Below are 283800 nucleotides of genomic sequence, written 5' to 3'. Positions count from 1 at the left end.
CTACTTTGTCTTTAATTTCACTTTGAAGATAGTACCATCTTGGCCTTTACATACCTTTATTTTCCTTTTGTGTTTTTTTCTCTTTTTTTTTTAAACTTAAATTTTTATTTTTTGTTTTTATTTTGATTGTCATACTCAAGAATCATAGAATATAAATATATATTTGGTTTTGCAACAAATTTGAATGGACCAAAGACCAAAAACAGTGTTCACATCCCCCACTAAAGAATCTTGTGATGAAAAGGACTAACATAACTTTTCCTTTTATTCTGTGAGTCCGTTCATTTTTACTTATTCACTATATTAAAAGTAAATATTTATTTTTATTTGTCTAATATAATCAAAAGCGAAGAGGTAATTTATTGTTTTACCCTACTATTCATTTCTCAATATTTATATGATTTAGTAATTAAGGGTGATATAGTAAAATGATCATATAATTTAAGGTATGTATTAATCAAACACGAACATATACAGAATGAATAACTTTTTCCATGTAAAATTTACGAATCACTATCGGAATCAACTTCTTTCGTCCAAAGGTTGAGGAAATAAGATACGTATATATCCTATACTTTTTTTCCTTATCTAAAACATTATCGGAAACAACCTCCTTCGTGGGATAGAAGAAATAAGATATGTATATATTCTACACTTTTCGGACACCATGTAAGAAATTATATCGATTACTGAACATGCTAATGTTACTATTCTTCAAGTTTTATTTACTAAATTTAAAACTTTATAATAATAATTATTTTTCAAAAACGAAAATCGAAAAAGTGACCAGTATACATTATTTCATCCTTTTAGTCCTCTCAAAAATAACTTAAAATTAAGTGCATTTACTTCTTCTTTTGGAGCACATGCTACTTCTTAATATCAAATCAATAACTATAAGTGCAATTTTAAAAAGATTGTCTTAGTTACTATTTGGACAGTTGATACATATTTGCGCTATTATAACTTTTAAACGTTTTAAAAAGATTATCTTAGTTACTATTTGGATAGTTGATACATATTTGCGCTATTATAACTTTTAAAATATTTTGAATTTTTAATTACTGCGAATACTTATAGTACTTTTTATGTGCTTGTTTCTAATTATTTAAAAATAGAATGCTTGAATTCTCCACGAATATTAATTAATTTAACTTTCATATTCCGAATCAAGACAATCCATAAATTTTTCTTTTTTCTCTATCATTCCGACCAAACCACTATAAAAAAAGGGGGGGGGGGGGATTACGTGGATGTAAGCAAAAATATACTAGTGAATTTGCTAACATAGCTATATTTTGAATTAATTACCACGTGCAACCTGTTTTTAACTATGTGTGTCTCTCTCCTTTCGTATACATATACAATTATGTGATAAATATACAAATACAATTTGCTTCACTCCACTCTCTGCCTCTCTCGCTTGCATCTCTCCTCCCTCTTTCAATCTCGCTCGATCTCTCCTCCCTCTCTTAATCTCGTTCGCCAGATATACAAATAGATATGTATATCAATTACATATATACAATTATATTACATATATACATATACAATTCAAGTAATTACAAATACAGTTCACTTCTCTCCACTCTCCGCCTCTCTCCCTTGTCCTCCCTCTCCCAAACTCACTCATCTCTCTCCTCTCTCTAGCATGTAGCTACAAATCGTAATTATCAAATTATAGCTATGACGCCTAACTAAATTATTTTTAATAGCTATTTACATGATTTCTTTGTTGAAAATTTGCTCTTGGCTGAAAAAAGTTGTGATAATATATTGGTAAATAGAATTAACTATGGATTTTGCTTAGTAGCTATAGAATTTATCCGTCTATAAATTTTGTTATTTAACAACAAACAAATAGGTACTCCACTATATAATATTCTTCAATAGTATCATTGGACACCTCTTTTGTCAAAATATTTAATTAATACACAAACACAAATATTTTGAAACTTAAACTAATATGCAATAAATATCGTTTGGAAAATGTACAAATCCAAATTAAAAACAAATTTCAGAACAAAAAATAGTGCCTTGTTAAAACTTACAACCTCAAATTACACAAATCCTTGCACTTATATATAACTCAATTAATTTCACATATCATCGCTTACGTAAAATTCTGCATACACACTCTAAATGGTGGTGTTGAGAAAAATAATTTTAATTTCGGATTTTCTTCTTATAATTTTTTGTTTCTTCAAGTCCCTTCTAATTTATTTTTTTTAATTTTGAGTTTAAAAAAAATCTCACAAGCTGAATTCATCTGACAATATGTATAGAGACTTCCCTTTTTCAACAATTACATACAAGTTTTTTTTTTTTCAAAAAAAAAAAAAAACACATCTCACAAACCTTAATTATCTAATTTGGCCTAATTTGTTAATTATGGCTTAATGTTGAGTTTTCCTTTGGAAGCTTGGCCTGGTGGTCTACGAGAACTCCGAGCTCTTCTGTTAAAAAAAATAATTAGATATAAATAAATTTAGTTACATACACAAACGTCATAGATAAAATTTCGTAGCTGAATAACAAAATTTTCACGTTAACTTCATTTAGCTATGGATTAACAACAAATTACGAGAAGTTTCAATCAACTTAGAGCTTTTTAGTTAGGGATTATAGCTTGAGATTACGTACTTTAATATAGTATTAGAGCAAACAAAATTCTGAGTGCGATATATTCTTATCATCACCCATTATAAATTTTTTTATTTTTTACATGTTTGGCTATAAAAATTTAAATTCTTAGATGAGTTGATCACACACGTTAATTAGGCGAGGTTTGTATATTCAAACGAACTCAGTATCTTTTCTGTATATCTTATATTTGTACTAGAAAATTATAAAAATATTAATTGTGAACCCCTAACAAAACTTAATACTGATTCCGACTCTAACGTTAATATATGAAAATTAAATTTGGTTAAGAAAATATTCTTTTGATATGTAAGATATTTATATGATTTGCATCTATAGTGATGAAAAAGCTTTTTTTTAGTGATAAAGGGTAAAAAAGAAAGCAAAAGGAAAAAAAAAGAGATGTCATGAAAAGGTTAATTAATTAATTAGAACCTCGTAAATTGCATAGAAAACAAAATGAAAAGGTTAATTAATTATCATGATAATTAAGCTAGCTTTATTATTCATTTATAATTATAAGAGAATAAATAAAGTGAAAGACAACAAAACAGAACACAGATACTTTTTCTTTTTTCTAAATTAATTCCTTTTATTTTATTTATTCATTAACTTAAAGTTACACAAATTCAGTAAACAAAAACTTTGAACAGAATCTAAGAGTGGGAGTACTTGATGTAACAGTTAAGCATGCAAACCCTACTACTTTTGTCTCAAAAATACATCTTTTATGGGCTCTACGTAAAATAAATAAGATCGATCGAACTTAATTTGAACGGGTTAAAATATTTTGAGTTAATAAATAGACGAGTAAAAAGTTATATGAGTTGAAATGAGCTTTAAAAAATAGGTCAAAATCTAACTCGCTGAATTTATACTCAGTTTTAAATATTTTTATAAAATAATTTTTTAATACCTAATAAAACTATTTTTTTATTTATGACTATATATAACATATAAGATAAAATTATATCCTTTTAAAATATTTTAATAAGATTTTCATGGATTGATTTAAGCTACGATATCAATCACGATTTTGGTGACTAAAATGAATTAATAAAAATGAAATGAGCTAATAAATGAACAGTATGATAATTAATCCGAAATTAAATTTTTCCTCATAAGAAAGTTGAATTGGTCTTGTTCTTTTAATTTGGGAAAGAACATGGAACTATATCAATTAATATGAAATTTTTCATTCAAAATAATTGATGAATTATTCCCAAAAAAAGGAAGAAAAATTAATAATTATTAGAACAATCTATAGCTTTGAAGAGATTTTTTTTAAAATTTATATGATAGAGTTACTTTTTTTTGTTTTAATATAACTTCAAATTTACTTTTATAATTGGCAAAATCTCTTGGAAGTCTTAAAATATAGTTTTTTTATTACTTCCACTAGCTAATTGCATCTAGAAGTGAGCCAAACTTCTGAAAATATCAATTATTAATATCAAATGCTCATTAGACGATCATAATTATAATTATAATTATAATAACTTATACAATTAAATTGTTTAAAAGAATTTTTCCATTACATGTCACTCTTATACTTATTAAATGTTGATTGAGAACATAGAAAATCGGCTAAATAGGTTAAACTACACTATAATATAAAAATTTATATGATCAATACTATATATAATGTAAATATTTTATAAAAACTATATAAGATGTGGTTTGTGAGGGCATATATGTAATTAATATACATATTTTTTTTCATACTATCAAATTATTTAGAATATTCAACTTTAAAGAAGTATTGATTTATAGCTAAATATTATTTTTTCGCAAATTTTATACTTTAACTATCAATCATTTCCTTTTTCAACAGACACTATCACCACTTTCGTTAAACACACACTTCAACTATCACGTGTTCTCTTTTCGTACATGAACGACGGTGATAGTTCAAGTAAGAAAACTAAACATCTTAAAGTATGTTTTATAACTACATAGATAACAATAGTTCTGATATGACAAGTGAACAATTAATATATAATTAGTATGTAAAACTCTCGATAATCCAGATATGTTTTTGACAATTAAGTTTATAGAGAGAAAAAAAGCTCCATAAAGAAATAAAGTAAAGACAAACCTGTTGTGGATTGGGTCAGGACCATTAGGAACTCTTCTTTTACTCACCAAATTGAAATCAATTTTTTGATGAACATGATGAGCACCACTTGATCTTTTGTGTGTTTTCATCACTACTTTGCTATTTTTCATAACTTGATCATCAACATAATTCATTTTTGTTGTAACACCTCCATTTTCAAGTACTTCAATCAACAATAACAAAAAAAATACTAGAAAAACAAAAAAACTTAAAAAAACCTTAGAGAATTTTATAATATTATCCATATATAGAAGTTTGAAATTAAACTTCTAGCCCTCTATTGAGGGAAAGAAGAGAAAATTATCAAACTAAGTTATGTTTTACAATGATTAGGTTTTTTTTTTTGTGAAGTGAAGGAATAATGCAAGAATATTAGTTGGGCAAAGAAAGAAAAGAGAAGCCAAAGTATTAAGTTTTTGGCTTTGGATTTGGATTTTACTACATGGGGCTAGGGTGGTTGGTGCTCTTTATAGGTTGGAGTGATTCTATTACTTTCTTGAAGCTTGAGGGGGGTGGGGGTGACGGGGAGCGGAGTCAGTATAATTTCAACAAGTTTAACTAAATTTAATATTTTTTGTTACATACGAAAAAATAAAGTTTACTAATTATAAATACGAAGTTCTAAACTTGAATATAACTCCAAAAATCTATAGATTTAGTCGTAAAAATCTATATATTTACTTTTGGAGAGAGTTTTCATCGTTGCTTATTTACTCTTGTTTTTTATTTCAAATTTATACTGAAAAAATAATTTTTGAATTTAGGTCTTTCGAAAATAAATTTTTAAATCGAACTAGGGTTAAGATCTGTTTATCCCGTACTCCTGGACCCACTATGTTATTGTTGGTTTTGAACGTGACATGAAGGGAACCAATTGCTTTATACTCTAGTATAATAAGGCTTCTATACTACAATCTTTTTATTTATTTTATTTTATGGTTGCTTTTTTGCTTTGTTGGGTTTTGTGTATTTTCATGCACTATACAATACTATAATTCCTTACGTACGTTAAATTGATAACTGAATTTTGTGGCAAAGTATACTACTTATATACCGGAGGGAATATGGACCACGTGAACTTGTGGTCTCTTCATAAAATTAGGTATTTGATTATATATTATTATATTTGATATAATATTATCTGTTGGTTCAAGTTACAAAAATATTAAATGATACACTTGATTGAATGTCGAGTTATTTATCTAGAGGATTAGGCGTCAATTTCTTCCTTTTTAGTGGTGCACTCATATTTAGAATTTTTAGATTCGTTAGTGCTTATATATACGAATAATATATTGTGTAATCTCACAAATAAAAGTTTGGAAAGAATTATTTGTACAGAGTCTTACTGCTACCTTATATCAAGTTTTTCTTTCTTTCTTTTTTTGGTATATTATATATACCTTTAGAATTGAGTGTTTTTGGGTGGAGTGGTCATGTTGTTATCATTAACTAGAACAAAGTACCAAAAAAAAGGAATTAGATGTGGGAATACAAGAATAATACTCTTTCTTTGTCAAGTTGTTTGGATTGAATTATTGAAAAACCCTAGACATCGATAAATCTAGTGTAAGTCGCGGGAGGATATTTTTGAGCTATTTAACTTACGATAGTATGATATTATTGAGTTACTTGGTTAACAACAAGTTTTTGTGCCAATAATAATATAGAAGGCAAATTATCCAATTCTAAAATGGCCAAAAATATTGAATCCTTGAATTTCCCTAGCTATCAAGTCATGTCAAATTTGGAAATTATACTTCAAATAATTATTAAGGCTACTTTGAGCTTTATATCTGTACTTCCAAGTAAAGTATATATAGATTGTAGTCTTTATTTTGCAACAATGCCAACTTCTAAAGCTACCTTTTGACCACAAAAATCTTCTTTGCTATACTAGTTTGACCAGTCTAAGAAAACTTCTTGCTCCCTTCACTCCTTTTTACTTGTTTTATTTTAATAATAGATATTTTTTTTATCAATTTTAACAAATTAAGAAATATATATATCTTTATCATAAAGTAACTACATAAAGTATTGTAGTCAAGCTTAAATTTTCAAAACACAATTAAAAGGGTAATTTGGTAAAATACACCCTTAGTAAATAGTTTTTAAGGGGATCAAAGTGTCAAGTCAATAAAGATCAAGAAAAATAGAACAGAAGGAGTAATACTACTTATCCAAGTATAATTTATAAATTTCGTTGACGATGATGGCAATGTATGAGGGTCAAGTAGGGTAGCTTGCCTACTTTCAAAGGTCACGAGATGGGGAAGAAGTATCAAGTTGCTGAGTCACACTATGAAAGTGTGGAGGAGAGGGGTGGAGATGAGAATGAGGAGAGATGTTTCTATCATCAAGAACTAAATTTGGATTTATGTTTGAGCGTTTGACTACGAAAGTCATACATCTCATAATAGGGAGAGAAAGAGGGACTTACACATGGTGTTCATTGACCTACACTAAAATTTTTCATTATTTTAAGCAGAAGCGGATTAGAGATCTAAATTTGATGGATTCAACTTCTAAGGTATAAATATGGTGCATGAATTACTATATTTTCCCTTTCATTTAATTTTATTTGTTCACTATTTTAAAAATATATTTATTTATTTTATTTATTATTACTTCTATAATATCAAAAAAGATAAATATTTTATCTTTTAAAAAAGTCATGTCGTTGAAAACTTGAAAAAATATTTTTCGGATACCTAAATAGAAAGTGCAGATAAGATAAGGCAAAAAAGCGTGCACCAATAGCGTTTTACGAGTAAAATTCTGTGACTTCTTATTTATTGTTAAAATTACTATATTACCTCTTTCTTTTAATTTTATTTGTCCACAATTTTAAAATTATATTTGTTTATTTCATTTATAACTTTCATAATATAAAAAAAAGTAGATATTTTATGTTTTAAAAAAATGTCATATAGTTGAAAACTTGAAAAAACGTTTTTTGGTATATAAATAGAAAGAACTGATTACATAAGAATAAAACGCATGCACCAAAAGCGTTTTATGAGTAAATTTTTGTGACTTCTTATTTTATTGTTGAAATTACTATATTGCCCTTTCGTTTAATTTTATTTGTCCACTATTTTAAAATTATATTTATTTATTTATTTCATTTATTACTTTTATAATATCAAAAAAATATAAATATTTTATCTTTTTAAAAAAACTTCATGTCGTTGAAAACACAAAAAAAAAATCGCTTCTCGGATACCTAAATAGAAAGAGTTGAATAGATAAAGAATAAAACGAGTGCATCAATATCGTTTTATGAGTAAAATTCTGTGACTTCTTATTTTATTGTTGAAATTATTATATTACCCTTTCTTTTAACTTTATTTGTATACTATTTTTAAAATGTATATATATTTATTTCATTTACTTTTATAATATCAAAAAAGATAAATATATTATCTTTTTAAAAGTCATGTCGATGAAAACTTGAAAAAAAGTTTTTCGGATACTTAAATAGAAAGAACTGATTACATAAGCCATAAATCGCTATCGTCAACAGCGTTTTATGAGTAAAATTTTACAAATTCTTATTTTATTATTGAAATTACTACATTACCCCTTCTGTTTAATTTTATTTGTCCACTATTTTAAAAATATATTTATTACTTTTATAATAAAAAAAAGATAAATATTTTATCTTTAAAAAAACTTCATGTCGTTGAAAATTTGAAAAAACACTTCTCGAATACCTAAATAAAAAGAGTTGATAAGATAATGAGTAAAACACGTGCAACGTTTTATGAGTAAAATTCTATTACTTCTTATTTATTGCTGAAATTACTATATAACCTTTTGTTTAACTTTTTGTCCACTATTTTTAAAATATATTTATTTATTTCATTTATTAATTTTATCATATATATATATATATATATATATATATATATATATATCTTTTAAAAAAAGTCATGTCGTCGAAAACTTGAAAAAACACTTCTCGGATACCTGAATAGAAAGAATTGATAAGATAAGACACAAAACGCGTGAATCAATAGCGTTTTATGAGTAAAATTCTGTTACTTCTCATTTATTATTGAAATTACTATATTTCATCTTTCGTTTAATATTATTTTTCTATTATTTTAAAAATATATTTATTTATTTATTATATAATATGTATATAAAAGTATGAATACACACGTACATATATGGTGCATGAAAATAGTTTTGTGTGCACCCAATCACCCCCAAAATTCCCATAGAAAAGTATTGAGCACATGGAATTAATGCCCCTCTAGACTAGAGCAGGAGTGATCATAATAGAATTAGGAGCATGGTAATTATATCAATGTCTAATTATTACGAAATTAATAACAGATAAAATTTTATATATTAAATGCAAAAATCTCATAAGAATACTATTTAGTAATGATTTATAGGATTTATTTTTAACTACAAAAACGTTTTAGTGATAAATTAGCTAGAAATTATCGATAAATTCCTTTATTAATTTTATATTATCTTTGATGTATTCTTTAATATTATAAAACTTCGTAAGTACGACAAATACTTTGTTCTTTTTTATTCAATTACGGCTGCTACGTTGGTCCACATATATGCCTCAAATCACTTGAACCACCCTTTAAATGGATCATATGCTCTCTTTTTCTTAATAGAATTTTTATATATACACATAATATAACCATGAACGAAGAGTCGAACGAGTTAGTGACGAAGCTAAAATTTAAATTATTTAAATTTTATATTTTTAAATATATACTTAATATGATTTAAATTTTAAATTTAAATTTTATATATAGTGAATAATTTTTCTAAATATAAAAAGTTTAAATTAAAATTATTAAGTTCGATTATATTGGCTGTCGTAACTTTCTAACTCCGGCCGTCGCACTAGCTCTAGCTGGATCATGGGAATAGAGGGTTCGATATATTATTGTGATTTTTCGAATATTGCATGCCTTTTGAATAAAGGCAAATTTGCATTTTGTCCCATGCAATGCATATCGTATCTAACACAAAATTAACAAAAAAACATTGAAACAAACATTATTATAAAAATAATAATAATAATAATTAAAGTTGTAGTGTTGGAGAATCCAATTCTTCTCTATGTCTGCGCCAATGGCTTCAATCTCAAGTTTAAAAAGCACAATAACACCTTAATTAACATGCCAAATTAATTAAAGATAAAACTTTAAACATGTAATACTAGAAATAAAGGTTTTTCCGATTGTGAATCGGTAAGAAAATGTATTATTATAAAATATGATTTTCTCATTTATTTTACATCAAATCAATTTATCAGAAAAATGTATGGTGAAAAACATATTCTCACTGAATTGACCGAAAATTTCTTGATCTTTTCATATGAAAACATTAATATTTTCTCTTCCGGTTCAATCAAAATATTTATGAAAATAACCCTCCTCCTTTATCGAGCTTGAAGTCTGAATAAGCTAAATACATTTTTTCTAATCCTAGGTCTATTTAGTCTAGAGAAAGTCTCTTTTCAAAAAAGAAAATGTGAAATAAGTCTTATTATATCACTTTTTGTGAAGATTTTAATTTTCAAAAATGATTTTTTTATAATTAATTGTTTCTTTTGATATTTTATAATATTTCATATACAGTGAATTGCTCTAAAGTCCGTCATAAATTAATTTGTATATTTTTCTTTTATACAAAATTTATTATTATTTTCCATATTCTGTTAATTTTCTTGACATCTAATTATTTCAATCTTTAACTTCATCCTATATGGTTTTGTTGGACAAAAAATGGTTCTTTATATATATTCTTTAAGTTAGAATTTATGTCTCATTAAATGATTATAAATCTGTTCTTTGGAATCATATTTTAGATGTCTTTATGATTATTGCAATTCACTAATCACAATAATTAAGCACAATAAAAGGGACATAAATATTCCCCAATCCTTAACAAGATTATCGAGAGAAAAATATTACTAATTACATGAAATAGGTATTATACTTCGAGTATAGTAAATTAGAATATATACTTCATGATGATACATGAAAGTTGAAAGTCGCAGAAATGAAGATGTTTAAATGGATTTGTGAGGGTACTAAAAGAGAGGGGATTAGAAATAATGAGGATATTAATTTGGGATAAGGTGGAAGTGATTTTCGTTGAGGATAATGTACAAGAAGCGAGACTGCTTCTGATATGACTTAGATATGTGCAGAGGAGAGGTATACATATGGCCATGTGCAGAGTTGTGATAGGTTGACTGGTTACGGATAGTTAACTAAGAGAGATATAGATTGATCAAGACAGGATGCAGTTTCAGGTTATCGAGCAACGACCTTAGATAAGAGGTTGAGGAGGACATAAATTAGGGTATACAATTATTAATAGGTAGTAGAACATTGTTATCCGACCATAGTAGTAATTGTAGTATTACTCGTGTAGTAATTTAAGATATTATTTATTATTACTTGTATTTCATATCAATTATCATATTATTTTGTTGTAGTTTGTTGTTTTATTACTATATGTTATTTCTTATATATTGATTACTTCTCTTTCTTGACCATTTAAGACTACTCCCCCCCTCCCCCCACCAGCCCACCCCATTCACCATACCTCTATATCGCCACAGTGTTTACCTAAATTAAGTGTATAAATATTTATTTAAAAATAGTTTACTTCATGCCAAACACACCCTAACGTGGAAATCTATTACTTGTATAAAAAGATGGTCATATTAAATATGCTAAGAATTAACAAGTTCAACTATTCCTTCGATGTTTTCTTTTAAAAAAATAACATTTATTCCTTCAATCGAGTTTGCATCAATAATTGTAGGACATGTATTCATTTTTATATTTCATGGACTTTAATATACTATTTTCTCAATTCTATATTAATTATCTATTTTTTTTTCTTTTACATCACTCTTATAAATAGTAAATAAAAAGTATATTTTACATTTTTTACTATTCTACTTCTTAAGAATTTTTTTAAAAATTTTAATTATAAGGATAGATAAAGAAAAAAACAATTAAATTTTATCAATTTGACAAGTAATTTGAATTAATTATTTATAATAAGATGAACAACTAATATCAAACTGGTTGACCGTATACTAAAAAAAATCTTTATCTTCTTTACTTGATTCGTACAAAACAACTTTAAGCATTGTCCCCTCCTCCAAAATTCGACTAGATTTTAAGGGCTTAAAAGCAAGAACAAATAACAAACATCTTTATTCTATGCTAATCTAAACCAATTATATTGTACTAGTAAGGAATATAATATAAATAGGCATTTTCATGCATATAACTAATCAAACACAATATAATTATGATTGTACAATTATGTAGATGAGATCAGATCCAAGGATATGGTTCTTTGAATTCCCCTTTAGTGATACTTGAATTTGACTTGAACTGTAGAAAACTTTTTGAAAGAGGAGGAAAGAGCGTAAACAAAATTACCCTGCGATGTTCATCCACAATGATTATATCATTGCCCATTATAATCTAGTGTAAAAAGAACTCCTGAATATACTTAGTCGGCATTTAAATTTTTTGAGGTTTTCAAATTCTTTTTGTGTATGTGGTTGGTTCGATGTAAAAAATTGAACGAGTTTTGTACATGCAAATCACGCTCCTAAAATAAACACTAGATATATGTATCTATCTATACGTATCAAATTTAGTTATATCAAATAGTGAACCCAAACCAAATTGGTGGCAAGCAGAAGCATGGAAAAACCATATCAACTTATTCTACAACTTTTACCTTAATGACATTATAGATGGACAGTGGGCTTAAATTGCAAGCCCAAATATGGCATTAAAAACTAAAAAAAAAGTTATATAAACAGTAGCAAATAAGTTCTTTAAAAAGAGCATATTCTACAACTATTTTTTTATTTTATGGAAAAAGTTTCAAAATTCCAACTAGTTTAAGAGAGAATTACTTATATACACTCTAATTTATAATATTGCGTATTTTATCATATTTTGGTGCGTTGAGATACATGTATCTCAAGATATAAGAGGTCAATTTTTTTTAGATACATTGTATTCAAGTGGATTAGCATGTATCTGAAATACATAACAAATCTCACTCACCTTTCTCCCCTATTAGTCGTTACTCTCCAGCATATTTGATATCCAAGATACATGCAAATAACACTAGATAATAGGCAAGCAATTAGTCCATCCACGGTCCCGCCTCTTTCAATGCAATATAGCTAAACAGATGGAAAAGAAGTCTAATTTTCACCTTTCTCGAATTCGCTTTTCGTGGTTACTCATAATCAAATTACAGAGTGAAACCTCTAGCGAAGGGATTCTAAATATGTTTTTTTTTAACTGTACCCCGTGAGCAACTTAACTAGAACATTGTGAAAAAAGGAAATGACGATTATCCGTACACTTTTCAAAAATAACAAAAGTATAGTCCAATGCCCCCAAAATGATAATATTTTACGATCTAAAGATCTCCACAGAGACGAATACAAAAACTATATATATAAATTCTTCTAACGCCATCAAATATTGAATTCAAATAGATAAAATAGAATTATCATCCACTAGACTAGTTCTTCATCCATGTTAACAACTTAGTAAAATTTGATAACAAGAGCATAGTCACTACTCACTAGCACTGGAAGTGACCATGTAGTCACAACTACTACACATGTAAGTTGCAAACACCTTAGCTTAGGATATCTCCAATTCAAACATCAAATTAAGTGTCAGCACTATTTTTGGTGAAATCAATTTCAAAGTATTGCACAAAATTTTACACTAAAAAAAAAGTATTAGCTCTCTTTATTATTATTATATTATTATTATTTCTTATTTTTTATTTTTTTTTATAAAATAATTTTTTTCTAAAACATTCACCACATATAATTCATATTAATTTCTTTTATAATAGTTTTTAATATAAAATTATTTTGAATCATAATTTGCTAAATAATATAAATTGCTAGCAAATATTATAGTTCATGAATTTTTTGTCTCAGAAATCTCGAAAAAAATAATCAAAATTTTTCATGGACTTTCGTTAAGACCTTAGTAATGAACGATTTCACCCCGCAGGGAAAACATGCGTATTAGAAGTTCAAAGGAGCCCCAAAGCAGGTAAGCCCCTAATTTTATCGATTTTCGTGTGCTACAGTCCATGGATTTTAGGTGATTTGGAATTTTGACACCTTTTTTTCTCAATTTTTTTGTAAACGTCCATTAAGACATTATCTATGGAGCTAGTTGACCCCGACGGCCAAAACAGTCCATTTTCAAGGTCAAACGAGCCTAGAATCAAGTATCCCATTTTACCTATTTTCATGTACTATAATCCATGGATTTTACCTATTTTCATGTGCTATAGCCCATGCATTTTTTTAATTTGGAAATCCTGAAACAAAGTGATCGAAATTTTCTATGGACGTCCGTTAAGACCTTAGAAATGAAACCAGTTCGTCCCGCGGGGAAAAATGATGCATTGCCAAGTTCAAACGAGCCACAAAGGAGGCAAAACCAAATATTATCAATTTTCGTGTGATATAACTCATGATTTTTTAATCTGGAAATCTCGAAATAAAATGGCCATACTTTTTCATAAACGTCCATTAAGACCTTAGAAATGGAACTAGTTTGTCTTAAGAGAAAAAATGCTTCATTTTAAGTTCAAACGAGCCCCAAAGAAGTTCAAAGGAGCCCCAAAGCAGGTAAGCCCCTAATTTTATCGATTTTCGTGTTCTACAGTCCATGGATTTTAGGTGATTTGGAATTTTGACACCTTTTTTTCTCAATTTTTTTGTAAACGTCCATTAAGACATTATCTATGGAGCTAGTTGACCCCGACGGCCAAAACAGCCCATTTTAAAGGTCAAACGAGCCTAGAATCAAGTATCCCATTTTACCTATTTTCATGTACTATAATCCATGGATTTTACCTATTTTCATGTGCTATAGCCCATGCATTTTTTTAATTTGGAAATCCTGAAACAAAGTGATCGAAATTTTCTATGGACGTCCGTTAAGACCTTAGAAATGAAACCAGTTCGTCCCGCGGGGAAAAATGATGCATTGACAAGTTCAAACGAGCCACAAAGGAGGCAAAACCAAATATTATCAATTTTCGTGTGATATAACTCATGATTTTTTAATCTGGAAATCTCGAAATAAAATGGCCATAATTTTTCATAAACGTCCATTAAGACCTTAGAAATGGAACTAGTTTGTCTTAAGAGAAAAAATGCTTCATTTTAAGTTCAAACGAGCCCCAAAGAAGTTCAAAGGAGCCCCAAAGCAGGTAAGCCCCTAATTTTATCGATTTTCGTGTGCTACAGTCCATGGATTTTAGGTGATTTGGAATTTTGACACCTTTTTTTCTCAATTTTTTTGTAAACGTCCATTAAGACATTATCTATGGAGCTAGTTGACCCCGACGGCCAAAACAGTCCATTTTCAAGGTCAAACGAGCCTAGAATCAAGTATCCCATTTTACCTATTTTCATGTACTATAATCCATGGATTTTACCTATTTTCATGTGCTATAGCCCATGTATTTTTTTAATTTGGAAATCCTGAAACAAAGTGATCGAAATTTTCTATGGACGTCCGTTAAGACCTTAGAAATGAAACCAGTTCGTCCCGCGGGGAAAAATGATGCATTGCCAAGTTCAAACGAGCCACAAAGGAGGCAAAACCAAATATTATCAATTTTCGTGTGATATAACTCATGATTTTTTAATCTGGAAATCTCGAAATAAAATGGCCATACTTTTTCATAAACGTCCATTAAGACCTTAGAAATGGAACTAGTTTGTCTTAAGAGAAAAAATGCTTCATTTTAAGTTCAAACGAGCCCCAAAGAAGTTCAAAGGAGCCCCAAAGCAGGTAAGCCCCTAATTTTATCGATTTTCGTGTTCTACAGTCCATGGATTTTAGGTGATTTGGAATTTTGACACCTTTTTTTCTCAATTTTTTTGTAAACGTCCATTAAGACATTATCTATGGAGCTAGTTGACCCCGACGGCCAAAACAGCCCATTTTAAAGGTCAAACGAGCCTAGAATCAAGTATCCCATTTTACCTATTTTCATGTACTATAATCCATGGATTTTACCTATTTTCATGTGCTATAGCCCATGCATTTTTTTAATTTGGAAATCCTGAAACAAAGTGATCGAAATTTTCTATGGACGTCCGTTAAGACCTTAGAAATGAAACCAGTTCGTCCCGCGGGGAAAAATGATGCATTGACAAGTTCAAACGAGCCACAAAGGAGGCAAAACCAAATATTATCAATTTTCGTGTGATATAACTCATGATTTTTTAATCTGGAAATCTCGAAATAAAATGGCCATAATTTTTCATAAACGTCCATTAAGACCTTAGAAATGGAACTAGTTTGTCTTAAGAGAAAAAATGCTTCATTTTAAGTTCAAACGAGCCCCAAAGAAGTTCAAAGGAGCCCCAAAGCAGGTAAGCCCCTAATTTTATCGATTTTCGTGTGCTACAGTCCATGGATTTTAGGTGATTTGGAATTTTGACACCTTTTTTTCTCAATTTTTTTGTAAACGTCCATTAAGACATTATCTATGGAGCTAGTTGACCCCGACGGCCAAAACAGTCCATTTTCAAGGTCAAACGAGCCTAGAATCAAGTATCCCATTTTACCTATTTTCATGTACTATAATCCATGGATTTTACCTATTTTCATGTGCTATAGCCCATGTATTTTTTTAATTTGGAAATCCTGAAACAAAGTGATCGAAATTTTCTATGGACGTCCGTTAAGACCTTAGAAATGAAACCAGTTCGTCCCGCGGGGAAAAATGATGCATTGCCAAGTTCAAACGAGCCACAAAGGAGGCAAAACCAAATATTATCAATTTTCGTGTGATATAACTCATGATTTTTTAATCTGGAAATCTCGAAATAAAATGGCCATAATTTTTCATAAACGTCCATTAAGACCTTAGAAATGGAACTAGTTTGTCTTAAGAGAAAAAATGCTTCATTTTAAGTTCAAACGAGCCCCAAAGAAGTTCAAAGGAGCCCCAAAGCAGGTAAGCCCCTAATTTTATCGATTTTCGTGTGCTACAGTCCATGGATTTTAGGTGATTTGGAATTTTGACACCTTTTTTTCTCAATTTTTTTGTAAACGTCCATTAAGACATTATCTATGGAGCTAGTTGACCCCGACGGCCAAAACAGCCCATTTTAAAGGTCAAACGAGCCTAGAATCAAGTATCCCATTTTACCTATTTTCATGTACTATAATCCATGGATTTTACCTATTTTCATGTGCTATAGCCCATGCATTTTTTTAATTTGGAAATCCTGAAACAAAGTGATCGAAATTTTCTATGGACGTCCGTTAAGACCTTAGAAATGAAACCAGTTCGTCCCGCGGGGAAAAATGATGCATTGCCAAGTTCAAACGAGCCACAAAGGAGGCAAAACCAAATATTATCAATTTTCGTGTGATATAACTCATGATTTTTTAATCTGGAAATCTCGAAATAAAATGGCCATAATTTTTCATAAACGTCCATTAAGACCTTAGAAATGGAACTAGTTTGTCTTAAGAGAAAAAATGCTTCATTTTAAGTTCAAACGAGCCCCAAAGAAGTTCAAAGGAGCCCCAAAGCAGGTAAGCCCCTAATTTTATCGATTTTCGTGTGCTACAGTCCATGGATTTTAGGTGATTTGGAATTTTGACACCTTTTTTTCTCAATTTTTTTGTAAACGTCCATTAAGACATTATCTATGGAGCTAGTTGACCCCGACGACCAAAACAGTCCATTTTCAAGGTCAAACGAGCCTAGAATCAAGTATCCCATTTTACCTATTTTCATGTACTATAATCCATGGATTTTACCTATTTTCATGTGCTATAGCCCATGTATTTTTTTAATTTGGAAATCCTGAAACAAAGTGATCGAAATTTTCTATGGACGTCCGTTAAGACCTTAGAAATGAAACCAGTTCGTCCCGCGGGGAAAAATGATGCATTGCCAAGTTCAAACGAGCCACAAAGGAGGCAAAACCAAATATTATCAATTTTCGTGTGATATAACTCATGATTTTTGATCTGGAAATCTCGAAATAAAATGGCCATAATTTTTCATAAACGTCCATTAAGACCTTAGAAATGGAACTAGTTTGTCTTAAGAGAAAAAATGCTTCATTTTAAGTTCAAACGAGCCCCAAAGAAGTTCAAAGGAGCCCCAAAGCAGGTAAGCCCCTAATTTTATCGATTTTCGTGTGCTACAGTCCATGGATTTTAGGTGATTTGGAATTTTGACACCTTTTTTTCTCAATTTTTTTGTAAACGTCCATTAAGACATTATCTATGGAGCTAGTTGACCCCGACGGCCAAAACAGCCCATTTTAAAGGTCAAACGAGCCTAGAATCAAGTATCCCATTTTACCTATTTTCATGTACTATAATCCATGGATTTTACCTATTTTCATGTGCTATAGCCCATGCATTTTTTTAATTTGGAAATCCTGAAACAAAGTGATCGAAATTTTCTATGGACGTCCGTTAAGACCTTAGAAATGAAACCAGTTCGTCCCGCGGGGAAAAATGATGCATTGCCAAGTTCAAACGAGCCACAAAGGAGGCAAAACCAAATATTATCAATTTTCGTGTGATATAACTCATGATTTTTTAATCTGGAAATCTCGAAATAAAATGGCCATAATTTTTCATAAACGTCCATTAAGACCTTAGAAATGGAACTAGTTTGTCTTAAGAGAAAAAATGCTTCATTTTAAGTTCAAACGAGCCCCAAAGAAGTTCAAAGGAGCCCCAAAGCAGGTAAGCCCCTAATTTTATCGATTTTCGTGTGCTATAGTCCATGGATTTTAGGTGATTTGGAATTTTGACACCTTTTTTTCTCAATTTTTTTGTAAACGTCCATTAAGACATTATCTATGGAGCTAGTTGACCCCGACGACCAAAACAGTCCATTTTCAAGGTCAAACGAGCCTAGAATCAAGTATCCCATTTTACCTATTTTCATGTACTATAATCCATGGATTTTACCTATTTTCATGTGCTATAGCCCATGTATTTTTTTAATTTGGAAATCCTGAAACAAAGTGATCGAAATTTTCTATGGACGTCCGTTAAGACCTTAGAAATGAAACCAGTTCGTCCCGCGGGGAAAAATGATGCATTGCCAAGTTCAAACGAGCCACAAAGGAGGCAAAACCAAATATTATCAATTTTCGTGTGATATAACTCATGATTTTTTAATCTGGAAATCTCGAAATAAAATGGCCATAATTTTTCATAAACGTCCATTAAGACCTTAGAAATGGAACTAGTTTGTCTTAAGAGAAAAAATGCTTCATTTTAAGTTCAAACGAGCCCCAAAGAAGTTCAAAGGAGCCCCAAAGCAGGTAAGCCCCTAATTTTATCGATTTTCGTGTTCTACCGTCCATGGATTTTAGGTGATTTGGAATTTTGACACCTTTTTTTCTCAATTTTTTTGTAAACGTCCATTAAGACATTATCTATGGAGCTAGTTGACCCCGACGGTCAAAACAGCCCATTTTCAAGGTCAAACGAGCCTAGAATCAAGTATCCCATTTTACCTATTTTCATGTACTATAATCCATGGATTTTACCTATTTTCATGTGCTATAGCCCATGCATTTTTTTAATTTGGAAATCCTGAAACAAAGTGATCGAAATTTTCTATGGACGTCCGTTAAGACCTTAGAAATGAAACCAGTTCGTCCCGCGGGGAAAAATGATGCATTGCCAAGTTCAAACGAGCCACAAAGGAGGCAAAACCAAATATTATCAATTTTCGTGTGATATAACTCATGATTTTTTAATCTGGAAATCTCGAAATAAAATGGCCATAATTTTTCATAAACGTCGATTAAGACCTTAGAAATGGAACTAGTTTGTCTTAAGAGAAAAAATGCTTCATTTTAAGTTCAAACGAGCCCAAAGAAGGCAAAGACAGATTTTACTGATTTTTCTGTAGAGCCCATGGAATCTTTTTATACAATAATTTCGAAAAAGAATGACAAAATTTTTTCATAGACGTCTGTTAAGACCTTAGAAATTCAATCAGTTCTCCCTTACGGGAAAAATAGTGCATTGTCAAGTTCAAACAAGCCTAAGCAAAGACAGATATTATCAAGTTTCATGTGTTATAGTCCAAAGATTTTTTTTAATCCGAAAATCCCAAAATAAGATGGTCAAGATTTCATGCACGTCTGCTAAGATCTTAGAAATGAAATTTGGTCGTCTTGCGGGAAAAAAAGGTGCATTTTCAATTTCAAACGAGCCCAAAAATATCAAAGGCAGTATCTACCGATTTTCGTATGCTATATAGCCTATGAGTTTTTTTTATCTGAAAATTCCGACACAAAATGACCAAAATTTTTCATGGACGTCCGTTAAGAAATTAGAAATGGAACTATTTCGTCCCGCGAGAAAAATTGTGCATTGTTAAAGCTCAAACGAGTTCCAAAGGAGACAAAGAAAAATTATACTGATTTTTGTGTGCTAAAGCCCGTGATTTTTTTGATCCGGAAATCACGAAATAAAATTTTTATAGACGTTCGTTAAGACTTTAGAAATGAATCAAGTTTGTCCCACGGGGAAAAAATGATGCATTTTCAAGTCAAAACGAGCCCAAAACAGACAAAGACAGATTTTACTCATTTTTATGCGCATAGCCCATGGAATTATTTTCATCCAAAAATTCTAAAACAAAATGACCAAAATTTTTCATGGACTTTCATTAAAACCTTAAAAAAGGAACCAGCTTGTTATGCGGGGAAAATTATTGCATTTTTCAAGTTCAAACGAGACCGAATGCATAATAAGATAAATTTTACCAATTTTCGTATGCTAGCACACGAAAATTATCAAAATGAGGGGTATGCTCGCTTTGGGGCTCGTTTGACCTTCCAAATGGGTCGGACAAGCCGTGATGGCCAACCGTATGCATAGACAAGGTCTTGACGGACGTTCACGAAAAAATTTGGCTTTTTTGACGTCGAAATCCGGATCACCCAAAAAATTGTGTGCTATAGCACACGAAAATCATCGAAATGAGGGGTATGCTCGCTTCGGGGCTCGTTTGACCATCCAAATGGGTCGGACAAGCTGTTATGGCCAACCGTATGCATAGACAAGGTCTTGACGGATGTCCACGAAAAAATTTGGCATTTTTGACGTCGGAATCCGGATAACCCAAAAAATCGTGTGCTATAGCACACGAAAATCGTCGAAATAAGGGGTATGCTCGCTTCGGGGCTCGTTTGACCTTCCAAATGGGTCGGACAAGCCGTGATGGCCAACCGTATGCATAGACAAGGTCTTCACGGACGTCCACGAAAATATTTAGCATTTTTTATGTCGGAATCCGAATCACCCAAAAAATCGTGTGATATAGCACACGAAAATCGTCGAAATGAGGGGTATGCTCGCTTCGGGGCTCGTTTGACCTTCCAAATGGGTCGGACAAGCAGTGATGGCCAACCGTATGCATAGAAAAGGTCTTGACGGACGTCCACGAAAAAATTTGGCATTTTTGACATCGGAATCCGGATCACCCAAAAAATGGTGTGCTATAGCACACGAAAATCGTCGAAATGAGGGGTATGCTCGCTTCGGGGCTCGTTTGACCTTCCAAATGGGTCGGACAAGTCGTGATGGCCAACCGTATGCATAGACAAGGTCTTGACGGACGTCCACGAAAAAATTTGGCATTTTTGACGTCAGAATCTGGATCACCCAAAAAATGGTGTGCAATAGACACGAAAATCGTCGAAATGAGGGGTATGCTCGCTTCGGGCCTCGTTTAACCTTCCAAATGGGTCATACAACCCGTGATGGCCAACCGTATGCATAGACAAGGTCTTGACGGACGTCCACGAAAAAATTTGGCATTTTTTACGTCGAAATCTGGATCACCCAAAAAATCGTGTGCTATAGCACACGAAAATCATCGAAATTAGGGGTATGCTCGCTTCGGGCCTCGTTTGACCTTCCAAATGGGTCAGACAAGCCGTGATGGCCAACCGTATGCATAGACAAGGTCTTGACGGACGTCCACAAAAAATGTTGGCATTTTTAACGTCGGAATTCGGATCACCCAAAAAATCGTGTGCTATAGCACACGAAAATCGTCGAAATGAGGGGTATGCTCGCTTCGGAGCTCGTTTGACCTTCCAAATTAGTCGGAAAAGCCGTGATGGCCAACCGTATGCATAGAAAAGGTCTTGAAGAACGTCCACGAAAACATTAAGCATTTTTGACGTCGGAATCCGGATCACCCAAAAAATCGTGTGCTATAGCACACGAATATCGTCAAAATGAAGGGTATGATCGCTTCGTGGCTCGTTTGACCTTCCAAATGGGTCGGACAAGCTGTGATGGCCAACCGTATGCATAGACAAGGTCTTGACGGACGTCCATGAAAAAATTTGGCATTTTTGACGTCGGAATCTGGATCACCCAAAAAATCATGTGCTATAGCACACGAAAATCGTCGAAATGAGGGGTATTCTCGCTTCGGGGCTCGTTTGACCTTCCAACTGGGTCGGACAAGCCGTGATGGCCAACCGTATGCATAGACAAAGTCTTGACGGATGTCCACAAAAAAATTTGGCATTTTTGACGTCCGAATTTGGATCACCCAAAAAATCATGTGCTATAGCACACAAAAATCGCTGAAATGAGGGGTATGCTCGCTTCGGGGCTCGTTTGACCTTCCAAATGGGTCGGACAAGCCGTGATGGCCAACCGTATGCATAAACATGGTCTTGACGAACGTCCATGAAAAAATTTGGCATTTTTCACGTCGGAATCCGGATCACCCAAAAAATCGTGTGCTATAGCACACGAAAATCGTCGAAATGAGGGGTATGCTCGTTTCGGGGCTCGTCTGACCTTCCAAATGGGTCGGACAAGCCTTGATGGCCAACCGTATGCATAATAAAGGTCTTGACGGATATACACGAAAAAATTTGGCATTTTTGACGTCGGAATCCGGATCACCCAAAAAATCGTGTGCTATTGCACACGAAAATCGTCGCAATAAGGGGTATTCTCGCTTCGGGGCTCGTTTGACCTTCCAAATGGGTCGGACAAGCCGTGATGGCCAACCATATGCATAGACAATGTCTTGACGGATGTCCACGAAAAAATTTAGCATTTTTAACGTTGGAATCCGGATCACCCAAAAAATCATGTGCTATAGCACACAAAAATCGTCGAAATGAGGGGTATGCTCATTTCGGGGCTCGTCTGACCTTCCAAATGGGTCGGACAAGCCGTGATGGCCAACCGTATGCATAGACAAGGTCTTGACGGACGTCCACGAAAAAATTTGGCATTTTTGACGTCGGAATCCAGATCACCCAAAAAATCGTGTGCTATAGCACACAAAAATCGTCGAAATGAGGGGTATGCTCGCTTCGAGGCTCGTTAAACCTTCCAAATGGGTCGGACAAGCCGTAATGGCCAACCGTATACATAGACAAGGTCTTGACGGACATTCACGATAAAATTTGGCATTTTTGACGTTAGAATCCGGATCACCCAAAAAATGGTGTGCTATAGCACACGAAAATCGTCGAAATGAAGGGTATGCTCGCTTCGGGGCTCGTTTGACCTTCCAAATGGGTCGGACAAACCGTGATGGCCAACCGTTTGCATAGACAACGTCTTTATGGAAGTCCACGAAAAAATTTGCCATTTTTGACATCGGAATCCGGATCACCCAAAAAATCATGTGCTATAGCACACGAAAATCGTCGAAATGAGGGGAATGCTCGCTTCGGGCCTCGTTTGACCTTTTAAATGGGTCAGACAAGCCGTGATGGCCAACCGTATGCATAGACAAGGTCTTGACGGACGTCCACGAAAAATGTTGGCATTTTTTACGTCAGAATCCGGATCACCCAAAAAATCGTGTGCTATAGCACACAAAAATCGTCGAAATGAGGGGTATGCTCGCTTCGGGGCTCGTTTGACCTTCCAAATGGGTCTGACAAGCCGTGATGGCCAACCGCATGCATAGAAAAGGTCTTGACGGACATTCACGATAAAATTTGGCATTTTTGACGTCGGAATCTGGATCACCCAAAAGATGGTGTGCTATAGCACACGAAAATCGTCGAAATGAGGGGTATGCTTGCTTCGGGGCTCGTTTGACCTTCCAAATGGGTCGGACAAACCGTGATGCCAACCGTTTGCATAGACAACGTCTTTATGGAAGTCCATGAAAAAATTTAGCATTTTTGACATCGAAATCCGGATCACCCAAAAAATCATGTGCTATAGCACACGAAAATCATCGAAATGAGGCGTATGCTCGCTTCGGAGCTCGTTTGACCTTCCAAATGGGTCGGACAAGCCGTGATGGCCAACCGTATGAATAGACAAGGTCTTGACGGACGTCCACGAAAACATTTGGCATTTTTGACATCAGAATCCGGATCAACCAATAAATGGTGTGCTATAGCACACGAAAATCGTCGAAATGAGGAGTATGCTCGCTTCGGGGCTCGTTTGACCTTCCAAATGGGTCAGACAAGCCGTGATGGCCAACCGTATGCATAGACAAGGTCTTGACGGACGTCCACGAAAAAATTTAGCATTTTTGACGTCAGAATCAGGATCACCCAAAAAATCGTGTGCTACAACACACGAAAATCATCGAAATAAGGGGTATGCTCGCTTCGGGGCTCGTTTGACCTTCCAAATGGGTCAGACAAGCCGTGATGGCCAACCGTATGCATAGACAAGGTCTTGACGGACGTCCACGAAAAAATTTAGCATTTTTGACGTCAGAATCAGGATCACCCAAAAAATCGTGTGCTATAACACACGAAAATCATCGAAATAAGGGGTATGCTGGCTTCGGGGCTCGTTTGACCTTCCAAATGGGTCGGACAAGTCGTGATGGACAACCGTATGCATAGACAAGGTCTTGACGGACGTCCACGAAAAAATTTGGCATTTTCGACATCGGAATCCACATCAACCAATAAATAGTGTGCTATAGCACACGAAAATCGTCGAAATGAGGGCTATGCTCGCTTCGGGGCTCGTTTGACCTTCCAAATGGGTCGGACAAGCTGTTGTGGCCAACCGTATGCATAGACAAGGTATTGACGGACGTCCACGAAAAAATTTGGCATTTTTGACGTCGGAATCTGGATCACCCAAAAAATCGTGTAGTATAGCACACAAAAATCGTCGAAATGAGGGGTATGCTTGCTTCGGGGCTTGTTTGACCTTCCAAATGGGTCGGACAAGCCGTGATGGCCAACCGTATGCATAGACAAGGTCTTGACGGACGTCCACGAAAAAATTTGACATTTTTGACGTCGGAATCCGAATCACCCAAAAAATCGTGTGCTATAGACACGAGAATCGTCAAAACGAGGGGTATGCTCGCTTCGGGGCTCGTTTGACCTTCCAAATGGGTCAGACAAGCCGTAATGGCCAAGCGTATGCATAGACAAGGTCTTGACGGAAGTCCACGAAAATATTTGGCATTTTTTATGTCGGAATCCGGATCACCCAAAAAATCGTGTGCTATAGCACACGAAAATCGTCGAAATGAGGGGTATGCTCGCTTCGGGGCTCGTTTGACCTTTCAAATGGGTCGGACAAGCCGTGATGGCCAACCGTATGCATAGACAAGGTCTTGACGGACGTCCACGAAAAAATTTGGCATTTTTGACGTCGGAATCCGGATCACCCGAAAAATCGTATGCTATAACACACGAAAATCGTCGAAATGAGGGGTATGCTCGCTTCGGGGCTCGTTTGACCTTCCTAATGGGTCGCACAAGTCGTGATGGACAACCCTTTGCATAGACAAGGTCTTGACGGACGTCCACGAAAAAATTAGGCTTTTTTGACGTCGTAATCAGATCACCCAAAGAATAGTGTGCTATTGCACACGAAAATCGTCGAAACGAGGGGTATGCTCGCTTCGGGGCTCGTTTGACCTTTCAAATGGGTCGGACAAGCCGTGATGGCCAACCGTATGCATAGACAAGGTCTTGACGAACGTCAATGAAAACATTAGGCATTTTTGACGTTGGAATTAGGATCACCCAAAGAATCGTGTGCTATAGCACAAGAAAATCATCGAGTTGAGGGGTATGCTCGCTTCGGGGCTCGTTTGACCTTCCAAATGGGTCGGACAAGCCGTGATGTCCAACCGTATGCATAGACAAGGTCTTGACGGACTTCCACGAAAAAAATTGGCATTTCTGAAGTCGGAATTAGAATCAACCAAAAAATGGTGTGCTATAGCACACAAAAAATCGTCGAAATGAGGGGTATGCTCGCTTCGGGGCTCGTTTGACATTTCTAATGGGTCGCACAAGCCGTGATGGACAACCCTTTGCATAGACAAGGTCTTGACGGACGTCCATGAAAAAATTAGGCATTTTTGACGTCTGAATTAGATCACCCAAAGAATAGTGTGCTATAGCACACGAAAATCATCGAAATGAGGGGTATGCTCGCTTCGGGGCTCAATTGACCTTCCAAATGGGTCGTACAAGCCGTGATATCCAACTGTATGCATAGACAAGGTCTTGACGGACTTCCACGAAAAAAATTGGCATTTTTAACGTCGGAATTAGAATCAACCAAAAAATGGTATGCTATAGCACACGAAAATCGTCGAAATGAGGGGTATGCTCGCTTCGGGGCTCGTTTGACCTTCCAAATAGGTCGGACAAGTCGTGATGGCCAACCGTATTCATAGACAAGGTCTTGACAGACGTCTACGAAATAATTTGGCATTTTTTACGTCGGAATACGGATCAACCAAAAGATGGTGTGCTATAGCACATGAAAATCATCGAAATAAGGGGTATGCTCGCTTCGGGGCTCGTTTGACCTTCAAAATGGGTCGGACAAGCCGTGATAGCCAACCGTATGCATAGACAAGGTCTTGACAGACGTCCACGAAAAAAATTGGCATTTTTGACGTCGAAATCCGGATCAACCAAAAAATGGTGTGCTATAGACACGAAAATCGTCGAAATGAGGGTATGCTCGCTTCGGGCCTCGTTTGACCTTCTAAATGGGTCGGACAAGCTGTGATGGCCAACCGTATGCATACACAAGGTCTTGACGGACGTCCACGAAAAAATTTGGCATTTTTGACATCATAATCCTGATCACTCAAAAAATTGTGTGCTATAGCACACGAAAATCGTCGAAATGAGGGGTATGCTCACTTCGGGGATCGTTTGATCTGCCAAATGGATCGGACAAGCCGTGATGGCAAACCGTATGCATAGAAAAGGTCTTGACGGACGTCCACGGAAAAATTTAGCATTTTTGACGTCGGAATCCCGATCACCCAAAAAATTGTGTGCTATAGCACACGAAAATCATCGAAATGATGGTTATGCTCGCTTCGGGGCTCAATTGACCTTCCAAATGGGTCGGACAAGCCGTGATGGCCAACCGTATGCATAGACAAGGTCTTGACAGACGTCCACGAAAAAATTTGGCATTTTTGACGTCGGAATACGGATCACCCAAAAAATCGTGTGCTATAGAACACGAAAATCGTCGAAATGAGGGGTATGCTCGCTTCGGGGCTCGTTTGACCTTCCAAATGGGTCGGAGAGGCCGTGATGGACAACCGTATGCATAGACAAGGTCTTGACGGACGTCCACGAAAAAAATTGGCATTTTTGACGTCGGAATCCGGATCAACCAAAAAATGGTGTGCTATAGCACACGAAAATCATCGAAATGAGGGGTATGCTCGATTCGGGGCTTGTTTGACCTTCCAAATGGGTCGGACAAGCCGTGATGGCCAACCGTATGCAAAGACAAGGTCTTGACAGACATCCACGAAAAAATTTGGCATTTTTGAGTCGGAATCTGGATCACCCAAAAAATCGTGTGCTATAGCACACGAAAATCATCGAAATGAGGGGTATGCTCGCATCGGGGCTCGTTTGACCTTTGAAATGGGTCAGACAAGCCGTGATGACCAACCATATGCATAGACAAGGTCTTGATGGACGTCTACAAAAAAATTTGGCATCTTTGACGTCGGAATCCAGATCACCCTAAAAATCGTGTCCATAGCACACGAAAGTCGTCGAAATGAGGGGTATGCTCGCTTCGGGGCTCGTTTGACCTTCCAAATGTGTCGGACAAGCCGTGATGGCCAAACGTATGCGTAGACAAGGTCTTGATGAACGTCCACGAAAATATTTGGCATTTTTGACGTCGGAATCCGGATCACCCAAAAAATCGTGTCCTATAGCACACGAAAATCATCGAAATGAGGGGTATGCTTTTTCGAGGCTCGTTTGACCTTCCAAATGGGTTGGACAAGCCGTGATGGCCAACCGTATGCATAGACAAGATCTTGACGGACGTTCACGAAAAAATTTGGCATTTTTGACGTCGGAATTCGGATCACCCAAAAAATCGTGTGCTATAGCACACGAAAATTATCGAAATAAGGGGTATGCTCGCTTCGGGGCTCGTTTGACCTTCCAAATGGGTCGGACAAGCCGTGATGGCCAACCGTATACATAGACAAGGTCTTGACAGACATCCACGAAAAAATTTGGCATTTTTTGACGTCGTAATCCGGATCACCCAAAAAATGGTATGCTATAGCACACGAAAATCGTCCAAATGAGGGGTATGCTCGCTTCGGGGCTCGTTTTACCTTCCAAATGGGTCGGACAAGCCGTGATGGCCAACCGTACGCATAGACAAGGTCTTAACGGACGTCCACGAAAAATTTTGGAATTTTTGACGTCGGAATCCAAATCACCCAAAAAATCGTGTGCTATAGCACACAAAAATCGTCGAAATGAGGGGTATGCTCACTTCGGGGCTCGTTTAACCTTCCAAATGAGTCGGACAAGCCATGATGGACAACCATATGCATAGACAAGGTCTTGACGGACGTCCACGAAAAAATTTGGAATCTTTGACGTCAGAATTCGGATCACCATAAAAATCGTGTCTATAGCACACGAAAATCGTCGAAATGAGGGGTATGCTCGCTTCGGGGCTCGTTTGACCTTCCAAATGGGTCGGACAAGCCGTGATGGCCAAGCGTATGCATAGACAAGGTCTTGACGGAAGTCCACGAAAATATTTGGCATTTTTGATGTCGGAATCCGGATCACCCAAAAAATCGTGTGCTATAGCACACGAAAATCGTCGAAATGAGGGGTATGCTCGCTTCGGGGCTTGTTTGACCTTCCAAATGGGTCGGACAAGCCGTGATGGCCAAGCGTATGCATAGAAAAGGTCTTGACGGACGTCCACGGAAAAATTTGGCATTTTTTACGTCGAAATCCGGATCAACCAAAAAATGGTGTGCTATAGACACGAAAATCGTCGAAATGAGGGTATGCTCGCTTCGGGCCTCGTTTGACCTTCCAAATGGGTCGGACAAGCTGTGATGGCCAACCGTATGCATACACAAGGTCTTGACGGACGTCCACGAAAAAATTTGGCATTTTTGACATCATAATCCTGATCACTCAAAAAATTGTGTGCTATAGCACACGAAAATCATCGAAATGAGGGGTATGCTCGCTTCGGGGCTCCTTTGACCTTCCAAATGGGTCGGACAAGCTGTGATGGCCAACCGTATGCATAGACAAGGTCTTGACAGACGTCTACGAAAAATTTTGGCATTTTTGACATCGGAATCCGGATCACCCAAAAAATCATGTGCTATAGCACATGAAAATCGTCGAAATAAGAGGTATGCTCGCTTCGGGGCTCAATTGACCTTCCAAATGGGTCGGACAAGCCGTGATGGACAACCGTATGCATAGACAAGGTCTTGATGTACGTCCACGAAAAAATTTGGCATTTTTGACATCGGAATCCGGATCACCCAAAAACTCGTGTGCTATAGCACACGAAAATCGTCAAAATAAGAGGTATGCTCACTTCGGGGCTCGTTTGACCTGCCAAATGGGTCGGACAAGCCGTGATGGCAAACCGTATGCATAGAAAAGGTCTTGACGGACGTCCACGGAAAAATTTGGCATTTTTGACGTCGGAATCCCGATCACCCAAAAAATCGTGTGCTATAGCACACGAAAATCATCGAAATGAGGGCTATGCTCGCTTCGGGGCTCGTTTGACCTTTCAAATGGGTCGGACAAGTCGTGATGGCCAACCGTATGCATAGACAAGGTCTTGACAGACGTCCACGAAAAAATTTGGCATTTTTGACGTCGAAATACGGATCACCCAAAAAATCGTGTGCTATATAGCACACAAAAATCGTCGAAATGAGGGGTATGCTCGCTTCGGGGCTCGTTTGACCTGCCAAATGGGTCGGACAAGCCGTGATGGCCAACCTTATGCATAGACAAGGTCTTGACGAACGTCCACGAAAAAAATTTGGCATTTTTAACGTCGGAATACGGATCACCCAAAAAATCGTGTGCTATAGAACATGAAAATCGTCGAAATGAGGGGTATGCTCGCTTCGGGGCTCGTTTGACCTTCCAAATGGGTCGGACAAGCCGTGATGGAATACCGTATGCATAGACAAGGTCTTGACGGACGTCCACGAAAAAAATTGGCATTTTTGACGTCGGAATCCGGATCAACTAAAAAATGGTGTTCTATAGCACACGAAAATCACCGAAATGAGGGGTATGCTCGATTCGGGGCTTGTTTGACCTTCCAAATGGGTCGAACAAGCCGTGATGGCCAACCGTATGCAAAGACAAGGTCTTGACAGACATCCACGAAAAAATTTGGCATTTTTGAGTCGGAATCCAGATCACCCAAAAAATCGTGTGCTATAGCACACGAAAATCGTCGAAATGAGGGGTATGCTCGCATCGGGGCTCGTTTGACCTTTGAAATGGGTCAGACAAGCCGTGATGACCAACCATATGCATAGACAAGGTCTTGACGGACGTCCACAAAAAAATTTGGCATCTTTGACGTCGGAATCCAGATCACCCTAAAAATCGTGTCCATAGCACACGAAAGTCGTCGAAATGAGGGGTATGCTCGCTTCGGGGCTCGTTTGACCTTCCAAATGGGTCGGACAAGCCGTGATGGCCAACCGTATGCATAGACAAGGTCTTGACAAACATCCACGAAAAAATTTGGCATTTTTGACGTCGTAATCCGGATCACCCAAAAAATGGTATGCTATAGCACACGAAAATCGTCCAAATGGGTCGGACAAGCCGTGATGGCATACGAAAAAATTAGGCATTTTTGACGTCGTAATCTGGATCACCCAAAAAATCGTGTGCTATAGCACACGAAAATCGTCGAAATGAGGGGTATGCTCGCTTAAGGGCTCGTTTGACCTTCCAAATGGATCGGACAAGCCGTGATGGCCAATCGTATGCATAGACAAGGTCTTGACAGACATCCACAAAAAAATTTGACATTTTTGACGTCGAAATCCGGATCACCCAAAAAATCGTGTGCTATAGCCCATATTTTTTTAATCCAGAAATACCAAAAAATGGTCAAAATTTTTCATTGACGTTCGTTAAGACCGTAGAAATGAAATCAGATCGTCTCACGGGGAAAAATGGTTCATTTTAAAGTTTAAACGAGCCTCAAATTCAAGCAAATACATATTTTATCATTTTTTTCATATGCTAAAGCATATGAATTTTTGTATTCAGAAATTCCGAAATAAAATGGCCAAAAAATTTCATGGACGTTCATTAAAACCTTAATAATAGAACCAACTCGTCCTACAGGAAAAAATAGTGCATTTTTAAGTTCAAAAAAGTCAAAAGATGACAAAGGCAGTTTTTATTGATTTTTGTGTGTTATAACCCACTGATTTTTCTGATCCAAAAATCTCGAAACAAAGTTACTGAAATTTTTCATAGACCTCCGTTATGATCGTAGAAATGGAACCAGTTCGTCCTACGAGAAAAATGATGTATTTTCAAATACATACGAGCCCAATGCAGGCGAGTGCAGATTTTTATTATTTTTCGTGTACTATAACCCATGGATTTTTTATCCGCAAATCCCAAAAAAATTACTGAATCATGGACGTTTGTTATGACCTCAGAAATTGAACTTGTTTGTTTCGTGGAGAAAAATATTTTATTTTAAAGTTTAAACGAGCCTTAAAGCAGGCAAAGACAAATTTTATTGATTTTCGTTTGCTATAGCTCATGAAATTCTTTTGATCGAAAAATTCTGAAACGAAACTGCCATTTTTTTTTATGAATGTCAGTTAAGACCTTAGAAATGGTACCAATTCCTCTTATGAGGAAAATAGTGCATTTCAAGTTAATACGAGCCCCAAAGAAGGCAAAGATAAATTTTACAAATTTTCAATTGCTATAGCGCATGAATTATTTTTTATACATATATTTCGAAAATAAATTACTGAATTTTTTTATGGACATCCATTAAGACCTTAGAAATGGAACCAGTTCATTCAGGTTTGAAAATGATGCATTTTTAAGTTCAAACGAGTTTCAAAGCAGGCAAAGACAAATTTATCAATTTTTTGTGTGCAATAGTTGATTATTTTTTTAATTGAGAAATCTTAAAATTAAACGGCTGAAATTATTCAATGACGTCCGTTAAGACCATAGAAATGAAAAATTTTATTCCGCGGAGAAAAATGATGCATTTTCAAAACAAATATCAATTTTCGTGTGCTATAACTCATTAAAAAAAATTTAATTTGAAATTCTCAAAACAAAATTGCCGAAAATATTCATGAACGTTTGTTAAGACCTTAGAAATGAGACCAGTTTGTTTTGTGGAGAAAAATGATGCATTTTCAAGTTTAAATAATCCCTAAAGCAAACAACGGATTTTACCAATTTGCGTGTGCTATAGCCCATGAATTCTTTTGATCTGGAAATTGCAAAACAAAATGTCCAAAATTTTTTATGGAGGTCCGTTAAGACCTTAGGAACGAAATCAGTTTGTCATTTTATTAAGTTCAAACAAACCCTAAAGCAGACAAATGTAGATATTATCGATTTTCGTGTGTTATAACCGATGAAATTTTGTAATCCAAAATTTCAAAACAAAATGACCAAAATTTTTCATGGACATCTGTTAAAACTTTAGAAATAAAACAGTTCATCCCGCGAGAAAAACTGATACATTTTCAAGTTCAATCGAGCCTCGAAACATGCAAAGACTGATTTTATCTATTTTCATGGACAGATTTTACCAATTTTCTGTGCTAGCCCATGATTTTTTTAAATTTAGAAATCCCAAATAAAATGGTCGAAATCTTTCATGGACGTCCATTAAGACCTTGAAAATACAACTAGTTCGTCCGCAAAGAAAATTGTAGCATTTACAAGTTCAAACGAGTCTCAAAAAAGGGAAAGACATATTTTATCGATTTTGTTATGCTATAACCCTTGATTTTTTTTATCCAAAAATTCTGAAATAAAATGGTCAAAAATTTTCAAGGACGTTTGTAAAGACCTTAAAAAATGGAAAAAGTTTGTCTCACGAAGAAAAAATGGTGCATTTTCAGATTTAAACGAGCTCCAAAGCAGACATAGGCATAATTTACCTATTTTCGTTTTGGGATTGAAAATCCCAACACAAAATGGCCAAAAAGTTTAATGGACATTCAATAAAACGTTAGATTTAGAATCAGTTCATTTTGCAGAGAAAAATTGTATACTTTCAATTTCAAACTAGCCCAAAGGAGGCAAAGGAAGACTTTATCGATTTTCGTGTCCTGGAGCCCATGGATTTTTTATCGTGAAATTCCAAAATAAAATTATCAAAAAATTTCATGGACTTTTGTTAAAACGTTAGAAATAGGACAAGTTCGTCCCGCGAGAAAAAATTGGTGGTTTTCAAGTTCAAATAACCCCTAAAGCAGGCAAAGAAAGATTTTACCAATTTTCTTGTGCTATAGCACATTGATTTTTTTTATTCGAAAATTCCAAAAAAATAATATCCAAATTTTTTTGTGGAAGACCGTTAAGACTTTGAGAATGAAACTAGTTTGCCATGTGGGAAAAAATAGTGCATTTTCAAGTTCAAACAAGTCCCAAAGCAGATAAATGTAGATTTTACCGATTTTCGTGTGCTATAATCCATGAATTTTTTTAATTCAAAAATTTCAAAATAAAATGAACGAAATTTTTCATGGACGTCCAGTAAGAACTTAGAAATGAAACAAGTTCGTTCAACAAGGGAAAATGGTGCATTTTCAAGTTCAATCGAGCCCCAAAACATGTAAAGACAAATTTTACTGATATTCTTGTGTTGTCCCATGATTTTTTTAAATCGTGAAATCTCAAACAAAATGGTTGAGATCTTTAATGAACGTCCGTAAAGACCTTAGAAATGGAACCAGTTCGACCCGCGAAGAAATTTGGAGCATTTACAAATTTAAACGGGCCTCAAAGTAGGGAAAAACACATTATACCAATTTTCGTGCGCTATAACCCATGATTTTTTAATCTAAAAATTCTGAACTAAAATAGTCGAAAATTTTCAAGGACGTTCATTTAGACCTTAGAAACTTAACAAATTTGTCCCGCGAAGAAAAATGATGCATTTTCATGTTCAAACGAGCTTCAAAGCACGCATAAACATATTATACCTATTTTCGTTTGCAATAGCGCATGTATTTTCTTGGATCCGGAAGTTCAAACACAAATGACGAAAACTTTTAATGGACATCTGTTAAGACCTTAGAAATATAACCAGTTCATCCCGCAGAGAAATATTATGTATTTTCATGTTCAAACGAGCTTAAAAGAATTTTCATGTGTTATAGCCCATGAAACTTTTTTTATCCGAAAATACCAAAATAAATTGGCGATAATTTTCAAGGACGTTTATTAGAACCTTAGAAATGGGAAAAGTTTAACCCGAGGGGAAAAATGATGCATTTTCAAGTTCATTAATCTCTAAAGTAGTCAAAGGAAGATTTTACCAATTTCCGTTTGCTATAGCTCATGAATTTTTTTTATTCGAAAATCCCTAAACAAAATGTGAAAAAAAGTTTATGGACGTCCATTAGGACCTTAGGAAAGAAACCAGCTTTTCATGCGGGGAAAAATCGTGCATTTTCAAGTTCAAACGAGCTCCAAAGCAGACAAAGATAGATTTACCCGATTTTCGTGTGCTATTACAAATGGATTTTTTAATCCAAAAATTTCAATATAAAATAATCAAATTTTTTCATGGACGTCCGTTAAAACTTTAAAAATGAAACCAGTACCTCATGTGAGAAAAAAGGGAGCATTTTAAAGTTCAATCGAGCCCAAAAACATGCAATGACAGATTTAACCGATTTTTGTGTGATAGTCCATGATTTTTTTAAAATTTAGAAATCCCAAATAAAATTATCAAAATTTTTCATTGACGTCCGTTAAGACCTTAGAAATGAAACTAGTTCGTCCCGCAGAGAAAATTAGAGCATTTACAAGTTCAAACGAGCCCCAAATCAGGGAAAGACATATTTTACCGATTTTTGTGTGATATAATCTTTGATTTTTTTATCCGAAAATTCTAAAATAAATTGGTCGAAAATTTTCAAGGACGTTCCTTAAGACCTTAGAAAAGGAACTAGTTTGTCCTACAAAGAAAAATGGTGCATTTTCAAGTTCAAATGACCTTTAAAACAAGCGTAGGCATATTTTACCTATTTTCGTTTGCAAAAGCGCATGGTTTTTTTGGATCCAAAAATCATATAATACAAAATGTCCAAAAAGTTTGATGGACGTCACTAAGAGGTTAGAAATAGAACCAGTTCATTCTACAGAGAAAAAAAAGGATTTTTAAGTTCAAACGAGCCCCAAAAGGAGGCAAAGGAAGACTTTATCGATTCGTGTGTTATAGCCCATGAATTTTTTTATCCAGAAATCTCAATACAAAATTTTCAAAAATTTCAACAGACGTTTGTTAAAATCATAAAAATAGGACAACTTTGTTTCGCGAGAAAAAATTGTGCATTTTCAAGTTCAAATAATTTCTAAAGCAGGCAAAGGAAGATTTTACCAATTTTCGTGTGCTAAAGCCAATGAATTTTTTAGATTCAAAAATCACGAAACAAAATGTCAAAAAAAATTTATGGACGTCCTTTAAGACCTTAGGAATGAAACTAGTTTGTCATGCGGGGAAAAACATTTTCAAGTTCAAACGAGCTCCAAAGCACACAAATATAGATTTACCCGATTTTTGTGTGCTATTACAAATGGATTTTTTAATCCAAAAATTTCAATATAAAATAATCAAAATTTTTCATGGACGTCCATTAAAACTTTAGAAATTAAACCAGTACCTCCTGTGAGGAAAAATAGTACATTTTCAAGTTCAATCGAGCCCAAAAACATGCAATGATAGATTTAACCGATTTTTGTGTGCTGGCCTATGATTTTTTTAAAATTTAGAAAACTCAAACAAAATTATCAAAATTTTTCATGGACGTTCGTTAAGACCTTAGAAGTGGAATTAGTTCGTCCTGCAGAGAAAATTGGAGCATTTGCAAGTTCAAACGAGCCCCAAAGCAGGGAAATACATATTTTACCAATTTTCATGTGTTATAACCCACGATTTTTTTTATCCGCAAATCTTAAAATAAAATGGTCAAAAATATTCAAGGACGTTCATTAAGACCTTAGAAATGAAAAAAAGTTTGTCCTGTGAAAAAAAATGGAGCATGTTGAAGTTCAAATGAGCTTCAAAGCAGACATATGCATATTTTACAGATTTTCGTTAACAATAGCGCATATATTTTTTTAGTTCCGAAAATGCCAACACAAAATGGCCAAAAAATTTCCTGGACGTCAGTTAAGACCTTTGAAATACAATGATTTCATCCCGCAGATAAAAATTGTGTATTTTCAAGTTCAAACGAGCTCCAAAGGAGGCAAAGGAAGAGTTTATCAATTTTCGTGTGTTATAGCCCATGAATTTTTTTATCCAGAAATCCCAATACATTATTGTCAAAAATTTCAATAGACGTTTGTTAAAACCTTAAAAATGGGACAACTTTGTTGCGCGAGGAAAATTGTGCATTTTCAAGTTCAAATAATTTCTAAAGCAGGCAAAGGGAGATTTTACCGATTTTCGTGTGCTATAGCCAATGAACTTTTTTTGATTCGAAAATCACGACACAAATAGTCAAAAAAAATTTATGGACGTCCTTTAAGACCTTAGGAAAGAAACTAGCTTGTCATGCGGAAAAAAATGGTGCATTTTTCAAGTTCAAACGAGTCCCAAAGCAGACAAAGGTATATTTTACCGATTTTCGTGTACTATAACCCATGAATTTTTTAATCCAAAAAATTCCAAAATAAAATAACCTATATTTTTCATGGACGTCCATTAAGACCGTAGAAATAAAACAAGTTTATCCCGCGATTAAAAATGGTGCATTTTCAAATTCAATCAAGCCCCGAAACATGCAAAGACAGATTTTACCAATTTTTGTGTGCTAGCCCATGAATTTTTAGATTTTGAAATCCCAAATAAAATGGTCGAAATCGTTCATGGACATCCTTTCAGACCTTATAAATGGAACTAGTTCGTCCCGCAGAGAAAATTTAAGCATTTACAAGTTCAAACGAGCCCCAAATCAGGAAAAAATATATTTTACCAGTTTTTGTGTGCTATAATCCTTGATTTTTTTATCGGAAAATCCTAAAATAAATTGGTCAAAAATTTTCAAGGACGTTCCTTAAGATCTTACAAATGGAACTAGTTTGCCCTACGAAGAAAAATGATGCATTTTCAAGTTCAAACGAGTTTTAAAACAAGCGTAGGCATATTTTACAGATTTTCGTTTGCAATAGCGCATGTACTTTTTTGGATCCGGAAATCCTATGAAACGAAATGGCCAAAAAGTTTGATGGACGTCAACTAAGAGGTTAGAAATAGAACCAGTTCATTCTGCAGAGAAAAAAAATGAGTTTTCAAGTTCAAACGAGCCCCAAAAGGAGGCAAAGGAAGACTTTATCGATTTTCGTGTGTTATAGCCATTAATTTTTTTATCCAGAAATCCCAATAAAAAACTGTCGAAAATTTCAATAGAAGTTTGTTAAAACCTTAAAATGGGACAACTTTGTTTCGCGGGGAAAATGGTGCATTTTCAAGTTCAAATAATTTCTAAAGCAGGCAAAGGGAGATTTTACCGATTTTCGTGTGCTATAGCCAATGAATTTTTTTGATTCGAAAATCACTAAACAAAATGTTAAAAAAAATTTATGGACGTCCTTTAAGACCTTAGGAATGAAACTATTTAGTCATGCGGAAAAAAATGATGCATTTTCAACTTCAAACGAGCCCCAAAGCAGACAAAAGTATATTTTATCGATTTTCGTGTGCTATAACCCATTAATTTTTTAATCCAAAAATTCCAAAACAAAATAACTTATATTTTTCATGGACGTCGGTTAAGACCTTAGAAATAAAACAAGTTCATCTGCGATAAAAAATGGTGCATTTTCAAGTTCAATCGAGCCTCAAAACATGCAAAGACAGATTTTACCGATTTTTGTGTGCTAGCCCATGAATTTTTCATATTTGGAAATCCCAAAAAAAATGGTCAAAATTTTTTATGGATGTCCGTTAAGACCTTAGAAATGGAACTAGTTCGTCCTGCAGAGAAAATTGGAGCTTTTACAAGTTCAAACGAGCCACAAAGCAGGGAAAGACATATTTACCAATTTTCATGTGTTATAACCCATGATTTTTTTATCCGCAAATCTTCAAATAAAATGGTCAAAAATATTCAAGGACGTTCCTTAAGACCTTACAAATGGAACTAGTTTGTCCTACGAAGAAAAATGGAGCATGTTGAAGTTCAAACGAGCTTCAAAGCAGGCATATGCATATTTTACTGATTTTCGTTTGCAATAAATAGCGCATGTCTTTTTTTGGATCCGGAAATGCAAACACAAAATGGCCAAAAAAATTCATGGACGTCCGTTAAGACCTTTGAAATACAATGAGTTCATCCCGCAGATAAAAATTGTGTATTTTCAAGTTTAAACGAGCTCCAAAGGATGCAAAGGAAGACTTTATCAATTTTCGTGTGTTATAGCCCATTAATTTTTTAATCCAGAAATCCCAATACAAAATTGTCGAACATTTCAATAGACGTTTGTTAAAACATTAAAAGTGGGACAACTTTGTTTCGCGGAAAAAATTGTGCATTTTCAAGTTCAAATAATTTCTAAAGCATGCAAAGGGAGATTTTACCGATTTTCGTGTGCTATAGGCAATGAATTTTTTTGATTCAAAAATCATGAAATAAAATGTCAAAAAAATTTATGGACGTCCTTTAAGACTTTAAGAATGAAACTAGTTTGTCATACGGGAAAAAATGGTGCATTTTTCAAGTTCAAACGAACCCCAAAAAAGACAAAGGTATACTTTACCAATTTTTATGTGCTATAACCCATGAATTTTTTAATCCAAAAATTCCAAAACAAAATAACCTATATTTTTCATGTACGTCCGTGAAGACCTTAGAAACAAAACAAGTTCATCCCGCGATAAAAAATGGTGCATTTTCAAGTTCAATCGAGCCCCAAAACATGCAAAGATAGATTTTACCGATTTTTGTGTGCTAGCCCATGATTTTTTTTTTCAGATTTGGAAATCCCAAACAAAATGGTCGAAATCTTTCACGGACGTCCGTTAAGACCTTAGAAATGGAACTAGTTCGTCCTGCAGAGAAAATTGGAGCATTTACAAGTTCAAACGAGCCTCAAAGCAGGGAAAGACATATTTACCAATTTTCATGTGTTATAACCCATGATTTTTTTATCCGCATATCCTAAAATTAAATGGTCAAAAATTTTCAAGGACGTTTGAAAAGACCTTAGAAATGAAACCAGTTTATCTCGTGAAGAAAAATGGTGCATTTTCAAGTTGAAACGAGCTTCAAAGTAGGCATAGGCATATTTTACCGATTTTCGTTTGCAATAGCTCATGTATTTTTTAGGATCTGGAAATCCCAACCCAAATGGCCAAAAAGTTTAATGGACGTCCATTAAGACCTTAGAAATAGAAATAGTTCATCTCGCAGAGAAAAATTGTGTATTTTCAAGTTTGAACGAGTCCCAAATGAGGCAAATCGACTTTATAGCCCATGAATTTTTTTATCCGAAAATTCAAAACAAAATTGCTAAAAGAATTTTATGGGCGTTGTTATAACCTTAGAAATGGGAAAAGTTCGTTCTGCAGGGAAAAATGGTGCATTTTCAAGTTTAAATAATGCCTAAAGCAGGTAAAGAAGATTTTACTAATTTTCGTGTGATATAGCCCTTGAATTTTTTTGATCCAAAAATCCCAAAACAAAATGTCCAAAAAATTTTATGGACGTCCGTTAAGACCTTAGGAATGAAATCAGATTGTCATGTAGGAAAAAATGGTGCATTTTCAAGTTCAAACGAGCATCAAAGCATACAAAGGTAGATTTACCGATTTCATGTGCTATAACCCATATATTTTTTTAATCCAAAAATTCAAAACAAAATGACCAATTCATAGGCGTCTGTTAAAACCATAGAAATGAAACTAGTTTATCTCACAGGAAAAAATAGTGCATTTTCAAACTCAAACGAGCTTCAAAATAGGCAAATGCAGATTTTACCATTTTTCGTGTGCTATAGCCCATGGACTTTTTTTTAATTGGAAATTCCAAAATAAATTGACCGAAATTTTTCATGGACGTCTGATAAGACCTTAGAAATGGAACAAGTTTGTCTCACAGAGAAAAATGGTGCATTCTCGAATTTGAACGATCTCCACAACAAGCAAAAGAGTATTTTTATCGATTTTTGTGTGCACAATTTTATAGTGCATAAATTTTTTTGAACTGGAAATCTGAAATAAAATAGATCAAAATTTTCTTAGACATCCGTTAAAACCTTAGAAATGAAACAAGTTTGTCTCGCAGAGAAAAATTGTGCATTTTGAAGTTCAATTGAGCCCCAAAGCAGATAAAAACATATTTTATCGATTTTCTTGTGTTATAGCCTATGTTTCTTTTTTTGATATAGAATTCCGAATAAAATAACTAAAGTTATTCATGGATGTCTGTTAAGACTTCGAATTAGAACCAGTTTTTCCTGCGGGGAAAAATGATGCATTTTCAAGTTCAAAAAAGCCTCAAAGTAGCCAAAGCTAGATTTTTACTAATTTACATTTGTTATAATAGCCCATGAATTTTTTTTATTCAAAAACCCAAAACATAATGGCCGAAATTTTTCATTGACGTCAGTTAATACATTAAAGATGGAACCACTTCGTCTCGCGGAAAAAAAGGTGCATTTTCAAGTTCAAACGGGACTCAAAGAAGGTAAAGACAAATATTACTGATTTTTATGTGCTATAACCCATAGACGTTCGTTAAGATCTCAAAATGCAATCAGTTCGTCCCAAGGGAAAAATGATGCATTTTCAAGTTTAAAGAGCCCAATTGCTGGCAAAGACAAATATTATCGATTTTCGTGTACTATAGCACATGAATTTTTTTGATCTAAAAATCCTAAAACAAAATAATCAAAAAATTTCACGGAGGTCCTTTAAGACCTTAGAAATAAAACCAGTTGGTCCTGCGGGGGAATTGATGCATTTTCGAGTTCAAACTAGTCAGAGCAGGCAACAGAAGATTGACTGTTTTTCATTAGCTATAGCCTATGAGTTTTTTTAAATCCAGAAATCTCAAAATAAAATGGTTGAGATTTTTTATAGACGTAGGTTAAGACCTTAGAAATGAGACCATTTCACCCCGCGAACAAAAAATCGTCCATTTTAAAGTTCAAACAAGCCCAAAAAAGACAAATAAAGATTTTACCCTTTTTTGTATGCTAACCCATTGAATTTTTTTATCCGAAAATATAGAAACAAAATGGCCGAAAGTTTTCATGGAATCTATTAAGACTTTAGAAATGGAACCAATTCGTCTCGCAGGGAAAAATAGTGCATTTTCAAGTTCGAACAAGCCCCAAAGAAGGCAAACACAGACTTTACTAATTTTCGTGTGTTATAGCCCATTAATTTTTTATTCGAAAATTTTGAAACAAAACTGTCAAAATTTTTAATTAACATCCGTTAAGACCTTTGAAATGGAATCATTTTGTCCCGCATGGAAAAATGGTGCTTTTTCAAGTTCAAATGAGCACCAAAGTAGGCAAAGACAAAATTTACACAAAAAAATCGATGTTCATGTGCGCATGAATTTTTTTATCCAGAAATCTCAAACAAACTGGTAAAAATTTTTCATTAACGTCTATTAAGACCTTAAAAATAGAAGCATTTTAATATGAGAGAAAAATGGTGCATTTTCAAATCCAAACGAGCCCAAAGAAGGCAGAGACAACTTTTATCGATTTTCGTGAGTTATAGCTCATGGGTTTCTTTTATTCGGAAAATCTCGAAATAAATGACCAAAATTTTTCATGGACGTTCGTTAGACCTTAGAAACGAAACTTGTTCATCCCGCAAGGAGAAATGGTGCTTTTTTAAGTTCAAACGATTTCCAAAGCAGGCAAATCCCGATTTTATCGATTTCTGTGTGCTATAGCCCATTAATTTTTTTAATCCAGAAATTCCAAAATAAAATTACCAAAATATTTTATGGACGTTAGTTAAGACCTTAAAAATGGAACCATTTCATCCCGCGAGGAAAAGAGATGCATTTTCAAGTTCAAACGTGCATTAAAGCAGACAAAGACAGATTTTATCGATTTTTATTTGCTATAGGCCATTGATTTTTTTTTAACTAACAATCCCAAAATAATATGATCAAAATTTTTCATGGACGTCCTTAAGACCTTAGAAACGGACCCAGTTTGTGCCGCGGGGAAAAACTATGCATTTTCAAGTTCAAATTAAATCAAAGACTGATTTTATCAAATTTCATGTGCTATATTTCATGCACTTTTTAATTCAGAAATCAAGTAAAAAAATAACCAAAATTTTTCATAGACGTTCGTCAAGACCTTAGAAATGGAACCAGTTCATCCCGCGAGGAAAAATACTGTATTTTCAAGTTCAAACAAGCCCCAAAGAAGTCAAATGCATAATTTACCAATTTTCATTTGTTATACCCCATTGATTTTTTTAATTCAAAAATTCCAATATAAAATGACCGAAATTTTTCATGGACGTCCGTTAAGACCTTAGAAATGAAATGAATTTGTCCCGCAGAAAAAAATTGTGCATTTTCAAGTTCAAACAAGCTCCAAAGCAGGCAATGACAGATTTTATCGCTTTTGTGTGCGACCATGTATATTTTTGTAAATACCAAAATAAAATGGCCAAAAATTTTCAGTGACATCTATTAACATTAGAAATGAAACTAGTTCGCCCCGATGGGAAATATGGTGCATTTTAAAGTTTAAACGATCGCCAAAGCAGGCAAAGGTAGATTTTATCGATTTTCGTATGCTATAGCCCATGAATTTTTTTAAACTAGAAATTCCAAAACAAAATGACCTAAAATTTTCATGTATGTCCGTTAAGACCTTAGAAATAGAACTAGTTTGTCCCACGAGAAAAAATGATGCATTTTCAAATTCTAACGAGCCCTCTAAGTTGGAAAAGACAGATTTCACCAATTTTCGTGTGCCGTATAGCTTATGGATATTTTTATCCGGAAATTCCAAAAAATATGGCTGAAATTTTTCATGGACGTCCGTTAAGACCATAGAAATGGAACCAGTTCATCTCGCGAGGAAAAATAGTGCATTTTAAAGTTCAAACGAGCACCAAAGCAGGCAGAAACAGATTTTATTGATTTTTGTGTGCTATAGCCCATGATTTTTTTTGATCTACGAATCCCAAAATAAAATGGTCAAAAAATTTTATGGACGTCCTTTAAGACCTTAGAAATGAAACCAATTCGTTCTACGGGAAAAATCGTGCATTTTCAAGTTCAAACGAGCTCAAAGTAGACAAAAAGCAGATTTTACCAATTTTCGTGTGTTATAGTCCATAATTTTTTTTAATCCAGAATTACTGAAACAAAAATGATTAAATTTTTTTATTGATGTCCGTTAAGACCTTAGAAATTGAACTAGTTCGTCAATCGTCCCGCAAGAAAAAAATTGTGCATTTTCAAGTTCAAACGAGCCCTAAAACAGGCAAAGACAGATTTTATCAATTTTCTTGTGCTATAACCCATGATTTTTTTAATCCGAAAATCTAAACAAAATGACCGAATTTTCTCAAAGATGTCCATTAAGACCTTAGAAATGGAATCAGTTTGTCCTGCGAGGAAAATGGTGCATTTACAAGTTCAAACGAGCCCCAAGCAAGCAAAGACAGATTTTACCAATTTTTATGTGTTATAGCCCAAGCATTTTTTTAATCCAAAAATCTCGAAATGACTCAGTTCATCCCGCAGAAAAAACGAGCGCGTTTTCAAGTTCAATGGAGCCCCAAAACAGGTAAACGCAAATTTTGTTGATTTTCTGCTATAGTATATGGATCTTTTGTGATATCGAACTCACAGTACAAAATGGAAGAATTTTTTCATTCACATCTGTTAAGACCTTATCGATAGACTCTCATCCAACAGGTAAAACATATACATTTTCAAATTCAAACGAGTCTCAAAGCAGGTAAAAATAGTTTTTGTTAATTTTTCTATGCTATATAATATACATAATAATGAATAATATAAATAAAAGTGAAATCATTAATGACACATAGTTATCATATTGTGCATTATAATACATGAAGTTATTATATCATATGATACTTCTTAATTTTTTTAAAAAGGCGCATATAAAAAAATTAATTTATAAAAAAAACTAAATTTTATATCTAAAATTAATATTATAAAAATATGACATAAAAAATAATTAAATATTAGTGTTCCAATATATTTGAAGGACTATTTTGAATAAAGTCTAAACATAAAGGTCTATTTTGTTCATTTTCTCAAATAAAGGTGTCAAAGTTCATAAGGCTAATTATGCCTATTGTTTACATTTTCATTTTCCTTTTTGCTGCAATTTTCACAGTAGAGAGAAGCTTCGCATGAATGGAGACGAATTTCAGAAACAGGAGATGATTCAGAGATTGAAACCCTAGTTTCTTCATCAATGTTCCAATCGTTAATTTCTGTTTGATTTTAATCTTCGGCGTGCAAAAACTCCGATTCTGTTGGTCAATTTCATAGCAATTGGATTTTACCTCGATTCGATCTGAGGACTTTTGGGTCTTTTTTTGCTAATCGAAGCGGTGAGGAATATTTAGGCAGGTGATTGTAGAGGATAATTTTGTTTGAAAAAATGCCGTCGCACGCGGATGTAGATCGGCAGATCGAGCAATTGATGGAGTGCAAGCCGTTATCGGAGGCGGAGGTGAAGACGTTGTGTGAACAAGCAAGGGCGATACTAGTGGAGGAATGGAATGTGCAACCGGTGAAATGTCCGGTGACGGTGTGCGGTGATATCCATGGACAGTTTTACGATCTGATTGAGCTTTTTCGAATCGGCGGCAACGCTCCTGATACTAATTATCTCTTCATGGGAGATTATGTTGGTGAGTTTTGGTGATTAGGTTTCATTTTGTGATAGGAATTTGCATATGATTTGTTGGATTTTTTTATGCATTTAATGATTTGTTGTAGTGACATAGGTGGAATGTGAATGGACATAAATAGGATGTAGAAATGAGTGTTTCTGCTAATGTAAGCAGCACTTGAAGGATAGTAAAGTTTGTGCTTTTGTGTATCAAGTAGATTGTGAAGTGTAAGGATGCTGCAAAGTAGCAGCTTTATGGTGGTTATTTTGTGGTTTGCCGTGATTTCAGTATTGTATTTCTCAAAGTATTCATGATAAGGATGATATGTGGTTTGGCTGTTTGTTCATTTATTGGTAGTGTTACTATGATGTGTCACAAAAATGAAGCTTTATTTTGATCTATTTGTCGTTTATCCTCGAGAATGATGACGCGTGGTTGTGATGTGGATCTCTAATGTGCTTGGTGGTTCGAATATGACAAAGTAACGTCATGGCATTGATATAATGTTTGGAGGCAAATGTGGGAGATGTTTCTCTTCATTTGGTATATTTCTTTCGGTGCCAAACGCAACTCATTTTCATTTGTTATAGTTTAACCGAAAAGGCAGTGTTCTCTCAACTTACATCTGATAAGCATGGGTTTCATAAAATGACTGTCTTTTGTTTAAATGACTGTTTTGATAGTAGTTAGAGGCTTCCTTTTAATTTATTTTTCCCAAATATTTTTGCATCTAAGGTGGATTTTATCATATACATCGATGACAATGTACATTTTATTCACCTTTTACTGTTTCTTTTGATTGTTCCCTATCTTACCTCTTCATGCTTACTTATTTGAATGTTGACTAGTACCTTGGTTTCCTTGTTGGTCAAGTACATTAGCATTCATTGTTTTATCATTAATAATTGCCTAATTAATGCAGACCGTGGATACTATTCTGTCGAGACTGTCTCACTATTGGTTGCTTTGAAGGTTCGTTATAGAGATAGAATCACAATTCTTAGGGGAAACCATGAAAGCCGACAGATCACTCAAGTGTGAGTTACTTAATTTTGTTCATATTGAAGTGCGTAAGTGAGGTTGTCTGAAAAGATAATTGGTCTTAGTTAACAGCTGATATTCAGGTGTTCCTTCTTTTCCATTGCTTAAATGATCTGGTTTATGTATGACATTGGATGTTTTATGTTTATGCAATTCTACTTTATCCAAAAAAGAAGAAGAAGATGTTTCTGCAATTTTCTTATGTTTTCCATTTAATCTACTGAACTGTTTAATTTTCCAATTACAAGAATTTAGAACTTAATATGAAATGCTGCCCAAGTATGTAAATGTTTTCCCATTTGGTGCACTCTTTATATTTGGTAATGGTCTACTTTATGCTGTTTGGTGTATGATACTTTTATATGTGTTCCTGTCACAGTGTCACTTGATTTTTACTTGTATAGGATGTTCCTAGATGCCACTTCCTTTAAAATTTATCCAGTTTGTTGGATTTCTCTTATTTTGACTTCCTGCAGTGTTTAGTATCCTCTTTGCTTCTCCTTGGGGTTGGGAAGAGTAGCAATGTAAATTCTACGCTTATATGGCTCAAATATCCTTTCTTGAATGTCTATGCTCTTATCGCACTCAAGCAGTGAGTATAATGGATCGATGTTTCTCTTAAATGTACCCAGTACAACTCTTCTTTCCATTTATCACCCTCTTTCCCGAAATAAAAGAAGATAAAAAAGGAACATGGAGGTCAGGCATAAGAATTCAGGTTATCAACTCCTGGTTTTCAGTAAGAAGTTGAAGAGAGCAAGAAGACAAACGTGTTTCTTGAATTCTATGCAGCAAAAACATGTACTTAGGTAATGTAAATGAGAAGGGAGCAATACTTCTGGAGAACCAATGATGGCCTTCTCATCCCCATGCTATTTGACAAGACATGTTTGTTCATTGCTTTGGTTTTCCAGCTCCTGTGAACCTTGATCACTGATAATGATTAGTTTTTTTTCTTTCTTATTTCTTAGTATTTTGGGGGATTTAACCCTCACCAACAGGTGAAAATTCAGGTAGCCAACCAACTGGACTACTAAAATTCCCAAGGATTAGGTTGATTAAGCTTTTTATAGAAATTGGTCTAGTTGAACTGCTGGGATAATGTAAGAACTATTATAATTGTTCCTGGCGAGTGAGGTTACCATAACAAGCAAAATTGTTTATAAGGGTCTATGCGAAGATCATGTCTGCCTGAAGTCAAGCTCCTATTATTGCCACTGACCACCCCTAGTCTCTGAAGTCATGAAGCTCTTTGAATAGAAAAACTTAGCAATCAAATTCAACAGGAGGATATCGTAACTGAGTAGTTGGACAATGATGCCATATTATACGCTTGAATGTTAAAGTTGCTAAATCTTTTAGGAAGTGTATCTTCCTTCACATGTGTTTTTAGATATCTTTTAACCAAAGGATTTGCATTGTTAACTTGAGTCACACTTGGGCATTACACACCCTCCATTTTTGCGTTGATAATTCTTCAGAGCACAAGGTTCACTTAAGCGACTTTGCTCTTTAACCACTCGATAGATGTTTATGGTTACTTATCAATGAAGGTATCTCTACACAATCCTTCTAGTTTTTTATTTGACAAGTACTTTTTGGGCAGTCTTGTGGGGATTAATCATCTATGCTACTGCTTCTCATGATCAGCTTTTCCCTATTTGTTTTATGCTGAATACAATATGACTGCAGGTTCTAGTCATGTTTGCATTAATTGACAGATACCTTTTCCTGTTAGGTATGGTTTTTATGATGAATGTTTGAGGAAGTATGGAAATGCCAATGTTTGGAAGTATTTCACTGATCTCTTTGATTATCTACCATTGACGGCACTCATAGAGAGTCAGGTTTGAGATCTTACTGAACTGGCAATTCACTTGAACATTATTATTGGCGAGTTTTAACAAGCCTAATTTACTCAAAATTGCAGATATTCTGTTTGCATGGAGGACTCTCACCATCCCTTGATACACTTGATAACATCCGAGCACTGGACCGTATACAAGAGGTATAGAGATAGTTGTGTAATTCAAACTTTACATGTTCATGATATGTTAAATTAATCCGCGTTGTATTTTGTCACCGCCTGCTCTCCCTCCTCTTGCTCTACCCACCACAGCATCTATCAGCTATCAAGTTAATTTCCTATTTACCTAACAAAATTGATCATTAAGGCACAACAGGACTACGTATGTAGGTTACATCCTTTTTATTCAACCTGACTACAGATATAACCAAACAAATCAAGGCTTGAACAGGAAGAAAACTATTTATTTCTGTATGATGAGTTCGAAAGAGTCTCATTTTCTTTTCTAATGTGTTGTAGAATAGGTTTGGCAATGTTCTGTATATGTTACATAGAGGCTTGTAGTTAAGTTTGTTCAACAGTGAATGTGATCCACTTACATAACACTTCCTATCTTTTAGTTGCTCGGACGGCACCTATTTGCTCTAGTCACTTCTATTGTTTCATGATTTTTATATCTTTTTATGGCAATGCTACTGATCCCGGACTATTGCTTCTTTGTTGTGGTTGTTAGGTGCCACATGAAGGGCCGATGTGTGATCTCCTATGGTCTGATCCAGACGATCGCTGTGGTTGGGGAATATCACCTCGGGGGGCTGGTTACACATTTGGACAGGATATAGCATCTCAGTTTAATCACACTAATGGTCTCTCACTGATTTCTAGAGCCCATCAGCTTGTCATGGAAGGTTTTAATTGGTGTCAGGTCTGTAGATATAAACCGAACACTTTCTTCCCTACCTCTAATGGAAAAATTCCACTTTTTGTTCATTTCAGTGGAACTTCTTGTTCCTCAGGTATTAGTTTGTAGTTTTAACATGGTATTGGTTGTTTTTGGCAGGATAAGAATGTTGTAACAGTATTTAGTGCTCCAAACTATTGTTATCGCTGTGGTAATATGGCTGCAATCCTAGAAATAAGTGAAAACATGGAGCAGAATTTCCTTCAGTTTGACCCAGCTCCACGACAGATTGAGCCTGATACTACAAGGAAGACTCCAGACTACTTCTTGTAATCCGAATACTTGAGCTGACTGTTTGTAGCCCATCAGTATCGTATCTTGTAGATGTGTCTTTAAAAAAAAAGGTTATGTTATTTGAGGATTAGTATCATCATCATTGTTTTGTTTGGAGTTTGCTCTGCTGCTGGCTTTTAACATATGCCCGTAGATTCGCCAGAGTTTTGACAAAAAGCCCTTAGTGTCTCTTGTCTCGTATAATTTTTTGCAAAAAGAAGCAGCAATAACATGGTACATTGTGATTTGTTATTAAAGTTTATCGTAGAAAGCAGGTTCTTTCAGGTACCAATTTCTCTGCCAATGGCTATTGGCGCCTGAATCTGTTGATGGAACCAATTAATTTAGGTTTTGGCTTTCCTTATAAAACATTTTTTACCATTTGCTTTTGGTAATTTTCCTAAAGGAAACGAAGAACTTGTTTGAGGCATGTGTTTGTAGATAATTGTATCTTCCCTAGTCATTTTATGACATATGTGGTGAGTAGTCAGTCTTACTTATACTACATACCCAGGGGCAAAAGTGTTCATAAAAATAATTTCTAGATAAGCTCACATACATGGTTCTATTCTCCATAAAAGTAAAATTCTCGTCTTTAACTTGTATACATTTGTCATTTCGAAATAAGAGTTTAAACATATACGAGGGGGAAAAACTAAATGAATTCGAAAATTCTAATTTTGCTGTGAACCATACAAAGATGCGAAGGGAAAATAGTAGACTTAGAATGTTCTGGATTCAAAAGGTTCGAAGGACTATACAGTACAAACTGGATATCTAGTATCGAGTTACTCTTCAAACTCTCTATTTTCTTCTAACTATAAAATTGATAGAATCAATTACTACAACATTTTACAAGCATTCAAACATGTTAAACAACAAATCTACTAGGATTGCAACCTTGAATCAAGAAAGTAAGAAGATTAAAAAAGAATCCTAAGCTGCAAACGTACAGATTTTTAGTTAGAATCGAGAACTAGTTGGAAGTCTGACAGGCCCAGCACCAGATACAGCGCCTGCTCGCCGTTTTCTGAAGTATATGGTTGAACCACTGACAATCAGTAAACCCAGCATAATCACCTACATAATGCAGATCCAATTAAACCGCTTGGCATAAGAATCAGGCATATTCTCAATTAAATCCAAAATATTTACAGAATAAGAAAGAGCTTGTTTTTGAACTCAAGCCATGAGGTTCTTTTACAGAGCTGTTCTGCAAGTATAATAGGTCTTCTTTTGACACAAGTTGTGTGGGAGAATCATCCTTCTTATGATTATATCGAAACACAGTGAGACAGCTAACTTTGAAAGTTCAGTCACGCGTGAAGAAGGAAATGAACATGTTAATCCATGAAAACACGATAAAGATCTCCCAATTAGCTTTGACTTTACCTAAAAAATCTCACACTTCTAAAGAGAATAACACCACACAACTCGTTTATCCCTATGCAGTATAAGAGCAGCCAATACCTAAGGCAAGCTTGTAAAATGGTTCACATCATTTTTTTAATTGATAGCAATGGTGTCCTAACCAACTTGTGTATACCTTAATTATTCGATCGGATACTTGCTATCTCTCACCAAAACATGTACTAGGTAACTTTGCCCCACCAAAGGAGTGGTTCGTTTCACGCATTCAGGAAACAAAACCCAGAAAGTTTTTGAAACAAGACGACTAGGTCAGTCGACCTAAATTTAATAGTATCGAACTTTTCAACCTAAAGTTATATTTTGACTACACATGACAATCCAAGAGGAATCTACAGAAATTGGGGATAATAAGTCCTGATAATATCCTCTCCATTTTCTGATAACAGATTATTCAAATATTTCTTTGAAAGTTTCACGAATTGCAATATGCCCCTCTACTTACCTAGTTATATTTTTTCACATTTAGAGAGGAAATGCATTAAGCCTCCTTCCTTCCTTTCAAAGTCCTTCAATTAACTTGAGTGGTCTTCAATTACTTCTCTATACCTCAATAACTTACGTTCTTTTTCTATAAAGTGCCTCATCAACTTTCACTATTAAAACTTGTTTAGTTCTAATATATGGATCTCACAATCATCCAATTTCATGTTTTGCTTTTGGATAGCAGTGAAATGATTTCTGAATACTAAAACCAGCAACCATATTGAAAGAAACAGCTAAACAGGTTGCAGAATGTAAATTGGATAATTCTCCACAAGACAGTTATGTAAAGCAGAAAAAGTATGTACTTACCTCAAACCCAAGTACTGACAGCTTCTCCTCATTTATTGAAAGAACACAGCTCCTATAAGTTATATACGTATGTATTCCACTCTTTGACGAGGATGAATCGTCCAGCAAATTTCTTTGTCTTACCGAGGAGGTAAGAGCTTGTTCATTGTGCTTCATGGCATGTGGCCTTACTGCAGTATATGTGTCCTCCAAAGCAGATCGCTTCTTCTTTCCTTTCTTGTTTTTCACTTCCTTTGTACTAGCTTTAATCTCTATACAGTTGAAAGGGATACGATATCCAGTTTCACTGCACCTATACTTTTCATCTTTCTGAAAGCACATTGGGAAAACATCACAAATTTAACTTAAAAGAATGCGACCTAAACAAGCAGTATCTATACATCACTTTGCTTACTTGAGACAATAACAATTATCATTCTCCTTCTCCCTATACAATTCAATAAGCGCTCCAATTTACTATCTCACTTAATTATGTTATAGCCATGACAGAAATTTGACATTTAATCTGTATTTAATCTAAGAATATCAATACATACAACTCTCCACACGAGAAATTTGTTATGATTAACAACATTAGATATAATAAATAAATTAAACAACAATATGTTATGCATTTGACCACCTCATTATGGATCAACTACGTCTGTTATTTCCTTGAGCTGAGGGTCTATCAGAAACAACTTCACATCTCTACCTCCAAGGTAGTGGTCAGTTCTGCATATACTCTACCCATTTCTCTACCTCCAAGGTAGTAGTAAGGTCTGCACATACTCTACACGTTTCTCTACCTCCAAAGTAGTGTCAACTGTCTACACTCTACACGTTTCTCTACCTCCAAAGTACTATCGATCAACTACAATCTGATTCATCAACTGTTTTCATTTGGTCTATTCAGGCATATTTTTTCCTAAAACAAGCAAAATTGGAGTTCTTCCTACCTAATTGATCATATAAATCTACAAGCAAATACGCCTCAGCTAACTGATGATAAAGATGCATAAAATTCAAATCTAAAACAATGATCAATTATCAATACGAAGGAAATAAGAGAGAAAACCTTTTCGGAGTACGAGCAAGGAACACAAGGACCAGAAGGAGAACAATCATAAGTGATATTTGTACCAATAGGCGTCTCCTTAAAGCTCATCAGATGTCTACGCCTTATGATTCCGCTTTCATCTCTTTGTTCCGCTTCGCCATTATAGATTGCGTCGAGCCCTAGGGATGAATTCGGAGATGAAGAAACTAAAAGAAAGGAGAAGGAGAAGGAGATGATGATGAAGAGATAAATTGCCGGCGAAAATGGAGAATCCATAGAATTGATTGTATCTCCGTTTTCTCACCGCCGATGAAGTTTCGATTTGGAGGTTTCTGAATTCGCAGATCTCCTCTTAAGTTTCGGTAAATTATATTACGAACCCCTATAGTTTATATTATATCTATTTTGTGCGCAATGATCCTATTATATACTCTCAAATTTTTATATAAGAATTTACTATAATTTGATTTAAGTAATTTCATAAATATAACTTTGTAAGATATGGTGATCGCGGTTATATTTGATTCATATATATTTTTAATGTATGTGTAGATTAATTAGTCTTCTGTTAAGTTTGGTGTGTTGTAAAATATTTTTGATTATTAACATTAAATAATTTATTAGAAAAATATTATTTTAAGTTACGATAAAATTTATTCTTTTTTTAAAAAAAGAAAATTTAAAGATATGTTGATTAAGATTGATTGAATTCATTTTCTTTAAGCTTGAAAATTATAAAGGTGGTGGATTATTACAAAAACATAATCTACTAAAAGAAAAAGAAAAATACAAGCAAAGAGGTGTAATGTATTTGAATTTTTAATCTAATGTATTCTATTCTTATAAAGGAATTTTGTTATAGGCCAAAAGAATCGAACCGTTAATTAGTAAACATTTAGCACTGAAAAGACTATTTAGCTTAGTTGCATGTGCCTAAATTCTATCATTGCAATTAAGTTATAATCGATAACAGATTGGCGCAAGACTCGAGATTGCTTGTTGATCTCCAGATTGGCACAAGACTCGAGATTGCTTGTTGATCTCCTCAAAAGTTGTTATAACGATATTTAGTTACACGACGGCCTTTTCACGAAAAGGTATTATATCCTATCCAATTACAAATATGAAAAATCAAGTCACACTAGGAATGAACCTTCCATATTTCCCCCTAACTAGCACCTCTTCGCTCTTAATCTAATCATATCTCACAATTTGATTCGTCCTTTACTAATCACAATTTCACCCATACATAAATCACTTAGAACGAGCGTTACGAATTTCAAATACTTTAAAGATAGGCAAAGAAAACAATGGGGAGAAAGGGAGGGAAAAGAGACACTGACTTTCACATGGTAGATTACATAAAAAGAGGGACACAATTTGTTAGTATTTTTTTAAATTTTTGTGTGGTCCATTGAAGAAAAATATTGACCAATATAATCTTATTCAACTTGAAGACAAACACATAAATAATATATCACGAGAGTCCCATGTTTTAAGGTCGGAAGTAGTGTTTTTCTTTATTATTGTCCTTTGCCTTTTTTTAACTCAATTTTGACCCTTGTATTCTTCCTACAATTTTGGTTATGTCTACTTTGGAAATGTTTGTCATCTAATGCAATCACATTTGCTCAATGTTCAACATCTTTCTCTCCTTTTACTTGAAACGTTATCCGTTAAGCAAGATTTTTGATTGACAAGTTCATATCGGTGAAAAATATCAGGTACTCAAGTAAAATAGTAGTACAAGTAATCAGATGATGAACGAGTTTCTGTTCAGAATTGAGCATATATCTAAGTGGTTAAGGTTAGTTCTGACAATTTACTTCTATAACTTGGGTAAATTTGATGTGCATACACCATGTTTTAAAGTGGTCCAAATTGGAAACTCAATGTTGACAATTACCATTTTAGTTGATGATTGAATTTAATAAACAAATAAGCTATTCCACATAAAGATATTCTTTTTGGGTGGACTTTGACTCGGGATCTTTCGGAAACAACCTTCTAACTTGTCGAAGTAGGGATAAAATTTGTATACACTGGCCCCCACTTGTGGAACTACATCTGAGTCATTTTTCGAAAACAACTGTTCTAACTTGTCGAAATAGGGGTAAGATCTATATACACTGGCCTCCACTTGTGAAACTACATCGAGTATGTTGTTGTAACTTAGGATATGGAGAACCACTTTGTAAAGTGATTTATAGCATTTCAACGAAGTACTCATTCATAACTGAATCATTTAAACATAGATTGTCTAAAAATGTGTCAAGAAAGTACAAAGATCATGCATTTGCTTCTCAAACTATACAAATTTTTATCAAGAAACACAAATGCCATAACTAGAATATTCAAAATTCATGAGCATTTATCTAGTCATTTCAATGCTATAACCTAATCTTTATGATCATGATTTTCCTTGGTCAAGTTGATTGGAAACTCATCAAAGTGTTCAGAGAAACAATGATCTTTCACCATACTCTTCAAGGACTGATACACTGTGTACATCGAAGGTCTATCTTTCGGCCTTGAAACCACACACAAACATGCAATTTGAAGAACTCGTAAAATTTCATCATCTCGACCACTTCCAGCAAAAGATTTATCAATCGCGTCCTTACTATGTCCTGAGCTCGAAAGCTGATTAACCCAATCGACTAAACTACCTTTGAATCCCTCCTCCGCACCAACAGGCTTCCGCCCTGTCACCAACTCAAGTAGCACTACTCCAAAACTATACACATCCCCTTTCATTGAAGCAACCAACGTGCTCGAATACTCAGGAGGCACATAACCAAACTCTCCCAAATCCCCATTCACAAACAAGCTATCATTCGAGTCAGTAGAACCAATAAGCCTTGCAAGCCCAAAATCCGTGATCCTAGCATCATAATCATCGTCTACAAGAATCACATTCGAGCTAAGGTATTGATGCACATACGGAGGTTGACACCCATGGTGAAGCCAAGCTAATCCTCTAGCTGCACCAGCAGCAACGCGCACCCTTGCTAACCAACCAAGCTCAGAACTACCAGTACTAAGATTACCATGTAAAATCGAATTCAAACTACCATTCTGCATATGCTTATAAACCAAAAGCCTTTCAGTATCAACAATACAAAATCCCAATAACGGGACTAAATTCGGGTGTCTAAGCTGTCCTAATCGATTCATCTCGGACCTAAACTGTTTTTCACTCAACTTACAACTACTCAGCCTCTTAATAGCCAATGCTGATCCATCAATCAACATAGCTCTATACGAAACACCAGTACGAATCGAAACAACAATATTTTCACTAGCAAATGAATTGGTAGCTACTAATAAATCATTCAGTTTAATCTTATTAATAGGTTTTTGAAACAATGTCACCTGAACAAGCTTGTAAGCTCTCAATTTATCGATCCAATAATCATTGATACCGCCACCACCAACACCTTTACCGTCTCCGAATTCTCTATCTTTCTTACTAGGCTGAACTAAAAACCATCTCCAAATCCCAAATCCAAGAATCAGTGATGCAGCAGCACCAAAAACACCTGCAGATATAATAATAACAAGATTTTTGTTACTCAAGTTACTACATTTAGATCCAATTGGATTCCCACAAAGCCCGTCATTCCCATCAAAATCATCTTTCGAAAACCGGTCTAAATCATCAGGAATTGAACCGGAAAGGCCATTGTTGGATGCACTGAACCGTTTCAACCGGTCGAGCCTGCCGATCTCAAATGGGATTGACCCAGTGAGTTTGTTGTCATTTAGCAGAAGGGTGTTTAGGAATTTGCAGTTGATGAACTCAGGGGGTATGGAACCGGAGAAATAGTTGCTGGAGAGATCGAGATTGACGAGATAAGGTAACCATGAGCAGATTTGAACTGGGATTGGACCGGAAAAAGAGTTACCAGAGAGATCAAGAGATTGAAGAGAAGAACAGAACTGAAGGGAAGATGGGAGTGAACCAGATAAAGACATTGAAGGAAGTTGAAGAGAAAGAAGGCGATTTTCTTTCTCATTCCAGCAAGAAACACCAACAAGTTTACAAATTGAAGCTACAGAAGTATTTGAGAATGACCAAGATGAGAGCTTGTTTAAAGGGTCAGAAAATGCAGATTTGATACCTTCAAGACATTTAACATCATTCTCAATGGAAAAAGATGGGGTTAATGTGAAAATGAGGAAGAACAGAGTGAAGAAGAAGATGGGGTTAGTTGATTTTGCTGTCATTGTGGATTGGTTGAGTGTAGAGAAGTGGAATGAGAAGAGATTAGGAAGAAGAACAGAGCAAAAACAAGAATGAAGAGGCTGTGCTTGTTGTCATTTGACTGTTTGAAATGACTAAACACTGAGAAATTGGAACTTTTGGACTTTTGGTTGTGAGAAAAAGACATTTGGTGCATAGGTTCGATATCCGCATTATTTTGTAACTTGAATTCGAGATATTGATTAAGAATAAAAAAAATATTTATCATTCTATCATAATTTTTGTCGATATTAATGTAACTCTTATGATAAGGGGAAATTTGTAGCCTTATGTGGGTGAACACGTGACAAGATCTCTGCTCTTATGTCATAGCTCATAAAGTATATAAGAGAAGTAACGTGCACTAATTAAATCTAATATAACGAACTCAACCCAAAAGATAAACATCTTACTTTCACGAACGAGAAATTTCAAAGTAAAAACCTTCAAAAATGAAAATCTCAAGTCAAACCAATGAATCATTTCGAAGGATATATATATATATCCATTAAACTAAATTACTTAATAGATAATTGAGAAAGCACAAAAAATACAAACATCCTTTATTAATCTTAAGGCTAAAATAAGTCTCTCATGCCTATGAAAAGAGTGGACAAATTACCTAATATAAAATAAGCGAGGGCCATATTTTTGTAAATTATGGTATTATTTGGACACCTTTATTGTAAATCTCACTATGCTAATTATCAAATGCTATTTTTGTTTAATATTTTATCATTTATAACAAAACTTGTATGGTCATGCACTTGTATTTGATTGGTGATAATTTAAATTTATTTATAACTAATAATACATGAGTTAGTTATATATCATATTCAATATTACATGGTATATAAATAATACTTAACAAACCGTGATACTAACAATATAAAAGCAATTAATACATTATTGATAAACATAATTAGAGATAGAATTGTCCTTAATAAATTAAATCAAACAGGAAATATGAGTTAATCTCAACATAACTAATCCTATTATTATTCATACACTCTATCAAGTTATACTATTCTTATACATTTTACTAAATAACTTTTAAGGTGCATCTTTGATATGTATACAACTAATATATATATATATATATATATATATATATATATATATATATATATATATATATATAGATATAGATATAGATATATGAGAAAGAATAAAACATGAAACTGAAGTTTAAAAATTTGAGATTCAATCAAGATCATATACGAGTAGAAAAAATAATTTATGTGAATCTATCTAGAAAAATATTTTGATAAAGTTAATAAGCTCGACAAATATAACATGAGGAGACTTAAATTATAAGTTAAAAGTACCTCATAAAACACGTGAGACAGATCTAAAATTTATCGTTCAAACTTATAAAAAAAAAGTTAATATCTTTAGTTTAATATGAAGTCATAAATATAACTATTATATCACATTGGTTTTTATAAAATTAGTTTCTTATTAACTTAAATTCGTTATGAATTCATAATTATCAAATCTTGACCCAACTATGTAAAGTGTTGTGATGGACGGAACAAGAGGCTTATATGCCTATTCGTTGATTTTTTTTAAATAGTTCGTATATTATTTGAAAAATTACTTGAAGCATATCGAAAAAAAAATTAAAATAAGAATTTTCACAATCTATATAAACATGATTTGATATATTTTCTATTATTGAAAATAAGAAGAATAACGTTTGATCATGTAATTTTTCCTGCAAAACTTATCCTCTAGAAATTATATATTTTCTTTTTATTATTAGTCCTTTCATAAATCATTATCGTTTCATGAAAACAAAACTAAAAAAAGCAAATAAAAGACTTTTATAAAAATTCTTAAAGAATCGAAAATGAAAAGAACTTATCAAATAACATAACAATACGTCTCAAATACACGAAAGTTAGAATCAATACTCTCTCCTAAAGAATTTCACAAAGTTAAGATTAATAATTAATTAAAAGTTTACAATTGTCGGGATTATGTCCATTTGTATATACGTTAAACGTCTAATTAAGGCATCATTTAATTTTGATTGGGTCATTAGGTAAAGACCATATGTTTTGCATTTACTTTAAAATAGACTTGACATAATTATGTTATTGGAAACTTTTTGTATTTATTATTATTAGGGAAAAAAGAAATTAGCCAGAAAATTTGGTTAGAAATATTTTTTTCTATATTATTTTATCTTTTTAAACATTTTTTTCATTTCAACTTTAATAGCTTTTAATTGAAAATGAAAAAAGATTTGTTTATTTTTAAATTAAAAAAATATTATAATTTTTTCAAATTTTTAATAAAATTTTGACCAAAATTTTGGTTATTTAGCACTTCCCTTATTATATTTTTATCATCATTATGTTGCTAAATATGTTTAAAGAATATTTTTGTTTGTTTATGTGAAACTTAATTTAGATGGTTCTTAATTTTCTCAAATTCATATAAATGTTTTAAAATAATTATAATTGCTTTCATCTTTTAGTGGTTTCTTCTTCTTCTTTTTTGGTCAAGTTTTGTTTTCTAATTGGCTAAATTTAAAATTGCAAAAAGAAATACATTCTTTGTTCTGCACTAGAAAATAAAAAACTTTTTGTTAACATAATATATTTATATATTCATAATTAAATGGTTATATATATATATATATATATATAAATATAATTGTTGAAAATACTGTAGATTCGATGAAATCTATACGCAGGGCCCTTTGGGTATCCCTTTTGTTAGCCACGATTAATTTGGAGTCGTATCGAAAATTTTTAATTTTAAATAAAAGTATTTTTAAAAGAAAATATTATTTTTGATTAAAAATTAAGAAGTTAGTGTTAGGTTATAGAGTTTTAAATATATTTAAAAATTAAATTAGAGTGAATTTTGCTTTGAGTTTCAATACGCACTTGATCATAAATTTCGAAAACTATTTCACTTTATGGAACAAAACATGAAACATGTTTATGCTCATGAGTTCTAAGAACTATTTTTATAATGAAATATATAATACAAATTCAAAAGGTTATTAGGCAAATTACAATTAGGCTCACATGTTATAACAAAGTATAATTAAAATAATTAGCTTCAACATTTCACGAATAATAGTACAACATAACCAAATAAAATAATGATTAACTCAATCTTTTTGTAAATCGATAAATCATTGAGTTTGAATTTATTTTAATTTAATATCTTGCAAATTTTAAGGTTAAGCAAATAAGGCATTAGATAAAATTGATTGGAGTAACAAAAAAGATGGATTTTTAAAAATTATTATTATTTTATTGTAAAATATAAAAGTTTGAGGTGTATATTACCTCAAAAACAAGTAATCTCTTAAATGCCAATTTTTTCCCCCAAAAACTAAGTAAATTTTATGACCAAACAAGTTTAATCACATTCTTTTTCAATAGATATATATTTATAATATTTATAATCAAACGAGTTCTAAATATTTACTACTCCGTCAACATATTTTTTTCCCTTTCAGTCAGTGGTAGAGCCACCTTATCATTAGGAATTTCATCCGAACCCTCTTCAGCAAAAAGTTATATTATATTTACATGGTTAAAATAATTTTTTGAATATGTATAGTAGATATTGTATTACCTTCGACGACAGCATATATCTATTTCTTTAAATTTTAAACCCTCTTATCGAAAATTCAGTCTCCGTTACTTCTTCCTTCCAGCACATAAGATCTTTCCCATCTTGGGGCTAGCTTGTCAATCAAAAAATGTGCCTTGGCCCTTTCTTGATTGTTTTTTGCAATCAAATTTCCCTCCACAAACCCCACAGAATATAAATTAAAGATAACTATATTCTTCTTTATTTATATATAAATATAAATGAAGGAAACCATTCTTGAGAAAAACACACCACTTTCTTCTCTCCTTTTTTAATTTTTTTTTTTAAAATTAAACCATTTTTTTTTCTTCAATCATGACTCAAAAAAACAAGGTGCAAGAAAAAAAATCTTTTTGTGAAAAAACCATGCAAATAGTGATAAATATCATAACACTATCATCCTTCTCTCTTGCATCCATTAATCTTGGATCAACAACAAATAAACACCAAAAAAATTCCCAATCTTCAACAAATAATATTTCTACTATCTCTTCTTTTCAACTAGAAAAAGGGAATAATTACAAGAAATCACAAATTCCAAAAACCAAGTCAAATTCTTATACATTTGTTAAAGAACATGGTCAAGAAGAAAGTAAAAAATCTTCCTCATGTTTAGTTCATCAAAATAATATTATTGATCATGATTATCAAGATGGGATTTTTTCTGATTATATCAAGAAATTTCATAAGAGAAATCAAGATGATTTAAGTAATTTGAATGCTCAAATTACAAATCACAAGGCTTCAAATTATATCAAGAAGTTTCATGAGAAAAATTGTTATGAGTCTTTGGCTACTGCTGGATTACCTCTAATTATATTGCCTCCTCCTCCTAAATCTCTAGTTAATAAGGCAGCAACAACAGCTTAATTATTATTAATTTATTATTATGTTCTTGTATGTATGTGATTTATATTATCGGTGTAATTTAACATGTTATTATGGTATAATTTATCATTTATAAAGATTACGAACAATATTATTGAATTGTGTTGTATGCAATCACCTTTTAATTGATTTGTTGCATAATTCATTTATCAACTAAACTGATGTTATTGTATAGGACTTAAGTTATACTTCCTTCGGTTTCATTTTATATGTCACACATTACGTCCTTGTCAAAGACTTTGATAGATTATTTCTAACAGTTTACTCTGAACTTCAATGGACAAACAATCACTAGTGTTGGAAAGAAGTAGACCTTTAAATTGATAGGTCTTAGGACACCTAACTCTTTATAATCCGAAAGATATGATCGTTTGAATTTGACTCTTGTATCATCTCATGCGAAAAATTTAGATAATAAAAATGTTACTAACTTAGTGCTAGAGGTTTATTATGAGCCTAAACCACATCTGATACACTTTCTTCATATAAGAATAAACATTTATATATATGATATACAATTAAAAATCAATTTATATGTCACACACTAGGTACCTATCAAAGACTTTAATAGATTACTTTTAACAATTTACTCTGAACTCAAATGGACAAACAATCACTGGCGTTGGAAAGAAGTAGACCTTTAAAATTGATAGGTCTTAGGATACCTAGCTCTTTATAATCTGAAAGATATGATCGTTTGAAGTTGACTCTTCTATCATCTCATGCGAAAAACTTAGATAATAGAAAAGTTACGAACTTAGTGCTAAATGTTTATTATGAGCCTAAACCACATCTGATACACTTTCTTCATATAAGAATAAACATTTATATACATGATATACAATTAGAAATCATCGAATTCGGACCGATATACATATAGAATAGTTCAAACCTTTGCTAAGAAGTTGTGGTGTTACTTCGTATTTCATGTAATACATTGAATACAACAATTTTCTAGAAATACCAAATACAGTGTGTAATTAATAATTAATATAGTATTCAAATCTGCTGGAGTAATATTGATTAAAATATATACTTATATTTTTGTAAGAAGTTGTATAGTGATTAACTGAAGTGTAAATAATTGTTCGATAATTAATTGATATTTTCGTAATTTAACTTTTTCAGTTTAAAGGTTTTTCACTTTTAAAATATGATGAAGACGCGTTAATCACAAATTCATAATCAATAATATTATAGCAAGTTAAAATGAAAAAAAACTTCCATACAAAAACATGGAACATAATCTATTTTACAAGACACAATTTCAAAGATATTTCAAAAAGAGTACATTTTTTTATTAGTATATATCATAACAAATAAATTAATAAATTTCCATATAAACTATGGAATATAAATCTACTTCAAGGTACACAATTTCAATAATATTTCAAAAAGTACAATTTTCTAGTTGTATTATAGCAAGTAATATATTAGTTTCCATACAAAATATGGAACATAATCTACAATTTCAAAGATGTTTCAAAAAGAGTACATTTTTAGAAGTATCATAGTAAATAAATAAATAAATTTCCATACTAAATATGGAATATAAATCTACTTCAAGCTATACAATTTCAATTATATTTCAAAAAGTACAATTTCTAGTTGTATTATAGCAAGTAATATATTAGTTTCCATGCAAAATATGGAACATAATTTATTTTAAGATACACAATTTTAAAAAATATCAATAATTTTTTTTGTATAAATAGATCTTCCTAGGCATACATTTTTCTACACAAAACACTAGAAGAGAAGCACGTCAGCCCAGAAGCCTCTGAATATTTGATAAAAATGGTGGCCACTAAGAAATCAACTTTTTTAATTGGATTGTTTTGTTTAGCTATTCTAATTATGATTTCAGGCACTGAAGCTATTAATCAAGCTGTTAATATAGGAAGATGTTCCGATTATCCAGATTGTAATGCAGCTTGTATTCAGGCATTTTTTAAGAGCGGTGGTTGTTTGATGGTTAAAGGCACATACAGTTGTTTTTGTGAACCTAAATCATATAATTAATTAGGCAAAAGTTATTGCCAGTTATTGGCTTGTGTTGTTTGATTAATAGTCAATTTTTAAGATTTTGGATTATTCCAAAATTACTTTATATGATTTAGATCTTCTATGTGTCCAATTTTAATTTATGTCATATTAAATTCTTATCTTTTATTATTATTTGTTTTTCGATTTCGATCTTGTTTTGAATAGAATTAAAAATAATGTTGATGATTTCTTCACCTATAGTATCTCCTCAATGTTTTCTTTAACATTATACATTATTTTTGAAGTGTTAAAAAGATAAATTTTGTCGCATATTTTTTAATTGTTTGATCTCATATAGTAAAATAAAAAGTCAAAAAAGAATTACATTTTTTAGAATTAGAGAGGTTTAAAAATAGAAATGCCTATGACCAAAATTCAAACAAACATGAAAAATCACATAAAAAGATCAAAAAATAACTTCGAATTAAAAATTAATTGTAGATATAATAAGAAATACATCGATTTAGTTGGCACGATTAAGCTACAAATAATATATATATATATATATATATATATATATATATAATGTTATGGGAGTAATGATTAATTGAAAGGTAAGGTGAAATAATTATTCAATATTTAATTGAAATTTTGATTATTCAAGTTTTCAATTTAGGGGCTTCACAACATTTAAAACAATAATATGCTAATTAGTTTACTGTTATAATCGTAGTTGACTATTAATCAATGTAGATTACTATAATAATTGCAGTTGACTACTAATCAATGTAGATTATTGTAATAATCGCAGTTGACTATTAATCAATGTAGATTACTGTAATAATCGCAGTTGACTACTAGTCAATGTAGATTATAATAGCATCATAGCAAGTAATAAATAAATTTTAAAACAAAATATGAAACATAATTAATTTCAAAGAAGTTTCTAGAGAATACATTTTTTTTATTATAAAATAAACATACATGATGCATAAAATATAATAGACGATTCAAAACGTGTCAGTCCAGAAGTCTTTGAACAATCAACAAAAATGGTGGTCACTAAGAGATCAGTTTTACTAATTGGATTGTTTTGTTTGGTTCTTCTAATTATGATTTCAGGTACTGAAGCTATTAATCAAGCTGTTAATATAGGAAGATGTTCCGATTATCCAGATTGAAATGCAGCTTGTATTCAGGTATTTTTTAAGAGCGGTGGTTGTTTGATGGTTAAAGGCACATACAGTTGTTTTTGTGAACCTAAATCATAATTAATTAGGCAAAAATTATTGCCAATTATTGGCTTATGTTGTTTGATTAGAAGTCAATTTTTAAGATTTTGGATTACTCCGAAATTACTTTATATGATTTATTGAAGCAAACTCTCATCTTTTATGTGTCTAATTTTAATTTATTTCATATCAAATTCTCATCTTCTATTATTATTATTTGTTTTTCAATTTCGATTTTATTTTGAACAAAATTAAAATGATGTTGATGATTTCTTCACCTATAATATCTCCCCAATGTTTTTTTTGTAACATTATATATTACTCTTGAAGTGTTAAAAAGGTAAATTTTATCGCATAGTTTCTAATTGTTTGATCTCATATAGTAAATAAAAAGTCAAAAGAGAATTACATTTTTTAGAATTAAAGAGATCGAAAAATAGAAATGCCTATTATAAAAACTCAAACCAACATGAAAAATCACATAAAAAGATCAAGAAATAACTTCGAATTGAAAATTGATTGTAAATATAATGAGGAATACATTGATTTAGTTGGCACGATTAAGCTACAAATAATATAAACACACAAGAAAATTAGAAATAAAGAAAAAAGAATAGTACTAAATTGTTTTGTATGTTTATTTATATTTTTGTATATATAAATCATTAAATTGTTGCGGGGGTAATGATAGATTGAGAGATAAAATAATTATTCAATATTTAATTGAAATTTTGATAATTTAATCTTTCAATATAGGGGCTTTCAACATTTAAAATAATAAGATGTTGATTATTTTACTGCAATAATCATAGTTGACTACTAATCAATGTAGATTAGAATAGCATCATGGCAAGTAATAAATGGAGTAAATTTTAATATAAAATATGAAACATAATTAATTTCAAGATACGGAATTTTAAAGACGTTTTTAGAGAATGTATTTTTTTAATTATAAATAGACTTTTCTAGATATATATGATACATAAAATATTATAGACGATTCAAAACGTGTCAGTCTAAAAGTCTTTGAATATTCAACAAAAATAGTGGTCACTAAAAGATCAGTTAGACTAATTGGATTGTTTTGTTTGGCTTCTAATTTTGATTTCAGATACTGAAGCTATTAAGCAAGATATTAATTTAAGAAAATTATTCTGATTTTTCTTATTGAAATGCAGCTTATATTAAGGCAAATCATATAAGTTGTGGTTGTTTATTTGTCGAAGGGGTTAATACTTGTTTTCGTGAACCTAATTTTTAATTAATTAGTAAAAAGTTACTGCCAATTATTGGCTTATATATGTTGTTTTATGAATAATGCTTTGTATCGTGAAGGATTTTGGATATTCCAAGATTACTTCGTATGATTTATTAAAGCAAATCCCTAATCTAATTTTATGTGTCCAATTTTATATGTCGTTGTCTCAATAATTTTAGCTCAAATTTTGTATACGTGTCAAAACATGACTAAATAGGATGTGGTAGAATTTTGAACTTGAACTCATTAAGTTAAAATTTTGAATCCATTTCTAGGTTTTGTGCTTATTACAAGGCTATTATAACAAGAAAATTGAGCATGGAAGTTGGTGTATAATGTGTTAATTGTCACGAGGATGAAATGTACTGAGTTCATGGGATATCTGTCACCTCTAACCAGAGAAAAGTACCAGGTAAACACCGACATCAAGACTAGAACAGATGAAAGAAAACACTTTATACTTGTTACATCGTGACGTTCATAGTTTTCGCTTGACATTTTCAAAATATTATGTCATGTTACCAATTAAAAGTTACCCAAAAATGGAGGGTAGAATAAGGCAAGATTCAATGGTAAAAAGAATGATAAAAGAATTGACTGAGTAGATCTCATTTAATGAAAAATATCATACTGTAGAATGATTACAAATATATTCAAAAAAAGAAGGAAAAAATTTTCCTATTCAAAGCTATTGTGTAAATATTTTGTCTACAAAAGCTAAGGGAAGTTCGATACAATCGCGATAGAATGAAAAAAAGAATTGAATCTTATAGATCATCTTTTCTGCAAACGCGGACTACCTGCACCTGGACAGAAAGACCCTGTGAAGCTTTACTATTCCGTGGGATTGGCTTTGAGCCTTTGTTCAAGCTCCCTAGCTTAGATTGAACGTTGACTCATCTTATTGTTGTTCAATCTCCAAGACGGATTTCTCCCGAGAATGGAATAGTGCTCGTGTCCAAAGGTGAACAAAGCCCTGGCTTCTAGACTTCCTTTCTCTACGATAGTTATCGGGACTCAGTGATTAGAAAGAAGACTTCTCCCAAGGCAACAAACCAGTTGATAAATCAGCAAAGTTTGACAAAACAAAGTCTCGAAGGCCGGTATCCCAAACTTCACAGAATTGTAATGGCCAATTTGGTGGCTCAATGGCCTCTGTCCCTAAACCAGGTGCTCTATCCCTTGATCCTTCATTTTGATTGTTCTGCCAATCGACGACATATGTAGCTACTCGTCTGAAAAATTTCGCCCTGAATACCTCCCACACTTGGTATTTGTAGTGGTTTATCACTGCAGTACTTTGTGGCAAATTCATGTAGCTAAATCCTTTCCTCAAGTGGAAATGATGCACCACATTGAGGAGAGTGGTGTCCAAAGCATCGGGACGTATGATTGATTTGTGTCTCTCGGGACTCTTAAGACGACAAGTATATCCAACAGTGATACCCTGAGAAGGAGCTGAATTCAGACCAGACGGTCCAAAACTATGGCAAGTTGTTCTAATCTCCGCAATTCCTGGTGAAGATGATGATACATTTGCCACGAGGGATCGAAGGGAATCCTGTCCCGCGTAACCTGAGCTTCTCAAACATTGATGCCCTGGAGTAGAATACGGAAAGTAGAAATACTCATCCACATCCATGAACGATACCCAATTACATTCTTTCTTCGCTCTAAGAGCACAATGCGAAAAGCCTGCTTCTTGAGTCTTGATCCACGGCCAAACATGTCGTGTAACATTGTAATTCTCAATCTCAAGCTCTTCAATCACATCCTTGATATTGTCATCGCTATTATTGTCGTAGATAAACCACCTCTCAACTCCAAGCCAAGAATGATATGTAATCCATTCACGAAGCGCTGAACCTTGATTCCACACCATAGTACACACACAAAGATCATACTTCCCGTTTTCAACATCCCTCCTTCCCTCAGATTTCAACTCAGTAATCTTAGCTACCGAAGGCAAAAGCACGTGTTCATGAGCTCTAGCATGAACATGAGACAACATACCAATAGTTATTCGTATCCCTCGAGCCTTCTCAGGATTCTTCCTAATACTCAATGGCAACGCACACCTCACAACCTCTTGAGCAGCCGTTATCGCCTTTGTCCTAAGTGCAAACCTCCCCTCTTTTTCGAAATTTCCCAAACCAAAATAACAACTAAACTGACTCGAATCTGATTCTCTATCAGGCCTCAAATTCAATCCTTTCACAAACACAACTACTGTGTTCCCATCCAAAGCTGCAGCATAAGCCACATTTTCCCAAGAATTAACAGTCTGATTACTCCCATTTCCCCTCAACTCCCTCAAATTCACCACAGCTGAATAATTAACCCGAGGTAACGGGCATCTAACGAAAGCCCCAAATTCAAAATCGCCATAAACATCTACAGAATACGATTTCTCCTTTACAATACCAACATCATCACCAGTACTATTTCTACCATAAACACACTCAAACTCCGTATTTTTACTGAATAACTCATTTTTGTTCACAAACAACAACACATGATCAGGAAACAAAACTCGACCCTCAATTTGTAAATGCAATAAAGAACTACTACTACTACCAAAATCTTGAAATGACAAGGAAGTAGACAATAAATCAGACGAAGATGACAGTAAAGACAATCTTGAAACAACTAAAACAGGTCGAAAAACAGAGGAACTAAAAGGGATATGATAAGATAAAAGAAAAACAAAAATCAAAAAACTAAAACATAAAACAAAAGACCTTACAGAGAAAAAATAAACAAGAGCTGATATTGAAGATGGTCTCAAAATCCTTTTCCTCTTACGACGTTGCTCTGAAGAATCCATTTTTTTTTTGCAGATTTTTGGATCTATAAGCAAAAGGGGTGTTAAAGATTGGTTCTTTTTGCAGATCTAACAAAGAAAAAATTGAATTTGAAGGAGTTTTTGGTTGTTTTTGCTGGTTTTTTGTGGGTGCCGACAGTGATTCTATTATTATCAAAAAAAAATTGTTTAATCTTTAGATATACTTCTGAGTCTACGCGTTTAGAAGAAGAAGAATATATTGCTACTACTAATACTGAATTTTTTTTTGGTTACTGTTGTTAAAGACAGGATTAGAAAAGGAAAAAGAAAAGAGCAAAAATGGCTGCTTTGAAGGTGTTTATTTGGACTTTAGCCACCCTATTTCGATATTCACATTGAAATTTGATTAAATTTAGATTCATGTCAAAAAGTTTCATATTTTAATATTAAACGTTCCTTAATAAAGGGGAATTATATCTACGGAAACTTAAACTCGAATTGGTGAAGAATGAAGAAGTATTTATTACTCTACTACGATCTTTATAGCGGAAGAAAAACCTTATTTTCACTTTGTAATATATATGTTATTCCTTTGTCCCAATTGTTAAATTCTTTGAAGTCTAACGATTTTGCTTCTTGTTCTCAATTATTTACTTACCTATTAAAGAGTTAAAATTGTAAATTATTTTGATTTTTAGTAAATTTTAGATATTCGAGTTGAAAATATATCATAAATTTTAGAATGGAGAAGGTATTATTTTTTCAATTTATAGTGTTTTATTACTTCTTTATTTTTGTATTTTATATGGTTTTTTATACCCTCTTTTAACATTTCAATTATTCAAATTCATACTATAAGATCATTTAGAGCCCTCCTCTTCAAGAGGACATGAGCAAAGTGAAAACTAGTCATCAATATAATTGAGATTTCTTCGCACGAAAGCAAAATATTTTTTATCGAAGATAAAGTCGATTTCTGTTTATTTTTCAGTGTTTAATAAATAAGTAAAAAAATATTATCTCGAGAGCGTTTATATGTAATCTAACAAAACACTTGAAGTGTGGGATGGGTGGGAGTGGAGCGTTAATGACGGGATTAAAATAGTTAAAGAGTAGGTGTTGGAGGCAATGGATAGGTGCGGAGAATACATTAAACATAAAATGTCACTTATAAAATTTGTTTTTCTTATTTCTATTAAAAAAAAAGTCATATTCCTTATTTTAAAAACATGCTTCTCAATATAAAATATTTTTCAAAACTTTAATCCGATCAAATATAAAAAAATAAAAAAATATTTTTTTTCATATCAAATACATTTTTAATCAGAATTCTCAAATTCGAATCCGAGAACGAAAAAAACTAATTTAGTCCAAGAATTTGGTTACACGCGCAGCCTGGCCTGGGAACTTAGTGCTATTTGTTATTCTAAGCTTTATCGTTAATTAGCTTTAATTAATATTAATTATACTTTGCCAATAATACAAGTAAAATTATATTTAAGAGAACTCTTAAATCACTCCACTTGGAATTCAATTTATGGCTGCTTTTATTTCAAAATCAACCAATCAATTGCTTCCAACTTACAAGCAATATTTTAAATATTATTATTCTTATTATATGTATTATACTTATTGGAAAACTATATAGTATATTCATTATTATTAAAAAAAAAAATATTCAGCCGGTGGAGAACAAAAGAACGTGAGTGAAAATGAACAAAAAAGCTAACGTTGCCAAATTAGACCAGCTATTTTCCTCTCAATCTTGTCTATTCATACTTATAAATTATATAATTATTTGAATTATATTTAAACCTTGTCATACATCGTAAAAAGTGATAATTTTTTTTTATATTTAGCTAATATTAGATAATATGGATAATAGAACGAAGATTTAAATTTTATCGATGTAACTCTAATGATAGTAATGATTTTAATATTTTCGTTACCATTGATTTCTCTTTTTTCTCGTATCTTTCGTTTAATTTTTTTTCAGACGTTTTCACCTTTTTTATTTGTTAAAGAAATTGGATTGATATATGGCTATGTTAAAACTTGAAGCTATATCAATTGTTTAACTTTTGAATACTAATAGATGTTTAATGTATATTTGGTGTAGCCTTAATCACTTTAGTAGCATGTAATCATATTATAATTAACCTTATTTTTTTTCTTTTCTTTTTGAAATTATTGATATACGTCTATTCTTTGTTTTTTTCTTTCTACTTGAATCGATTGATTATGGGTTCAAATTCTGGTAAAGAAAAAAAATATTAGGTATTTTTTTCTATTTGTCATATTTTCGATTAATAAAATTATCTAGTATTATTGGTGGTAGAAAATAACTAGTAATAATGTATACTACAGAAATAATCAAAATGTGCGGAAGCTAAGTCGAATTTTTTTTTAAAAAAATAATCAATTATTACATGATTTGGTGTTAGTTTGCTGGCTTTGGAAGGCTAGCTACGCAACCCCCTAGAAAAAGTTCAAAAATAAATCAGCTTTATAAATAAAAAAAAGACATAAACATAAAGAAAATGATTTTTTTTAAAAAAAAAAAAACTCTAAGTTTAGGATTATGTTCAAAATAGTTTTTTAAATATATGATTTAGCAATTTTGATTCGTTAAATTTGTCACAATAGTTATATGTTTGATCTAAATAAAATAATTTAGCCTTATTTTGATCGTCAAATTTAACAATACATGTTTAAAAAAAAAGATTTAACTCATGAACTTAATATTTACAATCATAGTTATTTGTGGTTTTCACTTAATTTTTAGAATCACATAAAAATATTGTAAAAAGAAATTATCTATTTTTTGGTGTAATTCTTAATTTTAAAGATTGGACTAGACTTTCATGGTATTTTATATTATTTTTCTTCAGAATTCTCATAACATTTTTTTTTCAACATAATAAGAAAAACATAAGTGCTCAATTTTATAAATTTATAAGACCAAAATTGCCAATGAGTTAAGAGGGGTCATTTTAAACCTAACTATAAAAATAATGAATCAATTTTGTCATTTATCTTCATTATTACAAAAATTATTTTTATTTTTCTTTAAAAAATAAATTAATTGTTTTTCGTTGAATTGTGTGGTCCTATAATTTTTTTTATGAGACTTTAATTCCTTATTGACAGCCACACAATTTTAATAATAATACAATAAATATATATTGGAACATATAATGCAGTTTCCAAAAATCATAACGTGGAGATTCTTCCCATGTGAATTTGTGAGTAAATTGTGCCAAGGTCTTAGGAACAAATCAATTGATTTTAATCAACAGCTCAATGGTCAAAAAAATTAATTTAAAATTAAATCGGAATATATATTGTATAATTTTTCAACGAGGAGATATATCAAAGACCAATTCAATAATGTATATAGTTATTCACTGCTTTTATATACGCTTACGTCATAACATTTCGATGACTATAAAAACATATATTTTTAAGAAGAAAATGAGAAGCTTAAAATTAATTTAATTATTAGTGTTTAAAAAAGGTTTAATTGGCTGTGTGTATCACTTTTTATAGTAAACATTTTCTGGCACAAGCATGCCACTGTCTCCCCTTTTTAATGATTTATTATATTTCTATTATTGTTATTATTATTTCTGTTATGTAATAAATAATTTAATAAATATAATAAATATTATTATTAATAATAATAATAATATTCGTGTGTCAGTCATTTGTTATCTCAAAGCTCACTATTCAATTCATTCAATGCCACTGAATGCATCTTCAGAGTTAAATTAATTTTTTTTCTAAATAAAAAATTAGTGTATGGTTTATAATAAATATTTTCTAGTGGTAAAATTATAATAGGAGTAATATTTATATTCATCAAATAATAAAAATGATTTTATTTTGAGGATATAAAGGAAAAGAGTTGACTTTTGCCATAGAAATTTCAACAACAGCTAATGATTCCAATGAATCCTTTTTCATTATTGGTGTTTGAAATTATGAGTGTTTAACGGTGAAATTTTCATCATATTTATACTAAATCATATGGTTAATATGAAGAAAAAACTCTAATATTGCATCATTTTCAAACTAATAATATTTCATTTTTATGTATGGATCACTGATAGATATAGTGTATATTCGTTCAATCAAAATTTCTATTTTTTTTTTTAACAGAAATTCTATAAGTTTGACTCAATATCGATAAGTAAGAGACTCATGTAAATTTATACGCAGTTTCTATGTTGATTGATGGTTATAAGCCTATAACCAAATAGTAACTATAGAATTCCTTTAAATTTTGAATTTGTCTCGATTATATTATAGATATAATTATAAATACTTCATGTATAAAAGTTGAGATCATTTTGAGTCTAAATTCAAAAATAATGGACTAGTTTGGATCTTCCCTCAACTAATTCAGTGGCAATCAAATACTCTCCCTTTTATGTTATTCGATTTATGTTGGGCTAACACATTTTTATGAATTTTTTAATAAATGATATATTTTACTAAATTAATCATGTTAATTATAGTTTAAAATTTTAAATTTGACAATATTTGTTTGATTATAAATAAACTTAATATTTTAATTAAATTATAAATAAATATATCATTTAGACGGACTAAAAGAATGAGTTATATAAATTGAGATTAAAAAAAATGTAATAATATCTAGATAACTTGTTGAGCTATTGTACTTCATTCGAGAAAAGATGGCAAATATTTACATATGCGAAGCTAAAATTTTCAATTTATGAGTTTTGAATTTTGTAATGGCGATTTCAAATATTAATCACCTATTCGAAATCTGATATCTATACATATTTAATAACCTTTTAACACATATACATTATTTAAATAAAAATGATCAAATTCATATCCGAACTTTTAGCTCCCCGCCGAATATTGATCATAGTATCACCTCATCATCTTAGTGTAGAACAAGGGTAATGGAATAAAAGTTTGGATACACCAACTTTGGTAAATAAGCATTGATTGCAAACCATAAATTTATGAGATCACTTTATTAGGAATGCCTCACTTTATACGTATGTTTATAAATTAGCTTTCATTTTCACATTTGGTCCACTTCAACAAAGTGGGATTCACAAAAATTGTGACAACTCGAAAATAGAAAAAACATTTTTTTTTTCATTAAATTTCATGATTGGCCATTTATCAATTGAACTTGTATCTATAAGAGCACATAACATCTTGAAGAATATTAGTAACAAACACTAACATATTTTTGTGAAATTTTAATGGAGCCTGGAAGAATAAAATGTACGCAGGTCTTATCATTACCTCGAGAAGGTAGAGAGACAGTTTATGAAGGACCATTGACTTAAGTGCATAACTTAAATGATATTATGACATAAAAATATAAATTTATGTCTCGAGAAAAAATCGAGACAACTCAAATGTTTGTGACCATGCCTGCAGGTCCATCACTATTGGGCCACTATTCATCTTAAGTTGGGGCCATTATGTGTCAAATACAAGAGAGTTGATGGGATCACTCACTTCATTTGTTGCATATATTTGAGTCAAATAACACAAATCTCATTAGTTTAGAGTTTAATTAGATGTTTTTATTTTAATTTTCAAAATTATCTTTCGTATCACATTTGTTTTATCAGATATATGTATTTGGATTACTCAGATAAATGCAGACTAAATTAAGTGTAATTCATTTTAGATCTATTAAATTCAAGTGTGATTCACATATATATGAGATATACTAACTCTGTCATTTGCCTGTATATCTAAGATTCATGGACTCTCTCGCTTTCCTCTCTCCTTATGTATATGTATTTTCATAATGTATCTATTATCAACTATCTTTAAGAATGTATCTATTATCAACTATCTTTAATACATGCATCAGACTTGAAATTCGATATAAAACTTTTAATTAATAAGATAATATATAATTGTTTTAAATTGTAGCTCATTGTATTTTTGACAATTGGCATGTATATAATTAAAGCATGAATTTAATCAAAGATTAGGATTAATTATCAATCTAAATTTACAACAAAACTGATGTAAATATTGGAGAAACTCCATTTCCACCTAGATTCAATCATCCAATTTCACCTCTAGAAAAATCTCTCAATTGCTTAGAAAAAGACTAAATTGTATTTAAGTTATTTTATGTCATATGGTTTATAACTTGACATACAATGTCAAAGTTCCTAATTGTATTTTCCATAGATGTGAGATGGAAATCAAACAAGTTGGTGTTAACATTAGTTTTTTTGAATAACAAGTGTTTCTTTATGGTTGCAATTCTACATATTCGTTGTTAGTATGTTTAGGTTATCACATTATTTTGTGGTTATTATTTACTCATTAATTGCTTTATATTTTGTCCATCCTCTTTTTCTCCCTTTTCCAGACTTGTTTGATATGTTGTACCTTCTAAACCATGAAACGGGAGTATGATATGTGAACACTCTATCCTTCTTAGATCCTACTTGCGGAATATCATTGGAGTTACTGTTATTGCAGGAGATATTTATGTCAGAAAAATAGATATACAACTAGAGTTGTCGATATGAATAGTCTCAGCTCAAACAGCTATCCTATATGCTTGTCAACAACCAGGGAACAAAACAAGTCCTAGTGTGAATCATCAGAATTATTTTTCTTTTCAAATCCAATTGTCAAGGGCCCAAATTAAACTCCTCAATTTGACTAATATTTGCACTTTCTCCCCTTTGGAAGAATATCATTTCATCTTCACAGAACAATCATTGGATCACTAGAATCAGAAAACAGAATAACATTTGCATAAACAGGACTTAACATTGACAACTTCTGTACAGACACCCTCATTTCTTGTCCTCATGACCAGGTATAGATATTGAAAACTTATCTTGGTCTCTGATTTCTCTTCACAGCAAACAGCTTTGTTTCTTTTCAAGTACAAAGACTATTCAAATATTTCAGCACTGAGACTAAAGTATTTTCTTGTCCGCACAACCTGCTAAGAGAGAAGAAATCATCATTAGTTACTAACACAAACAAAAACCTTTCAAGCGGCGAGTATAATTGTAAAAGAACATAATATGATTGAGAGACTGTATAAGCTACAAGAGGATTAGGTTTCATCAAGTCCAAAAATATGTTGTTAATGAGAATTGAAAGATACAGAACACGATGTGAAAGAAGAATCTACAAAAGTTGATGAGAGCGCAAACCATTTATTCAAACTTATAATATTATAGAAGACTTTTAAGTATTGCGATGATTAGAGACCAACAGACTAGTATGTCTTCAATAATCAAACAATCATCATTTCAAGCTAAAGAGGACAATCACCTAAGGCTCAAGTTTGCTGCTGTATGCAATTTGTGAATGACGTTCCATTAAGCCTACTGACATGACAAAACCCTGCAGTTTCACCATCTCGAGCTATTCTCTCTTTTCTTCGACTGGAGAAAGAACGTAATGCTTCACCCGGAGTGATACTAAACTGCTTTGCTGAAGATATATTCTTGTTCTGCTTGGTAGCATCAGTTTCTGATGGACTATACGCTACATCCTGGCTTCCAGTTGAGAAGGATATTCTTGATTGTGAGTTTTGCCCTTCTGGACTTCTCCAAAACTTAGGACCCAAAAATTCTGCACGAGGGATCATGCTGCATGTACTTCCTGTAAAATCAGTATCTGAAATCCTCCCTGTTGTTATTGCCAAATCATATTGCATTTCATCAAGTAATCTCTCCAAACCATTTACACGTTTCTCTAAGGAATTCATTCCATGTCGTGAGCTGCCAATAAATCCCTGCAATGAAGAAGAAATAGGCTGAGCTCAGCATGTCTCTTGGCACAAATATACAAATCATTCCTCTTAAATAGGGGAGACTACAGGTTGTGACATCAACTAAATGCAGACCAAAAGTTAAATATAATGTTCGAAGCAGAGCTGAGGGAAGGAGAAGAGAAATGTACCTGCAGGAGGTCTAACAAACTGGACTGTTGATTTTCAATCTGAACAAGCTGTTTGCTGACAGAACAGAAATTCTCGTACTCTCTATGACTCAAGAATGCATCTTCGTTGATGTCCTCAGCAGGTACATCCATGTTGTCATTGTAGTCCTCAAAGAGTGGAATAACCCGAGATCCAAACTGTGAATTACCATATCTGTGGAACTTCTCATCCGGTGGTCTGTTGAATAGAGTTGACTTTGCTTCTGAGTTTGAACTGCTACAACTCACTGAATCCACTGAACCTTGAACTCTAAAATTTTGACTCTTCTGTTCTTCACAAGCTACCTCCAACGAAGAAGCCTGTGAAACAGTGTGCTTTGCTTTTGCATCAGGGGATTTTCTAAAATCCAGCTTACAGGAGCTCGTAACATTTGATTTTGTGCGTCGGAACCTAATAGAACTATTTTTCTGGGAGGTGATCGAGGAAGAACTACTGGATGCAAGTGACTTAGTTGAGCGGATTGCTTTCTTCGGCTGAGGGGTTTCCATAGCTGTATCACTCGAACTTTTGGAAGGAGTTGGAGAACAGGCACCACTAATACAATCTGGAGACACAAATTCATAGTTCTGTAAATATGGCACCTCATAGGATAATTTTAGTAGCAGAATGTAGGTGAATAGAGTTATGCATTTACAATAAGAGCTTAAAGATGAAAATAGGAAGAATCCATGGCAATTACTAGTAGAAACATGGCATACAATTGTGTAACAGCTGACATAAAAGTAGCAATAAGGACAAGAGACAAAGATGCAACTAGCACGAAAGCTCACTATAACCAAAGTTGGAACGAGGTAATTATGATGCAGATGTGGCTGAAATAGTTTAGTTACTAAAAGGACTGTAATTTTCACTCAATGGAACTGGAAGTATGGAAACTAAGGGTTAATTAAAGTCCAAGATTCCCTGGACCTGGACTCATCTGACAAGATAAGTTTCTAACCATGTGTATAGCATGTGATGATCAATCAGAAAAAACAAGTGTTTTGTCTGGATTCTGGAGAACATAAAAACTAGAAAAAGAACTTTAAGGAAGAAAAGGAGTTCACAAATTTTAATTTCTGCAGGTCAAATAGTAAAAAGTCCATCTCCCTATATGCAACCATACTGGCCAGAAGATAATTCTCTCGCCATCAAAAAAAAAACTAACACCCTATGTTAGACAATCTTCACTAAGCTTCATTTTGAGCTAATATTTCCATTTTAGCAGTGTTGAGGAATTCAGATTCTACTTCACTCAATCAACATTCAAGGGAACTTGTGTTAACATAGATTTTCTAACAAACTCGAAACTAAATCCAATTTGAATACTAATACATGCTCTTTCTTAACATGACTAGCTATTTTTGAATCCTCTCATCTCCATGTAAATCATTGACAGAACATAGTAATAACACATGAAAACTAGGGAAATCCAAATATTATTTAAACCACAAGCTTTTCTAAAAGAATAAAATTATTTCAACAGAACGGATTAGCTTTTATTGGAAGTTACCTTTATGTGGAAACTTGGATTGTAATTGAGGCAAAACATCATCTGAAGTACCTGGAACTTCCTTCCACCATTCTAACGCCCGATTCATTGTCTCTCTAACAACCTTCACCTATAGAGTCAAAGTAGAGTATTCTATAAGCCAATTCTTTTTATTAAATTTATAAGATTTTAGATTAGGATAAAATCCGTAGTCTATTACACGCCATTTCAAAAATAAATGACAAAAGGTAATGAAGTTCTCCTTTCAATCATTTCTAAACTATATGGCAAATCAGATTTACTGTAGGTCATGTATTTTGTACCTTATCGAATCTTCGGTTATCCAATGACGTGATGCAGAACGCCTTCAACTCTGACAACAATTCTTTCTCGGAAACAGCCAACCGTCCCAATGTCTCCGCCGCGGCCTTCCGCACAGTCCAATCTTCACTACTCAACAACTCAGCCGTAATCGGAACCAAGCTATTCAATACATTCTTATTTGAAGCACCACCAACACTAACAATACTACCAATGAGCGACAGCAAGGCCGGTTTGGCTTTGAAGCTATCATTCTTCACCAATTTCATGAGCTTCGACAGTATTTTCTTCAGCTCCGCCGGCTCAGGATCAGGTGATGCTTCAATTGCCGCAGCAAGGCAAAGCGAAGCTCCGATCTGCGAATTATTATCCTGCTCGTGCATAATAGCGTCGATTAACGGCTTCAAAATAGACGAAAACGGCGGTTGAGTAATTTCTGACGCAATGGACGAAACAGCTTCTACACAAGCAGAACGAACAGCTGAGTCAGGGTCACGAAGTCTCCGGAGAACAGTAGAAAGCATTTTCGCTAGATGCGGTGATAAAGCATCTCCGTGAGTTGCTGAGAGAACTCCGATAAGCCGAACACATTGCCGACGCACCGGCGATTTATCGGAAGAGTCCGTACTCGAAATACAAGTCAAAAATGCACTAAAACCTTCACTGTTAAGACTTCTAACTATAGACTCCAGCTCATTCGTAGCAACGGCGAGAGTATCACGGTCGGACAATCTATTGAGACAAGTATTCACTCTGTTTTTCAGATCACTAGGTTGTCTCTGTAGCGCCATTGATGGCAAAATGGAAGATATCCCGTCGGCAGGAGATAATAGTGAGGCCGGGAACAGTACTGTAGATCGCCGGAGTAAGGTTGATGTTACCGCCGGCGACGGTTACAGTGGCGGTGGAAAAATTAGAGGGAAAAAAGGGAAGTGAAGTGTGAATGTGGCAGTCAATGGAGCTCGTTTTATATGTTACAGAAGGAACGTGGAAAGGAGTAGTGCGATAAGTTAGGCAGGGAATTTATTGTCTGCACGATGGCTCAGCTGGTTACAGTGGAACTTCTTATAAATATAATTATTATTATTCCCTAAAAACAATAATTATATTTCATAAATAAATATAATACAAATTATGTACTATATGTCTATTTTTTAACAAGAATAATTAATTAAAATATATTAATTAATTTTAATTGTCAAATATAAGATTGTGGCAAAAAATATAACGATATTTAACTAAAAAATCATTTTAATATGATCAAAACAAACAATAATATCGAGTTAAGCGGCTTTTTACCTTGAAATGATATACAACTACCAACTTTACCATGATATAGGGAGTTTTATTACTTACTACCCTCGAAAATATTCTACATATACTATAGTCAAGTCTTTCGGTTATTTTTCTTATCTTTTTATTTTTATTCATTAGATATTTACTTTTGTCCTATTAAAAAAACATGCTATTGATATTGGCTAAAAAAAGAGGTAGAGAATGTTAGTATCGAATCACACACACTTGATGAATTAAGAACACAAGAACTTTGAAGAAAAAAAAGTTGAGAGATCTAGAGAGAGAAATCAATATTTCGTGATAACACCTTATGAGTAAATGTTCACGGCGATGGGGTATATATATTAATAAATCAAAGTATTTTTTGTTATAGAAAATAAATAGTGAAATCTAAATAGTAATATATGACAGTATATCAAATATTAATCAGACTCCACAGCCTAACAGAGAATAGTGCCTTAAGGTATGCTTCAATTATAGTTATAGGTCTATTTTCTTAATGAGAACTATTAGTTAGGATAATATTAGTCAAATTTCTGTAATTATAATGTGAAATTACTGCATTACTTAATTCAATTATTGTTATTAATTGAACAATATTGATCAATTATTATTTTTTTCAAAATGTGAAATTGTGGTGGAAATTATATATAGTAATATAAATTCCAAATTGTTGTTATGATTAATATATAGGTACCTACTAAATCTTATTTTTAAATATCACAAGATTGTCCTATCACATCACTAGATATATTCATCTTACTTACTATATTCTTCTCCACTGCAAGAAGATTACTTCCTACCAACTTTGCTATAATGGGTTTTATTTTGACGCGAAATATAAGGTATAATAATTTTAAAATATCATGTAAGATTATTTTGTTTTATGTTTGATCGGAGGTATTAAGTATATTTAAATTATTTATCTTATCATTTTTGTTATAGCAATGGCTGATGGAATAAGATATCGTATATGTATGGTGAAATAATTTTATTTCGAGATAACTTATTCTCAGCCAAACATCTCTTACCATATATATAAGTGAAGGTTAATCACTATTCACTTAATTACAGGTGATCATATGGTATGCGAATTGAATTAATTTGAAATTATAGTCTTAAAGATAATAATTTTGGACTAATTTATGTCATTTGGGATATTAAATATATGATAAAATAATTTCAAATTGAATGGAATAAAACGAAATATCTTAAAATTAAGTATGAAATAAAAATTAAACTGCATTTGATTAGGGGTGTGCATTATTTTGATTAAACCGAAAAACCAAACCAAATCAAATAGAATTCTAATTTGGATTGATTTTTTGGATTCTTGGTTTGGTTTCGGATTTAGAACAATGAAAATTGAAAAACCAAAAAATCGGAATTATATTTATATATATATATATGCAAATATAATTTTTTTTATGTTTCTAATTATTGACATAACCGATTAATCAAATCAAAAAAACCCAAACTACAAAGAGAAAAACCAAAAATTAAAAATTCAAACCAAATAGTATAAAATTGAACTGAAAAACTGAATATACACCCCTACATTTGACAAATAACATAAATTTATCCTAATCAATCAAATACAATATAAATTTTATTTAAAATTTAATCTAAAAATATTTTACTTATCCCATATACCAAACGCAAATATATATCCATGGTACTTTAAAAAAAAAGATCGTCATACAATTTCTGCAAACAAGATTAATCACTCGTACCAAAATGGTCCATAAATACGATTTGGGTATTTTGAGGGTCCAAAAAATATCTCACTTCTAAGAAAAATAATTAATACAAAGAAAATAAATAAATATATCTTTATATTATAATAAATGATATGTAGATACATTTCGTTATACTTTTGACATATTAATACTATTGTTGTTCAAAAATTAAAGCATATATGTCTCTTTTATTTTGACAGAAGATTAAAGAAGGATACATGACACAATTTTATTCGTCAATCGATATTTAAATAATACTAATATTAAAATAAAGAAAATACATCATAAATTTTAAGAGATACGACTAATTTAAATATCACGATTATAAAATAAAAAATTAAAAGAAGTTTACAAAAGATGTAGTAGGTGTTTCCACTTCACACAGTACAATTCATGTTCATATATATGATTGGCTTTGATTAGCATTATTGTTTTTTTGAACTAAATGATAGGTGGAAAAAAATGAATATTGCAATCTAGCATAAGTTAGGTCGTCTTGGTCATAAATTATAATATATTATGATAGTATTATATAATATTATATTATATATTATAGTATTTTATTGCTATATATCAGCATAGGCCAACTCACTTTTATAAGTCTACAGCACATGAAAAACTAGACGACGACAGTTCAATTATTTCTCATGTAACTTTAATTAATTAATTAATCAATATGCACATTGATCCCACATATAATTAATTAACCTGCCTCCATTATGGTATGGTTATTTATTTTACGTATTTTTGGGAAAAAAATGAATAGAAGAAGTATAGGATTGCATGAATACTTAATCACTTGCGATGTGTTAATACGTATTCAGATTATATATTTAGTTTAGAAACTTATAACTTTTTTATTATCGCTCTATAAAGCATGTTCAGATTGAAAAAGAAGAATTAAATTTAAACTCGTAATCAAGAAATTACGAGTTGAATGAATTAACTATCTTGTTACGACTATTGACCATTTAATATTTTTTTTAAAAAATATTATACTATCTTGCTTCGCCCCATTAAATTTCGTCTCTTTTTAATTTTCCATTTAGTAATATAAAAAATTATTTTGATATATTTTCTTTTGTATTTTATTTTGAAAGTTATTCACTATGTACTATATCTATCATTTTATTTAAAAGACTTTTAAAAAATGAAATCAAAATTTAAAAAGATCAATTTTTTATAGATCACAAGTGTATACATTATCTTAAAGCTAGACCAGGGTGTTAGGCTTAATCATTTTCATGCAAAATACTAAGATTCCATATTTAACACAAGTAGTAGCTAAGGTCTAATAATTAAGACAAAAAAACAACCTAAAATATGATTATGAGAAATAATACACTTTTCACTTATTGCATTAGTCTCTTCAATAATGATTATTTACCAATAAAAATTATAGGTAATTATTGTTCCCTACAAATATTCGGTTTGTAACATGGTCTATGAGATATTCCTAGCTAATCATTTTTACATCTTCTATTTTCATTCTTGTTCTTTTCCTCCCTATGTTCGTCTGATCGGGCAATAATATAATCTGCGATAATTTATTTATAAATTTATCTCAATTAAATATGAAATAAATTCATTTTAAAATTAATTATAAATTAATTATCTCTTATCATTTAAATGAAGAATAAGTTATCTCTAAACTAATTATTTTAAAACTATTATCTTATAATTTCATAATAATTAATTTTGAAATAAAATATTCAATAATTTTAATATCTAGTCTCTCAATTTAAGCCATGTTGGATCATGTTGGTGCAGTCTGACATATATTTTTATTTATTTATTTTTCATGCCAAATGTCATATTTTAAAAATATTACACCAATGGATATGAATATATTGAAGTATACAAACACACATAACCTTAAGATCACGTTTGGTATTTAGATAATAATGATAAAATTATTGTAGATTGATATATATTGAGAGGGTCAAATTTTTTTGTTAATTTGATTTTCATACTTCAAATCAAGTTAAATAAATCGAAATAAAACAAATAATTCATACGAGTAAATAACCTAAACCACAAATTTATAAAAAAGAAGTAAAAAAGGAAATTAGGTGTATAAAGTACCCTATTACCTTATGTAAAAAAGATTAAACACCATAGCCTAAAATTGCACGTATATATATATATAACAAAAAAAAAAGCAACAAAAAGTGAAACATGGGTTCTTTGGTCTACAATTTTGTATTGAACTTATATTATATTTGGTCGATGAAATATATTTATTTTGAGATTAATTTATAACATTGACTAAACATGATATATATTTCATATCAAATTTTATTTTAAAAATATTTTATTCAACTTGTAGTTATTTTGTTTCACTTTTAATGCATAATAAATTGGCGTGAATATTAAATTTTAAAATATAAAAATAATTTAATCTACGTATCAAAATAACTCGATAATACGGTGATTGGCATGTGAGGAAGATATGGGAGACTCTGAATTTCCTCTAAACTACAGGCTATCACGTGATCTGACAGAATGGTAGATGAAAACTTGTTAAACAGTAAATGGGTTTATTCTTCTTATAATTAATTAATGGAAAAGGAATTATATTTTTAAAATGAATTATTTTTTTTTTTTATATATTTAGCTTAAAATGAGTCAATCTTGTTCTATTCGAAATAGGATCATTTTGCCCTTTTGTAATATAAAAGTTCAATTATAATGTTTATTTTTTTTTCATCGAGCAATCGTTGATAAGAATGATAATTTTTGAATTATTTTGATATTAAAAGGATATTATAAAACAAAAAAGTGATGATAAAAATATTTTTGAGCCAAAAACTTACTTACTCATAAATATATTTTAGTCCTTCCTTAAATTAATTAAAACTCAGATTATATTTAAAATATCATAAAAAAATTATTTTCGAAAAGCTCAAATTTAAAATTTCAAAATATAAAAGAAGAATCTCAATAGTTCATCCACACTATAGTTCTTCCCCTTTTTCCTTTTCTTTTTCCCCTGAATTTGTAATTACAGGTCAAACAGTATTGGTGAAACAATAAATTTTGTAAAAGAATGTTCAAGACATCTAAAATATAATATTTGACCTATAAATGTTTTTTTTTTGTGAAAAGTATTTAGCTTTTTAAATTAAAAATTAATAAAATCCTATAAAATAGGGAGTAAAGTGGTAGATGCTATGCTCCTTGGCATTTTGTGTCTTATAATACAAAAAAGAATAAGTGCCATAAAGTTTTGTCTGTCCTTCAATTTGCAACAACACTTTTTAGTGCCAAAACCAAATATAAATAGATAAAGATGATTTCAATTTAATCTTTTTTATATATATTTTACGATATCTTTCAAAATAATAATAAAATCTACCTACACATTACGTAAAATATATTAGTTTTGGATAGAAATAACCAAATATAAATAGATAAAAATGATTTTAATTTAATCTTTTTATATATATTTTACGACATCTCTCAAGATAATAATAAAGTCTGCGTACACATCATATAAAATATATTAGTTTTGGATATATATATTTAGTAATGAGTATTTCATATGAGTTTGTGTAATATTCAAAAAAGGGTAACCAAATACTTAACATCTGATATTCATGTTAGAGTTCAATTAAATTTAAATTCGTGCTTAAAAATTTCACATTGAGTGATAAAGGGTATTCTAATAGGCATGATACGTAAATGTATCCTTTAACTTGGCTTTAAATTACATTTATGTCCTTCAACTTTGAATGTGCACAAATAGACACTTAAACTTGTATAAAGTTGAACAAATAGACACACATGTCATACATATTACTTTTTGTACTACGTGTATTCTGTCATATAGGACTCATGTGTTTATTTATTTAAAAGTTGAATAGTTAAAATGCATATTTATGCATTATGAAAGTTAAAAGTTAAAATTAAAATTTGAAGCTAAGTTTAGAGTTCAATATATATATTATGATATTCTAATATATAACGACTCCACGCCCAAAAACTCAAACATAAAACCTTTATTATTTAAATGTGAAAAAATATTTATCAGACTTATCACAATTATATTCTTATTGTTAGATACATGCATGAAATAATGTAACAAAACTTTGTCATAATTGGTTGACGTACGTACTATTGAAAGCTAGATTTTAAAAATTGGATAAAATTATTTAATCTTGTGATCACATGCATGATTCTGACAAATGATCTAATTAAGAACTTGTACTCCTGTGGTCATGTGATCAAACATGATCTGAAAGCCTAAAAATTAGATTCAACTTCATGATGACATTATGCTACTTTCTTTTTTTAATTTTAACTTCGAAAAAAAAGGCATATATATATTCTGAAATATCATAAATAATATATAGATATCTTTTGTTATATTTTTGAGATATTATTGACTTTGTTATTCAAAATCTAAACTACACATGTCCTTCACTCTAATGAAAGATTAAATGTAAATACGTGACGCAATCTTATTCGTTGATTCGATATTTAATAAATATTAAGTCGGTAAAAATAATCATGACATGTGTATGTCTGTTAGTATAAAGGATATATATGTTCTAGTTTCTAGACGACAGGGGCGCCAATGTCCCAAAAATATGACGGAGAATATCTATCTATCAATTACGATAATTCGGAATATATTTATCCTTTCTTCTGATCGACATCGCTTATGAAGAATCTTGTATACGTCAACGTTAATTTTTTCATCCAAACAACTCTTTTGTGATACACACTACTAAAAGAGTTACTATTTTTTCAATCAAAATTTCCTATTGAAAAATGTTAAAATTGAATCTAATTTCAGATATTTTATTTGAATCGAGTAAAGAAAAGAAAAGATACTAATATTTCCATCCAAAAAAATTAATTTTTTTACACTATTTCAATGAAAATAAATTTATATACATTTAACAATATATATATTATATATATATTCAATAAATCAAATTTCTCACTTATTCTTTATCGGAAAAACTTTCTTTTTAGACTTTACTAGTGACATGTGCGCATGTGAGAGGAATACCTCTAACTATTGAAAAGAGCCGTTAATTTACATTTTGGTTCACATGCACAAGAATTAATTAGTTTGATATAATATTTAATATCTGCATTTAATTTCTGAAAATGGTGAAACAATTACTACTTCCATTAAAAGAAGAAAATAAAGTGTAGATTAATGTGGTGCATGTGAACATTATAAATTAAGGAGAAAATAAGGTCTATGATAACTTGTTATTAAAAAAAAAAGAAAAAGTAGGCACTAGACTACTCTACACTATAATAGATTCTAAACTTTTTAACCAAAATTATAAAAGCAACAAAATAAAGCCCAAATTGGTGAAAAACAATAGATATGTCTCGTGAATATGATTGATACAAACTAACAGAATATATATCAATCATAGTAAAAGGAATCCAAAGGAGGACCAATATATACGGTCGTAACAGACGTGGTAAATATTTATTCGTTCTTAATTAGAAATTTAAAGTTTAAGCTTGTGTATAAACTTGATTTTATTATTAGATAGTAATTTTTTAAAATAAATTTAAATTTAATCAGATCTTAATATGAATACTGAATACGGAATAACAAAGGATAGGATAAAATGTGAAATATGGATTGAAGTGTTACATATAGTTAGTATCCCCTTGATTTAGAAATAAGATAGGGACAATCCCTTTGGTTTTGAAACCATGTGACATATTTTGGATTTGTTTGGAAGTTGGAATATTATTTGACACATTGCAATGTATTGTTGTTATCATATGAATTTTTTTATTATCTTCGAAATTTTGTGATATATCTAAAAAAAAAAATTACTCTTATTATACTTTAATTTTTCTTTTTTCAGAAATTAAAATTTTGACATTTTCAAGCATGTCTAGACAATTTTAGGAGTAGTTATGGTTTTAGAGAAAGAGATGAAGTTTACTTCTTGGATACATATGGTTATACATATGTGTCATATTTTTCGATAATTTTTTTTAGATAAATAATTAAGAACAAAGAAAATATGTTAGAGTAAATTCGTCATAAATAGACTTTCAGACAAATATTTAAATCGAATGTCAAGCGAGAAATAAAGGTATTTGTGCATCAATAGCCACTTTTAGAAATGATGTTTAAAACACAATCAATAATTATAATGTATTTAAAAAATAATCACTTTTATGTTAGAAGCATTTGACAAAAAGTTAAATATTATGCAAATAGCCAAATACTAACTCCATTCCTTCGACTTTACTGGGGGGAGACTTCGACTTTTCAAGTTTGAACTTTACAAATAAAATTTTTTAAGTGAGTTTATTAAACAAGATTTTAAACGTCATTGATGAATCAGTATTTTCAAATACCATATTGTTAAAGAAAAATATTCTTGATAGTGATGTGTTCTTAGTTGTCAAACCTCAACATTTATTAAATAAATTCAAACTATCAATTATAATTTGATTATTTCTCACCAAACATATAATTATTTCATGTGATGTACTTAAATAAAGCAGTAGAAGCAAACAAAATTTAAACTAACAGATAAAGGATATCAAGTACCAAGTATTCATTGACTTATTCCACATTACTTTGTATTAAATACTTTGTCCTTTTTTTTTCCTTTGAATTTTTCGATCTTATATTATAATTTAATTAATTTAAATAAATATTAAATAAAATTTATTTATCGATAACACTTGATACCTATCAAGAAATAGATAATTTCATACAAACAAGGCTCAGAAATAAAGCTCCTTATCAAGTGCTTGAACAATAATGAAACTCCCCTTGTACCAAAAATTCTTCAATAATCCTTCTTTCTAAATCATTTATGTAGAATTAATTACCTAATTTTTTTATACTAAATGGAAATAACATTAACTTATCTTCTAAAATTAAAATTAAAATATTCAAAAGAATATTATTTTACTAGCTTTTCTTTAGTAAGTTTCGAATTTCAACAAATGAAAAATACTTCATGATTTTCACAGCGTAACGTAACTTCATTATTTATTTTTACGAAACAAGAAAAATTGACAAAGTCAAAAGGTGTGTTTGGTCCGAAGAAGATTATTTCCTTTTTTTTATATTTAATTAAACAAAATATCTTTTTCTAAAAAAATAAGTTCAATAAAAATAAAAAAATGACCTTCTTAGAAAGAAAAGAAAGATTAAAGAATTCCACTTCTCAAAAAATATTTTTCATCGAAAAAATAAATAAAAGGATTTGATTGGTCAATCCCAACAACCAAAATTAATTTGTTTTGAATTTTAAAGGATATGTGCCGACCATTAAACAATTTCGACTAAGAATAGTAGATACACTAGTCAAAGATATCGGACCATAATATTAACTGTATTTTTTCCAAAAATTATTGATCTGATTAATATAAATTCGTTCGAGATATATTGCTCATTTTAGAAATCCACTCTACAAAAAGTGATTTCTTTCAAAAGAAATTGTTATAATTTCTTGACGAGTAAAATTGAAAAGAATTTAAATTACATACATTTAAATATCACACGGCATGACTTTAAACTTGTGGGAAAAAGTGTTAATGAGAATCAAAAGGAAAATAAGTTAATGTTATCTTAATATAAATTAGGTCCTAATAAATTAAATCGAATACTGTAAGCTAAACATAAATAAATATAAATCAAATATATACATATTTTTATGTTGATACAATTTTGGTATTAAATCATTTGAAATGGTACATTTTCCACTTCAGAATATACGGTTGAAGTTCATGTATTTCTATCGCACAAAAGTATACAAAAGTAGTTGATCTTTAACATCATGTAAATGAATTTTAGTTAAAAATATTTGTATCGTAAGACAAAAATGACTAAAGCTAAGTAAAAAGATTAAACTTTAGTCAAATATATACGAAACTCAAGCAAAAACCATTGAATGTTAGTCATATAAAACTTCTAATATTTTACACAAAAATACGCTCCATCGAAACATTACATATTTAAAGCTATTCTATAATGGTATATATGCAAAAAAAAATATCATAAACTTAGAGCATAAATTAAATACTAAAAATAATGCTAATATTGAGTATATATACACTTTTCTGAACGATACATGCCATAAGCTTGAATCATGATATGACTAATAACCAATAATCATATATGATAGTACTAATTATAAACTTTAAATTAAACTTTTTTTTCTAATTTGAGGGGTCCATTTTTTGGGGGTGGGGTGGGGGAGGCATTGAAGATATAGAATGAAAAAATAGCATTAGCAATGAAAGAAATTCCAAATAAATTCTATCAATAAATGGTATGATGTGGTCCTATAATTTTTAACAAGATATGCTGGTTGACTCATCATACTGTTCTTCAATTAATACAAGAAACATTTTGTCAAAAATTGTAGACACTATCTCATCACATTAGAAAAAAAAAAAAAATTATGTTGTACACATATTGATGGTGTATGTAGTTGTTTTATACCATCTATAATAGCATGCATTCATGATATTAGATGTTATTAGATGTTTCGAATCAGAGTCGCGATAAAAATAATAATTTATAGGACAAAAGAGCAAGTATGGGACATAATATGAAAAATCAATATCAAAAGAAGCAAATGCTATAAATACATTCCCTCATATAGCAAAATATGTTTGGTCATTACAATAAGTCACATGATTCTCTAGAAATTTCATCCATTCAATTCCCTTATGACAAGTCCCTATTTCCAGCTTTATCTTCATGTGTACATTAATCATGGATGTTGTAGGCATTCATCATCTTTTCATATAAGCCTATCTTTTTATGTTCAATGAACTTTTTGGCTCTCTTGTTCATATTTATCATATGAGGACCATCACCAAGAATATAGTTGAAACCCCATTTTTGATTCATTATCATGATTGTGACTCCTCAAATTATATATTTATCTAAAGATATGAGACTTGTGTCTAACTCAACCTCAAAAATTAATATGTAGGATGAAGATTGTTCAAGTTCATATAATGAAACCAAATGACTCATTCCCCTCCGACGTGGGAAATTTAGCCCCGGGCAGGAAGCCAGGTGCATGGATCAAGAACCACATCAGTGGAGTGGAGCATATGATTGGGATCGATCTGACTCTAATGCCATGTATAGATATAAGACTTAAGCCTAACTGATCAACCTCATCAAAACGTAACTTGTAAGGAGAGAATTGTCCAAGTTCATACCTGTAATGAGACCAAAGGACTCATTCCCATCTATGTGGGAGACTTAATCATTTCTAGCATATCAAAACCACCAATTAGCACCAAATGCCCATTGTTTCCCAAGTGTTGATCATTAATACAAGTAAAAATCCTAATTTTAGGATTAGCCAAGTTAGAACTTTTTTTTTGTCACCAAATAAGGATACATGCAGTGTGATGAAATGTTAAGTGTTCTTTCATTCTTAATTTAATGTTTCAAATCTTTTTGTTGAAACACATTTTACCCTCATTGTGGAACTTTCAGTCGTGAATCCATAGTTAGTCATGCTACCATGTGAATTTAATTTTAAGCCCTAAAGTCCTAAACTCAATTAAATGAATGCATATAGTCAAGTGGATAATTGTCATTACTATTTTGGCTAAGAGTACAACTTTAGTAGTCTATTATATTGACTTTTGATTTAGATCTTGTTTTGTCTCAGCTCTCAATTTTTAAGTAATGGACATGTTTAACATAAATATAGGGAGCAACACAATTATTAAGGAACTTTTGAGTGATTAATTGTTAAGTACAAAGTTATAGTCTATGATTGAAAACATTTTGCTTTTTAATAAATATTTAATTAAAAAAATTAAGTTGTTTTATTCTTCCTAATGCGTTTGGTAGGACTATTCCTTTAGCTTTCATAACAACTACTCATTAAAAGAGACTCAACCATAATTGAGTTTTCAACAAACATTAATCAATTTTTTTTTTCAATAAAGCTATAAAAAGTCACATAAAAACAATTATCAGATGCTCATTTTGAGATAAAAGTGGTAGTGTTTTATTTGTTTTCCACTTTAATAAAGCTTAACAACTTACTTCAGCCTCCGTCCTATTTTAACTGTCGTTTTAACCTTTTTACGTCACTAAGAAAAATAATGAGTTCAAAGTATAGCTTTACCAAGTTACTCTTATTTATTAGATTTTTTAGAAAATATTGAGTGGTATTTAAAAAAAGTACGTGTTATTAATGTTAAGGTTATTGTTGAAAATAATTATCAACTTTATTCTTGAATTTCTAAAATGATATTCTTTTGAGATAATCTTTTAACCTAAAACATGAGACGGAGGAAAATGATATTTTAAGAGATATTCAAATTAAAATCGTATTTACACAAGTTTCGTGGATTAGATTATATGACATATGTTCATTTTAATCTATTATACTTGAAACTAATAGAAAGAAAGCTTTCGAGCTATAACAAAACTATTTCTTAATCCAAATCGTAAAATTTAATCTTAAACTTGCTTTAGGATAAATTGTCTTTATTATATAATTTAAAAATACAATTCTTTTATCGATTTTATATAAACGCGAAACACTTTTTACGTATTTTTTCTTAAATGTGAAAGAATAAATCAATTCTCAAATGCCAATTAATTGAGATTGTGGCATAAAATTGGTAAAGCTTTATTTGTTTTCCACTTTATTAAAGCATTAAACTTGATTTGGTGAGATTAAATAATTGTGCCGACAATCATAATTTTAAGTCTATAAATAGTAAGTGGTTGTTAGGGTTTTCTTGATAATATAATAATACATCATAAAGAGATTCTTGCCTTGTTGCATTTTAAATTTAGGTATGTTAAAATAGAAATTAATACTTGCATCGAAATAAATTATCAATGTCGTATTTTTTAAGGTGTGATTTTTCTTAAAGTTGGTATAAATGGAGTATATTTTCGTACATCAAATGATTTTTTTTGCTTAATATTGGAAGCAAACTCAATCACAAATTTGAATTTTAAACTCGAAAAGAAAAAGAATTGACAGATTTCTATATTACTTTTTTCTAGTCTAAAATATGTTATTTACCTAAAATGTGTGAAATTTCATAATAGAAGAAGAATTGTAGCACAGGATCAACATAAACAATCGATTAAAATAGTCTAATGAGAAAGCATCTGTTCACATTCGTAGTTGCAATAAGTTTTCTTTTTTGTTTCGAGATTGACTTGGTATTATGAAATAAATAAATACAATATGCTGTTTATCAAACTGACTATTAAGAAGTGGAATATATTGATACTTGGAAAAATATACAAAAATTTATTTTGAATTCTTGGTTTGATACGAAGAGAATACAAATCAAATTTTATGTGAGGTAATATTTCACGAGTCTGGAGCTAAAAGGACAAAAAAATTGTGCTAAATTTTCAATAAGGAAACAAAATTGAGTATGAAAGGCAATATTTCGATGAAGCAATTAACGATTTATATAAGGCTCATGTCAGAATGCGTATTATCGTGTATTTGTGTTATACAAGAACTATTAGATTTGGATCCATAAGTTGATCAAACACAAATAAGATCCATATAGTAGTCTTTTGAGGAAGTTTCATAACTACAGAAGCCCAATATGTTTAAAGGCCCAAACTATGATCCAATATCCCAAGCCTTTCTTTAATTGGGCTTTATATGGGCTTAAAACTCTGAATCCAACAATTAAAGAGACAAGCAATCTGAACTTTATTACAAAACGGACATTCTTTTATCGCAATCTCTCGCTATTGTGAACAAACATTTCTCCGTTAGGCTCCTGTAAGGATTGATATGAGAAAGGGGCCCCTTGTTTTCGTCAAAGCTTAGTTATCTGTGAATAATGTTGAATTTCAATGCATTATAAGCTTAGAAAAAAATTTGTTCTTTTTAACACTTAAGAGTCTGTTGAATTGACCGAATTTAAGTAGCTTTTAATTTTAAGTATTGAAAAGTAATTTTTAAGTGTTTGAACTTAATTTATGAGGAATACAAATAATTATAAAGGATAGAAATCTAAAATAATTAATCAAAGCAAGTAACTCTTAATCCAAAAGCTTAAGAGCATGTTTTAGCTTTTAGTCTTTTGTCTTTTTAGCTTAAATGTAAGTGCTTAATTCTTTTATTTTTTTTTACCAAAATATTATAAAGGTATTTATAAACACTTAAAATAAATCAATTCAAATAAACACTAAAAGATAATTTAAATTGTTTTATTTTAAGTGTTTTTAAATCAAAATAGTTTTAAATACTTTTGAAATTTTTGAATAGATTTAAAAAGTGTTGATGCTTTTAATCATATTCAAATGGCTCTAATGATTTTTGATAATGTGTGGCCAATATATATGCAATACACTTTTGTTTAGTCCGTTTTGAAAGAAGGTTACATTTTATATTTAAAATTTCTCATTATACTTTATAATTTGATTTAATCACACAAATATTTAAATTTTATTTAGAAATTTTCTTAATATATAAGTTCACATGCAATCAAATGATATTACATAAATTAAATCACTAGAGATAAATTACAAATACGATATGTATAGATATAAAACATTACGCGACTTTCAGAATAATAAATTTCTCAATCTCGTTCATAAGCTACATATTTATCGTAACAATCGTACTCTTTCATATAGATAATGATATTTGAAATAACCAAACACAATATACAATATAAAAAAATAAAAATAGCCATTAAAGGGAAAAAAAGTTATCATATAATCAAATAGGCACACTCTCACAACCATAGATACATATAATAATTGCAAAACAAAAATAAGCACTTTTATTACTTAGCCAAGCACCAAAATAAGCCAAAAAAAGGCATTTTAAAACTGATTAATGAGCTTTTAGTTTTAAGCATCCAAACACCTTTCATATATTTTTTCGATTTTAATTAATTTATCTTATTTTAATTTGACTGAGAGATTTATAAAGAAGTTTTAAATTAAAGATATATTAAATATATTAAAATGTTTTTAATATTGTTTTTAACATATTCGCATGGGAAATTAGAATTAAAGAATTTGCTATAAAAAAGGATATTTTCTTTTTTTAAACAGATTAAAAAAAGAAAAGTAAGATAAATAAATTGACACCAAAAAATAATATTTTATATTTCATATATATCGAGAAAAATTTGGTTTTTGTTAAATAACTAATTCGATGCAATTTATAGACAATAAACATTAAAAAATAGAAGTAGTTCCAAGTTACTTCTACAACCCCCCCCCCCCCTCTCTTTTTCTAATAGTTTTCATTTTATTTTTTAAAAAATATTAGTGGTCTTTTTTTTAAAAAAAATATATAATATTTTAGAATAATTAATTACGTACTTAAATCGTTAGAAGGAAGTATGATAGTCCAAGTTACGTATGATGTAATCCTTAACTTGCAAGTGATTAAAAGATATTTCATTCTTTTCATAGTTAGAGATTATTCTTTTCTTCAATTTTGTTAATTAATTACTTTCAAGTTCATCAAAGAAAGTTTACATCCAAAGCAACATCAAGTAGCATATCCCCGAATGATACGGTCCAGTGAATAAAATTGTTTTTTTCTTAATTCGAGATTTTAATTTTAAATTTTTAATTTTAGATTAAATTTTCGTTTTGAGCACAAATTTAAATCAGTCAAACTCTAACATATATATAGAATATTAAATAGAAAAAGAACACATCACATGTAATTATTTATGAGCCTGCAAGTAGAAGGACTATTTTCTTCATTAGGAATATTCTAGGCATAAGCTATCACTTAGGAAATGATCATCAACGGGTGCGATGTAGTAGATGAGACTAATATTTCTAATCGAGGTCTTGAGTTTGAGTATTGGATATAGAAAAGTCATTGGTAGAAAACGTTTTATCCCAAATAAAGCCCTACACAACGTGAATTCAGAATAGTCGAGCTCTAATGTGAATATCGAATACCAAGTTACTTAGAAAATGTATGGACAAAGGCTTTGAGGCCTAATCTTCTCAAATCATTCAAACAATGAACCGAAAGAATTAATAAAATTACATTTTTATCATTTAGATGGGTTGATTTTTAATTTTATCTTTTAAATGGATCTATTCTTTGATTTTTTTCTTCGCAATTGAACTTATATTTACCAAAACATAGCTTGTGAAACGTTACGATGCCAACACATTCAAATATAGTCTTTGAACAATTCAAAAAAGTCCAAATATCTCCTATTGTAACAGTCAAAATCAAACTAATTTTTCTACTATTGAAATTATTAGTGAGAGAGACATATTTAAGACGGAAAAAATAGTAAAGACTTCTCTGAATCGTTTATGCTATAATTTTTTTTGTTTTCTCTCCTTTTTCTAATCGAACACACTTATATCGAGAAAATTAAAATTAACTATCAGTAAAATAGTTTAAAACTTTAAATCAATAAAGTGAATAATTATTAAATTTTTTTGGATAAAGTATTATTGCAAAATTGAGCATATCATTTGGAGTTTATATGTCAATTTCAGGGAAATTTAGCTCGGTGAAGATTTGATTACAATTTTATTGTAGAAATTTCAAATTGAAACCCGAAGAAATTAAAAATATTATATTTTCCTTCATATCTGATGAATATATAAGTTGTATGTATTTATATTACTTGTGTATGTTATTTATATTTCCAATATATCACTGGATATAAAGTGACATACACATTGCATACAAATGATATACATCAACACAATTATATGCAAATTATATGTAAGATAATATTTTATATAAAAAAACTGTCGTTAATTTTTGGGAAATAAATTATATTGTTAAACCAAATAAAATGTTTAAATAGTTTTACATAACCAAGTAAAAAAAAAAAAAACTAAAAAAAAAAAATATAAACCCTAACCTTAAATTTACTAATGTTAGGCAACCAAATAGGCCCAATTAGCAAACCCACAGAATCACAAACCTTTCAAAATCTGGTAATAATGTTTTTCTGGACAATTTTGCCCTCTGTATCTTATGGTATTTACTTTATTTTAGCATAATAAATTAATAACCTACTTGTTTTTTGGTCATCAGACAATAACCTACTTAATAAACCGAATTCAAGTAATGGATAATAGTATTTTGGTCCCTCAATAATTGATAACTTTTGATTTTAAAGTCTGTGTAAAATATAACTCAATATATTTAAATATTAATCAATTAAAATGTATATTTACAGATTGTAGTAATTGTAAATTGTAACAAGAAATTCAAACTGGAATTTCCAAGAAAAAAATGGTAATATATGTTAATATTTGTCAATCTGTTCTCACATTTGTGATTGTAAAAGTCTATGCATGAACCAAAGATTGATTTTGAATTTTCTATGGTCTTTATTATTATTTCATAATATATTATATTGATTTTATAATATTATAATGTTTAGATAGATTGTATCATTTTTTATTATTATATAATATTATACATTTATACTCAATAATTTGAATAATTACGTACCTTACAAAAAGATAAGATACATAGTAAAACTATTACGATAAGATAAGGTAAAAGATAGTATATATTTTTAATTAAATAGCGAACAAAGACAAATTTAACATGAAAAGAAAAATAAGGGTAACGATATACAATATCATATCAAATCTGTTATTATATATAAAATGAGACTTTTCATTAAACGATGCAATAATAAAAAATTTAAATAACAACTAAAAAAATTATATTCAACTAACATTACAAAATAATACAACAATCATCTGTATAAAGATGTAAAGGGTGTTTGAATTATGTAGCAATTCACATATAAACAAACTCTGCAAAATATTGTAAAATTACTACAAATTTATTTATTTCTATATATAATAATAATAAATTACATCATTTTGTGATTTTCATATTTTAATATTTATACTAGAGATTAATTAAATTTAAATGTGCATCGAAAAGCGAATAAAGCGCCACTTTCTATCTACTATTAGCCTAATATAAATAAATAATAATAATTGTATTAGGGTTCGTTTTGGTTGGGATTTTAGGACATATAAATAAGCTCCACATAAAGTGCAGTCAACATTACTTTTTAAAATATTAAGTTACTCTTTTTATTTTCTCATAAATAATATCTGCATAAATTATATAAAATAATAATTTATGAAATAAAATGTGAAACAAGAAGACAAATAATATAATGATAATTATATATGAATTTCAAATATGAAAATATACCATATTTAAATTAAATATTCAATCATTACATAATACCTTTCTTGTATATTATTAATAATTCTCACATTATAATCTTATGTAAGCATTTGATTATGAATATCAATTTTTTAACTACATTTAAATTTATAAAGTTGAATTTGAAAATAAAATTGTGTTTGACTAATAGACAATTGAATGTTGTCTATTTTTTCTTACTAACATTGTTGTTGTTATCATTATTCTATTTTATTTTTTGATTTTGTTATTATATGTTTTTTTTCTCTATTATCATATTATTTTATTATTACTATTATTCTCCTTTTCATTATCTTTAACATGTTTTCCTTCCAACATATTTATATTCCATACTTGATTTGAGTTTTTTTATTTCAATCGAAGGTCTATTAAAAATAATCTCTCCACCTTTATAGGAAAGAGAATTAACATGCTTATACGCACTCTAAGAGGTTGATCTATACACGAGATAAACTAAAGTAAAATATCTCAAATTAATTTTAAAAATCCTATTTTATCAACGATACCAAAATTATTTCAAAATACACTTGTTCAATAATTATATAATCTAAAATAATAACTCTGAAATAATTTAATCCGTGTACCAAACGATTCGATATCCTCACTTCTTACCCTTTTATATCAACTCCTAATTCCCTACAATTAGGTCTTAATTAAGTAGAGTCCATTTGATACCATAAAAAAAGAGGTCAAAATGACTCCCCTACCCCCCACCCCCCACCCCCACCCCACCCCAATTAGTGGCTTTTCTTCTCCTTCTAGTATTAATATTTTTTATTTAAAAAAATAATTATTATCAAAAAAAAAAAAAACAGCTAAGACTTATACAAATATTATAAACTCTTCTCTCTATTTTTTTTCTCCATTCATATTGTTGTAGTATCACAAAGAATTTTTTACCTCCATATTATATATAAATAAAATCTTCAAAATAATTAGCCAAAAAAAAAAATTACTAAAATAAATAAAAATCAATTATAACTATACCATAGCCATAGCCATAGCCATAAAGCTATAAAGAATTGAATTTTTTTTTTTTTACATATTCATCACTTCTACACAGTTTTTTTTAAAATTTTTTTTTTTTGAAGTGTTTTGGTTTCTTCCATTTGGAGAGAAATTTTCAACCGCCATTAACGGACTCATTTGAAGATCTCTGTAATAATTCTTCGCTTTTTTTTTAATTTATTATATGCTTTTCTTAAATTTGAAGTAATGTAATTTAGTAGATTTTGATTAGAATTTTGAGTTGATCTATGTTGAGTTTAAGGGATAATTAGTTGATTATTGTGGTTAATTTGTTTAGATCTGTGTTTTTTTTTTCAGGATTTTGTATTGTTTTGTTTTAATTGGAGGATTTGGAGAGCTAAACAAAAGCGTTGATTTTTTTGTTTTTTTATTTAACAATGGTGAAGAGATATGAAGATTTGTTGTTGTAGAGATGAGTTCTCAACTCAAACGCCCTGTTGTTGTTTCATCCCGTGGTGAACCGTAAGTTTTTATTATCATTAACTGCTAAATATGTTGAATTTTTGGATTAATTTGTGTTTAATTTTTAGGTTATATTGTGAATAATTTTAACGTATAATTTGAGCTGAATAGAGTAGTATTTTGTTAAGTTTAGTTGTAAAATAGTAAGTTTCTAGATTTTGTTTTTTAGCTTGAGATTGGTTTAGTTTAGAATACGTACAGATTAAGTATTGATATTGTAATACTAATGTGATTGTATGAAGTGTTCATGTTTGTAGAAAGATGTGTTCTTTTTGTCATGTATTGTTATTTTGTTGATACTGTAGTTCTGGGCAATCTCCTATGATGGGGGGAGGTAGCGCGAACAAGCTAACAACAAACGATGCACTTTCGTATCTCAAGTCAGTGAAGGAAATTTTTCAGGACAGAAGGGACAAGTATGATGAGTTTCTTGATGTCATGAAAGATTTCAAGTCTCAAAGGTAGAATTTTGCGTTACTTGCTCCTCCTACTCATACGAAAAGTAATCCTGATAGGTTAACTGCCGTTGATTTAGCAATATTTGGTGCTTGATTAATTATTTTTTCCGTTTTCCTTGGGGATGTTTGTTTGTAGAATTGATACTTCTGGTGTCATAGCGAGGGTGAAGGATTTATTCAAAGGGCATCGAACCTTAATTTTGGGTTTCAATACATTTTTGCCCAAGGGATATGAGATCACTAATCCAGAGGATGAAGCTCCAGTGAAAAAACCAGTTGAATTTGAAGAAGCAATCAGTTTTGTAAACAAGATAAAGGTAAATCATCACACAACTGATGAATGTTGCTTTTCTGATTTAAAATTGCTTTTCTCATTTGACTAACGTTCTGATTGCAGACTAGATTTCAAGGCGATGATTTCGTATATAAGTCGTTTCTTGATATTTTGAATTTGTATAGAAAGGAAAACAAGGCTATTGCAGAAGTTTATAACGAGGTAGGTTACTCGCCAGTGCTTGACAGTTTCTTTGTGTATGAGTACAAAAGCAAAGCATGCATCTTTTCTAATTTATCCCGGGATTTGCTTGCTTTCAAATGTCAGTACTGAGTTCGTATATAGTGAGGCGACTTAATGTTTTTACAGGTCTCCTACCTTTTCCGTGGCCATGCTGATTTGCTTGAAGAGTTCACCCACTTTTTACCTGATGCCATGGCAGCAGCCCGAGCTCGTAATGCTCAAGCTCATAGGGCCCCTATCATGCGTTATGATGAGAAAAGCTCTTCGATGACTGCAGCAAGGCACATGCATGTTGAGAAGGTAGTTTCTTGGTGATGATTTTCTAGAGTCCGATGTCGTTGAATATTGGCAGATAAATCAGGGTAATTTTTTTGGCTTTGTTTAGAAGGCTACTTCACTAGTTGTCCGGGAGAATGCTGTTGATCGGTCTGATCCAGAATATGAAGAAACAACGATGAGAACTGAAAGGGAAAGAAGGGAACGACAGTATGAGGATAGAGAGCTGGACAGAAAATCTGTTCATAGAGATGTTGCTGTTGACCAGTTTGAACCTAGTAAGTTTGCCTATTAATATAAATTTCTTCTTCCCACTTTAAAAAGTGATCAACTTGTATAGAAATTACTTGAAATATATTTTGTAAGTATGTAGTCTAAAAGTTGAGAAAGTTATGATTATGGGACTTTGCACATTGTTTATGGTATATAACAATTTGGTCTGCTGAATTTGCTGGATGTATGTTTCACTTCCTGTAAGCATATTCTAAGTTTCTTTTTTATTAGCTTCATTAGATTTTTAAGTTCAATTCATTCGTAATCTGCTTATGTTGGAGCAGGTATGCAGGACCATGGTTTTGCTTACTGTGAGCGGGTTAAGGAAAGGTTACAGGATATGGGAGAACGAAAACAATTTTTTAAGTGCCTTAATTTCTATTGCAAAGAAGGGGTTACAAGAACACAATTACAATCTGGGGTATCGTTCTTCATTCTTTGAAATTGCTTTTCAATGAGCTTGGTTAAATTTTTGGATTTATTTATCCCGGTTAAGATTATTAATATCCTTGAAGTGATTTCTCACTTCCTTCGTCTGTAGTGAAAAATCTTGTGTATACATGTCATTCTTTTGTTTTTAGAACAATGAATCCCAATGTTCATATATCTTCTCATACATCTGAGGTCTAGACCGTCATCAACTATCAATTGCATAAATACTTTGAATCCCCTTCTCCCCACATAAAGAAAAATGATGAAAATTCACGGAAGTATAATATGTTTCCTATACACATACTGATGAATCTTTTCTAATGAGAATGTGGTTCCACTGGCATGCCTTTGGGTTTGGCTTGACTGTATGTTCGCAAGTAAAGTTTCCTCATTAGTTGTCAATTACATGATTCAGTTTCTTGTTTATAATGCTTCCTTCTTTAGTATCAGTAAAATTAGTAACTGGAGCGAAAATTTGTTCCCATTAGGTTAGCAGCTTACTTCAGAAACATCCAGATCTCATGGAAGGATTTGATGAATTTATTTCTCATTGTGAGAGGACAGGTAATAATCTAATGATTCAAGTCTTACATTTCTGTTAGACTTGCATTTCTGGGCTACTGCTGTTTGAGTTTTCTTTTCCAGATCTTAATAAGGTTTTTATCTAATTTGGAGCTTGTCTGCAGATGGATATCTTGCTGCTATTCTGAGCAAAACACGTAAGAATGATGTTAGATTTAGTTTTGAAGACATGACAATGAATACAATGGGTCTGTGTCCCCTGTGTATCCTCTAGATCTTTGACTTATTTCAACGCACTGCAGAGTCCTTATGGAGTGATGAACCCAATCCCAAGTCTGAGAAAGTAGAAGACAGGGACAAAGACCGAGATTGCGAGTGGGAAGAAAGGAATAGACTTCGTGAGACAAGAGAAAGAGATAGACCTGTTGCTTATGCAACTAGAGATGCACAAGGGCAGAAGATGTCGTTGTATAGCAAGGATAAATACGCAGCAAAACCTATACATGAACTTGATCTCTCTAACTGTGACAGTTGCTCCCCAAGTTATCGGCTTCTTCCAAAGAATGTACAGATCTATCGTATAAAATTACTATTTTTTTAAATACACGTATTATTGTCTTCTAAATCTTTTGCACAATGGTGCATGGATCTTATCTTACTGCAGTATCCAATTCCTTTAGCGAGTCAGAAAACAGATATTGGTGCCGAAGTATTAAATGATCATTGGGTATCCGTGACATCAGGAAGTGAGGATTACTCTTTTAAACATATGCGCAAAAACCAGTATGAAGAGAGCTTGTTCCGATGCGAAGATGACAGGTTGGAAGTTGTCTTGATGCATGTGGTCTTAAAAGTCTTAACCTTCATTTTATCTAGTATGTGAGATGAAGGGATCTCTTCTGCGCCAACCAATTATTGTATAGTTCTCCTTAATTCTCATTTGCAATTGGTGATGTTTTCATGATAATAGGTTTGAGCTGGATATGCTTTTAGAGTCTGTCAATGCAACAACAAGACGCGTTGAAGAATTGCTCAACAAGATCAATGATAATACTATTTCAAGTGATAGTCATATCCGTATTGAAGAACATTTTACTGGTAAGAGACACATAAATAATGCTGATATTGCTATTTAAATTGTTGTTATCATAAATGCTTATGCACTTTTTTTGTATAGCTCTGAATCTAAGGTGCATTGAACGTCTTTATGGTGACCATGGGCTTGATGTTATGGATGTGTTGAGGAAGAATGCACCACTTGCCCTTCCAGTTATACTTACTCGCTTAAAGCAGAAACAAGAGGAGTGGGCGAGGTGTCGTTCTGATTTTAATAAAGTTTGGGCTGAGATTTATGCTAAGAACTATCACAAATCACTGGATCATCGTAGCTTTTATTTCAAGCAGCAGGACACAAAAAGCTTGAGCACTAAAGGTAATGTAAGATGACTTTGCTGATTTTGAACTAGTTCATTCTAATAACTAGTTGAAATTCTTGAAATGAAAACAGAAGCATTAATGACCAAGAAATTCGGAGATTTAAGTAGTTCCTTACCCCAGTAATGCTACTTCTTGTGTTGATTATAGAATTTTCAAGCATCTATTATTTTTGTCCCAGCAGAAGCACATCTTGAATTGTTATGTGGAAAACGATCATTTGAGAGATCATAGTGCCGTTATATGGAAATGTTTCTGTGTGAACTTTGTTCTTGCCGCAAGTGCTTATTTCTCATGGAACTGATGTTTTTCTTCCCCACAGCACTGCTGGCTGAGATCAAAGAAATTAGTGAAAATAAGTGCAAAGAAGATGATGTGCTGCTATCTGTTGCTGCTGGAAATGGGCAACCAATTATCACACATCTGGAGTTCGAGTATCCTGATTCTGACATCCACGAAGACCTTTATCAAATCATCAAGTATTCATGTATAGAAGTTTGTACAAGAGAACAGTTGGATAAAGTCATGAAGATTTGGACCACCTTCCTGGAACCAATATTTGGTGTTCTTCGTCCGCCTCAGGGTGAAGTGGATGGTGTAGATGTTGAAAAGGCTAAAAATCTTAATGCTAAAGATAAAACAGCAATTGAAGGGAAAAAGGTTGGTAGCCCTGCCAGTGGCTCGGGCATGAATTGCAGACAAAGCAGTTCCAGGAATGGAGATGAACTGCCTACATCTGAGCATGTAATTTCTTCCAGAGTTCAGATAGCAGATGGTGAAAATGGGTTCAAGGATGATAGCTCTCCTAATGTAAATGGTGTAATGCTGAAAATCGCAACTTCGAAGAACCTCCTTCATCATGGAAAATCAGACGCTAATCTAAACATGGCAGATGGGGCATCTGGCCTCAGCAGAGAGGCTTTTTGTGCTGACCCGCTAGTGCTTTCAAACAGCACTACTGTGGGGGAAAGCCATGGAAGAGTCTGTATAGAAACTGCTTCAGGTTCATGGGCTGCTGCCTCCTCTGTATTTATCTTTCATTTGTGTTTTCTACACCTCTTCATGGGAATTAGTATTTGAAAAGTTGATGTACTCTTTCCATTATTAGGGCATGGTGCAGGCACTTCCAGACCTAGTGGTTCCACAATCAAACGTGAACCTGAGATAGTATCATCTAATGACTCAAAGGTATTATGTTTTAACTTTTAGATCATTGTAACCTTCCCCCCTGGAGTGCCCTCATTGTAACTTGTTTTCCTTGCTTAATCTCTTTACTGTTCCTATCTAAGAAAGCGGAACAATTAGGAAATACAATTTAGTCAGTCTAGATCAACCACTAGCAAAATATCCTGACATGAATCCAGAAGAAAGAATTTTTAAGATCCTGCTGTGAACTGTGTTTATCTGCCTCTTGCTCCCTTGTCAGGCAGTTAAGGGTGGCAGAATTAACCCAAAATTTAACGGGTTGGGTAATATGTATTTTGCTGGTGAGCTGATTTGGGCTGTGCCCAAAGTAATCCTTCAGAGAATAGCAACCGAGATTTACCCATTTAGATACCCAACACTGATCAGTGAAGATGCCTTAACAGTGATGTAAGCTCCATATCTTTATAACTGCTTTCCAATTGGAAAATACTAAGTTCAGGAGAGTATCCTTTCTTTAGCAGTTGACCGAAATCTCAGTTTCTGTGAACTTCAGTAGTCTGCTAATACAGAAAAATAAATAAATTATAAAAGCTCTCCTTGGATCAAATAAAGCGGAATCTTGGAAAACAGGACATTTAAGAAAAAACAAGAAGGAAAATATCTATTTAAGCTAATGTTCAAAAAAAATATCTATTTAAGCTTGCAGTATATCCGTTGTTGCCCCCCATCTCTAATAGCTATCCTTTTTCTCTTTCTCCTACATGATTTTAGGACGGAGGGTTCGTGGACCCAAAGGCAGAAGGTATCAAAGTTGAGAAATGTCTTGAGGAATCCGTAGGAAAATGTAAACTTGAGCGAGAAGAGGGTGAATTAACTCCAAATGGTGATTTTGAGGATAATTTTACACCATCGAGTGAAGGTGGTCAAAATGTATCGCATAGTTTAAAGGGAAGTTCAAGTAGTAAGCTATACCAAAGTGGACATGGAGAAGAAAAAAATTGCGGTGGAGACAGAGGATGTGAGAATGATGCTGATGAAGAAGGCGAAGCGAGTGCTCATGGGACATCAGAGGACAGTGAGAATGCTTCTGAGAATTGTGATGTTTCAGGTAGTGAGTCTGCTAATGGAGAAGGTTCTCATGAAGAGCGTGAAGAAGATGGGGACAATGATGTGAATGATAACAAGGTAGAGAGTGAAGGAGAGGTGGAAGGTACTGCTGATGCCCATGATGCTGAAGGAGATGGTGCTGTTATGCCATTTTCAGAACGCCTTCTACATACATCCAGGCCTCTAACCAAGCACGTTCCTTCTATATTTCATGTCAGGGAGAAGGAATCACGTATATTTTATGGAAATGATTCATTTTATGTGCTGTTCAGACTTCACCAGGTATGGCTATTTAATATCATGAAGTATATGTTCTCCACATGATGCAACATTAACGTCTCTTCTCTTAACTACAGACATTGTATGAAAGACTACAGAAAGCAAAATCACATTCTTCATCAGCTGAACACAGATGGAGAGTCTCGAATGCAATCAACCCCACTGAATCATATTCCAGGTCACTTGAGTGTTCTGTTTCCTGTTCCAGTGGATTTTGATTAATCTGTACTTAATCAGACTAAGCTCCTTTTTAATGTTACAGATTCAGGAGTGCACTTTATAACCTACTTGATGGTTCCTCTGACAATGCAAAGTTCGAGGATGACTGCCGAGCTATTATTGGGGCTCAGTCATATCTTCTCTTCACCTTAGACAAGCTGATATACAAAATTGTAAAACAGGTAAGCGCATGTGTTTTTCATCCTCTTTGTTTGGTGTATGTAGTTGTCTCGTACAATTCTAAAATTCTGCATCTCATGCAGCTTCAGACGATTGCAACTGATGAGTTGGAAGGTAAACTTCTCCAACTATATACATATGAAATCTCAAGAAAGTCTAGCACATTTTCAGATGTAGTTTACCATGAAAATGTGCGTGCCCTTCTTCATGACGAGACCATATACAGAATAGCATGTGTAAGTCTTTGCTTCTTTTTATGTTATGTGGCTGATATAAAACCTAGCAGTCCCTTCTCTATTCAAATGTAGCATTGATAAACTACCTACCTCCGTTGCAGTCATCTAAAAAAACGCGTCTTTCTATACAACTCATGGACTATGTTTACGACAAGCCTGAGATGTCTGCTGTTACAATGGACCCAAATTTTGCAGCTTATATGAGCAATGAACTCCTCTCTGTTATTCCTCAGAAGGAGAACCCTGGGGTGTTCTTGACAAGGTACTATATCAATAGAAGAATACTTTCTTGACCTTTTCTTATAACATAGGCTATAATGCATGCATGCTCGTGTTTTGCAGAAATAAACGGAAGTCAGGAGTTAGAGATGAAACTTTTACATCCGAGGCTATGGAAGGACTTAAATTTTTTAATGGTCTAGAATGTAAGATAGCATGCAGTTCATCAAAGGTACTCTAGCTATCCTCAGAAGTCCACATACCTAAGAACTCCGTCTCTCTTGCTAACTTTGTTTTTGTGACTTTGGATGTCGTAGGTCTCTTACGTCTTAGACACTGAAGATTTCTTGATACGTTCAAGAAAAAGGCGAAGAATATTAAAGGAGAATCTTTTGTCTAATGGCCATTCAGAGTGTTTGAACAAGTCTAATAAAATACAACGCTTCCGCAGATTGCTTTCAGTTGAACATGCACATTTTGCATAAAAAGGTAATCTACAGCTTCAGTTAGTCATAGTTATAGTTCTATGACCACACAAAAATGGAGAAATGAAGTCCAAAGGTAGAATTTTCACACATTTTACATGGCTCTCGAAGGTGATTTTATTGCTTGTGATATTTTTTTCGCGCTTATATTTGTGGAAATTCAAATTTTGGACAGTGATACCATAGATTTTTCTAGCTTCTCGTACTGAATAAATGATCCAACTAACAGCTCGGAAAATTTGTAGAATGTCATTCTAAATTTTGTTCCCAGATTGTTGTATATATTTTTTCCTTTCTCTTATAGTAAAAACACTCATATTATCAATTCCATGATCTGTTTTTTGTTACATTTTAGTAAATCCCTTTGTTGCACTTATGTACCCCCTTTTCTTTTTTTTTTGCAAATGATTTTGGCTCGACTCTCGATAAGTGAAACGGGACAAGTATTTTGGGATGGAGAGAGTATTAAGTTTATACGAAGGGTCAATAATTGACTCTTGTAAGGAAGATCTTCAATTAGGTGTAATAAATGAACACATTTGAAATGCTTACTTATAAATCTATCCTTTGTCATGTAGATTGGATTCTTTTAATAGAGAAACACTTGTGTATATATATACGTTAAATAAGAAACATATTACAAAATATATCAAGTTTTTTTTTACATAAATCATATCAGAAATTTTTCTCAAACTTATAAAAATATTTATTCAAGACTTTGCTCGAGACTCTAAAAAATAAAATAAGAAAGTGCAGGTCAGGAATTGAGATTAGTAACACTTAAATACAAATATTGATTTTTTCTATGGGAAGTGTAAATAAATCAAAACTTAGACGTTAAATGGTGGGGTGAATTCAAGTGTAAAACTTCATATAGAATTGGTCAAATATAACTTCAAACCGTACCATTAACACAATGATATACATTTTGGCTAAAATCCTGATTAATCTACAAATCCATTTTGCTTCTTGGTGTAATTTAGGGGCATAGCCTCCTCTGCATCAAATGTAGGATTCTTCATTCCTGTGCCATGTGTTTCTATTTCTACCGAAAAAATCATTCTCTTTTACATTGAATTTATACTTCATTTCCGCATCGCGGTCATTCTACCAAGTGTCGATACTCCTAACTAGAGATGTATACAGCTAATACTTCTGATAGGAAAATACTGATTTTCTATCGAGATGCTGTCGCTAGAGTAGCAAATCTTGCTACTCTGCTTACCCTAAGCAATCTCTTTATAGCAACAGCAGAGCTTGGCTCAGTTAAATTCAAACCCGTTCTGAAAATGGTTCTAGACCAGTAAAATTCAGGACAGTGAGATAAATCAGTATCACGGAAAGAAGACGAATATGAGTCTACTTTGCAAGGGTAAAGAGTTGGGAGTTGATAAGAACTTTAAGCTGTGTGAATCATGAAGATCATGGATGAACCATCAATCGATATGCTGGTGACAACTGAGAAATTCACTAACTTGAAGCCTCGTCGACAGAAACTAATTGATCAAGTCCTATTTTTCTCAAGGTACAGTGGCTATTGTTACCTGCCTTTGAGATCGACTTCTTAAGGAGATGATGATGAATTTTTGTTTGAATATCATCCTGCTAATTCACTTATTGGTGGCCGGTCCATTGCGTTAGAGGCACTCTTGGCATTGATTTGCAGCAGTGGATCTATATCAGGCAACTTGGGAACCTGTAATCATGCAGAGGAAGCAAAATGAAACAGGAAAAAAATAATTAAAGAAAAAAATGAAAAACAGAAAATAAGGAGTTACGTAATCACTGAAAAAAGGAAACTTAGCTTAAGTTAGGATCATGTCTTTCTTTAATAATATAGGTTGGTGCCTAGAGTTGTGCCCATTAAACTTTGTAATACTCAGTTATCAACTTGAATAGTAATTATTTAGTCGCAAACAAGAGAGAGAGAGAGAGAGAGAGAGAGAGAAGATTGACTGCAAATGGTGGCCCAAGAAAATGCAAGCACTAGTGCAATATGGATTCTTTAAAATAGAGCAAGCAAGAGATGGATAGTCTTTAACAAAATGCATACCTGAGCTAATAAATCAATCGTTCTCCGTAGAAGGCGAGCTAAATCTCCTTCATCCATTGCACAGTCCATCATAATCTCTTTCCATGTAAGACCAGAAGCCCAGGCTTCAACCATGCCAGTAAATTGGCTATCCAAGCAGCAAGGAATCTGTGAATAATTTGTTTCATATTAATAAAGTGCAAAGCCAACTTGGAACATATCGTAAAGCGGGCTCAATCCAAACACTCACATTTACTCCATGCTTTTCCTGAAGCTCTAGAAGTGAGCTTTTTTGTTCTTCCAGTAAGTCTATGATATTCAAGACAGTGGTAGAGGGCTCATAAACGAAACTGCAGACAGAAGATGTTTATCAGAGCTTTCCTTTTCAGCACCGAGGTTTATAAAACATTGGTGACCAAGTAGAAGCCAACTTAACTAAGATGAATAACACTAGAGGTTCATTAAGCAATTGCTTTTATTTCTGCAATTCTTTTTTAAAATACTTAGTTAACCAAAAGGAATATAAAGCGCTGGCAAGAACTCAGCATTAAATTCTGGATTAAATGAAGCCGCAAGCAGTTGTCTCAGAGGAATTGCACCCAAATTTTTAAATGGTACAACAGATAAGAACCTCTTTATTTCAAAAATCCAAAAATATTTCTCCATCATATAGTCCTACCGCAATACAACTACCCAGCTATCAAATAGAGCAACTAATCTCCAAACTCAAGATAGTCTTGAGGTCAAGCACAAGTAAAATATAAAGGCGCTAGCAGAAAATATGGAGTTGAAATGAGACTGATAGTACTCTCTACCTTGAGGACAAAGATTCTACCTGTTATTTTTCCAGGGCCGAAGCCTAATGCCTTCAGAAACTAGACTACCAAGAACTGCAGCAAGCTGTGCAGGTTTTAGGTTCAGCAACAATTTATTTCGAAGAACCATCGCAAGCCAAAGTTCATTTTCTCCTCGAATTGCAGCTGCAGTTTCACCAAGGGGGAAAATGACGTGTGTATTGATATCCAATGCTCTACTTTCATGTATAACATTGCTGACCTGCCAGACATTGAGGATGAGTTAGTTCTCTGCTTTTTGGTAAAAGAAACAACCTAAATAAGGGATTCAATCTCAACAGGAAAACTGTCCCAAGAAAGTCACCAGACCAAGTAAAATAACAATGAGTCATGGACGCTTAATGCATTTTCCAGCATATATTCTATTTTGAAAAAAAAATATCAACAGAGAATTACTACTTTAGTTATCCAGCTGGGCAAAATCACAAAAATGTCCTCTCAATTCTTTTCCTTTATAGAGCAGACCATCCATTTCATTTCATGACCCTTTTTGACTAGATATGGAGTTTGAGATCTTAATTTGACTTTCTATAGCATAGTCATGATAGTGGAAGGAAACTGAAATTTAGTTTAACAGAGAAATCGCCAAATCAAAAGTTTAAAGAAGGGATTACTTTAATGAATCTGAATTCTTGAAATTATAGAAATTGTACAGAAATTTATTGGCGTCAACATTTCAGAAGTACCAAAATGGGAAGTGTCATAGAATTTTAGAGTGGAGGTTTGTGAAAGAGAATGCACCAAAAGATTTCCCCAAAGACTACAGAAATACACAGTTCACTGAAGTAAAGTATTCATTCTTTCCCGATGATTAGCAAACATTTCTAAACTTCCAGTCACAAAGTTAATCTCCAAGCAAATCCCAGAAAATGATGAAGGAGACCAACAAGAATAAGTTCTTAAAAATAATACTAACTTCTTCCCTTTCTACTTGGGTCAAAGATGGTCTTAAAGCATAGTGTTTGAGAACATAGGAGATTAGTACACACGCTTTTGGATAAAACAGTTTCATACAATAGAAGAGCCTGAACATTCATTCATGTCCAATATGAGGATCCTGTAGCAGACAAAATTCGCAAAGGATGAAAAGTTGCACAACTACAGAGAGTATAATCAATGGCATGTAACAAGAAGATAACAGTGATATACCTGCAGAAATTCCTTCCAACCAGTTGGCTCAATCTGCTCTATACGATCATTCAAACGCTTCGACCTAACCTTCAACCGGCGTATCTTTTCCTCAGTGAACTTAGCTGAGTCAATTATCTTCTGATACTGTTTAAAGCCCTCTGTACGAGCTATCCTTTTTTTGCAACGAGAGACCTTATTCCTTTGGCTCTTGTAGCATTCTACTGCATCATTGTATGCTTGAGATAATCCCAAGACCTGATAATACATCAGCAAAAAGATTTTTAAAGTGTACAAGTTAGGCTCAATACTTCGATGTCTCACATGGTTTAAGACCTAAAAGGAAATCATATATCTCATGACGCTAGTTATTTTATGACATGCTATTGCTTTTGTGAGTAGATGTGTGCAAGAGAGAGGCACAGATAACTGATTCTGAAGACCTATAGGTCAATTAGAAGTATCAGACTTTAAGCATTTTTCTTTTGAGAATAGTAACTTTTCTGTATATCAACAGCAAACAGTGCTGAAAGTCCCTACAGAGTTAAAAAAAAAAGGACCGAAACTAAACATGGCTTGTTCAAGGATTCCATAATTTCTAGTATGGACCATCATCGTTTACACTTGAAGTATAAATCGTAGTTTCAAGAAACAATGTCAAAAGTTATCTCAGAAAGATGTTTGCAATGCTGGCTGTATGTCACATAAACACCCATGCCAGCTGATCTTCGGGGCCAAGCAAGTCTCTGTTAGTGTTTATTAGTTCTTATCACTGGAACATGTAAAATAAATACTGATGAGAGTAACACAAGGAACAATATAAACAGGGGCACTAAGTCCTATCATTAAACAGTTCAGTCAATAGAAGAACTACAGGTTGTCATTATCAAAAAAAAAAAAAAAAGGACCACAAGTTGTCCTTACTTCCAACGGCAATTCACCAAGAAAAACTAATCAGCAACTCTAACCAGAGTACTACACGTGGGCAAAATCTCGAAATGGAGAGCACTAAATATGTAAATGCCATCACTAAAGCAAAAGACAATTATTCTTGCTTACTCCTTATAGTGAGCTATCTTAAACACAGGAAAGAATGTCCCGTCTACCTAAATATATATAAGGTCCTTATGCCTCCACATACGAATATCTATTGGCCAAGAACAATAAAATTTTACTTTTTAATAAACGATTATGCTAAATGGAAGATCCACATATTCGAATGTTCTCCTTCGTCCCTCCTTCCACATCCACCCTTACCCCCACCCTGTGGACCCGAAACAAACATGAAATGCAAAAGCAGATGCTAACAATTATCAACTCGAGGAGGAAATGCCCCTATTAGATAAAAACCATTCAACAAAAGAAAAACAATCACACCCGAAAATGAAGTTGATTGACAGGGTACCTCATCATCTTCAGATAGACTACTCAATACTGGAACATTTAAACTCCAAGACCATGTCTCCAAAGAACCTTCCATACACCATAGACCTCCAAGTTCAGACACAGCTAACTTCTGCCACTGCATCTCTGCCTTATCAAGAAGCTCGGCCATAATTTCACGAGGCAAAGCATCAGCAAGAGTTAAGGCGGCATTTGGAAAGCCTGTTCTGTAAACCGTTCTAATCCACTTCTCTGTGAAAAGATACCAAGAGTTATCTGAACCAAGAGCCACATGATAAGACGGTTTAACATCTTCACCTCCATTATCACCAAGTTCAAAATTTTCCACTGCAGTCTTTAATGCGAAGGCCTCATTGTCCCACACCTGAAAAGAAGAAGGATTACACATCCCCACTACTGTACAGTAGGTAAGCGGAGAGAGAATTTTCACTTTAATAGGAAACCGCAGTAGTATAATCACAACAGCTTTAAGAGGACAAGAAATTTGCATAACAACTCCGACCATAAAAATCTTATATGGAATATGTGAGAAATATAGGAGAAAAATATTCGTATTGAATTGTGTATTTTACATTATTACACTTAGCCTTATTAATAGACACTACATTACAATCCTTTTCCTTGTAGGACACTTTAAACTATCCTATAACACTCCCCCTCAAGCTTGTGCATACAAGTCATATGGTCCTCGCTTGTTACAGATGTAACTAAAATGAGAACCAGAGAGGAACTTCGTGAAAAGATATGCAAGCTGATCACTCGATTTCACAAATTTTGTAACAATATCTCATGAGAGTATCTTATAGACACATCACAATCCTATTCATGTAGGACACTATATACAATATTCTTCTTAGTCCTTTTCTAACAGAATGCACTATAATAATGACCATTTATTCCCTCAATTTGAAAGAGAATGCATAAGGCATAAACAAAATGACTTGGAAGATATGAAAGAGAAAGAGGGACTCTTTCAACAACAAGATATTTAGCACCATAGAGTCTAAGATAAACTCCAACTAGTTTGGGATTGGAATAGTTGGTTGATTGATTGACCGGTTGATCTTAGACAAAGAGTTGAGAATAGTGATAATATGATGGCAACATGATCCCCCACACTCAAGTCAACATAGGAGAACATGGCAGAAAAATCAAAAAAGCTTTACAAACATGGCAAACTGCAGGGAATTATACAATATATCAAACATGTCGCCTATTAACTTCAACAAGAAAGAGAAAGAACTGCACTAAGGTCTTTACAAAGATTTCCACTAGTTGCAATTGGGCAAAGCACCCACAACAGAGCTTTCCACTATATGCCACAAGACATTTGCAGATCAAATGCTGAATATAGAAGCCAATTGCATCTTTGGAGGCAGAAGTAAGCATCAAGCAATGTACTCTTTGATGACACAAAGGCTTCCATACTAACTAGTACTAAACCAAAAAAACGGAGTCACATGAAATGCTTACCATACTTTTAAGCTTTTCAGTATTCAAAGTATCAACCTTCCCCAGATAAACAGCAGCAACTAAATGTTGTACCCCGTCACCGTTGGTGTAGTGCAAAGACATGAATGGAAGGTGTCCATCTCCTATCTCCTTTAACAAAGGTTTCAACGAGGAAACTCTTTCCAGCTCCATTTTTCTTCGGAGTTCAGTTCGAAGACGCTTTTCAGCCTGGAAAAGGTAGGCACAATGACCACCATCAGAATGTTTTGTGTATGCTTTTAAAATACTAGAGCTGGAGGAAATTGTGGTTGAAAACAGGGAGGACATGCTGAAAACTAGATTACTTTTCAACAGGACGTCAACTAGAAATGACACTCAACGAATACGAGCCTTTTTCAATTATCGTGCTTCCAGAAACTGAAGCATACAGGCCAGCATAACTACAAAACCATCCTTTAGACAAAGAACAACAACAGACCCAGTGTGATCCCACAAGTGAGTTCTAGGGAGGTGGGGCGTACACAGACCTTACCCTACCTTTAGAAAAAGAACCTTGAAAGATTATTTTGAATAAGAAAGCTAATATTTTAAACTGAACAATTAGGTAGAAGTAGTTTCACCATACAAACTGGCACTCTACAAGCTTTCAGGTCAGAAAGTAAACCTTTTTATCTGATAAGCAATGAAAAAGAATGTTCCTTTGCCAGGAAATAAACTGTCTAACTTGAGGCAATAAAAGATCAAGAGTAACAGTAATGAAATTACTCTTAATTCTTCCTCGAGTTCAGCAATCTCCTGATATGCTGACTGCGTTAAGAGCTTCTGGCTCTTTTTAGCAATCGCTTCCTCACTGATTTCTGAAGTAAGTGTCTCTATTTCCTTTTCTATTCTAGCAAGCTCCTCTTTTGCGGCAAGCATGACATTGCTTCCAACATAATTACCAAAACTCTGTTCAATTAACTTCCTTGCTTCTTCCAAAGTCCGTCCTGATCGTGTGACTTTTATCTCATCTAACCCAGTTGATCTACGGGTAACTTTGGCCCCCTGGAGAATAAGAAGACATAATATCGTGAAACTAAAAATAAGAGTCAAAGAGGTTCAGGTTGAAGTACATACCGCTACGAGATTAAGCACCATTCCATATGAGGCGGTAAATTGTGAAACAAGAGGTTGAAGCCCAGAAAAAAGAACTTTGCAGCACTCCTCAGGCCCTTCATAAGGAGTCTGAACAAGAACCACGTGACCCTTTTCATCAATACCTCTACGACCAGCACGCCCAGCCATTTGGAATAATTCATTAGAGCTTAACTGGATTCGTCCAATATCGCCCCTTTTGCTGAGAGATGAAATGACAGCTGTTCTAGCAGGCATATTGATGCCAGCAGCAAGTGTTTCAGTAGCAAAGACAACCTTAACTAGACCTCGCTGAAATAACTCTTCAATGAATGATTTCCAAAGGGGGAGACAGCCAGCATGATGTGCAGCCACTCCTCGGCGGAGGCCTTTCACTGCAGACACACGCACAGCATCAGGGTATTGAATACGGAACCTCTTGAGTGCCAGTTCAACTTCACTCATTTCACACTCATCCAGTAACCTGCAGTCTTCAAGATATTGGACAGCTGCATCACATCCTTTCCTGCTAAAGATGAACCAAACTGCTGGAAGCATATCCCTTGCCTTTAGATGCCACAGTGTGTCTATAATTTGAGGTACCTGAGAATATGACTTTGTAACTAATTTTTTTGAAGATAGTAGTATCTATCAGTTACTTATAAGGAAAATTTCAGGATATAAGTTATATTAACAGATTTCTACGAAAATGTATCTTTTAATAATTTCGGTAAAAACGATAATGCTGCAACAAATTATCTAAAAAGGGGGGGCAATGACATTGTAAAACAAAGTTCAGATTGTATAAGCTTCTATGCATACCTGTGAGCGTCGAATATTACTTATATCATTCTTTGAAAGGGGACGAACATCATTTTCACGTCTTCTTGATTTTCTTCTTTTAGATCCCTCCTCCCTGTATAGTTCACTGCCGGATTCATCATACTGTAAGTAGTTGAGTGACAGTTTTCTGCACAGTCAGACCAAGGTAATTAAAAATGAGAATTTCAGCACCTTCTTGGGTAAGTAATTCATACTTGTCCTCCATATACTATCGAAAACATTTCAACCACTACAATTTGTTTTTCAACATGCCGTCACAGGTTTTTTTTCCAGCCAATCCATCATATGTAGCTGAAATATAGTTCTCGGAAAATTTGTACATACAATCTTTTGAACTTCAAAATGTATGTGGCATGCTTCAACAACATATAAGTTATTTAGTTACTCCGTCCGTCCCATATTATAAGTCACCTTTTCCATTTGCACTTGCATTAAGAAATAAGGTCTTATTTAATTAGTTGTAGATTTCCAAGGTTAGGCAAAGTAAATATATTTTCAAGATTAATTAATTAATCAATAAGGGTATAATGGGTAAAATATGGTATTTATGCATTAACTTTATAAAATGACATATATTGTGGTCCAACTATTTTTAGAAAGGGGTGACTTATAATATGGGACTGAGGTAGTATATGATGTAAAAAGAGAGCAGGGGCGCAAACTCTTAAACTGAATGAGCTAGTACCTGGGATTCAGTAGTTACCAAGATATTGATTTTTGAATCATGCATATATCATGACCTTTGAAAAATATTATAACAAGTAAAGCAATACATGCTACAAGTCATTCCAATGTTGCAAAGAAAATCATGGGCAAATTCAGCAAGTGCTATAAGTTCCAGAAACAAAACATTATGCATGACATTGCCACTGATAAACATAAGACAAGAAGATCAATGAAAGAGTTATGGAGAAAAATCTTACCTATTCATGCTTGTTCCTTTGTCATCAAGAAGCGGTAATAGAGCTGTCTTTGTGGAGAAGTGCCAAGTCAATGGAACTGGACGCTTGCTTGATGTTACCAACTCCGTCCTACCATGAATCTTGAAAGATTGTCAAATTAGAGAAGTGAATACACGATCCGTTCCTTCTTGTCATTAGATTAAGGGGGTGTTTGAATTAGCTTTTTTTAAAGTAGCTTATAAGCTAAAAGTCATAAGATGGTCATACCCAGCTTGTGGTTTTTAGCTTATTTTTGTAACTTTTGGCCTAAAAGTAGGTGCTTATAAGCATTTTTTGTCTTTCCCAATTTCTTATTCCTAAAGCCAAAAGCTACTTAAAATAAGCCAATCGAAACACCCTCTAACTTTCATTATGAGGACAAATTCATATGTTTAGCTTCTACTACTATAAATGAAGAAGATAAAGATACTCCAGCCCAAACGAACTTCAATCTGAATAGTACAACTTGGAGACAGCAACAAAATTAAAGGACCAGAGAAGCATTTAACAGATAGGCTTCATTGCATATATAAGCAATAGATATAGATGAATATAACTTTTGGTACAATCGGAATTTGTTCACTGCAATACCTGACCAATCCATCCAGCCAACTCATCTGGATTAGCAACAGTTGCTGAAAGACATATAAGTTGAACTTCCTTTGGGCAATAAATAACCTTAAACAGAGAAAGGGGATATAAATATAAAAATTGGTACAGAGACTGCTGACAAATTGAGATGTAAAGAACTTGCATATTCAAAAGACACATACTATTTCTTCCCAAACAGTACCCCGTGATATGTCACTTAAATAGTGAACCTCGTCCAAAACAATTACATCAACATGAAGAAGACCACCATCTGAGGAAGCAATCCCTACGCTGCAGAGTGAAGTGTAATGCCGTAGTAAATTTAGGAATGAATAAAAAAAAGTAAATAAGTAGAAGAAAAGTCTGACAGTTCCTTCATCCTTCAAACTCTTTTTTCCAACTTTTAAGCGAAGCCATGCTTTCTTTGTTGACTGCTTGCTTAGAAGACATATTGCACAAATTCTAAATCTAGAACTCACTAACAGTTTTATAGATACATAGCCAACTTTGTTGGAGTCTTTGAAATTTCTATACAATAAAGCTAAACCAGATTGTCACATGCAGAAAGCTTTTTCTCTTTTCAAGCAATCAGCATGCTATTAAACTCAGTTTCTAGTAACTAAAATGCAACAGTATATAAACCCATTGAAATGTACCTCTGGTATAGCATATTGCGCAAAATCTCAGTTGTCATAATTAAAATCTGAGCATCTCTATTAACAGCTGAATCTCCAGTGAGAAGCCCCACATTACTTTCACCAAATGTCTCACTGTTACGTACCACAAAATAAACATAAATACTCTATAGTGGGAAACATGATAAATTTTGACAACAGGCAAATCATATAAAACATGATATAGCAGAAGATAGGGAGTATATTTAGAAATAGAAACATCCGCACCAAAATTCTCGAAATTTCTGATTAGATAAAGCCTTCAGAGGAGTAGTATAGAATAGTCTCCTTCCTCTTGCTACTGTAGCAACAGCAGCAGCTTCAGCAATCAAAGTTTTGCCGCTACTTGTAGGCGCAGATACCACAACAGACGAACCTCTCAAAAAAGCTTGAATCGACAATCTCTTCAAAATTTCGCACAAAATATCAACATATCTAGAAAATAAAAATAAAATTGATTATGTCTACTTTCAGCAAGGAAAAAAATAAAACAAAAACTAACCTGAAATTTGTCAATTCGAAAAGTGTAAATAGAAGCAAGTTCATTCACATCAATAATTCCATCACCGAACTCTCTAACTTCATTCCTCAGCTTCTCCACTCTCTGCCTTCTCGATTCCTCAATATTCAACATCTCATCAGTAACGGAACTTTCCAGTTCATCTTCGCTATCTTCGTCTCCATCCGAAACCTCCGCATAAACCTCGTCGTACTCTTCCGCTGCTTCTTCATCATCGTCATCTTCTTCGTCATCTTCTTCATCTTCATCTTGCGACTCCGCCGGAAAAATTGAGCTCGGAAACTTGTAGAAGATTCTAGATGTAGAAGTGAACGGATTCTTCTGGATTGACTTGACGGAGCAGAATCGTAGAGTTTGTATGTGAAGAAATGGAGATGGAGAGCGACTGGCTATGGAGTTTGAAGGAGAAAGTGAAGCGAAGAGGATAGGGAGTGTGGTCATGGCGGGAGAGAATCGTCAATTGTATAATTTGTATGTGTCTAAAACATGATTTTTAATCCTAAAATTTACGTGCCGTAAAACGGCATCGTATAGAAAAAATCAAGGAACAGTAATCATTTCGAAAACAAACACTAATATTTCAATTTGACACATAAGAGAAAGTGTGAGGGATGTTTCGTGTTTGTAGGCTACTAATGTGTATATTAGGATAATAAAGAACATGTATAATTGAATTAAAAATCAGATTATAAAGACTCGGAATATTTTTCAGTCAATTTTTTATTTATTTTGATAATGAATAAATTAACGTGATCTATTCAAGATAAAATTTTACTGTATATATTATTTGAGGGATGGATATAGTATTTGTGAAGTTGTGGTTAATTCATATATATTTTATCAGGTTAACCTCTTTGTAGAAAATCCTTCTACTTTATATTTGATGAATATGTCAATATCTCAAATGCCAAGAAGTTAAATCATTGCTAGTTAATAGCTATAACTTGCATTAATTACGATTCGAAACTTGCTTCTATTTATAATTACATTCATCTCTTTTGTCTCCATTTCTCTCTCTCCCCTCTCTTTGGAATCCCGCTTGCCTGTCACCTTTTTTTAAGTATCTCTCCCTCGCCTCTCTTTTCTGCTACGCCAGTCTCTCTCTCTTATTTTATACGAACATAAACTGAAAAAAATATGCATAATGTGTATTTATGTTTGTATAAAGTGAAAGAGACTATTATACAAATGCATGCTTCTATGCCCTATACACATATGGAACACTATACAAATACAAATCTCTCTCTTGACAGTTCTCTTTTGTCTATCTCTCTCATTTTATACAAATGCAAATTACACAAAAACAAATGCATAATTTGTGTTTGTATAAAACGATGGAGAGACTCGATATACAAATACAATCATTGATACATTCACATCCAGTTACACATTACAATTATCTAATGATATAAAAATACAATTCACCTCTCTCCACTCTCTGTTATCTCTCCTCCCTCTCCAGTCTCACCTGCCTCTCTCCTTCCTTTTTTAATCTCACCCGTTTTCCTCATCCATCTAATATAGTTACATATTAACACGTCTAAATATAAATAGATTAAACAAATTAAAAAGATAGCATTAAATTTTGTCACCTCAGAGTAAAACGATTGATTTTGACAATTGTTGGTTTACAAAAAATAATCTACGCAGCCTTTAACGCTTACCCATCGATAGGCGGACCAATAAAAAAAAAGAAAAAATCCAGTCTAATATTTTGAGCTTGTTTATTTCGTAAAAGGGCCACTTTATATATTTATATGGTGCATGAATAATAAGAAAAAAATACTGAAATAATTAATAAAAATCTAACGAGCACATCATTATATAGTATAGTTACTAGGGTGTTTTTGGTATATAAAAATTATTAAATTTATGTAAATTCTTAGTTAATAAATTAGAAAGAATATCTTATTAATGATTGTGATATTCAGGTTAATTTTTATACACTGTAATTAATTTTAATTTCTACGAGACGTATATCACTTCCTATAAGCAATATATAGCAAATAGCTCTTTTCATCAAAGTAAGACTTAAAAATATATATATTCTTTTTTCTTTTTGAATTATATAAATCGAAATCTATTTTCTTTTTGATAAAGAACGAAATATAACTAATAATATTTTATTTATTTAAACAAAATATTTTATATTTGACTTAACTATAATAAATGGAATAAAAAATTAACTCACATTTTAAAAATTAAAACTAGAATTAAAAACGAAGAAAGAAACAACTCATGGGACATTCGAAGTGTTAATTGAAAAACATAATAAAAAAAGAGAATTAAGATAAATATAAAAACAACTTATGGGACATTCGAATAGTCAGATTCTTCCTCCTCCTTTTTTTTCTTTAAGAGGAAATTTTGTGTTTAGTCCCTCAAATATAGATATATTTGGATTTTAATCCTTTTATTTTTTAAATTAAATATAATTAACCTTCAACTAATTAATATATCTACTTTTAATCTTTTCAAGCCTTAAATTCTCACAAATTCTTATTTTTATTTTTTTATATATATGTTAGGTATTCAACTTCTTGATTATGGTGTTCCTTTGGTTATCGGTACCTCTATTCTTGTTTGTATGAAATTGATCACTGTATATTGGAATGCGATTACTATAGATTTTTAGAATATGATTATTATAGATTTTCAATTTGTGAAGAACTTTTTTCTCCCGTTCTCATTTAAAATTCTTTTGAAGTTATGAGGTTTACAAAGTATCACTCCATAGCTAAAGGACAACTCAAGATTTGAAGAGTCTGGATGTACCAATAATATTTAAGCATGAGCGAAGCAAAATTTTGTTTGTATGAAATTGATCATTGTATATTAGAATTTGATTACTATAGATTTTTATGATGTGATTACTGTAGATTTTCAATTTGTGAAGAACTCTTTTTTTTTTGTTCACACTTAAAATTCTTTCGAAGTTATGAGGTTTACAAAGTATCACATCATAGCTAGAGGCCAACTCAAAATTCGAAGAGTTTGGATGTATCAATTGTTGGGTATGTAGCAAGAATTGATGGGAAATAGAGGGAAGGAGAGGAATTTGAAAGGTTTAGAACTTGAAAGGTTGGGAACTTGAAAAGTCCTCTAATGCTTTATTGAAAAAGGCAATAGTCCCTCATCGGTAATGGAAAGGAAAATACGAGAGTTTAAATAAATAAACACTCCTATTAATTGTTAAAAGGGTTGGAAAGAGGGACCCCCCTCGCGCCGTCGGCTTCGGCTTATAATTTTTTGGACAAAATTTATTTTAATTATTTATTAATTAATTTTAAATGGCCAAAAATTATTTTCAATAAATTAGTTGATAACAGAATTTAACCGAAATGTTTTCAACTTTTTAGTTAACCCGACTCGACTCGGATCCGTGCGAGTGACCCGTTTTAAATTCCGTTATATTCAAAATTTCCCGCCATAACTGTTCCGAAAGGTTGCAACTTTCAGGAACAGTCAATACCATTTGAAAGTTTGCAACCTTTCATTAATGGTCGTGTTAATTCTGAAAGGGTTGCAACCTTTCAGAATATATTCTTATTGCCTATAAATACCATACAGTCTTCAGAATATTTCTAACGAATTTTTTCTGATCTTCCTTCTTCTTAAAAACATATATTTCTTCGTGTACTTTCCTGCTGTGGATTGATTCGCTGACAGTAGAGTTTTTCGTATCTATACTCTACTGATTAAAATCATTTTACCCTGGGAGGTTATATTCCAAATCAAACCTCGGATACTAGAGGGGAATAATTTCCTTAAGGGGACACTGTGAATTCAGTGGACTTGATTTTCTTCCTAAATTTTCAATAAGAGTATTCCAGATTCTGGTACGTTTTTACAGATTAAATTATTTTTTACAAATAAATTTTTGTTCATCTTATTTACTGGTTATAAAAAATCTCAGTTATTTTGTGTTTCTGAATGATTTATTAGAACCAGTAATTTCTGATTTTATAACACAGATTAGAAACATCAATAATATTTAAGCGTGGGGAAAGCAAATTTTTTAAGTTGATCAGGATCGAACGTGAGTTTGCAAGGAAGTATTTCCTCACTTCTACTAGCAGACCAAGAACAATTGAATGTTCATTTTTTTCTCAAGATAGATTTATATATATACACATGATTTTTTTCGAAGTTAACGGGTGCACGTGCACCCCACCTTTACATGTGGATTCACCCCTGTCCATAGCTCTTCTTGCCTGAATCGCTAACCAAATAATAAAAAAGTTTTTTTATTTGTTTCATCAAACCATATGATCGGTTTCTACAATAGCGACGTATAAATTAGTTTCTCAATGATAGAAAAAAGACAGTTATTTCTCGACGGTAAGATGAATTTGTTGAAATCGTATTTGCTACTCCAAATTTTAAGATGATAAAATATTACTATAATAAAGAAGCAAAAGTATGTATATACTCTAATATATGAGCTAAAAGTTAAATTTACCAATAATTAAAGGACTAAACATGTAAATATGCTTATTTCTATTTTTAACTAAATAATATAATAAAATTTATCACTTTCCTCCTTCCCTCACCATTTTAGCACCTCACCAAACTCTCTCCTCTTTGCTTTTTTTTTCTTTTGACAGATTCACTCAATACAGATCGAAAAATGGCTCTATCAACAAGCCGAGCCATTAACCACATCATGAAGCCGTTATCGGCGGCGGTGTGCGCCACACGCCGCCTATCATCGGACTCCACCGCCACAATCACCGTGGAGACAAGTCTACCTTTCACCAGCCACAACGTCGATCCTCCTTCCCGCTCCGTCGAAACAAGCCCTATGGAACTCATGACTTTCTTCAAGGACATGACGGAGATGCGTCGGATGGAGATCGCTGCTGATTCTCTTTACAAAGCGAAACTCATCCGTGGATTTTGCCATCTGTATGATGGACAGGAAGCTGTTGCTGTTGGTATGGAAGCTGCAATTACCAAAAAGGACTGTATTATTACTGCTTATAGAGATCATTGTATCTTCCTCGGCCGTGGTGGAACGTTAGTGGAGTCGTTTGCGGAGCTTATGGGAAGGCGAGATGGTTGTTCGAGAGGTAAAGGTGGTTCGATGCATTTTTATAAGAAGGAAAGTGGATTTTATGGAGGTCATGGTATTGTTGGTGCTCAGGTTCCTTTAGGGATTGGATTGGCATTTGCACAGAAGTATAAAAAAGAGGATTATGTTACTTTTGCCATGTATGGTGATGGTGCTGCTAATCAAGGGCAATTGTTTGAGGCTTTGAATATGGCTGCATTATGGGATCTTCCTGCAATTCTTGTTTGCGAGAATAACCACTGTAAGAAACGGAATTCTCTTTCAATTAGTAGTAGTAATACTTAAAAAGTCTAAGTTTTTATAATTATTTTAAGTAACAATACACATTTGATTGATAAGTATACTTGCTTCCATAAGTTCTTGCCTTCATAGTCAAAATTGTGTATATGTTGCGAGTGTTCCGAGTCTTTTTCTGTAATAATCTGATCGATAGAATGTCCCTATAGCTAATGACTTACAAATTATAGACCAGAATTGGCATTTGATATTGAAAAAAGTTAAGATTCATTGCCTTCTTTTTGTTAAGTATGTAATGCGTTGTCACTTCGAATGCTGTTTTGCTGATGTAGATGGAATGGGGACAGCAGAATGGAGGGCTGCAAAAAGTCCAGCTTATTACAAGAGAGGAGATTATGTTCCTGGTCTGAGGGTAATGTGCATCTCCTTTTTGTTGAAGCTTATAGGGAAGAATTAGATGATCTTGATTTGTTTTCTCTTTTATTTTGGAAGCTGATAGTTAGGTGAATGTGCTAGTAATAGTGCATAAGTCAAGTAAACATTTGTTATTAAATCTAATAAACTAAAATTGAGTTTCTGACACCCCTTAAGCATGCCCCAGGTTAAATGTAAATCCTTAAATATCCATGTCAATAAAAGACATCAATATTGTTTTCCAAAATTAACAACTTTCATCCTTCTTATATTCGAAGTTAGAAAACTGAGGAAACTCAAATTTCAGGTGACCTGCACCCGTCTCAATCAGACTTCGAATCAAATGAAACTCGTTTTGACATCCTTTCACCATTAAATAATCTCTTTCTGAAGCCACGCTTGTCTGCCATCTTGCATAGTCGAGACCATGTATTAAAGTTTAATCTTTTCAAGTTTATAGTTATAGAGGAGTTGTCAATTTGTCGTAAATAATGGTGATTGCTTTATGATAAACTTGTTCTTGCTTTGCATTAGTTTTGGACTTTCAGACGACTGAACCAGTGGATCCATCAGTTTTCAAGTCAGTAGGAGACAACAAATGTAGTGTCAATAATGACAGTTTCATACTAATGCTTAGGGTCCTCCATCTTTCCTTAGGAACTTCTGTTCTATTTAAACTTCTAGCTGATGATATAAAAAATGTCATTAAACATATCCAAATTCTGCACTCATCTTTATACTCGGGACAGAGCAGTTTATTTCTCGATTAGGCGTTGAAAAAACCTTCTTTATCACTGTCTTTGCTTAGAACAACTTCACAGATCGAAATCAACCCATCGTGACTTAAACCTTACGTCAATTGGTAAGTGGAAATCACACAAGAGCAAGAAACGAAGGCAGGAAGGAGTCTCAAAGTACGAAAAGACGTCCACTTGTTTTTCTAGATGATGATTGGTTAGCAGAATAACAAAGAAGTTTTGGGAATTGAGGTGGCTCTAATCCCACGTGTAACTCACGTGGTGGCTCTAATCCCATGTGTAACTCACGTGTTTTCTAGGTTCTGTTAATTTTTCTAAACTTTTTTTGATGGATAGATGAAAGCTGTGAATTTTGGAAGATAATAGGGATTTTTTTGTTCACATGGATATTTTAAGGATGTACCTGAACTTGTGGGGATACTTAGGGCTGTTTTCGGTCACAGACTCTCGTAAGCCTGTTTTAACTATAGTATCTTTCCATTCTGAATTAAAGGTAGCTTACAACTATTATTCCTTGCCCTTGCCCTTGCCCATTAAGCTCCTGCTTTTGGTGCATTGTCTAAGGATTCTGCATACTTGAGCAAGCAAAAGAATTAATTCCTAGAATTCTTGAAGATAGGTTTTTCATTGTGGCCAAGACATGTAACTCCAGAAAACAATGTATTTCCACTGAATTAAGTGAAAATAACATTGCAAATACTAGAGAAGTCTCGGTCTTCAAAAATACCAAAGAAGTCTCCTGAAAATATACATAAGTTGTTTTGACTTGTCTAAAAGGAAAAGAAAAGAGGGATGCAGTGCTGCACGAGCATGGCACACATCTAGGAGACCTAGAATGTCTAGGTGTGTATGATGCACATGTTATATTTACCTAGATGGTCCTTCTACTACGATCAAGGCAGTGCTAGATTATTGTAGAAGATTGTATTAGTTTTACCGCGGGCAGGCCTAGCAAGAAAAGGAGAAGACGGAAAAAACAAAAAGAGAGAGCTTCTCCTGCCACAAAAATGGAGCAAAAATAGAGATTATTATAAAGGATCAATTATTAAGTTTCACTTAGTGATGTAGGAAATAAAATATTGATGTTTTGTGACTCGTGTTCTTTTGTTTTCCTTGTGTTAAACAGGTAGATGGTATGGATGTCTTTGCCGTTAAACAAGCATGCGCATTTGCTAAGCAACACGCCCTCAAGAATGGACCAATTGTAAGCACATATCATGCCTTTTCCCTTCTCTTTCTCTTTTCTGGTAAGGCACATATCATGCCTCGTTCCAGATTAATTTTCATTTGTAGTTGGCAGTAGTTTCTTTTGTTATGTAATTTCTTATTTGTACATGCCTTGTATGCTGTAAAACATAATGTTTTAGATGCCTCATGTCAATTATGTTCTCCAATAATTTTATAGAAACTGTTAAAGGATAGTGAGCTTTGGCCTAGAAATATTGACAGGAGGAAAGAAGAGAAGAAATAAAAGTGATACTAGGATGAAATTGCAACTGTCGTTACTATTATCTAAATATTTGTCCTTATTTATCTTTTGTATGATTGTTTAATAGAATCAACAAGTACATTATGATGAATTTTTCTACATAAGACGAATTTCTGGAATTTTTAATTGGTAGCAATTATGTTAACATTTTAATGTTCTTTCAATCTGGTTCAGATTCTTGAAATGGACACCTATAGGTACCATGGTCACTCTATGTCTGATCCAGGAAGCACCTACCGCACTCGTGATGAAATTAGTGGTGTTAGACAGGTCAATACATCTTAGACTTTCTAATACATCTAAGCCTGTAAATGCTGCAGAGAAAATCTTAATAAGATTATCATTAACTTAACAGGAACGTGATCCTGTTGAAAGAATCAGGAGCCTCATATTAGCCCATAATATAGCCACTGAGGCAGAGCTGAAGGTAAAGACTACTTTCTAAAGCTTGTACCCAGGGAAACCATGTTTAGTATGGTGTTGATCTTGAAAGGACTGATCAAATCTTTTGTTGGTTTTTGTTCCTTCTCTCCAGGATATTGAGAAAGAAAACAGAAAAGTTGTAGATGAAGCTATTGCTAAAGCAAAGGTGAGGACGGTGCTTTATCTTCTATTCTTTAGTGATTCTAATTATGGTAACTACTTTCTTAGCTGATTAGTAACTGCTTATACTGTATTTCAGGAGAGCCCCATGCCTGACCCTTCTGAGCTCTTCACCAATGTATATGTGAAAGGGTTTGGAGTTGAGGTATGCAATTGTTCCAATTCATTAGTTCATCTGTTTATATTATTTACTGAAGAATGTATTGTCTATAAATTGAGTTATAGTTGCAAATTTTCTTTAGAAAACGTTATATAGAACTTACCAAATCAGTTGCAAGTGAATTCTACCCCCAATCCCCAACATACCAACAAGATGGCGCATAATTTTGTGAAGATTATTATGAATGGAAATCCATCCTTGAAATGTTCAGAAAATATGGTCTGGGCCTAGTATTCTGCTGAGAGCACTTTGACTAGCGGTGGACACATTTATTCGTATAACCATATTTGTCATGTGCTTTAGCATTGCCTGTTCTTTTAGTTCATTGTGTTGTGCCTCTTTATAGTTGCTTAAACAACTAGGGTGACTGGGAGTCTAACTCTCAGATGATCTTCTCTTTTATAAGAGTGGCCCATGGAGTTAAGTTTATAGGGTTGATGCTGTAATTCGTTCATTGAATAAAAAGGAGACCTTGGTAAAAACTAATGACTTCTAAAAAAAAGAATTCCCTGAACCAAGGAAGTATTACTTTGCAAGCACTACGGAGACCAGCTCACATAAAGGGATCAGTTTTTGTGTCAATAGGCGCTTTGGCATTACTTTCCATTTGACAGTATATTGAGAAGGGATAAACTCTTGGTAACCAGAGTAAGCATGCTTGGCTTGAATTTTTTTTAGTCACTGGTCCTTGCCTGGTATTCTTCTGAGACTACTTCCACTAGTGATAAACACATCTATTCATTTAGGTATCCAGAGTACTAAATGAGGTACAGCGACTTGGGAGTTTGACATTTATTCTAAAGTACCCCGTTCTTGTCAAATTACCATTGTGTTGTGCCTCTTCTGTAGCTGGAAACTAAATGAGGTACAGCGAATTGGGAGTTTGACACAATTTTATCTTTTGGAAGAGTTGTCTGTGAGGACCTCAGTAAAACCTTTTGCATTTTTTTTTATAAAATAAATTCCAATAAAGGGAAGAAATACTTTGGTCTTTTTGGAGACTAGCCCAATTGCAGTTATTCTGTCAATAGTTCTTGTTGGCCTTACCATCAAGTTGACAGAATATTGGGAAGGCAAACTCTTGATAACTGTAGTCGTAGCGCAGCATGCTGTGGGCTTGATAATATTTTACTCACTGTTTGTATAGTGTGATACAGTCGGTGGTTAGATTATTCTCACTGCATTCCATTTCTCTGGTAAAATGTTGTGTGTGAGTATTTTAATGGCATGAAGAACACGGCGAGACTAAAGAAGAATGACAAACTATTGGGACTGCTAATCTAAGTTTTATGGTACAAAGAGATAGGAGATGCTTCAAACTTGAAACTCTATGTTTTTGTGGATCAACCATCTAGTTAGTTGAGAGTACCAGTGGAAGTGTGCTGTTTTGCTGTTCGTAGATCTTTAATGTTACAAACTGTTTGATTTTTCATTTGTAATGTTAAGTGTGTATAGTTAGAAGGATGCAGATAGGACAATCTTCAATTAAGCAAGTGCCAAATAGATTTTGTTCTTGAATACCAAGAGATATTTGGAATTTTGTTAAGGTTTGTTTGCACAGTGGATCCAAATCAGATCATGTGGTAGGATCCTTCCATTACTCTCCATACTAGATACTGATAAGGTGGTTGTTGCCTTGAGCAGACTTTTATTAATTACTTATGAAAGCAGTTGAGATGATATTGTAGCAATATTTTAATTTTATTACATGAGGCTATCTAACAATAAAATCACAGGAACCTTTTCCTTTATTAATTAGTCTATTAACTATAAGAAGTTATCTAAGCTTTTTCCTGTGAGACTCCGTCCCGTCTCGTCCAGCTACATAAATAGCAGCTAGTTCCTTCTACTATGCTTCATTTGGTCAAATCTCAGATGTTAGCTTTAGTGTTCTGTAATTCTTTTAGCTTAGTGATTGCAGTAGCTTGTTGCATGATCACTTAAGTGATTTTTATTGTATTCCCTTGGAATGTATTCAAAGCATTTATATGGCATCTCAACTCCTAATCATCCACTTGAAGCTAATTGCTTACTCAATCCATTTTGCCGGACATAGTTGTTCCCACTCCCTAATAATACACGCGATTCAGTGTATTTCTGGGTGAAATACTGTTGGTATAGAATGTTAGATGGCTTCAATTGATCAGTGTGTGTTATTTTTCAGGCCTATGGAGCAGATAGGAAGGAACTCAGAGCTACACTTCCCTGAGGAGACCATGTTTGCATTTTTTGATCGCCTTTTCATACGCACACGAGATAAAGCTATAAGTACAACAAATAATTATGATGGTAAAATCATTGTGCTTCATCAGGCATAGTAACTGAAATGGTTCGTCTTAGAAGTAGGAAAATTTCACCCTTGTCAATGTTTCGTTTCTCCAACTGTAAACACTCTCCTCGTGTATTTCCCGTTTTCCTCTATTCTTCCATCTTAGATTGTAATAAATTCGAGAGTGTTGTTTTTACATTCATATCACCATTTTACCTCACTACATGAGCCCTGAGGGTTTTGCAAAAACAGTTTCTCTGACTTTCGTGAGGTAGGAAATGAGATAGATGTACACTCTACCTTCCTCATACTTCACTTATTAGTGTAACTTATTAGATTACACTAAGGTATATTGATGTTATCACCATATTCATATTCAAAACTTTTTAAAAAAATTATTGTGTTTATGACTCACAAGTCATGAAAATACTATATATATAGAGTAGGTATGAAAGATACAAATATGGGAATTAGGAGACAAAAATTAGCTGAATGCTAGGGACTAGACACTGGATAAAAAGTGAAAAAAAAAACAACTTTCCCATATCACTTTAAAACTTTTAAGCATTTCAATATATATTCCCCTCGTGGGGCAGCAGCATATTTAAATATAGCCAAACAAAAACCTCTGAACACTGACAGGTATCTATCTGTTCACCAATAAATAACTATACCCATTTCACTCAATTTAAAATATCATTTGCATCACCATTTCATCATCCATCAAAATCTGTGTGCTTAGTAATTTTTTTTTACAATTATATTGGTTTACCTATCTCCGAATGATCTATCGAAAATAACTTATATTTTACTCTCTTATTATTTTTTAAAATTGAACGAGTAAATTAAAACGAAGAGAGTATTGTGTTATCCACAACTCTGCTTCTCACAGTTTGTAAAAAAAAAAAAAAAAGGTAAGGTAATGACACATGTACAGAGAATCCTATGCTAACTCACTATTCTATCAATTGCTCTTCTCCAAAACCCAATTCACCGACCCATCATTTTCCTGTGTACTCTGTTTGTAATTTGGTTCTGCTCAGGTTTCCAATAAAAAGAGTTTATGAAGGATTATGTCCACCTAACACATTATCTTTAGCGGTCGTCGTGTATTCGTATGTGTACAAATTACGTAATGTCTGATAGTTAGATACGAGAAAAATTTATATATTATCTTATATCTTATATAAGAGTAGAAGATGAATATATGAACAATTAATATTTGTATAACTAAGATAAGAGAACTTCATGTTACATCCAGAAAAAGAATTAATAAATCTTATTATAAGTTTTTTAGTTTTCATTTTAGAATTATGTAATTAAGAAACTCTTGCATTTTAAAAGGTTTTTTTTTTTTTGCTATATTATATTAACTCATATTTCTTTTTTTAGTTGGTGAAATCGTAAAATTATATAGTTTTATCAGAAAAGAACTGTGTACAACACATTTATTTAGTTATTTATTTGATTTCTTCAAGATATTTTCCACTACTTAACATTGATATAAGTTATGTGGTGTTACATGTATATGAGATATTAATAAGTTATATAATGAGATATATTTAAACATGTAAAGATATTTATAAGGATTTCGTATTCATAGGACCTCAAATAATCAGACAATTATTGTGAGTGAAAATACCGTGAAATAAAAGAATTGATCTATGAGACTTCTCATAAGATTTGAATAATTCTCTTTTTTTAAAAATTAATTTTCTATGGCTTAAATTAAGCCGAAGATCAAATTTAACACGTCTTATTCATTTGATAAAACCAATCAAACGATAAAAATTAATATCAATATAATTAATCTTTTAACGTTACTAATATACAATATATTCTATACATGACCTAACTTCGTGCCTAGATATACGACCAAGCAAAGTGACTGACTTTTATCTATTTTTATTATATTCTTTTTTTAGTTGATAAATTTTGAAATAGTGAAAAATTTCAAACTATTTCATATGCCCCCATGTTGATTAATTAATATTATTATTATGATTAGTTAAAATAATTCGTTAAACAATGTCTTGAACATAACAAAACTTATTAAAAGTAGTGGTTATATAATCTAATAATAACATGTTGGTACCCAAAATCTGAAGCAACCTATTATAAAATTATATACCTTCTCTGTAATTCCAACTTCCTCTTTAATTATATAGTATATTTTATTTAATAATATACATAATCGTGCAGTGAAATTTTTTTGCATGTTCAACACAATTAAATATTAGGATTCTTTTTAAAAATAAAAATAGTGATAATTTGAACTGTAATCATCAAACATACTGATAATTATAACATAAATCGAGTGACTTGTCGTAAAATAGTTAATTACTAATATCATAATAAAACAATAGATATGAAATGAGTAGTGAACTATTGTATCAAAATAAATTATTATATTACTAATATAATGCTAATAGTCGTAATATATTATTGATACATACTCAGATAATTTTTTACTCTCACCTTAATTTGATGAAATTATAGTGTTCAAAGAAAATATTATGAAATATCGACTTCAATTTTATTTTATTTTATTTTTGAGTATTTTAGTAGTGTAATAGAAAGTTCTAGTTGTTGAATAAATAAATTGATAAATTAATAAATATAGATCTAGTAAAACTAGATTTAGAGGTGGGCATGTCTCTTTATTATTTTATTAAATAGAAAAAAGAGGATCCACCTAAAAAAAAACATCTAGACAAAATAAGGTGGATATATTTGTCAAAAAGGGAAATTAATAATTACTACAATATGCTAAATAAATGTGTGACATGTTTCAATTTTGGTCCTTTAGTTATGGGTATTGAAATTTAAAGGTCTATTTATTCTCATATATATTGTCCAAATAATATGAGCATTTGATTTTTTTTTTGTTTCCTCTTATTTCCCTAAGTTTTAGAGGTGGAGTCCTAAATTCTAGCAAGGAAACTAAATTATTTTTTTTCCCTTTTATATATTTTCAACAAACAGATTCAGATAAATTCAATTTCAATAAAAAATATAAAATCAATAAACAATGATATTACAATATTATTTGTAAAAATAATTTCTTTTATACAAAGTTTTAAAGGTTTTGTTTTCTTTCTTTTATCTCATATTACTTTTCTTTTTTTTAAAAAAAAAATATTTTAAGTCTTGCATCATGTGTTAATTATTAAAACATGTACTCCATTATCAGACTTGAAAATGGTCACAAGAACACCGTCCACATATCCATCTACCAAAAATATGGAGTATACTACTTATTTTATCGCAATATTCTCTCCGTTTAAAAAAAAATGATCTCTTTTCAATTTAATTTTAATTTTTCTCATAACATGTTTAACGTCACAAGATCACAGGATAATTTTATATATTTAATCTAACTTTAATTTAGAACCACAAGATTCAAAAATCTTTTTTCTTAAAGTTAAGGAGGTAATAGTATTTACTATTTAGTTAGACAAGAAATAAATAAATATTGTTTAACACAAAATTAAATAATATCATTACCACAAGAGAAAAAAAATGTCGTAATTACAACTATATATGTGTTGTAATATTTTGTAAACCAATATAATTTGGGGTAAAACAAAAAGTTATTTAGAATATAAAAATATATATCCTTTTAACAATATATTATGATAAAGAAATATTATGTATAACATTAATTCGAATTAAAACAATCCTACCAAATATACCTAAAATGAAAAAAGAAAAAGTCCGATAAACAAAGCATTACATGTAAATTCAGAAAAAGATCTACGCTTTAAAAAATGTGATTTAGATGACTTATTTTAACGCAAATAACAATATGAGTGATTGTTTTTACGAAGAAAAATACTTTATACTCTAATAAGATTTACGTTTTAAAAATGTGATTTAGATAACTTATTTTGATGCAAATAATATTAAGATTCAAAAGAGAAATACACCATACGCCATACTCCAAAGAAAATCTACATCTCAAAAGATGTGATATAGATTGTTTATCGTAATCCAAATATTAATAATTATTTCACGTTTAAAAAAATTAAATTACAAAATAAAAAAATCGAACTCTCAAATATTAAAGTGTATGATGTCAACATCAAATTACAACTCACTTTATTCATTTCCAGCTGTCATCCAGCTGGTCCTCTAAGTTTCCTATATTCTTTTCTTTTCTTCCCCACTCTCTCCACTCTCCAATTTTTATTTAATTTTTCATAATTGTTCCATAATTACATAATGAAATATTAATATTTTTACTTTTTAGCCAGCCAGCTAAAATAATTTCACTCACCCAGTCTTAATAATTTGTACCTATTTTAGTTTATTATAAAATTATAATTGCAAGTTTACTGAATTGTTGTGTAGGAAAAAAAAGTCTTTTTAATATAATACGCATTAAATTATTCTAATTTTATTTTTATTATTAATCATAGAAATTCACAATAAAATTAAATATATAGAGTACTTGAACTTTATGAGTATATATCGTAATATTAGTTTTATATAATAATCAATAGAAACAATTCTAATATAAGATATATAATCAATAGTTACAAAAGTTATTTTGGTTTATTGAATTGTTGTGTAGTGTAAAAATCTAATTCATATAATACACATCAAATATTCTGATTTTATTTTTATTATGAGAAAAATAGATATATACGGAGGAATTGAAGTTTATTAATTTTTGCCAAAATTTTAATTTAATATTATAATAATAAGATTATATAATCAATAAAAACAATTCTGATATAAGATTCTATTAAAACTTAAGTTTCAATTATACACATTAAGTGTTGGCCCGTTTAATTTAAATATTATGAGTTATTATTTGCTAAAAAGGAATAATTTGACGTGCTTATGATATAAGACTATAAGTTACGTATTTTTCTTTTATTTGTGCAAAATTAATAATAATAATAATAATAATGACAACGAAAGTTATAAATGTAATTTAATAAATTCTAATAATAATAATAATAACTAAGACGTGTTATCCACATAAAGAATGTATGGCAGCCAAATTAGTTTGAAAAATTAGGCAAGTCAAGAATCTATTAATTCACAAACAAGTAAACACAAAAAAATAACCTTTTTTACAAAATTAGAGGTTTGAATTATATATATATATATATATATATATATATATATATATATATATATATATATATATATATATATATATATATATATATATATATATATATATATATATAAAATTTTATCATCACATAAAACTACACAATTATAATTTTTTAAAAAAATCTATAAAAAAAAATTACATTAAAAATTTATGGCAAAAGATTGAGCAAATAATAAAATATAATTACTAGATATTAAATACTAACAAATCAAAGAAAATACTGATTACATTAAATTAATCGCCATATAAAATCAAAATTTTCATTATAACAATAATAATAAAATCTAACAATAAATTTAATAATTCAGCATAATATTAAATAACAATTAAAAAAACATTATTATATTTAAATTAAGAAGGTAATAATCATTCAAAACAAGTTGTAAGGCATAAAAATCGTTTGGTACACGAAATAAAATGAAAACCTAAATAAATTTTAATTAATTTATATTACATTTAACTAATAATATAAAAATTAATCATACGAAAATTTTATTAGAAATTTTTTTTTCATTCCACCTCTTACCGCGAAGAAAATCAATAATTACGATACAATTTAATCCGCGATCTATTCAATAGAATCACACGCATTTTAATTGCGAGTGTAAATAAAATCCCATGCCTTTTATAAATAATTAGATTTTGATAATCATAAAATCTTGTAACTTTTTTATTTTTCTTCTGTCCGTTTTCTAACCATATTTATGGTAATTAATTAATTATTGCTGATTCTTTAAGTAATAATTAGTGAGTTTTTTGGTCTAATTATCCCATTGTTAAACTAATCTGAATGTTCAAAAATTTGTATATATTTAGTAATTAATTCACCTTTCCTATTCCAGAACTCTCTTCACCTTCTTCTTCTTCTTCTTCTTCATCACTCACTGTAATGCGAGCTTGATAAAAGAGAAAAAAACTGAATATTTTCTCGAGAAAAACCCAAAAACCCAGATGAAAATGGGTTGTTTTGGGTTTGATTTTTCTAATTTTCAATCGATTACAGTGTTTTTTTTGTTATTGATGCTTGGGTTATCGTTTTCCCCAAATGGGTGTCTTGGGATTCGAAGTTTTCCTGAAGAAAGACGGTTTATAGAGGCGCCGGAGTATAGAAACGGCGTTCAATGTCCGGTGACGGCGGAAACTCAAGATATGGTTCATATAGCGATGACGCTTGATTCAGAATATCTCAGAGGATCTATGGCGGCTGTGCACTCTGTTCTCCGCCATTCATCTTGCCCTGAACATATCTTCTTCCATTTCATTGCGGCTGAGTTTGACCCATCGAGTCCACGAGTTTTAACCCAGTTAGTCCGATCTATCTTCCCGTCACTCGACTTCAATGTTTATATATTCAGAGAAGATACAGTTCTAAATCTCATTTCATCTTCGATCCGTCACGCACTTGAAAACCCATTGAACTACGCTCGGAATTACCTCGGTGATATGCTTGACCCATCTGTAACCCGAGTTATCTACCTCGATTCCGATATCGTCCTTGTCGACGATATCGAAAAGCTATGGAAAACCCCTCTTTCCGGTTCCAGAATCATCGGAGCACCGGAATACTGCCATGCAAATTTCACAAAATACTTCACCGATTCCTTCTGGTCTGACCCGGATTTACCTCAAGTGTTCGGGTCACGAAACCCATGTTACTTCAACACCGGCGTAATGGTAATGGATTTGCAGAAATGGAGAGAAGGTAACTACCGGAAAAAGATAGAGAAATGGATGGAGTTACAGAGACAACGGCGAATCTACGAACTGGGTTCCTTGCCGCCGTTTCTGCTAGTTTTTGGTGGGCTCGTCGAGCCCATTAATCACCGGTGGAATCAACATGGGCTCGGCGGCGACAATGTAATGGGCTCATGTAGATCATTACATCCAGGCCCAGTAAGCTTGTTACATTGGTCCGGTAAAGGAAAACCATGGGCCAGGCTTGATGAAAAAAGGCCTTGTCCATTGGATTATCTTTGGGAGCCTTATGATTTGTATAAGCCCAAGCCCAAATCAAGGCCCAATTATCAAAGGAGTAAAATGAGACTTTATCAATATAATAATTTGGATTTTTCAACTAGTAATATTCTTTTTGGTTACTCCAATTATTTCATTTGATTCTTTTTTTTCTTTTTTTTGACAAGGTTGATTTAAGTGATTCTTTTAATAGCCTTGTATATGATTAGTTGGAAAAAAAAAAAAAGGAAAAGAGAAGAGTGATAGTGAAAAATTAATGTGATTTGTTTAGAGATTAAAGTTGATTACACGAAATTTTATTACCATAGTTCCATTGGAACAATTTTTGAGATGATTTTAGTTTGTTGTATTTTAGGGATCGGGCCGTGTTTGATATTTGTATTGAGTTGAACTAAATTTGAATTCACTTGTGAAGTCTCGAAAAAAAGAAGTTTTTACATATCATTCTATTACAATCTTGATTTGTTATAGGTTAATATGTAGCTAGACTAGATTGTGCTGTGATAGTGAGACTGTTTCATCTTGATCAAAATTTTGTAGGTTCGAGTTTTGAGTACAAAGAAATTAATCTGTAATTTAGATATAATTGAAGTTCATATGTAGAAATTAAAAAAAAAATTAGCTAAACAAAATTTATTAATATTTGAAATATGTTCAACTAGTCATTGGAATATTGACTAATTAATAATTAGCATAATCTTAGCATCTCTATATTTCAGCCAAACCAAGAGTATTTGTTGAGTTTGAATTACGCGTATCTCTACTAATTTATGGTGTAAATTTTTGCTTCTTTCGTGGCTATTTACTTGTTCATTTTAGATTTGTTCGTGTTTTAAGAAATAATGACGAATATAAATATTTGATTAGAATATTCATATTAATTAACATATGCCTTGAAAAATAATTTAAAAAATAAGGAATTGTTATTAAGAGTACTAAAATATAAAAAATAATTAGTTTTTTTTTTAATATGTTAAAAGTCACAAGTAAAAATAATTCAATCTATCAAAAAATAAGGAAAATTTACTAAGTTACTCTATTTGTTCACAATTTTACTTGTCTACTTTAAATTTTATGTCGCTTAAAAAATGATTGATATGTGTGATTTTACCATAACGTCCATATTGATTTACATTAAAACATTAGAAAAACAATTCTTTTTTCTCAATACGTTAAAAGTAAATAAATAAAAATAAAAAATTTAAATTATAGACAAATAAAAATGAACGGAGATAATTTTAGGTTGGATTCCGATCTTCCATGACTCATCTAAACTTTATTGGTGTTGTGTTTTATGTTACTTTATCTAAAATACAGGTATCTTAACAACAAAAGCTTATTTAGCTTTTGGTTCTCTTGATTAGGCAATGTTAATAATTGTAGTAGTTGTTTATGTTTCTTCTTTTGTTAAGTCTAAAAATAATTAAATATTGTGATTAGGAACTTTATTTATTTTTAATTAATTATAGAAGAGAATGATTGATTAAGACTAATTAGGGATGTTGACAATGATTTATAACGGCAAAAAGAAAATAATTAAGTGTTAAAAAAGGGAGGTGTCCAACTCATAAGAAGAACTTTAGTTGTTACTTGGCATCAAAGTTGTTTTCAATCAATTTTTCTTATTTGGAGGTTCCTTTACTAGAGAGATATGCTTTAGATATGTAAGAGTTCGAGATTCTAGTTCTTTAAATAATTGAATTTCAAATTGATACGTAGTAATTTGTACATATTGAATAATTTTTGTTAATAGTATGATTAAAATTATTAGATTTAACTAAATTCATAATCGTTCTTGATTGCAATCACATAAATATTTATAAATTAGGGTTTTTTGATATTCTCATTGAAATATGTGAACATACTTCTTATTTCTGACACATTCATTCAAGGTTCGAATATAACTCGTATATATCGTTTTTCTTCTATGTCATGACAAATAAAACATACTTGCGAAGAAAAACATTAAACTATTAAAAATCTCACATGCAGAACATGACAATTATCATAAATTTCTGAATTCTTGCCTTATTTTGTATTTTTTTTTCTTTCTTAAATTTTGTATCGAGTTAAACAAACGGAACATAAATTGGATCAAGGGAGTACTTGCCTTGCTCAACTTGTTCTCCTAACTTAAATTTGTATGCATATGATTTGTGGGGCTCCAAAAAATTTAATGTAAATACCAAAGTATAGCACATGGAAATTAGCTGGAGGCTTCTTTTATTTGGCCTTTTGATGACCATTGACTTCAAATATTGATGTTATACATTATATTTGTTTTAATTTCTATAATGGAAACTAAAAATAAATAAATAAAAAATCGTGCCAAAGATGATGTGCTAATTAGTGTGTGTTTACTTAGTAGCCATCATTTGTATACACACACAAATATGACCAATTCATTAGTTTGGTAGGTTTTATAAATATATCCTTGCCTTACGAGGATTTAATTGGTATTTTTACTTTAGGTAACAGATAAAGAAAATATCGCTATTTTTCTATTGATAATTGATTGAATCAATAAAAAAGAAAAAAAAATAGTATCTTTGTACAGAAAAATTAGATAGCTTTAATGAGAATTTAATATTTATCATTGTTTCTCTTGTTTTTTCTAAAGACGGAGAATGTTTTTTTGACTGAGCTAATTTAATAATAGTAAATAAATAAAATAAAATCATATTATAACATAATTATTTCGTTGATTCGTGGTGAAAAAAAATCTTTATTTTTAATAGTGAGAGTATATGTAATACAACATGATGCAAAAGAAACGTGTCATGTATATTTTCATTGATGCCAAATTTATTTTTGTTGTGAGTTTGATATATTATAATAAGGTTAATGGTGTATTTAGTTTGACGAAAAATATTATTTTGAAAACGTGTGGCATTTTTTATTTATTTTTTGGATACCTCTACTAAAAGGCAAAAATGATTTCCTCAAAATTGTCTTTTCCTTCACAATTGACTCAATTTGTTATAATATCATATCACTATTCCAACCAATATATAGATATTATTATGAATGTCTTGATATTTCGATATTTTATCAAAATACCATATAATTTTCAAAAGTATAAACAATTATTAAATATTTTTTTTATTTCGATTCATATGAGAATGTTTGACTGGAGATAGAGTTTATGGAGAAAACTAAGTGTTCTTTTTAAAATTGTGATCTAAACCAAAGTATAGCTATTTTTATGAACATAATTACCTCATTATAGGTAAAATAAAAAAAATTTAAGTTGATTATTTTATATTAAAAAGTGTAACATTATAAGGTGAATTAAAAAAATCACATAATTTGCGACCGATAGAATATCTTTTTTTAAAAAAAAAAAAAAAAAATTCATACATCCACTAATTATCAAATATATTTTCAGAAAATTCTTTATTTTGTAAAACATATTATATAAAAATATGCTTTCCACACTAATAAACACACAAAGTCTAATTTCTCTTGGATAAAAGATAGCAAGTGTTTTTAAAAATATATATTACTAAGTTTTTTTTTGTTTTTTTTTATGTATAGATTTTTTTTTCTTCCAACTTGTTCATGTGTATGAATTCAAGAGTCCATTATTTTAGTAACACGATTTTGTAATTTCAAAAACATAGATTTAGGAAATCTCTATTTATTGTGTTTCTAACTTTTAAAATCTGATAATAAAAAGAAAAGCACTAGAACTTAAGTATCAACTCCAGAAATATATAAATTTAAATCTATTCAAATTTTAATATAAATATCATACATCGATGAATAATTAAATAAAAAAATTAACGATATTGATATCCTCATGTGAAAGCTTAGAGACTTAGGTAATTGCGTATTACTTAACTTTATTTAATTGCCAATTAAATAAATTTTCAAGTTGACGTATCTTCACATGCTTTTGTATAATTTCAACAAAAATCAAAATTAAATTATTGAGAATATAATATGTTTGCAGGTATCAGATTCGAATAATATAATTGGCATTTATAATGCAATTTGCACTTTGAAAATTATACTCTGATTGTTGGAATGTGAGGTGACCAATAAATTTATAGTGAGGATTTGTCTGTCCTCTGGCTATGTTCTGATTTAATGCTTGTATATAAAAGGGGGCAAATTATCTCGTGTTCACGTAAGGTTCGAAAAAATAATAATTAAAAAGTTATAATGTAAATAATTTATTGAGTATAATTTTGTTGTTGTTTGATATGATATTTAAACTTTTTTTGTTTATTTAATTTTTTTTTATATTTATATTCTTCGATTTTGAATGTATATAAATATAAAACTTCAATTATTATAAAATTAAATAAACAGACACATACGTCTTACGAGTCGAAATTATAGTCACCAGGAACCATTTGACAAAGGCTGGCAAATTTGTTTGATAAAATTAGTACAACACACATGTGATACAATGATAGTTGGCATGACATTATACACCCAAACCTACAACCTCTTTTTTTTTTCTACTAATTAATTGAAATTACCCTAAGCAAACTTTAATTTACTCCAACAATAAATAAAATTATTGGAAAAAAAAATAACCATGTATACTCAACAATAACCACATCAAAAAACATAATCATCCTCCGAGGCTCGTTCTGATTTTTGTAACGTCTTGATCGTTGATCTGAAATAACTTCTGAGATACTTCGTCTGGCAGGGTTGGCTCGGTCGCGAATGCGGCCGGGGAGGCCATTTGGAGACCAGGGTTTTGGCTACTCAGCCCAGACAAAGCCAATGCTTGCACTTTAGAGTCAGTATTATAAAGAAAATGGATCATACCTTTTGGAAAAACAAAAGAATCTCCTGGGCTTAAATTTTGGGTAAATAAGTGATTTGATGTGTTAATAAATCCAACTAAAAGTGAACCCTTTAGTAAAATAGCCACTTCTGAGGCTCTAGGGTGGGAATGAGGGGACACAAGGCTATTGGGACCAATGTCTATTCTTGCCATAGTGAGCCCTTGAGTGTTCATACCTGTAAATTGTAACAATGACAAAATTAGCTCATGAATATATGATTAGACGTTCAATTTGTTTATGTAATTTGACCTGGTCATGAATATATGACTTGCCCAACTTGTTTAAGAACTTCTTCACGCATTGATTTATTTCATGTTTACTCGTCAAATTCAGCCTATATAAAAGTTAGACTAATGTATTGGTCAAAATTGATTTATGAACAACCTTATCAAAATATTTAGGGTGTTTATACGAGTTCGATCCATTCGACCATCTAGTTTACAAAATGTGCACAAATGTATAGATCATGTAAAGTTATACTAAATATACATAAAATATACATATAATATACATACATATACATAAAGCATCCACAACTTCTTCTTTTTTTTGTTAAATATGTTCTAACCTTTCTATAACAACATTTTATTATAATGGCCAAGTCTCTTTTAAAATCGATTTTTCATGTTATGTTTCGTATCGCTACAACAATTTTATAAACTATCTATACAAACGATATTGTTATAGAAAAGTCTGATTGTAAAATCGTAGTAAAGAAAAGATTAGATGATTAAAAAAAATTTATGAAAACAAACAGAAATTAAATCTTGATAAGAGTTGGGGGGTTTACTTTTGACCTATTGTTTAGCCTATGTTGGCCCAACTTATTTCAGTTCAAGTAACTTTTGACCAACACATACATTAACTCGATTCATTTTGATTCAATCAGGTTCAGTTCAACCTGCCCATATAACACCCCTACGCACCTGGCAAATTGAAAATTGTGGTTAGTGTCACATTGAAACCAAATACTAAGCCAATTTTACCAGCCTTGGACAATGCTGATGTTGCAAAATGAGAAATATCTACATTTTGTGGATTGATACATGGCACACCATTATAGAAATTTTCTCTTGTAGCTTTTTTGGTATCAGCCACACAATAATCTTGGAGCGGATCCGGGTCGGATCCAACCAAGCCCAATAAAACAACAAGTACACTCATACTAAGTACTATAGTTCTAGTCTCCATTTTGATTAATTTGAACATCATTAACTAATTAATGACACATATATATAAGTTTTTGTTTGGTAAAAAGATGTATTAATCAACATGTTGTATACTTTGATTAGAGATTGAGTAGCTTAAGAGCATTTAGAGGAGGAAAAAACAAGGCAAAGATATTGATAATGACCAAATTTAGAAAGTTGAGGGACCACAAATGTAAAGTGCAAGGTTTATGTATAGTATAGGTAGGGTGACTTCTCATATCTTGATTTGTCTTTTACACTTTTGTTCCGATGGTTATATTTTATATCATAGTATATTGTGTTGTGTTTTATTGTTTTAATGAGTATAATGCTTAGATAGACACTATCGTTCTTTGTTGTTACATAATGTCACACATCTATAATTTGAATGATAAAACAATAAGAAAACTAGGATACGAGGTAAAACTATTATTTAACTAATGAATAAAGACAAAATGAGAAGAAAATATGAAGGTAACGACGTGATCACACCAAATCGATCGTTACACAATCTGAAACTTTTACCATTCGTTGTACCTGACAATAGATTTAAACGATACAATTTAATAAAATTTAAGTAACAATCAAACAAACATTATACTTAAACTAGCAATACACAATGCGTAATTAGTAGATATTTATATATATATATTTTTTGAAGGGACTTGATGTTTACCATGCAACTAATTCACTTAACTTTTTTTTTTGGGCCATGATAAATAAATGAGAACTTTTAGATCTTTGCTTCTAAGTTAATATATTAGCCCATCTTTAGATAACAGCCCATTTGATAGATAAGAAACTTATAGGAACCTTTACATAATATAGTTGTCACCTCAAAAAAATAACAATTAGTCTGGTGCATTAAGCATCCTGTATTATTGGAACTTGAGGAATAATCATACCTTAAAGGAATGTGATATAAACTTACCCTACTATAAGTATTAGCAGTTATTTTCGATGTTCGAACTCATGACTTATAAGTCATACGAAAATAACTTTATCATTACTCTAAGGCTCGAGCAAATGTATAATAAATGTCACCTATTGGTTCTCATTTCAAAAAGAAAAATGCAAGTTACATGAGGTTATGTTTCAAGATTATTATATTAAGTGATTTTTGGAAAACATGGAACTTAATGGTTTTTTAAACTTAGAACATCTTCATCTTCATGTAACATTTCTATTTGAAAATAAAATAAAATAGTAAGTAACAAAAAATTGTTAAATTTTATCAACTCATACTACCTGAGTTGGTTTGAACTTTACAACTATATTTTGATTTACTATTTTCTTGTACGTAGCAAGAAAGTATAAGAAAATATTTTCTTAGTCTATTCTATAAATTTTATTTCATATGCAGCATATAACCAATGAATAAATCATTATACGATATGTGTACAATCAATGTATATACAGTATACATTTATTATCCAATTGTTATACGTACAATATATATCAACGACGAGTACCATACATTACAAATAGAAAATTGTTATTTGGTTGGCTAATAATGATAAGATATTAAAATGGATTTATAGAGCAATTCTGCATTTTAACTCAAAAATTTCGGCCATTTCGTTTCGGAAATTCCAAATCACAAAAAATTCTTTGAACTATAGCATACGAAAATTGACAGAATCTGCGTTTACTTGCTTTAAGGCTCGTTTGAACTTGAAAATGCCCCTGTTTTTCCCGCGGGTCGAACTGGATACATTGTCAACATCTTACCGGACGTTCATGAAAAATTTTGGTCATTTCATTTTGGAAATTCCGAATCACAAAATTTCATGGACTATAGCATAAAAAACTCGGTAAAATCTGCGTTTACTTGCTTTGGGGCTCGTTTGTACTTGAAAATGCGCTCGTTTTCCCCGCGGGACGAACTTGATACATTGCCAACGTCTTAACGGACATCCATGAAAAATTTAAGCCATTTCATTTCAGAAACTACGGATCACAAAAATTCCATGGACTATGGTACAAGGAAATTGGCAAAATTTGGGTTTACCTGCTTTGGGGCTCATTTGAACTTGAAAATGTGTCCGTTTTCCCACCGAGATAAACTATATATATTGCCAACATCATAACGGACGTCCATAAAAAATTTCGACCATTTCATTTCAGGAATTCCGCATCGCAAAATTTCATGAATTATATCACATCATATATGTCAAAGAACAAGATTAACTAAAAACATCATATATGTCAAGAACAAGGTTAACTAAAAACATTCTCTTTGCTTTATGGCCTTCTTGTAGTAGTGATTTGGGCCCAAAGCAATGCCCACTAAAGTACATATTTCTCCATGGACCTGTTGTACAAAGGCCTGGCCTGTTTGTCCAATAATCTTTAATTTTTTATCCTAAAAAACAGTAATATTAAAAAAATATATTTGGATGTGAATTTAACTTGAAAAACAATTAAAATTTTGTTGAGCTCTTGATGGGTGGGTATTAATATCCTTTATCTCTTTATATGGTTTTGATTTAAAAAAAAAATGTGAGGTAATTATTGAGGTTGAGTTAGAACTTGTATAAATGAGCTAACTTTCTAAGATATTATTTTGACATGTTTTTATCCTTTTGTCTTCAAAGCGGTGTGAGGAGTGAGGAGTGATGACTCTCGTATCGATGGGCATTATAATTTTTGAGTCATCCTCTCCTCATGAACTAGCTTTTGAGATCGAACCAAGGCTCTGAATTCATTTTTTTATATAGTGTTAGAGTCAAGTCCAATCCAATTCATTATTTCACTGGATGTTTGGCTCCAATCTCATATTGTCCATGTTTAAGATATCCAATCCTGACGTGTGGAAAAGTGTTAAGTCTCACATCAGTGATCATTAGGGTTTGTTGTCTCCTAATATGGTGTTTAACAATCCTCACGAGTTAAACTTTTAAGATTGAGTTAGACTCTAAAATTTTTTTTATAATCAATTTTGGGATTTTTTAAAAAAAAAATCACTTAGAAGACCGATCTAAACTAATTAATTTTTTTTTAAAAAAAATTAAACTCACCATAGTTTTCTCCTTTTTAAAAAGTCAGTCCAATAATTGATGTAATTTTAAATTTATCATTTCACATAATTATCAATGAAGTAGAAAATACATAATTGGACAACTACCTGTAAAATGTATGAGATTTCTATTCTCATATTATTTTATTCCTCAATTTTAGTAATCATTCAAATATTTCATTTAGCTTTAGTTATCATATTATTTAGTTGTTGTTACTATTATTTTTTTCCTTGTTTTTTGAATAGTTTTTTCGTTAAATATATATATTTTACACAATTATTTTTTAAATATATTTTATTTGAATAGAGAGTTTTATTGTAATCAACTAAATATGCATTCACATCATCTTCTATAAATCCCGTTGTAAAATTAAATTAACATATTATTTTTGTTATAAAAATATTTGCAATTTATTAAAGAATGATAGCATAAAATTTAACTGTAATTACAAATAAAATGTAAAAAATATTATTTTATTTAAAACAAAGTAGATACAAATTTGTTTGTTTCCTTAATTATATTAATCTCCCTAGATTTTCTTCCTGATTCAATAACTATTAGTAGCATGTATCTTGAACATAGGATAATTTGAACCTCCTTAATATTTATTTGATTTTCATGACAAGATTTTGTATATGTTCTTAAAGTATTTTGTTATAAAGAAGAATCTGATGACTAATTAAAATTTAATCAATTTATAAAGTCACATAAAATTTTAGTGTCTATGATATTGTGAAAAACACTTTCACTTTCTCTAACATTGTTCAACTCTAGTTATAAAAAAGAATCTTATGCCTAAATAAAATTTAATTCAATTTATGAAGTTTCACAAAATTTCAATATCTACGATATCTCGTTTCTCTAACATTGTTCAACTCTAGTCCTAAATAAGAAGGCCCCACATATCCAAAGGTGCCTCTATTATTGATTATTGAATTGTTCTTTGATGAGAGATCTATCATTACTTCTTCACTCAGTGGGCCTTTACTACTTCTCTCTATCTTCTTCCCTCTTTTCTCTTCCTCATGCCCAATCTGATCATTATCTTGTTTCCCTGTCTCTTTCCATCCCCTTTGCATTTTAAACTCTTTTTTGGTAAGACCCTTTTATAATCTTTCTACTTTATTATTGTTAGATTTGTCATCATGTTATTATCACAAAATCTTTTTACTAAGATTTCAACACCAACCCAATAAAGTATTTGGCTTGATGTATCAATCTTTTCTCACTTTTAGTCCTTTTTTCTTGGTAAAGATTGTAACTTTTTTGTGTCTTTAGAAAGAGGGTGCACTTTTTTGTACCTTATTTGTGAGAAATTTTGGCTTAATGTATCAATTTTTTTCTCACTTTTTGTCCTTTTTTCTTGGTAAAGATTGCAACTTTTTTGTGTCTTCAGAAAGAGGGTGTACCTTCTTGTGAGAAATTTTTAGTGTTTTGTCTATCTTGATGATTAAAGTGAGGATCTTTAGCAGTTTTTTGGAAGATCCATAAGCTGACAAATTTTGTTTTTATTTTTGTTTTTCTTTTCAACAACAAAAAAATAAAATAAAATGAAAATAACTGTAAAAGAGCTGTATGGATGGATAATGTCACAAGTAAGACAATAAGGGGGTTGAATAGAAAATAGAGCACATGGGTTGTTACTGTTCATATCTTACTTCATTTTGTTTAATTTGTTTGTTTTCATTGTTGATGTGCTGCTCTATGCTTTGTCTCAGGCAATAAATAATGTGTGTATTGTGTGAAATCTTGTGGTAGCTTTGTGGATTGATGGGTGAATCCATTGTGGAGACTCCTGCTGTTAAGCACAAGGTACAGTTTTTGTGTTGTTTGATTAGTTAGAAGTTATGCTGCTTTGAGTATGTTGTGTTTGTTGGTTAAATGTGTTCTTGGAAAGTTAGATCTTCTCTTTAGTCCTTGTGATTGTATTGCTCAGGGAGTTTCATGTTCATTGATGTCTGTCATCAGCTGTTGTTTCTTGCACTTTGATTATTGTGTTGTTTTGTTGAAGTTAGGTTTCTTTTTTCAGCATACTTTGACAGTATCTCTGTAGTATTTTGACATGACTTCTTTACTCCCATTAGTTCTTTTTACTTGAGTCAAGTGTATGTTGGAAACAAGCTCTCTACCTCCCAAGTTAGGATTAAGGTCTCTGTACGCTCTACCCTCCTCAAACTCCAGGACTCCACCGGAATTACTGTTTATGTTGTTGTTATTGTAGTTTGTAGTCCTTGTGAGCTTCATTGTGATTCTTGTTTGAGTTTATTTGGTTTTAATGAACAGATGGGTGACTCAGTCGTGTCTCGTCCTACACTTGAAGTGTCAGTTTCTTTTGGAAGGTTTGAGAATGATGCACTTTCTTGGGAGAAATGGTCATCTTTCTCCCCTAATAAGTATCTGGAAGAAGTTGAAAAGTGTTCAACACCTGGATCAGTAGCTCAGAAGAAGGCCTATTTCGAAGCACACTACAAGAGGATTGCTGCTAAGAAGCTGGAACAATTAGAGGAGGAAACACGGCAAGTTGAACAGGAAATGGAACCTCTGTCTCCAGAAGTAACTGAGCCCAAATCTGGAGATGTGACAGAAAATGGAAACTCTGATGGCGATTTCAGTTCATCCAATGGTGAGAGCTCTTCTGTAGATGAGCAGCAAATGTCAGTGGTAAATTTGAAGAATAGTGATGCAGTGGATGAACCGAAGGAGGATATTACTGTTGGTGTGGAGTGTGATAACTTATTGGTTACCGAAGCTAAGGAACTTACTATCTCAGGAATTGATGAGTCAAAGGATGATACTTCTGTTGATATAGAGTGTTTTAGTCCATTGGTTACTGAAGCTAAGGAAGGAACTATATCGGGGATCGATGAGTCAAATGAGGATATTTCTGTTGATTTGGAATGTGATAGCTTAGTGGTTACTAAAACTAAGGAAGAAACTATTTTGGGAACATGTGATCAAGGAGTACTTAATAAGGCTGAAGAGCGGAATCTTGAAAACGTATGTCAAGATAGTGTAGTAGAGACACCACAAGCGAATACTGAAGCACAAAAAGCCTCTCTTAAGAAAAGCAAGACCCCTAATGCAAATGTAAAGCATGTGCCTCGAAAGGTGATATGTTAGAACTTATCTGTCTATTGGTACTTCAAGTATCTTGGTGATATGAGATCCTACTATCCTGTTCTTTTGCTCCTTTCTTTTCTGTCGTCTCTTCCCTGTTATTTATGTTATAGTTTCTTGTTCATGTTCAGGTATACACTCCAGACGCTCGGGTATCCGTTGGAACAAAGAAGAAACTGACTTCACCTGTGGCAAAATCCTCAAGAATTTCTACTCCAACATCTAAGCAAGTGCCAACTTCTATGGTCATTACTCCATCTCAACCATCAGTAAAGAAGGTGACTGGAATGTCAACTCAAAGAAGTAATACTACTCCTTTGGCACAACGCAAGAAACTAGTTCCTGGGTCATTTGTGTCCCCTTCTCAATCCTCAAACAAAAAGTTGAATGGAGCAACCCCTTCTCAATCCTCAAACAAAAAGTTGAATGGAGCATCACCTTCTCAATCCTCAAACAAAAATTTGAATGGAGCTACGCCTTGTCAATCCTCAAACAAAAAGTTGAATGGTGCAACATCCTCTCGATCCTCTAGCAAAACGTTGAATGGTGCAGCATTACAAAGGAGTGTAAATTCGCCAGTGCTAGAGGACAAGAGAAGAGTTCCTACATCATTACACATGTCTCTCAGTTTGAGTTCCCCGAATTCTACAGCTTCTACTAATACAATGAGAAGATCTTTGTTCATGGAAACGATGGGAGACAAAGATATTGTCAAACGAGCATTTAAGGCATTTCAGAACAGTTATAGCCAAGGAAGATCTGTTGGGGATATGACATACGATATACAAGATCAGGTTCATCATTCAAACATATTTGTTTCTCAATGAGTTCTTCTGCCTACTTATCTATCTGGTCGTCAATTTTTTATGTATAATTCCTTTATGTTTTACTATGTATTTAGCTGCTGGCTTCTATTTGTTTGGTTAGGTGTCGTCAAAGGAATCTGAGCAGAAGATTTCAACTTCTTCGACTCAGAAGGATAGTGAGAGGTAATTCAATTGCTTCTTTCAACTAACTTGTAAAGGCAATACTTCTATTTTCTTTTGAGATCAACTTGTTCAACATGATTATTCTATGTAGTTGTCTCATAATGAAATTTCTTGTGCATTTCAACTAAGTTGCCTTGGACATTTTCTTAGGTAAATTGATATATGTAGTAGGCACCAATCTTGTCTTAAAGGTTGGTTTTGCACTTATGTTTCCGAAGGAGTCTGGGGGAGGAAAACATTTATAAATATTCTTCTCTTCATCTGTGTCGTTCGTCACTAAAACGCATGCTTCAATAGCATTCTTCATTTAAAGCCCAGCAGACACTTGTCGGTTTTACTCGCCTCCGATGACACTGCTAAGGACAAACATCTCCATTTGGAAAGACGTAGTTGGACTTTCTGCACATAAGACATTGAAATCTTTTTGTTATCCTATTATTTCATACAGATAAAGTAGTTTCCTTGTGACCTATTGGTCACGGGTTCAAGCTGTGGAAGCAGCCACTAATGCTTGCATTAGGGTAGGCTGTCTACATCACATTTATAAGGATGCGGCCCTTCCCCGGACCCTCCGTGAACATGGGATCCTTGTGCACAGGCTGTCCTTTTTATTATTTCATACAGATGATAAGTGTACCTTGACGTGATCAGTGTTCTGAAGCCAGTTGTTAATTTAGGGGAAATAAGATCTCAAATGTACAAATAATTATTTACTTCAATGACAGATTAAGGAAGACACCAGATAAGGTAATCACTTTAAAAGGCCAATCAGGGACTCGCTCAGCCTCTTCGTCATCAGGGTAAGATCTCAGAGATTCTCTTGTGATCCTTCTCATTATAGTCAACACTTTCTGTTATTTCCTGAATTTTAAAGAGCCCGCTAGACGGTTTCTTAATCTTCTTTTTTCATTCCAAGTGTTTTTCCTTTTTAAACCATTCAAAGTTTTCATTAGTACTGGCCTCAATTATGTCCAATCTCACTAATCAGTCTTCAGAGTTGCAATTGATTTGCATACGTTAAGAAGTTAAACTTCATTTCGAGCAGGGCACCTAAAGATGCTGGCGTGGAGAAGAAAAGGGTGAATTCTATCAGAGCTTCTACTAGCTCGAGAATTGACAGATCAACTGATAAATGGAAGGAGGTATGGCAAAATCTGGCCTCCATGTACTTAGTTCTAATATCTCTAATCCAATTTATTTAACTGGCTTTGCACTTTTATCTCTCGTCTCATTTTGCTTTACCCTTAAAACATTGAAGTTCTACGTTTCAGTACTCAAAAGAGATACACAACAGTGTTCTTTCAAATATGACATGCAAACTAGTAAAGTTTTCCAACTAGTTTGAATGGAATCTGCAAGCTATAAAAAGCATTTTTGTTGTCCAAAATGACATCAGAAAGTTAATGAATTAGACTGTTCGACAAATTTTCACTTCCAATTTTTAAGCAACATAGCTTGCATAACAAGTACCCAGCCATGATGGATGCGGAAAGACTCTACTCCACTTTGTGTTGGAGAGTGGTTAACCTTCACTATTCGAAAATTTATTTAATTATTAATGTCGTTGAGCATTCCAATTCACAGGAGGTTACCAAAGGAAAGATCAAACGACCAGGATCAAATAGGTGAAATCTGAAAGTACACCTCTACAATCAGGATGAAACTTGGACTTCAGCATTAGCATGGTGGTTATTTTGTTGAGGACTGCACCACTGGATCAGTCGTGCACGCAAGATATTGAAACTGTTTTTTTGAAGAACTTAGGCAAGAAGAGCAAGTCTTGCCTTGAAACTGCTAGCTCAGCTGCATATTCTCGTATCGATCTAGTGTATCAACACTATGCTATTCTAGTCAAGTCATTTAGGTTTCGATCTCTTATATTATATAGCATTAGATCTTTTCTCCCTTGTGTGTAAAAATGTTCAAGCAGAGAGCAGTTTCCATGGTTTTAGGTTCCATTGTAGTATCAAAGTTAATGTAAGATAGGGTGAAGTGTGATCCATATCCAAAGTTAAATTTATTTTATATGGTATCAAATAGTAAACATTATTTGGATTCAATGCTTTTTAGTTTAGTGTTTGGTTGTCACACATGGTTTTGTTCAAGCATATGGTGGGAATATGGGCTGATTTATACAAATTTTCTTCTTTCTTAGTCTATCATTTAAATTTTATCCCTATTTTATAATCATGCAAATATAGCTCATATATTTCTTAACCTTACAAATAAAATATTAGACTGTTTAACCTTTTAATAACTTGCAACAATAGAGATGCAAACTGTAAATTAATACAACTTCAAAGGTTCAAAATCATAGATGTTGCACTGGACTATGAGATATAGAAAGCAAGAATGAAACATACGTCCAGTTAAGTGTTTACCATCATGATTCAGCTGACGTATGCAGTCTTTACCACTACCTCGGAGAGGTAGAGAGAATGATTCCGAGAGACCCTTAGCTCAAGTAAACCACACTGGTCATAAAACAAAAACAAGAAAGATAGTGGGTCGAAACATGACAACTAATAGCAAAGTCGTGCCAGTAACAATTCCCATCTCGAATGAATTTAGTCCAGAAGTTGGACATATATCTGCAACACCCTTTATCAAATTCAGGCACAGTTCACAGGAAAAGAAGGCATGTACCAGACCCAATAAAAAAAAGGAAACATGATAAACCTAATAAAGTTAAACTCACTACACTTCCCTTTGTACAACGTAGTGACATAATAACTATGATGTAAATTATTCTGTCCAGAGTAAGCTGGGATTAAGACCAATAGCCGCTCTCAGTTGTCCAGATTTGGAAAGGAATATACGGTATGCTACACTTTGCTAGACTCTATCAGGCTTGAGTTTGATCATCCCTTCCGAGGTTTGTTTCTTCAGATGGAAACAATTCGTTCTGTTTTGGTTCAGACGGAAGCAATTCATTTTCCTGTTGAGGTTCAGATGATAGCGATTCTTTCTTCCCTTCTGGTTCAGACCGAAGCAATTTTTTCTTCTGTTCTAGTTTGTATGGAAGCAATTTTTTCTTCTGGTCTAGCTCGTATGGAAGGAATTCATTGGTCTGTTCTGGTTCAGACGAAAGCAATTCACTGTTCTGTTCTGGTTCAGACGGAAGCAATTCACTGTTCTGTTCTGGATCAGATGAAAGCAATTCATTGTTCTGTTCTGGTTCATACAGAAGTAATTCATTGTTCTGTTCTGGTTCAGACAGAAGCAATTCGTTGTGCTGTTCAAGACTTCCATTTTTCACACCAAAAGCTAGTTGTATTGAACGCCATGCTTTGTGGTAACTAATGTTCAGTCCATATCTCTTTCTCATTTCTTCCTTCACAAAATTTGGTGTCATTTCTGTTTCATATTCAGGTAGAAGCTCACGGATGTAATCAGATATGACCCTCGATGTTGCGTGCCGTTGTTGGTCAGGTTTAAACACATCAGCAGAGCAAGTATGGTTTTTCACATACTTACAAATCTTGAATAATGCAGAATCACTGATCCGTGAAGAATGCACGAACCAACGGCAATTGTCATCATAACACTTCAGATAATATCTTTTTTTGGTTGATCTGACGGTCTTGAATTTGAAGTGGTTTCTGATTGCGCTATTTGTGAAGCATTTCTTTAAACATTCTTTGCTCGCAAACAAAGATCCCACAACTATTTCATCCAATGAAGCATCTTCTCTCAAAATCACACCTGACAAATCGTCTCTTTTACTCCTCGATCTTTTTCTTTTTTTTGATACTTTTCTGTTCTGGGCCCTTTTTCTCAGTTTCATACCATGAGATGATTTTGTTTCCAGAGGTTCAAACTCTGATATTGGCTCAACTGGTATCGATGTCTCGTCTCTTTCAATCTGCATTTCCTCTTGTTGTACAATATTGACTGCAGACAAAGCATTGTTTTCCGCAACATCAACAATGAAACGGGAAGTCTTGAAATTTGAATCATTTTTCAACAAGTAGATGCAAGTAGTAACTTCCTCATCGTTTGTTACTTGCATTCCTTTGCTTGTTTCTAGATTCGAGTCAAACCAAATGTTTGCTTTTATCTCACCCACTTTCAGTTTTAGAACCTGAAAAATCTTCTCGACAAGACCTTCAAATGTTATCCCATCATTCACAAGAATTAGCTTGATCTCATGATCCAAATACTTGTTATCTATAGTCCATTTGCCATTGTAAGCAATATAGATGCAAACCTTATCCATCCTGCGTTAAATGAAACAACCAAACATACTAAATACTTGCAAGCATTAGCTTTTAAAACTAAATCTAAAATCACAAATTTTTGGTGATTAAAAGCACTAGCTTTTACTTCTTAATCTTAACAGCCAAACGCACACTAAGTACGGCGAATCAACAACAACTACACCTTCATCCTGAACAAATAATGGTAATAATAGAAGGTTCATACGAGTGTAAAATCTATCCTCAACTAACGGATATCACCTAAAGATCTTTTTCTTCTGTCGCGCCCTATCTTTAACTAAGTCTATATTTATGCCAAGCATTTGGGGGTCTCTTGAAATCACTTTCTTCCATGTGATTTTAGGTCTACCCGACCCCCTTTTAACATCATGCATCTATAAATACACATTGAATAAGTCTAAACCATCTCAAGCGACCTTCTCACCGCAACATCCATCTTAGCATCCTCATCTCCGCAACACTTCAGGCCATAGCACCCCAACATTCACTACCATATCTAAACCATCTCAAGCGACCTTCTCACCACAACATCAATCTTAGCATCCTCATCTCCGCAACAGTTACAAGCCATAGCATCCCAACATTCACTACGATATCTAAACCATCTAAAGCGACCTTCTCACCGCAACATCATCTTAGCATCCTCATCTCCGCAACACTTACAGGCCATAGCATCCCAACATTCACTAACATATTTAAACCATCTCAAGCGACCTCACCGCGACATCCATCTTAGCATCCTCATCTCCACAACAGTTACAGGCCATAGCATCCCAACATTCACTAACATATCTAAACCATCTCAAGCAACCTTCTCACCACAACATCCATTTTAGCATCCATCTCCGCAACACTCACTTACAGGCCATAGCATTCCAACATTCACTAATACCTACCATAAACACAGTCAATCTTATAGTTATTCAACAGAACTTCCGGTAACCTTCTATTACATAACACCCCGATAACACTTCACCATTCAAACCATTCATCTTAAATCCTACGAGCAACATTTTCATCTATCTAGCGAAATTCAATATTCAATAGATAAAAATTCAATTACATAACCATAACCCTAAAATAAAAAACCTACGCAACTACTAAATAAACCCTAATTTTATCGTTTTCAGAGAATCAATGCACAAAAAATATGAACCAAAAACATTAAAAAATAAAAAATTAAACCAAAAAAAACATGAAATAATTACCTGAAAGAAAGTAATCCAGCAGAGAAATGAATGTTTATCAGAAAAAAAATTGGCGAAACATTGAAGAAGATGAAGAAGAACGGCGAGAGAGAGAGAATGAGTTTGTGAATTTTTATTTTTTTTTAGGGTAAAGGGCTTTTGTATTTTAACTCAATTAGCCCCTGTATTTTTTAAACAAAACAATTATATCTCTTATACTATAAAAATCTTGACAAATTTATTTTGTACTCTATATAGTAATATTTTTATTTTAAAACCAATTAATTATAAGGGAATATATATATATATTTATTTATTTATTTATTTTTGGAAATATAGATTTTTTGCAATATATCTTTAATAGGAAATGATCACAAGTTGTTTAATAAGAGGTATGGTCAACTCATTAAATAATTTTCTAATACTTAAAATTTCATCGCCATTAGTTGGTTTCTCGTGTAATCACTTGATTGATAATATTTTTTAGCTCTTATATTTTAAAAAATAATTTAAGGAATATCGATATTTCTATAGAATACTGATCATAAGAATTATCATTTGTAGCTGATTGTTCTTATTGCTTTCCATTTATAGGTAGTGTTTGGACTGATTTTGACTTTCATTTCTTAGACTAACTAGCAGTGTTTTGAAGTCATTTTATTTGAATTTCAATTAACTTTCTATATTTCAAGGTTAAAGGTGAAGTCTATTTCTTGTGGTGGTCCCTTGGACCTTTAGTCTCTGCAGGGTTAGGTTCTAAAGGCAGGCTAACTCTTGAATTGTCCGGATTCATAAGTAGTAGCTTAGTTATTCTCACTCAGCCTTATCAAGTGTGTCTGTGAAAGTGATTTGTGTCAGTATTTAAGCAAACAAGATGCAAATGTCCAAACATGAAAGAAGTTGTATTTGTTATAGATCCAAGTATCATACCATGTAGGCTAATCTTTAAGTTATGAATTGGTATATAATCTTAGATCAAGTAAAACAGTAGGACTACATGTTAAAAGTTACTATTAAAAATCATTCGGGGCGGCTCAGTGATTAGGGCTTGAAACTTCAACGTTAGAGGTCTCAAGTTCAAAACCCCTTGCTTTCTTTGGATTAAGCTCATCACACCAAGCTTGTCTAGTGCAGGTTATCTCTCCTACGTGATTTGCAAGCTATTGTATAGAAGCGGAGGTTTTACCCTGTCCGCACCCAAAGGATAGCGGCTGTAGGTTTTCCTTGTCATTTAAAAAAAGAAGTTGGGATTAAACATGTAAATCTATTTTTCGAATACGGAATAAGTAAAATTTCAGCATAGCTTTTTGAGATGTCATGTTTAAACAAATTCATGAGTTGTTCAATCATTTTACAGCTGTTCCAACTATACCTTAGAAAGGTCTTAGCAAAGAAAAACTTTTTACATCATACAGATGGACAGAATTATGATATGCCAGTTCAAAAATGGTTCATAGATAGTCCAATAAATCTTCTTGTTTCTGCAAATCCCATGTCACTATCTTCCCGTCAAGTCCTGAAATGTTATCGAGGATTCACATGAATCTCCGGTTACAGAAAGAGGCTTCGAATGAAGTATATAATCCATACAAACTAACCTGAAGTGGTGAAACGGGTGACACTAGATTTTCTCTGTTTTGCAAGTGGTAATATGCAACTGGGATAAAGAAAAATGTATTGATGTAAGAACTATTCAAAGCTTAAATGGAAGGAAGGGGGCATGAAAAAAATGTGATTTTGTTGAAATATTACTTGATACAGTTGTCATGAGCGCCTCTTGACTGCTCAACGTTGTTGCTGGCTGAAAACTTTGATTGACCATAGAATTTCCCAAATGCTTCCGAAAACTGTCAAATATACGGAGATAAGAGACAAATAAAGAGCCATGGTATATGGACGGCACAAGTAGAAAATCGATCAGATGTACCAACTGTACTAGGCCTAGGTTAAAAGGTCATGGGATAACTGTATAAGTGCACTGCTCTAGCCCATCACTGAAGTTTAAAGGTAAGATAATTTCAGAACTATCTTTGGGATAACTACCTGTGATCCACCATATTTGGCACTTGAAGACGCTGATTTCCGTTCATCGAGGAATCTCAAGAAACTCCTGAAGCATAAAAAACATACTTAATTAATTACCTCCTCAATAGTATAAGTAGATTGAGGATTTCAGTGATAGTTAACCTTATGAGAGAATAGACAACATAGAGACCACGGTTAGCCTTGGATCTCAAAAAAATGTCTGATTTGGTCATCATAGCTGACGCGGGTTTCTGAAAAAAGGGCAGAGCACTTGGTGACCTACCACAGTGGGCTGGCTAAGACCTGGATAGATTACCTACTCCATAAGAAGTGTTATGCCAGGACCGCAAGGTTATCCCAATCAAGAATCTTACGCTTATGAATTTAGAGATCAAAAGGAAGAAGAGGATTGTATATGATCAATCCTTGATCAACTGGGGAGGCTTGACATACGTCAAAGCTAAGGAGATGGGGAGTAGTGGGGACGCAGATATATGTGGTCTAGGACAGCAAGTTACAGTAGGCAGCTAGAGAAGTGTTCGGGATTTCGAGGGGTAACTTAGGTGAACATAAAGGGGACTGGTGGTGGAATGAAGAGGTTCATCAAAAAGTGAAAGTCAAGAATGGGGAGAAGCATAAGACAATGAAGAAGGAACCAAAGTTGGCAGTTATGGAGGCATAAAAGGCAGTTTTTAAGCACTTGTATAAAGAGCTCGAGACAAAGGCCGGGACAAGAAGTTATATAGGCTCGCCAAGGCAAGAGAGGAGAGCTCGTGACCTGAACCAAATGAAACCCATCAAGGATGAAAATGACAAAGTAATAGTAGAAGAGGCACACATCAGAGAGAGATGACGAAATAATAGAAGAGGCACACATCAGAGAGAGATGACACATATTTTCACAAGCTATTAAATGAAGAGGGTGGCACAAATATCATACTGGGGGATTTAGAGCACTCTGAGAGTCGTGGATATTCGAGTACTGTACGTGCATAAAATCTACGGAGGATAAGAGGACAATTCGTAGGATGAGGAAGGGAAGAGCGACGGCCAGACGAGATCCCAGTGACATTTTGGAAGAAAAAGTTGAGGAAGTGAGACTGAGATGATTCAGGCATTTAAAAAGGTGCACAGATGCACCAATTAAGAGGTGTGAGAAGTTTGTTGTAGTAAATCTAAGGAAATACAGGTAGGCCGAAAAAGAATTATATGGAGGTAGTTCATCATGAGCTGACACATTTTCAGTTCACCAAGGACATGAATCTAGACAGATGGGCATGGAGGTCAAGGATTAGGATAAAATGTTACTATATAGACAAGCGTGGTCGCACTTTTATGTGGGAGAGGCAGAGGCTAGTCTTCTCCTCCTTATAAGTAGTGTTATTAGTACTCTTGTAGTATCTAGTATAATACCCTTTCCAATTTTTACTACTACCTTCTTTTCCAAATTTGTTAGGGTAAGGTTTGTGTACATCCTACCTCCCTAGACCTTACACTGGTATGTTGTTATTGGTATAGCCGTATATATATTTCATGTAGGTCCTTCAAAATACAATTAAGTGGATAATCCCACATTGGATACTTAGCCATACCCATATTATAGAAATGCATACCTAATAAAAACCAATTTTTATGTTTGGGTTTAACTATAAGTACAACTACATTTAATCAAGTAATTTACTGGCATTCAAGAGGTTAAGCAAGCTTCAAGAAGAAACAAGGTAGAGACTAGAGAGTGAAACCTTCTTTCACTACATGACTAGCACTTCCCCAAGCGTTTCAACATGTCCTTAAAAAGAATACACAATTTTGCATAGAAAATGGAGAATTGATTTACTGTGAGGCTTATAGGAACAGTAGTGAGTTGCACCTCTATAAAATATTATCAGTGATCACCAAAGCAACATCACGCCCAAAAAGAACCCGAAGGAAAACAAGGAATAATAGAGACCAGGAAAGGAAGCAAGCATTGCAAGTTCCAGATATTTAACATACATACCAGAGTCCACTTTCATCTGCCACAAATACCATCGGGTTGCAATCAAATCCCACTCCAACAACCATCCTTTCAGAAAGAAACAATACCTGCAAGAGAAGTCTTGATTACACAACAAATATTAAGGTCTAAAATAGACAAAGTAAAATGAGACAGGATTCTGACCCACATCACGAAGAGGCAAATCACGGATTGCTACACTTTGTGCTGCAGCAGAGGGACCAACTTCATCAACAAAGTATATCATGGAGTTATGACCTGAGAGACCATCCAAAACCCAATATCTAAGCTGCATTAGTATTACATGCAAAATTCTGGGTACTTAGTCCAAGATCAAGAAAAATAAAAAATTGCACAATTGAACACACATACACAGTATGCGAATATGCAACCAAAAATGAGACAGTTGAAGCACTGCTAAAAATAATGCAAAAGCCAAAGAAGCAAAGAAAGGAATATCTGACCTACATATGCTAAGGTGTTGCCACTTGGGGACCATCTGACACCAAAAGCCCAGCAAAAGCATAGATCAAGCTGAACAATTTGCTGCATTTTAATATGAATAAAGGATCTATTAGTCTTTCTATGGACATATAATGAAAATAGGACATATGAATGCTATCCAGAATTCTTTTTTTTACAAAAAAAACATCAATGAAGATTTTCTGATGTCTGCCAGCCAATTCCTTAGAATATTATCTTGCAAGACAAAACAATTTTCCGAAAGAAGAAACGAGCATCATCTATTAATACCACATGTCACTGTCAAGCTTTCAGACAGCCTGTTATAGGCACTGTCAATCAACCGAACTGAAGGAAAATGTTACCGGATTTAAACCAGTTAAAAGCACAAAAAATACACGTGCTTGAAGAGGCCGAAGTAACATCAACAGAAAGGGGGAAAGCACATAAGAGTATGAAAACAGAGCTACCCAGTTTGAAGTCAAAGCTACATGTAATATTTCAAAACCGATTTAGGAAACTCTAATAACATCTATTCAACAAGTAGGTATGGCAAACTATCATAGCAATTATATCTTTGATACTCGACATGCCAAAATATACAGAGCTGTAACTGGATTGGAAAAGTTGCACATGGACAGAAGAGTAGAATCATATGGCTTTCAGGGCTGGGCCAGTTTAAAACCATGAATAGTTAATAGTTATAAGAAGCGTTAATAGAGTTCAGAAAATTTGAGTTGTTCCATGCCCATGACATGTCAGTGTGCTCCTGGTTTATAAAATATCTGATATTTTCACAGGAGAGTGAGTGAAGGTCAACTTTATTTTGATTTCACAAGAAATTATCTGACTCTGTTCAGTGCTTCAGTTGGCGAGAGAATTCCAATTTAGTCAAACACAAAAATTATGCACTCCACCTTTTTAAGATTACCATTTGCTTACCCAATGAATAAGTTAATATATTTATGAAGCTCTCTTCTAGTTCACTCAACAGGGGTATTTAAAGTAAACTTGTTAAGGGTAAGATATGAGCAGCTTTCTTTGAACATAAAGAAAAACAGAAATGAGGGTTACAATATAAGATAAGATTCAGACCTCTCCAAATTTGGTATCTGCAGAACTCCCCATGGCAGAGTCTCTGTTCCATTGAGTGAGAAATTGTAAGAAACAGTGATAATATTGAAGAAATCTAATTGTATGGAGGAGAACATAACTTCGAGAAACATACTTTGAATCGACGCCTTTAATGAATGTTGAAAATACTCTACATTTACCATCAGTGGACGTTGTTGCTAGAAGAACCTGCAGGAATATTTTCACCAAAATCGGTTCAAAGTGATAACTTACAAGCTAACCTTTTAAATTAGAAAAAGCTACTGATAAATAGTAGCAAGTGTATCTAACATTTTCTTTTGAGACAGTAACAACTTGTATTCTATTCCAAAACAAAAACCAGAACCTGCCAGAACAAGTTACAGATTCCTAAAACCAGAAGATTGAGTGTATCTAACATTTAATGGACCATTATTTTCTTGATACACGATATATATACACACACGCGCAGATGGGTCGCACAAAGTATCAACAAAATGGATGATATAACACAAATTCCCAAGTTCGAGTAGCTAAGATCTATGACCAACCAGTAGGGGCTTAAAATACTCCTTCGCATTAACATCAAGAGAGATGTGGAGATCATATAATATCGTCTACATCAGCAGGAGGATAGCTTTTATTTTCAAGATCACATTTTAACTTTTATTTACTGAGCAACATTACCATCTTCCGGTTAGCTATACACTATAATTACTTATGATGTGGTTTAGCTTCCACTAACTTAAGGGAATTAAGCTTGAAATGTCTTATTCCAGCATCTATAGCTCCCTTCAACTTCTAAAATACAATACTTAAGCTTACGATACATGTGGGGATTGCCATGATCATCATGACGTTACTTAAAATTGTGTCAATAAATTCATAGCAACTGTTTTGCAATTCAATGGAATTTTTTTAAAAAAAAGGAATGAAATACTCAAAATGACAAAGCTGCAAGTCAAGAAAAAGGAAAGTACTCAAATCTTTTCAGAAAATATTTTCCAAATAACAGTGCAACTATTTAAATGAATGCTGGGTATCCTTTTGCTGCTACATGATGCAATAAAATAGAGAGAAACAGACGCACATTATTTGGATGCCAGGCAATACTTGTTACGGATGAATCATGTCTTTTCCTGATAAGCTTACTCACCCACCTGTGAAAAAATTAAGATAAAATTAAACATGTTCCTGTAAAAAGTAAGTGTTACTCCACTCGTAGTGATTAGTATATGTATTAGCTTGAGTATAATTGAAAATGCAAGATGTCGGTATCTCTTTTCACCTCTGAGATTAATCATATGGTTTTTCATTTGTTCATCACTAGTCAAAAAGTTTAGCCTCTATACACCTATGGATTGACACAATACCAAATTCACAGTTACCATTGTACTATGCATGAAGCAAACAAGCAATGCCATCAAATGAGGAGTGGGACTCTTTTGGTTCATCATTAGTCATAAAGTTTGGTTGGTGTATACCTATGGATTAACAGAATACAAAATTCACAGATAACATTGTCCTAAGAAGCAACTAGATACACTACATCAACAAACTAAGAGTGAAATATCAGCCACTGAGAACTGTTATTAGTCTAAAAGGCCAGTATTTCAGTAATGATTTGTCATGGACAACTTCAACAGAAACCCAATCTACAGTTTACTGAATGTTAATGAATAATGATGAAATCATAGATTGAACCATCGAATTTGAAAAAATGGGTGTGGTATCGTAAAGCTTGGTGTTGGTTAAGTTCACGAGTTGGAGATAAGAGGACTAGAACTGCTGACATTCATTGCAGAGTAAACAACCACCACCAAGGTTCCCCGACTGATTCAACCATAGAGATCAATGATAGATAATTACTCCCACCGAGCACGGCTTAAACTTTCATAGTACTGTTCTCTCCAAAGAGAAACTTAGCAACTCTTCTCAAAATCTCATTTAACAGGGTTAAAATCCCATTCTCCTTTTTGTTTTTGAAAGTAATTAGTTCTATCGCAGGCATCAAATAGATGAATAATAGTTACTGGAACCCCATTCTAGCTTAAGATTCTTGTGGTTCCGGAGGATCCAACTAAAGGAGAACCAGGAACTGAGGGCTTTTGCCCCTTTCTGCCAGACTCTTTGGTCTTAAGAACGTTGGTTTTAAGAATGAGTCATTGTCCTCCTCAGCCCATTCGTGCATCTAACTAATGTGACCTAAATACTGCTCATTCTAAGGCATATGATAGCATTTAGATATAAGAAACCATATGTGCAGGTCATTCTTTAGCACTGAGTTTGCGAAGGATTTAACTTGTTCAGCTATCACATGGAGAAGTAATGTTACCAATTAAAAAAAAATTATCAGGTAAAGTATGATCCATATAAACAATAAGCGTCCAGGGGAAGCCTCTTACAACAACAAAAAAAAAAAGAGTAGCTTCTGTACATCGCTGGCTCTTATCTAAAAACTCAAGGAGCTGACAAAATCCAAAACAGAATGGGATATATTACCAGTTATTTTCTTGCTCGTAGTAGCATATACAAACAGTTTTAGCTCCACTTCCGACAGCAAACTTGTTTTCTGCAAGACAAATTTAATAAGCTAATGAAAGAAGCGAAGCAAGTTTATGGTTTAATGTCAGAAATATGCTAGTGAGATAGAAGATTAGAAATGAAGCTCAGTTGCACATGGTCTGTGACTCTATATAAAATCTTTTAAACCGTGTACACTTAGAACATAAGATAAGATGAATATTGATGACTGGGTTTTGTAAAATTTGGAAATTCCAACTTAAAATCAGTGGCCCGCATGCAATAGAAAAGAGCATACAAAAAGAGGTTAAGCCATATATGTGGAGCCATTTTCACATAGAACAACTTGCCGAAGAGAGGTCTACGAATTTGTAATGGACGTTCTATGTGTGAAAGAGACACAGAAGACACAAACCAGTTTTTATGCATTGATCAGAGGTTGCTCAATTGTGCAATATGTTCCTACATATCTATGAGGTCAACTGTTAATGCCTAGGACATTGAATGATGTATTGCTTGGCTAAAGAGAGAGGACTGAATAAAAACAAAAGGAGGGTATCCAGAGAAAACATGTTTGGTGGTTTTTCTTGGAAAGCAAGAACTCTAAGATGCTTTGAAGGAAAAAGGGCTTCTATTCAAGAACTCAAAAGTACCAGTTGACTTTCAATATTTGTCATTTGGTGTAATCTTGAATGGTTCTTTTAGTTAGAAACGATGTTACAGTTCAATAATGTTTTGCAAGAGGTGTCTCTGATCATGGAGGGTTTATCCAGACTTTTGAAATCAGATCCACCGTTTTACTTCACATAATAATTTAATTTATTTACTTCATCAAAACAAAATATAATGGAAAAAAATGAGCATAGAAAAGAATTAAGAGACTTGAATACCTTTTGGACTCCACTGCACACAAAGTGCTGCACGATTCAGCCTGAGAATAACCAGGGTAGGAACCCAACCTGTCGCTTCTTGGTTCCAGACATATCTACAGAGAATATTATTCCTTAAGCAAATTAATTCATAATAAATGCCCCACATTGTGAAATCATGGGATACGCACATGCATGCACACATCTCCATCTCCCTCACACACATACCCCTTTAATCCTCTTTGTGTTTCCCCCACTCGACCCATATTACCTTAGTCTATTTTCAAGTCAAGCTGAACTATTGTACACACATTAAAAAGAATCAATTAAATTACATTAGAGAGGATAAGATACAGAAAGATCCTACAACAAAATGTGTTATACCGAACAAAGAACCAACTCTGTAGCTTTGTCAACCATATAGATTGTCACAGACTTGCGTGTATTAAGCTCTGCTAGAAAAAGCAGAAGAGTGATACTGTAGCCCCATCAGGGTGAAGTGTCTTTAAAGTTTAAAGCACCTTAAGAAAGAAAACCCCTGATTCTAATCTTCACAGATATTACTTTGAACAATGAATTGATGATATCAGTTATCACCAATTTAATACTGTCAAACACGACAAATTCAAAGGTTGATAGTTACTTACGAATTACGGTCATGAGAAACAGTGACTATTTTGTTGGATCTGTAACTCCAATCGATACCAGAAACAATTTGGTCATGCTGCAGCATAAAGGAAACATAAGAATCAAATTAACAACAATGTTTCAGTCAAATGGAATTGAAAAGAATCATAACACTGTGATACAATAATAGAAGATAAATAATGGATGATATCAGAATGAACATAGATTGCCGAAATCTTATCTTTATCAAATAATATAAAATTAAAGAGGTTCTCTGAAATTTTCAACAGCACATTAACAGACATAGAAGCTAATCAAAGGAATGCAACAGGCTTTAATTAACGAAATGTGGTCCTCTATCCAAATATTTGACTAATAATCCTTATGGAGGAAAAAGAGAAGAGTGCAAGGTAGGCTGGAACATGCCTAAGAGAGCTGATCACTTGGAACTCACTGCCTTCATTCCTATGGTGGATCATCTGGGTAAAAAGGATCACTAGAATTTTCTAAAGAAAAAGGAAATCAGTTAGCATTAAGTACAGACGCATCTCTTAGTTCTCTTTTGGTTGTGACATGGCAATTGCATATCACATAGCATCCATAGTAGATTTTTTGGGCTCGTTTCACTTTGCTGCACTTTCATGGAATATCTTTTACCAATCAGAAGAAAAGAGAGAGTAACGGGAAGAGCATCCCAGCTATAACCAAAAATACAAAGTTATAGGCAGCAAAACATGAGACACCACTGAGATTTTGACCTTTTAACAAATTGATTGCATGAAGAGATGATATAAAAAGTGTTCCTCAGACTATCCTAACAACAACGAAGTACATATTTATAAACGGGAAAAGCATCACAGTAAAATACAAATTTATAGGCAGCAAAACAATATACACCACCAAGATTTTGACCTTTTAACAAATTGATAACATGAAGAGATGATATTAAGAGTGTAACTCAGACTATATTTACCTTTTGAAGAACATGGACCTTCTCCCACTTGTCTTCTGATAGTTTATAAATATGTACTTCACTGTTGTTAGGACAGAATGCAATCACTGCAAAGGCAAGATATACAGGCATTAGCAACTCATTCCATCTAATAACATCACACAAACCAAGCCACTACATACCACACAAAACATACTTTATAACTAGTATATTTATATAAATGCACCACCCTCACTCACACTCGTAATATAAATTTAGATTATTAGTGAATTAAATCACTGCACTCAAACTACCCTTCGTAGCAACAGGTGCAATCTTAGCATAAATACTTGCAGCCAAGGGTATGGCCAAGTGAATGAGCAGAGGAGAACTATGAGGTCTCATGTTCAAATTCCGGCGGTGAAAAAATACTAGGTCATGTCAAACCATCTATCTAATGATAGGGACAGTTACCTGATACGTGCGCGGAGGGGGAACAAGGGGTTCATTTCTACAAAATCACAATGTAGGTACAAGGTTAAAATTATATATAATTGAATTCCATTAGCTTCTTTGTTAGCTCACTTTTTATATTTTGAATCCCCTTAGTAAAATTCATAACCCCATTTCTACTCTAATTGAATAGTCCAGACACACCCAAGCATACCCCTATTTCATTGTGTATATAAACAACAACAGCCAATTTCCAAACCTATCATTCCATAACCATTATGAATGAGCAAAACACTATAAAAGGTAACAAGTAACTCATCCTATGATCCTACTCAATAAAATAAATGATAGAAAACAAATCTATCTACTACCCACTTAAACATTGGTGAAAAAAAAACGAAATTCTAGTTGAAAAAACTGTTTTTGAGCAACCTCTGTAAATGAAGCTCCGTCAGAGCAATACAGCTATGCTTCAAAACTTATTCTATAACAATTCAAAAAAATTCCTTTTCCAGACAATAATTATTTCATTCGAATTATACTGATGACTAAAAGGAGAAGTGCTTACTGGACAGGTCGGGACTCCAAGCATGGCAAGAAATGCACTGAGCAAACTTGTGTACTGAAGTTGCTGCCATTGATTTGCCTACAAAAATGATCTAAAAAATACGATTAGCAGTGAAAATGGAAGATCTGCAGAGAGAAAACGAAGGATCTGTACCTGTAAAACGAGATCTAGAATCCAAACGCTGAGTAATTTGCAGTGTATTTGAAGAATCCAAAAATGCTTCGATCAGCAGAAAAGAAGAAAAATTGTGGGGTAGTAAATAACAATATTCAAAAATCACAGGACTGAAGTGACAAAAATGACTTTAGCTAACTTTTGGGCCCAGATAGTGACCCGGTGGGTAGAAGCCCAAAATTTAAGTCTTTTGACCTCCCCTCGTTTTATCGATAAAATTTTAAGATTAAAAATATTATGAAAAAAATTAATCGGGTGAGAATTTTTTACAAATTTGATCGACTTGATATGGCTTGTACTCGTTTAATTGTTCACGAAGCGTCAATTTATTAACACAATATTATGTTGTGATCTTATCCTATTAAATTATTCAGAATTTTGCTACATTGTCATAATTTTATGTTTTCTCTGTTATTTACGAAAATTCATAAATTGACATCTTTTTATATGTTAATTTTCATTTTTGCCTATCTTATTAAATAAGGCAAAGTTATGTTAGAAGTAAGACTCAACTTTTTATTTGATGTATATCTAAATTATATTTTGTTTAATTATTTCGAACTTGTTTATTCTTTCATCGTGTATATCTTTATTGTTCACTTGGCGTAGAAATTGACGACACAATATATTAGACGCGTGAGGAAGTAAGTTTTTGCCACATCCTAAAGCTACAACGATTAAAAAAATGTAAAATCTCTATTTCTTTTTTTAACATTTGACATATTTTAAACGAAAAATAGAGCAAAATGTAAATGAAAAAGTAAAAAAAACAAAGATGATTATTAATATTTAATAATTAGAAAGGGTATAATAATAAACTATTATATTGGATTATCGGTTTACCATCCAATAGTAAAAAAATTGATACCGAATCAATAACCCAATAAAATTTTATATAAATTCATTAAAAACACAATAACCTAATAATGTATTTTTTTTATTTGATTTATTGGGCGGTTGGATTTTTTCACACTCCTACTAAAGCCTAAATCTACTTTTATAAATAATTAAGAAATTATATATTTTAAAGACATTATATTATACGAATATCAAATCTGTTTTGCTGCTCCGCAAAATTCTTCATTATCAAGAAATATAGAAGTTCTTAATTTGTGTGGCCATGCATTTTTCCATGATATATAGTAAGAATAATTTTATCAATGTACTCAAATTACTAATGCATAATAGGTTGAAAGATGCATTTTTAGAAGAGTTGCAGTGTATATTAAAAAACAAAACAAAACAAAATTTCATATCCAACAACAAAAGATAGCTTAATAATTAGTATATTTCAAAGTTGGTAGCTAAAAGGACTTATATGGTCAAGAGGCTCTTTTTATAAGGGTAACAAGTAAATGATCTTGAGCCTTGTGGTCATTGAATATTCCTCAAAGTATTATTATGCATATTATACATAAATATCTCTTTGACAATCCATTGAAATACGAATTCATCATCCAGGAAATGCAAAGACTTTACTAACCAACACATGTTCATAATAGTTTCCCAATAATCACAGGAGCAATGAAGACGCGTACTTTGATAAATACTTTGGTCGTTAAATGCAAGTTTAACGTTGTATTTTTTGGTCCATAAGAGTGTTTCATAGTCTTCCAAGATCCATATATCCAATCTATTTTGATAGATAAACAATTGGCAAAGTGACATATTAGAGTCATCTTTCACTAAAAGAGACATTGAGTGATGTATTATCTATGAGCTACAACTTTCTCCGGCTCTTCTTTGTCCATATTAAGCATCATGATTCCATTAGCACAAGGAGGAACATTGGGATTGTATATGGAATATCTCTAATCCCACCATGCCCTGTATAATGTCGTTCCTAATCACATCTCTTCTAGTATGTCCACACATTCATTGAACTTAAGTGCAAGCCCTGTGCACTCTTAAGGACTAACCACTATATAGAACTTACCTTCAAGCCTTGATGTCACACTCAAATCACATAACACCTCTAAAGGAAGCCTCCATCCCCCCTGCTCCAGTATAGTGTGAGATATCGTCATCAATCTCTTTAATTCCTTCCATTATTGACCTAGGATACTTGAGACTTCCTTCTTGGGGATGAATTCTTTATCAATCTTCACTTTCACATCCAATGAAAAAATATATGTTAACAATGAGATTCGAACCTTGGTACAACAACATTAAAAGAGTCTTAAGTACCCATCCTAGAACCATTGGGCCAACTATATGATTTATTTATTGGGTGATCTATGTTAATTCTATACATATACCTATCGATTTCTACATAGATATATATATTTCCTAACAAAGTTAATGGGTGCTCGAGCACCCGGCGGATATCATGTGGGTCCGCCCCTGCTACTCAACTTAGAACCTTTAGATTCGAGGGTCTATCTTCAAACTTCCACCCTATTGTTAACTTTGATGTGTGTCTTGTCCATTAGTACTATGCAGATTAACATACACCACGGCACCTCCCCTTGAATATGCCATGTCAATTCATCCAACACTGGGACAAATAAAAACGGACTAAAAGTTGATCACTAGGGCAATCCTATCACGATCGCGAAGTATTTCGAGTCTTCAACACCGTTCTTATTTGGGGCTTGGTGTTATCGTACATGTTCTTGATTGTCCTCATGTATACCACATGAACACCTATGGACACCCTAGGGACTTTTTCATATGCTTTTTTGAAGTCAATGAACACCATATGTAAATCTCTCTTCCTATTTCTATACTAATCCAACAATCTCTTAACAAGATGAAGGCCTTCTATGGTCTGATCATCTCAGCATAAATGTCAATTGGTTCTAAAAAATAAGACAAACCCCTCCTCATAGTCATCTCTACCACCGTGTCCTAGACTTTCATAGTATGGCTCAGTAGTTTGATACCGCTAAAGTCATTGCAATTTTGAATATTACCCTTGTTCTTATACAACAAAATCATTCTACTCCACCTCTATTTTTTCGGCATTTAGTAGTCTTTTAAATGACATTAAACAATGTCGTTAGCCACTTTATAATTTGACATGTTATCAGAGCAACCATGAATGTGAATTGATTTTTTCACGTGCAGTGAAGTGTTCCGAGAAATTTGGTATTCATCTTCTTCAAATTTTTCAATTCTGTGTTTTCCGTGGAGAATTCAGGCAATTTAGAAGAAACTGCTTCTGCTACTGCAATTATCATCTCACCTTCAATTGATTACCATCATCCACTTTTTTGTATCTCTCGTTCACAGTAAATGACGTTTTGTCTAACTTCAATTTGACTAATTTATAGTCTATTGTCAAGCCTACTCCGAAAGTAAGCGTGACAATGGCTATTATTATCCATGCACTAAAACAGTTTACTTTGTGTGTGACACTTCAAGTGACAAACCCCAATAGTAAGAAACCCATATGGCTGACTAATCCATTTATTATGTCATCTGCGTATTTTTGAATCAGTAACATTTTCAATTGAAAACTTAATTCAATGGATTCGAGTTTTATCAACTCGATCACATTTGCTTGAAAAGCAAGTATCCCAACAGAACCAGTATTTGTGTTGGAAAACTTAAAATCATTGTTATTGTTGTTGGGATGAATGATTTAGAATCAGATTGAATCTCATATGAATCCATGAAGATGATGGAGTATTGTTATTATGAATTGGTGTAATTATATAGAGAGTGTGTTGGACTCATTTAAAAATGGGCCCAATTTGATCCCAATTGGAAAAAAGAAGAAAAAAAAAAGAGAAATTTTTAAAAGTTGAAAGTGACACTACAAGTGACAAAACCCCAATAGTAAGAAACTTTTTTGTATACCTTGTTCACAGACGTTTTATCTAACTTCAATTTGACTAATTTATAGCCTATTGTCAATCCTATTCCGAAAGTAAGTGTGACAATGACTATTATAATCCATACACCCAAACATTTCACTTCGTTTGAGATATTTGTGTTGGAAGACTTAAAATCATTGTTATTGTTGTTGGGATGGAGGATTTAGAATCAGATTGAATCTCATATGAGTCCATGAATATGATGGAGTGTTGTTATTATGAATTGTTATGATTATATAGAGAGTGTGTTGGACTCATTTAAAAATGGGCCCAATTTGATCCCAATTGAAAAAAAGGAGAAGAAAGAAAAAAGAGAAATTTTTAAAAGTTGAAAGTGACACTACAAGTGACAAAACCCCAATAGTAAGAAACTTTTTTGTATACCTCGTTCACAGTGAATGACGTTTTGTCTAACTTCAATTTGACTAATTTATAGCCTATTATCAATCCTAATCCGAAAGTAAAGGTGACAATGGCTATTATAAGCCATACACCCAAACATTTCACTTCGTTTGAAACTTCAAGTGACAATCCACCCATAGTAAGAAACCCATATGGCTGACTAATCCATTTATTATGTCATCTGCATGTTTTTGAATCAGTAACATTTTCATTTGAAAACTTGATTCAATGGATTCAAGTTTTATCAACTCGATCACATTTGCTTGAAAAGCAAGTGTCCCAACAGAACCAGTATTTGTGTTGGAAGACTTAAAATCATTGTTATTGTTGTTGGGATGGAGGATTTAGAATTAGATTGAATCTCATATGAATCCATGAATATGATGGACTGTTGTTATTATGAATTAGTATGATTATATAGAGAGTGTGTTGGGCTCATTTAAAAATGGCCCAATTTGATCCCAATTGGAAAAAATAAGAAAGAAAAAAGAGAAATTTTTAAAAGTTGAAAGTGACACTACAAGTGACAAAACCACAATAGTAAGAAACTTTTTTGTATACCTCGTTCACAGTGAATGACGTTTTGTCTAACTTCAATTTGACTAATTTATAGCCTATTGTCAATCCTATTCCGAAAGTAAGGGTGACAATGGCTATTATAAGCCATACACCCAAACATTTCACTTCGTTTGAGATATTTGTGTTGGAAGACTTAAAATCATTGTTATTGTTGTTGGGATGGAGGATTTAGAATCAGATTGAATCTCACATGAATCCATGAAGATGACAGAGTGTTGTTATTATGAATTGGTGTAATTATATAGAGAGTGTGTTTGATCCCAATTGGAAAAAAGAAGAAGAAAGAAAAAAGAGAAATTTTTAAAAGTTGAAAGTACTACAAGTGACAAAACCCCAATATTAAGAAACTTTTTTGTATACCTCGTTCACAGTGAATGACGTTTTGTCTAACTTCAATTTGACTAATTTATAGCCTATTGTCAATCCTATTCCGAAAGTAAGGGTGACAATGGCTATTATAAGCCATACACCCAAACATTTCACTTCGTTTGAGATATTTGTGTTGGAAGACTTAAAATCATTGTTATTGTTGTTGGGATGGAGGATTTAGAATCAGATTGAATCTCATATGAATCCATGAAGATGACGGAGTGTTGTTATTATGAATTGGTGTAATTATATAGAGAGTGTGTTTGATCCCAATTGGAAAAAAGAAGAAGAAAGAAAAAAGAGAAATTTTTAAAAGTTGAAAGTACTACAAGTGACAAAACCCCAATATTAAGAAACTTTTTTGTATACCTCGTTCACAGTGAATGACGTTTTGTCTAACTTCAATTTGACTAATTTATAGCCTATTATCAATCCTATTCCGAAAGTAAAGGTGACAATGGCTATTATAAGCGATACACCCAAACATTTCACTTCGTTTGAGACTTCAAGTGACAACCCACCCATAGTAAGAAACCCATATGGCTGACTAATCCATTTATTATGTCATCTGCGTGTTTTTGAATCAGTAACATTTTCATTTGAAAACTTGATTCAATGGATTCAAGTTTTATCAACTCGATCACATTTGCTTGAAAAGCAAGTGTCCCAACAGAACCAGTATTTGTGTTGGAAGACTTAAAATCATTGTTATTGTTGTTGGGATGGAGGATTTAGAATCAAATTGAATCTTATATGAATCCATGAATATGATGGAGTGTTGTTATTATGAATTAGTATGATTATATAGAGAGTGTGTTGGGCTCATTTAAAAATTGGCCCAATTTGATCCCAATTGGAAAAAAGAAGAAGAAAGAAAAAAGAGAAATTTTTAAAAGTTGAAAGTGACACTACAAGTGACAAAACCCCAATAATAAGAAACTTTTTTGTATACCTCGTTCACAGTGAATGGCGTTTTGTCTAACTTCAATTTGACTAATTTATAGCCTATTGTCAATCCTATTCCGAAAGTAAGGGTGACAATGGTTATTATAAGCCATACACCCAAACATTTCACTTCGTTTGAGACTTCAAGTGACAACCCACCCGTGATAAACCCATATGGCTGACTAATCCATTTATTATGTCATCTGCGTGTTTTTGAATCAGTAACATTTTCATTTGAAAACTTGATTCAATGGATTCAAGTTTTATCAACTCGATCACATTTGCTTGAAAAGCAAGTGTCCCAACAGAACCAGTATTTGTGTTGGAAGACTTAAAATCATTGTTATTGTTGTTGGGATGGAGCATTTAGAATCAGATTGAATCTCATATGAGTCCATGAATATGATGGAGTGTTGTTATTATGAATTGGTATGATTATATGGAGAGTGTGTTGGACTCATTTAAAAATGGGCCCAATTTGATCCCAATTGGAAAAAAGAAGAAGAAAGAAAAAAGAGAAATTTTAAAAGTTGAAAGTGACACTACAAGTGACAAAACCCCAATAGTAAGAATTTTTTTTGTATACCTCGTTCACAGTGAATGACGTTTTGTCTAACTTCAATTTGACTAATTTATAGCCTATTATCTATCCTATTCCGAAAGTAAAGGTGACAATGGCTATTATAAGCCTTACACCCAAACATTTCACTTCGTTTGAGACTTCAAGTGACAACCCACCCATAGTATACAACAGTAAGAATCCCATATGGTTCACTAAACCATTTGTTATCTAATCTGCATGTTTTTTATTGAGAAGCATTTCCATTTGAATACTTGATCTAATGGATTCAAGTTTTTTTAACTCTACCACATTTGCTTGAAGAGCAAGTGTGCCAACAAACCCAATATTTGTGTTATTGTTGTTTGTGGGGAGAGTTGGGTTGGAGGATTTAGGATCAGAATTACTTTGAATCTCAATATTTGTGTTATTGTTGGTGGTGGGGAGAGTTGGGTTGGAGGATTTAGATACACTTTGAATCTTATGTGAATCCATGAAGATAATGAATGTTGTTATTATGAATTGGTATGAAGATGATGGAGTGTTTCTTATTAAGAATTGGTATAATTATATAGAGTATGTGTTGGACTCATTTTAAAATGGGCCCAATTTGATATGCCCAATCAGAAAGAAAGAAGAAAAAAAAGAGAATTTTTTTAGTAAAAATTTAAGGAATCCCATAGTGTAATTCAATAATTACACTCTGTCCCGATAAATTTAGTATTTACTAAAAATCCCTTAAAATTTTTGTGTCGTGATACTTTAGACTCTACTGATAGATGATAAATGATACATGGTAAGTTTAAACTGTTAAGAAAAAATGGGGAAAAAACGGTACATTTAAACTTGTTAATTAAAATAGCTTAATTTACGGTAACAGATCATTAATCAGCATTAAATTAGCACGTAATTGGATATTAATTTCAAATTTTGAAAATCAAAGATTATATCATCTATTTTGAATACATCTTTTATGAACAAACTGTTAAACTTCGAACTGCAGTAATTTTATTGTTGTTATTGTGGATGTTTCATGATGAATACATCAATTTTGATGAGACATTCCGGAATTTGGGTGATACACAACAAATTCCTGTATCAATGCATCGTCTAAAACACTATACACACTGATTCAAAATGTATCAGCAAGCACACTTGATGAATTTAAAATGTATCAATGCATCATCTAAAACACTATACACACTTGATGGTTTCAAAATGTATCAGCAAGCACACTGATTCAAAATGTATCAGCAAACACTTCATGTTTCAATGCATCGTCTAAAACACTATACACACTGATTCAAAATGTAGCAGCAAGCACACTTGATGGCGCGGTTATTGAAATTAATCACTGATACATGATAAAAAATTTCAAAAACCCTTGATACATAGGAAATCATATGATACACATCTAATGCATGTATCGAATCATAGACTAAACATTATAATCCACTTAGTACTTATGTATTAAACCTATTGTCTGATACATGATAATAATTTTCATAATTTTTTGATACATATTGGATTCCTTAAAATTTTTACTAATTTCAACAACAATTTTAAAATAAGTATAAAAATACAAACCCGAAACAATGTAGGCCTGACAACAATGTTTGCTGCTTCTTTTTTCTTTTTATGTTGTATTTTGACAACATTTGATTTTGATGTTTCGCTAGAGTCTTTGTTTGAATCCTTCTGAAGCTTCATAGAATCATGAAAGACTTTTTTTTTTATTTTCTTTCTAATTTTCATCGTCGGAATCATATATCCTTCTATTAATTAACGGATCCATTACTATGATGTAATAGAACAATTAACCAAAACAAAAAAAGGAAGAAAATAAGAACTGATGATGGAATAATAAGAAAAAGAAGAAACCAATAACAAATGCTGGGTTAAGAAGAAGAAAGACGATGATGGAGTAAGAAGAATTGAAGACGTGATGGAGTAAGAAGAACAATAAGAACTGGAGAGAAATTGTGCAGTTTTTTTAAATTTCAAAATTTTTATTTTGAAATTCAAAATTTCAAAATTGGGTGTTTTAATTAAAATTAATAATTCAAAATCCAAAAACTGATTTAGAAGATTGAGTGTTTTAGTGGAGAAAAAATAGGCATTATATTGGGGGATTGTGTATTATATGAGAGAGAATGTTATGTATCTATACACTTCTACTAAAATTTTAAAAAAAGGGAATTATGTAATATTTAAAAAAAAAAAGGAAAAATTAGAGAATATAAAACTTATAGTTGTGTATTTAAGTTATTTTTTATTTTTATAAAGTTGAAAATCAGCTCATTCCCATCTCACCTTTACCCAATAAAACATAAAATCTCATACAAATTTATTATCCATGTTAATCCATTTTCAGTAACTCAAACAGTATTTTCTTCCTTTTTCTTTACTATTTTAATAATATTAAGAAAAGATAAAAAGGTTTTCTTTTAAAAAAACATTGTATCGTTTTTTAAAAACGTGAAAAAACGCTTCAAAAATATTCGAATATAAAAATTTGATAAGATAAAAAGGCATACTATGTTTTATCAAGCAAAAAAATTAACTCAAGCCGTTCCTACAAAATTACAACATATTTTGGGTAAAAAAAATTACATTTTTGCTTTTTGCTTTATGCTTTTTGCTCTTTGCTTTTGCAGCCAAAAAGGATATATCTATAGGCTATACTGTTCCTATGGTTATTGGGAACTATTATGTACATTTTTCAATTAATAAAGTCTTTGACCTTCATTGTTTCAATGATATGTTTTCTATTTTTTTTTTAAAAAAAAAAACATTTTTTGTATTGCTGACATTAAATGTCTCATGTAATGCAGTTTATTGCTCCCACCATATTAGTATTATTTGTCATGTTACATTTTTTAAAAGTTAATATGACTAATTTTCAAAGTTAAATTAGATTACATTAATTTAATATTTTAAACAAAAAAAATAGATATTTTAAAACTATATGAAAAATACTACAAATTGCAATTTTTTGCACATTAATATGAAAAAAAATACATCTTACACTTACCGAATGCTCAATGATCAATGAAATGAATATTGAAACATATCATTTTTAAAATGATCGAATCTCATGTATAATTAAGAGTTAGAAAAATCATATTATAAATATAATTAAGAAAATAACGATTGCATTTTTTACTTGGTATTCTTTCATTTGGCATATGAAACTAAATCAAACACTATTATAAATTTCTTATTTTAGGTACGTTAAATAAAAGTGAATAAAACATAACAATTTATCTGAGTAGTTTGATTGATTTTTCAATTAAGGTGCAGATTTTAGATTTTTACTTACACATAAATTACACCAAACTAGAATGTATTATCATGGAAAAATACATGGCAACACAAATTAAGAACTTTCATATTTCTTGATAATGAAGAATTTTGTGGAGTAGCAACATAGATTTGATATTCGTATAATATAATGTCTTTAAAATATATAATTTCTTTATTATTTATAAAAGTAGAAATAGGCTTTAGTAGGAGTGTGAAAAAATCCAACCGCCCCATAAATCGAATAAAAAAAATATATTATTAAGTTATTGTGTTTTTAATGAATTTATAAAAAAAATTTATTGAGTTATTAATTCGGTATCAATTTTTTTATTATTGAATTATTGAATAAATCGATAATTCAATATAATAATTTATTATTATACCCTTCCTAATTATTAAATATTAATAGTAATCTTTGTTTCCTTTACTTTTTTATTTACATTTTGCTCTATTTTTCATTTAAAATATGTCAAATAATATTAAAGAAAAATGGAGATTTTGACTTTTTTTAATCGTTCTAGCTTTAGGATGTAACCAAAAATCACTTTCTCACGCGTCTAATATAGTGTGTTGTCAATTTCTATGTCAAGTGGACAATAAAAGTATACGTGATGGAGGAATAAAAAAGTTTGAAGTAATTAAAATGAAATATAATTTAAATATATATCGAATAAAAAGCTTCAAGTTCAGCGATAATAAATACTTTACCTTTATTTTAAGTAAATTCAACCACTCTCGCCCTCTCTATATATACGGGGGTAAAAAAGAAGAAAAAAATTTAGAAAAGAAGTGAAAAGTAAAATATAGGTACAACTAAAATTGTTGATGAGCTTCTACACTTATTATGGTCGCAAAATAAATATAAGTCTAACATAGCTTTTTAGCTATCTAGTTTGCCAACTTTGAAATATATATTAGTAGTATTTGTTAGCGAAATTTAAATAAATATACTAAAATAAATAAATATTTATTATTTATAGTAATAATATTTCTTTTTCACTTGATCACTTTTAATTTATTTACAACACAAGTTTAATTCATATTACAAAGAACAATTTCTTATTCACATATAATACAAATTTTAATGATAGATAATTCGTTTATCACACATGTTAATACACTTATAATTCAATGTGTCAATTTTTTATCAAACAAACATAATATATCTTTAAAAACAATTATAATTCATATATATTACATACATAATTCACTTTTAACATATATTGCAGATTTAATATAGCATTGCTATAAATAGTAATAAATAAAAAATATTATTAAAATCAGTAATTATTTATTAAAATGTATCAATTCAGGTAATTTTTCCTATTTGTTAAGCTACCTTCTGTTTTTGGACATGAAATTTTGTTTTGTTTTTTAATAGAAGCAATTACGTATTAATAGGAGTCCAATTTATTTTTAATTTTCATTTCTTTGAGTGATAGAACCAAATAAAATCAGATTTAGAAAACCAAATAAAATTGGTTAGTTAAAATGATAACTATGAATTAGCTTTGCTATATTTTACCGTAATTATAATTATATTCAGAAATATATTTTATTAATTATTTATTAAGTTACCTTGTTTATTATAAAAATACTTGATAGTGTAGAAAATTTTATACACTAACTGTGCACAAAATTTAAATTCATGACAATATGGGTTCAACTAATTAATTAGAAAAGACTTGCTCCAATCTTTGATTGTTAATTATTTAAATCTTGTCATATTAATATGAGTTTGTGCTTGTTTAATTATTCACAAAAAGAGCATAATAAAAGAAACTATAGCAATTCGCATGACTTTAGTTATATTTGTTATTTTTTTTTAATTATTAAATAGTTCTAAAAAAATAGTTGTTAAAATATAATATCAAAGTTGCACAAAATATGGTACATTTTGTAATGGTATTAAATAAATGATGGAATCAAACCATATTAGATATTGAATTGTTGTTACGATAATACACTTATTCACATGATCAATTTTCGTTTGCTCGTTCAAAATGAATATTAATATTTATATTAAGAGTCTTGACCATGATACTATAATTAAAATAATATAGATCATACATATCATCAATAAGAATATGATACATTCCACTCCATCACATATTTATACCTCATATAATCAAAGCATGTAAACTCTCTTTTTTTTTTACGTATATCTAATTTTAATTTAATTATTCATCTTTGTAATATTGAAAAATAATGATCAATTCCATAGAAAGTAGAAACTTACATTTTATTCTTTCACGTATAATTATTTATCCAAATTAATTTTAATTTTTAATATTATTTACACAGTTATGTGTATTACATAATTCAAGATATAGGTAACTCGCATATAAAATAACTAATATTTAAAAATGAAAAGAAGGGGAAGAAAAAGGGGAAATGTATATAGAGATAGAAACTTTTCTTATTTTAGCATTAACTTTTTTTTTTTTTAAAGTTACATATAATCGAGATAACTATATATTAACTATTTTAAAAGAAAAAACTGTAATTTCATCATTTTTCATATTTTTTTAATATTATATTTTGTCCATAAAATCTTCATTCTTCATGCCCCTATTAAGTTTTGCAATCCAATTTTCGAAAACGTATATTTTGAGCAAGCACATACATGGAGTGCACAACGATAAGGAGGTTTATGGCAAAAACTCTTACAATCTTCATCTTTCTCACAAAAACAACACAACTTGACGTCTCTTGCCTCAACGTCTGGTGAAACACCTGTAAAAATGAAAAAAAGATAATCTATAACTGATCGTGATATGTATGAAGTTTTTATCTTAACGAAAAATACATATATATACTAAAGACACTTATTTCCTACAAAATTATGACGTAATTTTTAGAAAATGTACCTGTCAAAAATTATTCTGAATTAATTTGTAAAAAAATTAAAATTATCGATAATTTTTTCAAACGTGATAAAAGAAATCATATATAAATAATATAATATGAATATAAAAGAAATCATATATAAATAATATAAAAAATCTATAACTGATCGTGATATGTACATTGAAGCTTTTATCTTAACAAAAAATACATATATATACTAAAAACGCACGTATTTCCTACAAAATTATGACGTAATTTTTTCGAAAATGTACCTGTCAAAAATTATTCTGAATTAATTTGTAAAAAAATTTAAAATTATTGATAATTTTTTCAAACGTGATAAAAGAAATCATATATAAATAATATAACATGAATATAAAAGAAATCATATATAAATAATATAAAAAATCTATAACTGATCGTGATATGTACATCGAAGCTTTTATCACATATATATACTAAAACGCCACATATTTCCTATAAAATTATGACGTAATTTTTCGAAAACGTGCTTGTCAAAAATTATTCTCAATAAATTTATAAAAATCTAAAATCATCGATAATTTTTCAACGTGATAAAAGAAATTATATATAAATAATATAATATAGAACGATGTTGTTGTTTAATTGGTGCATCTTATATACTCACATGAGTAATTCTAATCCTAAAAAAAACAATCTTTCGTCTACTTCTTCTCCCTCCCTCTAATGAATGTGTAACTTCACCTAAAAATAAACAAATCAATAAGTAAATAAAAAAAATAAATCTATGAAAATAATATTTTAATACAAGAAAAAATAAAAAGAAAATTTGTGGAAAGAAAAATCAAAAAGTGGTTGTAATATTCATGTATTAAAAAAAATTAAAACAAGTACACAATATAAAAGAGGGAGAAAAAAACTTACAAATTTTTATCACCGTGATCATAAGAAAAAAAGTCATCACTTTGAAAGCCATATCAAAATATTTTTTTTCTAATGCCACAATATTCTACTTGAAAATAATATGTGAATGCTTCTATTTATAGCATGGTGAATTAAATATTTCAATGAATTTAATTTATGTTATAAAAATAAAATATCTAATGAACACAAAATGACCAATATTCAATAAAAATTAAATGATATACAAGAAAACAGTAAGTATGAATTTATCTACTAAAGAAATATTAAATTATAATTTTGAAAAATAAATTTTAAATTTGGTAAAATAGTCAAACTTTGTTTTTTGAGCCATAGGTGTTATTGATTTGATGACCAAAATATTTTATAGCAAATTAAAGTAACTCTAAGGAGAATAAAACAAGTATTTTATGGTCTTTTAACTCTTATCTATTACAAAAAAGACATTAAATTCTAATTTACGTTATATACAATCAAATTTAAAACTTGATCCAAAGTTTAGTCTAATACGTTTTGTTACTTTGAAGACAATTAACATAACAAATGGATCAATGGAAGAAATATAATTAATATTAATGGTATCTATTTAGCACAAATTAAATTGTGTTATCACATTCAAATATTTAGTAGCAAATTAGAGTAAATAAGAATATACAATCATGGAAGTTCTATTTTGTTTTATTTTTATTTTTTAACACTATCACAAAAAAAATCGATCTCTCTTCTATTCAATTATATATAATATAAAATAAATGATTTTGGATTGAGTATGAAAAACAAAAGGATTGAATTATTGATTTTAGTTGGGCAAGTCTGAAATGGATCGAAGAGGTAAAATTTTGAAGTTACGATATATTTTTAAAATTAGAAAATTAATTTACATATGCTTTAAATTAGAAAATTGAGGAATATATTTATCCCTTTACCTTTAGCCCTGCCATCAAGCGATAATTGAACTAATAACTAATTAACTTACAAAAGATAATTTTCTTGTAAACAGTCACATTGAGATATATATTTTTTTTATTTTAATTTATGTGATATCACTCTATTGAGCAGAAAATTTAAGAAATATGAAAAAAATTATTGTGTTCGCTAAATTGCCTTTATTAAATCACTTTAATATTTACTTGAGTTGATTTTTCTTCGTAATAAAATGTTAAATGAGATTCAATAAAAATAAAGTAAAATGACAATATTAAATAGCTATCAACTAAGAATGTATTTTTTACAAAATTGCCACATAAATTTATATTGAAAGAATTATTATAGAACTGATATTGACTTATCGACTATCGATTTGAAACATGCTAAATCATTATGAAACCATTAAGAAATGATTTATCAACTATCGTTTTATTGATCATTATCTATTCAATTATCAATTTTATCGTTAGATTTGCCACAAAAAATAAATAATTGAAAATTATGTAGAAATATCGTGAAATAATAAACAAACCATGAGTTTGATATATTACGTCTTGTTCAAAAAACAACAAAGAAACTGCCAGAAATAAATAAAAAAATGAAACTAAATTCTACCGAATAAAATAAATATAATATGTGAATTTACAAAACGATTATGGAAAATACTTATCCGCATCAAGTGTTCACAGCAAATCAATGTAATTTTCATTATTACGTGATTGAATGAAGTAGAATGAACTATAAATCCAAACACATAACATACATATTAATGTGTGTAAGTTTTACCCTACAATTATCTGTTAACCCGAATCATCAACCTGCGGATAAAAAAAATTAAAATTATTATCAAAATCATTAAACTAATAACTCATTACCATAAATCAATTACTTTTTTTGTTCGAATTATAAAATTTTCGAATTAATAAATTTTACGTGATATATGAACACATGATTACACAGTTAACTAAATTAAACCATTGCTAAGCTGCTAATTATCCAGCCATGGCAGTTTGGTGGAGGAATATAAGCAGCTCAAGGAAGCAGCTAAGCTATCTGTGTGACAGAGACATTGCATCAGTTCAAAAATTACGTTATCAATCAACATTGAGGTGCAAAATTTCTGATGCTGTTCCAGATATACGTAGAGTGAACAAGAACATCACAAATTTGATTCGAAATGGTCGATTAGAGGATGCTCGGGTATTATTTGATGAGTTAACACATCGAAATACAGTTACTTGGAACTCAATGATTAGTGGGTATGTGCAACAGCGTGAGATTGTGAAAGCACGGTACCTGTTTGATGAAATGCCGCAGAGGGATGTTGTTTCTTGGAATTTGATGATTTCTGGTTATTTGTCTTGTAGAGGGAGAGGGTATTTGGAGGAGGGTAGGAATCTGTTTGGTGAAATGCCTGAGAGAGATTATGTTTCTTGGAATACTATGATTAGTGGGTATGCTAAATGTGGGAGAATGGATGAAGCGTTGGAGGTTTTTGAGTGTATGCCTGTGAAAAATGTTGTGTCTTGGAATGCGGTGATTTCGGGTTTTTTGCGTAATGGGGATGTGAAAACTGCTGTTGAGTATTTTAAGAGAATGCCAGTGAGGGATTCGGCGTCTTTTAGTGTACTTGTATCCGGTTTGATACAGAACGAGGAATTGGATGAGGCGGAACATTTTCTGTATGAATTTGGAGAGTGTAATGATGGGAAAGAAGATATGGTTCATGCATATAACACTTTGATTGCCGGATATGGTCAGAAAGGAAGAGTTGGTGATGCTAGACGCATTTTTGATAACGTTCCATCTTTTAGCGGTCAGGGAAATAGCAAAAAGAAGAAATTTGAGAGGAATGTGGTATCGTGGAATTCCATGATCCTGGCTTATAGCAAAGCAGGAGATTTGGTTTCTGCAAGAGAACTTTTTGATCAGATGACGGAGAGGGATATATTTTCATGGAACACAATGGTTTGTGGCTATGTCCATGCGTCAAATATGAGTGAAGCATCAAGCCTGTTTTCTAAAATGCCAAATCCTGATGTACTAACATGGAATTCAATCATCTCTGGATATGCACAGGCGGGAAAGTTGGAATTGGCACGTAATTATTTTGAAAGGATGCCCCACAAGAATCGGGTTTCTTGGAATTCAATGATCTCGGGGTGTGAAAGAAATGCAGACTATGAAGGAGCAATAAAGTTATTCAGGACGATGCAACAGGCAGGAGAGAAACCTGATAGACACACACTTTCCTCACTTCTAAGTGTTTGTGCTGAAACTGTGGCATTGTTTCTGGGTATGCAGATTCATCAGCTAGTGACAAAGACTGTTATACCAGATATACCTTTAAACAATTCCCTAATAACCATGTATGCAAAATGTGGCAAAATACATGAAGCAAGGGTAATTTTCGAAAAGATGAAATTTCAAAAGGACGTAATCTCATGGAATGCAATGGTCGGAGGATATGCATCTCATGGTTTTGCATTTGAAGCGCTAGAGCTTTTTGAATTAATGAAGTGCCTGAAAGTGAGGCCAACTCACATCACGTTCATTTCAGTTCTGAATGCATGTGCTCATGCTGGTTTAGTGGATCAAGGTCGGTTATATTTTAAATCTATGGAATCTGAATTCGGCATCAAACCTGAGATTGAACATTTTGGCTCCCTTGTGGATATTGTTTGTCGAGATGGGCAACTTGAGGAAGCCATGAAAGTGATTAACACTATGCCACTGGAGCCAGATAAGGCTGTCTGGGGTGCAGTACTAGGTGCTTGTAGGGTGCACAACAATGTTGAGTTGGCGCGAATAGCAGCTGAAGCGCTAATGCGCCTAGAACCAGAGAGTTCAGGTCCTTATGTTTTGCTGTATAACATGTATGCTGATGCTGGAAGGTGGGATGATGCAAATGAAATCAGGATGTTGATGGAAACAAATAAGATAAGGAAGGAGCCCGCTCATAGCACGGTCGGCTCTACTTCCTCATAGTGATTTCCGAAATTGTGAATCTTGATCACTCGAAGAATTTGGACCGAGTTGACTATGTTGGGGCTTAAGTCATTAGAAGAAAGATGTCACATGCAGTGTCTTGCCGATCATTTGCAGTATCCCTTGCTTTGACAAAATAATGCAACAATGCTGTTAAACCCCTGTGTCATAGAACTAAGAGTTCCTAATCTTTGGACTTTGTATGAAGTTCAACTGGAGAGTTACTCCTGTTTGCCTTTTTTTCCTGATAATTATGGTTCTTCCTTCACAATTATTGGTTTTTTATTGCTTACTGGAGAATGGAGATGACCATGTTCATTGCTCTAATTCATGTCAGGCAACACTGCTCTCTGACATCAAGCATTTCCACCAGAACAATCAGAAAAGAGACCAAAGCTTATTAGGATGGAGAACGTTAACATCGATGCAAATGCTCCAACTTCTCAACATGTATTCAAATAACTGAAGAGGAGCTTGTGGGGTTTGAGGATGATGCTGAGAAGCTAATTCATTTACTGACTAAAGAAACAGAGGATCTGGATAGTATATCTATTGTTGGCATGCCTTGTCTAGGGAAGGCAACTTTGGCCACAAAGACATTCAAAGATCCTTCTATTGTTTTGTCGCTTTGACATTCGAGCATGGTGTGCTGTCTCACAAACATAAAATCCGAGAGAGCTATTAATTGACATCGTTGGGCGAGTCACAGGCGTGCATCACAGTGATGGTATAGCTGATATGTTGCTCACATGTTTGATTGGCAAAAGATATCTCATTTGTTGGATGATATATGGGAAGTCGAGTCGTGGGGTTAGTTAAGATTATGTTTTCCAGTTGGTGGAAATTGAAGCAGAATTATCGACTTAAACAAGTAGCAGATGAACTGATGCGACATGATGATCCATAATGTCTTGGATTCATTTGAAAATGTTGCTGAAGTAACTGAAAAGGAAGCTTTGCCCCCTGAACTTCGGGTGCTGGAATACAAATTCATTTGAAGATATCGTGGCTATGTCAATGTAGTGCTGAAAAATTTTCCCCAAGGAAAACATGTATTAAGCAGGTATTGATCCCTAGTCCTCTAATCGTTTCGTATGGTGTATTAATAATCCATTAACTCCGTATATCTTATTTGGTACATTTTTTTCATGCTATGTATTCTTATTGTGTATTGAGGTGTGTATTACTAATACTATGAAATAAAATATGTATATGTTTAATGCAAGTATTATTAATATTTTAACCTCCTCCTTTGGAATCTTTTGCCACAGGAATCTTTATTTGCTCAGTGCTTCAGTGCCCACTTCTTTCACACTCACTCCATCAAGATTTGCCATTGATGGATTTCAAGTTCCTCTCTTTTCTCATCTTCCACTACTTCCTAATCAATTCATCAACAATCTATGCATCTCTTCCATTCCCTAATGACTCTCTCCCCACTAAGTCTGGCTACCTCAGGGTCAATGACACAACCAGCTCCGCCATTTTCTACACATTCTACGAAGCTCAAAATCTCACCACACCTCTTTCTCAAACCCCACTTCTCATTTGGCTACAAGGCGGACCTGGATGCTCCTCTATGCTCGGAAACTTCTATGAATTATGCCCTTGGCGAGTCTCTTCTTCTCACAGACAAAAAATCGAACATGTAGCGCACAATCCTAATAATGGATCTTGGAATCGGATTTTTGGGTTGCTTTTCCTTGATAATCCAATTGGTGTTGGATTTAGCATTGCTGCAACACCTGAAGAAATCCCGAGGAACCAAAAAGGAGTGGCAAAGCACTTATATATCGCGATAAAAAAGTTCATCGAGCTGAATGAATCGTTCAAGGATCGGCCTATTTACATCGCGGGTGAGAGTTATGCTGGTAAATATGTGCCAGCAATTGGATATCAAGTCTTGAAGAAAAATGTCATGTTGCCTGTTCGTAGTAGAGTGAATTTGGCTGGAGTTGTCATTGGTAACGGACTAACTGATCCGATTAGCCAAGTTGCTACTCATGCTGCAAATGCGTATTACTTTGGATTGATAAATGAAAAACAAAGGAAACAACTAGAGTTGCTTCAAGAGAAGGCGATTTCGTTGGCAAAGAATGGTAATTGGAGTGATGCAACGAATGCTCGAAGTAAAGTCTTGAACACTTTACAAAACATGACTGAAATGCCAACTCTGTATAACATTAGAAGGCACAAGCCATACCAAAACCATCTGGTAGCTGAGTTTTTGAACAATGTTGAGGTGAAAAAGGCATTGGGAGTGAATGAAACTATTGTTTTCGAGGTGTGTAGTAAGGTGGTGAGGGAAGCATTACACGAAGATTTGATGAAGAGTGTGAAGTATATGGTGTTGTTCCTTGTCAAGAATACTAAAGTTTTGTTGTATGAAGGTCAGCTAGATTTGAGAGTTGGGTTAGTGTCAACCGAGGCGTGGGTGAAGAGAATGAAGTGGGAAGAAATCGACAAGTTCTTGGAAGCAGATAGGAAAGTTTGGAGAGTCAACGACGAGCTAGCAGGGTATGTGCAGAAATGGAGGAACTTAAGCCATGTTGTGGTGTTGGATGCTGGACATTTGGTTCCACATGATCAACCATTGAATTCTCAGGCCATGATTGAAGATTGGGTACTTGAAAAGGGAGTTTTTGCTAATGATCAAATTGAAAACTTGTCCACCAATATGTTTGATGTACTTTAGGACTATGTTGCTCAGTCTCTTCAAAAATATTATCGGGTGTTAGTTTGATCCACCAAAAATAGTGTTTTTTTAGAGGATCTGACACGGGTGCAATTGTATTTTTGGAAAGTCCGAGCAACGTAGCTTTAGGATGAAGCTAAGTTTACTTGTTTTAACTTTGTAAGAGATCATAGTACATGTTGCTATGCTATGTTCCTCCTTCAATGAGTTGTTTAAAACTCCTTTTAAGTGTTTTTTTTTTGTTTATTTATGATTTCATTGATCTCTTATTATATTTTTTATGAGATTATCGAAAACAAGCTTTTTATCTCTTCGATATTGATAAGGTTTAAGTACATTATATTCTCTCCCGACCTCACTTTTTGTTGTTGACTTATTTATTCTCGTGATCATAGCTGATTAGCTCCTTTGACTCAAGACCTAGATAATCTTGGTTAATGTAATTTCAATTACAAAATCTTGCTTAATTAAGTATAATTACATTCTTATTTATATTTTGACTGGAAATATTAAAAGAAAAATGGGTAATTAGTAGTACTGTTATATGGATCTTGTTGTTAGACTACTTTGTTTCTTATATTCAAGTTAATAAACAAATACTATGTTTTATTTTACCTAAATGCTACGATAGTTAGAAAAATTCTTTTGACTTAAATGTATCTAAAATAAGTCAATCTAAATAGAATTTAGTACATGTATTCACAAATTGAAAAAACATCAGGTAATTATATAAAATAAGTATGTATATATCAATTTATATATTTTTGTAGTTATATACAAAAAGTTTATATATATCGATTTAATATTTGATAGTTATATACAAAATTGATTGAGATATATATATTTTTTGTATATTCATATATACATATACATATATAATTTATAGTTAAATACAAACACAAATAGTTTATATTTGCACAACATATAATTTTTCAAATTTTCAAGGAAATGAGCTTTTTAAAAAGATAAAATATTATCTTTTCTTGATATTATAAAAGTAATAAATGAAATAAATAAATATATATTTAAATAGTGGACAAATAAATTTACACGAAAGGAGTAATATAGTAATTTCAACAATATATAAGAAGACACAAAATTTTACTCATAAAACGCATACACCAATAAAGTTTTATGCCTTATATTTTTTGTTCTTCTATTTTAAGTAATTGAGCAGCGTATTTTCAAGTTTTCAACGACATAAAAAATTTTTAAAAGATAAAATATGTATGTGTATTTTTCTTGATATACAAAAGATAAAAATGTAATAATTAAATACATTTTAAATTTCATGGACAAGATATAAATGAAATAAATAAAACAAGTTTTATGCCTTTTCTTATGAAATCTTTCTATTAAGGTATTTTTGAAGCATTTTTTCACGTTTACAACGATATTACGATTTTTAAACGATAAAATATCTATCTTTTCTGGATATTATAAAAATAATAAATGAAATAAATGTATAAATATTGAAAATAGTGGGAAAATTAAATTAAATAGAAGGGGTAATATAGTAATTTGAACAATAAATGAGAGGACACACATATTTACTCATAAAACGCAATTGTCAAATGAAATTTATGTCTTTTCTTATGAAATCTTTCTATTAAGGCATTTCTGAAGCGTTTTTTCACGTTTACAACGACATTACAATTTTTTAGAAGATAAAATATCTATCTTTTCTGTATATTATAAAAATAATAAATGTATAGATATTGAAAATAATGGAAAAATTAAATTAAATAGAAGGGGTAATATAGTAATTTGAACAATAAATGAGAGGACACACAAATTTACTCATAAAACACGTTTGTCATACGAGTTTTATGCCCTTTCTTATAAAATCATTCTATTAAGGTATTTCTGAAGTGTATTTTTCACGTTTTCAACAAAATGAGTTTTTTCAGAAGATAAAATATCTATCTTTTCTAGATATTATAAAAATAGTAAATGAAATAAATGTATAAATATTGAAAATAATGGAAAAATTAAATTAAATAGAAGGGGTAATATAGTAATTTGAACAATAAATGAGAGGACACACAGATTTACTCATAAAACGCGTTTGTCAAACAAGTTTTATGCCTTTTCTTATGAAATCATTCTATCAAGGTATTTCTAAAGCTTTTTTTTTTCACGTTTACAACAAAATGAGTTTTTTCAGAAGATAAAATATCTATATTTTCTGGATACTATAAAATAGTAAATGAAATAAATGTATAAATATTGAAAATAGTGGAAAAATTAAATTAAATAGAAGGGGTAATATAGTAATTTGAACAATAAATGAGAGGACATGCAGATTTACTCATAAATAACAATTGTCAAGTGAGTTTTATGCCTTTTCTTATGAAATCTTCATTTTAAGGTATTTCTAAAGCGTTTTTTCACATTTACAACGACATTACAATTTTTTAGAAGATAAAATATCTATCTTTTCCGTATATTATAAAAATAATAAATGTATATATATTGAAAATAATGAGAAAAATTAAATTAAATAGAAGGGGTAATATAGTAATTTGAACAATAAATGAGAGGACACGCAGATTTATTCATACAACGCGTTTGTCAAACGAGTTTTATGCCTTTTCTTATAAAATCTTTCTATTAAGGTATTTCTGAAGCGTTTTTTCACATTTACAACGATATTATAATTTTTTAGAAGATAAAATATCTATCTTTTCTGTATATTATAAAAATAATAAATGTATAAATATTGAAAATAATGGAAAAATTAAATTAAATAGAAGGGGTGATATAGTAATTTGAATAATAAATGAGAGGACACACAGTTTTACTCAAATACGCATTTGTCAAACGAGTATTATGTCTTTTCTTATTAAATCAGTCTATTGAGGTATTTCTGAAGCGTATTTTTCACGTTTTCAACAAAATGAGTTTTTTCAGAAGATAAAATATCTATCTTTTCTGGATATTATAAAAATAGTAAATGAAATAAATGTATAAATATTGAAAATAATGGAAAAATTAAATTAAATAGAAGGGGTAATATAGTAATTTGAACAAAAAATGAGAGGACACACAAATTTACACATAAAACGCGTTAGTCAAACGAATTTTATTCCTTTTCTTATGAAATCATTCTATTGAGGTATTTCTGAAGCGTTTTTTCACATTTTCAACAAAATAAGTTTTTTTAGAAGTAAATAAAATAAATAATATATATTTAAAGTAGTGGGAAAATTAAATTAAATAGAAGGGGTAATATAGTAATTTGAACAATAAACAAGAGGACACACAGTTTTACTCATAAAACGCAGTTGTCAAACGAGTTGTATGCCTCTTCTTATGAAATCATTCTATTAAGGTATTTCTGAAGCTTTTTTTTTTTCACGTTTTCAACAAAATGAGTTTTCTTAGAAGATAAAATTTCTATCTTTTCTGGATATTATAAAAATAGTAAATGAAATAAATGTATAAATATTGAAAATATTGGAAAAATTAAATTAAATAGAAGGGGTAATTTAGTAATTTGAACAATAAATGAGAGGACTCATAGATTTACTGATAAAACGCAATTGCGAAATGAGTTTTACGCTCTTTCTTATGAAATCTTTCTATTAAGGTATTTCTGAAGCGTTTTTTCACTTATACAACGACATTACGATTTTTTAGAATATAAAATATCTATCTTTTCTGGATATAATAAAAGTAGTAAATGAAATAAATGTATAAATATTGAAAATAGTGGGAAAATAAATTAAAGAAAAGTGGTAATATAGTAATTTGAACAATAAATGAGGGGACACACAGTTTTACTTTTAAAATGCTATTGTCAAACAAGTTTTATGTCCTTTCTTATGAAATCTTTTTATTAAAGTATTCCTGAAGCGTTTTTTTCACGTTTTCAATGACATGACTTTTTTTAAAAGAAAAATGTTTATCTTTTCTTGATATTGTTAAAGTAGTATTTAAATAAATAATATATATTTAAAGTAGTGGGAAAATAAATTAAAGAAAAGGGGTAATATAGTTATCTAAACAATAAATAAGAGGACACAAAATTTTACTCATTACACGCTATTGTCAAATGAGTTTTATGCCTTTTCTTATTAAATCTTTCTATTTAGGTATATCTCAAGCGTTTTTTTCACGTTTTCAATGATATGTCTTTTTTTGAAAAATCAAAATATTTATCTTTTCTTGATATTATTAAAATAGTAAATGAAATAAATAATATATATTTAAAATAGTGGGAAAATAAAATTAAAGAAAAGGGGTAATTAGTAATTTCAACAATAAATGCTATTGGCAAACGACATGGTGTTTTATGTCTTATATACTGTGCTCTTCTATTTAGATATGTGAGATGCATTTTTCATGTTTTTAATGACATGACATTTTTTTAAATATAAAATATATATTCATATTTTTTTGATACTATAAAAGTAATAAATAAAATAAATAAATATATTTTAAATATAATGAACAAATAAAATTAGAGTGAAGGGGTAATATAATAATTTCAACAATATATATGAAAACACAAATTTTTATTCATAAATTGCATTCTTTGAATGCCATTTATGCATTATATTCTCAGCTCTTCTATTTACTTATTTGATAAGGATTTTTCAAATTTTCAACCACATAACACATTTTTAAAAGATAAAATATTTATCTTTTTTTGATATTATAAAAATATTAATAAAATATTTTTATAATAGTGGACAAATAAAATTAAAAGGAAGGAGTAATTTTGTAAATTCAACAACAAATAAGAAGACACAGAGTTTTACTCATAACTCGATTCGTTTTATACATTTTATGCTTTATATTCTCAGCTCTTCTATTTCTGTATCTGAACAATGTTATTTCAAAATTTCAACGACATCGACCTTTATTTTTCTTCAATATTCTATCTCTTTTTTATATTACACAATTTTTTGAAACTTAGAAAGTACTATGATAAACATATATTTAAAATACAAATTTACAAAATCTTAAATCATGAATTTGACCCGACCCGACCCGACCCATATAATTGACCAAAAAAAAACAGAGAAGATATTTAAGTAATCTTTAAATCCACTTTCAGCCACTCAATTCTCAAACTTAACAATGGCTTCCACAGGTAGCCTTTTGTGCAAATGTAGAGTTTCTTCTTTGATGAGTATCTCTTCTTTTCCTTTGATGCAACCCATAACCAGACCAGGTCAGTAATACGCCGAATCAGAATTTGAAATTTATTAATAATAGCTCGTTTTAGTTATTGAATTTCCAATTAAATATTTAGTAATTCTTTTAATACAAATATGAATCTATGTAACATGTAGTTGTTATATATTGCCATTTTTTTGCTATCTTCTTTTATATTCGATGTTTGTTCTAATTTATGTGATACTGTTTGATTAAAAATAATACTTTTTGTAATTTGTGATATACAATCGTTATATATTTACGTGATACGGTTTAATTTGACAAGAAAAAGATAAGTACTTTTGAAATAGGTGGTCTACAAACCTTACGTATTAAAGTTAAATTATTTCTAATTATACACTGACATTTTTTCCTGTGATGGCAAAATAGGAAGTACGTTTCATAAATTAGGACAGAGAGAGTAGGTAACAACTGTTACTCTCATTCGAGCTCTGGAACGAAGAAAATTCTATTGGGAGAGCACCCCTGAACGGGCTTCAATGTAGGCTCCGAACACTGTTAATTGATCAAATGCAGACTCAATCTCAAACTAGTTATAAAAATTCTGCTAAGGCTAATTGATCTGAAATAAAGTTTGGTTACTTTTGCTATACTCTGAATTGCTTTATATGTACAAAAGCCTTATAATGTCTCATTTAGTGACCTTTAAGAATCAGTAGCTATTGTTAACTAAGAGAGAATTTATATTCTTGATTCAAGATTGCTCCTTTTCGTTCTCGAAGAGAATGGTTTAGTGAAAAAGAAGGTTTCGGCTTTAAGTTAACATCGAATGTGTCATATTTGTTATGTTTCATTATATGAAATCGGAGCAGGTTCAGAATAGGCCGGTGAATTCGTCCATCTAAAATTTTAGTTGTTGGTGATCCTACACTTACAAAGAGTGCACATCATAATTTAATCAATGCAAAAGAGTTTATCTCAAGAATGTGAGTGTTTCCAACAAATTCGTTATCGTGCTTCTTGCATTTGGTAGATGTTATGGAGGAACTTTTCATGTTCAACTTTGAAAATTCAAGTTTCAATTGGTTGATTAATAAATCGTCTGTTATACGTTTGTCTGACTTGCAGAAATAACTTACTCCCAGAGACATGTCAGAGTCGGAACTTCCTCTGTCCTAAGGAATGTATCCCACAACATGAGCATGAAGAAAGTTCCACGTATGATCACCAGAGCTAGCTCAGAACCGAGTGGCAGTAGCGATGGAGCTCTTGGACAGAATAAGGCATGTTTTGCGATTGCATTCTCTATTATGAACTATGCAAATGATTCTGTTTTTTCTTATTCTGGCATCATTAGTTTGGAGAAATTTCACTCCGTTATCCTTATTAGAAGCATGTCCTCTTTCGTGCTTGGTCATTTGAATGATTTGATGCTGATGCAGACACCATTTGGATATACGAGAAAGGATGTTATATTGATTGGAGTTGGAGTTACACTTCTAGGGGTTGGCTTAAAGAGTGGATTGGAGGTACTTCGATAGATATTTTTCCTTATGTTCCGGTTCAATATATGCTTGTCTGCAATAACTTTTGTCCAAATATCTTATGCAGTTCTTGGGATTTGACCCTTTACAAGCTGGAAATGTCGTTCAATTAGTCCTGGTTTTGGGTCTAACAGTTGGATGGATCTCAACATACATCTTCAGGGTTTCAAACAAGGAAATGACGTATGCTCAACAACTACGAGACTACGAAAGCAAAGTCATGGAGGTGCGGTATTTTGATTAACATTCAACTAATCTGTTTGTTTCTATTATCCTTTTCTGTGTTGTGAATACAGTTGAATGATTTTTCTTAGTATTTTCGGAAGGGGGTCAACTTAAAGAGTTCATAGTAGAGGGACATTTACCTGAACTACGCCTATAGAATGTGACATTACAACGTTCCACCAAATTGGTTCATTCTAGAACTCTTGCTAATTCTTCAGCTGCTAACGAACATCCTCAATCAGATTGTATCATGTTAAAGGAAAAACAGAACTGCATTTTCTGATGCTAGGATTCTATTGCTACACACTAGCTGAGATATAGCTTTAGTGCAAAGCTGGGATTGCTTCTCTAGCTTAAGATATTATTTCTGAGGCTTAAAATTGTGTCTTCAACCTCTTTTATGTATTTTGAATCATTTGAAATCGATTTAACCTGAGAATTCATTCATCTGAGTTATTTTCATCATTCTGAGTCATGGGGGTCGAGTCTTAACTTTTCCCAACTTGCAGAAACGGTTAGAGAGCTTAACAGAAGCGGAATTACAAGTATTGCTTGAGCAGGTTGAAGAAGAGAAGACCCGCTTGACTAGTGGTGAAGAGGTCAAATAGATATTGTTTTCCTTGTAGCTACGTATCGTTGGACCTTGTTATCCCTGAATTATGGACTAGACCATACTGAAGTTTGTACAGTGTCGATATATGTTTGCGTAGCATTCGATGATCACATCCAACTTGATAAAACAATTCTGGAATGAAATAGGTTCCACCAGGTGGGGACTGGGGAGTTCATGTTATGTAAATTGTTTAGGATTATATAGAAAATACATGGTATACGAACTATTATTTATCGCTTGTGCATTTGTTGTTACCTTTTCTATTCAAGCAAGAACAGAAATGTGATAAAACACTGAATTTTCTTTTCAAGCAAAGAACGGAAGTGTGATAAAACAACTATTTTGGAGATCATTTTGTATTTCCACCTCAGCCATATTAGTGCTTAGATGCATACTGATGATAAAAATAAATTTTGGGTTCGACTGAACCTCAAAGATAGGTCATCTGGTGAGGATTGTCCGAGACCATAACCTCAGCCCATGTGGGAGACTCAACAGTTAACACTTCCTTCCCTCGTGAGCTGAGGACTGGACACCTGGTGCATGGACAATATAACATGGGGCTAACATAGGCTTAACAAGAATATAGATGGTTAGACTCTGATACCATGTGAAGAAAATGGTCTTCGAATTTAACTCAACCTCAAAAGTTAGTCCACGAGATGAAAGATTGCTAAAGATCATATAAGGAGATCACAAATCATTCGATCAACTGATGTGGGAGACTAACATTCTATGCAACTAAGAAGTTTTTGGAATAATAATCCATTTGCAGCTATGTGTATAATGAAAGTGTGGATTTCCCTAAAAACACATGGATGATTGATTTAGAAGGTTTTTAGTGAAACGTGGTTACTACAATAACATACTCAGTGTAGTCACATCAAGTGGCGTCTGGCCGGTGAAACACAGATAAGGGAAAAAAGTTGAAATTCATTTCACATAATCATGAAACACTTGGAAAAGAATATCAAAAAGTTGAAATCATTAGTGAAACAAATGTGTGTACACTTAAAAATACTTTATACTTTTCCTCTCTATGTACAGAATTTGATCCCTTTCGATTTTCTTGTCTGGTATATTCATGAATCATCGCTAGTATCAGAAGACGAACTGCTCTTGGAAATGTCTGATAAGAAGTTAGCAGGCAATTTTGGAAATCTGACAGCTCTACTATTTTCCATTCCTGGTGATGATGATCCTCCAACAGCTACAAGGGGTTTCTTTTTCTGCATGTTTCTTGTAATCTCTACACAAACTTTATCAACCATTTCTAGGAAATCTTTAACTATGGCGAATAGTTGAAGTGGTTGCCATCCTTTATCATCTGAAGCTCCTGCTTGATAATAATCTGTTGTTTTCTTCACGAGTTCCATTACTCTATCTTGTTCGTCTCTCACTGTTTTCATTTCTTTTTCAGCAGCATCCAGGAATTTCTTCATCTCTTTACCGAATAGTCCTTTAACATTGTCGCGTTGTGCCAAATGTGTCTTTATTTCAGATATCTGAGCTGTTAGCATCGAGCACGTCTTGGACAGCAAGTCATAGTCTATTGCAGCTGCTTTCTTTACATTACTAAATGCAGAACTTAATCCACCCACTATTGGTAAGCCAAGCATCATATACTCCTTCTCGGTCTCATCATTTTCTGTAGTGTTCTTTGATGTCGGAATGGCGCTGCTCGCAGTAGTCTGGCTATTGCTACGCCTTAAACTTTGATTACGATTTAGAACGCAACGTTTTCCTTCTGCTCTGACTACTTCTTGCACAACAAAGTGAAGTAATGTGGTCTTACCATCCATACTTTTCACATCAGACAGTTTTCTGAGAGCAGTAAGTTTAAACGCTTGTGCGTTTCCTCTTGAAGTTCCGGCATTCATTCTATTCCCCGCTTTCAAAATAGCTTCTAGAAGTTTCAAGAACAATCTTTGAGCTTTAAGCTCCTTGCAAGACAACTCAAGTGTTTGCAAGTACTCTTTATGATGCTGAATTTCTGTCCCATAATTTGATCTAAAAAGCATGGCGTTGAAACGAGTAAAGGCGGATGGAACAGCTTTAAGTATATGAAAGAGGAAAGATTCAGCATCAGCTAATCTGGTAGGATCTCCTTCAAATGTAACAACTTCTGTTTCCTCTTCTTTTGTTGGGGCTATTCTGCAGAGTTTCTCAAGAGTATCAACACTTAAACCTTGTCCATCGATGAGTGCATCGATAATCTCTTTACGAGTAACACCAAGTGACCTAAGTACAATTGCAATATTTTGTGACTTTCTGGTTTCAAGAATGAATATCTGAGAAGGTGGACCTGATATATCTGCTCTTGGACTCAAAGCTCTACTTTCTGTTCCTGAGGGCTTTTTGTTTGTAGCCACACATCCAAATAGTGCCTCCATAAGATCTCCATCAAACCTACATGAAAGGTAAACAATGTTTATATTTGAGTACATAGTTATACATATGGGGATACAAAAAGGAGAGATGGAAAATATGTTTTACTTGAACGATCCACGATCGAGTTTGTCCCAAACCATTGAATGCTCAACATTAGCATTCAATTTATCCCAATGCAATGGCTTTAGTTTCACTTTATCATTTCCACTTCCTGAACCCCCTTCCCCTGATGATGATGCTGATGAATGAGTAGGTGGTGGAGGTAGTGGAGGGCCTTTCTTTAGTCCTGGTGGCGGTGGTGGTGGTGGACCAGGCGCCTTTGGTATCGCTGATACAGACAATGGCGGTGCTGGTGGAGGTGGAGGAGCTCGTGTTTCGAGTTGACTTGATGATGCTTGTCTCTCCATGGGGTGAAAAACAATGCCATCATCAGGATTTGGTTGTTTGTTTTCTAAATCAAGCCAAGAAGGGCTTTGAGAAGTTGAAGATTTGCCTCTAAGCAGAGGCAATTCTTGAATTGGATGATCTGGTTTCTTCCGTCCACCGACGCCTCGACTAATCATCCTCTTCTCTTCTTCATCTCTCAATGCATTTACAAACACCTTCTTCTTCTTGAAACTCTCTTTCCTCTGTTCATCACTCTCCATTTTCCTCCAATAAAGCACATCCAATCCATTTTCATCAACAATCACTCCTTTTAAATTCCCTTCAAATTTCAAGAATTGATCTTGATGAATAGCACCACCACCACCGCGTGGATCACCAACCGCGGTACCTTCTTGTTGCTTTCTCCTACGCCTCGAGTACCTAACAAGGAAAAAGAACAAAAGAGCAGATAACACAACAGTACTAGCTGCAGTCACACCAATAGCTGTTCCAACAGCCTTGTTTGATGATGTATCTGGTGTTGACACGGAAGGCGGTAACGCAGGCTTATCAGTGGGGTCCGGTGGAAGTACCGGAGGAGATGATGGTGGTGGTGGTGGTGATCGTTGAACGGGCGGAATAGGAGGAGGGAGAAGATTAGGCAAAGGAAAAGGAAAGAAAGTTTCTACATTTTGTGATTGAGATGTAACACTTGGAATCATTGAAAGAATGTAAAAAATGAAGAGATAAAGAATCATATTGATAGACATATTATTGTAATGAGAGTTTTATGAAATTGAGAAGAAGAATTTTGGTTTATGTTGAGCATTGTTTGTTCAAAAAACTCTTTTACTCTTATTTCTTGGATTTGGTATATGGTTTTTCTAGCTTGCTGACACTTTCAAAAGGGGGAGTAGTTAATTTTTCCCGGTATTTTACAAGAGAAATATTGTTGCAAAATGACCAAAATACCCCTTACCTAAACCGAAAAATTGTATTTTATATAAGCTTGACGTATGTTACAGAGGCGGAGTCAGGATTTCGATTTTTATAGGTTTTGACTTTCTTTTATGTGATCATCGTTTCAGGGTTAACTTTCGCGCATCTCGATTAATTCCGCGGGCACCAATGATATGATGATTTTAAGTGTTTGATTACTGAGTTTCAGTATATTGGTTGAGTAAAAGTTATTGAATTTGGTCAAATTCTGTATCTAGATTTCTACCTACTCCTTGCTAGATTTATGGGAGCGAGTTCATTTGAATATTTATGTCATATACATTTTGTGTGAAAAACCTTGAAATACTACTCTATCGATTTATTTTTATTTGTTCAGTTTGGATTTTACATATACTTTAGGGATTGTTTGGTAACTTTAGTTTAGTATACGTGAATGGAAAATTAAGTTTGGAATTAAAATTTATGAAATAATAATTGATATGGATGTTTAACCATAATATTTATATTGATTAGTGTTTAGTTTCATGTTTTGGAAGATGATTTGAAAAATAAATAATTAATGGTAAGAGTAAAATATGAGGGAAAAAAAGATGTTTTTCTCTTAATGTATTTCAAGTGACAAATAAAAATAAAAATATATTTATACAATAAATAAATAAAAGTAAATGAAATTTTAAATTTATATTTTTAACTAATTCAAAATATTAAACTCATAAAATTTTAAATTTTAAACGCAAAATATTTGCGTACTGTAGACATGACATATAGTTGTGAAAGTAGCTGAGTTCTTTGACAAAGTCTTCACATTTGCTGGCTTTTTCCTTTTATTTTGACCATTTATATTAAACACTAGGGTTATGCCTATGCAATTATTTTATTCTTATATATTTATATTTTCAACAATTAATTATTTAATGACATCTCATAGTAATAAAAAGTCAGAAGGAAGACTCTATCAAAATAAATTAACGTACCAACAAATTTAAAAAAATATAGTTTATCATATGTACTTTCACATAACAATAACATTTTACCCCCTCCCCCTTCCCAAAAAAATATGTTTTTTCTTTTTTTTTTTTAAGTTTGATATTTATATTAAATTTCGATTAAATTGAAATTCGATTTAAAAAGTTTTATATTAAGATAAAATTCTCTCTTAATAAAGTAGATTTCATATATAGAAGCTAATCACTAGACTGCTCTGAAATAGATTAAAGAAAATCAAACTCAGAATCTGATTAATTAAAAATAAAGAAATATTTACCACTCTAAATCAACGCTGGTCGTAGAACTTTTCTTAAAGGAGATTGGAAAGAAACAAATAACAAGTCGAATAATTTAATTATTAATTTAAGTTGGCTTTTTTTAAAAAAATTAATTTAGTGAATAGAATTGAATTGGCAAAATAATTATTTCTTTAATTGTGTGTGCCAAAGGAGGACTTGGTTGACACATCATAGGGAAGTTGTTCACCAAAACATAATAGTTTTTTTCTAGAAAGATCTAAGCAAACACATCTTTACTTAATCCCTTTATAGAAAAGTAGTTGAAAAGAGACAACTAATCTTTATCTAATCATAATATTTTTAAATAATTGTTATTCAATATATGATACTTGTTAAAATTTTGATTAATTTAAATTTGTATGAGATTAACTTTATTTAAAAAAAAATTGGTGAATTTTTACACTTGTTGGATTGTGTGCATGTGAGTTTTTCAAGAGAAGTTGGCTTTATTCAATAGTCAAAGATTGTGTTAATTTCATCAAATTGGTGCATAGTGGTCATTAATAGTAGCTCAGAAATTTAATGTGTTTGCTTGAATCTTAGGACCATTGCTTGTGACTTGTGTTAGTGTAGGTGGAAAATCAATGAGCAAAAAAATAATTTTAAAAAAAAGGCAACTCATATGTGAGAATATTTTTTTAGAAATTAAAACTCGAGATTTATTATTAAGGATCGAATATTTTCATGATAGCTGTTCATTTTTTCTTTATGTACACCTTAAAAATTATAAATAAAAAAGATAATTTTACTTATTTGCTAATTAAGAAATCTTTTTAGAACTTTACAAACTTAGTATTTAATTGTAAGTGGGAGTGTGTTTTTGGTTTTTCGGTTCGATTTTATACTATTCGATTTGAATTTTTGGTTTTTGGTTTTGAAGAAGTGTAACCTAATTCAAACCAAAATAAATTTGGTTTGGTTTGATTTTTCTCTTTTTGGTTTGGGTTTTTTTCAATTTGGTTAATCGGTTATGTCAATAATTAGAAACATAAAAAAGTTATATTTGCAATATATATATATATATATATATATATATATATATATATATATATATATATATATATATATATATATATATATATATATATATATATATATATATATATATATATATATATATATATACATATATATATATACATACATATATATATATATATAATATTGAATTTCTTAAACATACCTTTTAATATAAATCACAAGCAAATCATTAAACTCAATACTTAAAAGTATATCAATTTGAAATCAAACCAAAAAATCAAATAAAGTAAATTATAAATCCAAAATCATACCAAGAATCCAAAAAACCAATCCAAATTAGAATCCGATTTATTTTTTCAATTTAATTCAAATAGTGCATACCCCTAATTGTAAGAGTATAATGGGGAAAAAATTATTTATTCTATTTTAGTTTTAATTTGTAAATTGACATGTAATTTGTGAAAATTATTAATGAGATGGATAACTAAAATGAGACGAGGAAAATACGTAATCTTTTTAGTTTTATGGGTATTGTTTGATATCTAATTTTTACTTTTTAGGTACCAATTATTTCAATTTTTGTGTAGCATAAATTCTATTAAATGGGGAAATATTCTCTACTAAATGGCTTTTTTTTTAAAAATAAAATCCAAATACTCTTTTATATTAATTTACAATAAAATAGGGATTAGGAAAGATTCAACTATATATGTACTATTGATTATGATGTATTAACCGCTTAATTTTATTTTTTAGAAACATTAAGAAAAAAACGAGTGAATTATCTAACCATTGAATATAATTTTAACAATTTGTCAAATAAGGACATTTGACTATACTTTAGTTGATCATTAATCAAAGTGTGAACTCTAATCCATATTAAAATGCATGATTCACATTTCCAAATTAACTCCCTTAAACTCAAAATTAATATTTAAATTCTGAATCCATTACGAAAATTAATGAAACTAAGAGGCAGATCTGCCCCAAAATTAGGAGGATTACGTACCCCGAAAACCTAAAAAAAAAAGTATATATCTTAAACGTGAGGTATATATTTTGCTAAACAACCTCATGTAGGTTTAGACCAATACACTACAATAAAAATAACTTTTTGCAGTATTAAATATTGGCACTAATAAAGAGTGTTAACATCTTTATCGGCATTAGTTAAGTGTCATTAGAACTAATGTCACTAAAGGCTTTATGGACATATACAAAGAGTGACAATTGCTGCTAAAAATACATGTTTAGTAATAATTAAAAATTAAATGCCGCTAATGATCATTCTTGTTATAGTAATAGTGCCTCCATTAATTTCAAATTTTGAATCCGCCTCTGAACGATTCGCGGTTCGATGCATGGTGTGTAAACCTACATTTTTTATTTTTTCTTGTTTTTTGACGACTTCAATGTCCACATGAAAATTGTTAGATGAATTTGATTCCATGCAGGATTACGTTAATGTGATAACAGCCTTTTAATTACTTAGGTATTTTATTTTTATAGATAGACATTTTAGAGTACTACACGAAAAACTTTTTTTGAATTTTATAATATAAAGTAATTATGATTAGGTAACTCCAAGTGACCCATTCTTGGATGAATGGATTTGTAGATATATAATCATCAAATATAGTAGCTAAAGTCAGAATTTTCACGAAAAAGTAAATATATAGAGGAAAAAATGATTTTTCAATATCTACATCTATATACATACAAAAATTTTGATAATATATTTAAGTTTTTATTTCTTTCACCCAACGTGACTCTATCCTGCTCAAACGTGATTTATAGTTAATGTATAACATATAAGAGTTGTACGACATATTATCAATGAAAAAAAAATAGAAAAGAATAATTGAAATCTATAATCGTGAATTTTAACTATTCATCCAAGAGCATTTTGACTTTAGAATATTTCTTTTTATATAAACCACGTAAAACTTATTTTCTTGCCAAAAAAGGATAATATATTTAGACAATTACTAATGATAATTATTATGTTAATACTTCCAAAAAAGTTTCTATAGATGAGTAAGGAGATCCCTTTTTCAGTACATAAAATTAGGATAAAAAAACAAATTGTTGACTTTAAAAATATGATTTATAAATCCAGTTGATATTGACCAATACTGCACGTTTGTCCCAAGAAAAAAAAGACAAAAAAAGTCTTCTCATAATTTGTAGTTTTTGAAGAATCACACTTTTGGGTATAGTTGTATTGTTCTAATTTATAGCATTACTTGATCAATTAATAACATGTCCAAACATGACAAGACTTTGTTACATACTCCACATATTTTAATTCCTAACATTTTTAGAAGACATTGTTATATCTATTACATGTATCTTAGATATACTGATCTTTTTGCTCGTCTCTCTCATATCTCACTAGCTTCTCTCCTATGTCCTTCTCTCGTTCGCTGCTCTACTGATGAATTTGTATTTTAGAATATATTTAGTAGCAAAAATACATATAACTCTTCATATATTTGACTTGAAATCTGGTATGGAATTATTAATTCGTAAGACTATATGTAATGATTTCAAACTAGAAGAAGAATGGTAAGAATGTTTGTGTAATTAACTAGTTTTCCCTATATATTAAGAACGTTGTCCGTCCACCAACATGGATTGTGGTGCACTGGTGGGAGTGCTTCATCATTAACCAAAGGACTCGGGTTCGAGCCCTGGGCATGGAGAAAATCATGTTGGGAGCGCCATCCTCGAATTGGTCCTGCAATGTGTAATTCAGATTTAGTCAGAGCTCTAATGTAGGCTCCGGACACCGGGTAGAAAAACCCAAAAGAAAAAAAAGAACAATGTGTCCCCACAAGCATAAAGGAGTAGTTTTGGATCCATGGACTTCATTTTTGAATCATTCTTTATAGGTAAGTACCACTTTTGAGTACATTTTGGGCTGGTTTGATGTAAGTGTTTTAATTTAAAGCCCAAAAAATAAGTCCATGATGGTCCAATATTGATGAAAATGCTCCATTGCAAACACCAAGCTTCAAGTGTGTTATTGTAGAGTTGTATTGAAATTATAATTTACTTAATTCATTATATATACCAATTTAAGGATCTTAATAATGTTAAACTAACAAAAATGATTTAGTTGCACTAAAATCATAATCTTTTTACTTTCAAATTAATCGTAGAATGGGCTCCGAATATAATTTTGAGAAAAAAAATTTTTTTTCTTACAATCTATGTCGATAAATTACTATTTAATATTCGCTTTTATTTAGCAACTATATATCTTGTTGACTTTAGCCATAAAATGTGTCTTTCAACTTAGCTTCGGCTAATATTTATGTTCTCAAAATTTGAGTATATACAATTATGCATTTTAATTTTGTATAAAATGGAACAAGTAAACTCATGCATCATTCTATGATATAATATATATACAAATCAATTCGCACGTATCTCTCACAAATTACCATCTTTTTTTTTTGTTATACGTGATAATTGTTTAAAAATATTTATACATAAAATATAATTAGAGCTCCTAAATTGTTTTTTTTAGGTAAAAATTGGTAATTATTATTATTATTCTCATAATATAAGGGGTCATTCTCCGAATGAATAGAGCAAATCTTTAGGTTGTTTGAATTAAAGATTTGGTGTGATGAGTAATAATCATTTCATTAAGATAAGAGAATGACATGTTACGTTAAGTATTTTCACCTATATAAATTATTGATTTATACTAATTGATTTTGTCTCATATCTTCTTATGATCTTAGCCAGCTAGAAAAGCTATATAAATAAGTTGTCTTTTTTTTTCGATTTTTCACCTGATATTCAAAATTTATATTAGAGTTTCGTCGAAATTTAAATTGCGTACAATAAAATTTATTCGAAAATAACTTTCTCAATATAATTCTTTACACATAAACTCAATTTCAATATATTTAATTAAAAATAAAACAATCTCACGCATGCATCACGGACTCAAAGTTGATATATATCAATGAGTTATTGGACAGCAAGGCACAATTTGGCACTTATCAATTATTATTATTATTATTATTATATCAATAAAAACAAGCCTAATATGGTTAAATGCCCCCAAATTTTTGTTAGGTACGAAACTCAAAGCCTCTTTGTCTCAATTTATGTTAGCATTATTTGATTTTGATAAAAAGAAAATAATTTGTTCACATGATTATAAGTTATTTTATTAATAAAAAGTTATGATTAAATGTTTTCTGATTATAAAAATATAACATTCTTTTTATAACATATAAAAAAAATTAAAAATGTCATATAAATTAAAATATGAATAAAAATATATTCTCTATGTCACAATTTACACAACTCATTTTTTTAAATTTGAGTAAAATAATAACACATTTCTATATTTAATAACAATTTAAAATATTCATCTTTACCCTTAATAAAATGATGTATCTATCACTTATTTTAAACCAAAAACTTCAAAAAAAAAAAAAAAATTTCTAGCTTAAACTTTGTATTAAATCAAACTATATTATATAAAATGAGACGAAAAGAGTGTGATTTCCTTATTTACTTGTTTTCACCGCAACAAGAAAGTTACTTTTGTTTAAAAAACCGTTGACCTATCAAACATAAAAAAAATAAAATATTTTTCTTCGTATCAAACGCAGCTGTAAACAAGATCAATGGAGATCCTTAGAATAAGGGAACAAATCAAACATGTGTAATTCAACTCAAAATCCAATATTCCTTTTTAGCAGACAAGAATTGACATTTAATAAAGATCGTATCAGAATCATATCAATCCATATCCCATTATTCAATTCCACCCATTATCTCTATCTGTCATTGAATTGGATACATAATAAATATTACTACAACTACTGCCAAAATGTAAAAATTATAATATAAAGTAGCAACCACATTAAAATAAAATTCATCAACACAAGAAAATGTTGATTTCATAACATTGTCTAAAATCAACTTTTCTCCTTTTAAGAGAGACTCTCATTTTGAACATATCTTTGTAAAGTCATCACACCATATCATCGATCGATATGTGTCCGAAAAAGTGACAAAGCCAACAAAAAACCTCGCTAGTAAGGGGCAATTGGCTTGTCTACATTGTATGCCCCGACGATGGGAGAGGAGGGCTTAAACGACCCCGGAAGTAGCAAAAAGGAAAGTAAGATACATAGTAGTATATATACCGTCTTGTCACAAATCTTGGCTGCTCATTTTGAGTCGTCTTGTTGGTGATGTTGGCGAACAAGGCATGGAGGAATCAGTGGAATGTGTCGGTGAATCAGTAGAGAGCGATGATGAGAATGCTTTAGGGGACGATGGAGAGGAAGTGGATGGCGGTGAAGGTGTTGATGAGAGGTCAAGTGATGAGGGTGAAGGCGAGAGAGTTGGTGTTGATGAATCATCAGACGATGATTCTGGCAACTTTCTCTTGTTCATTCCTTTCTCTTCACCCCTAAATCGATCCTCGTTGAACATGTAACTCTTCAAACGTTTTACGTCTGCCAATTTCACCGGCTTCAATAGGAAATCTTCAGCGCCTTCTTCCAGACATCTGTTATCAAATTAGAATTAGTTTCATCAACACAACATCCCACTTAAAAAAAAGGTCTAAATTCTGAAAAACATTAAAGTTAAAGAACAAACATCCTTTTTCCATATTTGTTTCTGATAAGCATTTCGTCTTCAAAAACAATCGTAAAGCCACAACTTTAGCAATGTGACATTCGAACGACACTTTATGCATTGACATCTTTTAGTGGCATACTATAATTGCATATATTGTTTAACTAAACCTTACTAGAATAAGAACATGCATTCCTAATTATATTACTAAAAGTACAACTGCTGAAAAAAACAGACAAAGAGCATATGCTTTGGATTATGATATTATAAAGTATGAATCCAACTACTTTATTTTTTTGGTACAATATATTAAACTAATGAAGTGGTTGTTCATTCATTGCTTTTGGTCATGCAAGAAACTGGTTGTTCAATAATAATAACTCATCACAGCTTCCAAAATATGCAAGTCAAAACCTTTTTTTAAAAATTGAAGAATCTAACAAATCTTGAAAGCACATGTACAAACGATAAGTAAAGATTTGATGCCATCTTAATTTAATTGCAAGATAGGTTTTGGTTGTCAATGGTACTTCCTCCATTGTTTTTTTCTTAAAATAATTGGAATCAGAAGATAGCTTTAGGTTGTCAACAATGGGACTACCCTTCTAGTTTTTATTAAGTTTCCTTCTCTCTCGAGTCAGTGGCGAGCCAAGGTTTTTAACAAGGGGATTCAAGAATGTAAAGATGTGAACACACAAAGAAACCAATGGATCCAATATATATTATATTATACATTTAAAATATTGAACAAGGGTGGCTCCGTCCCACGATGTGTGGGGTATAGTTAACTCAAAAAGTAAATGCAATGTCAATTAGTATTGCTTCACTCCATTCTTTAAGAATTTAGAATTCCAAAAGTTCTCAAGTAACAGTCACTAGCAAAAATATATTCAACGAATTCAAGTATGAAATCCAACAGCGAAAGAATTGAAAGTACCTGTCGATTCTAGCCAAAACATTTTCAGAAGACATGATTACAACTGGAACTTCCCTAAAAGATGAACCCTGTTTCACAAATACAAATTCGGAAACTTCAGTACATTGATTAATTAGATTTTCCTTATAAGAAACTCAAACATTAATCTTTCAAGCGAAAAAATAGTTTGCGCACAAAAGTTACCCGCTAAGCACTAGGTCTTGAAAATACCAGACCACAAGGATCTATGTACCAAGTGTTACCTTGCATTTCTACAAGACGTTGTTTTCACGGCTTGAACCAATAACCTCATGACAACAACTTTACCGGGGTCGGAAAAGGGCCAGACCTAAAGGTCTATTGTACCAAGCCTTACCCTGCATTTCTGCAAGAGGACTTGAACCAATGACCTCATGACAATAACTTTACCGGGGTCGGAAAAGGGCCAGACCGCAAGGTCTTATTGTACAAAGCCTTGCCCTACATTTCTACAAGAAGCTGTTTTCACGACTTGAACCAATGACCTCATGACAACAATCTTAACGGGGTCGGGAAAGGGCAAGGGGCAGACCGGAAGAGTCTGTACGAAATCTTATCCTGCATTTTTACAAGAGGTTGTTTTCACGACTTGAACCAATGACCTCATGACAACAACTTAACCGGGGTAAGGAAAGGGCCAGACCAGAAGGGTCTATTACACAAAGCCTTACGCTGCAATTTTGCAAGAGGCTGTTTCCACTGCTGGAACCAATAACCTCATGACAACAACTTACTCGGGGTCAGGAAAGTCCCGGACTACAAGGGTCTATTGTAAGATGCCTTACCCTGCATTTCTGCAAGAGGCTGTTTCCACGACTTGATCCAATGACCTCTCATGACAATAACTTTACTTGTTACAGTTACACCAAGACTCTACTCCCTTTCAAACAACATAAATTACATGAACAATGAAAAGAAAGGGCAAAACAAGTACTACCTTAATCTTTTTGAGCAAATCATAACCAGTCATTCCAGGCATACAATAATCTGTAATTATCAGATCCACCTTCAAACCCTAACATAAAAAAAAAATTCAAATATCCATAAAAAACTTCAATTTTCACTTCAAAAAAAAAATCCACCAACAAAAATTTCTTACATCAATGCTAACAGAACTCTCTTCTTCATCCAATCCAAGATATTTCAAAGCTCTCATCCCACTATCCACAGTAGTCACTGTACAATTCCAACCACAAAACATTCAAAATCTCAAAAAAAATATCATTATTTCCTAAAATTGAACTCAAACAAATCAGATTTTTTTTTTCACCTTTACAAGATGTATTTTTGAGGAGACGCTCAATGACTATTCTGTCCACAAGACTATCATCAACAGCAAGAACATGAACTTCATGAGTAGCCTCTGTTAACGGCAACAACTCATCGTACTCCTCCACCTTCTCCGCCCTACGCCGCCGTGAAAACATACCATTTCTTGCCATCTCACTCTACTAACAAAATCAACAAAAATGGAACAAAACCCACAAATATTTCACCAAATTAAGAAAAACCCCACAAATTTTCTTGGAAAAATTTGTGGGAATTTGAAAGTTTTTGTTACAAAGAAAAGAAAACACAGAGAGAAGAGTGTGTGTAATATAAATGTCTATCTGTCTTGTTCATGTACACAGACAATATACACATACTTGTCAAATATTTTATTTTTTGTTATTATATTAAATTAAATTAAAATATTTAGTTTCCAAAAATATATAATAAATGTAAATAAAAACACCAAAAAAAAATAAAAATCAAATCTGGTGAAATCTACTTTTAAAATTAATAAGGCAATACGGCTGAGATTCTGAAATCCACTTTGTTGGTGCTGATTTTATTTTTATTTTATTTTATTTTCCCATATCCACGCGAGTTATTACATTCTCCCGAGTTTTTCGCGAGATTTTGTTTTTTGTTTTTTATTATGATTTTTGAAATCGATTTTTAAATTTGTGAGGATATTTCATTCTTATATTTGAATTAATTCATGTTTCAATTTGAATATTGAAGTAATAAAATGTTCCAAATAAACACTTCATACTTTAAATGTTGAAAAGAAATTGTGTATTTTTGTTTATGAATAACAGAAATATTGAAAACAATTTTAAATTTATCGAGAATTATAGTTTCGTCTATGAACTATTAACAGTCTAAAAAATACCTATTTAACTTAAATATATCATTAATATTGCCACGTGAGTGAAATATATTAATAAATTCTCATCGAGTTCAGAGTGATTTCAACGATTCTCTCGACTTTTTATTAAGAGTTTCACACTTTTATAAGGGCTTTAGATCATTTGTTATGTCATATGTGGATTAGGGTGTATTTAAGTTCAGTTAGTTAAGTAAATGAATAATTTTAATGTTGTCAATAGTTTAGAGATGAAATTAATAATTCACGCTAAGTTTATGAATATCTTCAATAAATATCTCTTTATTTTAAATAAATTATGCAAAATATAACATCTCATTTAACTATATGCATAAACTTAAGTAGAGAACAATCGAAATTTTACTTTTTTGTGGTTAATAGCATATAATTCTAAGTATATGACATATTTCATGAAATTAACTTCACTACCTAATGAATGAATAAAATTTTTATAAGAGAAATTTCATTTTTGTAGGGACAATGTTTAGTTAAAACATTTTATATTTTATCAAAAGTTAAGGTATTCAATTGAAACATAAATTAAGATGTATTTGGGTTGATTTATTTTAAGTGTCATTAAGCCTGAATAGTTTTTAAGCATATTTATAGGATTAGAATAATTTTTTTAAAAAAAAAATTTAAATACTTACTTTAAAATTAAAATAATTTTAAAAAATCATAAATTAAGATTAGTAACTCAGTAACTTTTGACTTATCCAGACATACTTTTAATTTGAGTGTCTAGTAAATTTTTTTAACAAATTTAATGGAGTGATTATGTTTCAATTTTATATATTTATTATTTATATTTAATACAATAAAGTTGACTTAAGGTCAATTTGAGAATCCACAAATCAAATCAGAAGTGGGAAAAGGCGGAAAATGTAACGACACGGTTACTTATCACACAAATTTAAATAAAATAAAGATTTATTTTTCCCATTTAAAACTTTTTTATTTAGTAAAAAGTGAAGAACCTTCTAAAAATAATAATATTGGAATTTAAATAAGTTCTAGTTAACCAACTTAAGTTTTTATATATAATGTGTTTATATAGGTACTAATTAGTTATGTTGTTTATGTTAGGTTAATGGTTGATATAAATGAGAACATGGTAACCATGCTTATAAATTTATATCGTCTTCGTCCACTTTAAATTGTTATATTTTTTTAAAAAAAAGTTAAATGATAATAATTTTGATTAACATTTTACGATCTATTTCTTCACCATATTAATATGCAAAAGATTGAAATTTATAGTATTTTTCGTATAGTTTTTGAATATTTAAAAATATCGAATTAATGTAATCTAATTTAACTTTGAAAATTAATCAAATCGATTTTAGAAAAGTGCATTATAATAATTAAAAGTAGACAGATAGAGTAATGCTTAGTGTTATTGAAAAAAAATAATTTGAGATGACGGTCAAGATAGTTTATTCTTCGAAACAAGCTTGTTGGGAGTATTATTATGTAATGCTTCTTACGAAGACGTATTATAGAGAGATTCTTGATAAAAAAATATATATTATATTTTGATTTAATTTGTTTTTATCACATTTTTTAATTTATTTAAATAATATATAAACGTGTCTTTTAACTTGAATATAAGTAAACACTTAAGCATGTATAAAATTAAATAAATAGATACATTCGTCCTCCGAATTAATTGTCTTACATGACAGTTGTATGTCCTACGTGACATCCTACTCGTATTATTGACTTAATAAAGCACTTGTATCTACTTCAATTTCATTTAAATTCAACGTCTATTTACGCACACCAAATATTAAAAAACATAAAGAATACATAATATATTATATACCTTTTCTATATATAACTATTTAATTTTAATTTTTATATAACATATTTAAGACTACGAAATTCAGAACTTGTTAGATTTTTGTTAAGAAAACATCAATTATGGTGATTTAAATTAATTTATCCTTGTTATTATAAAAAGTCATAGTAGACTTTTTGAATATTCTAAAGTATATAGTATAATATAATATGATAAAATAAAATAAATTTTGTACAGTATGGGAAAGAGACTGGAATTTGTTGGCAAGAGTTATTACAAGAAAGTAAAGTCTTAATCAGGTCAATCAATTAACAATTATTTTGTTGTCGTTATGAAGATTTTGTCTAATCTTTACAAAATCTTTTTGTGGTCCTACATAATTTATATATTTACCTTTTTTTTTCTTCATTTCCCATTTAAATAAATTAAGGAGTCAACTAATTTGTATAAAGTCAAGTAATCATCTTTATGTACAATTAAAATTTTCCTAATTACACATAAAACTATGCAATTAAGACAACGACATGTAAATAGTTACAATATTTTTTTTATAAAAAAAAAACATATATTTGATGCTTAAACAACAAAGATTGTAATGGAGTGATAATTATTTTTTTATTAACCAGAAGTCTCGGTTAATAAAATATGGATCAACTGACATGGAAGATTTTGAAGAAGTTTTAACAATTATATTAATAAAATTTAAACTACAATTAAAAGTTTTTATTGCTAGTCCTGGTGATTAGAAAGCTAAATTGGACCTTTTCCAACTTCATTATCAACCATATGAACAAAATAGAAAGGAAAGAGTTGTATCAATATGAACCGTGATATAATAGTTCAGATTTCTCCATTCTTAATCAGACCTTTAAGGTTTAAGACATTGAAAACGAGAGAAAAAAAATATGTTGTGTATATTGTTATAAATTTAATTGGATTTCATATATAAATATCGAGATATGAATATAAATGTCTTTTAACTTTGTTGTTTGGAATTGATATGTCCCTTGTTATAAAAGTGATTCATATATATCTTTATCGTTATACAAACATCTCACATATAATGAGGGATGTATCGACTCTAAAGAAAGGATACGAAGGAGTTGTGAAAGTGAAGTTATGTTAGGCCTAGAGCTGTTAAATGTTTGTTAATTTTTAACAATTTCAAATCAATAGATCTTTCTAATATTATAACAAACACCATATTTATAATATATATATAAACTAAATCATATTAGTCAACACGTAAATGGACAGACTAGTATCCAAAAGCAAAAAAGTTGTTTATAATATTTCTTCAATCAAAATTAACAACTGAGGAAACTTGACGGAGACTACCTAAGCGTTATATTTTCTTCAATTAAATTAAGAATCGTAGGTTGATAATCACAATTTATTTGAATTTTTTTTTAAAAAAATTATCAGTTTGATTTATCGGTTATCATTTTATAAATATGTTAAAGTGTTATCAAATTATTGATTTCATCAATATTGATCTAACCGTAAAAATTTCATACACAACTTTTTAAATTAATTATCACTTATACATAAGTTGACAAATCAAATGAAAAGGGTGAATATTATTGCATCTTACTCAGAAGTAAATAGAGTCGTTTTGTAAAATAATAAAAAGTTTTAAATAATAAAAGATAAAAGTATAATGATTTACTATTGATAAAATCATCAAGAAAATATCTCAAATCGTTAAAAAATTAATAACTCACTATAAACAATAATAATCAAAACCATTACTAAAATAACTAAATTGATAAAGAATATTAATTCAAATTATCATTTCAATTAAAATTTTGATTCGAATTATCAATTTCAATTTCATTTTGACTGGCCTTATTTCAAATTAATTTAATTTCTACTTGAAATAAATGAAAATTATGTAGTATTCTTATTTATTAGACATTAATTCAAAACAATTTAATTCCTACTTGAAAAAATGAAAATTATCTAGTATTCTTATTTATTAGACATGATATAATGGACCATTGTACATAAGATAAAATTATTATTTCTTTCTTAATTAGAGATTTTGATTTCAAGTTTAAATATTAAAAAAAATCTTGATGAAAGAGCTATTTTCCAAATGAACTTATATTTCAATATAAATCTACATTGATTGAGCCATAATATAAGTATCAAACATCAAATTTGAAAAAAATACAAAATGATATGGGGTGCAAATAGGATAAAATTTATCTGTATCGAATATTTATATCAAATCAATATATACCTGTTATGTGTTTAAATTTATAATTTATATTATTTTATTAAATCACGTGATAATAAAAATTAAATTAACTTAATATAAACACTCGATACGAGTAAATTTTTCGCGTAAAAACAAAAAAGAGACATATGTTTGGGGTTGGGGCAAGAAATTTTGATAGTGCTAGTAGAAAATAGGACAAAGGAGAGAGAAAAAGTGAAGATATGGAACTCCCAACCAAATCTTCTTGGGTCCCACTTGCTACATATTTCCCCTTTTTTTTTTAATTTTTCTCCCCCTTTTTTAAGGTTGGACTTTGTGGTATCTCATGAGATATTCAAAATATCGTATGTCAAGAGTTTTTACATTTTTACATCCCCTTCGTCTTATATGCTCGTTACATTTCACTTTTCGAAAATCAAATGAAATCCCGACCCACAAAGAACCCCTCTTGCAGTAGGGTTTCAATCCTCGTCTTGCTCTTCAGACTTGCTATGTTTACCCTCTCTATTTCAAATAGATTTTTTGCCTTAATCAAAATAGGTCAAGTGCGCGTCGAAACAGTCGATAACTGCTTAATCTCATCCAAGAGTTTAATATTCTTACTACTATTTTCAGAGAAAGAAAAAGAGGGTGGTTTTAAGCTCCTTCACTTTCACTGGATAGCCGTGCAGTAGGTAATACGAGTCCTGTGTCTCTCACATCTAGCTAGCTCGTGTGGTTCATCGGTTTCACCGAAAACTCTCATTTGTTGAAGTGAAGCATAGTGCAATTTAGACGTTGAGTGAGTTTTGAGAAACAATAACGACATATGTAGTGTAATAATATAAATGAGATTTGAAAAGAAAAGGGGATATACATAATATTATATATATCTTGTGAAGATACACAACAACAAGTCAACAACTATATATCTAATAAAATCCTATAAAGTAGTATCTCGAGAGAATAGAATATATACAGATCTTACAATTACCTCGTAGAGGTAGAAACACTATTTCACACGATAATGTACGCAAATCATATCTTACAAAAATACAAAAAAGTTATTTATATATATCTTTGATTCAAATAAAATATACTAAAATCGGATATAAAATACAATAAATATTTTAGGAAACCAACAATATTATCGACAACAAAATCTAAATTTTTCCCAATATTGATTTATTTATTTTTTGCCACCTCTTTTTTGCATTCATTGGATTTTATGGTCGAATTGGACCAAATATAATGCCACCGTTGCCCTCATTTCATATCTTGTCGTGACAAACATAACGGTGGTCCGCACCCCCCACTATGCAACAACTCTTTAAGATATTAATTTAGGTGTTTTTGTTGAAATTTTATAAATTAATTTGAAATATTTATACTATATAATAGTCCAAGAGTTTCAAACTTTAATTAAAGGGAAAAAAATTAAGACTACCAAAATAAATAAAAAAATCTTATTGGATAAAGTCACAAAATTTCAACAAAATAAATTTGGACTTCAAAGACATGATGGTAGAAGTTGAAATCCATTATATTGTCCCACTTTTGAAAGGAGTATCACGAGCAAAATAATTATCTTTCACCACAATATTCATCTCAATTTATTAATTTTTTTTATTTAATTGGACATATAATTTTTAAAAATTAAACTACTTTTTGAAATGTATGATAAAGAATAAGTTATATAAATTTATATGGTTATAAAATATCAGAAATAAAATAAAAAATTTTAAGTTAAAATGTAACCACTGAAAAGAGAACGACTCATTCTTCTTTTAATATGATTAAAAGAAAAAAAAAGGTCAAATAATTTAAGATGAAAAGAAAAGTATGATGTGTTTGGGCTCTACTTATCAAGGATTCGAACTCCAACACCTCTAAATCGATACTGGCATTGTTGTGTTTCAACGTAACTATAAATGTAACAACAATAATAATGTTGTTAATGTAATTTCATAAATAGGTCTGAAAATGATAGAATGTATGCAATATTATCTCGTATCTCTGTGAACTAGAAAAGTTATTTTTGCTAGATGCTCTACTGAAAAAATGTAATCAAATTGGTTTTCAAAAATAACATAACATATTATAAGCAAGATACAAGGAAAATGAACCAACATGTAATAATACATATTAAAGAATAAGAGACTACATTACGACTAAGTATTCCCTATCTCTCGATAGGGACGAATCTAGGGGGTTACAGAGTGTTCACTAAAAATATCTTGATAAAACGTTATACTGTATGTGCAAGGTAAGTTTTTTTTCTTCATTAGTCCTTTAAACACAAGACTAGACATTGGTTCAATCGTTTAGCGGATTCAAAATTCACTTAAAGGTTCTAAGTTCGAACTCCATGCTAAGTTTCTATGCTAATTCTTGGCATTCAAACCTTCCTATCAACGGTTGTGTCTTTATTTATGTGAGTTTGTACTATTTCATATCCAATCACCTTCACGGTTCATTTTTGACCTACCTCTATCTCCTAACTCATATTACAACTAGCCTCTTACACTCTCTCATGGGCGAGCCCACCTCTTCTTCACATGCTTGAACCATCTCAACTTCAATACTCTAATCTTGTCCACCTCGGATGCCAATCCAACTTATGCTTACTCCATGGAATTTTATTCCTAATCATATATCTCATAATATCCACACACATATATTTAATTACTAAGCATCACCCCCCTCCCTCTCTTAAACAATATTGGTCTAACTAGGTTCTATGGAACATACCTTTAAACCTTAACGACATGTTCATATCGCTTAGAACTCCATGGGCGAGCCTTTATTTCACCCACCTCGCTCCAAATAATGTGCAACATCATCATTAATCTCTCAGTCTCCTTAAGTTATTTATTCAAGATACTTAAAGAACTTCCTTTCTAAAATATAACTTGTACATCAATCTTCATTTTCACTTCCAACCCATATTTCATGTCACTAAACTTGCATAGATAACATTTCTATCTTAAAAAGTAAATATTTTTTCGATTACACTTCAAATAGTGACTAAATATTAGGAAAACTTTTAGAAATTTCATACATTTGGGGGCTTACTATATTCTATCCCGAAAGTTTCCCCAATTACAAAATATCCAAATTTTTCATTGCTCTCCGATACATTGGTAAATATTAATAAGCAATCCAAAACATTGAAGGGTCAAATTATATTTGACAAACCCCTCTAGTCATTCATGGGCTTTCAAGCCCATACTCTCTATCTCTCTTTGGGCTAATTGAGGATAATGGGCCTAATTACACTCATTGGGCCTATAATTTTTTGTCGATTTAGATACCTGGGCTTCGTTTCCAAATTCCGATCAACGCATCGGTTCATATTGATCGGAAACCATGGAGTGCGCCGGCAGGGGAAGCCGAACCCCATGTTCCGGTCCGGCGATGAGACGTTGCCGTAGCTGCCAAGCTGTGGCGTATTGCTCCATTTCTCACCAGGTTTTATGAAGAATCTGCTTCGTTTACTACTTTTTATGGTTAATTTTAGAAGATGTTCAAAAAATTGTTTAGTTTAAGAATTGTTTCCTCCCTAATAGTAATACTCATTTAGTTTCAATTTGTTTGTCTGGTTTTGAATTGATATCGAGTTTAAGCAAATAAATAACTTAAACTAAAGATACTTAGAATGTACCTGAATGTCTTCTTATTCATATGATTTTAAACATGTCACATGGAAAATTGGAACTAAAGAGTTGCTAAAGAGTTGAAGAGACGGAAGACAAACAAATTGAAACGGAGTGATTTTGTGTTCAGGTATCACATAGGAGTGTACACAAGAAAGAGTGTCAAAGGTTGGAACAGCAAATGAAGCATGGACATGTTGTGAGTGATTTCCCTTTTACATTTTCTGAAGAAGCTACTATGCAGGTAAGTAGTAAAAGAACTTTTTGAATTGTTGTATTGATTTGTCTATGGAAGTGCTTAGGTAGAATATGCTTGGTGGTGCTTTATAGGTGTGTAATAAACGGGAAACAAGGTGTTCGTTCTTGATAAAACAGGGCGTTCACCGAATAGGAATGTGGATGTTTGAATGTAGCTGTGGGGCATCAACTGGTATATTTTATTGCTCAAGGTTGCTTACTCTTTTCATGATAAAGTCTTTTGTTCTTGATCAGCCTAGCTAATTACAAGCCTTATTTTGCAGTGCCTTATGTATTCTCGTCTGAATATTAGTTATTCCGTATTTGTATTCCTACTATTTGTATATATTAGCAGTATTTTTCTATAATCAAGCTTAATATCTTTCAAAGATAAAGTTTTTCTGTGTCGTAGTATACGTTTTGAGAATGTTCTTTGCATTTTCCATGTCTTTCCGAAATGAAGATGTACTTCTTGATCTCTGCTGTTATGCAGATAAAGAAATGCTTCTAACCTAAAACAATGTTTGTTATCTCATCCTTAGCTTTTGTTAGCAGGCTCATGAAAGACTGGAACCTATCTATTACACTATGTCCTTGTAGAGGTAGTGTGTAGTGCTTGAGACAATTAATACATGAATGCGATGTTTGTCTGGAATGCTAATTTAAAACTAGTATATAAACGCAGAGCCATCCACTCCGTTACCCAAGTTACTTAGTGGTTGGAAAGAATATTATGAATGGAGGTGCATTCCGCTTGATTCTCCTGTTGCTTTGCTACTTCACTGGGTAAGTTGGCTGTACACAAACATTAAATTTGTGAGTTGTAGTAGCCATATTGCTTGGCGGATATACTCCATTGCCGTTTTGTGTTGAAGTTTCTTCCATAGGGTCATTCTATTTAAGGAGTATGAATTTTTTGTGAAGCTATTGAAAATTTCTTGTTTTGTAGAAATCAATTGTGAAACTCACTGGCTCATTTGTAGTACTATCATTCTCTTGTTTTTTCCAGTCGCTGACGCTGTATTGGGCTATTAAGCTGGCAGTTCAAGGGAACCTGATTCCTGAAATTAGTAACGAGCTACACATACATTATTTAGGTACTCTCTTTTCTTCTGTCCTTGCTAAGGGGCTTTATAGACAAGAGAACACCCCCCCCCCCCCCCCCCCCCGGCTCCCTCTCTTTCTGTCTGTAAAATTTATTAAATGACAATTAGAGCTAATTCATCCTTCAGGACCCGAAAAACTTCAGGAGCTCCTATTGAATGTGCTATGCACTCCACTGCTCACTCTTCATCTCCTTTGGAGCTAGTTTCCAAGGGCTTGTTATTTTGATACTGAATTTTGGGCTCTTTCTCTTGTTTGAAATGTGAAGGTCCTGAAAAAGAGCTTCATCAGCTTGCTGTGTTCAGTGAACTGCATGCAGTTTTTCCTGATGTTCAAATCCATATTGATCTCGTGGGACCTGCAGTTCCAGAAGAAAGGTTTGGTTGCTCACCTTTATTCATGTTTTTAGTTTACTTACTTCTCACAGCAACTTCTAGTTAATAAGCAGGAAAGGAGAGTAAACTCATTGGCCTCATTTTGAAGTTTATGAACTATTAATGCTCTTATAATCTTTTCATGGACTGGAAAAGGGTGTCGTAAATCGATGGCTTCTGGAATAAATTTTTTAATAAGAACATTAAAGAAAAGGTTTAAAAAGAAAGATAACTTGGGAGGCAATAGATGCTTGATTTTGCGCCCTTGGTTGGGCTCTATAAGTACAATCATCTTCAGTGAATAATGACTGCTACACATATAATGGTTGCAGATGATGCTTATAGAAAAATGGTTAGGACAGGATCCTTGCCAGTTTAATACATCATGTTCACGCTAACCTCTTAACATTATTTAATTGTACTTCCAAAAGTTCATCAATATCTTGTTTACATTTACAGATTATGTATAATCACATTGCTCTAAGTACCTTTAATACAACATGCCCTTTTGCTTGTTAATGCTTAGGAATGGCGAGAGAATTGAACTTCGTGATTATGCTCATTGTATAGAGCCCAACTGCAAGTGTAAATGTTCGGCTGAGAGTTTTGGCCCAACGTCATTACAAAGTGGATCTTCAGCCATTACATTAAAGCTTCATAATGGTTATTATCATGATTGTTATAAAGATCTTATGAAGGTCTGTCAAACAGCATTTGTCTTTGCGATATGTTTCCTTCTTTTGTTAGTGTTACTCAAATGTCGTGAGCTTTGTCAGGATACTCCTCCTAATCTAATTATTGCACCGAATGCTGGTGTTGCTGCTTATAGAAGCTGGCTACAAACCATTGTAAGTCTTTCAAATGGATATGAGATTCATATGCAAGTCAGTATTGCTAAACGATTTTCTTTAACTTTTCATCCAGGAGCTGATACATGAGATAAAAGTTCCAGCATTTTTCTCCGATTACTGTGAAGAAGCTTGTAATCTGGCAACTAGTTGCATAAGCTCTGTCACTGGGGCTTCTCCTACCATTCCTGTTAGTTTTTTCTTCTTTCTTCACATGTTTCGTCAACCGTTTTTTCTCTCTTCAAATTTTGCTCTTAAAGTTGTCCACTGCTTCTAACTCAATTTATTAAATCGAACTTTTTACTTGCTTTGCAGATCCAACTAAATCCTTTTAGGCAACCCCTTGCAGTAGAAGACAGTGCCCTGTTTCTTCCATGCTACTCAAATTGCTTCATCTTTGGGATTTGACTTACCTTCTTCAGAGTATCTCAAGGATGCCATGATTTGCCTCTATTAAAACATAGTAGCAGACTGAAGATTACAATGTTTAGACTAAGAAGCGCGCCCACGCGTGTAGCCTCGTCGTCAATGAAATGGATTGAAAATCATGGTTCTCAGGTTCAATTCCCAAACCGAAGCAAGAACATTAGGTGATTTCTCTTCATTGCTCCAATCCTTGATGGACAGAGTTACTTGATATATGTGTTGGTAGAAAGTAGTAGATAGCTCGTGGCATTAGTCGAAGTACATCCAAAGCTTGACTTTATCTGTATTCCTTGAGGTGATGCTAAAATGTGTCCTCACTTCAACTTTGAGTAAATATTTGTTTTAGTTCAATTATAAAACTCTCTCTGTACTTTGCCCCCTCCCCAATAATTTAATTTTTTTTCTACCACTTGCCCACATGGCTGGCACAGTGAGTAAACAAAGAGGACCATGTACTTAAAAAGAGAAAGTCAATGACATTGTAATACATTTTACTTCTTAAACGGAGGGAGTACTGGTTTTTTTAGTTTTTTTTTTTCTGTTTAGTGTTTGAAATTTCCATTGAAGTTTGAAAGGTGACAGTTTCAATAAAATTTTTTTCATATACAAAATTCAAACTCAAAATTTCTAATATATGATGAATCTGTCTCGTCACTAAACCACAATCCAACGGTGGGACCAAACTGATATCACCAAAGCAAGTTCTGTCTCTATCATCTCATTTCTAGTAGATCTTTCTCGTACCCACCATAACCATTCTAAAATATTTAAAAACTCCAATTTTCTACTATTAATTTTGTAATTAATTCATCTAAATCTTAAAATAAAATAAAATAAAATAAAATTTCCAAAAAATAGAATCTCTGAATTTGGGAATATCCACTTCAATCACAACACAAACACAACCAACAACAAAAGGAACCATATTTTACAATCTCATTTCCTTTTTCAATAGTTTCAGCCCCAAAAAGATTCAATTTTTTTCTGAAGAAAACCCAAATTTCTTCACCCAATGGAACCCTAATCGACTCTGAAGAATTCCCAGAAAACCCAATAAATCAAAAATCTGTAATTTACTGTTGAAATTCACTGTTTTCAGTGATGTATCGACCTCAGAAATTGTGTAGTTTAACACTGTTATGGATATTGGGAATTGGGTTAGGGTTAAGTTTTGGGTATGCATTAAAAATGCCGTTTAGGGTCAATGATGTACTTCCTGTATTACCGCATCAGGTTTCTTGGCCTGTTCTTAATACTATGCATAGCCCTGTTGATTTGATGCCTACTTATATTGGATCTTTAACTCCTAATAATGGGTCGATTAGTTGGAAAGGAGCTTGCTTTTTTGAGAATGAAGCAAGGGCTGAGTTTACTGGTCCTGGTGATCGAGGCATTGGTGGTGCTACTATTCATCTATTGGTTTGTAGATTTGATATTTCTGTATTGTGAATTTAATTTGTGGTTAGTTGATTTATAGAGTAGTTTTTGCTTGTATGTTTTGGTGGATCGATGTTTAATTGATGAATGGTGATAAGAATTGCTTGAAAAGGTGAGTTTTCTGGGTTGCTGGGTTCTTTGTTAGGGGAGGTGGGTTGTTGGGAAAGGTTAATGATTGCATCCTTGTGAGCTGAAGTTAGGCTTTGTATTTCTGAATTATTAATATGGTTGCTGTTTAGTTTATCTGTAGAGCAGCATTCACTGGTAAGATGTATAGGACTGTTGTATTCTTAGGAATTTATCTTGCTGGAAGACTAAGAATTGCATGTTTGAAACCCAAGTTTTTACGAAGTAGTTGAATTAGACGGTCTAGAAAAGAGAAAGGTGTTAATTTTATCGGTTAAGTTGCAGAATGCTTCATATTAGGATGATGTAAGTTTGACTTCTTGTTGTTAGTATTAGGAACAGTAGTGCATTTCTTGCTATTATCTGGTAGTAGGGTGCAGAAGTAGGGAGAGGGAAAAATGGTGTAGCTTTGAATCAGTTGCATGCTGAGAAAGTCAGATTCTTGCCATTTTATGAAAGCTGCTTGTTGTGGCTGTTTCTTGAGCCAGTTCACAACAAGAATAAACATGGAATGTGACTTACTATTTGCTAGTATTCGTTTTGACGCGTAGCCGCTTAAATGTAATTCGGTTATATGGTTTGTAAATGCTCTAGCATTTAAAGGAAACTAGGATGCAAATGATAGAAGAAACATGCTGTTTTGTGGTTCCACCTACACTATGTACAAAAACTAGACTGATTATATGAATGTTTCCTCTGTTGACATCTGGATGTTCCATAAATAGAAACCAATGGGGGTGATAACAAGTGAAAACTGGTATAACACCTTAAGAAAGAAGTATGGTGTTTTTGGTATCTATGTATACTGGTTCTTGTCTTTGTTTTTAAAAAATATAAATATATACTTGTTCTTATTCTATTTGCTGTTTTTTAATTGGATAAAGTTGTCCTTAGCATAGTTGTATTTCAGATTTCATTTACTAACTTTGCAGACAGGCGCAGCACACAGCTGGACGTGTATGGATCTGTATGTATTTGCTACACCTTATAGGATATCCTGGGACTACTACTTTTCGGCCCATGATCACACATTCAAAATTGAGTCATGGGAGGAACCTGCTGAAAGGGAATATGTACGCTCTTGTTTTGAGCCTTTTGTCTAAATCCAATGGATGTCCATACATTTATAACTGATCTTTAAGCAACTGCTATGCAGGTCAAGGAACATGGAATTTCTGTATTTCTCATGCCATCAGGAATGCTCGGAACCTTGCTTTCCTTGGTGGATGTACTACCCCTGTTTTCTAATACCGCATGGGGCCAGAATTCTAACCTTGCTTTTCTGAAGAAGCACATGGGTGCGACATTTGAGAAACGTCCACATCCACGGCAGGCAACAATTAACCCAGATGATGTTCATTCTGGTGATTTCTTAGCTCTGTCAAAGATACGTGGACGGTGGGGTGGGTTTGAAACTCTTGAGAAGTGGGTCACTGGTGCCTTTGCTGGTCATACGTCAGTTTGTTTGAAGGACGAGTTGGGTAATCTTTGGGTTGGTGAATCTGGACACGAAAATGAAAAGGTGAGCAAATGAGAAAATCTATGTATTTCTCCACTAAACTACATGGAGAAACAATACTAGCAAATCTCGAAAACATCATTTTCCATGTGTCAAATACATTCAGTTACATTAATCTCCTTATGCTCCTCTTCATTTTTCTGCAACACTTTATATGGATAGCAATGGACTACTGGTGAGTTACTGTGCTTCCTCTCTACCTCCGGAAGGAGGTAGGGAATACTCTCTGCGTTTTTTTGTTAACTTTTAAATCCCGTAAAGGCCTCGCATTTTAATTGCATGAATTGTGGCATTCTCTTATTTTTGTTTAATCTTGTGGTATATCTTTGCAGGGTGAAGAAATTATTGCAGTTATCCCTTGGGATGAGTGGTGGGAAATGACACTCAAGGATGAATCTAATCCACAAGTTGCTTTGTTGCCCTTGCATCCTGACGTGCGTGCGAGATTCAATAATACAGCAGCATGGGAATATGCTCGGAAAATGTCCGGGAAGCCATATGGTTACCATAACATGATTTTTAGTTGGATTGACACAGTAGCGGATAATTACCCTCCACCTCTTGATGCTCACTTGGTATTGTCCTTCCTTTACTCTTAAAAGTATAAACTATGATTATAGTGGAATATATCTAAGATGAGCAAGTAGCAGTGGATGTTTGTGTTCTCCAAAGCAATTTGGTGAATTGCCATATGTCCATCAATCTCGATGCTGACTGGTAGACAGTTCTCAAGTCACTAATGACTTAATTATCTCTAGGAAATACCTTTATATAGTATAACTTAACATCTACCAGTCATCAATATATTTGCAGTTTTTAAAATTTAGGGGGATGTATGGTTATTGATTACTACTCCCCTCCATGTGGATCCATTTGTTGATAAAAGAAACCCATCAAAAAGGTGAAAAAGCAAGTCAATCAAAACAAAAATAGCAACAATTTGAAGGAATGCTAATTTGTTCATCACTACCCTTGTTCCATTTGAATAGAACTCTTGGACAACTTACTGTAGTTTCTCAGCAGATGACTTTTGTTGGCAGGTGATTTCTGTCATGTCCATGTGGACAAGAGTGCAGCCGGCATATGCTGCTAACATGTGGAACGAAGCTCTGAATAAGAGGCTTGGCACTGAGGTGAACTGAACATGTTATATTTTCTTGTTTCAATATTTTGGCTGGAAACTTGTATTATATCTTAACAATTAGTTAATGGTTCTGGGTATGGCTCATCCCTCTTAAAAATTGATCTTTTCCTTTATTCCTTGCTGTACGAGCAGCTCATGCATATATCATAAACGTTAAATTTTTTTTAAGTAGATTTGTTGAGGTCTATTAACAAGGTATCTTAATAGGTTGGATTCTGTTAAAAGGAAAAATATGAAACATACTCTCCAACCTCCTTTCTGTATTTCTATGTCAAAAAATGGGTTGTCACATCATTTGGTGACTCGAACGTAGAGGTACTCTGTAACTCTTATGAGTAACAGTATAGAGCGATATTCTATAGATGATCTTCATTTTACATAGACATTTAGCCTTGGAGCAAGCATAATAATAACATTATATATTGAATAATGCTTTTGAAAGCTTACTCAGTTCAACTTGAATAAACTTCACTTACAATATCATATTGTAACTGCTTATATATAGAGAGAGTTTGTTAAATATATCATAGATTCTAAATGTTACCGAAGCAATCAATTTCCTTTTATCTGTAAAGGTCACTTTATATGCACAATTGATACCTCTCTTACAGGATTTGGACTTGTATGGTATTCTTGCTGAAACTGAAAGACGTGGTATAACGTTTGATCAATTGCTGACCATCCCCGAACAAGATGAATGGGTCTATAGTGATGGCCAATCCACTACATGTGTGGCCTTCATTCTAGCAATGTACAAAGAAGCTGGAGTTTTTGGCCCTATATCCAACTCTATTCAAGTAACGGAGTTCACTGTGGGTACCTCGTTGCCTTTATTTAATCGGCTCATAAGTCAAATAACTTCCATTCTGTTGTGATCACAAGGCTTTCTTACTGCTTGCAGATTAGAGATGCTTACATGCTCAAAATTTTCGAAGATAATCAGACACGCCTCCCAAGTTGGTGCAACGGTGGAGACAATAAGGTCTCTTTCTGCCAGATTCTTGGCGAATATCAAATGGAACTGCCTGAGTACAACACATTGGACCCTTATGCCAACATGAATGAGAATTGTCCTTCTTTACCTCCACACTATGAGCGGCCCAGACGTTGCTGAATCTGGACTAAACTTGTGTATCGGTGTATCCCACGAAATCTACCTTTGTTGCTGTTTGTTAAACATGTATCAGGTTATCTAGTATATGAACATATTCTGCTTGTTCTTCAGTTTCTACATGAAATATCTATATATGTACATAGTTCATGCATATTGTAGTTTCTTAGATGTTCAAGCCTATGCTAGTTATTATTGGTTGATGGGAAACAACAATAGAATAACTTATGGACTCAATGCCTCAAGGTCTTCTTGTGATATCTGTTCTTTGTAATTAGTTGTAAGTGAGTTGCTGAATCTTTGCTAAATCATATACTTACCTTCGTCCCATTTTATATGTCAGCTTTCGAATGTCAAGAGTCAAACTAGTCTATCTTTGACCGTAAATTTTTTATTTATAAATATTTTGAAGTATCAATTATTGTGATTCATAGTACTTTTTACGTAGTTTACAAATGTATAAGTCTCATTTCAAAAGAATTGGAGATTCTATATGCAAATTTTTGGACAAATTTAACCTGTTCGACTCTAAACATAAAGGTACCATATAAATTGGGACATATAGTGTGTGTGTGTATATATATATATATATATACACTATTCTTTTGTTTCAATTTATGTGACACATTTTGAATTTCAAGATTTAAACAAGTTTATTTTTTACCGTAATTTTTTTTATATCTTTTAAATATTTTGAAATGTCAATTATTGTGACTTATAATAATTTTTATATTGTTTACAAATATATAAATTTTATTTTAGAAAAATTGAGGATATGCAATTGTCGGTCAAATTTTAATTGTTTGACTCTTAAAAAAATGAAAGGTATTACATAAATTGAGACAAAAAAAAATTATTTTTCTTTGTAAAAATGTCACTATAATATTATGTAAATGTTCTAGTGAAAGATGTGTAAGAAGTTTACTATGATGAGTAAAATAGGTAAATATAACATATAAGAGAATCGAGAGATATATCTAGACAGAAATACGATACATCATGATCCTAAATAAAAATATATGAGCCATTACTCTTTTAATTTATCTCTACGTGTTTCTTCTTCTTATTAATTTAATCGTTATCAAACCTACATACAAATGACTTCCAACTTTATGATCTGCGTAATATATCAAAATATTCTTAAATTTAATATGCTTGAATATATCATGTTAAATATTAGACGAAGAAATAACTAGCAATATTACACAATATGTCAATCAATCATTATATACTTCTCCATTTCCAAGCTTCCTACAAATTTCTTTTCAATGCCAAAGTTGGGAAAATCTCTTCAAAAATCCCTTTAACTAATCACTCTATGCATGCACAATCAATAACAACGTCGTCATGCAAATGCCACGATCATATCTTCTCAGTACAAAGTGACAGTCAAAATTGAACTCATCAATTGATCATGCCTTGTGAAAATCGAGACTTTAATTCTCGAATTGTGAAGAATCCACAACACGTATAGCTCTATGTCTTTGATCGATCGTTTGTCTTATGTATACTATAATTCCTTTAATAAAATGATGCATGGTACACATAATAGCAATAGCAAATGCAACAACAATAGAAATGAACATGATCCAATAGGTTACCAAAATAGACATTTTCCACCACTTGGGATCCATAATATTATTATTAATAATAATAAAATCAATTGAAGGAATTAAGTTAAATAAATATAGAAGAAAATAAAGATGAAATTCATTAAGTTTAAAATGATGACTCAGGGTTTAGTTTAAATTCTTGTATTGTTATATTTTGTTCAAAGACCTTTTGAATAGTTCTTTTTTTTTTTTTTTTTTGTTTATATATTTGTAATTGTCAAGATAACGAAAAAATAGACATATAAAACGCAATCTAGTTAAATTCACAAGACAATCATTGACTAATGAAATATGTATTTTAGTACATTTATTTTATGTACATTAGAGTAGTCAATTTTCTTTTTTATTGTTGCACCAAATTAATTAAACTAATTTTTGTAACGATAAAATTACTCCACTTTGCTTAAATATCACAAAGCGCGATTTCTATTTCTAAAACTCTATAATTTGACATATAAATTAAATCCGTATTAAAAAAATGTCACTTTTTTCCCTTGCAAACACGAAGGGGAAAAAAAGGAACAGAGACGTATCCAGAAGGAGGCCTCTCTCTGCTGAAATCATGTATAGTAGTGTTATATTTTTTTAAAAAAAAATATAAATATAGACGCGCGAACCCACATTTGAAGTATCATATAATGATCTATTATGGTGATTGGATATTTGGATGCACCCCTGTAAGTGAGGTTAGAAATTTGAATCTTTTATTTATCTCATTTTATTTTCCTTTCTAAAATTGGGCAACGTCTCTCTAAGTGATTTGAATAGATAAAAATATAATTTCGGATATGCAATTTTAAAATTTCAATGTTTTCAGTGATAAAACCCCCAAATGTTAAATCGATCAAAATTTTATCTTAGATCCACCTTTTCGTAATACACCATCATCTCAAAATTCTAAATACGCCTCTCAGAAAATCAAAATTGAATGCATTGTACACATTCTTAATCCTAAATGAAATATAAAGATGCATGAACTTATATATAAGTATATATAACCTTATTTCGATCCGATTCTAATATATGACCTGAATTTATAATCATGAAATCGACTCGAAAAAAGGAAAAGAATAATTGTCAAATAATATATATCAAGTATATATGTATATGTCCATTACATATAAAACTCTCAAATCAAAAACACCATAACAATTTCTAAAACAATTATTGGAATCAAGAGAACAAGATATAAACGAGAAGAAAAATGTATCAAAAAACATTACACATTGAGATCCAACATATTTTTGTTTTTTTAAAAAAAATAATAATTATATGATCATAATTTCCATAATATATGGTTGATTAATTATTTGTTAGATAGCTTATTCTTGTTACACTTAACCTTAATCCAATTAGCACTAACACTTGCTCCATGTTTAACTTTCTTCATTCCTGCTGATGCTGCTATTTTTGTTTTCTCCATTCCAACTTCAAATTTCTCACTAACTCTCCTTGAAAGTTTCGGTTTACCGCCGAGTCTTTTAGGATCAGCAGGTTCAAAATTGTTATTTGTTTTTGATTCTAATGGACTTTCAAGACTCATTGTGTTATATGTAATGTTTTTCAACCACCTCAAGAAGAAGAAAAAAAAATAATAATTATGTTGTACAAAATTCTTATTTTTTTTTCTTTCTTCCAAGAGGGGTGGTAGAAAGGAATGAAAGGAGGGAAGAAGATTATTATTGTTGTTTGTGAATTAATATTTGCCTTTGATTAATTTGTTGGTGAGGAAGTTGAGGTATCTTTTTATATGGAGAAATGGATGGTTTAATTATGTTATGGTTGTTGTGTTTGATGGTGTGTATGTTTCTTGTTATTCAAGAAAATAGTAAAGGTTGATGTTTCATCATGAACCTAATTTATTTTTTACCTTTATATATATATATGTGTGTGTATATATATATATAGTATATGGTCTTGGTTATTAATTATTAAAGTGAATAAGAGGGAGTTAAAGGAATGAAGAAAAGGGATTTGGTGGAAATTTTGGTAAATTTAATTTAAATGAGAGGTGATAAAATTAGTCTATGGTATTATAATATGTTTAACTTGTTTATGTTTGGTTGATTTTTTTTATTTTTTTTTATGATTGTGGTGTCTGATAAATTTTTGTGCACCTTCAATAATTCTACGAGATATTTAAATAATTTTATCCATCAAAGATTAAGACAAATAAAAAAATTATTTAATAATTTTAATTTTCGTTGAATTTTGAACCTGAAACTTCTATGATTATATTATATGGTCTTGATTAAATGAATAAGTATCAAAAGAAAAAGAATGAAGAAAAGGAATTTGGTGGAGATTTTGGTCTTATTATGGTAAATTTAAAACTAAAGGTGGCAAAATATAAATATCTAAAATTCAATTCTTTCATGCTTGAACTGATCATTGATCTGTTTATTTATTAGCTCATTTATTTTTATTTAATCATTTTAGTTTATGAAAGTTTGAGAATTCGATATTTAGCGAAAATTAATTTATATAAATTTCATTAAAAATATTATATTTTATTCAATGGGTCATATATAATTATAATAAAGAAAAATAATAATTTTATAAATATAAAAAATTATAAAAGAACAAATTATAACATAATTAAGATTTAATAAGAGTTGGGTGAGGTGAATTATGAACCACATTTTGATTGAATAAATAATTTTTTATAACTCAATCTAATTTAATTCGTTTAAAATCAACTTGAAACGTTTGTTGAATTTAAAGGTCAAGTCAAAGGGTCTTACAAATCTCTTCTGGTTAGTACCTAATTGAAAAGTCACCTTGAAGGGTAATTAGGAGGATCAAAAGCAAAATTTGAATGAATTGATTTAAAAGAAAATTATTCAATGTAGAAAAAAAAAACTATACATAAAAAATTGTATTACATCTAAGTGTATTTTTTTCTTTTTTTCATTAAAGATGTAATATGATACACTGAATTAAATAATATTATTTCTTTTTTAATTAGAGATTTTGAATTTAAGTTTGAATCGAGAGTACTTCTATTGAAAAGAGGCTTAACGTGACACAAATTTAAACTAGTCAGACTCTAATGGCCATTATCGAATAAGAAACTAAATGGAGAAAAATAATTCATCCTCTTTATTTTCATATTACATATAATTTAGAAACAAATATTTCTTCGTTGACGTGTCTACTTCGATAGTTTTTTTAGAAACTTCTAGAATAATCTAGATCATTAACGAACCTAATGGAAGTGAAACATCATTGCTGATGTTCCCTTCTTATCCATACGTTGAATTGCTGTTTTTTTATTCTACCTTTTTTGGCAAAGAGGAAAAAAAATATTCTTTTTTTTAAAAAAAAGTTTTCGTTGTAATCCCACTTAGATTATAATATTTTAATCATCATATTATTTGAACACAAAAAATAGACAACATAAAAAAATATCAAGAACGCAAAATACACGCAGAACCCAAATTTGACCACATTTTAAATAATAGTACCACAAGCTAATTAAATAATCTTCTAAAAGATACATCATCTACTCAAAATTCAAAAGAGTATAAATTCTATCCACGAATGTTGTAAAATAAATTACAACATTAAGTTATTTAAAAAAAAATTATAAATAACTTTTTGCAAAAATATTAAATGGTTGTATTACAAAGTAAATTCTTTTTTACAATAGGCCCATATATATATATACACACACTAGTTAGTTATAACTTATAGATACTGAATTTCTAAAAAGCTTGATAAAATTTGACTTGTTAGTGCCGAAATCAAGATTAAGAATTTGAGAGTTCTAAATTTTATTAATAATTATTAATTAATATTATTGAGAGTTCGCATATTAATATACATATATATATTTAATTAATTTTCTAATATAAATAATATAGAATCTACCAAAAAAAAATTACGTACTGAATTCATCTAAACTCATAAATCTCTACCTAACTCCGCCTTCGTCAGTCACGTCTCTAGATTTTAAATGATTTTTTTGATTTATAATATTCCTAGTCCAATTAATAATACGGACGCCACGTTTTGTCATAAAACTATATATAGGACCAACATTAACATCATTTTTTCTCATCAAATCCCAAATATTACAACAAAACATTCAACCAAAAAGGGAAAAAAAAATCTGAAATTTTTCTATAAATTTGGTGAAAATTAAGAGTTTATTTTTATGGCAGGAAACAATAGCTACACAGCATACAATTCATATGAAACATCATGGGCAGATCAATGGGATTCAAATCCAACTTATGAGTACAAAAATTATGATAAAAAAAATGGAAATAATGGAAGTTCTAATAATAAATTTTCCAATACTTTTGGAAAAACAAAATTAGTAGCTTCAAGTGGAGTAAAAAAAATTAAATCAGGTGCTTATGCTAGTTTTAATTGGATTAAAGAAAACTGTCAAAAGTCTAATACACAAAAACTTGGTTAACATATTCTTTTATTAATTAGAATATTTTTTTATTAATTAGAATTTTTTTTGGTTTGTTATTCTTTTTTGTAATACAACGCAAATGAACATGCATTTGTAGTCCACTTAAAAAAATATTATATGTATGTACTTTAGTATTTTGGGATTTTAACATTTAATTCATTATATTTTAGAGTAATAATATAAATTTGTGTCTATTATTATTTATTATAATTTTGATAATTTTTTCACTATTTCATATTAAAAATTATAAATTCAAATGAATCCGCGTTGATAACGATATATCTGCCCCTCCTTGTCAATGCGCACTATTGATACAATCAGATTACTAAGAAAATAAATGAATAAATAATATATTACTAGCAACTTGATAATTGATAATAGTAAACAAGTAATCACCATCTTCGAATTGCTTTTTTTTCCCCTTCTTATAAGTATTATTTTCGATATTTTTTAATAAATGTTTGAATATGTCGATTAAAATATATTCATGATCATCTGTAATGATATTAACTCAATTAGTTGTAAATATTTAGTGATAACAAAAATATTATTATTGAAAAAGGAATATATATTTGCACTAAAAGTCTCATTTAATATAGTGAATTAGATATTTCATCTATTTTTTAATTACTTGTTCATTTTTAAATCAACACCTATTAATACTATATTTGGATTATTGCTATCCATTGTATTGTATTGTATCGTTACTATATCTATAATGTTTGTTTTTGATTGTTACTTAAAATTGTACTGTATTGTTAAATTACGTTGTTACGTAACATGAAAACCCCTGTTTTATGGAATAATTAACCAATTTGGTGTGTTCATATTGTTACTTAATTTCTTTTCCAATTATATCTTTACATAATATTTCAAGATACTATTTTACCAATTACCTTAATTATTTAAATCTAGTCAAACCTCCAACCCTAGAATAATTAAGGATATTTAAGTAAATTTATAAATTGCAATACAGTACGATACAATCAAATCAAACAATTTAAATGTTACTGGACAATAACAAACAATACAATCTAACCAAATATAATACAGTACAATACATTATAAAACAATGATTAACAAAGATCCAAACATAGTGTAAAAAAATAACAATTGACATAGTTAATTTATCATTTTATCCTTATAAAGTATAAAATAAATGAATTAAAAATTCAAGATTTTCAAGAAATTTTATATTTTTCAAAGTAATTAACTAGAGGGTATAATAAGTAATTTTTTTTTATCATTTCTTGATTTGTCAAAATGAACAAATAATCAAGACAACTAAATAAGAAAAAATGGATAAATAATTACGAGCAAACATTAAACTACTATATTATTTATTTAAAAATATCTATAAGTATATCATTTATTATAACTTAATTATATGGCCAATAGAGTTAGCTAACCTAGCTATATATCTATTTATATTTTATAGGAAAATAGGCCAACTTTTAAAAAGTGTGGACGGCTAAAAAAAATATAATTTAGGAAAATTATAGAACATTCGGTAACCGACTTTTTAACATATGGTCATAGATTTTTCTGTATCGAGAATATACAACAAAGTTCACTTAACGATTAAATATATAAATATTTAAAACGTAAATTATTTTAATAATAAACATAAAATTTAGTTTATTATCAAACACGTAATCCAGTTTAGAAAGCCAAACATCATTAATTAATGACAAATAAAGCAATGCTTTTCATGAGCGGAATTATCTTAGGCAAAGAACGATGAAATTTTTTAGCTTAACGTAAAAGACGTAACGTACAAGTAGATGAAAACTTTATTTAAAGCTAAATTCTCTTATTTTTATTCTAGAATTTTCTCATAAAAAAAGTTTTTTAATTTATTCTTACGATAATTTTAATATTTATGAAAATCATGTTTTTAGGGTCACATGAAATGAAAAAAAAAAAGAATAATCTTTTATATTAAGAAGATTCAGCGCTACAAAAATTTTGGTTAATATTCAATAATAGAGAATACCAATTTTTTAGATCATATAATAATTTTTTAAAAAAATAAAAGTGTTAGCTCAAATGATCAAGAGAAGTAGTTAAATATCCCTCATAATTAGTGTTAGTTAAAATGACCAAGTAAAGTAATTACATATTTCTAATATAATTATTAGTATTAGTTAAAAATGATCAAGAGAAGTTGTTACGTATTTCTCATCGTTTTTATGAATGAAATTTCATAGTAAAGCTAGATGGACAAATTTTTAAACTCTTTATATAAATGACACAATTTACATTTTTCGAACTAACTTTTATTGATATGGAGTCAAATTTAGTGTCTATTTAACAATCATTTCGCATTCATCAACAAAAAATATATATAAAGTATAATTTATCAAATAATATATAACTAATAAAAGGAAATGGATTTTTAATTCTTCAATATTACACATACTTCTTTAATATTATAAGTATTAGTGAAAATAATTACTACTCATTTTAGTCCTAATTCTAAAATGACAATTATTTTAATAATACTTTTTTAATTAATTTGAGTGAAAAGAAGATAATTTAATGAATTATAAATTAGTTAATTAACTAAAATGACGACTAAAAAATAGAGATAAAAGAAGAGAATTTGGTGATCGACCTCACAATATATGAAGGCATATTTTATATTCTTTTCTAGGAAAGTTTCTCTTTTTTAAGGAAAAGTATATCCGTGTGAACATAAAATTAACTTAGCTTTCGTTGTTAATATTTATATTCTTTAATTTTTTATGTATATATAAATATTAAAATTTATATAAAATTAAATAAATAAATATGTTCTTTTATATGGCGTTCAATAAAATAATTTTATATTCTCATCTAGTTATCTCAAGTTGCTTAAAGTTTCTCCATGTGAACATAAAATTAACTTAGCTTTCATCATTGATATTTATATCCTTTACTTTTATATGTATATATAAATATTAAAATTTATATAAAATTAAATATATAGATATATTCTGCTATATGACGTTCTACAAAATAATTTTATGTTCTCATCTAGTTATCTCAAGTTGCTTTCATTTTCTTATTCTATTCCTTAACTTTAAAATAAGAAAGCCTCCTTGACAAGTAAAGATTATTCTTAAAATATTTACATGTATTATATTCTCTTCCTTTACATATAAAAAATTAGAAATTTAAGGTGAAGTTTGATTATGAAAAATATGAGTATTTATAAAATATAATTTTAATTTTCAAACAAAAGATAATTTTGTGATATATTTCAATTAAATTATTTTTAGATTTTATAATTAAATATAATTTTTAAAATTTAAATTAAAAAGGTAATTCCTTTTTCTTGACCAAACATCTCCCAAAAATATGAAGTGCGCACACTAAATCTCAACCACACAAAACCCAAAATTGACCACAAACAAAAGAATACTAAAAGCTAATATATATATATATATATATATAATCAAACATAATTTTTAAAATTTAAATTGAAAAAGTAATTCCTTTTTTTACCAAACGCCACCCAAAAATTATCAAGTGCGCATTCAAATTAATACGCAAATTATTAATTTATTTTTCCTATATTATTTATCTATATTAACTACATAATCTATTTCAATTTATATAACATAACAAAAAATTTAAATCTCAAATTTGGAAACTTTAAAAGTAAACTCAAATATATAAGCTTTCAATTTATTTCCCCAAAAATAAAATTTATACACCTAAAAACAATGTAAAAAAAAAAATTAAAATCATAATAACTTCCGTTAAAAAACTTTCAAATTTAAACTATATCACGAAAATAACCCTTAAAATCCCAAAATTTCTCCATTCACAGAAGCTTCTTTTAATAATAATCAATTTATTCCCATGACAACTAAAAAAAATAAAATAATTTAAAAAAGTCAAATTATTAATCTCCTACACGTTTTGTTAAAACGCGCTAGCCATACATACACCACACATCTAATAATTTTTTTTATAAATAGACTCAAATTCTCCATTCTTTTTTCTCCAAACCAACATAGGGATTCAATTTTATTCAATTCAACCTATACAAAAAAAATAAAAATTTCACAATCCTTCTATTTCTTCAAACTCTTCATATCAATTTCGATACAAAGTTCGATTATTTTATTTGTGAAGTCGTGATTTAATATGTCTGGAAAGAACAGTTACACCGCGTATAACTCGAACGAGACATCATGGGCAGATCAATGGGATCCAGAACCAGCAAGTTATACAAGTTTTGACAAGAAAACTGGAAATAATAATAGTTCTAAGATTTCAAGTAAAGTTGGAGATACTTTAGGAAAAACTAAATATGTTGCTTCAACTGGGGTTAAAAAGGTAAAATCAAGTGCTACTGCTGGCTTCCAATGGATTAAAGACAAGTGCAATAAGCCTAAGTAAAATTTTATTATTATTATTATTAATATTGTGTTTTTTTTTTGTATATAGTGTTTTTTGATGTATTAATAATACTTTTGTTTGTTCTTTCGTTCATTTTTAGTTAATTTAATGAATAAATAAGTGATTACATGATTCATTTTTCATGATTAGTATTAATATTGTGTTTTTCTTTTTGTATATAGCGTTTTTGATGTATTAATAATACTTTTGTTTGTTCTTTCGTTCATTTTTAGTTAATTTAATGAATAAATAAGTGATTACATGATTCATTTTTCATGATTAGCTAGTAAATTATAAAGGCTTTAATAGATTGGTTGATTCAGTTTCTACTGACTTGAATCTAAGATTTATCGATCGATTGATATCTTTAAAACGTCTATATGTTAGTGCCTCAATCATAGAATTAGATCTACGATTTAGATTCTAACGGCTTAATATTTAACTCTTTTTTTTTTAAAAAATTGAATTTATTAGTATGTATTTAAAGTTATGAGTTTATCTATTGCTAATCACAATTTTTAGTATTTTTTATTTTTTAAAAGATTATATTTCGCGTTAAAAGTTATGAATTTAATTAGACATAGGAACTCAATATCTGCGGGAATCATTTACACTAAAACTTGTGTTTGGTCCAATTAATGAAATTAAGAGATTTTTGTTAAGTATATTTTTCCATTGCTACCTTTTTTTCTTAAAGAACAAATAAAGAAATACTGATTAAATTTAGGATTCTAAAGTATTATTAATAAAGTTAAATTTAATAAAATAACTCCAATTAAAGATTTGTTAAGGATAAATATGTCCTTAAAACTTGGGCTCAATTGACATTTATATAGGTCTTTCAATTTTGTGTATGCATAAATAAACACTTAAACTTGTATAACATTAAATAAATAGATACATTGTCCTATGTGACATAATACACGTAGGACAACAATTGTCATTTAGAAAAGAGACTAGTCATGGTGACTGTAATTGAAGCGTGCCAGCGTTTATTAAAGCTGATGTGAACTTGTTTTTCTTTTGACGACAAGCTTGTTTAAGCCCATATAAGAGATTTAAGCAACCTACACACCTTGCTTGTCCCCTGTATATCCGTGAAACCCTGTGGTACTGTCATGTACACTTCGTCATGTAAATCACCTTGTAAAAAAACATTGTCCACATTCATTTGGTGTATTTCCCATCCTTAGGCTGCAGCCATAGAAATCATTGTTCGTGAAGTGACCATTTTCACTAATGAGTTTTAGCGTTAAAGAATGACAAAAGTCCCACATTGATGATTAATGAGATGAGTGAACTTTTTATAAGACTTGAGCAATCCTCCTCCTTTTGAGCTGACTTTTGGGGTGTGAGTTAGGCCTAAGATCTAATTTTACATGGTATCAAGACCTAAATTTCACAATTAGCAACTAATCGTGCCTTTAATTTGTCAATGGATACGACCCTGATGTTCATTGTTATGTTGATTTGAAGTTGAAGTTTCGTATATACACATGTATTATATCCTAATTATATTTACACAAAGATTAATAACTCCTAAACCTAAAATGCAGGAATCTTATTTGAAGTTTTCCTATTTTCAGTTCTTTTTTTTTACTAAATTAATAAACCTATTATATAGTTTAAAACTCCTAACCTAATAAGACTCTTAATTTTTTTTTTTTTTAAAAAAACCTACAAACCACTAACACAATTTGTCTCTATGGCCTCCATTGTTTGTGATGAAATGTTTTCAGAGTTACCAGATGATATTATTCACAAAATCCTCTATACTCTAACTCTGAAAGAAAGAGCAACAGCTTGTTTGGTTTCGAAAAATTGGCATTACATGATAACATCGTTAGACGATTGCAAATTTGTAAAAATACAATATGATTCACACAAATACTGTGCATATTGCTATAGAGATAAACTAGAATCCTGTCGAAACTGTCGTACTCTCCGCCCTATCATAGTCAGACTTGCTGCAGACAACACTACTATAACAGAATTCTATTTGTTAGTACCATTTACATTGCTTTACCTTCATTTTACTCTTGAAGTTTTCGAGTCGAGATTGTTAACTGTTTTGCATTTAAAATACTGTCATATCGATGAAAATGCTATTAATAATATCTTTCCTTGTTTGAAAGAAATGTATTTCGATCACGTTGCTATTTCTTCTTCAACTCTGTCTAATTTCATCAACAAATGTCCAGCTATTGTTGAGTTAACTTTGGTGTCTTGTTCCTATCTTTATTCCATCTCAGTGCCTCATCGAAATCGACTTGAAAAAGTTCATATGAATTGTGGTAGTAGATATCTAAAGGAAATTGAAATAAAAGCTCGAAACCTACTCGAGTTTCACTTGTTTAATTCATCAGCAGAGCTGGTTGTTGATTTACGCGCTTGTACTAAACTTCAAGTCCTGAATCTAAGTTGTGTAAACATTCCCCACCGATATCGTCATGAGGTTTCCTCCATTAAATCTTTATGTCTTCCTTTATGTAAAGGATTGAGTAAAATGAAAATCATGTGTCCTGAATTGGAGAGTTTGAGCTTAGTTGACGTGCTTGATTTGGACGATGCTTTCGTTGTTAATCCCAATTTACGTTGGTTCAAGATATTCGATTCCTTTATTTTCCAAAACTCGTGTGCATTGATATGTTCAAATGTGATGGAAGTTGAGATGGGACTGAATTATGTTGGTGCAATCGTTAAGTTTGACAACATATTGTCATTGGGAACGGACACGAATGAATCAATGGTATGTACATTTACATAGCTCAATTATGTTGGTGTTTACTTTGAGTAATTCAAAAGTTTGACGATTTGTCTATGAAGGAAGTAATGTCTGATCATCCAAGTAACTTTGAACCACTTCGTTTCAAGAACATAAATTTGAAAATACTCATGCCGTGGATACCAAGATATGGATTTTTGATTGATGAATTGATTAGTTACTTCTATCCGCGGACTTTGCTAGTAGAAGTGAATTCAGATGCACCAAAGTATAATTACTTTACACAGGTATCCCACAATGTTATCTTCACTTCAATACTTTTTCGATGTTCAATTATCATTGTCCATTTTTCAAACGTTATGTTTATGTAGGTCCTATTAGACGGACTGAAAAACTGGAAAAGGAAATCGGAAAGCAGCATGCGATTGAAACATAGTGATAAACTATGCTGGCATTATTTCTTGAAAGATTTCAAGATCCTCTAATCGGATACAAGACAATATCAGTTGCAGTTCCAATGGTAATTGTCTAATAATACACCTCGATGTTGCAGTTTGTTTGTTTTTGCTAACGTCTACAATGTACTTGTGATGTGTCGGCTCTACTCTTTTATGTATACTTAGCGAAGCTTCTTCATGCTTTATTTTTCAGGCACTTCCAATAGAGAAGCCTCCTCGACCACAGGCAGACTGTTCTCGTTGTTGGTTTTCCCATGAAAATTGATGGTTCAATAAAAAACAGATATCGTCTCTGTTTTCCTCTGTTATATCTGCTTGATTCATCGGCCTGAGCATTTTTAACCTTGTATTCATCTAATTATTTTTTGTTAGTGTGTGAGGATGAATATTTACATCAAACGAAAATGAAATATATTAATCTGGACTCAAATCTTAGCATCATAGGTAATGGAAGGTCAGCGATTCTTCGTGGCTCCCTTTTTTAGAACTCTTTTATCATCCTAAGTTGTTAAAAGTTGTGCTGACAATATCTAGGGGGACGAAGCCACAGTGAAATTGCCTGCACTAGACGGGGATCAAATCTGTGATCGTTATCTTTGTGTGATTGGAAAGTTGATTCAGCAAAATGTTTTTTTCATTGTCGAGGACCTCTTTAACAATGACATTACGGACACTAATACCAGTAGACAGAAACTTGCACAGGGGACGGAACTGTCGCACCAAGTTGCAGAGTTAAAGAAGAGAATTTTGTGGCGGATATCATTTGGTAACTCTATGAATGATATCACGAGGCTGTGGAAGCTCTGAGTCGTAACTCTGTTGAGTTTTGTGGGTAGCCTAACCTGATTTTTATATTCTTCCTTAATAGTAAGTCAATCGAGTTGCAACACATTTCTTTAATGGTGAAAACTATCAGATTTGGGCGGTAAGGATGAAACTGTATCTAGATGTTATGGATATGTGGAGACAGCCAAACATTGCCTAACAATCCTACTATGGCCCAAATCGAGAACCACAAAGACAAAAAACCAGAAAATCAAAGGCAAAAGCTTGTTTATATTCTTTAGTTTTCACTAAACTTTTGTCTCTAAAGTCAGCCAAAGCGAACTGGGATTATCTCAAGGAAGAATAAGAAGGGTATGAGAGGATCAGCAAATGCTAAATATTGATTACGTATCTAGATGTCATAGATATGTGTTCTTTATTACACATGGGAACACTCTTAAAAAGACCTCTCAAAGTGGTTTTCTAAAACACTCTCCTCTTTTACCTTGTCTTTAGAGATAGGAAAACACCCACCTGAATGAGCTAGGAAAATATTGGTGCATTCCATTAGTAAAGAAGTTTATAAAGGGAACGCATCGGGACCAACCAAGGCAAGGTAAAGAGTTCTATTTAGAATTCTTTACCTTGGTTGGTCATGATGCGTTTCCCTAGTAAACTTCCTTACAAATCGAGTGCACCAATATTTTACTTGCCCACTCAGGTGGATCTTTTTCCATCTCTAAAGACAAGTATAACGTTTTAGAAAATGATTTTGAGAGGTCTCTTTAAGAGTGTCCCGTATGTAAAAAGAACACAAAATATATACCCCACTTGACTTATTTTGTGTTCTTTATTACACATGGGAACACTCTTAAAAAGACCTCTCAAAGTGGTTTTCTGAAATGCTCTCCTCTTTTACCTTGTTTTTAGAGATAGAAAACACCCAACTGAATGAGCTAGGAAAATATTGGTGCATTCCATTAGTAAAGAAGTTTATAAAGGGAACGCATCTGGACCAACCAAGGTAAAGAGTTCTATTTAGAAGTCTTTACCTTGGCTGGTCATGATGCATTTCCCTAGTAAACTTCCTTACAAATCGAGTGCATCAATATTTTACTTGCCCACTTAGGTGTATCTTTTTCCATCTCAAAAGACAAGTATAACGTTTTAGAAAATGATTTTGAGAGGTCTCTTTAAGAGTGTCCCGTATGTAAAAAGAACACAAAATATATACCCCACTTGACCTATTTTGTGTTCTTTATTACACATGGGAACAATCTTAAAAAGACCTCTCAAAGTGGTTTTCTAAAATGCTCTCCTCTTTTACCTTGTTTTTAGAGATAGGAAAACACCCAACTGAATGAGATAGGAAAATATTGGTGCATTCCATTAGTAAAGAAGTTTATAAAGGGAACGCATCTGGACCAACCAAGGTAAAGAGTTCTATTTAGAAATCTTTACTTTGGCTGGTCATGATGCATTTCCCTAGTAAACTTCCTTACAAATCGAGTGCACCAATATTTTACTTGCCCACTTAGGTGAATCTTTTTCCATCTCTAACGACACGTATAACGTTTTAGAAAATGATTTTGAGAGGTCTCTTTAAGAGTGTCCCGTATGTAAAAAGAACACAAAATATATACCCCACTTGACCTATTTTGTGTTCTTTATTACACATGGGAACACTCTTAAAAAGACCTCTCAAAGTGGTTTTCTAAAGTGCTCTCCTCTTTTACCTTGTCTTTAGAGATAGGAAAACACCCAACTGAATGAGCTAGGAAAATATTGGTGCATTCCATTAGTAAAGAAGTTTACAAAGGAAATGCCTCTGGACCAACCAAGGTAAAGAGTTCTATTTAGAAGTCTTTACCTTGGTTGGTCATGATGCATTTCCCTAGTAAACTTCCTTACAAATCGAGTGCACCAATATTTTACTTGCCCACTCAGGTGGATCTTTTTCCATCTCTAAAGACAAGTATAATGTTTTAGAAAATGATTTTGAGAGGTCTCTTTAAGAGTGTCGCGCATGTAAAAAGAACACAAAATATATACCCCACTTGACCTATTTTGTGTTCTTTATTACACATGGGATCACTCTTAAAAAGATCTCTCAAAGTGGTTTTCTAAAACGCTCTCCTCTTTTACCTTTTCTTTAGAGTTAGGAAAACACCCACCTGAATGAGCTAGGAAAATATTGGTTCATTCCATTAGTAAAGAAGTTTACAAAGGAAATGCATCATGACCAACCAAGGTAAAGAGTTCTATCTAGAAATCTTTACCTTGGTCGGTCATGATGCATTTCCCAAGTAAATTTCCTTACTAATCAAGTGTCTAGAAATCTTTACCTTGGTCGGTCATGATGCATTTCCCAAGTAAATTTCCTTACTAATCAAGTGCACCAATATTTTACTTTCTCACTAAGGAAGATCTTTTTCCAGCTCTAAAGACAAGGTCAAAGAGGAAAGTGTTTTAGAAAATGACTTTGAGAGGTCATTTTAAGTGTGTCCCATATAAAATAAAGAGCACAAAATATATACCCCACTTGACATATTTTGTGTTCTTTACTACATATGGTAATTTTCTTAAAGAGACATCTCCAATTGGTTTTCTAATACAATCTCTCTTTTACCTTGTCTATAGATCTAGGAAAAGATCTACCTGAATGAGCTAGGAAATATTGGTGCACTCCATTAGTAAAGAAGTTTACAATGGAAATGCGTCATGACCAACCAAGGTAAAGAGTTCTAGATAGAACTATACCTTGGTTGGTCCCGATACATCTTTTTGTGAACATCTTTAATCGAGTGCACCAATATTTCCCTTGCCCACTAAGGTGGATCGTTTTCCAGATATTAAGACAAGGTAAACGAGGAAAGCGTTTTAGAAAATGACTTTGAGAGGTCTCTTTAGGAGTGTCCCATATGTAATAAAGAACACAAAATATAAACCCCACATATTTCGTGTTTTTTTTATTACATATGGTAAGACACAACCGGAAGATTTTGAGTAGTATTGAGCATAAAGTTGAGTAAGGTCTTAGATAACCCAACCCCATAATTGATCATCTAGCGTAGGATAGGATCATGTCATTGATTCGGGTAACTCCTCATAAAGCCCCAGGAAAGGGCCTAGTTATTGGATCGACTGGTTCAGTTCATCCTACACCCTAACAAAGTGTTGGATGACTCCAACAATGTGAGCAAGACATTGTATCATCATGAGGTTAATATTGTTGGTTTTCAGTTAGATAAACTCCCCAAGAAAAAGTAAAGTATACTATTTTAGCATTTGATATCATTGCATATATCTAAGTTGTAAAGCTTTATTGTTTTCAATGCATTCACATGCTTTACTTTACACAATTACCCAATACTCGTTCTTTCTTTGAGTTGGTCCTCGATTACGTATGTTCAGTCTAACCAATGTTTTATTTAACTATTTCACATACCGTACATTTCATGTACTAACACCATTTGGTGTTGCATCTTCTAATGATACAAATAAATGAACTCAGGATTGATCAGACGCTTCACTGAGATCCTCTCCATTATATTTCGGTGAGACTTCACTCCTTTCGGAAGGCTCCAGATTAGTTATTTATTTTATCATTTAGTAGACATTCTAATTTATTATTCAGATAATCGTGGATCTTGTCCCGAAACCTATCTTAGTTCAGCAGAGGCTTCATAGACAAGTTACAGAGTCAAGTAGATCTTGATCTTAAGATATTTTAAAAATTATTGTTATGATGATTCATACTTATATTTTAGATTTTTCAGAAAACATGTTCAGAGGTGTAAATGTTTATCACTTGTAAGTTTCCACATAAGTGTTTAGACTTCCGTTGAGTAGTAAATCAGTCCAAGAGCTTACTTGAGACCAGTAATGATTTATGATTGTCAGCCACATCCGGGGTATAGGGTCGGAGCGTGAAAAAACTAGTCGATGAACTAAAGTATTCTTTTGTTCAAACAAACATGCAGAAAAGTACTAGATCTAAACATAACCTCACAAAAATAAGTAATATTTTTGTGAATTTGAGTTTTGATGGTGGTGTTGAAAAAAGCTGGATTTCAATCCATAAAGTTCAGACCAATAATGATTTCCGATTCTCAGCCACATCCAGAGTATAGGGTTGGAGCGTGACAAAACTGGTCGATGAACTAAAGTATTCTTTTGTTCACACAAACATATAGAGGAGTACTAGATCTAAACATAACCTCACAAAAATAAGAAATGGTGGTGTTAAGAAAAGCTGGATTTCAATCCATAGAGTTCAGATCTATAAATGAAAAATTGATTTTACCTGAGATTTTCTTTGGATCATCCCAATCATAAGCTTCTGAGATCAAGAAGATCGATCTTTGCGGCAAACATATTCATGGATAAGAATCTGTGCAAGAAACTAACTTATAAAGAGAGTGAAGATGAAGGTTTAGTAAGGTTAGAAATACTTAGCTTGATTTGAAACAACGTCACCTCAAGAAGTTTATCTACGACTTGTTCAATGTAAGATTTTTATTTATTTGAGGTAGCAGAGCGTTATGGAGGATTTTGATTGGCTAAAGATGAAGGCGATTGATGGCGCCTCTTCATCTTTCTCTGATGAAGACGATTGATCATCTTCATCTTCCTCTGGTGAAGGCGATTGGCGGCGCCTCTACATCTTCCTCTGATGAAGGCGATTTTTGGTGCCTCTTCATCTTCCTCATATGAAGGCGATTGGCGCCTGCCTCTTCATCTTCCTACAATGAAGGCAATTGATGGAGCATGCCTCTTCATCTTCTTCCAATGAAGGCGATTAACGATGTCTTCCTTTTCATCTTCCACTGATGAAGGCAATTGATGGCGCCTCTTCATCTTCCTCCTATTAAGGCATTTGACGGCGTCTTTTCATGTTCTAGATATTTCCTTTTCCTCTCTAGGTTTTATTTGATTCTGTTTTTTCTATTTTCTTTAATGGGCCGGGTTTCTTTATTGGGCCCGGTTATGTACAAAAATTGTTTTGAAAATAGAAGAGGCTTTAAGCCTCAAACCATTGTTTTTTTTTTTAAAAAGAAAAGAAAATTACGCTAATTGGTCGCAAATACAAACTAATTACCATCCCATAATCCACCCTTGGTAACTCTCTAAATGTCTATTTCACCTCTAAGTTATTATAGAGTATGTCCCCTTCCTAACCGGACTCAATTCACCTTTATGATACCGTCACTGTGATGGTAAACCAGACTCAATTCACCTTTATGATATCATCACTATGATGGTATCATTCAGTATTTCTGTAATTCTTCCCTAAATGTTTGTTATGATATCATTGAGGATTTCAGAAGTGTCTCACTAAGGATTGGGGATTGATTTGATGAAACAATGATTGTTCATCAATTATACAATTTCAATACCATGTTAATATATAAATATCATTAATGTACCATCAAATGACTTAGAAAAACTCACTTGATACTAAACTATGATGATATAATTCATTGTTTGAGCGATTCTATGTTATGCAATAAATTTTTATGGTATCATTAAAGATTTTAGAAGTCGATTGAATTGTTGAAATAATGATTATTCCCCAACTATATCATTTTAATATCATGATAATACATAAATATATTGTGATAGTATCGTTCATGTACTATCAAATGACTTAGGAAAATCTTTATGATACCATCACAATATATATACTATTTGTGCAATTTCCCCTGAAGGCTTAATGTATGACTATTCCTCAGTGTGCCTGTGCTTGACACAACAAATGAAGAGGTTGGGTAATTGACATTTCCCCATTAGTATCTAGGTCATCACAAATGAGTTATTTGTTTGTAATTATTTTATTTTTATGAAACACGGACTTAGTTTCCCATAAAAAAAAGGTCCTTGGTTGATATCGTCATACTTTTTCTAATAAGGGTGAAGAAATAACATGTCGCTTTACTTGTTTTTGTTGTTTACTAAAAACCTGAAGACTAAAGTAATGGTTTGCTATTGTAGTAGCTATTTGATTTTAGTTTTAGTTTTAGTATTGTAGGACTATTTGATATTAGTTTTAGTTTGTAATTGTAGTTTATAGAATTTGCAAGTTTGTAAAAGCTCATAATTTAATATAAAAAATCTCATACTATATATTGGCGGTGACATGTAATTATAGTCTTTGTATTATATTTAGAGAAGTGAGAAGTCATATAATATTTTATGGACACTTTCTTATTGGGTAAATCGAAAATCAAATCGACAACTATCAAAAATCGATAAACCGATAAAGAATATCTTATTGGTTTGTTACCGGTTTAAACTAATAAAACATAAAACCTTTTACCCCTCTGCACTATTTAATATTATACTTTAAAAGTATATATGTGTCCATGTGGACATCATAAATATTGCCTAATTATAATCAAATCATACAATTAAGATAATAATAATACACACTAACTATAGAGAAATCGAAAGCACCAATGCTAAGAAAAATCCAACAAGCCAATGTGGGCACAATGAACGAAAAGTGGAGTATCCACTAATATCATTCTCTTGATGGTGTGTGTAAACCGTACTTGACCCATTATAATCCGGGTTTGACCCATATAACATTTGTACCCCTTCAATATCATCTCTTGACAACTCCACTTTCCTCGTTCCATCTTCAAGTGTCGGAAACATAACCGCGTCTTTTTCGAACGAATGATCCAAACCCAATAAATGCCCGATTTCATGAACCGCAACTGATTCAAGATCCACCATCCCTTCTTTCAAATACTCGCCGTCAACCATCCAATTTTCCTCGCCATCTAAGTGGAAAAACCCTATTGGAGGTGCAAACGCGTGTGCCAAAACCTTCATGGGTCCATCGAACGGGTTACCATCTCCATGGTCTCGGACAAAAAACCCTATCCGAATATCCGCGGATCTATAAGAACCCATCTCTTTAAAAGTTAACGGTGTTACTTTTGACCATTTATCAAACGCCCTCCTAAAAGCTAACTTAACAGAATCCGTCAACTGATTCTCCGGTAGAAATGCATACTTTAATTTACTCTTACTCGAAGGCCAACGTCGCTGGCCTTCGAAAAACGAGAAATGTGCCACTGTATGATCCATTGGAGTTTTGCCCCCGTAGCCCTTTTTTGCTATATCTGGATTACCGCATCTTGGTTTTACCATATTTTGAAGAGTGGAGAAGTCGAATTCTCCGGTTACGTTAAGATTAAAGTTTAATTGATAACTCTTCAGAGCTGATAAAAGAAGTTGATCAAATTCATCTGTAAAATCATTGCTCAAAGAATCATCAATATACCCAAAACGTTGAAAATACTGTTTGATTTTCGCTAATCCTTTAATCTTTTGCCCAACGCGGCAACCCAAGTAGTTGTTGAAATAGTTCCAGGTAGAATTACGAACGTTATCGTAAAAATGAGCAGAAACAGGGGAAACATGAGCTGAAACAGGGGAAGATGAATCGACGATTATTAAAGCAACAATTATAACGAGGGAGAATAGAAAAATTCTCATTTCAAGTTTGCGAAATGAGTAGGAACTAATTTTGTTGAATTGCTGATTCAATTAATTTTTTACTTTACATATAATTTATGAATTTTTCATCTTTTTGTTTGTTGTTGTAGAAAACAAGAAATGCCGGCATGGAAACGAGACAATGAGAAGATATTGTTTTGTTTTTTTTTTTTTTGACATTTTGTAAAATTAGTTTGAATGGTTCTTTTTTTTTTTTCCTAAAAATTATAAATTGATTGTGATCGAAATTGGTGGAACAATAAAGAAAAGCATAGCTAAAATATACGAAAATTTTACAAAAAACTTACAAAGTTGTATACGGCATATTTAAAATCCATCAACAATACTCCCTCCCTCCGGAATTGTTTGTCATGTTGCGCTTATCGAAAGTTAGAAAATAAATTAGATTATATTAATTGGATATTTTAAAACAAAAAAAATTAGATATTCTAAAACTACATGAAAAGTACTATAAATTACAATTTTTTACATATTAATATGATGAAAAAATACAGCTTAAAATGTTAGTCAAAGTTTTTATAATTTGACTCTAAAAATAAAAACCATGATAAACAATTCCGGACGGAGGGAGTACCATTGTTAACTATAAATAGAACTATTCTGAGAACGCGCATTCCATCAAACGAAATCTGTTAAATTTTTGGACGTTTTCTCACACTTGTACTGCGTCTTACGCTTTCTTTTACCAATGGAGCTCCACGCTAAGTTGATGGGCGCCTTCTTTTGTAGTTATAGTTGATTCGAGAATCTCAAAGCTTTTCAAGGCATTGCACCAATATATGTAATTTCTAGATTTATAACGCTTGCTGCGATTTGTTTGGCCTTTCAACTCGTCCAATAGAACCTACAAAACTCGTAAATGCAATGGGAAAAGCGCGAAAAAGATCAGTAAAGCTAGGAATATACTAATTAAGTTAAACAGAGAAATGTGATATATATCGCTTATCATAATTCACATGAACTTTCCTAAGTTGATCTTGATGAGGTGTACTAAAATTCGATAAAGATTGCAACATCGTATAAAACATAGTTCAAGGACACTTGCGAATAAGTACAAAGAGAGTTGAAGTATCAATATGAACGCGATTAAAACAGATTTCTTTCAGACTAGGAAACCAACTAAAATGATTCTGTGATTACACTGAGACAAGTCCAATTCAATTAGTTGATGTGATATACAAAAAATTCTCAACAAGGTTTTTGTTTAATTTAAAAGAACAAATATTTCTTTCTCTTGTATTTCAAATAAATCTACACACGTGTACTTTTTTTTCTTTGCTTTATATTTATATTTTTGTCAAATACACATAACTTTTATAGTTTTATTGTCTTATATATATAAAATTTCTCAAGCGCTCATTATTATTATTACTATTATTATTATTATTATTATTAATAATAATAATAATAATAATAATATTTGTCTTTTTTCAAAAAAAATTCAATTGATTTTTTTAATTCCTTGTATTCAATGATATAGTTACGTAAATATATACTGTTACTAGCTTCTTTATGCGGTAATGGTTTGTTTGTTGCTATTGTTTAGGAGTTAAGTATGTCATTTCTTGGTTTCTAGGCTACAAGATTAGTGGAGTTTGTTATATCATTATAAATAGGAGTAATTTATGTGTTCTGTTATTAATAGTTTTTTTACAAAAATCTATTTAAGAACTTTTAATTGAGAAATAAAGAGCACTTCCACTTGCATATCATTTCCCTTTGATTAATGTTACCATAGGGGAGATGAAATCCTTTCTAATAGATAAATTATTTTTTGACGAACCATTTCAAGAAACATACTGTTTTCAATCACTTGTAGTATCTTCTTTAGTTCTACCAAATGATTTCTCCGCAGGATCAAATGGCTTGATCCAAAATCAAGAACTCGGCCATTTCAATTGAAAAATGATAGAAAATCAAATAGACACTTGTTACGGTGTACATCATTTCAATATGTTTAATTATTTATCGGATAATGGAAATCGTTCCAATGTACAGGTGTCAAATGAATTCCCTATGAAGTTAAATGAATCACTTCAAGAATCATATTTAGCTCAACAATATACACTCTTATGTTATTTGTTGTTGAGCACTCCGTTGTCATCACCTCAATAGTTGGATACCTGATCTTCTCCGAGTTGTTGTACAACTTTCATAAATTTGTCATGAAGGTCCATCCTCCTCTATTTCAACACCTTCACCAAGTTGTTGCCCAAATTCCATGAATTTGACATGAAGATCCATATGCACACCTTCAGTAAATGTGGCATGAAGATTCATCCGTCCAATTTATGTTCTTCGCCTAATAATCTTATAAATAACTTTAATAGACTACTTCAAGAAATATACTTGCCTCAACCCACTATAACAAAATAGGAATTGGTGGCAATAGATTTTTTTTTATTTTGTTGCAAAAATATTTTCTGTTGTAAAAATATTCAGTGACAATTAAGTTGATGTTATTGTATTCAGTATGCTAAATGCAATAGTATTATAAATCTCTCTATTATATTTTTGACACTTAATATAATTAAGTGGTACTTATATTATTACTACTAAATTGTAGTAACCACCTCCAATCCCTTATTTAGTTGAATCGAATGATTTCTTTAGAGGGTTGAACGGTGGGAACCAACAAGTAGAACTCGATAATTTCAATGAACTAAATTCGAAGAAGTGCCCTATGAACTTCAAAAACCCACTTTAAGAAGCATTTACTTACCTCAACCATTTGCAATACCTTCTTTGGTTCCACTGAATGATTTGGACGTGTAGAACTAACACCCAGGACTCGATAATATCAATGTACTAAATTCAAATGAATTCCTATAAACTTCAATGAGCCACTTCAAGAAGAATACTTTCCTCGACCACATGTAGTATCTTCTTTAGTTCAACCGGTATGATTTCTTCTCACAAGGTTAAATGGTTGGAACCAATATTTAGAAATTGACCATTTCGATGTACGAAATTCAAATAAGTTCCCTATTAAATTTAACGAATCACTTCAAGAAGCATACTTATCTCAATAACCTACAATACCTTCTTTAGTTCCACTTGATGATCTCTTCACATGGTTGAAATACCGTTACAGATAAGTTTGGAGAGAGTAATGAGATTAATATGAACGCGATTAAAATAGATCTCTTTCAAACTAGGAAACCAACTAAAATTGTTCTCATTAATAGTGCAACATTTTAAATAAAGAACGGTTAAATTCCTTCAAACACCATAGATTTATGGTAAAATTATGTTGAGCCTTTGGCGTACATAAGGTTTTCTTAATTCGAGGAGTAGAACGTTCTCTACATTCTTAACTTTGTTTACAATATTCTAGTTGGAAAACAATTTAAAATACCATAAACTATAGAAAACCGTTAAAAATATCTTTTTTTTTTACTTATTTTGCTTAAAAATATCCTTATATTCATTTTTTGGTTTAGTTATACACTTTCTGAGTCACACTCTATCTTAACAAAGTCCTTAATACCAAAAAATAAAAAAATATATATATTTCTTTGCATTTTACGTGATTACACTGAGACAAGTCCAATTCAATTAGTTGATGTGATATACAAAAATTTCTTAACAAGGTTTTTGTCTAATTTAAAAGAACAAATATTTCTTTCTCTTGTATTTCAAATAAATCTACACACGTGTACTTTTTTTTCTTTGCTTTATATTTATATTTTTGTCAATACACATAACTTTTATAGTTTTATTGTCTTATATATATAAAATTTCTCAAGCGCTCATTATTATTATTATTATTATTATTAATAATAATAATAATAATAATAATAATAATAATAATATTTGTCTTTTTTCAAAAAAAATTCAATTGATTTTATTTATTCCTTGTATTCAATGATATAGTTACGTAAATTCATACTCTTACTAGCTTCTTTATGCGGTAATGGTTTGTTTGTTGCTATTGTTTAGGAGTTAAGTATGTCATTTCTTGGTTTCTAGGCTACAAGATTAGTGGAGTTTGTTATATCAGAATAAATAGGAGTAATTTATGTGTTCTGTTATTAATAGTTTTTAAAAAAAAATCTATTTAAGAACTTTTAATTGAGAAATAAAGAACACTTCCACTTGCATATCATTTCCCTTTGATTAATGTTACCATAGGGGAGATGAAATCCTTTCTAATAGATAAATTATTTTTTGACGAACCATTTCAAGAAACATATTGTTTTCAATCACTTGTAGTATCTTCTTTAGTTCTACCAAATGATTTCTCCGCAGGATCGAATGGCTTGATCCAAAATCTAGAACTCGGCCATTTCAATTGCAAAATGATAGAAAATCAAATAGACACTTTTTACGGTGTACATGATTTCAATATGTTTAATTATTTATCGGATAATGGAAATCGTTCCAACGTACAAGTGTCAAATGAATTCCCTATGAAGTTAAATGAATCACTTCAAGAATCATATTTAGCTCAACAATATACACTCTTCTGTTATTTGTTGTTAAGCACTCCTTTCTCATCACCTCAATAGTTGGATACCTGATCTTCTCCGAGTTGTTGTACAACTTTCATAAATTTGTCATGAAGGTCCATCCTCCTCTATTTCAACACCTTCACCAAGTTGTTGCACAAATTCCATGAATTTGGCATGAAGATCCATATGCACAGCTTCCGTAAATGTGGCATGAAGATCCATCCGTCCAATTTATGTTCTTCGCCTAATAATCTTATAAATAACTTTAACAGACTACTACAAGAAATATACTTACCTTAACCCACTATAACAAAATAGGAATTGGTGGCAATAGATTTTTTTTATTTTGTTGCAAAAATATTTTCTGTTGTAAAAATATTCGGTGACAATTAAGTTGATGTTATTGTATTCAGTATGCTAAATGCAATAGTATTATAAATCTCTCTATTATATTTTTGACACTTAATATAATTAAGTGGTACTTATATTATTACTACTAAATTGTAGTAACCACCTCCAATCCCTTATTTAGTCGAATCGAATGATTTCTTTAGAGGGTTGAACGGTGGGAACCAACAAGTAGAACTCGATAATTTCAATGAACTAAATTCGAAGAAGTGCCCTATGAACTTCAAAAACCCACTTTAAGAAGCATTTACTTAACTCAACCATTTGCAATACCTTCTTTGGTTCCACTGAATGATTTGGACGTGTAGAACTAACACCAGGACTCGACAATATCAATGTACTAAATTCAAATGAATTCCTATAAACTTCAACGAGCCACTTCAAGAAAAATACTTACCTCGACCACGTGTAGTACCTTCTTTAGTTCAACCGGTATGATTTCTTCTCACAAGGTTAAATGGTTGGAACCAATATCTAGAAATTTACCATTTCGATGTACGAAATTCATATAAGTTCCCTATTAAATTTAACGAAACATTTCAAGAAGCATACTTATCTCAATAACCTACAATACCTTCTTTAGTTCCACTTGATGATCTCTTCACATGGTTGAAATACCGTTACAGATAAGTTTGGAGAGAGTAATGAGATTAATATGAACGCGATTAAAATAGATCTCTTTCAAACTAGGAAACCAACTTAAATCGTTCTCATTAATAGTGCAACATTTTAAGTAAAGAACGGTTAAAAATCCTTCAAACACCATGGACTTATGATAAAATTATGTTGAGCCTTTGGCGTACATAAGGTTTTCTTAATTCAAGGAGTAGAATGTTCTCTACATTCTTAACTTTGTTTACAATATTCTAGTTGGAAAACGATTTAAAATACCATAAACTATAGGAAACCGTTAAAAATATCTTATTCTCACTTATTTTGCTTAAAAATATCCTTACATTCATTTTTTGGTTTAGTTATACACTTTCTGAGTCACATTAACAAGGTCCTTAATACCAAAAAACAAAAAAAATTTATATTTCTTTGCATTTTATGTGATTACACTGAGACAAGTCCAATTCAATTAGTTGATGTGATATACAAAAATTTCTTAACAAGATTTTTGTTTAATTTAAAAGAACAAATATTTCTTTCTCTTGTATTTCAAATAAATCTACACACGTGTACTTTTTTTTCTTTGCTTTATATTTATATTTTTGTGAAATACACATAACTTTTATAGTTTTATTGTCTTATATATATAAAATTTCTCAAGCGCTCATTATTATTATTACTATTATTATTATTATTATTATTAATAATAATAATAATAATATTTGTCTTTTTTCAAAAAAAATTCAATTGATTTTATTTATTCCTTGTATTCAATGATATACTTACGTAAATATATACTGTTACTAGCTTCTTTATGCGGTAATGGTTTGTTTGTTGCTATTGTTTAGGAGTTAAGTATGTCATTTCTTGGTTTCTAGGCTACAAGATTAGTGGAGTTTGTTATATCATTATAAATAGGAGTAATTTATGTGTTCTGTTATTAATAGTTTTTTTACAAAAATCTATTTAAGAACTTTTAATTGAGAAATAAAGAGCACTTCCACTTGCATATCATTTCCCTTTGATTAATGTTACCATAGGGGAGATGAAATCCTTTCTAATAGATAAATTATTTTTTGACGAACCATTTCAAGAAACATACTGTTTTCAATCACTTGTAGTATCTTCTTTAGTTCTACCAAATGATTTCTCCGCAGGATCAAATGGCTTGATCCAAAATCAAGAACTCGGCCATTTCAATTGAAAAATGATAGAAAATCAAATAGACACTTGTTACGGTGTACATCATTTCAATATGTTTAATTATTTATCGGATAATGGAAATCGTTCCAATGTACAGGTGTCAAATGAATTCCCTATGAAGTTAAATGAATCACTTCAAGAATCATATTTAGCTCAACAATATACACTCTTATGTTATTTGTTGTTGAGCACTCCGTTGTCATCACCTCAATAGTTGGATACCTGATCTTCTCCGAGTTGTTGTACAACTTTCATAAATTTGTCATGAAGGTCCATCCTCCTCTATTTCAACACCTTCACCAAGTTGTTGCACAAATTCCATAAATTTGACATAAAGATCCATATGCACAGCTTCAGTAAATGTGGCATGAAGATTCATACGTCCAATTTATGTTCTTCGCCTAATAATCTTATAAATAACTTTAATAGACTACTTCAAGAAATATACTTACCTCAACCCACTATAACAAAATAGGAATTGGTGGCAATAGATTTTTTTTTATTTTGTTGCAAAAATATTTTCTGTTGTAAAAATATTCAGTGACAATTAAGTTGATGTTATTGTATTCAGTATGCTAAATGCAATAGTATTATAAATCTCTCTATTATATTTTTGACACTTAATATAATTAAGTGGTACTTATATTATTACTACTAAATTGTAGTAACCACCTCCAATCCCTTATTTAGTTGAATCGAATGATTTCCAACAAGTAGAACTCGATAATTTCAATGAACTAAATTCGAAGAAGTGCCCTATGAACTTCAAAAACCCACTTTAAGAAGCATTTACTTACCTCAACCATTTACAATACCTTCTTTGGTTCCACTGAATGATTTGGACGTGTAAAACTAACATCTAGGACTCGACAATATCAATGTACTAAATTCAAATGAATTCCTATAAACTTCAATGAGCTACTTCAAGAAGAATACTTACCTCGACCACGTGTAGTACCTTCTTTAGTTCAACCGGTATGATTTCTTCTCACAAGGTTAAATGGTTGGAACCAATATCTAGAAATTGACCATTTCGATGTACGAAATTCAAATAAGTTCTTTATTAAATTTAACGAATCACTTCAAGAAGCATACTTATCTCAATAACCTACAATACCTTCTTTAGTTCCACTTAATGATCTCTTCACATGGTTGAAATACCGTTACAGATAAGTTTGGAGAGAGTAATGAGATTAATATGAACGCGATTAAAATAGATCTCTTTCAAACTAGGAAACCAACTTAAATCGTTCTCATTAATAGTGCAACATTTTAAATAAATAACGGTTAAAATTCCTTCAAACACCATAGATTTATGATAAAATTATGTTGAGCCTTTGGCGTACATAAGGTTTTCTTAATTCGAGGAGTAGAACGTTCTCTACATTCTTAACTTTGTTTACAATATTCTAGTTGGAAAACGATTTAAAATACCATAAACTATAGGAAACCGTTGAAAATATCTTATTTTCCCTTATTTTGCTTAAAAATATCCTTACATTCATTCTTTGGTTTAGTTATACACTTTCTGAGTCACACTCTATCTTAACAAGGTCCTTAATACCAAAAAACAAAAAAAAATATATTTCTTTGCATTTTATGTGATTACACTAAGGCAAGTCCAATTCAATTAGTTGATGTGATATACAAAAATTTCTTAACAAGATTTTTGTTTAATTTAAAAGAACAAATATTTCTTTCTCTTGTATTTCAAATAAATCTACACACGTGTACTTTTTTTTCTTTGCTTTATATTTAAATTTTTGTTCAAATACACAACTTTTATAGTTTTATTGTCTTATATATTAAAAATTTCTTAAGCGCTCATTATTATTATTATTATATTATTATTATAAATATTTGTCTTCTTTCAAAAAAAATTCAATTAACTTTATTTATTCCTTGTATTCAACAATATAGTTACGTAAATATATATAATTACTAGCTTATTTATGCGTTAATGGTTTGTTTGTTGCTATTGTTTAGGAGTTAAGTATGTCATTTCTTGGTCTCTAGGCTACAAGATTAGTAGAGTTGTTTAGATCAGAATAAATAGGAGTATTTTATGTGTTCTGTTATTAATAGTTTTTTTTAAAAAAAATCTATTTAAGAACTTTTAATTGAGAAATGAAGAGCACTTCCACTTACATATCATTTCCCTTTGATTAATGTTACCATACGGGAGATGAATCCTTTCTAATAGATAAATTATTTTTTGACGAACAATTTCAAGAAACATACTGTTTTCAATCACTTGTAGTATCTTCTTTAGTTCTATCAAATGATTTCTCCGCAGGATTGAATGGCTTGATCCAAAATCTAGAACTCGGCCATTTCAATAGCAAAATGATAGAAAATCAAATAGACACTTGTTATTGTGTACGTCATTTCAATATGTTTAATTATTTATTGGATAATGAAAATCATTGCAATGTACAGGTGTCAAATGAATTCCCCATGAAATCAAATGAATCACTTCAAGAATCATATTTATCTCAACAATACACTCTTCTGTTATTTGATGTGGAGCACTCCTTAGATGCTATCACCTCAATCGTTGGATAGCTGATCTCTCCTCAATTTCAACAGCTTCACCGAGTTGTTGTACAACTTCCACGAATTTGTTATGAAGATCCATCCTCCTCGATTTCAACACCTTCACCAAGTTGTTGCACAACTTTCATGAATTTGAAATGAAGATTTACCCTCCTCGATTTCAACACCTTCACCAAGTTGTTGCGCAACTTCCATGAATTTGGCATGAAGATCCATCCTTGTTGATTTCACTACATCATGGACGTGGCTGTATTTGACAACAGGATGAAATTTAAAGAAGTTTCTAGAAGATTTAGCACATGAATTTCTCCTTTGGACGCCATATCTTGAAGGTTTTGGCGTACATCTCAATATAAGGATAATCAACTAAGTAGAAGGAGGTTTTCTACGCTCTAATTTAGGGTTGTTCAAAACCAAACAGATCTTTTTTATTATCAGATTATCAGTTCTTAACGATTTAAGGTTTTTTTCTTAACAGGTTAACCTATAACCTGATAGTAAATTAATAAAATATATTTATACTATTTTGGTATATAAAGTCCTTGACTTAAGATTTAACTTCATATTTTTATTTCTGAAAATCTCAAACTTTCTATTTTTCTACAATATATTAGTGATGTTTTTTAGCAAGATACAATTTATCAACTCATGTGTATGGTAATTCTGTTTGTTACAGTATTTCTAAGTGATTCTCTAACTATTTATATTATGTATCAAAATTTTAACGGTAAAACCGATAACGATCAATCATCAATAAACCGATAACCTAATATCTTAATGGTCATTAACGGTTTAGAATAGCTACAAATCGATAACCGATTAGTTGAACCGATAAAATTTTAAACCGGACCGATCGATACAAAATCCTACTTTAATTACCGTATTCTCATAGAAAAACAATTTAAAATACCTGTGATCTATGAAAAAAGATTAAAAAAGTATCTTGTTTTCACTTGTTTTGCTAAAAATATACCTATATTCAACTTAAACTTTCTTAAACTGATGAAAGAAATTTCACAGCCACACTCTACTTACGTCGTTGTGATATACAAGTTAATTCATTAGTTTTTTTTTATATAGAGAGAGATAAGGGAACTTACATAAATATACTATAATAAAAAAATATTTATCATTTATAGCAATTATAATTTTTTTCACTTTATCAATTTTAACTTATTTATAATACAAGTTTAATATATATTGCAAAGAACAATTTATTATTCACATATAATACAAGTTTTAATGATGGATAATACATTTATAATATAATGTGCCAAATTTTTACCAAAACAATTATAATTCATATATATAACATACATAATTCACTTTTAATTCATATTGCAGATTTTACATAATGTTGCTATAAATGGTATTAAATAAAAAGTATCGCTAAAATCAATAATTATTTATTAAAATGTACCAATATATATATATATATATATATATATATATATATATATATATATATATATATATATATATATATATATCCTCCTATTTTAGAAATGACAGTTGAAAGTACGAACACGGCAATATGGATGGTACCCTATGCAATAAAAGGTGTACATCAAAGATGAAATGAATAAGAGTAGCAGTGGAACTTTCATGATTTTGTTGTGTTAAATGATATCATTTGAGTATAATTGCTACGTGTCTCCTTTAGGCTTAAATTTGTTTTTACATTGTGTACGTGCCATTCTAGGATGCAATTGAACAAATCTAATTCTTAACTTTCTTTTATTCCAACCTATTTCTATATTTAATCAATTATCAATAGGGTAAAAGTGACTTTTTTTGTGAGTTTTTTTTAACACCCTGAAAAAAAAGAAGAGGAAAAATCCAATTTTCCCCCAAATATCACAGGGCGTAAAAGCCCATGCTTCTTTGCATGCCCATTGCATTTTTGATTGAAATTCACGTTTTCGATCATTGATTTTTGCTCTATCAACTAAAATCTAGAACTAGAACTAGAATCAGATGACGGAAAAAATGAAGGTGACGGAGAAGATGTGTGCAACAGAGGAAGTAGTTGATGCATTGCTGGAATGTATGGTGGAGCCGTTGTTAGGGCGTAGTTTTTGCAAATCAAAGGAAGTTCCAACACTTGATCAACAAAAATCTATGGCTAAACAGGTAACTGTTGGTTTTTATTTACTCTGTTCATTCATTTGATATGTTTTTATTTGATTAATTCAATTTGATCTTTTTTTTGGCAATTGAATTCACTGAGTAAAATTGAAAGATTTCTCGACTAGAACTCTGTGTGAGGATTCTATGCTTTAATAGAATGTGTATGGAATCTCTGAAGTTTTAGACTGTTTGCTGTAATAGAAGGGATTGAAAGGTTAATGATAACAAGATAAACAGTGGAAATGAAGCAACATGTAGTAGTGAAAATTGAAGAAAAAGATACTACCTGAATACCATCTAATACTACTAAATAAGGAAAAGTTGAGAAGAGGAAACTGACCCACTGCCTCTCACACATGAAATTACGACAACACTTGTCTACCTTTGTACCCTTTATCGTTAACCTCCATACCTTTTCTGTCTAGAGTCATGTCCTCAGTGAATTAAACCTCTACCCCTCCTTAGACATGCTATAGCCAACCTCTCACAACTCTTTCACATGTCCAAACCGTCTCACTCCCACTTCCCTCATCGCCTCATGTTTTTGAAATCGAAAATAAAAATAAAAATGAGGAGATTCACACAATCTTTTTTTTTTTGACAAAAGGGGACATTTTGTTCATTTATTTTAGGTTTACAGTGCATTTTGATGCCAAACTGTCAAATAAATTGAATTGTTTGACCTTGACCTTTACAGTACCCTTGGAATTTATTTATTTTGGTATGTGGAATTTTTTTTGAAGTGAAAAAAATGCTTAAATTGTCAAGTAAGGGACCCTATAAACTTGTATAATAGAAATAAAATATTGTCACATACAAGTTAAGAAGACAAAGACCTACCCGATCATAGCCACCCAATCTGATCACAGATCTCCACAACCTATCAAGCAATTTCATGGTAAGAATCATATATGTACCTGAGGCTAAATGAAAGATCTGTGCAATCGGAAAACATCAGGCACTTACTTCAGGCAATTAACAGGAATGCCATAAAACTTGGGTGGTTTAAATTCCATGGCTCTTTCCCTGTAAAAATTTTCCAAGTTCTCTCATAAATGCTGCTTCATCCTCTGGTGATCCATCATCATTCCAATCCTCATCTTCATCCTCGTTGTCAGCCATCTATAAGTTGAGCAGATAATTGATCAATTAGAAACATGAAATTAGTTGCCACAAAATCTACACATCAAACCCTCCCACAGATAGTATCTGCACAAGATACCTTTGATTCATCAAAGATCTTATTTGAGGTAAGAAGTCCTGTCACTATAACTTTCTCCTTTTGTTCGATACAAATTGCTAATTGGCTGACAACTTTACGAGTGTCTCCCTAACCCAATGGGAGAATCGCCTGTTGACCGTGGAAAGGTTTTTTTCATGCCAACAGTCTCCTTCACAATTGGAGCAAAGGTGCAGTGAAGGTTACTAGCTTTCCTGTCGAGACTATGCCTTCGGAAAATAGGACTTCACTTGGATACTGGAGACTCTATGAGCATTTCAATGACTCCATTTGTTGGTGCTCGGTTTAAGGAACTTGGCGTACACATTCTGTATTACGCAAAATGAGAACATTTTGTGATGTAATACATCGTCTCCTCCTACACACCATCTCATGAATGGGGTGGATATCTCTGCATATCAAATTCAAAGCTCCTACTTCCTCTGTCATCATAAATGATATTCATAAGAACTGTTCCATTTATGGATGAAATAAAATGGGTTGGTATGACTTTTTGTTTGGTCATAATTTGAAGATTTTCCTGACGAAATATCTCCCTACGACTAGCCAAAATGTCTATGCATGGACTTCTATATATCTGGAGTTGAGGATGATAAAACTTGGTCATTACCTTGATGCTGCTGTGGAGCTTAAGGTTTTCTAAATTATAAGATTCACCATTCATTATATTTTATTTTCCTTAGGAAGTAGGTTCCTACATTATCAGTAGGTATCATAGGTATCCACTACATTTGCAGGTGGTTCTTCAAATAGAGTAGTGGATGGGCATCAATGCAGGCTGGTTCCATTCCCAGGTTGTTCAATATCAAACTGATCCTATTCATTAATTTGCATTTGTAGTGCCCGAATCAGGTCTGTTTCAAATTTAAGAGGATACAATCCATGAGGAAAAGCTAAGGTATGCCCTTGGAGTAGCGCATGTAATTCAGTGTTGAGTATTAGTTATTTCCAGACTGATCATTTCTATTACTCCTTTGGAGTCTATTTTGACTTACTAATTTCATTTCAACTACACTTCTTAGCCTGTGTTGGAGTGGTAATTATCAACTTTGTTTTATGTATTTGTGGTCTATTGTGACAAAGTAGCTAGCACAGGATGGAAACCAAATTCTTAGCAAATCAAACAAAAAAGGGCAGAGGAGAAGAAACTTATGTGAAAATTAGATAAAGAAGATCAGCAACTAAAAATTCTTAGCAAATCAAACAAAAAAGGGCAGAGGAGAAGAAACTCATGTGAAAATTCAGCAACTAAAAATGAACAGTAGCATCCTCTACATATGATATGATAAACAATTACATGTTGATCTCATATGTCAAAAAAAAAATTTGATGTCCAATATCAGCTGTACATATATTTTGAATATCTTTAATAGTATACAACATATCACATTAACCATCTTCTACAACAACTATCATCAATGATTCATTAATACTGATATTTTGACTATTGGGCCCGTGCTTGCCACGGGCCTCCCCCATCTAGTATATATATATATGTTTGTTTTTCTTAAAAAAGTATTTTCTTTTTCTTGTATTTAAAATATATTAATACATGTTTTTTACTTATCTTACATTTAAAATTTACTCAAATATAAATAACTTTTTGAAGTTCCTTTGACTTATATCAAAAAATTTCTCAAACACACATAATTATAATTACAATTATTATTATTATTTGCCTTTTTCCATACATTTTTTCAATTGATATTATTTATTCCTTATATTGAACACTATAGTTACGTAAATATATACAACTACTAGTTTATTGTGCGTTAGTGGTTTGTTTTTGTTAGTGTTTAGGAGTTAAATACGTTTTTTAATGGTCTTTAGGCTACAAGATTAGTGATTTTGTTTAGATCAGAAAAATTAGGAGTAATTGATGTTTTCTGTTATTAATATTACTTTTATCTATTTAAGAACTTGTAATTAAGAAATAAAAAACCACTTCCACTTGCAGATTATTTCCCTTTGATCAATGTCACCGTAGAGGAAATGAAATCCTCTCTAATAGATGAGTTATTTTTCAACGAACCATTTCGAAAAACATACTTACCTCGATTAGTTGCAATACCGCCTTTAGTTCCACCAAATGATTTCTTCGCGAGATTGAATGGTTGGATCCAAAATTTAGAACTCGGCCATTGCAATTGCAAAATGATAGAAAATCAAATTGACACTAGTTACGGTGTACATCATTTTAATATAATTAATCGTTTATCGGATAATGGAAATCGTTCCGATGTACAGGTATCAAATGAATTCCCTATGAAGTTAAATGGATCACTTCAAGAATCATATTTAGCTCAACAACATACATTCTTTTGTTATTTGTTGTTGAGCACTCCTTTGTCATCACCTCAATAGTTGGATACCTGATCTTCTCCAAGTTGTTGTACAACTTTCGTAAATTTGACATGAAGATCCATCCTCCTCTATTTCAACACCTTCACCAAATTGTTGCACAACTTCCATGAATTTGGCATGAAAATTCATCCTCGTCTATTTCAATACCTTCACCGAGTTATTGCACAACTTCCATAAATTTGGAATGAAGATCCATCCTCGTCCATTTCAACACCTTCACCTAGTTGTTGCACAACTTGCATAAATGTGGCACGAAGATCCATCCATCCATTTATGTTTTTCGCCTAATAATCTTATCCATAGCGTTACTTTTACAATTTTCGAAAATCTCTTTCATGCTTTTTGTACCTCTCTCCCTCAACATAACACAAATATTTATGTGGTAGAATTACTTATTAACAATTGAGTTACTATTATTGTATTCAGAATGTCAAGGCCTCTAATAATATTATTTATATAATACCTTGTTTAGTCCCACCAAAATGTTCTCTTCACATGGTTGAATGGTTTGATCCATCAGCCATAACTCAACAATCTCAATGGTGAAATGATGACAAAATAATCAGATTGCTACTTATTACAACTCAAAACTTAGTACACACAAACACATAAAATTCACTAACATTACTATTAAACTCAGCATCAACAATTTGAAATTAGAATCCACCTTTCATACAACATGCTTCCTCTATTTAAAAAAGTCTGTTTAAAAATGAATGATTCTATTTTTTTTTGCAACATTTTAATTTCAGTTTTCTGGGTGACATATTTAAGGACACAAGATCAAAGGGCAATTTTGTACATTTAACCTAACTTTAATTTAGAACGACAAAATACAAAAATCTTTCTATACTCTTAAACTACGTGTCAGGTCAAACCAAACTATTCTTTGTGAAACGGAGGGAGTATTAAATTTTTCAATCAACTAGAAAATAAGTAAAAAAATCTTGTCTAGATTATATTATATATAAATGTTTCGTATAAGGACGTGGCGGACTCTGCCATCTCTTTTTGTTCGCTTCCAGAGGTGCTATCATTATACGGGAAATATTTTTTACTTAATGATAAATATATTTAATTTTTAAATGTACTGTTTAATTAAATATTTAAAGATGAAAATAAAATTTAAATACTAGTCTAAATATAAATTTTTTTGTCTTAAGATTAAGATTAAAATTAATTTGTTTTTTTTAAAAAATATAGTATCGCTAGAAGGAGGGCTTGAACCTCCGACCTTGTGGTTAACAGCCACACGCTCTAACCAACTGAGCTATTCCAGCTTGATGTTACAATATTGTATCAAATTTTTACTAACCATTTGGAGCTTCTAAAATTTCGAAAGAAAGAACTTTTTTTTCTTTCACACCAAATGTTTGCGCCAACTCAATAAATACGTATCATGTGTATTCAAACATTATGTTATGACTAAAACATAATTAAGTAAAAAATATATATTTTGATTTATTACTTATCCATTATAATTAACTATACCTAGTTTGGTACGAACATTTTGATCGATTGCTAGTAGATTTTTACTTTCTAATTCTTTGCTACTCCTTTTTGTCTCGTTTTTATATGGCACTAAATACTAATTCAACACATAATTTAACATTTATGATCTATAGTACTTGCATTTATATAGTTGTATAAAATTAAATATTTTCTTGTACAAATCAATTATAGAACATGTGAGTTTTGTCTTCTATTTTTTTTTATACAACTTTTAGGTACACGGTCCCCGTTTCTCTTTATATGTCACTATTGTAGATTTCAAGCTTTTCAAAAAATAAGATAAGTTTGTTATTGTGTTCTTAATTTATATTCTCTAAAAGTCAAGTTTTCAATAAATGAAAATGAATTTATCATTTAGTTTTTCGACATTGATCAAATTTATACTTTCATGGCTAATAACTCTCGAGATTCAAGGGTAAAATAGGAAGAAATTGTAATTTACGCATTGATTTTATGAAATGATGAATATTACAGACTAATTATTTATAGTAAGAATGACATATAAAAAGAAACGAAATGAATATTAAGAAATATCAATTTTTAATAAGGACGATATCTAAATAGGAACGCAAAGGAAGAAGTAATATTTTGGTGGTTGAATTGAATGGGAATTAGTGATCACATAATAGAATAGGTGACTTCTAGTTCGAAAAGAAATTAATGATCAAGTAATTAAACACCTAATACCCCACAAAGATAAAAAGGAAATAATTAAAAGGGACAATATTAGACCATTAATTGACTTGTCCATTTAAATGCACTTATAATTCAACACTAATTAATGACTAACCATCCAAATGTCATGTTCAAACAAGAAATATATACACACTTGTATATAATTCCAAATCTTGGACCCCATGAATATAAATGCAATAAGGAGATGGAAAGAAAAAGATGAGACATGAAATATCAAAAGGAAAAAAAAAAGATCAAAGAGTTGTAATTTTTATTTAATTGTTTGAAAGATATGTATGAAAATGATGTAAATATCGAAACTTGAAAATTTGAGTTTTGAAGCTGGAGTTTATAAAGTTTATTTTATTTAAAAAAAGTTCTAAAGTTTTATGAGTAAAAGTGAATTTTCTATTAAAAATCAGTTTGATAAATTTTTGAGAATTTGAAAATACAACATATGATTAAATTTAATAGTTAAATAGATATTTAAAGATTAATTTTAAAGTTCAATCCAATATCCATGGTCAAACGTTAATTTTTTAAGCCTAACAAAATCTTAAACACAACAATTTTAATTAGAGAATACCAAATCATATATGAATAAGATTTACTATTAACTATTTATTAATTAGGGCTTATTACATAAGTTAAGCCACAAATAAAATAATAGTTGAAAAATCTAACAAAATATTAAAGAAATGAATAAAAAAGAAATTGATTAAGGAACAAATATTTGACATGTTTTGTATAATATGAAGGTTCAGTATGAAAGAAGAAAAAAGTTGCATTATTATATTTTTGCTTTACAGCTTGTGTTTCTTGGTGAGTTGTATTATATAAGAAAAATGTTTAAAATTCAAAAAAAAAAAAAAAGACTAATGACTTACTTTTAAAAAAATTGTCTTCTCTTCTCCCTATTTGTTTTTTTCATGGAAAATAAAGTTTTGGTTGTTGAAAATTGGGCACTTTTATCCTTTTATAAATATCTACAATTACAAAAAGTACACACTTAACAAATATCTAAGGAAAATTGGGCACTCAATTATTTTTTTAAATTTCTTATTAGAAAACTTGTCAAGAAGTTAATTAGTTCTCCAAACCTTTGAATGAACAACAAAAGAAACATACAATTCAATAATTCTTGAAAATTAAATATATATATATATATATATATATATATATATATATATATATATATCTAAAAAGTGTTCACCAAAATAATTAATAAAATATACTATGTTCGTTTTTATTTATATGTCTATCATTTTAGACTTTATGTCCTTTTAGAAATTATGTAAGTTTACTTTTTTGAAGTCAAGTTTTTAATAAATGAACATAAATTAGTTTATTTTGATTAATTAATTAAATAGACAATGAATATGAATTAACTATTTAGCTTTTCTCAACACTAATAACTCTCAAGGGTAAAATAGAAAGAATAATGTTATTTCTATATTAAAGAATAGTAAGGACGACATATAACATAGGAAGTAAAACAAAATAAATCCACTTTTTGAATTATTGATTAGTTAGTTTTTTAATAATACAAATAAACTAGATTCAAATTGAAAATAGTTATAACCTTCTTCATTCCATCTAGTCTGACAAAAAAAATTCACAATAATTTCTTAAAAAGTCCAAAAAATAAATAAACGCATAAAATAAATATTCAACATATTTGTCAGAGTAATTAAAAACAAGGCATCACATGTATAATAAGTATACACTATAGTTGTAATGTCAAATGTCATAATTTATTAAATTTGTGAACCAATATGTGATCGATATGACTGATGAACCAGTACACTAGCCTGCTCACCAAGAAAAATGGTACTAATTAATTAATACTTATTACACCAATTAATACTAATTAATGTTTTTGAATAAGATAATTAAATTGATTGTACTATGAAGAAGACATTTTTCCATGACACACAAACAACAAAATGTAGTTGTTTTTTGGTCCCCATCACCCTCAAGTGATTAAGCATTTATAGAATTAGAAAAAATCTAACTTGTTGGCTATTTGAACATTTATCTTATTAATTAGCGAAAATTTGATATTTTAGTTTTTAATTCCCTCCGTGATTTTTGCTTCCTCTACCTTCGATGTGATAATTTTTAAAAGCTAGAGATTTCAGGTTGGAAAGACTTATACATAAATGATAAGTTTGATTCTTGAAGAATATTTGACAAAATCAAAATTTATACTTAACGAAACGATTATAAATCAAAGTGAAAATATATATCACTTAACCATGGCTAAGAGCTAGGTATCACAATGCCACTTAACCAAGTGACAAATGATTTTGTGTTATGTAATTAAGTAAGTAGATCATACACTTTATTTTTCTAAGAAATGATGCACTTATCATTTCAGAAATATATATATTTTCGATTCTATTTTGAGTATATAATATTCCATATTCTAACCTAACACTTTCATAGAAGCTTAATTTTTTGACAATGAAATTAAAGCCTTCTAGAAAGAGATTGACTACATTATTTTATTTCGAACTATATATCAGTACAAAGAGATATTTCGTCATAATAGATTTTTAAAAAAAAATTAGTATTAATTGAATTAATATCATGTATTTATAATTATTAAGCCTAATTTAGCGATCAGAATTATATTATTATTACCACTAGATCTTTTATTTATTATAGTGTATCAATGAGAGCTTTTCTCTAAGTTAGTTTAATTTTGATTGTTGTTATTTCTAATTATTTGATAGGGTAGTTCCTCGCATAACAAACGGTTTCGAGTTCTAGCTCTAGATATGGAAAACTCTTATTAGAGAGAGTGATTCCCTTTGAATGGGGTCACATAACATAAATGTAGAATAGTCGGACACCAAAGCAGATATCAATCATTCGGAGAGAAACCACGAAAAAAGATCGTATTATTTTGTATCAAATATTAAAGTTTTTAAAATATTTATATTCATATTTATTATTTTTACCAAGTATAACACAATGAGATGAATTATATTATTATTGTTACCATTAAATTCTTTATTTATCGTAGTGTATTGATGAAGTTTTTCTCCTAATTAGGTTCTATCAATGGTTTGTTATTTCTAATTATTTGACTTCTAAAACCACAAAGAGCCATTTTTCATAAAAAGATAAAGTCATATATATCTAAAATCTCCAATTATATCACTAGAAGAAAAAGTTGAAAAGGAAAGACTCATTTTAATTTATTTTTTTTCCTATATATTAATATTACTTTTTAATTCAACTCATCTGTCCTATCATGAAATTTTCTTATCCAAAGTTGGTTCTTTTATTGGTCATTTTCTATATATCTCTTTTTGTGCTAAAATAAAGGGGACCATATTACTTTATTTACCATACCTATATAATGCCTCCTACTTTTTGATGATCCGTAATTACTTTTTTTTATATAGCTAATTTGAAAATAATAAACTTAGACAAAGTAAGACCTATATATAATAGCTAGTGATCGTTGGTAAAATAAATTTCAAGATACATTCATATACTATTTAAAATATAATTTCAATAATTTAAAACTTTCAAGATACGTTTAAATTTGTGTGTGGTCAAATACTAACTTAGTTGAAACTGAAAAGCGGTCAAGAGTAGACTCAAAACTATAGTTTACTGAGTAAAATATTTGTCCATCAATTGTGTCGAAGAATTTATACAATCAAATTACTTAAAGATCAACCAGAATTATGATCATTAGGCTAGATTAAGTAAGGATAAAGATTCGATCAAGTATAATTAGGTCAAGTAATATTCAATGATCTTATATATGCATTGGTACTTGTCATTTTTCATAATCTAACTTTCAAAAATACTTTTTAAAAAAATATCCAAACACAATTTACTTATAAAAAAACTTTTCAAATAAATTAATTTTTTAAAGAGTTGTAACGACCTGTTTAGTCGTTTTGAGCAGCAGATTTTATTTCTGGAAAAACAGGCTAAGACGACGGAACCCACGACGGACCGTCGAGGGGTCTCGTTTCAAAACACTTAGAAATTCTGAAATTGGATACTGAAAATCGACTCTCTGAACTTCGTAACGGAATGGCAGGACGGACCGTCACAGACTCTTTGGTGGAAATTGAGTCTCTGAACCTTGCGACGACCTGCAGAACGGACCGTCGCAGGCACGACGGGCCGTCACAGGTTGCGTAATCCCAGTCTGGGTCGGATTTCTTTACACGTTTTAAGGGACGTATTGGACTATTCCTACTTTAATTATAAAGTTAGTGGGTTTATGTTAATAAGTCTAATTACTTGGGGGTTAAAAGAGGTAACCTTGAGTAAATTAGTGGGTTATTATTGTCATCTTTTATTCTTAATTATATGCTAATTAGGGTAAAAGAAGGAAGGTTTGAATAAGAAAAAGAAAAGAACAGAAAGAGAGAGAAGGAGAATCGATAGAGAGAGACGAACGAAGAGGAAAAACACAAGGCTTTGGGAAATTCTTTCTTGATCACTAGTCTTCGGTGGAGGTAGGTTATGGTTTCTCTTACGATATTCGTAGTAAACTCTTAAAGCGAATGATATGTATTGATAATATTGTAAACCCTGCTATGTGCTTAATTGTATGCTTGCATGAATGTAATTATATAATTGTGATTATATAAGCATGATGAAGTTATTGAATCCCAAATCTTGAAAAACCCTAATCTCTTTGTTAATGATGAGGTCTTGGTATAAAAGAAGGCGTGATGAACTAAAATAATGAGATTGATGATGCCTTGGTAAGAAAGAAGGCTTGATGAATTGATAGAAGGAGATTAGGGGATCGGGTGCCACGTTCCAGTACCAGGATAGTATATGAGGATCGGAGTGTCACGTTCCGACACCAGGATAGAATATGGATCGGGTGCCACGTTCCGGTACCAGGATAGTATATGAGGATCGGAGTGTCACGTTCCGACACCAGGATAGAATATGGATCGGGTGCCACGTTCTGGTACCAGGATAGTATATGAGGATCGGAGTGTCACATTCCGACATCAGGATAGAATATGGATCGGGTGCCACGTTCCGGTACCAGGATAGTATATGAGGATCGGAGTGTCACGTTCCGACACAGGATAGAATATGGATCGGGTACCACGTTCCGGTACCAGGATAGTATATGAGGATCGGAGTGTCATGTTCCGACACCAGGATAGAATATGGATCGGGTGCCACATTCCGGTACCAGGATAGTATATGAGGATCGGAGTGTCACGTTCCGACACCAGGATAGAATATGGATCGGGTGCCACGTTTCGGTACCAGGATAGTATATGAGGATTGGAGTGTCACGTTCCGACACCAGGATAGTATATGAGGAGCGGAGTGTCACGTACCGACACGAGAGGAATAAAGATAATGAATCTTGAAAGATGTTAATATACTCAATCTAATGAACCTAAATCCCAAATGAGTATGATGAGGAGGCTTGAGTCCTCATTGATGAGCTTGGTGTTGTAACCAAGGGTTATGGTAATTGTAAATGTTGCATGCTAAGAATATTAGTTGATTTTATGATGTTATCTGATATATAGTGTTTTCTATTTTGAGTTGGTCGATGATATCTACTCAGTACCCGTGTTTTGTACTGACCCCTACTTTTATGTTTTCTTCTTGTTTAATTGTGGAGTGCAGCAAACGTGCTGTCATCTTCGACTCAACAGTAACTCTAGCCAGTCTTCATTACTCTGGATATCAGGGTGAGCTAATGCTTCTAGCTTGGACTGGATCTTCCTCTTCATGTCTTGATGCCTTGAAGTTCTGGCATGGACTAGCTTTTATGTATTTTTAGCTTCTTAGAAACTCTTAGATTTAGTAATTTGAAGTAGATGTTCTTGTGATGATGACTTCCAGGTTTTGGGAAATAATAGTTATTGAATTGGTTTTTATTAATGAGTTTAAGTCTTCCGCATTACTTTATGTTGATAGTACATTGAAATGTTAAGGTTTAGATTTGGTTGGTTCACTCACACAGGAGGGTAAGTGTGGGTGCCAGTCGCGGCCCGATTTGGGTCGTGACAAGAGTACTCTTGTGAAAAGCTATTTTTATAAAATACTTTTAAAAATAAATAATTTTAGCGGCCTTTGCTCTAAGTTCAACACAAATCTCAAACCATTTGAAAAAAGGCAAAAGATATATTTTTTAATAAGATTAGTCTTAAAATTTTAAAAAGTGTTGAAGAAATTAAGAAAGTTTATTTTAATTAGTAAACCTTCAAATGATTGTCCTGGTACTAATAACGTGTTGGCAAACTTCTTGGAGATCAAAAAATATATTTTTTTAATAAAAAATAATAATTTACTAAGCTTATAAATTAATCAAATGAATATTCCTATTTTAACTCATTTACGTATTCAACATATACCCAAATTCCCAAGGAGCCAAGTGATTTAGTCAAAATCACACAAAAAAGTCATGATTAGTTGGTAATTTTCAATTCATGAGATTTTAGCTTATAGTTATTTTTATTGACCAAATTTTAATTATTTTACCTTAAATATGTTTTCTAATTTTTCAAAATGAAATTTCTTTCTCTTTATTCTACATGCTTATCCTTTTTCTTATAAAAATATTTTAAAATTTATAATTTTTTTTGCGAAAAAATCATATTTCAGATATTTTATCAAACAAATAACTTATGAGTACTATTTATTATCAATTTAAATAGGTTTATCCAAATGCATGGCTTTATTTATTTATAAAATTAATTTCAATATTTAAAAGTGTTTATCCACCCTTATTATTTATCAACTACTTACAATTTTGTCTTATAAATTGATATTCTGAATATTAACAAAAATGCTTGTCCAATAAATTTGTTAGACACAATAACTCCAAAAGTATATTTATTTCAAAAAAATTTATATATTTATATATTTAAATTTTCCTTAGAATAAATTATTTAAGAAATCCTATAAAACATTTTATTAAGTGATGGTCCTTTCATCAAACAATCACAATACTACACCAGAAAAATGTTGAACTTTGATTCAAGAAACAGTCCATCTTGGTCCTACATGTACCCTTTGTTCACTATCTTAATAGTTCCTATCCATTTTAATATGATATTGAAAGATATGTGATTGGACATTAAATTTTAAAAGAAAAACTTTTTTTTTTTTAAAAAAAAAAAACCATTTAGAATTAATTATAGATGTTTATGCGATTATAAATCATTTCTTTTAGGTTTTGTTCGACTTTAAAGTTTATCGATTTGAGTTATCGGTCATCGATTTGTAAATGTGTTAAATCGTTATAAAAATTATTACGATATTAATTTATTGTTATTGATCTTTAACCGTTACGATTTGATTTTAAGAAATCATTAAACAATCACTTAGAATCTAGGTAATAAACTAAGTAAACCATGAACGGATAAAGTACTTAATATAGACCGATAAAAAAAAGTACATAACATATTTGAGATTATTTCCCCTCCCACCTTTTCGTTGCTGACTCGAACTCATAATGTTACTGTTGAAATAAAGTACTCCTTCATCCTCAAGTAGATGTCTCTAGTTCAAGTCCAGATGACTACAAAGTCACATTTATTACAGAGCATTTCACTTTTCGACGCAAAACTAAATTAGTCGGGCTCGACAATTAGTGTGAAACCAAAAGAGGTTTTATTTTTTTTTGCTTGCTAAAATGCGCTACTATTCTGCTAAAATACGCTTTCACACCATATCTTTATAAAAAAAATAGCTAACAAAAAAACAAAGCAAGATTCATTCATCTCTAAATTTGAACTGTTTCTAACCATTTTTTTTTTCAAGCAAAAGAAAATGGGTAAAATTCCATGTCCATTGCCATCTCCATCCAAGCAAAACTCAACAAATTCTGATGAATTTCACCAAATTTACTCAGATTCATCATTAGCATTATCCAGATCATCTTCTTGCCTTTACTCACAGCCAAGTTTACCATCAATTCCTTCTTTAACTCCACTTTCAACTCATTCAGAACTTTTATCAAACACCTTCTGTGCATCCACTTTTACTGGCCTTTCCTCCTCCGTTTTCTGCCTATCACTCGCCGGAAAACATCTCTACACCGGAACTTCCAACGGCGAAATCCTTCTACGGAACCAAGAGAAAAATCACTCCGTAGTAGTAGCTCAAAAACAGAGTAAGAGCTCTGTTAAATCTATAGTTATTTTTGGGGATAAACTCTTCACTGCTCACCAAGATCATAAAATTCGTGTATGGAAAATCGACAACCACGATCATAATCAAAGTAATTACAAATGCATTGCTACTCTACCGACGCTGAATGATCGGTGTATGAGATTATTCAGCGCGAAAAACTACGTTGAAATTCGTAGACATAAGAAATGTACATGGGTTCATCATGTTGATACAGTTTCAGCTCTAGCTATATCATCTGATAATACTCTGCTTTACTCTGCTTCATGGGATAGAACTTTCAAAATCTGGAGAATTTTGGATTTCAAATGCCTTGAATCAGTCTGGAATGCTCATGACGATGCCATTAACGCCATTGCTCTGTCGAAAAATGGGTATGTATGAAAACAAGTGAAATTCGCCATTTTTGAAGCTTTCTGGAAAATAGTTATTGTCATGGAGTTTTTTCATGGTGAACTCGAGAACATTATCACGAAGTTTCACTTGAAACTCTCCATACGATGATTACTATTTTTCAAAGATCAAATCGAAATTTCACCATTATAATTTAAAACTCCGTGACAATTATTCTATCTGTTCTAATTTATGTGACACAGTTGAATTTCAAAAACCGACCAAGTTTATGTTTGATATTACTTTCCTTATGTATCTTTCAAATATATAACTCTGAATTCACGTCAAAGTTTAGAAGTTTGAATCTCATAATTCGAACAGTGACACATAATTGGAATAAAGTAAGTACTATTTTTCAAAATCGAATTGGAAAGTAACCGGTAGGTGTTATGTATGAACGAATTGCCTTAAACTTGGAAGAAAAACAGGTCATGATTCAATTAAGTATGAATCGAAACGGATTAGGTCAAAATGGATCAAAATAACCTATTTTTGATTCAATAGTTAGATTGATTGATCATTTTTAACCTAACATGTTTGATCAAGTCAACAAACGAATCATAATCCAATCAAACGTGTACTGATAAAAACCAAATTTGTTGATTTTTCTCTCTAGGTATGTTTACACCGGTTCAGCAGACATGAAGATCAAAATATGGAAGAAAGAACGAGGGGAGAAGAGCGTACACACCCTTATATCAACACTAGAAAAACACAAATCATCCGTAAATGCTTTAGCTCTTAGTACAGATGGTTCAATTTTATATTCAGGTGCTTGTGATAGATCCATAATTGTATGGGAAAAAGATAGTGGTGGTGATAAAATGGTGGTGAGTGGAGCCTTAAGAGGACATACTAAGGCCATATTGTGTTTATCTGTGGTGGATGATTTGGTATGCAGTGGATCAGCAGATAAAACAGTGAGAATATGGATGAAAGGTATTGGAAAAAGTTATTCATGTTTGGCTGTTTTGGAAGGGCATAATGGTCCGGTAAAATGTTTAACCGCGAGTTCAGATAATAGTAATAGTAATAGTAATAGCGATGATTTTGGTTGTGGAAATTCTTATGTGGTGTATAGTGGTAGTTTGGATTGTGATATTAAGGTTTGGAAAATTTGGGTTCCATGACTATAGACTATAGAGTTTTTGTGATATCTTTGTCTCTTGTTTAGAGACTTGTAGTCATACTAATATTTTGTTTTTCTTTTTTTTTTTGGTGTGCATAGAAATGAGAAATCTTCATTTTACCTAAGTTTTTTGAAAAAGAGAATTGTGAATGGATCAATCAAAAGGACCTACTTAACTAGTTTGTGTTGTTTGATGATTTTATCGATCGACTAGTCTAAAAGAGTGATTCGGAGGGTGTGGTAAACCTATTTGATGGTAGAGATGACCTATTTTGGTATTAGTTAGTACCAATTATTGTATAATGTATCATAGGGTTGGTAACCAAATAAGGATTATAACAATACTAAAGTTTTGTCTTAGAACTATTTATATTTGTCCAGCATATCAAACGTTCTTTTCAGACTCACATATCTACTTAACTCTAGTTTGCGTACTTTCGAAACTTTTGTCATTCAATTAATTTAAAAGAGTGTTTAAATTGATACAAAGATATACTTGAAGTGATTAACGCATTTATTTGACTAGTACAGATAATTTATTTTTGGATTAATAATCAGATAACTATTAAAATGATACTAAATTTCTATTAAAGAACAATTTATATTTGTTCAGCATAACAAACGATTTTCTGCTCTTAAGTAATTGGGATAAATATAAGTTCAAATAGTTTCACAAATAAAGTATTTAGTTGGACTTCAATTATATGTCATGAACAAGATATTTATGAGTTGATGTTAAGTGAACTACGTACTAATTAATATTTATTTATTACTTGGGCCATAGTTATAAGTCTTGACATGTATAATTTATGACCATATAATATTGACAATTAGTTGTAAAAAAAAAAGAGATTATGAAAATTACGTTTCACCCAAAAGAAATTATTTTTTTTATTGTCATTTCCTTCTCAGGTGATTCAAAACACAACATAATTTATACTAATCGTTAGGATTAAGCTAATCATTTTATTAATAGGCTAATGAGATCAAAGCTCCTTAATTAATTATAATCTCTACAGTAGATTTGGAGTTTAGCTAATCAAAACAATTTCTCCTTACAATTAGCAACCCTTGATGTAGCTTAATTAAATAATATGGTACCAACAAGGGTCGTGGAATATTAGTATCTGATAAGTACTTCTTCATCCTTAATCAGAGATCTCGAGTTCGAATTCTCCTAGGTATGAAGATTCTTTTGTTAAAAAATGCTTTACTCTCTAATATAGGACTTCTCGACACGAATTTAAATTTAATCAGGCTTCAAAGCTGATACCGGACACCTAGGTGGAAACCAAGAATAAAATAAAATATTGATCAAAAGTTAGTGAAAAGGAGCTTAACAAATCTATTTGTGTTGTGATTTAAATTAATATATTTAATTTTGTGTCTACCTAAACAAATATCATATTCAAATTCATGTGAATATTTTACTTTATCTCCACTTTATCAGAACATTAATTTATTATATATATTCAGAAAGATTCATACTAAATCCTTTTTGTGTTAAAAATAAAAGTTATCACCAAGATTATTTTAAGAGCAATCAATTATTGGATAATATACTATTTAGCCATATCATTGAGTGACTCGATATAAACAATAGATCTTTGGATGTGTATTTTTCTTGAAAAATATTCTCAAGAAAAATATGTGAGTTATATATATATATATATATATTATTTTTTTGTTTGCTTGATTCATAAGTAAAAAATAATCAGTAATATTCTAAAAGTATTTGTATATAATCTAGATAAATTAATATTATGGGATGTATATATATCAATAATTTTTTTCCCTTTATGGTGTGTTTGATACATTTTGTCTTCTAAATTCTAATGCCAGTCTTAATACTTCTCAATTATTAAACTTAAATATTTAAAATTTTGAAATCTAGTTCATTTTCTTCTATAAACAAGCTTAATAAAACTCAAAAAATGTGTCTTTAAGTTTTTGATATTTAAATTTTATTACAAAATTTAACTTGATCTAATTCAATTTATCCTAAAATTAAACTAATTTTCAAAAATAAAACATGACAATAAATTTAGAATGGAGAGAATATATTTATTAATTTACTAGTATTATATCATGAAACTGTTGAATATGTAATCTAAATCACCAAAATTAGAATTAAAAATGTCAACAACAAAATTATTGAAATTGGAAAAAGATTTTCTAGGTAAATTTTTTTTTTTATAATAGAAATAAAGTATAATATAACAAGTGCAACTAGAGAGATTGATTAAATTTGGGTTAATTATGATTACCAAAAATCAAAGCAGATATATGTGGTAGTTAGGATGTTGTATCAACAATTTAAATTTATTAAAATTAGTCAAAATTGGTCAATAATGTTAACATTTTAAATTTAAATGTATTAAATTCATAGCTCAATAATTGAGAGTAATCGTTTGCAAAATTACTAAAAACTATAACACCAACTTAATCGAATAATAGTAAATTTTAGTGGCAACACAAGTCGCCGTTAATATCAATACTATTCGCCACTAATAGTGTTTTAGTGGCAACACATTTCGCCGTTAATATCATTAATAGTCGCCACTAATAGAAAATTTTTGTGGCGATACAAGTCGCCACTAATACCAATACTTGACACTAATATTATGTTTTAGTGGCAACATCTGTTGACGCTAATACCAATAACATCGACACTAATAGTATGACTTAGTAGCAACATAAGTCGCCGCTAATACCAATAACAATTGTCATTAATAGTATGATTTAGTAGCACATAAGTCGCCGCTAATACCATACTAGTCGACACAAAAGAGTGGTTAGGCAACATAAGTCGCCGTAAATACAAAAAAAAAAGTCATCACTAATAAATTGTTTTAGCGGCAACATAACTCGACGCTAATAAACTATTAGTCACTGCTATTAATATGTTTTTAGTGGCAACACAATAGCCGTAATGCCAATACAAGTCGCCACTAATAGAATGTTTTAGTGGCAACTTAAGTCGCCCAAATAAACAAGTCGCCCTAATAGAGTGTTTTAGTGACAACATAAGTCGTTGCAAATACAAAAAAGTCGTCTAATAGAATGTTTTAGTGGCAACATAAATGGCCGCAAAAAAATAGTCGCCACCTAATAGAACGTTTGTGACAATATAAGTCGCAGCAAATACAAAAAAAAGTCGCCGCTAATAAGATGTTTTAGTGGCAACATAAGTCGCCGCAAATCAAAAAAGTCGTCACTAATAGAATGTTTTAGTGGCAACATAAGTCGTTGCAAATAAAAAAGAGTCGCCACTAATAGAACGTTTAGTGACAACTTAAGTCGCAGCAAATACAAAAAGTCGTCACTAATAGATAGTTTTAGAGGCAACATAAGTCGCCCAAATAAAAAAGAGTTGCCACTAATAGAACGTTTTAAGTCGCAGCAAATACAAAAAAAGTCGCCGCTAATAAGATGTTTTAGTGGCAACATATGTCGCCGCAAATACAAAAGTCGTCACTACTAGAATGTTTTAGTGGCAACATAAGTCGCCGCAATACAAAAAAAGTCGCAACTAATACAATGTTTTAGTGGCAACCTAAGTCGCCGCAATACAAAAAATGTCGCCACTAATACAATGTTTTAGTGGCAACATAAGTCGCCGCAAATACAAAAAAAGTCGCCACTAATACCATGTTTTAGTGGCAACATAGGTCGCCGCAAATACAAAAAAAAGTCGCCACTAATAAAATGTTTTAGTGGCAACGTAAGTCGCCGCAAATACAACAAAGTCGTACTACTAGAATGTTTTAGTGGCAACATAAGTCGCCGCAAATATTAAAAAAGTCGCCACTAACAATGTTTTACTGGCAACATAAGTCACCGCAAATATAAAAAATGTCGTCACTAATACAATGTTTTAATGGCAACATAAGTCGCCGCAAATACAAAAAAAGTCGCCACTAATAGGATGTTTTAGTGGCAACATAAGTCGCCGCAAATACGAAAATGTCGCCACTAATAGAATATTTTAGTGGCAACATAAGTCGCCACAAAGACAAAAAATGTCGCCTACTAATACGATGTTTTAGTGGCAAGATAAGTCGCCGCAAATACAAAAAAATGTCACCGCTAATAGAATGTTTTAGTGGCAACATAAGTCGCCGCAATACAAAAAAGTCGCCACTAATAGAATGTTTTAGTGGCAACATATGTCCTCGCAAAACAAAAAAAGTCGCCACTAATAGATGTTTAGTGGCAACATAAGTCGCCACAAATACAAAAAAAGTCACATATTAATAGAATGTTTTAGTGGCAATATAAGTCGCCGCAAATACAAAAAAATCGCCACTAATAGAATGCTTTAGTGGCAACATAAGTCGCCGCAATACAAAATTGGTCGCCACTAATAGAATGTTTTAGCGGCAACATAAGTCGCAACAAATACAAAAATAGTCTATAAGAATGTTTAGGCAACAATAGTCGCTGCAAATACAAAAAAAATCGCCACTAATAGAATGTTTTGGTGGAAATCATTGGCGAAGCCACAATATGTTTAGGGGGTTCATCTTAACCCCTTTAACGGAAAACTAGATAACTTTTATATGTTTAAAATATTTTTTTAGGTATATGTAGTAGATGTCTAACCCTCTTCGGCTATTTTGTATGTCTATTTTTTCAAATTTTGAACCTCTTATTTAAATGTTGACTCTGCCTTACGTATTGCCAATAATAATATGTTTTAATGGCAACACAATTAGCCGCTAATACCAATACAATTGCCACTAATAGCTTGTTTTAGTGGCAACACCTGCCGCCGCTAATACCAATATTAGTCGCCACTAATGCTAAGTTTTGGTGCCAATACCAGTCGACGCTAATACCAATAAAAGTCGCCGGCAATACCAATAAAACTCGCCACTAATAGTTTGTTTTAGTGGCAACACCTGTCGCCACAAATAACAAGAAAATTGCCACTTATAGTTTTTGTAGTGGCAATACTTGTCGCCGCGAATACCAGAAAAGTCGCCACTAATAATTTGCTTTAGTTACAACATCTGTCGCGGCTAATACCTATTATAGTCGCCACTAATAGTATGTTTTGGTGGTATTACCGGTCGACGCTAATGCCCTTAAAAGTCGCCACTAATAATTTGCTTTAGTTGCAACATCTGTCGCGACTAATACCTATTATAGTCGCCACTAATAGTATGTTTTGGTGGCATTACCGGTCGACGCTAATGCCCTTAAAAGTCGCCACTAATAATTTGCTTTAGTTGCAACATCTGTCGCGGCTAATACCTATTATAGTCGCCACTAATAGTATGTTTTGGTGGCATTACCGGTCGACGCTAATGCCCTTAAAAGTCGCCACTAATAGTGTGATTTAGTGGCAACATTATTCGCCGCTAATACAAATAAAAGTTGCCACAATAGTGTGTTTTAACGGCACACTTGTCGCTGCTAATACCAATAAAAGTCGCGACTAATAGTATGTGTTAGTTGCAATAATCGACAAATCAATATCTTAAAGATTTTTTGCGTATACCAAATATCATATGCATTCGGTGTATTAGGTGCAAAATATGTTCTGATATCAGTATATTTTAAATTACTTTACTGGTAGCTAACTTGGCAAACTTTTCAAATATAAATTATATTTAATTGCATGATTTTCATTTTAAAATGGGTTGAATTTTAATTTTCCTTTCTTAGAAATTACATTTATACTTTTAAGAGCGTGTATTATAACTTGTAAAATATTATGATGAGAAAATATAAATTATATCTAACAAAAAAGTTATTACTTTTAAGAGATAAAAAAAATTAAAATTAGCATAAAATATTATTATAGTAAGTGTAATTAAATATTTTGCATGAAATATATGAAGTTTTCAATGACAAGCCAACGTTTGTTAGAGTTTATATCTAACTTATATGAATTTATGTATTTTTCTTTCTCAGCTGCATACTTTTCAAGTTGAATTAATCTTACGTATTTCATCTTTATATGGTATAAAAGTCAAATTTATTTCTATTTAGACTCGTGATCCACGCTTCAATTGGATCCAAACGTGAAAGATGGGGTTAGAATGGGTTGCAGTTGTTAGGGATCGGATATTCTTTCTTTTATAAATTATCTTTTGACGTTACGTTAGTCCTAAATGTCATATTTTCTCGTATTCAAATTTTAATGCATATATATTCACCAATTTCTTATTGTGGAATCTGCTTAGATCTAATCACACATTATATGTCTCTACCCTTTGTTTTTTTTAAAAAAAATATAATGTCTCTACACCTTTTGTGACAGTTATAAGAATTAAATTTTTGCATTTTATGTATCAACAACTTATGAATTACAAATTCAAAGAATTTTCTTTTTTTTTGTATAGCAATAAATGCTGCATTGATGATGTTGTCCTTCTCATTCCTCTGTATCACACTGTCACAACCAAAAAAAAACAAAAAAAACATACATAACCAAAACAACTTGAAGAATGAACGATTAAAAATTATAATCAATTGTGGGACCAATGCACATTGCGATGAAATAAATAGAATTTCTTATAATATTTTTCATTAGATATTTCGAGTTCAAATCTTAAATATAAAAAGAATTATCTTAGGGAGCTTTTTCGTCTTACCTTCGCGAAGTGAATACAGATTTATCAGAGCTACATATGAGTACAGGACACTGAAAATTAAAAAAAGATTAAAAAAAAAGGTGTAATTGTGGGATTAGTAAAAATTACGGAATTATTAAATGTATTGTGTGAGAACTCTAAATATAAAAAAAGGTCATAATAGTAAGCATTTTTTTTCTTAGAAAAATTATATCGTACATCGTAAATTTATATTAATCAAATATTTTAATATAAATATCGAGTATCGAGTAATAAAAATTTGTGGGGAAGTACAAGAATGGTGGCAGGTGACCCTTATGCTTCCCTAATATGCTAAAGGTGACTTTATTATTCACTCCTAAATTATGACTATCCTTTTGTTCCTTTATATTATTGTATGTATACAATATATACAATTATCAATCATTACAAAGTTGAAGCCTTTTGAAACTTAAATTCTGACTTAAAAAATATTCTTATTTATGTCTTGGCTCAAATATATCTTTTTAACTTAAAAAAATAAGTTTAAAACATACTTTTATTATTAATAACAACTTTAAATATAATTATCGCTATCAACTATTATCATAACATATAATTAGGTTCAGTGTCAACCACACCATCATTAACCACTTTACATCACTAGCCACAACCACCTCCATCCACAAGCCCTAATTGTAACGTATCGCTAACTATCATCCATCTCCCTTATCATCCATATCCCTTCTAAAATATAATCACGATCATTAACTATCTCTATCATCAACTTTTATCGCATACATTCACACTTATCATCACCATAGCCACCCCCACGGCCTTAACCACACATCCATCGCCTTCGACTATCAACCTACCACTACCTGATCTACACAATCACCGTTGCCAACTTTCTGATATTCAATCACAATCATCAGTCATCACTAATATTTTCCCTAATTTTTTATGACTATAATATTAGTAACTCATTTTAAATATTCAATATTTTGATGTTCAGATATAGATACAATATCTTAATATTGTTCATCCGAAAAAATAAAAAACACCTACTAGTATCTCATCCTTAATGAAAAGAAAGAAATTTAAATATGTAGAAAAGAAAAAAAAAGTTACATATCCGTCTACTTTTAATTGTCACAATTTTCTTTTTTTTAGAATCAAACTATAAAAATATTGACTAATATTTTATTATATATTTTTCATCATATTGAATATTGATATGCAAAAAGTTACAACTTATAATACTTTTCGTATAGTTTTTGAATATCAATTAAATTGACATTCAGAAAATATAATATAACAAATAAAAATAGACAAAATAAGTATATAAATATCAAACCACTAAAATGGAAAGAAGTAATTTTTGTTAAAGAGTCAATCATTAAGTATAAGATAATATAAAGGAGTAGTGGGAGGTAGATTTAATTTCTTGTATGGTTATGAAATCAAAAATTACTTTCTTGTTTTAACTATAACCAGAATATTTACCGAAGAAATTCAAAAAACATATATAAAAGATTCACATATTATATACACATATTTTAATATTTTATATGATATAATTTTTCAAACAAAATAATGTAACACTGGCATTTTGGATCTATTTTAAAAGTGAATGATCATCAAATTATTCTCTTAGCATAGTGTACTTGGTTTAGCAAAAAAAAAAATAATAATAAAAAAAAAATATATATATATATATATATATTTCTACAAAGATTAAACCTTTGACTTTAGAATCCAAACAAAATTGTATGTCATAATAATTTTACAAGTTGATTTTACTTTTCAATATGTCATATAACTTTTTAATGAACTCTCTATTCTTTGTCCCTTATTATATTAAATCTTACCTTTTTACTGTAACATATTTCTATCATGTCTGCCACTTTTTTAGTGAGAGTTTTAATTATTTCTGTAATTCTAAGTTTTAATAATTAAGAAGGTCTCAACCATATTTTGTAGTTAAATGTTAATTTTCTAGAGACCAGTAACTAACAATATTATTCTGTCTTTTCATTTCTTAATTAGATTATTATGTACTTGTTTGTTATGACAAGTTAGGTTTAGCCCTAATTAAAGAATCATCATTATCATCATCACTTAAAAAAAAATCATTAATATTGTTTTGTTGGAGGGATTTTAATTAGTAGTCATAATTCTATAGAAACATTTTTTGCTAAGCAATATGATTTTAATTTCTTCAGTACTCTATTTGAAAATTTATATTTTGATTTTCTTTTTAGTAAATCTCTTTTGCTTTGCTACTAGACAGTTCAATATGATATCATGCAAAAATCTTATAGCTAGCCACCCGAAATGAAATTATTTTTTATCTTGACATGTTTGATTCATAAAAAAAAAAATCAGTAAGTTCACACGTAAGGACTATTGTTGAGACATAATAATGACGCAATTGTCATATAGCATATGCTTTCTGAGCTGATTTAAATTTTTAGACGAAATAGTTATACACTTTCGTTGTGAATTGTAATATTAATTTTGAAAAAATCCAGTTGTCACCAATTGAATTCTTTAGGTAGATATGAAAGTAGAAAAAAGCAAACGAAAAATAGAGCAATTTCCTCAAATTATTGACCAATGAGCAATTGTCCTTAATTAGGGCATTGACTTCCTCTCTGTCAAGAATATATCCATCATAATTTTTTAATTTTTTTTAAAAATAAAATTATATAAATCATCAGTTTAAGTATAATTATTCAAAGAATATTAAAATGTAAATCGATCTCTTCATATATGAATTTGTAGTATTGAAAATAAAAGAGATTACTTAATATAAAATGTGACTTTTGTTATTAGCATGACTATATATATATAACTTATGTCTCTATATCTTTTATCATTCATGATGTATTGACAACTTTAATGAACATCAATGTTTAATTTTAGAAGTTGGGTTCATATGAAATTTTGAATACACATAAAAAATAATAAAAATGATCTTAAGTGATTTTTTTAAAAATCTTGTCAAAAACTTCAAACAAAAGAAACTAGTGTAATAATTTGGCATTAGAAGTACTTGTGATATAAAAAGTTGACTCTTGGTTTTGACCTAATTAGGAGGGGGGGTGGGGGGGGGGGGATCATTCATCATCATAAAGAGAATTAGGCTTGATTGTA

The 283800-nt window shown here is 31.4% G+C and overlaps 22 protein-coding genes, 3 long non-coding RNA genes and 2 other non-coding genes across 42 annotated transcripts; 12 read left to right on the top strand and 15 right to left on the bottom strand.

Moving 5' to 3' along the window:
* Positions 1-2264: 2264 nt before the first annotated feature.
* LOC101248388 (uncharacterized) lies at positions 2265-5470 on the bottom strand. Its single transcript, XR_741325.3, has 2 exons — positions 4742-5470; positions 2265-2456 (listed from the first exon to the last, which is right to left on the bottom strand). It is a non-coding gene; the product is annotated as an uncharacterized lncRNA (long non-coding RNA).
* A 39252-nt stretch (positions 5471-44722) lies between these two features.
* PP2AC1 (protein phosphatase 2A catalytic subunit) lies at positions 44723-49611 on the top strand. Its single transcript, NM_001247587.2, has 6 exons — positions 44723-45261; positions 46166-46280; positions 48023-48131; positions 48215-48292; positions 48825-49016; positions 49152-49611. The coding sequence occupies exons 1-6, from the start codon at positions 45009-45011 to the stop codon at positions 49323-49325; spliced, it is 921 nt and encodes a 306-aa protein (NP_001234516.2). The 5' UTR covers positions 44723-45008; the 3' UTR covers positions 49326-49611.
* A 419-nt stretch (positions 49612-50030) lies between these two features.
* LOC101248102 (uncharacterized) lies at positions 50031-53066 on the bottom strand. Its single transcript, XM_004238691.5, has 3 exons — positions 52606-53066; positions 51549-51857; positions 50031-50405 (listed from the first exon to the last, which is right to left on the bottom strand). The coding sequence occupies exons 1-3, from the start codon at positions 52861-52863 to the stop codon at positions 50289-50291; spliced, it is 684 nt and encodes a 227-aa protein (XP_004238739.1). The 5' UTR covers positions 52864-53066; the 3' UTR covers positions 50031-50288.
* A 1724-nt stretch (positions 53067-54790) lies between these two features.
* LOC101247820 (probable inactive receptor kinase At1g27190) lies at positions 54791-57005 on the bottom strand. The gene has a single exon (XM_004238690.5). It carries the CDS (start codon positions 56815-56817, stop codon positions 54985-54987), a length of 1833 nt encoding a protein of 610 aa, XP_004238738.1. The 5' UTR covers positions 56818-57005; the 3' UTR covers positions 54791-54984.
* A 9395-nt stretch (positions 57006-66400) lies between these two features.
* LOC101247523 (glycosyltransferase family 92 protein RCOM_0530710) lies at positions 66401-68978 on the bottom strand. Its single transcript, XM_004238689.4, has one exon. It carries the CDS (start codon positions 68643-68645, stop codon positions 66843-66845), a length of 1803 nt encoding a protein of 600 aa, XP_004238737.1. The 5' UTR covers positions 68646-68978; the 3' UTR covers positions 66401-66842.
* Positions 68979-75221: 6243 nt separating this feature from the next.
* LOC101247217 (TORTIFOLIA1-like protein 4) lies at positions 75222-79421 on the bottom strand. Of its 2 annotated transcripts, none has more exons than XM_004238688.5 (5): positions 78385-79421; positions 78083-78191; positions 76551-77134; positions 75918-76383; positions 75222-75579 (listed from the first exon to the last, which is right to left on the bottom strand). In XM_004238688.5, the coding sequence occupies exons 1-4, from the start codon at positions 79171-79173 to the stop codon at positions 75925-75927; spliced, it is 1941 nt and encodes a 646-aa protein (XP_004238736.1). In that variant the 5' UTR covers positions 79174-79421; the 3' UTR covers positions 75222-75579; positions 75918-75924. The 2 variants fall into 2 exon arrangements, with proteins under 2 accessions (XP_004238736.1, XP_025886802.1); XM_026031017.2 differs by having other exon boundaries at positions 75222-75582; positions 78385-79351.
* An 18972-nt stretch (positions 79422-98393) lies between these two features.
* On the top strand, positions 98394-107222 carry LOC101253486 (paired amphipathic helix protein Sin3-like 4). 3 transcript variants are annotated; one of them, XM_004239317.5, is made up of 23 exons: positions 98394-98759; positions 98928-99092; positions 99398-99553; positions 99687-99867; positions 99948-100046; positions 100194-100367; positions 100453-100621; positions 100901-101037; positions 101537-101612; positions 101735-101767; positions 101873-102135; positions 102235-102389; positions 102541-102668; positions 102748-103002; positions 103327-104007; positions 104113-104192; positions 104922-105539; positions 105614-105714; positions 105799-105937; positions 106019-106171; positions 106273-106433; positions 106514-106622; positions 106708-107222. In XM_004239317.5, exons 2-23 carry the CDS (start codon positions 99043-99045, stop codon positions 106873-106875), a joined length of 4086 nt encoding a protein of 1361 aa, XP_004239365.1. In that variant the 5' UTR covers positions 98394-98759; positions 98928-99042; the 3' UTR covers positions 106876-107222. The 3 variants fall into 3 exon arrangements, with proteins under 3 accessions (XP_004239365.1, XP_069153825.1, XP_010320638.1); XM_010322336.4 differs by having other exon boundaries at positions 98403-98759; positions 100456-100621; XM_069297724.1 differs by lacking the exons at positions 104113-104192; positions 104922-105539; positions 105614-105714; ... (3 more) ...; positions 106514-106622; positions 106708-107222 and having other exon boundaries at positions 103189-103350.
* A 498-nt stretch (positions 107223-107720) lies between these two features.
* LOC101246924 (DExH-box ATP-dependent RNA helicase DExH15 chloroplastic) lies at positions 107721-120127 on the bottom strand. 2 transcript variants are annotated; one of them, XM_004238687.5, is made up of 16 exons: positions 118410-120127; positions 118136-118311; positions 117890-118003; positions 117416-117524; positions 117234-117320; positions 116625-116743; positions 115681-115828; positions 114862-115461; positions 114511-114789; positions 113767-113973; positions 112295-112657; positions 110911-111147; positions 109743-109963; positions 109158-109257; positions 108929-109075; positions 107721-108571 (listed from the first exon to the last, which is right to left on the bottom strand). In XM_004238687.5, exons 1-16 carry the CDS (start codon positions 118866-118868, stop codon positions 108473-108475), a joined length of 3465 nt encoding a protein of 1154 aa, XP_004238735.1. In that variant the 5' UTR covers positions 118869-120127; the 3' UTR covers positions 107721-108472. The 2 variants fall into 2 exon arrangements, with proteins under 2 accessions (XP_004238735.1, XP_010320637.1); XM_010322335.4 differs by having other exon boundaries at positions 118136-118342; positions 118410-118898.
* Positions 120128-122978: 2851 nt separating this feature from the next.
* LOC543639 (pyruvate dehydrogenase E1 component subunit alpha, mitochondrial) lies at positions 122979-129651 on the top strand. The gene is made up of 8 exons (NM_001309860.1): positions 122979-123742; positions 124071-124150; positions 126037-126114; positions 126574-126669; positions 126755-126826; positions 126935-126988; positions 127082-127147; positions 129327-129651. The coding sequence occupies exons 1-8, from the start codon at positions 123058-123060 to the stop codon at positions 129369-129371; spliced, it is 1176 nt and encodes a 391-aa protein (NP_001296789.1). The 5' UTR covers positions 122979-123057; the 3' UTR covers positions 129372-129651.
* Positions 129652-135167: 5516 nt separating this feature from the next.
* On the top strand, positions 135168-136942 carry LOC101246345 (probable galacturonosyltransferase-like 9). The gene has a single exon (XM_004238685.5). The coding sequence runs from the start codon at positions 135514-135516 to the stop codon at positions 136675-136677; it is 1164 nt and encodes a 387-aa protein (XP_004238733.1). The 5' UTR covers positions 135168-135513; the 3' UTR covers positions 136678-136942.
* A 3922-nt stretch (positions 136943-140864) lies between these two features.
* Positions 140865-142554, bottom strand: LOC101246053 (uncharacterized). Its single transcript, XR_011220979.1, has 2 exons — positions 142271-142554; positions 140865-141519 (listed from the first exon to the last, which is right to left on the bottom strand). It is a non-coding gene; the product is annotated as an uncharacterized protein (transcript).
* Positions 142555-146477: 3923 nt separating this feature from the next.
* LOC101245760 (uncharacterized) lies at positions 146478-151720 on the top strand. 5 transcript variants are annotated; one of them, XM_004238683.5, is made up of 8 exons: positions 146478-146649; positions 147273-147366; positions 147838-148662; positions 148803-149465; positions 149599-149660; positions 150386-150460; positions 150706-150802; positions 151245-151720. In XM_004238683.5, exons 2-8 carry the CDS (start codon positions 147325-147327, stop codon positions 151287-151289), a joined length of 1809 nt encoding a protein of 602 aa, XP_004238731.1. In that variant the 5' UTR covers positions 146478-146649; positions 147273-147324; the 3' UTR covers positions 151290-151720. The 5 variants fall into 5 exon arrangements, with proteins under 5 accessions (XP_004238731.1, XP_010320635.1, XP_010320634.1 ...); XM_010322333.4 differs by having other exon boundaries at positions 146507-147190; XM_010322332.4 differs by lacking the exon at positions 146478-146649 and adding an exon at positions 146663-146802.
* Positions 151721-152183: 463 nt separating this feature from the next.
* On the bottom strand, positions 152184-155420 carry LOC101245457 (uncharacterized). Of its 2 annotated transcripts, none has more exons than XM_004238682.5 (2): positions 155089-155420; positions 152184-153880 (listed from the first exon to the last, which is right to left on the bottom strand). In XM_004238682.5, the coding sequence occupies exon 2, from the start codon at positions 153877-153879 to the stop codon at positions 152506-152508; it is 1374 nt and encodes a 457-aa protein (XP_004238730.1). In that variant the 5' UTR covers position 153880; positions 155089-155420; the 3' UTR covers positions 152184-152505. The 2 variants fall into 2 exon arrangements, with proteins under 2 accessions (XP_004238730.1, XP_069153823.1); XM_069297722.1 differs by having other exon boundaries at positions 152184-154772; positions 155089-155253.
* A 914-nt stretch (positions 155421-156334) lies between these two features.
* Positions 156335-167086, bottom strand: LOC101245162 (actin-related protein 2/3 complex subunit 1A). Of its 2 annotated transcripts, none has more exons than XM_010322331.4 (16): positions 166767-167086; positions 166614-166691; positions 165635-165720; positions 164682-164758; positions 164056-164150; positions 163145-163214; positions 161733-161802; positions 160779-160852; positions 160646-160688; positions 159553-159634; positions 159258-159346; positions 159092-159177; positions 157111-157177; positions 156820-156914; positions 156666-156724; positions 156335-156583 (listed from the first exon to the last, which is right to left on the bottom strand). In XM_010322331.4, the coding sequence occupies exons 2-16, from the start codon at positions 166681-166683 to the stop codon at positions 156519-156521; spliced, it is 1128 nt and encodes a 375-aa protein (XP_010320633.1). In that variant the 5' UTR covers positions 166684-166691; positions 166767-167086; the 3' UTR covers positions 156335-156518. The 2 variants fall into 2 exon arrangements, with proteins under 2 accessions (XP_010320633.1, XP_004238729.1); XM_004238681.5 differs by having other exon boundaries at positions 166614-166704; positions 166767-166891.
* Positions 167087-179169: 12083 nt separating this feature from the next.
* LOC112941469 (uncharacterized) lies at positions 179170-180623 on the bottom strand. Its single transcript, XR_003246733.2, has 2 exons — positions 180525-180623; positions 179170-179504 (listed from the first exon to the last, which is right to left on the bottom strand). It is a non-coding gene; the product is annotated as an uncharacterized lncRNA (long non-coding RNA).
* Positions 180624-182332: 1709 nt separating this feature from the next.
* LOC101244869 (pentatricopeptide repeat-containing protein At1g62260, mitochondrial) lies at positions 182333-187377 on the top strand. Its single transcript, XM_004238680.5, has 2 exons — positions 182333-185499; positions 185708-187377. Exon 1 carries the CDS (start codon positions 182451-182453, stop codon positions 184434-184436), a length of 1986 nt encoding a protein of 661 aa, XP_004238728.2. The 5' UTR covers positions 182333-182450; the 3' UTR covers positions 184437-185499; positions 185708-187377.
* LOC138337013 (serine carboxypeptidase-like 50) lies at positions 185776-187131 on the top strand. The gene has a single exon (XM_069297643.1). It carries the CDS (start codon positions 185776-185778, stop codon positions 187129-187131), a length of 1356 nt encoding a protein of 451 aa, XP_069153744.1.
* Positions 187378-192167: 4790 nt separating the features above from the next.
* Positions 192168-194882, top strand: LOC101244581 (uncharacterized). Its single transcript, XM_004238679.5, has 5 exons — positions 192168-192313; positions 193387-193541; positions 193701-193787; positions 193870-194028; positions 194537-194882. Exons 1-5 carry the CDS (start codon positions 192220-192222, stop codon positions 194633-194635), a joined length of 594 nt encoding a protein of 197 aa, XP_004238727.1. The 5' UTR covers positions 192168-192219; the 3' UTR covers positions 194636-194882.
* A 671-nt stretch (positions 194883-195553) lies between these two features.
* On the bottom strand, positions 195554-198306 carry LOC101252878 (formin-like protein 4). The gene is made up of 2 exons (XM_004239315.5): positions 197137-198306; positions 195554-197049 (listed from the first exon to the last, which is right to left on the bottom strand). Exons 1-2 carry the CDS (start codon positions 198165-198167, stop codon positions 195723-195725), a joined length of 2358 nt encoding a protein of 785 aa, XP_004239363.2. The 5' UTR covers positions 198168-198306; the 3' UTR covers positions 195554-195722.
* Positions 198307-205389: 7083 nt separating this feature from the next.
* On the bottom strand, positions 205390-208788 carry LOC101244285 (two-component response regulator ARR5). The gene is made up of 5 exons (NM_001318147.1): positions 208469-208788; positions 208298-208374; positions 208136-208213; positions 207181-207248; positions 205390-206172 (listed from the first exon to the last, which is right to left on the bottom strand). Exons 1-5 carry the CDS (start codon positions 208638-208640, stop codon positions 205812-205814), a joined length of 756 nt encoding a protein of 251 aa, NP_001305076.1. The 5' UTR covers positions 208641-208788; the 3' UTR covers positions 205390-205811.
* Positions 208789-216670: 7882 nt separating this feature from the next.
* On the top strand, positions 216671-220502 carry LOC101243992 (uncharacterized). 5 transcript variants are annotated; one of them, XM_004238677.5, is made up of 11 exons: positions 216671-216825; positions 217141-217254; positions 217341-217440; positions 217790-217849; positions 217933-218033; positions 218257-218344; positions 218620-218728; positions 219252-219423; positions 219502-219573; positions 219650-219763; positions 219889-220502. In XM_004238677.5, exons 1-11 carry the CDS (start codon positions 216724-216726, stop codon positions 219979-219981), a joined length of 1125 nt encoding a protein of 374 aa, XP_004238725.1. In that variant the 5' UTR covers positions 216671-216723; the 3' UTR covers positions 219982-220502. The 5 variants fall into 5 exon arrangements, with proteins under 5 accessions (XP_004238725.1, XP_010320630.1, XP_010320631.1 ...); XM_010322328.4 differs by having other exon boundaries at positions 217341-217459; positions 217803-217849; XM_010322330.4 differs by having other exon boundaries at positions 216691-216825; positions 217078-217254; positions 217341-217459; positions 217803-217849.
* On the top strand, positions 220497-225666 carry LOC101243707 (uncharacterized). Its single transcript, XM_004238676.5, has 7 exons — positions 220497-221418; positions 222495-222635; positions 222719-223084; positions 223414-223656; positions 224122-224214; positions 224837-225037; positions 225127-225666. Exons 1-7 carry the CDS (start codon positions 221101-221103, stop codon positions 225337-225339), a joined length of 1575 nt encoding a protein of 524 aa, XP_004238724.1. The 5' UTR covers positions 220497-221100; the 3' UTR covers positions 225340-225666.
* Positions 225667-235204: 9538 nt separating this feature from the next.
* On the top strand, positions 235205-239391 carry LOC138348481 (uncharacterized). 2 transcript variants are annotated; one of them, XM_069297717.1, is made up of 4 exons: positions 235205-238519; positions 238597-238782; positions 238867-239015; positions 239147-239391. In XM_069297717.1, exons 1-3 carry the CDS (start codon positions 237476-237478, stop codon positions 238978-238980), a joined length of 1344 nt encoding a protein of 447 aa, XP_069153818.1. In that variant the 5' UTR covers positions 235205-237475; the 3' UTR covers positions 238981-239015; positions 239147-239391. The 2 variants fall into 2 exon arrangements, with proteins under 2 accessions (XP_069153818.1, XP_069153817.1); XM_069297716.1 differs by having other exon boundaries at positions 238867-239363.
* LOC138348482 (uncharacterized) lies at positions 238919-244162 on the bottom strand. Its single transcript, XR_011221059.1, has 2 exons — positions 244025-244162; positions 238919-239307 (listed from the first exon to the last, which is right to left on the bottom strand). It is a non-coding gene; the product is annotated as an uncharacterized lncRNA (long non-coding RNA).
* Positions 244163-245966: 1804 nt separating this feature from the next.
* LOC101252585 (metalloendoproteinase 3-MMP) lies at positions 245967-247469 on the bottom strand. The gene has a single exon (XM_010322326.4). It carries the CDS (start codon positions 247225-247227, stop codon positions 246154-246156), a length of 1074 nt encoding a protein of 357 aa, XP_010320628.1. The 5' UTR covers positions 247228-247469; the 3' UTR covers positions 245967-246153.
* Positions 247470-263421: 15952 nt separating this feature from the next.
* On the bottom strand, positions 263422-263495 carry TRNAN-GUU (transfer RNA asparagine (anticodon GUU)). The gene has a single exon. It is a non-coding gene; the product is annotated as a tRNA-Asn (tRNA).
* An 8481-nt stretch (positions 263496-271976) lies between these two features.
* On the top strand, positions 271977-274216 carry LOC101267889 (protein JINGUBANG). The gene is made up of 2 exons (XM_004238673.5): positions 271977-272930; positions 273566-274216. Exons 1-2 carry the CDS (start codon positions 272197-272199, stop codon positions 274077-274079), a joined length of 1248 nt encoding a protein of 415 aa, XP_004238721.1. The 5' UTR covers positions 271977-272196; the 3' UTR covers positions 274080-274216.
* The last annotated feature ends 9584 nt before the right edge of the window (positions 274217-283800 follow it).

Source organism: Solanum lycopersicum, chromosome 5, assembly GCF_036512215.1.
Source record: "Solanum lycopersicum chromosome 5, SLM_r2.1".
NCBI lineage: Eukaryota > Viridiplantae > Streptophyta > Magnoliopsida > Solanales > Solanaceae > Solanum > Solanum lycopersicum.
Note: the sequence above shows the minus strand (reverse complement) of the source record. Positions and strands in the feature narration are given on the sequence as shown.

What these genes read in the sequence shown, in the direction of transcription:
- PP2AC1 (NM_001247587.2), top strand. Translation starts at nt 45,009, where the DNA reads ATGCCGTCGCACGCGGATGTAGATCGGCAGATCGAGCAATTGATGGAG. An exon ending in CTTCATGGGAGATTATGTTG is followed by an intron (nt 45,262 to 46,165) that starts GTGAGTTTTGGT and finishes TAATTAATGCAG; the next exon opens with ACCGTGGATACTATTCTGTC. An exon ending in CGGCACTCATAGAGAGTCAG is followed by an intron (nt 48,132 to 48,214) that starts GTTTGAGATCTT and finishes TCAAAATTGCAG; the next exon opens with ATATTCTGTTTGCATGGAGG.
- LOC101248102 (XM_004238691.5), bottom strand. Translation starts at nt 52,863, where the DNA reads ATGGATTCTCCATTTTCGCCGGCAATTTATCTCTTCATCATCATCTCC. An exon ending in CTTGCTCGTACTCCGAAAAG is followed by an intron (nt 51,858 to 52,605) that starts GTTTTCTCTCTT and finishes ATGTGCTTTCAG; the next exon opens with AAAGATGAAAAGTATAGGTG. An exon ending in TGTCAGTACTTGGGTTTGAG is followed by an intron (nt 50,406 to 51,548) that starts GTAAGTACATAC and finishes TGCATTATGTAG; the next exon opens with GTGATTATGCTGGGTTTACT.
- LOC101247820 (XM_004238690.5), bottom strand. Translation starts at nt 56,817, where the DNA reads ATGACAGCAAAATCAACTAACCCCATCTTCTTCTTCACTCTGTTCTTC.
- LOC101247523 (XM_004238689.4), bottom strand. Translation starts at nt 68,645, where the DNA reads ATGGATTCTTCAGAGCAACGTCGTAAGAGGAAAAGGATTTTGAGACCA.
- LOC101247217 (XM_004238688.5), bottom strand. Translation starts at nt 79,173, where the DNA reads ATGGCGCTACAGAGACAACCTAGTGATCTGAAAAACAGAGTGAATACT. An exon ending in ATAACCGAAGATTCGATAAG is followed by an intron (nt 78,192 to 78,384) that starts GTACAAAATACA and finishes TTGACTCTATAG; the next exon opens with GTGAAGGTTGTTAGAGAGAC. An exon ending in ATCCAAGTTTCCACATAAAG is followed by an intron (nt 77,135 to 78,082) that starts GTAACTTCCAAT and finishes TTGTGTCTCCAG; the next exon opens with ATTGTATTAGTGGTGCCTGT.
- LOC101253486 (XM_004239317.5), top strand. Translation starts at nt 99,043, where the DNA reads ATGAGTTCTCAACTCAAACGCCCTGTTGTTGTTTCATCCCGTGGTGAA. An exon ending in AAAAAGCTTGAGCACTAAAG is followed by an intron (nt 103,003 to 103,326) that starts GTAATGTAAGAT and finishes TCTTCCCCACAG; the next exon opens with CACTGCTGGCTGAGATCAAA. An exon ending in CCATATACAGAATAGCATGT is followed by an intron (nt 106,172 to 106,272) that starts GTAAGTCTTTGC and finishes CCTCCGTTGCAG; the next exon opens with TCATCTAAAAAAACGCGTCT.
- LOC101246924 (XM_004238687.5), bottom strand. Translation starts at nt 118,868, where the DNA reads ATGACCACACTCCCTATCCTCTTCGCTTCACTTTCTCCTTCAAACTCC. An exon ending in GTAATATTCGACGCTCACAG is followed by an intron (nt 115,462 to 115,680) that starts GTATGCATAGAA and finishes TCATATTCTCAG; the next exon opens with GTACCTCAAATTATAGACAC. An exon ending in AACTCGAGGAAGAATTAAGA is followed by an intron (nt 113,974 to 114,510) that starts GTAATTTCATTA and finishes TACCTTTTCCAG; the next exon opens with GCTGAAAAGCGTCTTCGAAC.
- LOC543639 (NM_001309860.1), top strand. Translation starts at nt 123,058, where the DNA reads ATGGCTCTATCAACAAGCCGAGCCATTAACCACATCATGAAGCCGTTA. An exon ending in CCCTCAAGAATGGACCAATT is followed by an intron (nt 126,115 to 126,573) that starts GTAAGCACATAT and finishes AATCTGGTTCAG; the next exon opens with ATTCTTGAAATGGACACCTA. An exon ending in AAATTAGTGGTGTTAGACAG is followed by an intron (nt 126,670 to 126,754) that starts GTCAATACATCT and finishes TTAACTTAACAG; the next exon opens with GAACGTGATCCTGTTGAAAG.
- LOC101246345 (XM_004238685.5), top strand. Translation starts at nt 135,514, where the DNA reads ATGAAAATGGGTTGTTTTGGGTTTGATTTTTCTAATTTTCAATCGATT.
- LOC101245760 (XM_004238683.5), top strand. Translation starts at nt 147,325, where the DNA reads ATGGGTGAATCCATTGTGGAGACTCCTGCTGTTAAGCACAAG. An exon ending in TAAAGCATGTGCCTCGAAAG is followed by an intron (nt 148,663 to 148,802) that starts GTGATATGTTAG and finishes GTTCATGTTCAG; the next exon opens with GTATACACTCCAGACGCTCG. An exon ending in ACTCAGAAGGATAGTGAGAG is followed by an intron (nt 149,661 to 150,385) that starts GTAATTCAATTG and finishes CTTCAATGACAG; the next exon opens with ATTAAGGAAGACACCAGATA.
- LOC101245457 (XM_004238682.5), bottom strand. Translation starts at nt 153,879, where the DNA reads ATGGATAAGGTTTGCATCTATATTGCTTACAATGGCAAATGGACTATA.
- LOC101245162 (XM_010322331.4), bottom strand. Translation starts at nt 166,683, where the DNA reads ATGGCAGCAACTTCAGTACACAAGTTTGCTCAGTGCATTTCTTGCCAT. An exon ending in CAGATACCAAATTTGGAGAG is followed by an intron (nt 159,635 to 160,645) that starts GTCTGAATCTTA and finishes ATTAAAATGCAG; the next exon opens with CAAATTGTTCAGCTTGATCT. An exon ending in CACCCGTTTCACCACTTCAG is followed by an intron (nt 156,584 to 156,665) that starts GTTAGTTTGTAT and finishes ATAACATTTCAG; the next exon opens with GACTTGACGGGAAGATAGTG.
- LOC101244869 (XM_004238680.5), top strand. Translation starts at nt 182,451, where the DNA reads ATGGCAGTTTGGTGGAGGAATATAAGCAGCTCAAGGAAGCAGCTAAGC.
- LOC138337013 (XM_069297643.1), top strand. Translation starts at nt 185,776, where the DNA reads ATGGATTTCAAGTTCCTCTCTTTTCTCATCTTCCACTACTTCCTAATC.
- LOC101244581 (XM_004238679.5), top strand. Translation starts at nt 192,220, where the DNA reads ATGGCTTCCACAGGTAGCCTTTTGTGCAAATGTAGAGTTTCTTCTTTG. An exon ending in GCAACCCATAACCAGACCAG is followed by an intron (nt 192,314 to 193,386) that starts GTCAGTAATACG and finishes TCTGACTTGCAG; the next exon opens with AAATAACTTACTCCCAGAGA. An exon ending in GCTTAAAGAGTGGATTGGAG is followed by an intron (nt 193,788 to 193,869) that starts GTACTTCGATAG and finishes TATCTTATGCAG; the next exon opens with TTCTTGGGATTTGACCCTTT.
- LOC101252878 (XM_004239315.5), bottom strand. Translation starts at nt 198,167, where the DNA reads ATGTCTATCAATATGATTCTTTATCTCTTCATTTTTTACATTCTTTCA. An exon ending in CTCGATCGTGGATCGTTCAA is followed by an intron (nt 197,050 to 197,136) that starts GTAAAACATATT and finishes CCTTTCATGTAG; the next exon opens with GTTTGATGGAGATCTTATGG.
- LOC101244285 (NM_001318147.1), bottom strand. Translation starts at nt 208,640, where the DNA reads ATGGCAAGAAATGGTATGTTTTCACGGCGGCGTAGGGCGGAGAAGGTG. An exon ending in CAAAAATACATCTTGTAAAG is followed by an intron (nt 208,375 to 208,468) that starts GTGAAAAAAAAA and finishes GGAATTGTACAG; the next exon opens with TGACTACTGTGGATAGTGGG. An exon ending in GTTTTGGCTAGAATCGACAG is followed by an intron (nt 206,173 to 207,180) that starts GTACTTTCAATT and finishes ATTTGATAACAG; the next exon opens with ATGTCTGGAAGAAGGCGCTG.
- LOC101243992 (XM_010322328.4), top strand. Translation starts at nt 216,724, where the DNA reads ATGGAGTGCGCCGGCAGGGGAAGCCGAACCCCATGTTCCGGTCCGGCG. An exon ending in TACACTATGTCCTTGTAGAG is followed by an intron (nt 217,850 to 217,932) that starts GTAGTGTGTAGT and finishes ATATAAACGCAG; the next exon opens with AGCCATCCACTCCGTTACCC. An exon ending in GTTATAAAGATCTTATGAAG is followed by an intron (nt 219,424 to 219,501) that starts GTCTGTCAAACA and finishes GAGCTTTGTCAG; the next exon opens with GATACTCCTCCTAATCTAAT.
- LOC101243707 (XM_004238676.5), top strand. Translation starts at nt 221,101, where the DNA reads ATGTATCGACCTCAGAAATTGTGTAGTTTAACACTGTTATGGATATTG. An exon ending in GTGCTACTATTCATCTATTG is followed by an intron (nt 221,419 to 222,494) that starts GTTTGTAGATTT and finishes CTAACTTTGCAG; the next exon opens with ACAGGCGCAGCACACAGCTG. An exon ending in CTGGACACGAAAATGAAAAG is followed by an intron (nt 223,085 to 223,413) that starts GTGAGCAAATGA and finishes ATATCTTTGCAG; the next exon opens with GGTGAAGAAATTATTGCAGT.
- LOC138348481 (XM_069297717.1), top strand. Translation starts at nt 237,476, where the DNA reads ATGGCCTCCATTGTTTGTGATGAAATGTTTTCAGAGTTACCAGATGAT. An exon ending in CGGACACGAATGAATCAATG is followed by an intron (nt 238,520 to 238,596) that starts GTATGTACATTT and finishes TTGTCTATGAAG; the next exon opens with GAAGTAATGTCTGATCATCC. An exon ending in AGTATAATTACTTTACACAG is followed by an intron (nt 238,783 to 238,866) that starts GTATCCCACAAT and finishes ATGTTTATGTAG; the next exon opens with GTCCTATTAGACGGACTGAA.
- LOC101252585 (XM_010322326.4), bottom strand. Translation starts at nt 247,227, where the DNA reads ATGAGAATTTTTCTATTCTCCCTCGTTATAATTGTTGCTTTAATAATC.
- LOC101267889 (XM_004238673.5), top strand. Translation starts at nt 272,197, where the DNA reads ATGGGTAAAATTCCATGTCCATTGCCATCTCCATCCAAGCAAAACTCA. An exon ending in ATTGCTCTGTCGAAAAATGG is followed by an intron (nt 272,931 to 273,565) that starts GTATGTATGAAA and finishes TTTTCTCTCTAG; the next exon opens with GTATGTTTACACCGGTTCAG.